The sequence below is a fragment of the Arvicola amphibius genome, chromosome 3 (assembly GCF_903992535.2).
Source record: "Arvicola amphibius chromosome 3, mArvAmp1.2, whole genome shotgun sequence".
Taxonomy (NCBI): domain Eukaryota; kingdom Metazoa; phylum Chordata; class Mammalia; order Rodentia; family Cricetidae; genus Arvicola; species Arvicola amphibius.
Window position 1 is genome coordinate 35626469 of NC_052049.1, and position 253235 is coordinate 35879703.

Genomic DNA, 253235 nt, shown 5'->3' on the forward strand with positions numbered 1-253235 from the left:
CTGCCAGGTCGCCACCAGGACCCTCAACCAGGACCTCAGAGCCCGGAGAAAAAGGGGCTGCGGATCGCGTGTGCCGCACCCACCCGGCTTAATCGAGGTATCGAGGGATCGTGCAGGTGCCTCGGGGCTCACCTGGCAGTGCAGCGGGCTCTGCGTCAGGAGGATCCTCGTACACCGACACTGGTCTGTCGCCGCCGCATCCGGAGAAGGACTTCCACGGAGGAACGAACTAGCCGGGCACAGAAACGGGGAGCTCAGGTCAGCTGTCGGGGCGCATTGGGCTGGCAGACCCTGCCAGAGCCAAGACCACAGCGAGCATCCCCACCTTCCTCTCTGGCTTCCCGGGCTTGCCGAGTGGCCGCTGCGACAGATCCAGCATCCTATTGGGGCAGATGCTGTCGAAGGCCCGGCGTCCGGCTGCACTGCCCTCGCACGCCTGCATCCTGGGATGATGACCCACACCCAGAGCTACTGCACCTGTTGGTGTCAGAGATGGGCAACGGCGCGTGGAAGGAGCGAAGGGAGGACCTGGAGGAAAAGGGCTGCGCGGGAGGGGCGGCCCGCGCCTGAGCGCCAGAGGTGGCGCCTTCAGCCCGGGACAATCTGCGCAAGGGCGGAGGCGTTAACCAACCTGGCAACCCGGCTTCCCCCGGGAGCTGAAAGCGCGGGGCCCGGCCCGCGAGCGCACTTTGGCGCCGCAGCATCTTGGCTGTGCCAGGCGAAGGTGGGGGTGGAAAGGTTGAGGGAAGGGAAGGCGGGCGCCACCGGTTCCTAGCTTTCCAATTTATGGGCAGCAGGGATGTGAAAGTTAATGATTCTTTGATTTTCTTACCACCCCAGACACAAGGGCCACAAAGTGTGGAGTGATGATCGCCAAACTCCGAAATTTTCCCAGAAGGTTCTAGTGGGGAAATAAAAGGGCCTTCCCAGGCCACCCTCCAAATTACAGAAACGGCCCTCAAATCTGAACAACATTCTGGATTTTGGGGTATGGCTTTCATTTGGTTTCTCATTCTTGCCTACTGTCAAGAACTCCTCTCTGTACCTGAGCCTTGCAACTTCCCCGGAAATGGTGCCCAAGCAGTTTTAAGGGGAAAAACAAGCGATGCTGAGGCAGGAGGACTGCAGTAAGTTTGAGACTAGCTTAGGCTACAAACTGGTTCCTAGGCCAGCCTGAGCTAAAAGACTGCCTCGGGGAAAAAAAAGAAGGGGGGAGTGACATTTACTTCGGTTTCTGAAAATCCCTGTGGACATTTCCAAATCCCTTAAAACCCTGGTGGCCTCAGCTGCTGTCCTAGCATTTGGCTGTCCTCTTTACAGCTGGCTTCTCCCTGCTGTTAACACAGACCTCTCTTCAAGTCAGCCCCCTCTCTCCCTGAAAGAAGCATCTTCCAGATTTTGAGTCTACTACAAAGAGACCTCTCTCAGAATGGAGCATCTTTGGATGAGGGGACCTTTTCCAGGACCACCTAGATCAATTCAATGTAAACAAGCATCAGAAATAGGAATCTGCATACCTTTCTGCCGACCACCTTGCTCTTGCCTTACATCTTGCTCTTGCCTAACACAGGGAAGGACCTTTGTTTTGTTTTGTTTTGTTTTTTGAGACAGGGTTTCTCCGTGTCTTTTCGGAGCTTGTCCTGGAACTCGCTCTGGCCTGGAACTCAGAGATGCGCCTGTCTCTGCCTCCCGAGTGTCAGGATTAAAGGCGTGGGCCACCACCGTGTGAAGGACCTTTTATTTGCACCCATTAGCTGAATTAAGAGCCAAGATATTCCCAAGAGGGGTGCATAATGGTAAGTGAATTTTAAAAGATCTTTTTATAGGAACTGAAATGAGGTGTGCTTCAGAGATGAAGGGTTGGGGGGGGGCAGGGAGCAAGCACTGGTTTTGGTGTGAAAATACACACGGATGGAGGTTAGACTCCACCAGAGCAGATCTGCCCTTAAGAAAAGCAGCAGTAACACCTACCTCAGCAGAGTTGGGAAGAGGAGTTGCTTTATGTATGCCCAGTGACTAGTGCTTAGACAAATTAGGGTTTTGTGCATGTGTGTGTGTGTGTGTGTGTGTGTGTGTGTGTGTGTGTCTTTTTGGTTTTCTTTTGGTTGTTTGCTTTTGTTCTGGGGTCCCCCCATCCCTCCTCCCTGGACAGGGTTTCTTTGTGTAACAGCCCTGGCTGTCCTAAAACTTGTACTGTAAACCAGGCTGGTCTCGAACTCACAGAGATCCACCTGCCTCTGCCTCCCGAGTGTTCCTGGCTCTGCTCCCTAGTTCTAGAAAATTTAGGAGACAACGTGGACATGTCAGAAGCAATTGGACTGTTAGATGCTAGTGAAGCTAACAACCCCCAAAGCCACTTCTTTCCATGAGCGCCTCCTGTCTCACCTGAGGACCCTGATGGGTGGGTAAGAGTCAGACAGGTGACTGGATCCTCACCCCCTCCTGTGCCATCACACAACAGCTGTTCCGCTCCTAAGAACACTGCTCTCTCCAGAGGAGCGGCCTGACACCCATGCAAGTAAAGGACCCAGCTTCCAGAGAGCTGTTGGGGAGGAGTGCAGAGGCTCTACAATTTGGAGCCTTGCATTTTATTCACCAGACATTGACTTATCCTAAATGCAGAGGTGCAAACTGGGATTTCTTACCCAACACATAAGTCTTCAATCAAAAAAAAACCCTCCACCACACAATGAACCATATGTTCACCCTAATTAGGTTTTGTTTTCCTGTATAATCTCTCCCAACACTGTGCAGATTACCACTGTCACTGCTTGAGGGTTCTCTGTGCCAGGAGTGGGGGGGGGGGTATGTGATCATCTTGGTGTAGCCACACTGTACCCCTAAGCAAGGGTGCACTTATCCCTTTTTTAGAGAGACGTGACTCAAGGTCTCCTAGCAAATTGGCTTCACAGCTGCTCACTTAATCACTATTCTCCCTACCCCCACTGCAGGAACAATATTTAAACTTAACCCTGAGATCCACTGAAGTTGATGAATTTGCTGCAGGTGGCAGAGCTAAGGATCAGGGCCTCCAGGTGATTACAGAGCTCCAGCAGAGCAGCCCAGGAAGCTTCCCACTTGCCAACCAAGTATCCCATCTGTAAAGTGAGTCCTGTAGCAAGACTAGAAGCAAAGACAACAGTGCTGCCTTGCTGAGCCGAGGAGTACTAATGAGGTGCCGACCACAGAAAGGGGGCTTTAGAAGAATTTCCGAAAACAAACGGGAGAAGCTTAGCAAGGAGGCTAAGGATAAGACTCATGGGTCAGGTTGCCTCTAAGTCCTGTGTCCTAACGTCTGGAAAGTGGAAGACAACTGCTTCAGTAGCACTGTCAAAGAGTGAAATAAATGCTAAACACAGCATACGTTGCAAGTAAGTCAGTATATTCTTTATTACTGTCATGCCATTGTTCACCTGGGCTCATGCAGCAGTGTCAGCTGAACCATGCATGCGTGTAACTGCAGAGGAGATGGCCCAGGCTGCAACAGCTATAAGATTATGCAAAGAGTTTCTTTTCCAACATCTCTTGGGGTGCACCAGGAGGTGTTGCTTGCTTTACCCACTGCTAGCATGCCTACCTGGTTCCCAAAGCTTCCCAGACCCACATCAGTAAGTGGCAGGCACTGCCTTTCTGGACAAAACAGACTACTACCATGACTTCCAACTCTGTCTCAAACTCCTTGGGCCACTGGTGTGGGGGAGGGAGACTCAGCCTTCAGGCTGGAGTGGGGTAAGATAGAGACAGGCAAACTTGACTTGTCTGATTACTGGAACAGTGGCTTTTAAAATCTTGCTAGATTGTTTTCACAGAGCTGCTAACTACAGTAAAATATTGGGAGTGAGGACAGACTCTGATATTGGTGACCACCTTGACTGACCACCTGTGAAGGGCAGACCCTATAACAGCAGCATTTAGACAAACCAGGACTGTCACCCTGCCCTTGTTACTGCAAAATAAATAAGAATCCGTTACTGTACACTATTTACAGGCAGGAGTCCTGAGCTTCTCTTTGGATTAATACTGCACACTCTCCTGCAGACACAGAGCCAGAGCCCGGGGAATAAAAGAAACTCAAGGGTGTGCTTTTACACTTCTAACTCTGGGGCAGGCTGCACTTCTCCCAGATCCGGGGAGGCAGTATGTGAGTCAGGGAGGTACTGTTGATGGACACCAGCATCTGCAGCTTGCCCAGACAGTCCTGCAGTGCGGCCTCCGGGTGCCCTCCCAAGCGAAGGTCCAGCGGATGAGGGAGCCGCAGCATGCGATCAGCCAGGGCCAGGCAGCAGATGGCCAGCAGGGAAGGTGTGTAGTTGGTGAAAGCGTAATCAGCCAGGCTCAGCTCCGCCACTCCCCGAGCCAGGGTTTGAGCCTCGAGGGCTCCAATGACCTCAGCCTGCCCCGCCTCCACGCGAACGTGAGTGAAGTGCTCCAGGAAGAAGTTGATGGTGGGTGCGCCCAAACTGAAGCGCAGCTTGTGTAACACGATGCACTCAAGGTTGCACAGCTGCTGCCGGGAGAAAACGCCACCGCACAGGGCCAAGAGCTGTTTCACGCGAGGTGGGTGCACCTCTACCTGCAACAGAGTGCACTCTAGTTCCGGCCTGGAGGTTTCCTGAACCCCCAAGCGCACCCCACCTTAAATCAGGGAGAAAACTGGGACTCGAACCTCCAGGCAGCCTCACCTTTCCACGACTCCACCCTTAAGCCACTCACGGTTGCTTTTGGTACAGCTTCTCTAGCTACAATCCAACTTCAAAAATGTGTGTGTGTGCGCGCGCGCCGAGAGAGAGACAGAGACAGAGACAGAGAGAGAGACAGACAGAGAGAGAGAGAGAGAGAGAGAGAGAGAGAGAGAGAGAGAGAGAGAGAGAGAGAGAGAGAGAGAAGTAAAAAGCCATGTTTTCCAGATATTTAGAAGTGCCACAAAGTTTTGTGTGGGAGGCGGGCTACAGCCCATCTCTTCGGGGTCTGAAAGGACTGGTTATTTTACTCCGCGTGAAAATACACGAAGTTAAGGCTATGGCGAGCATCTGCCTAGATGAGTCCAGCCACCCAACCCCGAACCATGCACGACTGGAGAGGTTGCCTCCAAACACTCCCACCCTACGCCTGGTGGAGGTACCTGCTTGCAAGCGATGAGCAGACAGGTGACCCCGAGCAGCTGGAAGCAGTCTGCAGCTACCGGGGTGGTAAGGAGGAAACGGTCCAGAGTGTTCACCGTCAGGCACAGCGACTCGAATGAGAGGCCGAATTGGCGGTGGACTGGCAGGAGCCAGCTGAGCAGCTTACAGCGGGATTGTGCGGTCACCTGCCAGGAGGGAGAAAGGAAGCTTGCTGCAGCAAGGGACCAATATAATTCAGGGAGCTTCCCCGAATAGAGGTAGAGAGGAAAAGGCTAAATGCTCTGAAAAATGGGAAACACGTGGAGTGCGGACCTGGCTGAGTCTCGGAACGCGTGGGCTCGAGCTCAGTACTGTACGGAGGGCGTGCATCAGGGGTGGGGGAAGGGTCCATTTGTAGATGTGCAAACAAACTTAGGAGTTAGGGCTCTAACCTAGAAACTTTCGGACTCTTCCGCACTCTAATAAACTCCTCTACCCCCCGGAACTAACGCATAGACTTTCAGCTATTCACACCCCCCACTTTTCTCCATCTAGAGAGTAAGGTCAGTGGTCCAGTGCTCGAAGATCCCCATTGCTCCTATTGATGGCAGAAAATGGGCTGCAACGACTAGGGCGCTGCGAAGGGCTGACAGCAGCAAAGGAGAGAGCCAGCCCGAGAGAGGTGAAGCGCTATGGCCGGGGTCTGGCTTTGTCAACCGCCTCACTTGTGGCTGTCGCGCCAGCGACTCCCGCGGATGGAAAAGGCTCTCCTGTGCCTTGCGAAAATCGTAGCAGCTCTGACCGTAGTCTCTGAAGGTCTGGAGATCTAGAGCGGTCAAGGGCTGGGTAGGACTAAGTAAGGAGCTGCAGTCCCGCGCCGCAGAAGCCACAGGGCTGTCCGCGCCGTCAGAGCTAGAGCTGGGGGACTCGAAAAGGTCACAGACGCCGGAGTCTCCCGGGAGCGAACACGCGTTCAGCGGCCGCAGTGGCTCCTTCCTCCGGAGGCGCGGGCGTCTGCTCTTCTTCACTGGGGCGCGGAGGTTCTGATGGCTGTCCCGCCTTCCGGCTGCCTCAGCGGGGCTGGCCGGACTGGCAGGACAAGGCGTCACCATGATACAATCGGGTAGACGCTCTGGCGTCCACAACGCCCGGCTACGGCGGGCCTTGAACGCCAGTGCGAGGGCTGCGAGTACGATCCGGTCCTGCTGCTAGCGCAGCTCTAAGTACCCGGCCTGAGACTTCCCTCCACCACTCCCCCCGGCCTCTCACTGGCTGAGCCCTGAGCGGCCCCCGAGCCGCGCTTTCCCCGAGGCGGGGCCACTCCCCTCGCGTGCCCGCAACGCGCGGCCACAGCGGGGGCACAGGGGGGCAAGAGGCGTTGCAACTCGCGCCTCGCACCCGCCTTCAGCTGCGGCTCCGCGCGCATCTCGCGTCACCCTGGCAACCGCAGCCCGGGTCCTGAGGCAAGCTGCGCGCGCTGAGTGGAAGAGCTGGAAAACCACGGCCCACCCAGGTGAGCCGTGGGTCAGCTGAGCGGTTCAGGAACAAAGGGAAAAACTGCTCCCAGCGGACATGAAAGGGACTGGGCAGCTCTCTGTCCTTGGTTAGATTGTCTGGCCTGGTGTGATCATCTTTTATGCCGACCTTCACCCAGATTGGTCAGCATCTGAACTCCCTACCAAGATCGGGCTAGGACTGTGAACTCGTTTACGTCTAATTTATTTCATTCCCGCTGGTCTCGGGCAGCAGAGCTTTGATCTATTACTCGCGTCTGCTAAGTATGTACGTGGGATCCCGGCCAGCCAGCCAGATATTTATGATCCAACAACAAAAAAAAAAATGCCTCAAACGATCGCACAGGTCCACTGCCCACTGGATACCCAGTTATGCACTTTTCATCCCAAGCCAAAATAGCCGAGGCAGAAGCCGTTTAAGAACGTAATGTCACAGGTGGCGCCTCTGTCGAATTGCTCACAGCATGTTCTGGTTTAGGTCATTAGCTTCAAACCCTCTGCCTTTCCAGGCTGAGCCTAGCTCCCCGGTGAGGGTGGAGGAGAAACAAAAGAATGCAGAGCTGGGGGCGGGGCGCACCGGCAGGAGAGAGAGAATGTGACACCTCCAGGCCCAACTGGTTTACTCTAGACTCGGGTCCTGACCCAGCCTAGAGTCCTTCACTACTCTTGAATCCTAAGGAGAGAGTGTCCGTAACACTTTAGGAACAGGGACCCCGGGGCACAAAGGGCTTCTAACGGACTGACCGTGCAACCATTTCCTAGATGCAAGACACCTAAATAAACTCAGCCAGAGCGTCACAGACGCACGCCAATGGATGAGGCTGTTAGGTGCCATGAAATCTGCACACTTAACCATCCTCACTTATTCCAAAGAGAGATGAAAAGTCTTTGTAGTCTATGTGCAAATTCTGTCCCCTAGAAACCCGGCAGAGAAGAAGGTGAAAGAAAAAGGCTGGGTTTCAGATTCTCAACACTGTTTCTATTCTCTACAATCCCGAAGGAGCTTTCGTGCTCCCGGTTTAAATCGCAGCACCTGTGGCGCGGGGTTAGCTGAGAATCACCTGAGAAGGAAGGGTTTTCAACTCGCAAGTGCCTGGGTTTCTGACTCCTCTCAGGCTGTTGGTGGCTAACATTATGGGAAGATCAACTGACTCCACAGAAAAGGGGTCACATATCAGACTTCTTCCAAGATGAGTTTTCTGGGCGAGGGGAAGGATCAGGACCTCTGATTCTGCCTACTGGTCCAGCTGGAAAGAGCACAAAGCAAACTTGTAGGGGCCAAATGTTCCTATTTAATGGTCATGTTCAGCAAGGCGTTACTTGGTCTCTATTTCCTTGTCTGTAAAAGAATATTATTACTTGCCTCGAGGGTCAAGTAAAGTCGACATAAAAACTTGAAAGTCCTTTTTGAGTGTAAAACACTGGAGGGCATTTTGAAGATGATCATGAGGAGTCAACAACGTTATTTATTATGCTGGAGGTAAACTGAAGACTCACCCATCTAAGAGTGGGTGTGAGCCTCTGAAGGGCCCCCTGCCCTGCTGAAAATACTTTGTTTTCCAAGAGTTTTGTTACTACTTAGACTAGATCCCTACAGATGTTGCGTTTGTGGAAAGCTCACTGTGCCCAGGTTGATACAGAGCTGATGTTCTGTTAGGATAAAGAGCCATTTGTCATATACATTGAATGTGATAAGGGTAGTAACTGAGGATCCTCTGGTTTTTAAAGTTGCTGGAGAGTGGGAAAGCCCCCAAGATATCCACTTAAATTCAAATGTCAGATAAACAACAAATGCATTTTTCGCAAGTATGTCCCAAATATTGTATGAAACATAACTATAAGAGAAATACGTTTACCTGAGATTCAAATACTACTTGGATATTCTTTACCTGATAGTCAGAGTCAATGGGGCATCCTGATAGTTGGAGGACTTGCGTGGGTGTCATGGCAAGATCAGTCTCACTGTTCTGGAAAGGGTAACCAAACACTGATGGTTAAACCAAGGTCAGGAGGAAGGTGGAGTAATCCTTGATTAAGGGTTACTCTGAGGCTGTAGCTATAGCTGTAGCTCATGGTGCAGAACTTGCCTCAAATGTGTGATGCCCTAGGTTTACTCTCCAAAACTGAAAAAAATAAGGAGAGAAAGGGCCAAATTAGGTTTGGTAATTCATGGAAGAAATTATTTGTAGAGAATGAGGGTAGAGATAAGAGGTTCCAACTATATTTAGGAAATAGATTAAGGAGTTTCATGTTAGAGGCTTGGGGAAATCAAGGAGGATTCTGAGTTTGACCTATGCACCCAAGTGAGTGGGTGGTGTTTAAAACAATAAAACCTCCAAGAGTCTGGATAAGGTCAAAAAGAATGTGGGAGTTTCCAGCCACGTCTTTTAGCTCAAACTCAGCTAGGACCGAAGCATTAAAGGACACACAAACACACACACACACACACACACACACAGACAGACACACAAGTAGTAGCCTTTAGTTCTCAATTGTTGCTTAGTTTAAAAAACAAACATATAAAACCCTCAAGATTTGACTGAATTAACTGAATATAGACCTAGTATACAGCTTCGCGGTGCTCCATGGAATTTGACAGAAAAGGAACCCCGAAGGGTTTTCTGTTTTGGAGTACCACGCCAGCCATGATGAGTCTTTCCACACTAGGAAGGCTTTATTATTTGTTTAGTGCCAACAGAAACCTCGCTTCTAACAGATTTAGCTTGGATGTAACTGCTCCGTCTAAGAGCAGCGTCAAAGCTGAGGGCTAGAGCTGGGTGCAGTGGTTTCAATCCCAGCAAGTATTGCATGTGATGAGGGTGATACAGAGGCAGGCAGATCTCTGTGAGTTCGAGGCCAGGCTCGTCTACTGAGCAAGTTCCAGGACAGCCAGGGCTGTTACACAGACACACCCTGTCTCAAAAAAACAAAACCAAACCAAAACAAAAGTGCTGAGCACTAGAATTTATTCTAGGACTTCCACCCGTTGCTTCCAAAAGAGGCCCTCATGGCACCTATTTGCCTGGCGGTAGTGTCCAAGTACCACGGTGAATGTTTGGAGGTCAGAGAACAATGTGAGGCATTGCTTCTCTCCTTCCTCCACTGGTTCCTAAAGTGTGAACTCAGGTCACCAGACTTGGGGCAAGGACCTTGACCCACTAAGTTGTCCCATCGGCCCATTTTTCTAAGCCCAAGGAATATATCATCAAATAAAATAGATTAACATTCAACTTTGAAAAGCTTTCGTTTCAGTCAGGCGATGGTGGCACATGCAGCATGAATTCTAATTGGTCTTAATAATAATAATAATAAAAGAGATATTAGGGAGTGAAAACTGAAAGAACAGAGAAGCAGAGCAGCCACTAGTTCTTCTACAAAATCCTCAGAACCAAGGGGGCAAGATCCTATCTACAAAGTAGACTGAATCCTGAGCTCCTATTTCCTTCCACCTTTTATATTCCTCTCTCCACCCAGCCAGATCAGTTCCCATCTCCATCTCCCTAGTGCTGGGATTAAAGGTGTGAGCCGCCACCACTTGGCTCTGTTTCTCTTTTAGACTCATTCAATCTTGTGTGGCCCAGGGTGGCCTTGAACTCACAGAGATCTGTCTGCCCTCTGTCTCCCTAGTGTTGGGTTTAAAGGTGTGCATCACCACTGCCTGGCTTCTACGGCTAACTAGTGAGGCTAGCTCCACACTCTGATCTTCAGGCAAGCTTTATTTGTTAAAGCACGAACAAAATATCACTACACATACCTTTAATCCCAGCATTTGGAAACTTGGAAGGCAGAGGCAGGTGAAACTCTGAGTTCAAGGCCAGCCTGGTCTACAAATTGAATACCAGGACACCTGGGACTGTTACACAGAGAAACCCAGTCTTGAAAAATCAAAAAAATGGGGGGGGGAGGGGAGTTCATTTTGGAGAATTAGACCAAATGATCAAATAGTATTTAAACATGTATTTAAATTTTAGATGGTTTAATTTTAATTTTAGGTGGTTTAATTTAAGCTGAGAAGAATAAAGGAATGAAAAAGAGGAGTCTTTTAAGATTCTTTTTTAATGAATCTGAGTACTCTTTCTATGTGTACTTTATGCCAGAAGAGGGCATCAGGCAGAAGAACATCAGATCCCACTATAGATGGTTGTGAGCCATCTGTAGTTGCCGGGAATTGAATTCAGAACTCCAGAAGAGCAGCCAGTGCTCTTAACCGCTGAGCCATCTCTCCAGCCCTAATAGATGAATCTTAAGTTGTCCCCCAAATCCTCACTGAACAAGTGACACTGGAGCACAGACTTGAAAGAGATAGAGGATGAAGCATGTGTGTTTTAGGCGGAAAGAACATTTCAGGTAGAGGCAGCGTAAAACAAGGGCCAGGAGACAGGAGCTCGTCTGGAGGAGAGTAACAGGTAGGAGAAACAAAAGATACAAACAGAGATTCTGACAAGAAGCGCCCGGGTTTTGAAAATAAAATATATTATCACAATTAATTTTGTATGTTTTCTTTTATTAATATGATTTCCAGACATTTTAAAATTACATAGATAGAGGACAGTGATATGAATAAAAGGCCTGACCCAAAGCCTGGGTTCAGGGCCTGGAACACACATGAAGATAGGAGGAGAGAACCAACTACGCAAAATTGTCCTTTACCGTTCACATGCACACACCATGGCATGTGCGCATACACACATGCCCCCACACACATGCACATCATATACACACAACAAACATTTTAAATGATAGATATCACACATCTTATTTCTATGTATAGCATTGTTCAAGCTCAAATCAGACGAGAAGAGAAGGCACACGTAGGGAAGGCACAGAGAGAAATGAAACCCACAGAAGAGGTTGCTGAAATAATCCAGGTGAGAGCAGATGGTCTTGGACCAGTGTGGGGGTTGGAGTGGTATAGAGTGCAGACAGATTTTGACTACATGCCGACAGGATTTGTGTAAAGCTGTAGGGTGTGAGCAAAGGCTCATCCCAAGTTCCCTAGCCCTAGAAGCTGAAAGAATGGCACTGTCATTAGCTAAAATGGCAAAGACTCAAAGGGGAAGCTTGTATGAGGACGAGAATTTTGTATGAACCTATTAGTCTGGAGATGTCTGTCGAGAACCCGCATGAGGAAGATGAACAGGTATTTGAAGTTGGGGGGTCATGAATGAGGTTGCATGGCTGGAGAGATGGCTCAGTGGTTAAGAGCACTTGACTGCTCTTCCAGAGGTTCTGAGTTTAATTCCCAGTAACCATATAGTGGCTCACAACCTTCTGTAATGGAATCAGATTCCTCCTTCTGGAGTGCATGAAGACAGAGCATTCATATTACATAAAATACATAAATATATATATTAAAAAAGAATGAGGGTGGGACTGGGAAGAGAATGTATGTGTCTCAGCCGTTCTGGATGCAGTTGTAAATGGGACATGCAAAGAGACGACATCCCTACGTACTCTATGGTCTGCTGGTCTACCTTCTGAAAAATTCTACCCTGGACTGTCACTGAGTAATTGGTATTACACTCTCCTCACCATGTGTGGCACAAATGATTTGGTCCAATTCCAGGGCTTTTCATTTGCCCTATGAAAGGTCCCTAATTTGTTTGTTTACCTCTCTGGAACTGGGGTCTAATGCATTTTTTAAAAGACTTATTTATTTACTATGTATATAGTGTTCCGTCTGCGTGTTTGCCTGCACACCAGAAAATGGCATCGGATCTTATAGATGGTTGTGAGCCACCATGTGGGTGCTGGGAATTGAATTTAGGTCCCCTGGAAGAACAGTCAGTGCTCTTAAACCTCGAAGCCAACTCTCCAGTTTGGGCCAGTGCATTTTCCCCAGGTTGGAACTTCAGTCTAAGGCAAAGCTCCACTTTCCTCTACCCCTGGCTCAAAGGCTGGGATGAAAGCAGGAACAGTGCATTTACTTAGGTTCCTTCTTTTGACAAACAAAGCCAGTGAGTTGCCACCAGACTTAGACAACTTTGTCAAGCCCTTGGGAAATCTTTACACTAAGTTTGATGTCACTGAAAATTATATTTACTTATGAATCTTTTCTTTTACCATGCTTAAGCTCCAAAACTGTGGTATTTAAAGTGCTTGAAGTCAGACAAGTTTTGCTGGTATTTGGTAAACAAAGGGGCAGGGATTTTTTTTTTTTTCCAGGCCATTTTCTAAATGAGACGTTTGACTTCTACATCTCAATGTCCACCTGGGGAAAAGGCTATCTTTCTGTTACCACCTTCCTGGTGTCTTGCCAATCCCCAGTTCATGAAGGGTTCAGTACACACGCTCAAGTGCGTTGCTTCCCTCCATGTGTAGACGTGTTCTTTCTCCCACCCACCTGCGAAAAACTGTAGGGCACAGGCAGTACCAAACAATGGCTCTAAGCTTTGCCTCCAAGTTAAAGCTCTTGGGTTCAAAGCCCAACTGCAGGCACCAGCTGTGACCCCGGAGCACATTACACAGCCGTGTTCTTCTGTTTCCTTAGCTGTTGAAAACAGGGCATGGCGGGGTAAGGGAGCCCCTGAGACTATCATGAGGATTAAATCGATGTCATCTCTAATGCGGTGTTCAACAGGATCTGGGCCTGCCTCGATTATTTTAACTAAAGTATAATGTATATGTCTTTTTGCCAGCAAGGATGGCTGAGGAAAATACTTCTTTTTCAGTTTGGGATGTGTATGTGTTTTCTTCCGGTACCTTCTTGTGATAGATAATCAGCTGCGCACGCCGAGAAGGATTTTTCTTGGTTGGATGACTTGCAGTGGCAAACCCACCCTAAATCTGGTTCGTGTCTTCTGGTGGCAGCCCACATAAGAGGACAGAAGAAGGACTCTTTCATGTTTGCCTGCTTGTTCTCACCCTCACTGGCAAGTTCATCTATCCTGTTTCCTGAGGCATTCCTCCACTGGTGTTTGACCCACCTCTTCAGGATTCCATCGAAGAACCAGCAGCTTTCTAGGACTTTCCTGAAACTCCAGCACCGGATTGGGATGGCTGAGGCATTCAGTCTTGTCAACTAAAACAATGACCAGATCCTCGGCCTTCCAGCAGGGGACAGTCACTGTTGGATTACTTGAACCACAGCTACACATACACACACACACACACACACACACACACACAAGTGCATACACACAAACACACATATCTACACATACAAATACATAAATACATGCACACACAAATACACACGCACACACATCCTTTAAGTGCCTAATCCCCTTTGGCCATTTAATTGCCTTTGACAGTGCCATCACTAAACATGACCACACTGAGAGTTTGGGAGGAGACAAATGCAAGTCATAGCAAATAAAGAGAGTAAAATAGTGGCTTCGGCTGTGAGACTGGCTTTGCTTTGGTTTTGGCTTTCAGGGTTTTGGCATTGCTCACGTAGGTGGTTATACAAAGACAGACAAGACACAAGGACTGTGGCACTGGGGATGCCATGGGTTGGGTTGCAGTACCAATGGTCAGAAGCAGCAGAGTGGAAAGGGAGCATCTGAGCAAGGCCTTCCAGTGGGAGGTGGCCAGGTGGTCAACTACAGGAACAGTATCTGTCAGAGAAACTGTACAGTGCAAAGTTCCTGAGGCCTGATGAATGGAAGAGCAACAGAGAGAAGTCACTGTGGCTGGAGCAGGAACGAGGAGGGGAGCGACCGACAGCTAGGAAGGCAGTGGAGTCAGATCACATAGGACATCAGCAGCGTCTGCTGTGTCCTTCGGCTTCTTAGGTTGACCTCGTTGCAGCCTTTAGTTGTTGCCTCATTCAGATGAGCTAGGCTCGGGTTCTTTTTAGGTTCAAGAACAAGATCGGGTGGATTCAAAAGTTAGTTTCCCACAACTACTAAATGCAGTCTGCTGGAGTCAAATCCGAGTCCATGATTCCAGTGTGCTGTTTGCCCTTCTGTGTCATCCTACCCTCTTAAATGCTGAAGGAGAAGTCACATGAAAGCTCCAGACCACCCTTGAGCCAACACTCTGAGAGGCTGGCCATGTGGAGGAGACAGACTCCCCCAGTGCTGAAGAGCCCACAGAGCTAGTCCTCTTTCCTTGTGACCAACCTTGCAGAGGCTGTGATGTACAAAACAAGCAGGATTCCCTAACCTGGTGTGTTCTGAGAGGTAAAAACTAAGTGAGAATCAGGGGTGATAGGAAAGGAAACAAGGCTTCGAAGCCAGAGGGAGCATGAAGCTATTTGGAGAAGGAAGGTCACAGTCTGCCCTTGACCATGAAGCAGCCACTGCTTTGGAGGTGGTCACCCTGCCCCTGAGAGCATCAGTAGCAGATAGATAAGTTTACCTTTGCTGAGGAGTGCAAGTTTGCTTATCGGGCAGCCTGGCTGGTGGTGAAGAGAAGGGTCTAGAAAGCAGCTGGCTTCAGAAGCTAGGGTAATGGTGTCTTTGATCTTGAGTACAGCTTGTCTTTGTACCTTTCACCAAATAAGCACTGTCTAGGAGAAAAAAGCCTTTGAAACTTCTGCTGTAGCACAATTAATAAAAACACAGACACAGAAATTGGGGTTCAACTTGAAGGTCAGAAAAGCAAACAACCAGCTGCTGATTCTTACCTCTACCTCAGTCTGAAATGGGGATCCTGCCTCCAGGAATCTCAGAATGAGGCTGTGTCTGAGAGCTGTCTCCTCCCATCTTTATATTCCTCTCTAGTGCTGGGATTAAAGGCCTGCACCATTACCCCCCCCCCCACCCCCGGTTTCTAGAGCAAACTAGTGTGTTTACTAGGATTAAAGGTGTGTGTCACCACTGCCTGGTCTGTGAGGCTGATCAGTACAGCTATTTTACTCTCTGAACTTCAGGCAAGCTTTATTTATTAAAATACAAATAAGGGCTGGGGAGATGGCTCAGTGGTTAAGAGCATTGCTTGCTCTTCCAGAGGTCCTGAGTTCAAATCCCAGCAACCATATGGTGGCTCACAACCATCTGTAATGAGGTCTGGTGCCCTCTTCTGGCCTGCAGGCATATATTGCATACATAATAAATAAATATTTTTTAAAAAATACAAATAAAATATCACTACATTTTGCCACTAGGATGTAACTGAACCTTGCTGCTGTGGTTGTCCTTCTGTGCTTTAATAATAAATTGTACAAAGTGCCAAGCACCACTCCAGCTTCTACAGCAGTGCAGAAGACATACAATTGGCTGAACACAGAGAAGGAGGGCAAAAGCAAATCAAATCAAAGGGCACATAGCAAAATAGGGCAGCTGTTGAGAGCCGCCTCATCATAAGCTTTTGAGAACTAATGGGAACAGGCTCAAAGGGTAGCCCTTAGGATATGACAGGATCCAGCCTTAAATGTGTTAGCTATATGGGTTTGACAGAGGGGCAGAATTTTCTCCTCATGTAGCATGTCTAGATATTGAAGTCAACCATCCAGAAACAGTGTTTCCTGGCATCTTTGTTGACCAAAGAGTTCTGTTTTCCTCCATAGTTTCAACTGCATCTGTGGAGTAAGATATTGCTCTCCTGGCTCTGCATCCACGTGAGGGAACGCACATGACTTAGTTACTTTTCACATGCGGTAACAAGAAGCAATTTAAGCAAGAAAGACTTTATTTCAAGGCAGAGTTTAAGGGTTGAATTCATCATGTTGGGATGGGACGGTGGCAGAAGCATCTAGTCAGGAAGCAGAGAGAGATGAAGGGTGCGCTTCAGCTTACCTTCTTCCCTTTGTATTCAGCCTGGTTCCCCAGCCCACGGAATGGGGCTGCCCACATTCAGGATGTCTCTTTCCACCTCAGCTAACCCAATCTAGAAACCCTTCACAGACACGCTCAGTGGAGATCCTAAGTCTCTTCGAGTTGGTGAGCTCAGTCATCACAGCACAGGGGAGCCATCTACAGATGCTCTGAGATCCAGACGTAGTGCTTGCCTAGGCTTTATATCAGTGTCAATATCTAACCCATAGGCCCAACTGGCAATCACAGTGTTAGCAATATGTCGAACACAAGCTTAAGAGAAGGTTGTGAAAAATGTTTTCATCAAAGTAGCGTATTTAGATGTTATTTTTATCTAGTAATGCACAGCCACTCTAATATATCTGATATATATTATATGTATGTATATATAATGTATATACATATATTCCCTCTTCCTAAAAAGTCCATACCATAACATGTTGGCTCCAGGACAGCAGTCGCGGTGGTCACCACCCTCACCTCTCAGTGAACAACTGTTCTGAGCTTGGCTCAGCTGATTCTCATTAGTAGTATTTATTATATATTCTGATTCTAAAAGTAGTGGCTCTTTATGGCAGTAGATTTTGAAAATAAATCTCCATAATGTATAGAGAATTTTGATACCATAATTTTATAAGAAGCCTAAAGTTATAGCATATAGTCTCTACTTAGCTGTAGGGTACATCTTAAAGACTTTTGTGGATGCTTGGAATAACAGACAGTACCAAACCCAAACATACTTTTTTTTTTCGTATACCCAGCTATCCATGACAAAGTTAAGAACTTCACCTTCTCACTCAAAGGAAATACTTTATATTCGTTGGCATTTGAATTGCTAGTGTCATTTTGTCTTGTATTTTGGGGCTATCATTAAGTAGAATTAGGGTTAGTTGAGCAAAGGCACTGTGATACCGTGACAGTCAATCTAGAAATAGACATAGCTACCAAGTAACTAAGAGGCGGGTAATGACTACAGTGTGGATACACTGGGCAAAGGGAGAGTTAACAGCCTAGAGGGGATGAGCAGGATAGCACGAGACTCCACAATGTTACTCAGAATGGTATGCAACCTAAAATTTATGAATTGTCTATTCCTGAAATTTTCATTTAAAATTTTTGGATCAAGATGGATCACAGATTACTGAAACTGGAATATTAAGATTTCTAATCCATAAAATTGGAAGATGGTTTTTTTTTTTGTTGTTGTTGTTGTGATAAAACACCAGGACCAAGACAACTTAAGTGAGAAAGATTCTGTTTTGGCTTAAAGTTTCAGAGAGAGAGTTCACCATGGTGGGAGACATATGCCAGCCGAAGCATCAAGCTGGGAGATCACATCTTAAGTCACAAACATGAAGCAGGGGGAGTGTACTGGAGGAGGGGATAAAGCTATGGACGCTCAAAGCATGGTGTACTTCAGCCTCTTTTTTTTTTTTTTTTTTTTTTTTTTTTTTTGGTTGTGTTGTGTTTTGTTTTGAGACAGGGTTTCTCTGTGTAGCCCTGGCTGTCCTGGAACTTACTTTGTAGACCAGACTGGCCTTGAACTCATAGAGATCTGCCTACCTCTGCCTCCTGAGTGTTGGCCACCCCTGCCCAGTGTACTTCCACTTCTTAAAGGTAACATAACCCTCACAAACAGTGTCACCATCTAGGCCAAGTGATCGAATATGTGACCCTATGGAGAACATTTCTCATTCAAACCACCATACCACACGACCTGGTTCTCATAGGTTCATGGTCATTTCATAATGCGAAATGTATTTAGTCCAACTTTAAGAGTTTCCATAAATCTTTTTTTAAAAAGATTTATTTATTTATTATGTGTACAGCATTCCTTCCATGTGTGCCCGCATGCCACAAGGGGGCATCAGGTCTCATTACAGATGGTTGGGAGCCACCATGTGGTTGCTGGGAATTGAACTCAGGACCTCTGGAAGAGCAGTCAGTGCTCTTAACCACTGAGCCATCTCTCCAGCCCCCGTTTCTTAAATCTTTAACAATCTCAACATCAAAATCTTCTGAGATTCAAGGCAATCTGTTAACTGTGACCACTCTAATGCCAAAAAGCAAATTACATACTTGCAGTATCCAATGGCACAGAATATACATTCCTATTCCAAAAGTGGGGGAAAAAACAACAGGAACAGAGTGAGGAAATATTGCATTAAAGCAAGACCAAAACCCCGCATGGCAGATACCAAACCCTGCAGCTCATGACAGATGTCTAGGATTTTAGTTTCATAGGATTTAGATGGCTCCGCCCCTCCAGCTTTGCTGCCTGTGAGAAACTTCTTTCCCTTGGGCCGCCTTAATTCTCGGTATACAACTTCCCTTGATAGAGTCATGGTTCTTGACTCTGCAACATCTTTGGGTTTTTCCACTGCAAACCACACTTCACTTTCACACTCATGTGATGGCTTCTTGAGGTCTCCTGTCCTCTCAATGCTTCTGGTAGTGGCTTCAGCACTACCGCACTTTGTCCGGCTTTGGTGGCTCTCTGAAGCTTCAGGGGAAGAGTCCACTGTCCCCTCACTATTGTCTTTCAAGCTTCCAAAGCCAGTACCCAGTGAAGACACTGCCAAGTTTGCCTGCCGGCTTGAGATGGACCTCATCCCTCTGAGTCACAGCTGCAGCAACCTTTGTAGATTGCTGATTTTCTGAAACAGAAAACTCTCCTCTGGCTGTTAGTTGGAAGTTTAGCTAGGTGGGATATTGCCCCGAGGGCATCTTTCTCATTGTTTTAGTGAAGAGCAGGGGGTCTCTCCTACAAACTCTTTTGCACTTGCCTTGGCTGTAGCATTAAGCTTCCTAGTGCTCTTTTTTTCTCTAACGTTTAATTTTTAAAATTTCTTTCTGTATCACTTCTTTTCCTTTGTAGGCCTGCACAAGAGTTAACAGTCATGCCATAAATTAGTCTTCCTAGAGTCCGTGGGTTGGTTGTTAATTGATTCTCCAAATTTAGGCTTAATCCACTATTTCCACTTATTTATTCATTTATTCATTCATTCATTCATTTATGCATACGTACCTTCCATACAAAAACCAAACAGATGCACAGTTTTTAACATGTGCAGAGTTATTCTCTGGATAAAGTAAGTCAATCTATGCTTATTTTCAGAGGTAAGCCCCACCTCACCCCATCAACATTGACAGGTGTAAAGCAGCGCTCACACATCCTGTTATTATAGCTGTGTGCCTAGAGCCAAAGGACTGAACTGTGCATTTTTAAGGAAAAAAAAAATGATTGTTCCATGCCTGGAAGTTTGGAGTGGTAGAAATGTTCTAAAAATTGGTTGTAGTGATAATGGTAAAAACCTACAAATTTACCAAAAATCATTGACATTAAGCACTGACATTAAGCTACAAATTTTTCCTCCCAGCAGGTGTGGTAGCTTAATCCCAGCACTCGAGAGGCAGAGCCAGAAAGATCTCTGAGTTCAAGACCAGCCTGGTCTACATAGTGAACTCCTGGCCGGCCAGGCTTACATAGGGAGACCCTGTTTCAAACTACTCTCCATTTCCCCCATCCCCCGACACAAAAATGTTTCCCCCAAACATTTTAGTCTCAGAGACTAACAATTACATAAAGAGAAAAAGAACTCTTGGAATAAGTTGCTTTATTGTGTCCCGCTTCTAAACGGACTGTCTTGGGTGTTTTCTACACTATTATTATTGTGGGCATGTGTATGACGCCAGAGAGTGTTAATGCGCATGTGCAGGTCCGAGGACTACTTTGTGGAGCCAGTTCTCTCCTGCTACCTCTGTTGAGTTCTGGCGGTTGAACTGGGACTGTCAGGCTGGTGGAAAAGCACCTTTACCCTCTCAGTTATTTTGCGGGGCCTGGTTTGTCTTTTGGAATGGGTCTGGCTATGCTGCCATGATCCCTTTAGGTTCCTGCTGTTTGAGTTCCTGTCCTGACCTCCCTCTGTGATAGACTACGACACGGAAGTTTCCTCCTCAAGTTGCTTTTGGGTTTGGTGTTTTCTCATAGCAACAGAAACCCTTACAAAGAAGTAGGACAAAACTCTAAATTATTCTCCAAATGTCAGGGGCTGCTACTGGATGAGAAGGCTACACAGGGAATCAAAGCAGTTAAGTTTCAGATAGCAGACGCTGGCCTTGTGACACAAAGATGCACAAAGTATGAACGATACCAAAGAGTTTATTGTAAATGTCATGGCAAATACACCAAGCATCATCGTCATTACAAAGGAACTAGAAAAGTCCGTGTTGAGAGTATGTGCTTCTTTCCTGCCATCTTCAGGTTAATGGCTAGTACCAAAACTTTAGGTAACCAAATACTTAATGGGATGGACGATCTTCACATAATTTCAGGATTGTATCTTCATCTTAACTTTAAAAGCAGTTAAACATGGATTTCAGCATCAATTGTTCTCTGTCTTTATCAATTCCGTAATGATCTGTAGAATCTTGTCATCTGAGGGAATGGAAAAATAAACCAAAACACCTATGAAAAAAATCTAACACTTGCTAATTTTGCAATGTACATATGTGTAAATAAGAGGTGTACTTCATTACAAGCCTTTCTTAAATTAGACTACAAGCCAAGATGAATAATGTACACTATGATACCAGAGATGTTGGAAAAGTCAATTTTTTTTGTTAGTGCTTATTAAGGTTATCTTATGCCTACTTCAAAAAGCTAACATTTTATAGAAATAGTATTTGATTATTTATAGGCAAAGGCCCAAACTAATGAGATATAAGTGGTTTTTTTTTTTTCCCTATTTTTTCCTTTTTGAAACAAGGTCTTACTAGTTTGTAGCCCATACTGGGCTGGAACTCATGATGTCCCTCTGCCTCAATTTTCCCAGTGCTGGGATTATAGATGTGTGCCACCAAGCCCAGGCTGTTATTTCTATAATGAACTAGTTCTTCAGAAATTCCATCCAGAAATTCCTCATATCCCCCTCCCCGAGCTGAAATACACTGAAAGTGTTACTGATTCTCCCTGTTTTGCAGTGGGGGATTTTTACCAAACAGTCGAAGGTGGCAATGATTTTAATCTCTCCAGGCTTGGACCAAGGAAACAAAAATCCTAAGAGGGAAATGCTCCCAGAGAGGTGTCAATGGGGAATGGGGAAGTGACAAGCTTATCTACTCACAAACAGAAAGGTGACATTATTTGCTAAGGAGGCTCTATTAACGGCCGCTCTTGTTTAAACAGCTCTGGAATCCTGACTTCCTGTGACTCTCACAGCAGCAGGGCTGCCGGACTGACATTCTACATTTATATGAGGTCCCAATGTTCCTGGTCTCAGTAGTCATCATGAGACTTTGACCTGGGCCTATGGCCTGCCTCTCAGGTGCTCGGGAGCTAGAGTGGTATTAAAGAAAAAATAACATAGAACTGGGAGTGGGCGAGGAGGCTCCTTGTTGGAAGTGAACAATGTTGAGCAAGGAAGAAAGCACAAGAGTAACTTGAGACATTTCTTTAGGAATGTGAGTCCCTGTCACAGCTTTTCCTCACAGTGAAGCCACAAAAAGGTCATACTCATCACCCTCATTCCCAATAAGCACCGAATGTGTGCACAGATAATTCTTACATTATTAAAGCAAAAGCCTAACTTCAGTGCCTATGACGCAATGCCAGGGAAGACTAGAGCACCAACTAGAATTGCTAGTTCTGCACTCTAGGGAAGAGAAAAGCACTGGCTCACAGAAACCACAGCTATCAAGGAGCACATTAAATTAAAGCCTGAAGATGCAAACAATTAGATCCTGAGTCTGGGACAGCCTAGGGTTTACTACAATAACCATCTGCATCTCAAAGGGTGATGGGAGGAGGAGGAAGTGTCAGCGGAAATAACAGGTCACAGGCTCTGAGCCTGGCATCCTTTTACAGCTGTTAGGAGAATGTGCAGATTTGTCAAGCTAGGGGAGTACTGCAGCATGCCACCTGCAAACCAAGTGTGCATTGCAGACTTCTGTTGAAGGCTAATGCACTTACACCAACTCCTAACTGTATGTGTGAGAAGCGCATGGCAGAGGAAACAATGAGTAGCAAAATTTATTTTTCTCTGTGAAATGGACAGTTTAGAATAGAGAATAAGTAGAGAATAAGCTGTATGAGTTGAATAGAATTTAGCATAAGTATACTTTATTAAAATAAAACTTTATTAATATTACATCAAAAATATGGCTTCAGTATGCTACAGGGTACTCCAGTGTTAAATCATAATTTCTAGAATCAGTTTCTCAGATTCTTAAAAAGTCCTAAAAAATTTAATGTTATTATCTGTCTATATCTATACCCAAATATATTTTCTTCTCAATATATACTGTGTGTATATCTTCTTTTACCTGTATCACAATAAAACACTTACTTTCGAGAGACATCTTTGGATTTTCAAGTTTTTTTCTTAGAACAGAATCAATGAGAATTCTCAGCTGCTTAAAAATAACGGCGATCTTTACTGGGGCCTGTGGAGAGACGCCATGTTGGACAACATTAATCAGGGCATGGGCATGCGTCTAGTAGGCCAATGCAAGCATGAGTACCCGATAATTCCACTGACTCAGGGCACCAGGATTTACCATAACATGCAATGGGAAAAACATGCCCAAATCAGCCAGGCTACACTGGGAGCTCAGTGCATGGCCTCTTGCTTGTCTAGAGTCTACTCTCTCCTGCCACAATACAGCAACTTACTCCAAGAATTCTTAGTTTCTCTTTATGTAAGACACTAGGACTGGGAGGAATGGGGGAAGTGGAGAGTGGTTTGAAACAGGTAAGCCTGGCTGCCCAGGAGTTCACAATGTAGACCAGGCTGGTTTTTGAACTCAGAGATCTTTCTGCCTCTGCCTCTCGAGTGCTGGGGTTAAAGATGTGAGCTACCACACCTGCTCGGAGGAAAAGTTTATAATTGTTTTATTGAGGTATAATATATAAATCATACAAATGTACTTATTCTAAGTGCTTAATGTCAATGATTTTTGGTAAATTTGTAGGGTTTTTTTGTTGTTTTTTTTTAACCAGTATCACTACAACCAATTTTTTAGAACATCTCTACCACTCCAACTTCCAGGCATGAACCAAACCTTTTTTTCTTAAAACTGCACAATTCAGTCCTTTGGCTCTAGGCACACAGCTATAATAACAGGATGTGTGAGCGTTGCTTTACACCTGTCAATGTTGATGGGGCAAGGGGAGCTTACCTCTGAAAATAAGCATAGATTGACTTACTTTATCCAGAGAACTCTGCATGTGTTAAAAACCATGAATCTGTTTGAATTTTGTATAGAAGGGCCAAAAAAATGTAGTGGAATAAGCCTGAGTTTGGGGAATCAACCCAACCCACCCACGGATTCTAGGAAGGTTGATTTCTCCCTATGCCTTCATTGTTTCAAAATGAAGCTATCTTTTGGGATAATCAATGTAAAATTGGTGTCAATATACCTTGCATTAGCAATTATAATGATTATCAGTAAACATGTTCTGTGATAGTAACATGATTTTCGGAGCTAATAGGTTTAAGACTATACATTTAAGGTAAGATGAGGTTTTCTGCTGTGAGCCACACAGGAAAGTATTATGCAAGCTTCAGTAAAAACTTTAAATCTACCCCAATGACACTGGAATTGGAACGTTTTCAGGTAATCAGTAAAGTCATGTGGATGGATACCTGGAAATAGATCCAGCCGTCCACAGAGAGAAGCCGCTCGCGGTGCTGGACTTCAATGTCACCTCCAAAAAGCAAGACTGGAAAAGGAGTTATCAGGGTGGTTTCCCTCAGATAGACTCTGGCATACCTCACCTACAAAGACAAGGGGAAACACTTCACAGTCTAAAGATATAAGAATTCATCTAGTTATTTTTCATGTATGTATTTCTTTGCAAATTTAGTAGAAAATTATATACATTTATACAACCATATTCCTCTACCCAACACCTCTTATTTAGAAATGGAGCACACATCTTTTTCTGGGAACAGAGTCCCGTTGCTATGACTGACTATATTCTAAGTAGAAATGGTGATTGCCAGGGGAGAAATTTTACTATCTTTCTCTTATTTACTGAGAGATATTTGGGGTTTTGTTTGTTTTTTGTTTTGCTTTTTCTTGATAAGCTGCATCTGGATTTCAAATGTGAACAAAGATAATAGTTCTTGAGAAAAACCATCAGGACAAGTGAACTTGTTATGAGGATGTTCTAGAACGGCATACAGAGTTTGGGAATGAGTAGCTTACCTTCTCCTGGTACAAGAGCCACCCGTAAGTTTGTAAGTCTCGGTTTACTGAGGACGGGTGGACTTGTGCTTTGCCTTGGGCTGTCTCCACCATGCAAGCCAGTTTTTCTGTGACATCTACTGACTTTGTACACATTATTTTCCCCACATTGTCATATAGGCCTGCAGCCAGGACAGCTTTCAAAAGAGCAATATCTTGAAAAGAGAGTGTCTGTGAGGTTCTCTTTCCTTCCCAGCTCGTAGAAGATGAAAATCCTGCGGCCTTAACCAACTTCATGAGTTCCTGCTTCACATCCTAGATTTTATATTAAAATGAGACACAATCCTAATTATTATTATTTTTTTAAATATTTAATTTATTCATTTATTTATTTATTATGTATACAATATTCTGCCTGTGTGTATGTCTGCAGGCCAGAAGAGGGCACCAGACCTCATTACAGATGGTTGTGAGCCACCCTGTGGTTGCTTAAAATACTTTGCCCCTTGAAGAGTGCAAATCAGGACCTTTGGAAGAGCAGGCAATGCCCTTAACCACTGAGCCATCTCTCCAGTCCCCCTAATTATTAAAGTAGAGAAATTACCAAACAACGTTGAAATGTATAGTGCTGTTTCCTATAAAATAGGATACCAAACTATCATTTAATTGACCACAGTCCAAAACTTGAGAGGAGAGCAAAGGTTCTGGGAGGTGAAGGGTTAGAAGTCAGCTGTTCTTTGATGGAATTTATGTAATAAAATAGAAGTCTGTGAGAACAAAGGACATGGCATGGGTCTGACTATGTTTTCATTCACATCGACTTACATATAACCCTCCTTTAAACATTTATTTTAATTTGTTTTTAGTCAGTGGGGATAGCATTAGGAAGAATTATAGGAAATCCTGATAGTCGAAAACAAGCTCCTTCTCTACTTGTCTCCGGAAAGAGTTTACTGAAGTTTACTCAAGGCAACTTCATCACTTAATAAAACTGCAGCTTAAAATACTTTGCCCCTTGAAGAGTGCAAATCAGTAGAACCACCCAGGAAGGGCAGGGCTGTCCCAAGCTCAGGCTACAGGAGCCACAGGTGGCATTTACACTGGGATTCCTTCAGGTTTGGTTAAGAGCTTAGGCTGACTCCAGGGGAGGAAAGGCAGCTGCTGTGACCATGGGGTTGGCCTAGATCTGAATCTCTGAAGCTCAGGACCTGAAGACAAAGCTGGAGGAGGAAGTTTGTGGGGGGCGATCTGGAGGTTGAGGACAATAAAAGGAGAACAGGAGAAAGGAGTAATTTGAAGAAATGGCCACCTGTGAGCCAATTATCTGGGGTGTCCACATACTGAATCTGCCAGCTCAAAAGTGCCTACTTCCAGAAGTCAAGAAACCCTACAGACTTAGGGGACATATCAACCAAATGTGATGAGTAAATCTTGTGTGGATCATGATTTGAACTAGCTATGACAAAATTATGAGATGACAAGGGGTATTCAAATGCTATAATTTGATGATATGGGTTATTTGTCTTAAAGGTGTGATGTCAAAGAAAAAGAAGAGTCCTATACTGTAGAGATACATAATAATCTAGTATCTGTATTTACTTAAAAAGTAGTCGACAGGGCAGATAGTAAAGGGAATATAAATAAAACAATATTGACCACATGATACCAATTAATGGACATGGAAAAAAATGGGAGAACTGAAGTTCATGATAGTATTTCATTTACTTTTTATATTTCTGAAATTTCCTATGATTAAGCAAAGTAACAATTGAGTACCAGAGTTGAGAAGAACTGAGGCTAATACCCTTTTAGTCATTTATTTAAACAACCCTCCTCCTGAAGAACGAAGAAATAAAAAGTTAACTATCTTATTCCCAAGCTGGTGTTATTTCCATGAACCATGCCATCTCTTTATAAAAACCATTTCCTGAATACATAGTCATTGCTAAGAGCAGTATTAAGAATTACCTCTAGTGTTAACAGTGACGTTCTATTGAGGAAATTCCTCTGGCAGTACGTGATTTCAGAACGGTAGCCTCCTTCTTGCTGTGCTTTCTTCCACCTAGATAAATGTGTCAATGGATAAAGGCCACCACGGTTCCATCCAACCTCTTTTTCAGAGGTTACCACAAGTAAGGTTTAATAAAATTATGATCCATTATGAAGAAGGAGTCTTGTTTACTGCAGCAGCTGCCATTTTCAATTGCAGTATTTTTAAGCATAAAAGAAATTATAAAATTGATTTCAAATTTGAGAAATATGCACATATAATAACAACTATGTTCTGTTCTTTTTTATTTTTTAGCTTTTCAAGACAGACTTTCTTTGGCTGTCCTTGAGCTCACTCTGTAAACTCAGAGATCTGCCTGCCTTTGCCTCCCAAGTGCTGGGATTAAAGGCATGCACCACCACTGCCGGCCAAATATGTTCTTCTTAAATGAGTCTTTATCATAATTATATCTTGACAGATTAAAAGTACGAAGAACAAACTTAACTGTTGAAAGCATACTTTTAACGACAAAGATACATTTTTAAACAGGTTGACCATCTCCAACCTCTGGCTTACTGATAGCAACAGGTTATTTCTTTACCCTAGATAGGCGTTGTAGATCGTGAGGTGGTCTGAATCGGCCACAGCCAAAGATGACTTTGCAAGGTCTGCTTCATCTTTCCGACCAATTGGTGTGATAAAAGGAGACTTCTCCGTCATAACTGCTGCTAGTGTTGCCTGCCCATAAATATAATTTATTACTAAAGAAGCTGTTAAAAATAAATCTGAAAACAGTCACAATCAAGCCATCCATTTCTTATTTTCAATGCATTTAACACTGCTAACTTACAATTTCATAACAGTTTTATAACTTAACTTAGCTCCTTTCATGGAACTCAGAAAACCTGTTTCTTTATCCTTAGGACACCTCTGTGATTTAAGGAAGTACAGTACCAGAATCAGAGGGAAAACTGAAAATGTGTCCATGTGATTATTGTCTGCTAGTTAGTTGTAGACAATCTTAGAACTATAGCTTAGTACTTAGACTTCTAGTCTTCATTGGCTACAATGCCTTTCACGGATGAGGAGAACCTTCACCAAATGCTGAGTGTGTGGTGCCCGCATGCTGGATTTTTCAGCTGCCCTACTGTGGGGAATAAACTACTGTTGGTTAGAAATGAACACCGCCAACAGCAAGTTTTGGCTGCTGTTATGGCTCAGTGCTTACCTAGCAAGCATGAGGCCCTGGGGTCAGTCCTCACATTATTTTAAAAAATGTGTAAGGGGGACTATACAACCATCCATTTGTTGCAAGTTCTCAGACAAACTATAACAGCAAATGGTGCTTTTTGAATTTAGCAAGTTCCTGACACCACCCTACTCCCTCCCCAGAACCCCCAGATCCTGCCTTGTCATTACTGCCGGGGGACTGAACCTGCTGCCACATGAACGTTCAGCAAGCTCTGTGTCTCTGAGCCACACCCTAGCCCCACATTTACTTCTAACACTAGAGAAAAAGAGGCCAAGGGTAAGGAGCCCTGTTTTCTCTGTTGGAACAGCCTCGATCTGTGCTCAAAGACAGCACTTGATAAAGAAAGCACAGTAAGAGCACATACCCAGAGAATCAGATAAATGGACAGAGCTCATTTCTGTAATCAACTGAGAAAATAGACTCTTGAGAATTTTTGGCTTAGAAATAATTCAGATAAAGGAAGTTTTCCATTCTATTAAAGTCTATGGTGTCAATAACTTTCTATAAATTATTACATATTCAATTAAATAAATATTTCAAGTGGGGGCTATGTGATGACAATGACCTAGGCAAGCCAAACTCACACAACAGTATTTTTCTTTGCTTTCTTTTTGTTTTTTTCAAGACATAGTCTCACTATGTAGACCAGGCTGGCTGCGAACTCATACAGATCTGCCCACCTCTGCCTCTCAAGTGCTAGGATTAAAGGTGTGCTCCCCCACACCCAGCTATAGCATTCTTCTCTATGTAAGTAAATGGAGAAATAGATTTTTAAGTTTATTATTATAAAAAGTTAAATATATTTAAAAATTCTCATCAGACATTCAAGTCATCTAGGTTATAATGATAGCACACTCATTGTGCTTTGTTAAGAAATTAGGGGGCTGGAGACATGGCTCAGCAGTTAAGAGCACTGGCTGTTCTTCCAGAGGACCCTGGTTCAATTCCCAGCAACCACATGGCAGCCCCCAAACAACTGTCTGTAACTACAGTTCCAGGGGATCCGACACCCTCACACAGACAAAACACCAATGCACATAAAATTAAAAAAAAAAAAAAAAGAAAAAAGAAACCAAAGTTTAAGCTGGGCAGTGGTGGTCTTTAATCTCAGAATTTAGGAGGCAGAGACACTTGTATCTCTAAGTTTGGGGCCAGCCTGGTCTATGAAGTGAGTTCCAGAACAGCTAAGCTTACATAGAAAAACACTGTATTGAAAAACAAACAAAAAAAGAAATCAACATTTAAACTTGTTTCCAATGCTTAATAATTTCCCCACCAAATGGCATGTGAAATGAGGTTGTGGCAGTATTTTACTTACCACTGGTTCTAGACAGCCAAATATGGCTCCAAAAATGAGCATCTTGCCAATTTTGACGTTGACAGGCAAAGCTGCAAGGTGCTGGCCCAGTGGAGTCAGTTTGGGCTCACTCAGTTCACAGGCTCCAATCTTCCGGAGTACGTTCATTGCATTGCTGATCACTTGAAGCTGAGGAGGATCTAAGGCTTTGGAGAGAAAGTCTTCAGGAGAGCCAAGATCACATTTCTGCACATGAAAGAGACCAGGCGATAACACTGGAACCAAAGTCTGAATTTATCAAAACTTGAGCAAAGAGGTTAAATGGGTTAGGCCATCCTAGGAGGTGAGCCCGAGGGTGGAATCTCCCAGTTTATATATTTTAGTTTCTTCTGCACTGATTTTTATTGTTAAAAATCTAAAAATCAAGAGTAACTTTCAGTCTAGGGAGTTGTTGGCAGGTGGTCCCTCAGTCTCAGCAGGTCTGATATTTTGGGTTAGGTGAATCTTTGTTCTGGGCACATCCCTTGTGTCTACACAATACATCCCAGCTCCTGATCAGTCAGGACAGTCAAAAACATCTGAAACAATGCCACAAGTCCCTTGGCAGACAACATGGTTCCCATGAGACCACTGCTCTCGATTACGAGGCTGTCTGAATTACTTATACCTATGGCAGTGGTTCTCAGCCTTCCTAATGCTGTGACCCTTTAATAGTTCCTCATGTGGTGACCCCAAACCATAAAATTATTTCTATTGCTACTTCATAACTGTGATTTTGCTACTGTTAAGAATTGTAATGTATATGTCTGTGTTTTCTGAAGGTCTCAGGTGGCCCCTGTGAAAGGGTCGTTCAACCCCCAGTGGAATTGTGACCCACAGGCTGAGAGCCACCGCCACATAAACTCTGTAGTGCAGATATTAAACACATAACACTTGAAAATGTAAAGCAAATAATTGTTAAAAATACGTAAGTCATCAGATTTCCCTAAGAAACAAAAGCCTCATGTGCAGTGCTTTGGAATTACCATAATGTGAAGGCACAGTTCCTCCAGAGGCACACGCAAGATTTCAGGTACAGAATAGTCCAGAAAACCTTCAAATCTGAAAAAAAGTGATACGTCATGAGTAATGGCATCCATTGCCGATCTGTGAGCTGTGCATGTTCAGCACTGTGCCTACCTTTCTCTCGTGTACAGCCGAAAACAGAAGCCATCTCGGACCCGCCCAGCTCTCCCTTGTCGTTGCAGGGCACTAGCTTTACTGACAAAGGTCTCCACCAAGGAACTCATCTGACTGCTTTCATGGTACCTAAAGACACATTTGAGGAGACAGTATGTGGATTACTGACTTTCAGAAAAACCAGAAAAAGCTGGAAACATCATCAAACTCATTACTACTGTGAACAAACATTTTGTTTTTAGGGGATGGGGGCTTGACACAGGGCCTCTTTATGTAAATCTGGCTGTCCTAGAACTTATTACATAGACTAGACTGGCTTTGAACTCATGGAAACACACCAGCTTCTTCCTCCTGAGAGCTGGGATTAAAGATGTACACCACCGTGCATGGTCAACAACACTTCTTAAGTCATATTTCCTGATTAAATATTTTTTTTTTAATCAAAGTGCTTATCCATACTGCCAAATGGAAATCTTTGCTACAAAAGAAAAAAGGTTTAACTCATCTTTCCTCACATACCTTTTCCATTGTAGTTAATGCCTACTAATCACACATCGAGGCAGTGCAGACAGCCAGCATCACAGTTTAAAGCACCAATTCCGAGAGAGCATTTCCTCTAAAGATACATCATTTGTTTTAGAATTGATTTTCTATTACATGGCATCTTTTCCATATATTGCTGTAGTTTTCTGATATTGGGGATAGTATATAGACTACAATTGGCTAACAGTAGTCTCTACTGCTTATAGGGCACACAGAGTAGTACCATTCTGTGGGAGTTTCCATTAAGGCATTGATAATGTTCTGGCTGTGATACGCAGGGTTTGCGATTGTGAAACTCATTTTCTTCACTAGTACACAAGGACCTGATGATTAGGAGTACTGTTCGGCTCAGATCAGAGATCTACGTCCAGATCTCCAAAGCTCATGCTTCTATCACAACCCCATAAATAACTGCTGTAGGAATTCCGACCACCAGTAGCCTTTACTTGGGCGGGGCCTCATATACTATATATGCTGATGTCCGCTCTCTCTGTTCTGGCTGTGGGATTCAGTTGCTGTTCCACATTCCAGCAGGGGATTGTGATCAGTGAGTCCATCCCTAAATAAATAACCCTCTATTATACTCAATTCTGAGCTAGTGTGGGATTTCTTTTAAGCATCCTTCTTCAAATAATGTTGTGTTCAACACTTTATACAATATATATATATTTTGGTTTTTCGAGACAGGGTTTCTCTGCAGCTTTAGAGCCTGTCCTGGAGCTAGCTCTTGTAGACCAGGCTGGTCTCGAACTCACAGAGATCCGCCTGCCTCTGCCTCCTGAGTGCTGGGATTAAAGGCGTGCGCCACCACCGCCCAGCTTCAACACTTTATATGATAAGCAAAAAACCATAAAAATTTGTTGTGAAATTCTGCCCAAGTAGCACTTTTAAGTGGTGGTACACTGGCATTATTTTTGGTAAAATCCAAAGTATGAAATTAAAAAAATTATTCCCTGATATTTTAAATTTACCCATACTTTTACCAAAGCTTTTTGCTTTGGGCAGAATTATGACCTTTAGGATCTGAATTTCCCTGATACGATTCTATAATTTCTCCAAAAAAACCTGATCATTAAGAATTTTCACTGTGAGAAAGTTAAACTTACTTATTTTCTTTTGTTCTTCCAGTATCAATGACAAACACAACATCAGGAATAGTGATTCCCGTCTCTGCGATATTTGTTGCTAAGACAATCTGCAAAGAAACAAGAAGCTCTTGACACTGTACCCTGAATTGTCCTTTAGACAGAGCTGATGAGGTTTTAAAGGTGAGTTTTAAGGGAGCAGTGGAGGGGGGCCCAAAAGAAAGCCACTTTCAATTCTGGTCACAAAAATGTAGACTGTTTTGTTCCATACTTTTAATTTACTATACAGTTTTATCAGTTCATTTTAATGAGATTGTTAGATTAAAAAATATTTAATTTCATTTTTTTCTTATGTGTATGTATGCTCACATACTCATGAGTGCCGGTGCCTGAGCAGGCCAACAGGGTCCCCTCTGGAGCTGGAGTGTGGCTCCTGGGAGTGACCTTGTCCTCTGCACCAGCAGTAAGTGCTCTAACTGCTCAGCGTCTCTCCAGCACATGGTACAGACTGCCATCACAACAAAACACCACTCCCTCATCCCAGTCAGTCATCTTAAACCTGACAGTAGATTTGGGAACGGGGTCAGAGAATTGAGACAGTTCAATTCAACCCTATACAATCAATTATTAGGAAAGAATATGACTGAGAAGACTAGGGGTGGTTGTTCTGGTCCCCAGCTTCAGCAAGTCCCTTTACCCCTGGACTTCCAAACCTGAGCTGTAAATAAGGAGCTACAGAAACAGGGATTTTAGGACTAGCTTTAAAATTCTTAAGCAGTGACGGCTGAACAATACAGCCTTGTTCACTCTGGATGCTCTTGCTGAATCCTTGGAGGAAAATCCTCTGGGACAGTCCAGGTCAAGCCCAAGGCACATGGCTCTGTTTTACCTGTGTTTTCCAGTACTGACTGCTGCTCCCAGATTAATGAGGTCTGTGGAACCTATGTGGTTATTCTATTTCGGCAGTGCTAACATTTCTTTTGTTAAGGTGAACTCTTCAAACAAAATCTTTCTTACAGAGAAGCAGATGTTAAAGTTCAGAGCAGTCTCAGGACCTCTGGAGTTCTCAGAAGACAGTTAGAAAACCACCAGTCAATAAGAAAAGGTGAAGTTGAATGGTGGTTGGTTTAGGGATGAGGATCCAGGTCTTGTGCATTGGTCAGTCTTGTTCTGACAGCTCCCCGCTTTCCACACTGTCTCACAACGTAACTACATTGTTTTTAATAATTTCTTCTGAGGGAAGATTCAGATCTGAGAAATTCTTTGTCAAGAATCCCTTCACTCAGAACTCTGATCAGAGGGCACCAATTATTTCCATAAACTAAGGTCTGTGAACTACAATCAGGAATTAAAAGCTGAGGCTGGAGTATAGCTCAAGGGTAGAGCAGTTACAAGGAATGAGCACCTTTCTGGATTCTATTATTAGTATATTAATGAAAGGAGTGAATGACTAATTGAGGCTGAAGGAACCAATAGTCTAGAGAACAAGAATCCTCCCAGGACTTAAATAGCTCTTGATATCCAATCTCCTCCGTGATGCAATTTTTTTCTTTCTTCCTTTCTTGGAGACAGGGTCTCTCTACATTGTTCTGGCTGTCCTGGAACTCATTCTGTAGACTAGGCTAGCCTCACACTCAGAGATCCATCTGCCTCTGCCTCTGCCTCTGAGTGATGGGATTAAAGGCGCGCCATCATGTCCAGTTTATAATGCTTTCTTAGGAAAAAGCAGTCTTTTTTTTCCTTTTAAAAAGCAACATATCACATTTTCCAACTGCCACTTTCCTCAAGTATTGCTTCTTTATTAGCCCACAATAATCAAATGTCTGAATCTAAAAGTTTTAAAAAGATATTTTTTCTTTGTATATGTTTCTGTGCATATGATGTAAGTAAACATGCCTAAGAAGGTAGGAGGTTTTGAAGGATCACCTGGAGTTACAGGCAAGTGTGAGCTGCCAGTGCGGTGCTCAGGACCAAACTGTGCCCATATCCTCTTAACCACTGAGCCACTCTCCAGCCCCAAATGCATGACGTTCAGTATTAAGTTCACTTTGATTATGTTGAGCTGCAGAAGACTTGAAGTCAGTCGTGTGTTCAGCACTAACTTTCTGAAGTATTCTCAGATCACACATACTCATGTCCTGCATTTACCTTCCTGATTCCCGGAGGGGGGAGTCTGAATGCTGCTGCTTGATCTTGAGTAGAAAGAACAGAATGCAGAGCTATAACTTCATATCTGAAAGTTAAAATCAGAGTTCTTAGCAAGAGTTTCTCTTTAGAAGACACTGCAAAGAATAACAAAATTTATTTGCATATAGAAAGCAATTTTCAGTATTTTAATATGAAAAAAATTAAATAAACAGACTTTCACAGAACAGTCTAATAAGACCCCACAATATCCCTGCCAGAGGGGGAAAATTAATATGAACCAATAACAGGTTAAGCATCCCTCTTTTGAAAGGCCAGAGACCATAATTGTTCCAGATTCTGAATTTTGTATTGTTTGATTAAGGATGAGTAAGCTTGTATGTGAAATATGTGGCTTAAATGATTTTTAGAGTTGTGATATTAATATGGCAACCACAATAAGAGTAATAAACTATAATAATAAATAAATGGCTATTTTAATAGATATGGTTGCTAATATGCAAAACTTTGTTGGCTTTTGGAAAACTCAGTGGGTCAAGAGTTATTATCTATAATATATCTATAATTAACCAAAGAATTCTTAGCTCAGATTAAAATAAAAAAAAAAACAAATGCAGATATAGTGCCTACAAATTTTCACTAGATAAAAATGAACAAGCACAAAATCTCCATGGACAATTGTAGAGATTAAAAAAAAAATGTCAGCTGGGTGGTGGTGGTGCACGCCTTTAATCCTAGCACTTGGGAGGCAGAGGCAGGTGATCTCTTTGAATTCAAGACCAGCTAAGTCTACAGAGTGAGTTTCAGGACAGCCAGAACTACACATTGAAATCTCAGAAAAGAAAACAAAACAAAGTGTTTGGGTGTTTACATGCATGCAAGTATCTCTGGGAAAAATGTGTATAAAGTATCTGTGGAGACCAGAAAAGGGCAACAGACACTTGGAAATAGGGTTACAGATAGTTGTTACCTACCAAGTGGTGCTGGGAACTGAACCTGGGTCCTTTGGAAGAGTAGTCAGTGCTCTTAACCACTGAGTCAGCCCTACCAAGCACAATTTTAACTGAAGTTGAAAAGTCTGAAATTTCTGATCAAGAGTTTTAATGTACCAGATCTTCTGGTTTAAAATTACAAAGAATATAATAAAGATTTGTAGTTACCGCTCAGAATAAAATCTTCTGTCATTTGACAGGAGATCATATAATTGCTGAATATGAGCAAGACCGGGTAAAAAGATCAATGCTGCTCCTTCAATATTTCTGAATTGAGGACTTCTGTCTGAAATTTTAAAGATAAAAAATTCAATGTAAGACAGGAAACAAACATATAAAGTATTAATATATACTTGTAGTTGATAGAAGCATTTTATTAAAACAAATAGAAAGATACCTAAATAGACAAGAAGTTCCAAAATCAGATCCAGGTTGATTTTATGAGGGTTCATGTAGAGAATAGCATGCTGAGTACGGCTACTGTACTTTAGGTAAAATGGATTTAATTCAGTACTTGCTCCAGATTGAACTGGGATGTATTCCTAAAAGAAAACCCAAACAGAGAAAGATGAAAACAAAATTATGTTTTGGGGCTGTAGATTTAGCTCAGTGGGAGGGCATTTGCTTATCCTGGGTTCAATTCTCACAGCTGCAAACAAACAACAGCACAAACCACAAAAACCAAAATCAAACTCTATTTTTATAACAGAAACAAGGAAAAAGGGTGCTGTTTACCAATATATTCCAAGCAGCTGGGGCTGCATGTCTGCATCACCACATACCACTTAGGAGTAGGAACTATAGAAAGCGTCATGAAATTTGATCATTCTCCTATCCTTTAACTGATGAGCAGCAAGACTGTCTACTTCTCCATGCTCATACAGAAATAACTGAAGAACCATACCACACTCAAATGTGCACTTTCTGGGCAGTGAAGAAGCACACAGGCCCACACGCCCTGTAACAACCTAAATAAAGGTAGTTTACACCTTCTCGTTCTTTCCATATTCTACCTTGGCTACCAAGTTCTCACTGTCCCGTCTGAAATATCTTTCTAAGTCTTTCTTCAGTTTTTAATTTTTATCATTGGGGTTTTAGAGAAAGATCTTAGATTATGCTTTCTTGACGTATCTGTTTAATTTAAACACAGATGAATTTTGTGTTTGCAACAGTTTGGACTCAGGCACTTGATACAAACCAAGTTGCACAGATGTAGTGTTGAGACCGGCTCTGGTACCACTGCTAAAGGCTTCTCCAGTCACCTAACTGCCTCTGACTCCCTAGCAACAACTGTTTGCCTTGAACAGCTTTATTATAGACCTACTGTTGGATCCTGCAAAGACAGGCTGCTAAGAGAACCAAGAGCAAAGATCTAGATGTAGGACAGCACCATCTCCTGAGTCACAGTAGGAAATATCACTAGAGACGTCCTCTCCAGTCATAAATCACTGCTAGGAAGCCGCTCTCAATGCTGCTTCACATTTTTGTAATCTCTATTCTACATATATCTAATGGCCTCAAATAGTATAAGAGACAATAAAATATCACAAATTAAGGACTAAAGTCTGAAACAAGATTAAAGAGATAGCTTTTAAAATTCACTCATCGTCATGACTGTTTCTCCAGTTCAGTGCTAGGCCACATGACTGGAAACTCACATAGCAGGTGTACTCTGAGCATTCTCTTTTTACCTGGTACTTCTTTATTCCCCCAGCTTTACTTGTAACATTGATGGTGATTTCTTCCTCCTCCTCCAGAAATTTCTGACAATATTCTGAATCTTTCTCCAGTACAAAGCCTGTTTCTTCTATTATATCTTCAAGATGGAAAACCTGCAGAGAAGGCATACACAGATGCGACCAAAAGTCACTTCAGTGAACACCTTAATGGGAACACAGAGAGCCTCATCTTTCAAATGTCACTAATTTAAGTTAGGATAGGAGGACGCTTTCATGAGCATAACTGGATTAAGAACATAACGGACGCAGAAGTCTGCTGCTAAAGGATCACGGACACTCACACCTTGGTTTTAAAAGAGTACGGTCAGAAGAACAGATAGACAACCCCAGACCCGAGGATGGCAGGTGTCACCTTCAGTACAAACATGACTCGACGTGGAACTAAGTTTCAGCTCCTGAGGTCTGCCATCAGGACGCTAGAGCAGGCTTTCCCATTCTTCCCAGCCATCTGACTGCCACAACCCTCCCCAAGTCCTCCCGGCTTTAGAGTCTAGGAACTATGTCCAGGCTCAGAAAAAAAAAAGGGCCAATATTTTGTGAAACTGGTATATGAATGGTTTCTGCTTACACACACACACACACACACACACACACACACACACACACACACACACACACACGAAGACTCACCTCAACGGGGTAACTTCTTCCTGAAATCCTGAGAATGGGACAGTGTGTGAAGTAGGTGGAGAACTTGTCGCTGTCCACAGTGGCGCTCATCAGAATCAAGTGGAGGTCAGAACGTTTCTGCAAAACTTCCTTCAAGATAACAAGCAGGAAATCCGACTGGACACTTCTCTCATGGACCTAATGGAAAGGCAACATGAAATCAGTCACATCTAGTGCCTGGGAATAAATAACCTACCAAAAGTTAATATCTGAATATAATATGAGGATTTGTGGGCTGATAAGGTATGTTTCAAATAAGGCTGAGCTTCAGAATTAATACTCGGTTTATTCTATAAGACTGGAGTCAGTGGAAGGGTCAGCATATAATAACAGCAACAATAGGACTGTGCACTAAGAGACATATTGGAAATCACACCATATGTGGCTGACAACATCAGGTTGCCTCCCAGGTTCATGGAAAAGTCAGCCTGACTCCTAACTGTCTGCTAAACAGGGAAAAGTCCATTATTGCCATTACAGAAGACAGACAGTTTACTACTAAGGAGGAAACTTAGTTGAGCGGTCGGAATCTGACCAGGTATCTATTACTGTCCAAAAAAAGAATTTTCCTGCCTGCCTCACACACACGTGTAAGTGACTCTAAATTTACTGTAAGGCAGAGGTGATATAAGGAGGACTCTGCAACCTTGCTGCAGGGCATAGATGATGTATGCTGCCCGAATACAAGTATTTGCTACATGTATGTCTGTGCTCGAACTTTCTGTAACCTTACACATTTCTGTCCTAATTTGTAACAGATTACAGAAGCATGTAAAGAGAAAGTACATTAAGACAATAAGTAATTTTCACAATCTGCTTGGAAGACAGATAATAATGCTTAAGCATTCAAGCCTGGGGATCAATTCCTTGGGTTCATCTTTTGGCATGACCACTTACAGTATGATTTTGGGAAAGTTACATAAATATCTCTGGTTCTACTTATTCATTCATAAAAATAATAAAAAATTTATGGAGTTGTATAGCAAGCAAATGAGACAATGGAAGGCCTGCAGAACAAAGCCCAACAAATAGAAAATACCTTGTGTTGTGGCATATGCTAAGAGATAAAAACTAATCAAGACAGAAGGTGTTGTATACACCATAAGAGAACTTGCCAGTGATGCTAAAAACCAATGGATGAGTTTGGGTGCTCGCACAGGAGAAAAACAGGACAGGAAAGGGAAGGAAAGGAGGTAGGTCAAGGGACAGACCCATGTACCAAGTCACAATGGATGTATGAAGCCCTGAGTTCAATTCTTAGTACTCCAACTAAACAACCAAAGGGAATGAGCGATAGCTCAGTGGTCAAGAGCATTGACTACTCTTGCTCTTGAACACACATATGGAACTCTAGTTCCAGGGCATCTGATGCCCTCTTCTGGCCTCTGCAGGCAACAGGCATATACATGGTAAACAGACATGTCTGCATCCAAAACATCCATACACATTTACGGGGGGGGGGGGTGGGGAAGAGAGAGAGAGAGAGAGAGAGAGAGAGGACTTACAATATAGTTTAGGAACTAAAATACTAGACTTGGGCCTTGCGATGAGAAATACACAAGAAATAAAGCTAGAGAGGTATCAAGTGATAGCCATGGAAACCTTATAAAGCACCATTAAGGAATCTCTGTCTGGTGACTAAATCATCTATTTTTTTCAACCTTTCAGTTACTTATTTATTAAAAATTTCCATCTCCTCCCCACCTCCCACTCCCCCCTGACTAAATCATCTTAAAGCAGAATCATGTGATCTAAGTATTATCTATAATTCAAAAAACAAGAGACACAGGTACCTGGAGCTTGCTGTTCATGATGGCACATATCCTTAATACTAGGGCCCTCGAAGCCGAGGCAAGAACACTGTGAGCTCAAGGCCAGCCTGTATAGACTCTGAGTCACAGAAAAAAGCTACTCTGGACTCAGGCTACAGGGCAGAGAATGAGAATAGCCAGTTTAATGCATGAGATGCTGCTGTAGTTATTCCTAATTTGGTGGCTGAATTTAAAGAGGACATGAGCAAAAAATGCTCAGTGATTCTCCTTTGGTGGCTGACTAGTAACGGCAGGGCTCCCTCACTGGTCAGGAGAGAGGAGTGGGGCAAGGACGTTCTGAGTTCTAGAAACCCTGAACCTGAAGTTCCCAAGACTGGAAAGTGTCTAGAAGGCACTTGGAGAGTTATGTCTGAAGGTCAGGAAAAGAGAGCCAGTGGACTACAGTGATTTAGAAACTTTCATCAGAAAGATGAAAATGAATTGCAACCAACTGTAAAGGAACCAACAAGATAACTTACACTAGAGCCAATAAAAATGTATAGTATCAAGCACACCTCTTACTGGGGGTCAGAAACTGGAGCTATGGGTACAACCAGCAATGAACGTTACTTAGATGCCACTCCAACTGTAAACACAGCACAGCATACAATTCCTAATAACATAGCCAAAGAGGTACTGTCCTGAAAGAGTTCTGAGTAAAGTAACAAACTGTCCCCAAATCTCTTAAATTCTTAAGTGCTGCTCAATTTCATTGGGACTTAAAGAATTTTTTAAAAGATTTTTTTTTACTTTTTAAAGATTTATTTTTATTTTATGAGGGTTTTGTTTGAACATATATGGATGTTATGGATGTGCACCAAATGTGTGCCCAGTGCCTGCAGTGGCCATAAGAGGGTGCCAAATCCCTTGGAACATGGGTTTTAGATGTGACTGCCATGCATGTGGGTGCTAAGAACCGAACCTGAGTCCTCTGGAGGAGCAGCAAGTGCTCCTAACCTCAGAGGCATCTCTCCAGTCCCAGATTTTACTTTTAAGTATGCATCTGCGTTGGGGTATGTCCATGTGGGCATAGTTGCCCACAGAGGCCATGGAGGTGCTGGAAATCAAACACAGATCCTCTGCAAGTGCAGCAATAGCTCTCAACTGCTGAGCCATCGCTCCAGCGGCCCCCCCATCCCACTCCGCCTCCCAAGATTCTTTTACTGGGACACTCTTGATTGATTCAGTTAGTCATGTCAAACTGGCAAAGAATACAGCTTCTGCAGGCTGGTTTGTCTTTAAAGGAATTTTCTGCTAACTAAGTTACAAGAGAACTTATGATATGATATAAATAAAAGTTCTCAATAATACATAAGAATAGCACTTTGGTTCATATTGACCCTTGATGATAGTTAGGTATGGGCTTGCAAAGCAACAATTATGACCTCTGTATTCTCTGGAAAACTGTGTCTATATCCTCCTCTGCATCCCATGGATAACTCTTCCATAGGGTGAGCCAACAGCTACCCAGCTTCTTTCTAATGTCTTATCAACCACAGTGCAATTTCCTACCTACCCCACAAAGAAAAGAAATCCCTCAAAGATAAATTAATTCCTATTTATTTATTATCAGAATATTAATTAGATTGAAAAACCATCTTTACCTAAAATTTGTCTAATAAGAAAATGGTTAAATAAAATAGAAGACATCCAAATTATATAGTACTATAAGGCGATTTAAAAATCAAGATTTTGGCTGGGTAGTGGTGGCACACGCCTTTAATCCCAGCACTCGGGAGGCAGAGGCAGGTGGGTCTCTGTGAGTTCAAGGCCAGCCTGGCCTACAAGAGCTAGTTCCAGGACAGCTAGGGCTGTTACACAGAGAAACCCTGTTTCAAAAAACAAAGCAAAACCAAAAAACCAAACAAACAAAATCCATATTTTGTACACTAGTGATCTGAAAGACTCACAAACTAAACAGACATATGGAATGCACACCCATAAAAGCATGAATTAAATGGTGAAATTTGTTTTCCTGAAATGTGAGATTGCAATTTTTATTTTTTAAATATTTCCTAGCCCAGAAGAGGAGCGTGAGCTCTAAAGTAGTCTACCTGTAGCCTACTAATGACACGCCAGTGAGTGAGAGTGAGCTGCCACATGCCTCATCTCAGCGCCCGGAAGGCTAAGCCGGGAAGACTGATGTGGGAGGGCAGCCTGGGCACACAGCAAGACCCTGTCTCAAAACTCCCAAAGCATGACAAAATGTTACTTCTGCATACTTTAGTAAATCAACAGACACTCATAAAAACCAATATCAAGGTTTGCTCTTTCTTTCTTTTTCTTTTTCCATGTTAAAGAGAGTCTCCCACTGTTCCATACTGGCTAGGAACTTGAGGCAATCCTCTTGTCTCAGCCAATCAAGTGCTCAGATACAGAGGTGTCAGCCATCTTGTCTTGCTAGAAAAATTTAATAATACTTTTTGAAAAGGGAGTTGCCATATATCTGTCCTTGAAAAAAAATACTAACAAATTAGTTTTCTTGAGTAGGCTGGCAGACATCTGAAACAGTCATCACATAAAACTTTGGACATAATTCAAGTGTGCCCTCAAATCTGACTCGAGAAGAATATTTAGAGAGAAAAAATGAAATGCACACTGATAATTTCTTGTCTTCTGTGAAAGAGTTGGAAGCAATCCTGAAACAGGTCAATGAGGCGGCTGAGAGGGAACTGTCTAAGACACGAGCTACACAACTGAACATCTGGGTACCTCCATTTCTTCAACTGAAAAGTAAAAATATCTACCCCACTGCACTGCTGGAGAGAGCAGACAAACATGTGTCTGTGAGAGCCTCTGAGCCCCGCCAGGCATGCAGCGAATAGGACGTAGCACTTACTATACAAGGCATCTGCTGGATGAAACTAAATCACTGGATGGACAGTGTCTGATATGTAGTAAGCACAAAGAAAATGTTAGTGCCACCAACATCTTTTTTAATATAAACATGTTTAGAGTTTATCTGGACACAATTATAAAACCTACTCACCTCATCTACAATGACATGAGACACATCAGTCAGAAGACCATCTTCCTGAAGTTTCCTTAGCAAAACTCCTGTTGTACAGTACAGTAGCCTGGTAGACTCGCTAGCGCGAGATTCCATCCGGATCTGATAGCCACACAGAGAATTCTGCGGGGAGAACACAGAGCGGCTGTGAGATTACTGCAGAGAGTGCAGCCCCCGTGCTCATCTCGGTACTCCATGCAACAGTTAGGCAGATTCGCTTATGCAACTTACTACCAAGAGTCTACTTCTAGCTGGACACGGTGGCTCATCCCTGTAATCCTAGCATTCAGGGGGGCTGAGGCAGGAGTACCACTGTGAGTGTAAGGTCAGCCTGGGTTACACAGTGAGTTCCAAGCTGCCTTGGGCTATAGTATGAAATCTTGCCTCAAAAAGCCAAAAACATGTATTTCTATAATTTTCAGTTGAAGCTGTAAGATTTGTCTTGATAATTTAAAATTTTAAGTTCTACTTAGTGTGCATGAGTGTAGGCTCGTGTGAACGATGGTGTGCACATGGAGACAGGGGGACAAGTGCTGGTCTTCCTCTGCCATCCTAACAGATCCGGACTCCCTCAGGTCAGCAGCCTGTGCACTGCCGCCTCTACCTTCAGAGACATCACTCCAGCCCCATCATTTGCTCTCTCCTTCTCTGAATAATTTAGCATTCTGTATCTACATTCCTTTCTTCCTCTGTTCACTGAAAAGAAGGGAACCACTCAGGGACACATCCACAGGAAAGATTTATGATGTACTTAAGACAGATCTGATTGTGCCTACTCTTTGAATAACATATTTGAATGGTAACATATTTGAGTATTCAGTGACAAGAACTAGGATTTTGTACAGGTTCCCAAGAGCAAAGCAGCATCAGATCAGCACTGGCAGAGGTGGAGAGGAAAGAACAAGCCTTACCTTTCCTCCAGGTCCATTCTCACAGCCCAGTTCATCACACACCCTGGTGGCTAAACTCACTGCTGAGATTCTTCGGGGCTGGGTACAGACTATGTTACATTTCCTTGCTCCACACTCATTTAGAAGCAAGTCCTCCAATAGGAAATGTGGGACCTGAGTGCTTTTGCCACTCCCTGTTTCACCTGCCACGACCACAACCCGGTGCCTCTTCAGAGTTTCCACAATTGAGTCCCGGTGTTTGAACACAGGCAGCTGCTGCCTTTCCTTCAGAAGTCTCTGATACTTGGGTGTGCTTTGTAGCTTCCTGAAGAGGTTCCTGACAGGTTCCAAGTCATCTGCATTTGCTGACTCCAAGGACAGCGCAGAAAGATCCTCATCAGAAACTAAGTTTTCCCAAGATTCCTCGGGGTCTTCAGAGCTCTCTTTTTTATGTTCCAGATGCTGCTGCTGCTGCTGTTGCTGCTTCTGCTGCTGCTGCTTCAACTTACTCAAAAGTTTGGCAATAAAGAGATCACGTGGTTTATTGGTTTCCATTTTATTTAATTCTTCCTTTTTCTTTTCTTCATCACTCCACTCCAGCCAAACATCTCGGTAAGTAGGAGGGAGTAACTGATGAACAGACTAGAAAGGGAGACAACAGCGATGCTTTACTTGGCTGATCAGGTATCAGAATTCAGTGAGAACTCAGGCTAGTCAACTGCATCTTAACATGTAACGTTACCCGTAAACGTTAAAGTCATTAACATAAGAGACACCTGCATAGGCTATCAAGTCATGTCTCTTTTTTGTTTTAAAGATTTACTTATTTTATGCACACGTATATCAGTGTGAGGGTATAGACAGTTGTGAGCTGCCATGTGGAACCAGGGCTCTCTTAACCAGTGAGCCATCTCTTCGGCCCCCAAGTTGTGTTTCTTGACCTAATGGTTGTGTCTATGTGGGAGTGAGTTAAGAGCTCTGCTTTCTGTCTCTGCAGAGTGCCTGGAAAATGCTGACTTTTAAAGCCCGGTAAACTACAGAATGAATGTTCACTAAATATTCCTGCAGTGTACTATATAATATGTGGGTGAAGCACAGAGCATTTTGAACACAAAGCTCCCCATGGGATCTGGCAGTAGTATAGTGTTATAAGGCAAAGTATTTTCAAAGGACAACACCAGGGTCGGAGAGATGGCTCGGTAGTTAAAAGTACTGGCTACTTTTTGAGAGGACCCAAGTTCAATTCCCAGAGCCCACATGGTAGCTCACAACTGTCTATAACTCCAGTTCTAGGGAATCTGACATCCTCACATAGACAAAAATAAAAATAAATAAAGCATATTTGAACGGATGACCACAAATGGAACCTTCAGTTATTCTACTTCTCTGCCATCAAAGAACCTCCAACTATCTCTGTGATATCAATAGTCATTTCTATTAAGCATATATAGCCCATGATACTTTACTTTGCAAAATGCAAGAAAGAAGATATAAACTTTGGCACAACTTGGAAAAGACTCCAAGGGGGCTAGTTAGGGGCTAATTTCCTGTGGTTGTTTAAATGAGAATAGCCCCACAGGCTCATGTTTGAATGATTGGTCCCCAGTTAGTGGGGATTATTTGGAAGGATTAGGAGGTGTGGCTTTGCTGGAAGAGGTGTGACCCTATTAGAGGAAGCATGTTACTGGGAGTGGACTTGAGGTTTCAAAAGCTCACACCAGTCTGTGTGTGTGTCTTTCTCTGCCTGCATATCAGAATTGAAAGCTCTTAGCTACTGCTCCAACGCAATGTCTGTATGTTTCCTGCCATTATGATCATGGACTAACCCACTGAAACTGTAAGCAAGACCCTAACTGAATGATTTTTTTAAATTATTTTTTATTATTTGATGTGCATGGTGTTTTATCTGTGTAAGGGTGTCAGATCCCTTATCTGTAGTTATAGATAGTTGTGAGTTGTCATGTGGGTGCTGGGAACTGAACCAGCTCTGGAACAGCAGCCTGTGCTCTTAACCACCAAACTTTTCCATCTCCCCAGATGCTTTCTTTTCTAAGAGTTGTCATGGTCGTGGTGTCTCTTTACAGCACTAGAACACTCAATAAGGCACTTCCCACAAAGACAGAGAAACACTTCTTTATGAAAAGGAAATGCTGGCACTCTAACTTTTGAGACGAGCACTGTGTTCGCTCAGAGAACGTCTTCCTTCCGTAGCACTTAACTTTTCTCTAAGCACATAGTTAATATAACCTAAAGTTGAAAATGGAACCACTTCCCTGCATTTTTAAGTTGAAAAACTGAGTTTTAAGGTAATAATTTTATTGTAGAACGGGCATTTCTTATCCCCAAAACTTGGAACTATAAGTTTTGGATTTTAGACTTACTGGTACATACGCCATGGAGTAGACTTGGGCTAGACCTGTCTAAACACAAATTCTGTTTGTTTTATATATGCCTTCCAGAGAGTCTGAAAGTAATTTTATGCCATACTTCTAATAATTTCATTCACAAAAGAAAGTTTCTTGGTGCAGAATTTTCTAGTGTCACATCATGTCCATGCTGAAAAGGATTTGGGTTTTAGAGTCTTTTAGACTGTGGAGTTTTGAATCAGGGATGCTCAACTTGCATGGCCATCATTTCATGATTTCTAAAGCATCAAGACCTAAAGGGACCCACCTGCCCTTTCACCAAACGGTAAAGGGCTAATGTAGCTCCCAGGTGCTGAGCTTGCATGCCATCCTCCGTTAAGATTGTAGGGCATACGACCAGAACATCATCTTCAGACTTGACAACTCTTACCCTGAAACAAAGTAAAAAATAACAATAAAACCTTTAAAAAATTGATGAGGTCAGATCAAAAAGTCAGAAATTCATTAACATCAAGTTTAAACTTATAACAGTTATGTATTTCCATGGAAGGCACTGCATTAGATAATGACATAAGCAAAATGAATAGGAAATAAGGAATTAAGAGTTTCTTAAATGCTTACTTGATTTGTGTTTTGTTTTTGAGATAAGGTCTTATTCTATGGGCCAGACTAGATTTGAAGTCAGTCTGCAGCCCAGGCCAGCCTGGAACTCCTGCCTCAGCCTTCTAAGCGCTGGGATTACAAGCATGAACCACCAAGCCTGACATTTCTAAATGTTTACATAATTTACAAGAAACAAAAAGATTTTCATTTCACAGTTTCTAAAAGTTCATTCAGTTAACCAGAAAAACATACCTACATTTCCAGTATCTACCTACTGGAACTTTCTCAAAGGAAGGATTTGGACTCTTGGGAAGATTCTTCCTGACCCAATCGATTAGAAACTGTTTGGGAGATTTTCCAGTCCAGCTTCGAGCAGTGTAGTCAAAATTTCTTACATCATGAGGTTCTTTCTTTTTACCTTAAATGGAAGGCAAAGACTTGTTCTTTAAAAATGGTAACAGCAATATAAATTCTCTGTGGAGTGATCAATGTGTTCTCCCTTTTGGGAACAGTATTTCTGAAGAGAACAGGTGATGGAGGAACAGAGAAAAGTTGTTCTTCTCTCGGTGATGCAATCCTCTTCATGGATTGAACCACAGAACATCCCAAATCTTTTGCTGTTGTTGTTGGTGCTGGTGGTGGTTTTGAGACAGGGTCTCACATGGCCCAGGAAGACCTGAAACTTGCTTTGTAGCCAAGGATGATCTTGAATTCCTGATCCTCTTTGTCTTCTTCCCAAGCAGTGTTGGGATTTGCGGTGTGCACCATCACACCTGGCTGACCTCGAGGACCTTAGGCATGTTCACATTTACTGAACAATGGGTAAAATACTCTCCGTGTACTTACTGAAAACAATGTCACAGACCATTTCTCTACTTATCAAGGCCTTGCCGCCAACACCGCCTCCAGTGGCCTCCTGGCACATCTAAAATTAAGTACTCCTTCTCTATTGTATGCTGCTTTCCCAAATGCTGTGATTACACTGGCCCTCAGGCAATTCTTTAAATGTTCAAAGTATTCCTGCCCAAGTAGCTACCAGCCTTGTGGTTAGAAATCAATTACCATTTCAAATTCTTAGGTACACTAGTCATATCCTAGGTGCTCAATATTCATGTTTTGCTATTAACAACCATATCAAATAACACAAATATAGTACATCTCCACCACAGAAAATCTGTCAAATAGTGACACTCTAAACACACTTTTCCTTAAGATTTTTAACTCACTATCTCTCTTCTTTATTCTTTGCCACCAAGCTAACACCTGATTATCTGTCAGACTATCAGATCACCCTCAAGGCTAATATTACCAGCAGGGTGGCTCCAGTTCCAATCATACCCTTCTGCTCTACTGTTATACTTTAACTTACATCTGTGTGTGTGTGTCTGTGTGGGTCTGTCCACATGAGTACGGACGTCCGGAAGAGGATGTCAGAGTTACAGCAACCAAAAGTGGGTGCTGGGAAATGAACTTAGCTCTGCAAGAATAGTATGTGCTCTTAGCTGCTGAGGCATCTCTCCAGCCCTACTCTGTCTATTATTAAAACCCTGTATTCTCCGAAAGCACAAATCATGATTTAAAAATATACAATTTATCCGTGCTCACATTCCATACTTATGTTGCACAAATAAAAGGAAAGAGATTGGGTTATTTTTCTCATATAACTTCTTTTCATTGCATAACAATGATTCAATACATATTACTAAATAAGTAAATAATTTTAAAAAGTCTATCATTCAATATAGAAGTGATCTGTGCTATAATCTGATGAATGTGCAGAGAATATGACCCGTGTGTGCAGCAATGCACAGATGTGTATGATCACTCACCTCTTAGGGTCATGGAGGACTTAGTGAGAAAGAAACAGTATTGTCTGATTTGTGCCTAGGCTCTAGGGCTAGCAAGCTGAGCAAAGGAATGGAGCTGTCGAAAACAAAGTAAGGAATGAAGCGGCTAGAGCACTGGAAACAGAGTGGAAAGATACAAGTGACTCAGATGCGAAAGCGCTCGAATGCCATGGAAGGCCGTGGGCTCGTCCCTGATGCCACTGAAGGTTTTTCCCTGGAGGAGCAGGGGACACAGCTCCACTACATAGCACTTGATAGCATGTGCAAGACCCTGGGTTTGATTCCCAAGATTAAAAAAACAGAAGCAACAAATTAAAAGGTTTAACGTAAGAACTTGCATTTACATAAACTCACATTCACATTTTCCAGAAAAACCATGCCCTAGTTCGCTTTCTCTTGTTATAAAACACTGACTTAAGACAACTTTGGGGAATGCTCACTGGATCACCTTCTGGTTCACACTTAACTAGCATTCTTACATAGCCTATGACCACCTGCCAGAGAATGGTGCCCCTCACAGTAGACTGGGTCCTTCTACATCAATTATCAATGAAGACAGTCCCTCACAGACATGCCCAAAGACCAATCTGATAAGGACTGCTTTTTCAGGGACTGGAAAGATAACTCACTATGGCTAAGGACATATACCGCTTTTGCAGAGACCGTGAGTTTGGTTCCCAGCACCCATGTGGAGCAGCTCGCAACTGTTTGTAAGTACAGTTCTAGGGCATCCAATATCCTCTTGTGTCCTCCTTGGCACTCTTGTGTACAAACCCGCATACAACACACACACGATTCTAGGCAGTGTCAAGTTGACAATTAAAATCTAGCCGTCAAATTTGGAGGATGAACTAGAGAGAGATGGGTCTTAGCCAGTGTCTTTGCAATGACAAAATGTTACACATGGTTATAATTGTTATTACTTTTATAAAACATCTATGAAAGTGTAATTTTACTGTCAGTTTAAGTAGTATGCCAAATGCAATGTAACAGTCATGTTCCCCTAAGTTTTACCTTTCTCTTCTTCAGTGGCAGCTGCAGATTTTTCAAATAAATTCAAGTTTAGAGCACCTTCACCTTCTGTGGCTGGAGGAGGTTTTTTTCTTTCATTTTGTTGATGTGAAATCTTTATGGCTGGGTTGAATATTGGATGGTCTTCTAAAGTTTCCATTTCTACCAATAAAAAAGTTTAGTTTCATAAATTTGCTTTTTATGCTTTGTATTTTGCAAATATAGTTTTAAAACATCATGTCTTCTTTTCCTTTTAAACTAGTTACTTGCCGGGCAGTGGTGGCGCATGCTTTTAATCCCAGCACTCGGGAGGCAGAGGCATGTGGATCTCTGTGAGCTCAAGGCCAGCCTGGTCTACAAGAACTAGTTCCAGGACAGGCTCCAAAGGTACAGAGAAACCCTGCCTTGAAAAACCAAAAAAAAAAAAAAAAAAAAAAAAAAAAAAAAGTACTTAATTCCTACTTGGAATCTATGCTAGAAGTTAAGTGCAATTTATTAATTTCTATTGCTGTGGGACAATGGTTTTACCCCGTAAAGATGTGTTTCTTGTACTTGTTTAATAAACACTGATTGGCCAGCAGCCAGGCAGGAAGTATAGATGGGGTGACGAGAATTATGGTAAGAGGAAAGTTTCGGTCTGCAGTCATGACACAGCTGCAGAGGATGCAAGGTGTGACTGCCTCGAGGAAAGAGGTACCAAGCCATGTGGCTAACACAGACAAGAGTTATGGGCTATGTAAGTTATAAGAGTTCATAAGAAGCCTGAGCTACTAGACCAACCAGTTTTAATTAATGTAGACCTCTGTGTGTTTCTTTGGGACTGGATGACCGGATGGGACAGAAACCTCTGTCAACAGAATGGTGCTGGGTCAATATTCCATAATGTATACTAAAAAGAATTAGTAAGTACAATAGATTAAAAAATTACTACCTTCATTAGAAAAAAGTACATATAAGATCACATTTACATTTCTTGAATGGAAATAGCATTTTTGTTGTTTTTTTTTTTTTTTTTTTTGGTTTTTCGAGACAGGGTTTCCCTATAGTTTCTAGAGCCTATCCTGGATCTAGCTCTTGTAGACCAGGCTAGCCTCGAACTCAGAGATCCGCCTGCCTCTGCCTCCCAAGTGCTGGGATTAAAGGCGTGCGCCACCACTGCCCGGCCTAGCATTTTATAATATATACACACACCCCTAGGATCAGCAGACTATGACCTATAGCAAAATCCATCCCACTGTCTATTTCTGTATGCTCTGTGAGCTAGCATAGTGTTTACATTTTACAATGATTATAAAAATAAAAGAGGGGTTGGGGGACAGCTCAGTGGATGAAGGGATCTGAGCTCGGATTCCCAGTGCCCACACAAAAGCCAGCTGTAACAGTGTACATGTGCAACCCTAGAGCTTGAGAGCAGTGCAGGGAGACAGGCGATCCCAGGGGCTTGCTGCTAGTCAGTTTAGAGAAAACAGAATGCCAGCTCTAGTAAGAGATCATGTCCCCCAAAATAAGGCTGGATCCAGGCAGTGGTGGCGCATGCCTTTAATCCCAGTATTTGGGAGGCAGAGGCAGGCAGATTTTTCTAAGTCTGAAGCCAGACTGATCAGGTCTACATAGAGTTCCAGGACAGTTGAAGCTACAAAGAGAGACTCTGTCTAAAACACACACACGGAAGGAAGGAAGGAAGGAAGGAAGGAAGGAAGGAAGGAAGGAAGGAAGGAAGGAAGGAAGGACGGACGGACGGACGGACGGACGGACAGCAAAATAAGGCGGGAAGCAGTAGAGGATGATGCCTGTTATTGGCGCTTGGCTTCCACATGTGCACACGGGGGCAAGTGCATTAGCACACACATGAATATACCAGGCATACACAAAAAATAGTATTTGGTGTCTTGAAAATTATATGAAGTATATAGATTACTGTCCACAAATAAAGTTTGGTTACAACACAGTTGCTCATTTTTAACTGGATGCTGCTCCTTTATGCTGTAACACTTGGGAGATTGTAACAGGCTGTAAGGCCCATCACAAACTCAACAGTATTTATCATTTGGCTTGTTATAGGCAAAGTTAGCCAATCTTAAGTCTAAACAGTTAGCAAAGTACAGACATACAATTACATTTCTACAAGTAAAAATTCGAAAGTGCTCACCTCTTTGTAACTTTCGTATTTTCTCTTGAGCCTCTTTCTGGCCGTGCTTGTTTTTTTCTAGTTTAAAGGATGCTGCTTGCTCCTTTGCGTCCAGAAGTTTGGCTGAAAGGTTCAAGTACCTTTGATTCTTTTCCAAGTAAAATAATGAAGAGAAAATAAAAAAGTCTAAGAACAGTTTATCTGTGACCACTGCTTTGTGTCAGAACCTACGAAGTTTAGACTAGCAAATCACTTTCTAGAATTTCTCAGAGAAAAACAAGACAAATGTAAGAGACCTAAGAGGGTGGAGGAAAACTCAGAAAACACAAGGTTGTGACTCTGTAGCAAAAGCTAGAGAGCAGAAAGTTCAACCCCAACGACGACCTTTCTCCTTGGGTAATGAGCGGCAGCAGATGATAAGCACAGAGCTTGTGGCAGAGATGAGGCACACGAGGGTGTTGCTGTGATATATAGTGCTTATCACCACAGGAAAACACAACTCAGTAAGCACAACTACCAATCGCTGGGGCCATTCTGTGTGCAGACACACCAAGGAAGAGTAGCAGAAGGGGGCCTAGCTACCACGTCAAATCCACCCCATTCACACTAATTCTTTGCACTTTCCTCCATAAGACACCGATACCACCATCTCTCTACTTATGCATCTTCCCATTTATTTTCTCTTCAGTGCTGTAAAACACTCATGTCATTGGCAGCCACCTCAACCACAAGACGGCTAACTTTGTATGCTGATAACACTATATTCAGTAAGCTGTAATCGCCCCATTCCTTTCTCCATCAGCCCCTGGAAAACAGTGTTCTACTCTCCAACTTTATGGTTCTGACTGTTCTAGGAACCTCATATAAGCATCTGATTTTTGTGATTGGCTTAGCTTACTAGCATAATGTCCTAAAGATCCATCAAAGATATCCTGTGTGCCAGGAATGTCTTTCGATTCTGTATACACATTCTTTATTTACTGACTTACGCTTTGGTTGATATTAGATGGCTTCTACATTCTAGCTATTGCTGTAAACATGACATACAGATAGGTTTTCCTAGACCCTGACCTTGAGGCTTTAAGTATATATCTAGAAGCGGAATTGTTAGGGCATACAGCGTGATGACTAATCTTGGTTGCCGATTTGACATCTGAAATGAACTAAACCCAAGCTTCTGGGCACTCCTGTGAGGAATTTTCTCAGTCAGATTATCTGAAGGAAGACCTGCCCTAAATCTGGGCATATGGTGGAGGCCCAGAGAAAAAGACATGGAAGAAGGAAGCTTTCCTTTGGCCTGCTTACTCTCATTCTTGCTGGCAGATCTGTCCACTCTGCTGCTATGACCAGCACTAAATCTAAGTCCTTCAGGATTCTAGCACAGACTGAAAATCAGCAGCTCTGCAGGAATTCTCCCCAGACTTCAGCACCAGATTGGAACTGCAGAGACATGCAGTTTAGTGGACCAAACAACCACCAGGTTTTCAACCTTCTGTCATGAGACTGTCATCGCTCTACTACCTGGACCACATCCTGTAAGCTAGCTTAATAAATTCCCTTTAAACACAGACACACAGACACACACACACACACAAAGAGAGAGAGAGAGAGAGAGAGAGAGAGAGAGAGAGAGAGAGAGAGAGAGAGAGAGAGAGAGAGAGAGAGACAGAGAGAGACAGAGACAGAGAGAGAGTTCTGTTCTTTTTGAGAACCCTAACACATGGTAATTCTATTTTCAATTTTCTAAAGAACTGTCAAACTATTTTCCACAATAGCTGCATTTTACATTCTGCCACCAGTACACACAATTCCTGTTCCCACAGTTCCAGCATTTTGTGTGTGTGTGTGTGTGTGTGTGTGTGTGTGTTTTGGAATTGGTTATCCCAATCAGTCAGAAGGCATCTTGCCATGGTTTTGATTTTTACTTCTTTGGAAATTAATAATGTGGAATATTTTTTCATGGCTTATCAGCCATTTCTGTATTTTCTTTGAAGAAATGTTCTTGAGCCTTCATATCTGAGAAACCACTGATTTCTGCTGTCTCTTGCTTTAGAACAGCTGTCCCCTTTCTGATCTCAGTCCACAGGCGCAAGTCCGACACCTAACAAGGTAGGGAAGGGCTCTAAAGTATCCCCAGTACCACTCAATATGGCAAACCACCCTGGACACCACTAAACCTGACCTAAAATGTCAACTTCCTTTTGCAGTCACTGCCTTCAAGCTTGCACTGCTTTTGATCATTCAGCTGCCAAATTCATTTTCTAGCAGCCAGGCTCTTTCAGTCTCAGGTGAGCTCAGCTGTGTACTCCTACCTGCCAGGACTCAGCCATGGTTTTATTTTCTTCATGGGTACACGTATTTGTAATGTCCAAGGAAGCCTTGCAGTTAAACTTCTACACCCGTAATCACATTATTTTTACACGCCTGAAGCACATTCCTATCACTCTTTGCCCACCTGAACTCTTGCATCCTTCAAATTTCATTTCTTTAAAGTTCTGAGTGAATGCTCCAAACAGAAGAGTCACTCTCTGAATCACAAAGTGGATTTGCACTGCCCTACATTTAGTTATATATTTATATGATCCTAATACAGGCCCATAGTTGAAAATCTGTATGTACAGACTCCTCCATACCACTCTAGTTCTAATCATTAGCAAAAGTTTTTGTGTATACTACAAATATATTACAAATGTGAGTCAATATTTTTTCTTTTACCCAAATGGATCCATCAGGGCTGGAGAGATGGCTCAGAAGTTAAGAGCATTGCCTGCTCTTCCAAAGGTCCTGAATTCAATTCCTAGCAACTACGTGGCTCACAACCATCTGTAATGAGATCTGGTGCCCTCTCTGGCCTTCAGGCAAACACACAGACAGAATATTGTATACATAATAAATAAATAAATATTTTTAAATAGAAAAAAAACCAAATGGATCCATCATGTAACACATACTACTTTGTAACTCTGATTACCACGATTTCCTTACCCATTTGCCAAGGTCAGACAGGGCTGCCTGCAGTATTTGGCTACTGTGAATAAAGTGGCTATTAAAGATTGTATACAAACTTCTCATTTTTCTTAAGTCAATATCTGTATACAAAATCGCTGGGTCATTGGACCCTGAAATGGCATTCCAGCCACTTCTCCCAGTTATTTGCATGCAATTTTGCTCAAATTTCATGTGGTCTCCAGGTTTAGTGGAGATGCTAGAGTAGGTAGGATGGGAATACTAAGGAAGAGACTGCATCTACTCAACACATGGGAACTGCCATCCATGTGGGTGTAGACAACCCAGCATGTCTGCTTTAGGGTCACCCATGCTCCTTCCTGTATCTCCTCACTCACGGTCTGTAGGGAAGACTAATAAAATCATTGGAGAATTTTGGAAGAATTGAAATCTGGTTTTTCCTTTAGACCTCTTCTGGTTGGTTTTCTGTCATCTGGGAAAGGGACCTCAACTGAGAAAACATTCCATCAGATTAATTATATTATCTCTCTACAAGTCTGTAGAGTGTTTTTTTTCTTCCCCATTAATGATGGATGTGGAAGGCCTCAGCCCACTGGGGACAGTGCCATCCATGGGCAGGTCCTGGGTTATATAAGGAGGCAGGTTGAACAAGTCATGAGGAGTGTTCCTCCATGGCTTCTGCTTCAGTTCCTACCTTCAGTTTCCTGCCCACCTTGAGTTCCTGCCTTGACTTTTCTTCATGATGGACTGTAAACTAGAATAGACCCTTTCTTCCCCAAGTTGTTTGAGGTCATGGTGTTTATCACAGAAATAGAAAGCTAACTAAGAAAAGACTTTAGAAGGTGCAAGTAGATATTGTTTATCTTACCTGAGAATTTATCAACAGTCAATGTGTTTATCTCAGTGACAAAGGGTCAACAAATCCCACTACTCTCCACATCCTCCCTTAGACTTGGTATTACTGATCTTTAAATTTTAATCAACCATAACGGTATCTCATTATAGTATTTTTATTTTTGTGACTAGTAACACTGAATTATTTTAACATGTTTATTGTCCACTCATACTATTTGTGAGGTATTTGCTTTTAAGAAGTTCTTCATATAATTACTGACACTTCCTTGTCTGATGCAATTTCTTCCTATAACTTTGCTTTTTCACTGTTAATGTTTTGGATCTTAAGTGTGTCCTCAAGGTCCATATGCTAAAGGCTTAGTTGCTAGCCTCTGGTAGCACTGAAGGAGATGGGGCCTGTTGGACATTACATGAACAGGGGTGTGCCCTCCAAGGGGAAACTGAGACTCCAGGCTCTTTTGCTTCCTATGCTCTTCTACCAGCACTGCCAACATGACATTACCTGCCTTATTACAGGCCCCAAATTAATGCAGCCCAATGATCATGGACTAATACCTCTGAAGCTGGGAGCCACAATATTTTTAATATTTTAAATTGACCCCCTTCACTGTTGTTATCATGGTCAATTAATTGTCAAAGCCAATTAACACATTCAGCCTTATGCTTTTATGTTTTTCTTAAGACACCTATTTTTCTTTCCCAACTGCTGTCTTCTTCTATACGGGAATACACTTTGCCTTTCTTCTATTACTCAAAGAATTTAACATACTATTTACATATAATAGTCATATTAAAATATTATGTTTACCTCCTTAAATATGGGAGAAATGTAATTAACACTTCCTAGTTACCATGTGCCAATGTTTTACTTGTATGTTATTCTATTTAGTTTTTACATTGCTCCTGAGAGTTATCTGTCCAGTTCAAAAGTGAGAGAAACAGGAGGCTGGAGAGATGGCTCAGTGGTTAAGAGCATTGCCTGCTCTTCCAAAGGTCCTGAGTTCAATTCCCAGCAACCGCATGGTGGCTCACAGCCATCTGTAATGAGATCTGGCACCCTCTTCTGGCATGGAGGCAGAATGTTGTATACATAATAAATAAATCTTTAAAAAAAAAAAAAACAAAAGTGAGAGAAACAAAGAGTAAATAAGGGTCGACACTGCCTGGTAGAGCCCAGGACACTAGAGGGCTGATTCAGGCTTCTACTCACAGGATCAAACTTCTCTTCATCATCTAAGCTTGGAGAACTCTCATTCTTTTCCTCTTCATTTTGTTGCTCAGCATATCTCAAAATCCACTCTTTCATATTTATCTCCATATTTTTTTCTTCCTTTTTTGGCTGAAAAGAAAAAGCATATTTCAAAGACTGAATTAGAGAAAGATGCCGAACTATTAAGCTCTGATTTTATAAGTTCTTCATACTACAAAAACAGCAGACAAAAAAATTGCAAAAGTCATGTTATTTAATATATAGCAAAGGACAAACAAGCTAAACATTTTTAAAGAAGTCTCACCTTACAAAAGACACGGAATATGATTACTCATTTGCTTATAATCCCAGTGCCAGGGAGGCTGAGGCAGGAGGACTGTGAGTTTTAGGTCAGCCTGTGATACACAGCCAGTTCCCACTGAATACTAAACAAATAAATGAGAAGAGCATGCTAGGATTCTTGTTTCTATCAAAGTGTACTACTTTACAGAGTGAAAAAAGAATTAGATAGCATCCTTGAAAGCTAGTGTTGTTGCTGAAAGCAGTGGTTTTCCAAGGTTAATGCCTCCCAGATATTTGATGATATATAGAGTACTTAAGAGAAACGCCAAAATGAATTACACCTCCCAGAGTCCCAATATTCATGCGGTCAAGTAGAGACTTTGGATTTGGTCACGTGACTTGCTTCAACCAATATGACATTATCAAGCATGATTAAAGCAGAGACTTAATAAGAATGTGTATAGTCAAACCCTAACTAAGACACTCTTGTTGACACAGAATCTCACTTTATAGCCAAGTTACCCTTATCCTAGTGATCCTCGGCCTCTGCCTTTCGAATGGTAGAATTATAGCCGAAAGTTTTATTTTAAATAAAAAGAATTTTTTATGTGTATACATGTGTGAGTGTACATGTGTGTTGGTGCCTGTGGATGCCAGAAGAGGGTATCAGATTCTCTAGAGCTGGAGTTATAGGCACCTATGAACTGCCTGATATGGTTGCTGGGAAGCAAACACAGGTCACCTAAAAGAGCAGAAAGTACTCTTAACCACTGAGCCACCTCTCCAACCCCTAAGTATTTGATTCTTCAATTACCTTAACCTTAGCCTCTTCCTGCTTTCTGGTTTCCATCTGCAGAGGGGGTGAAAGAGTAGCCTGTATCTGTGGAGACTGGAATTTTGGCCTACTTTTTGGCTGTTGCTCTTCAAATTCTTGACTGAATCCCTCAGGAAGTGCATCTTAAAACAAAATGTGTTGAAGATAGATATACATATCATACACCAAACACACAAATACTTAAGTATACACATTAACCCCATCAAGACTTAGAGCATCTAATTCCATTCTTCCCTCACCTCCTAAGAGAGATCCTAGGAAAAATTGGCTTTTCTGTGTCAGATTAGAAGCATGTACCCTCATCAGGTGACAGCTGGCCCACCTTTAGCTGCTATTTATTTTACCACACTAGTTAAACTCTGAAATTTTCTTTAAAAAGATTTTAATCTACCTCACTTGTTGGCTTTGTGGCTGTATCCGCCATCAATTACAAAGGCTATCTGTACATTAGGTCCCTACCAAAGGTTACAATTATATCCTTCTGCTACTATTTATGCAAGGACACACCCAATTTTTAACCAAATTAAAAAAAAAAAAACCCAAACCAAAGACAAAGTCTGTTTTAGACAAGGAAATAATTAATGACAATACTGTTTACCATCTGAAAGATTTAAGCAGAGCCAATCCAAGGCAGAATGAAGGTCACCTCCATGCAAGAGTGTATTGGTCATAGCATCTTCAATATCCTTAGTCTTAAAGGAAAATGCTTGTAAAGCCATGTATAAATCCTATGAAAGAGAAATATAAGTTACATTCGCTAATGTGATCTTTGTTTTTAATTCCTAATTTAATTTTCTTATTAATTTTAAATCAAAAATGGATACACTGTAATTTCAAGAATATTTTATTGTGGAATGCTGGGAGGTAGCTCAATGGGAGTGTTTTCTTAACATGTTAAAAACTCTGGGCTCAACCCCTAGCACGACCAAAAAGAGAGGGAAAGAGAAAGGGAGGGAGGTTAGGAAGGTAGTTTAACCTGGTAATTAAAGTTAAATGCACTCATTATAATGAAAATTTGGGAACTACAGGGTTTTTTTTGTTTGTTTGTTTTTCTAGTTTTTCTGAGACAGGGTTTCTCTATGTAGCCCTGGCTATCCTGGAACTTGTTCTGTAGACCAGGCTGGCCTTGAACTCACAGAGACCAGCCTGCCTCTGCCTCCCAAGTGCTGGGATCAAAGGCATGGGCTACCATGCCTGGCAGATTATTAGGAACTTCCTCATTCAGCCCTTCCTTAATTTCTCGTAAGCTCTCAACATGTGTCTGACTTATGTCTACTTAGTAGAAACGAACCCTTCTTAATAACTTTAATAGTTAGATATATCATAATTTAAGTACACATTTTTCTTTGTGAATGCTTAGTATTTTTTTTTTAGTGTTTTAACAAACATCTCTCTGTATAAAGTATTTAAATATACTTCTCTACCATGATATTTAAAAAGTTAAGCAGAACTGGTTTCAAGCTTATTCAGATACTTACTAATCAATAACTTTATGCCATAATGTGGTATCTTTCCAAGTCTCAAGTCTTTCCTTTGAAAAGATCAGTTGCATCAACTTTGTGGGACTATCATGTCAGAGCATGTAAGCAAAATGCAGGGCAGAGTGTAACATGCAGGCAATCAATGACGTAGCTTGGGTATGTAACCTACTGTGTATGTCACCATTTCAGTGTCTGCACTTGTATCAGAGACAATTCTCTCCCTGTGCTTGCAGTTAGAAGCCATCTACATGTGACCCCAATGGAAGTTTAAAAGATTCACTTTTACATTTAGGGCTGTCTCTAAAGTATCTCCAACAAATGCCTACCTCTGGAAGGAGGAAAATAGCCCCAGTAAGTCAGGTATTGACAGCCTAGGCTACAGAGGCATCCTGCTTCAAAGAAAAGAAAAATAAGCTGGGCAGTGGTGACGCACACCTTTAATCCCAACACTTGGGAGGAAGAGGCAGGCGGATCTCTGTGAGTTTGAGGCTGGTCTAGTCTACAGAGTGAGCTCCAGGACAGTCAGGGTAACACACAGAGAAACCCTGTCTTGAAAAACAAAGAAACAAAAAAGAGAAAAAGGAAGGAAGGAAGGAAGGAGTGGTGGTGAATACCTGTAATTTTTTGGCAGAAAGTCTTCCAGAAATCATTCCCTTGTCATTATTTTGTTTCTTATGCTCATTAATCACTCCAATAATTCTTTGCTCTAGTTTATTATTAATTACCACCTGTTGAGGTCAAGAATATTTACAGTAATTAGAAACTAAATTATCAAAATATTATTGGCAAACCATACGGTTTTCTTATATGCCTTCCAACAGACCCCAAATTTTAGCTAAAAGAAGATATAGCAAATAGCTTTATTTTTTGGATTGCCACGGATTTGACTGCATTGCTACAACATGGTCATATTCTAACTGGAGTCTGGAAAACATTATCACATATGGCAAGAGGGAAAACCCTCTTATAGAGCCTCCCATGTCTATGTCTTAGGTCACTCGTCACTCTTGGGTAGCCAGTGTGTGTGAGGATTGCAGAGCACTGCCACACTGAACTAGGATCCTGCCTAGGCGAAGCAGGGCAAGCAAACAGCATCTCAGACTGCCGACTACACTACAGAGATGTGCCAAGTCAAAGTAAAGCTCATCTACCGGGGAGCGAGAGGGTGTACAGTCTTTGGCTCCCTGTTTGTTTCCTATGTTTGCACTAGCCATTTGCCTGTTGTTTGGGTATCTTTAACTGAAAAAAATAAGCAAGTGTTTTACCCACAAAAATAGCTTCTTCCCTTTATTACTTAACTAGATGTTTTCTAGTGAGCACAAACACACTTCAGAAATTTCGTCTAGTCTGGGAGAATAGAAAGCTGTAATCCAGCATGACAATGCTTTAAGAAGATACATTAAATGCTAATATCACCACTAAGATGTTGACTTGTAAATTATGAAGGACATCATCATGCGGGGCCAAAGAAAACCTTATCCAGACTTCTTGCGAGCTCTCAACACGTGTCTGACTTATATCTACTTGGGAGATAGGATATTATTTATAAAAAAAATTAAATATCCCATAATTTTCTTGTTATTTGAGGATGTAAGTTTAAAAGAAATTTATTTAGTTATTTGTGTGTGTGTGTGTGAGTGTGTGTGTGTGTGAGTGTGTGTGTGTGTGTGTGTGTGTGTGTGGGTGGGTGCTTGCAGAGGCCAGAAGGTGGTGCTGCCCCTCACCCCCCAGACTGGAGGTGCAGGCAGCTGTGAGCAGTTCAGCGTAAGTGCAAGAAAACATGCTGGGTCCTCTGCAAGAGCAGCAAGCACTCTTAACTGCTGACAAGTCTCTGTGTTTGTCTTTAGCATCTTTAATGCTTCAGGAAATGAAGGAAAACCTTGCTTACTCACTTTCAAAATAGACTTGTCCAGATTTGCAGAACCTCCGGAATCATTTGCAGAATTGAAACTATAAATTTTTGGACCTGTATATAATAGACAACAAATTGTCAAGGAATTTAATGATTAATATTCAATATGTCATTAACTTTCCTCTTAAGGGCGCTAAAGAGTAAACCTCTGATTTTAGCTCTTTCCCCCCACTTCACCAAGAACTCAACCCCTCAAAAATTTCAAAACCACTGTACCAATTAGCATTCCTCAAAGGAAACTAGTTTTGCCTAAAATTCAAATGGCTATATATATTTGGGGTCAAACATCTTCATCTTAACTTTTTTTCTTTATTTCCCCCCATTTTTTGTTTTTTTTGAGACAGGATTTCTCTGTGTAACAAACAGCCTTGGCTGCCCTGGAACTCACTCTGTAGACCAGGCTGGCCTCAAACTCAGAGATCTTCCTACCTCTCTGCCTCCGAGTGCTGAGATTAAAGACGTGTGTCACCACCACCCAGCCTATCTTCAAATTTCTGAATCAGGTGTTCTTATCCTTTGTTGCTTTTTTGTTTGTTTGTTTGTTTGTTTTGATATTGCCCTGATTGCTCTCGAACTAAATCTGTAGACCAGACAGGACTCAAATTCACAGAGCTCAGCCTGTCCCTGCCTCCCAAGAGCTGGAATTAAAGGTGTGCACCACAGCTGCCCAAATCAGATGTTCTTACTCTTGACATCTAGCTGGGATGTCTTGGGGGTTTCCAGAAGATTGTCAAATCTGCTGAGAAAATAATTCTTCCCTGAATGTGGGATGCTGAGTGAGGAGACAGGCTGGAGAGAGGAGTCATCTTTCCACCTTGGCCTCAGCCCAGGACTGTCGCACTAGCTTCTAGGGGCTGTCATAAGAAGTCACCACACTTGATGCCTACACACAAGGGAAATCGGTCCTTTCTGTTCCAAAGTCCAAAACCAAGGTATGAGTTCCCTCTCAAGGATTTAAGCCATATATTTAAACTGAGAATTTTATACATGTATACAGTGATATATGATCATATACATACCCCCATTTCCCACCTCCAGCTCCTCCCTGTATTTCCCCCTGTATCATGTTAGATGTAACTAACATCTACCCTCCAAGCTTCACAGTTTGTGCTGTTCTGACAACCCACCGTGGAGGTCTGAACACTTATTTCTCAGATGGCAGTGCTGTTGGGGAAGTTCTGGGATGCGGACCCTTGTTGGCGGAAGCACATAGCTGGGGGTGGATGCTGAGGTCGTACAGTCTCACCCTTCTTGTTCTTGCTCTTTGCTTCCCATGTGTTGACAAACATGAGAACAGCTTCCTGCTCCTACTTCCACGCTTTCCTGCCTGCTGCCATGCCTTCCCACCAGGGTGCGTGTGCCCGGGAATGTACACAGCCTGTGTGCAGAGGTGAGAAGACACCTGTAGGAGCTAGCTCTTTCCACCCACCACATGGGGGCTGATGACCAAACTCAGTGCCTTTACCTACTGAGCCATCCTGCCAACCCCTTCTTAGGTTTTGAGAAAGGTTTTCACTAAATGGTTCAGGCTAATATTTAACTTGTGCTGTAGTTCAGGGTGGCCTTGAACTTGTAAGCATCCCGCCTCAGCGTCCTGAAGAGCAGGAATTACAGGCCTCTACAAACAGGTCTGGTTAAAGTCTTCTTTCTTCTTAAAAATTATTGAGGATTCAAGTATATATATTTTTTATATTTATTTATTATGTATACAATATTCTGTCTGTGTGTATGCCTGCAGGCCAGAAGAGGGCACCAGACTTCATTACAGATGGTTGTGAGCCACCATGTGGTTGCTGGGAATTGAACTCAGGACCTTTGGAAGAGCAGGCAATGCTCTTAACCTCTGAGCCATCTCTCCAGCCCCCATCAAGTATATTTTTATATACATGGATTATAACTATTGACTTATCATTACATAAGTTAAAAAGTAAATTTTATTCATTAGTCATTAAAATAAGACTGTATGTTAATGTAAACAAAACTTTAGTAAACATAGTTTCCAAAACAAACAAAATATATTTCCATGCTTTGAGAAGCTCTGTCTTTGTTCCTGTGCTCATTCTTGGACACACAAGGCCTTATGTAAAAATCTCACATAGTTGGAATTTTAATCTGCTTGGACAGCCGTGACAAACTAATAAATACTTCTGGGAGGCTTACTCAAGAAATGCATTTCTCCGTCTGGAGTCGGGAATGGTAAGATCCAGGTGCCAGCAGGATAGGTTTATCCTGGCGTCTCGTTCTGTTATGCAGGTGGCCGTCACCTGTGCGCTCACACGGTTCTTCATGTGTGTTTACCTAGAGAAAGACTGCTCTCGGGAGGCCTTCTTAAGAGGACACTAAGTCACTGAACAGATCCCACCCTCCAATATTATTAGCTGTAATCACTTCCTTACTGGCCTTATTCAAATATAGCTGCCCAGGGCACTAGAGTTTCAACACACATATTTGGGAACACACCCATTTGTTCTGTACCATCTGGCTTTGCACTCAGTCTAATGAGTCTAATATGTACCATGTAGACTCCAGAAAACTATGCTGTACAACTCATGAGTTTGGAATTCTTCCAACAACAGTTTTAACATTAGAGCTGTCCCCAGAAGTGTCAGGAGTTCCTTGGGCCTTCCTGAGCACACTTCTGAGAGCCACTGCTTTATAGCAATAGCCCCATATTATCAAGTATAGCCTTGTCTTCAACTAAATAAATAACCAAACCTATACTTTGAAAAAAGTTATGGTTTCCTCAGGGTTGAGACTGTAAAGCCCTGTACGAACACTGTTGGTCTGTTTGAATTTGGCAATTGAACACAGTGAAACAAATTCCCATTTGTCCCCAGAACCTTTCACCTAAACTTTCACTTGTCTTACTTCCTTGCTTTCCTTTCCAACTTCCAGTATAAATAAGAAAAAGCTGACTTCCCGGAAGACCATGAGGGGACACAGAGGCATTCACAGGGAGGAAACTGGGACCCGAGAAGGGCATTTTCATAGGTAGTATTCTACGGACTTCCAGAGAGATACTAGCAGTTCTCATTTTCAAATTCATCCCAATGAATACCCAATTCCTGGCACATTACAAAGTACAATAATAAAAACTCAAAGTCTTTTATGCACTATTCATGGGGTGCTGAAAACTCATAGGTTCTCTTTTCCTCAAATTTCCCAAGAAAAATCCTAATTTTAGGATTAATTAATTAACTAGAAAATCCTAATTTTCTTTAATTTTTTTCTCACTGCAGAAAAAAGTTACTTTGGTACATATATAACATTGTAAGCCATATGTTAAGGTCTGAGAACATAACAAACATTTTTCTTCCCCACCTAGACGGATTGTTTAATAAACAGTGGTTTCTTGAACTTTGGGTTGCTTATTCTGTTCGGAAACTCACTTGACAGAATAGAAAAATGCTTTTGTTTTAAAAAGTCGTTTGAATTATACTGGTCTGCTTCTAAAAGGATAGGCTACAAGGACTTTAAAGTCATTTTCTGAAATATTAGGCATTCCTAAAATTCAAAACTAGTGTTAACACAAAAGGCAAGTATCTTAGCTGGGCAGTGGTGATGCACATCTTTAATCCCAGCATTCAGGAGGCAGAGGCAGGCAGATCTCTGTGAATTCAAAGCTAGCCTGGTCTACAAAGAAAGTTCCAGGGTAGCCAGGACTGTTATGCAGAGAAACCTCGTTTGTCTCGAAAGAATGAAAACGGAAAAGAAAACTCAAAAACCCAAAACGAAGTATTCTACACAAAGAATGTGTGGTGAGCTTCAGACAGCCATCCCATCAAATCGCACTCAAAGCCAGCGGCTATAAATTTCAAAGTTAATCACATACTATAATATTGTAACTTAGAGGTAGTTTGCTGAAAGTCATTTGTACTGATAGGGAAATACTCTGCTTTAAAGTATAATTAGCTTATAGAACATATGAAGTGAATATATGTCAAGGCTCACAAGAAGTTATCTACTTTCTAAAACCTTCAGCTTGTACTGTACTACAAGTAGGAGCAAAACCTGAAGTATTACTCTGTATTGAATTTTCCTTGTTTCAAGTGACATATTTCATTTCACATTTTGTTCTACAAGGAACTATGGATGTTTTTCAACAGCTGAAAGCTTTTATAACTGAGTAGCAGTAAATATATATGGGATGACTAGCTGCATATCATGAATAGCTGGTTGTATAAAACTGCTTAGTATAAATTTTAAAAATTTCTTCATTACCTGTATTTATATTAGTGTGTGTGTGTGTGTGTGTGTGTGTGTGTGAGAGAGAGAGAGAGAGAGAGAGAGAGAGAGAGAGAGAACACACCAGGGGAAGTCAGAAGACAACTTCCAAGGGCCAGTTCTCTCTCACCTCATGGTTTCAGGGATCAGACTCAGGGGACTCAGGCCACCAGGCTTTAAATCTGAGCCATCCTGCTCCCCACCCCCATGCGCCAATTTTCCCACTGGTGGCTCATTCCTCTCCTCCCATCTGTTGCCAATTTCCAGAATGTCAAGCTACCAGCTTCTGGTGTGTTTCTAACCCATTCTCCAGGAGAAAGTAGCTATTTAAATACTTGCTAAATTAGCAACTCTACTTAAAAATTTTAAATCAAGATGGGCGGTGGTGGCACACACCTTTAATCCCAGAGGCAGAGGCAAGTAGATCTGAGCTTGAGGCTCGCTTGATCTACAGAGGTCAAGGAAAGCCAGGGCTACACAGAGAAACCCTTATCCAAAACAAAACAAAACCAGAAAACAAACAAACAAACAACAACAAAATACAATAAAAATAATTCTAAGTCAATAGTCATTGAATAAAGTTGGTTTCCATTATGTCAAGCAAAATGCTTAAGATTTATGACAGCTATTTTCCTTATCACTTATTTCAGATGGTAGAAGTTAATAGAAATCTAACTAGAAGGGTATCAGTATGCAGCATCTATCTCTAAAACAAAAGTATTATAAATTCCAAATTTATAACCAAAAGGTCATGTAACCGTGTATCACACATCTTCAAAGTGATTCAACCGATTAAAGACAAAATAAACCAGAGTCACTTCCACACTGTCTAAGACTTTCTTGGAGCCTGTTCCTCTTAGTGTTAATTTTCATATCCACAACCATGCTAATGTCCCCTTTATCACCAAGACATTTGAGTTAGCTCTAATTTCCTTTCCATCAGCCAAAGATTAAAACAGGGACTCTGCTGGTTAAAAAAAAAAAATCCAGCACCTATCCTCACGGGGCTCATATCGTAGGGGAGTAATGTAAGCCAATGAATAACAGAATCAGTTGTGACCAGAAAATCCCAACTGCTAAGAGGGTTCCATGAGAAACAATTGGAATTGTTAGGACCTAAGAGAACGTGCACAGACGCCAGCACTTAGGACCCAGTCAGCTAAGAATGCAAAGCAGCCAGTCTCCTCACTATTCGGTACCAGCACCAGAGCTCACTCCCAACTGGACTAAGAATGCAAAGCAGTCAGTCTCCTCACTATTCGGTACCAGCACCAGAGCTCACTCCCAACTGGACTAAGAATGCAAAGCAGTCAGTCTCCTCACTATTCAAAACTAGCACCAGCGCTCACTCCCTGCTGGACTTTATCTAGCCCCTTCCCAGGTGCCTGCCTCATTTTAATACTTGCCCTTCCAGTCCCACCACACATTCTTCCTAGGCCTACCACATTTGTTCCCTCAGGGCTTTGAGCTTCTTGTGTCCTCTGCCTCACTACTGTCTCCAGGAATTCTAACAACTGCTTTGCTTATCTCAGCTTAAACGTTTTATATGGGGAGCCACGTCTTTTCCAAACCAAAACAGAAGTCTCATCCAGTTTTTACCAAGTTACTATTTTCTGTCTTTCATGAAATGTCTATTTGGTAAATTGTGCAAATTTGGAAGTAACCCCCTTTCAATTTATTGGTGTTAATAACTCCTCTGTCTCCTGGTCATTTATCCAAGGATTTTTTTTAAATTACAAAAATCAATGGGCTAGATATTTCAGAGAGGTTAACACATATCCATTATATACTATAATTTTGTAAGTTATATAACATGTATAATTCCTCATGTAAAGGAACACTTAAATATCAAAAAGAATGATATAAACAATCATGACACATGAACTACAGAGGGCAGGAAGAATTTTTTAAAAAGAGCTGATATCTGAAATGGTGGTATGGGGTTTTCGTAGATGCTGTTAGGGACAGATGACATCCCATTCAAGGAAAACAATCGATGATGAGGCAGAAAGCCAAGTTCTACTTGGAACCAAGAAAACACCAGATTGACAACAGCCAACAACAGATTAGCAAAGACACTAGATTCTATGCTAGCTGAATGGTTTGGATTTTAGTGCAGTCAACAGGATGCTATGGAAGAGCACGGACATGATCAACCAAAGTAGCATTTCTGAAAGATCAATCCTTTGTCATGTTGGACTAACTGGAGGAGAAAAGAGCACAATTTTAGGGACCTATTCAGAGGTTCCGTCGGTACTCCACATGAATACTTAAATAAGAATGCAGACCAGACATGACAAATCAAAGGGTGTGTTAAGATTAAATGCAAACCAAGAAAAGCATTGAAAGTAACTTAAGGGGCCAGCAAAATGGCCTAGGTCATAAGGAAGCTTGCCGCCAAGTCTGATGATCTGAGTTTGATCCTCAGAACCCACGCAATGGAGAGAACTAACTCCCACAAACTGTACTCTTAACGTGCACATGCGTATATTCATAATAGACCAAATAATAGATGTTAAAACTATTTGTGAAAGGAACCTTTGATCTGGGATAAACAAGAACACCCCCCCCCCACACACACACACGGGAAAATGGTGTAAGAAAATGCTGAATGGTGTCTTGAGCTTGGAAACAAAGCCAGTGTAAGAAATGTCAAAGCAAAGTCATCTACAGGACTGGAAGGTATTGACAATACAATGGCGAAGACACAAGGAAGTAGGGACCTCTCCTGGGAGGGCTGTAAAAGGGAACCACACTGTCAAGGGCAGACACCTGGAGAAAGTTAACGCTTTAGGACTGGAGGGAAAGGAAGAAAATACAACAAATGACTATCAGAAGCTTGAGAGAATCCAGCGAGACAGTCTGTTGAGGTGGGGAGAGAAAAAGACCTCGGTCTGCAGTTTGCGACTGCTCATGAGTACTCGGGGGGAAATGTGTTATATCTGGAACCACAAAGCTAATAATAATTTGCAGTTACAAAGGACTACTTCCTAGCATATAAGTCTAGTACTAGCTGATTTCGCCAGTTATCTTCTTCCCTCTGCCTGCAATGCTTATTCAATTCCTCGAGAGCTCCAAGCTTGCTCTCTCTCTCTCTCTCTCTCTCTCTCTCTCTCTCTCCTTTTTTCCTTCCTTCCTTTCTGTTTTTTTTTTTTTTTTCAAGACAGGGTTTTCCTATGTATCCTTGACTGTCCTGGAACTCGCTCTGTAGACCAGGCTGGCCTCGAACTCACCGAGATCCGCCTGCCTCTGCCTCCCGAGTGCTGGGATTAAAGGCCCAAGTTCTTTCCTAACTCGAGATCTTTGGCGTGTTCGTCTCCTAGGCTTTACAAAGTTAACTTCTGGACAGCTTCTAATGTCACTCGACTGTCACTTTTTCATTATTCCTCATTGTAAAAGCAGAAATAAACTGTTAACTCTCTTCCCAGACTTTTCTTTGTAGGTGCTTAACAACTCTAAAGCAATATGTTTGTGTGGTTAATAAATTAGTTTCCTAAGCTGCCCTAGAGGTTTTCGTTTCTATTTTGTCAGTCTTATTACCACCAGTTTATATATACCTGTGTATACAGAAAACACATATGCTTGCAAGTTTTTGATGAAACACAATAATAAGTACACGCAAAGCAAACAGAACAAAACAGTACATAATTTTGCTACTTTTGAAACGCCGTAATAGTGGCAGGTACTAGTCACGTTCAGGTTATCAAATCAATCTGCAGAGTGAGCAAAAATGCAAGTCTGCAGGGAGAAGCACAGGGATTTTACAGCAAATTAATCCAGTGTTCAATGTGTAAGTGCTGTTATTCTTAGGAAATACTGTCTTAGAAAAGTAACATACAAGGTCATTGCATAGATGCTGAAGAAGGCATGAAAGATCCGAAAGCAAACAGCGCTGGCATCAGGACAGGACTTGACTGTGTACTACTTACTACTCTGCATTGGCGGAATAGCTGCTTTGACAGCTCAGGGTAGATTCCAGCCGTTCCTACAGTAGATGCCATTACTTTGCTCTTAGAAGGAGAAAACGAGTGGGTCAGAAAGACGATGCCATGCCGTAACGGAGTTACTTTCGTAACTTTAATGGCCAAAGGCCCTTAGACCGATCTACAAGGCCACCCACTCCACCGACAGCTAGCAAGCTCGTGTGTTGAAGACCGGATCCCATCAGCACGGCTCTGACTATTCTCTGCTGGACAGGGAGCAAGGACTGAGAGCGTAAGCTTGGACACTGGACCAGGGCGTACCTTGCTTGACTCGGGGCTCCCGAGCGCTGGTGGGTACGGCGGCCGCCGGCCTGGCCACGGGCTTCTTGCTTTGGGCTTCCCCAACAGCTCCGGCCTCGGCACTTCGGGCTCTGGAAGCAGACACCGCAGCCCGCACCGCCGCGGCTCCCGGCGCCTTGTGTTTCTTGTTTTTGCCGCCCATGTTTCAGCTGCAGGAGAGCGTTCTTCCAGAACCAGATCCCGGCTGCCACACAACAGACGCCGGAGAGCGCTTCACGTTAGCCGGCTCCCACGCCTCCACCCAGCCTCCTCCATCCGGGCTCCTCGGCTGGGGCTCCAGTCCAATTGGTCTGCTTCGCCAGGCTCCGCCTTTTGGCTCCCGGGAACCAGCCGCGTGTCTGGTATCCTGCGTCATTTAGCGCTTGGTTTCTGGTGACTGAACTGGCCACGCCGCAGGGGTCAGAAAAGAAAAGAAGGGTCAAAACCCAGACTAAAAGGGGAAAAGTCACGCAGCCCTCAAGACTCGCTCAGTTTTGATACCCGCGGGCCACCGTAGAGTCTATTGGCGTCACTGTCGGTGCGATCGCGGGGCCTCTTGGGTAGGAGGGAGATTCGGTCTCAGAGCTCTGAAAGATGGCGGACGCTTTCGGAGACGAGCTTTTCAGCGTTTTCGAGGATGATTCGACCACTGCAGCCGGAGCCAAGAAAGACAAAGAAAAGGAGAAGGAGAAATGGAAGGGGCCACCAGGGACCACGGACAAGGCCGGGTAAGGAAGACTTCCGAGCTGGTCTTGTTTTTCCTGTCTAGGAACCCGACTCACAGAAAGTGGGTATTCGCGGAGTGGAGTCGGGAGGCGAAAGAGTCTGAGTAAGAAGTTGTGGAGGAAGAAGACGTTGATGGGGAAAATACGGTCTTGGCGTTCGCGCGTGTCCGCAGGAGGCGTGGGTTCTGCCGCTACACTTCCTGAGGCCACGCTTGCTGGCTGCAACCCTAACTCCGCAGGCTACGGTGTGTGTGTGTGTGTGTGGTGTGTGTGTGTGGCCAGCACAAAACGTGACATGCAGTCTTTAAAAAGTTAAGAACTAGTTGCGTCAAGGTTGAAACAAGTAGGAAGAGTTTTTAAACCGCAAAGGCAAATAGCTACAGAAGGAAGAGATTTAATCTCTAAGTTGTAGGGTTTTTGTTATTTTGTTATTTTTTTTTTAAATCGGATTCAGGATCTCGCTAGTGTAAGTTAGGCAGGCCTCGGAACTCGCTATTCTCTTATTTCAGCTTCCCTAGTGCTGAAATTGCGGCTGTGCCCCACTACACTCAGTAAAACTAGTCTTTCTTTCTGCATTTCTTACCTGGTCTCTATATAGACACATATAATCGTTCTCTTGGGTCTGCGGAGGTGGCAAGTGGGTAAGAGTGCTTTCTGTGCAAGAATGAGGACCTTATTTCGAGTCCCCAGGACCCAAATAAAAGGTGCATAGATGCGTGACACCTGGAACCCCAGCACTGTGGGACACCCAGACAGGAGAATTGCCTCAGAATAATTGCAGCGAGAGACTCCGTGTCAAGGGAATAATGTCGGATGCTGAAGTCCTCCAGTCTGTACAATGTGCACAAGTGAAGGTACCACACAAATAAGACCCCCCCCCAAAAAAAAAATCCACCTCATTTTCAGTTTCAGTCGTCAGTCTGAGGAATTGCCTTCACTAGGTTGACCTGTGGTCACCAGATTTTTTTTCCTTTTTTTCTTTTTTTGGTTTTTTGAGACAGGGTTTCTCTGTAGCTTTGGAGCCTGTCCTGGAACTAGCTCTTGTAGACCAGGCTGGCCTCGAACTCACAGAGATCTGCCTGCCTCTGCCTCCTGAGTGCTGGGATTAAAGGCGTGCGCCATCACCGCCCGGCCGTGATCACCAGATTTAACCTGTGGACAAGTCTTCGGCATTTTCCTAATTACTAACTTTTGTGGTAGGGCCCAGTTCACTGTGGGTGCTACCTTCCGGGCAAGAGGGCCTGCACGGTCTAAGGTATTGGAACAAGCCAATGAGCCTCTCTCTGCAGTCTCCGCTCAGGTGCCTACCTCCAAGTCCTGCTGTGGCTTTCTTGGACGGTGGATTGTGAACACCCACAAGCTGTAATAAACCCTTTCCTCTCCAAGTTGATTTTGGTCAGGCTTTTGTCACAGCAACCATAAAGCATGCTAGAACTTTCATCAGCTGCCCATTTTTACCTTGAAATACAGTTCATAAAGAAAAGGCAAGCTTAGTGCTTCTTTTGTATCTGTTTTGTTGGAGCCAGGGTTTCACTACGTAGCCATTATTGCCTAGTAGACTGCCTATTGGAATTAAAGGCGTGCATCACCACACCTGGTGGCTTATCAGTATTAGGGAAATGAGGTGTGCACCCTTCCCTCCTTTCCCTCTTCCTACCCTCTGTCCTTTCATTGGTTAACTGAAGCTCTCTAAACCCTCACAGCCATCAGAGCGATTTCTGCACCTCTGAGAGTTTTTTTTGCATTCTCATCTTTAGCCTTCCACCTGTGCAACCTATTTTTCCCATCTCTGTGGAACAGTTTACATCGTCTAGAATTTGCTTAAATTTAACGTTTAAATTTCATTTCAGCATAGTTTATCTTTTTTTTTTTTTTTTTTTTTTCGAGGCAGGGTTTCTCTGTAGCTTTGGGGCCTGTCCTGGAACTAGCTCTTGTAGACTCACAGAGATCCACCTGCCTCTGCCTCCTGAGTGCTGGGATTAAAGGTGTGCACCACCATCACCCGGCTCATACGTTTGCCTTTTAATGATCATATTGTTATCGTTTGTGTGGGGTGGGCACATCTGTGCCACAGTGTACTTGTGAAGATCAGAAGACAGCTATTCATCCACTTTGTTTTGAGGCAGGAATCTCTTGTTTCAGCTGTGGCACTGTATAGGTGAGCTTCTGGCCACTGATCTTGTCGCTGCCTTCCATCTTCACTGTAAGAGTGCTGGGATTACAGATGTAGATCACCACATCTGGCTTTTTAAAAGGGTGGGGCTTTTGGTATTTTTTCCTTTGGAAGAGGGTCTTCAGGCTGTGTGTCAAGTGCTTTTATGATTAAGCACTATTTCCATTATCTTGCTCTTTGAATTTGCAGTCATTAAATCAGTGAGAGCTCTTCAAGTTATCTCTTATGGATTATTTCTTAAGATTTATTTAAGTTATGTGTATGAATGTGTTATATGAATGCATGTATGTGCACATATATGTCCCTTTTGGATCCCCCAGAACTAGATTTAGCAATGACTGTGAGCCACCAAGTCGATGCTGGGAATCAAAGTTGGGCCATCTACAAGAATAGCAAGTGCTTTCGAAGACTGACTATCTCTGCAGGCCCATCCTGTGAGTCTTTAAGACCTCGTCAGTCTTTGTACCGCATATGCTTTCTGTAGAGTCATTGCCTTAGAGCTGGAGTAAGCTGTATCCTAAATAGCCTTAGGTTTCTTGTAATAGCGAATGTTATTTAGTGCAGATAGCACTTGTGCTATTTGATTCCATTGCTTTTAGGTTTTTTAGTACAAATTGCTTAGAGAATCTTTCTTTGGAAAAATAAAACCTGTACATTTCTGATGTAATTAATGCAGGATTTTAAACAACTCCAATGTGAATACCTATTTTTTTGCTCTAAATCATTCTTCAAAATTACATAATAGTCTTTTTATTTTTTTAAGACAGGGTTTCTCTGTGTAGCTCTGGTTGTCCTGGAACTTGCTTTGTAGACCAGACTGCCTTCCAACTCAGAGATCTGCTTGGCTCTGTCTCCCGAGTGCTGAAATTAAAGGTACAAGCCACCACCGGCAGGCTACATGATAGTCTTACTCGACATGTGATAGTTTAAATGTAAGAGTAATGTCTCATAATCCTAATACTTGAGGCTTGAAGCAGGAAGATTACCATGAGCTTAAGGCTGCAATGTGGAACCTGTTTTAAGAAAATGAAAAAAGAGCCTAGAGAAATGACTTAGTTGGAAAATTGCTTTCCACGTTACCATGAGGAGCTGAGTTCAAATCCTTAGGGTTTATGTGAAAAGCCAGACAGAGCAGTGCATGTTTGTAATCCCAGCACTGGGGAGGTGGAGACAAGAGAATCTCTATGACTTGTTTCCTGAAAAAATAAGATGGAAGGTGATTTGAGTAAAGCAGGTTGTTGATCTCTAGTTTCTGTAGGCATACGCGCATGTGAACCACTGGACGCATGAGTGTATATACACATATACAGTTATACTAACGTGTAGTAGTCTTACATATTTTAAAATTTTTGGTTTTATACCTAGTATGGGGAAATACTAATCATATAAATAATTCTAACCTCCCTGAGTACCAGGCATGCATGCAGTGCACATACATGCATTCAAGCAAAACACAAAATAACTCTCTCTCTCTGTCTCTCTCCCCTTCTCTTTTGTTTTTTAAGACAGGGTTTCTCTGCATAGCCTGGCAGTCCTGGAATTCAATCGGTAGACCAAGCTGGCCTCAAACTCAGAGAGATCCGCCTGTATGCACCAGGATATAAGTCCTTCATGAAGCACCATGCCTTATTGTTTATTTAATTTTTAAAAATTTTTACATGTGGGAGTGTTTTGCTTTCATGTCTGTTTGTGTGTGCCATTTGCCTGCATGGTGCCCATAGAAGCCAGACGGTGGCAGTGGTGGATGCCCTGGTACTCAGGTGACAGAGAGTCGAGAGCTGCTGGGAATAAACCCAGGTCCTCTGGAACTACAGCAACTGCTGCTCTAACTGCGGAGTCATCTCTCCATCCCTATTTTATTTCTTTTTGACCTTTGCAGCTAAATCTAAAATTTGCGTGGAATTGATTTTTTTTGGGGGGTGGGTCTGGGTAGATTGAATTCATTATAGGTATTCAAGCTATGAAGCCCCAGTTAGTGTTAACTTATTTGCCTTCTTTTTTTTTTTTTTGACTTTTTTTTCTTGTTTTTGTCTTTTTCGAAATAGAGTCTCACTTCTGCAGCTTCAGCTGCCCTTGAATTTCCATCCTCCTACCTTAGCCTCCTGAGTTCTGTGACTTTGACCTTCAACTCTAACCATACAATTTTTTTCTTCCAGATAATATCATAATAGTAGAGAAAGCTTTAAAAGTTTATAGTCTTCATGTTAATGTCTACTGATTTAAGGAATAATGAACTTAACAAAAATTTTTTTGCTATTTTTTAAAATGGGAATTTTAGTATTTTAAAGCAACCCTTCCAAGAAAATATGTAATATATAAGGAATAATATTCAGCTTTACTAGTTATAGAATTTTATCAGTTTGGCTAGCTTTGATTTGTTTGGGTCATTTATTTAAAAGATGACTTTGCTTTTTTAAGTATATGTAATATATTAAATAATAAGGGGTTACTTTAAAATTAGAATTGAGACTATGGAATTTATTATAAATTGGCACTTCTCAACCTGTTGGCCACAGTCCCTTTGTTGCATGTCAGATATCCTGCGGATAGATCCAGATAGATATTTACATTACGATTCATAATAGTAACAAAATTACAGCTGTGAAGTAACAATGAAATAATTTTATGGTGGAGTTTACCACATGAGTAACTGTACTGAAGGCATTAGGGTTCTGGAGAAGTCCCACAAATCACCGTCCACATATGCAAGAGCGATTTCATTCCAGCATGCTGGGGCCTGCCATCCCATACAAAGGCAAGATGGCAAAGAGCATCTGCTTGGTTTTCTCTACAGGGTCACAGCAGTAGGTTGAGAATCACTCCTTAATTGTTTTTTAGGAAACGACTGGATGCCAAACTACAATCAGAATCAGCCAGTGGTGTTAAAAACAAGAGAGATGAAGATGTTGAAGGCACAGATGAATCAATTTTTGGCAAGAAGCCCAGAATAGACGATTCAATTAATGAAGACTTAAGGTAGTGTTTTTATAGTCATAAAGTTTTCTAAAACGTGTTATTTTAAAATTTTATAAGCATGGGAACATATAACAACTGTTTAAATATTGAGAGTTAGGAGACAAATGATTCCTCCTTTGATATTTTTTAGAATCCAATTTTGAGAAAAATCCTGAAGACTTTTTTTTTTTTTTTTTTTTTTTAAATTTTATTTATTTATTGTGTATACAAGAGGGCGCCAGATCTCATTACAGATGGTTGTGAGCCACCATGTGGTTGCTGGGAATTGAACTCAGGACCTCTGGAAGAACAGTGTTCTTTTTTTTTTTTTAATATTTATTTATTTTATTATGTAAACAATATTCTGTCTGTGTGTATGCCTGCAGGCCAGAAGAGGCACCAGACCCCTTTACAGATGGTTGTGAGCCACCATGTGGTTGCTGGGAATTGAACTCAGGACCTTTGGAAGAGCAGGCAGTGCTCTTAACCTCTGAGCCATCTCTCCAGCCCCCTGAAGACTTTTTTTAAAGAGCAGGAAAGATGTTTTCTTACAGATGTCTCATGACTGGTAGGATAACCCAGTGGTAGGAATAAGTATGTACAAGTATAAAGAGTAGATTTTCATTGCTACAAGTAGTACCATGGATTTGATGGTCAAAACTACTTCTCTTGATGGAGGACATCCATCGATGTCTCTGGCTAAAGATTTTCTGATAGTTCTCAGAATTTTAAAGCTGGAACTTTTACGCCTGATACCAATATATTTGAATGACTTGGTTGTCACTGTAGTAATGCTGTTTATGATTTTGTTTTTCCTTAACCGGTAAATTATCTGCTATAAACGATGTTAAAAGGGTCACTGAACAATTGGAGATAGTGCCATTTGCCCACAGGAGTGCAGTAGACTGCAAATAATAGTGATTGTATTTTTTAAGTCCTCGTTCCCTATTGTTCGAACTTTTGAATTTTTGCCAAAATATATTTGTCTTAAAGTACTTATCAGAAATATAATACATAATAATGAGTCTAATATAGAAATACATTTAGTTTAATTTATTTATAGTTTAGCCCTTTCAGAATTCAGAGAGCCTAGATGAGCATAGTGTGGGATTTTGATGAGAATATCTCTATAAATTATAGCAACATCTAAATATATTTTTTTACCCTTCTGTTGTGTAATACTTTTTGAATCAACTTTGTGTTTTGAGGTAGTGACAGTGCTTGAATAGCTAGATTTTATTTAAAAAGTAGAGCTAAGCTGATATTTATTGAATAATCTATGTAGCAGTCTGTTATATATAACAAAATATGATCTTAGCATTTTTAATTTTCAGCTTATTTAAGACACTTGACATGTCAATATAATAGCTAAAATATTTTGGATTTACAGTATTATAATTGGGTGGTGTCATCTTGTTTTACAGTGCAGATAGGCTTATGATCTAATTATTAAAAATAATTCTTGTCATTTTAATAACTTTAAGTTTGGCAGACCTGATGCCGAGAGTGAAGGTACAATCAGTTGAAACAGTTGAAGGCTGTACACATGAGGTAAGTACAACCACCTGCAATAGGTTAGCATTACAAATGCTGGTTTTCTTTGTGCTGCCTAATGGGATAGTCAGCAGGCTGTAGCACTGAAGGCCTTGGGATCAGGTCATTTCTGTGGGGGCATGTGATATGGTGGGAGAGCTGTAGCTCTGTGACGAAGCCCAGCATTTCTCCTGACTGTAGTCTCGAGCAAGTTTTCTAACCTTGAACATTGTCTGTTTCATTTATAAATTTAGAACAATGAAATGTGCCCCATGGATAGCTGTAAAGATTATATTAAAAAAATAATAATAGGGAAATTACCCAGCACGTTTAAGACTTGTTTATTCTCATATTCTCAAAGTGACCAGCACTGATTTTGCAGTTTGCATGCTATTTCATGTCATGCTCCAGTTCCTATTAGGTGGTGGTCACTGATGGCTTATAGCATCCATTTAGAAGGGAGAATGTATACACATAGGATGTAGTGTAATTATACATTCAGTTTTATTCTGCTAAGTCTTTTATCATTATAATGAAACTTTGTGTCATGCTGGACTTGCCAAAATAGTTCAATGGATAAAAGAGTTTGCCATGCAAATTAGGTGGCCTGACTTCAATCCCTGGACCCAGGGTGGAAGGAGAGATGACCACACTGTACTGAGGTTCATGTGCGTTTCTATGGCTATAAGTAAAATATTAAAAGTATTTCTAAGAAACTCACAGCAGGTCATTATTACTCTTACTTAAAAGACTGTTTAATGAGTGGAGAAATTCCAGATTAGTAAGAATGGCATTTGGTGTGGATTTAGAACTTTATATGTTTAAAAGTTGTTTTCCTGCTGAAAAAAAAATCTCTTTTTCTAGAAGTGGCACTTGTTTGTATGATATAATGCCCAATTAATCACTTTTAGCATTTACTTCCTGTCCAATGTCTTGACTTACAAAAAAAAATAATAATCCCCAAACAATCCAGGGCCTGCTGTGAAAAGGGCAGAAGCTCTTTATCCTTCCTGTCCCACCCTCACTCCCTGATTTTGTCACTTTCTTCTCATATACCCTGTATCTTCCTTCACGGAGGTGCTTTGAGCATGTCAAGTTTGAGTGTCCTGACTGTAACCCCTACAGCAAGCCCACATCTCCTGTCATATCCCCTCAGAGGAAAAGGAATTAATCTGTGCCATGTAAAGTCTGTATTTTAGGTATGGGAAGATAATGGTAGCCATGATAGTTTGTAGATCTATCTTGGCTAATAAAGTTTCTTCAGGGAAATAATGATGCATGTTTTTGATTGCATTGCCTTTAAGCCAGCATTAGTAGAGGGGTCTTTTGAGCATTGTAACTAACTTTTCCCCTTGTTCTTATAGTCAGTTGACTTTCTAACACGTAAGACTAACAGAAACATTCATTGATCATTTTTATTCTTTAAACCATCCATTGTTTTGGAGTCTTGAATTTTAATAGTCATTTCTTGTTTTGTCCTTAAACTTTGACATCAGGTTGCTCTTCCTGCAGATGAAGAATATATACCACTTAAACCTCGAGTTGGAAAGGCAGCAAAGGTCTGTACTATACTATTTGGAAAGTTTTGTGAGATCTTAAAAAAGAAAAGATTTCAAATGAGATTTCTAAATTTACTCGTGTGTGTGTCTTGAAAAACCTCCTACAAAATAGAGTGGTAACTGAGTAAAGAACCATGCTAGAAACCAGGAATTGTGTGATGAGGTTATTACACATTGAAAGAGTGCTTATCACCCTTCTTAAAGAATCTAACAAGTTTGTCAACTTTCCTGTAGAAAAAAATTGCATGATGTGTAAGTTTTGCTGATAGTTTGAAGGGAAGTTGAGTGTGTTTTGTTATGTTGTGCTTTCTTGGCTGTCCAGAGGGGCTCAGACTCCTGAGTGTCTGCTGCAGCCACCACTGTGCTGGGGCTGCTCCTGTACGCATCTCCTCACTCTCCTTCCTTAGATCAATAATAGTTTGTAAAGGGTGAAACAGTGAGGCTAAGTTTTCCAAACAACTTTCTTTAAAAAAGGAAGCGCAGAGAAGCAAGTATGAACTCTTTTGTTTAAGAAATTATTTCTCTGCCTTTGCTGAGTAATGCTGGGGATTTTATTTTTTGGAACCTTAGAGTTTTCCTGTAGGAAAGGAAGTTAAGCATGCGCCTATTATATGGGATTATGAAGATTTGTGGTATATGCAAAGTTATTGCACAGTCACACAGAACATGTAACCATTATTTTATTCCTGATTTTAGTGTAAATAGACTATATTGAGAATGTTAAACAGCAGCATTAAGGCTTGTTCTGTCTGGTAAAACTTTTAAAGTCATTTTTTTCACTGTTTAGTGGTGGTTAAATCATAAAGGAATCCTAGGCGGCTTTGGAAGGATAATTGTTCTTTTAAGTGTACCTTAGATAGCTTAACATTCTCATGTATCTGTCAATTTGCTTTTATAGGAATACCCATTCATTCTTGATGCTTTCCAAAGAGAAGCCATTCAGTGTGTCGATAATAATCAGTCCGTGTTAGTGTCTGCTCATACATCAGCAGGAAAAACTGTGTGTGCTGAGTAAGTAACAGTGTTCTCAAATGAAATAGACAAATCACTTAATTATTTTAGCTATTGAAAGTTTCTGTCTGTATTCTGCAAATAAGGGTGGTTTTGCTTGTTAGGTAACCTTTAGTTTCTTTTTCTTGTCTTCATTAAAATATTGAAGATTTTTAATATAATGTTTTAATGGATATAATCAAGAACCATTCTTCCTTTGTTCCCATTATTTGTGAAATATTTTGGTCTTTTTTTATCATTAAGCACGATGTTACTTGTGGGTTTTTCATAGATGTGTTTTTTATCAAGCTTGACTACTGTTCTTCCTTTGCAGTTAGTCTCTTATTCTGTTCATATACACAAATTTATAAACTCGATCTTTTTAAGTTCCTTTTCTCGTATTGAAATGATGTGGGGTTTTGTTTTGTTTTGGATATGGATTCTTGCCTTTCCTTGCTAGTGTGATGTTGGGTGTCCAGTGAATCATCCTTAGATAAATTCTGTTTTGTCATGATGTATGATTATATTTTATTATTGGGTTGATGAATTAAAATTTTATTTAGAAATTTCACATCTTTTTAAGGGACATTGGATTTTTTTTGTTTATTGTTAATGTCGTTTTTGTTTTGTATCAGGCTAATATTTGATTTATTTTCTTGATCTAGCTGGAGGTGGTCTAGTATTATGTTACTCTGACAAAATCCAGCTTTTTGTCTCATTGGGTTTTCTTTGTTCTGTTTCCATTTCTTTGGTTTGTACTTTAACCTCATTTACTTACTTTGTTCTACTTTCTAAGGAAAATGAAGTAGTTGGTTTGAAACCTTTCTTTTCCTAATAGGCATTTAAAGTTTATGTAGTTTTACAGATTATTTTTACTATTAGTGAAATGTTTTGCTGTTTAAAATAATATATCTTAATATAAAAAGACATTGTTTGTTGATGCTGGTCCAGATTTTTCTACTGATACCATTTCTTTTTGCATGAAGAAATTCTTGAAATATTTCAGTACAAATCTCTTGATGAAAAACTGCTTTAACATTGTAAAAAATTATGCTTGTTCATTTTTGAGAACATTTGTTTTTAAATATTTTTTTTGATCTGCATAACTTTTGACTAGCAATCTCTCTCATCCTTACTTTCTTCTGGATGTAATATATTGCTTCCTTTTGGCTTCTTTGAAGACTTTATGTGTGTGTGTACGTGTGTATGCACACTTGCTTGTAAATGCCAATGGTGATGTTGGATCCTTTGAAAATGCCATGTAAGAAGAAAGATCACCCTTTATCATCCAATTTTGTCATCTTTACGTATCTTCCTGAGAAAACACCAGATAAAAGACAAAGGAGAATGAATGTTTCATCTTAGATATTGTAGTAGTTGTTTTGACGTTTTTGCTGGAAGTTCAGTTTATTTATTTTTTGGTGCTGGTCATAATCCTAGATTCAGACATTAGGTATTAAAGGTTTTTTTGTTTTTGTTTTATGTCTTTTATCATTTTGAAATTTCCATTAAGGCCTAAAGTTTGTTTCATAGAATGTTTGGGTTTTGTGTGTGTGTGTGTGTGTGTGTGTGTGTGTGTGTGTGTGTGTGTGTTTGTGTTTCCCTAGATTTTAGTTGTTTGCCACCATGCCTGGCTATTTTTTCTACTTTTATTTTCTATGTTTTGCCTGTGCCCGCGGAAGTCGGAAGAGGACATCAGATCCCCTCAAAATGATCTTAAAAATACAGATAGGCTGAGAGCCACCACGTAGGTTCTCCTCAGAGCAGCCAGTGCTCCTAACCACTGAGCTATCTCTCCAGCGTGTTTTGTTGTTGTTTCTCTGATTTTTAGTTTGTAGAAATTTTGTTTCCGGTGTTCTGGGACCAAACCCAGGACTTTGTGTATGTAGGTGAATACTCTACTGTTGAGCTACTTCCTCAATCTATGTAGAGTTTCCATTTGCTTAGATTGTGAATAGTTGACATTTTCATGTTAAGAATGCCTGCTTGTGGAGTTATTGTCCTATTTCTTTTCAATTCTAAGAACATAGTCCCCTATGTTTTGAGGGACATGGTTCTAAAAGTTGCTGTCTCTGTTGCTGATTTCAATTTGTTTTTCTGACAAATCCAACATTTGGACCCAATCATTCAATTCCTTATGTGTGCTTTTCCCTAAGTACAGATCATACTTTCCTGATTTCTATTCCTTGTTGTTGAAAAGAGAAGCAGCATCTCTATATTTGCTTTCCCATATATATCTTTTACTATTACTGTTTGACATGTTTGAACAATTATTAATTTTATAAAATTTCTCTTTTATAGTTTAGAGGATGACTGATGTGATAAGTATAGTTTGTGCAGGAATTACATCTTTAAAAAGCCTCTGCCACAGTGTTTTTTCTTAAATCTTAATTTCATGGTTCTGTAGTTAAATACTAAACTGAATTTTAAAAGCAAACAATACTATTGTATTGAATTCTATTAATGCCCAGGAAAGAACTTTTTGATAAACAGAACCTATGATAAGCCAAGAAATGATTTGTTAAGTATTACATGAAGAAAAAGAGTACATAAGGATTAACTCATTTTATGAAGCTGTAGAAGAAAAATCCACCCATTTTTGTAGTTTTCTTATTATTTGTAATCTGTATGTATAAATGAGTGGACGGAGTGATGGACTTTTGGATGCCTAGCAGTAGAATGAAAGGCTTTTCTAGGGAGAACTAGGATATCCACTGATAAACCAATTGTTTTAACTCCTTAAAAGGTCCTTGCTTATTTAGACTACTTCATTTCAGATAAATCATGATTATAGTGTAATTGTTTATTTATAGTAAATAGATTATGAATGAATGCTCTCCAAACTTGAAATCTTACTTATTGTTTTTACATTTTTAGGTATGCAATTGCATTGGCTTTAAGGGAAAAGCAGCGTGTAATATTTACCAGCCCAATTAAGGCTCTTAGTAACCAGAAATACCGTGAAATGTATGAAGAGTTTCAAGATGTCGGTCTGATGACTGGAGATGTCACTATTAATCCTACAGCGTCTTGTCTTGTTATGACTACAGAGGTGACTTACATGAGTCTCACCTGACTTTTTCATTGTAGCTTAGTCAGTGTATCTCTCCAGCTTGCTTTTTTTTCAGATAAAATGTAATGATTATCTGTGGATAAAATTGTTTGAAAAAGGCATAATTATTGTAAAGTGCCCTAGCAACATTGACTATTTCCTAAATTAATATTTATTACTTCTGATAAAACATAGACACCTTTAAAAGTATTTTTAATAGTTTGTTATTACTGTGACTTGAAAATACTTGGTTATTTTATATATGTATAGTTTCAAGGATTTGAATACATTGTTTCATACAAATACTGTCTTGTTTGTTTCACGGGGTTTTCTTTGTTGTTGTTGTTGGTTGGTTTTGTCTTTTATTTTTGTGCCTGGGTATTTATTACAATCAGTAAATAAATAATCAACTTTAAAAACTATATACTCCATATTATACTTAGCTTTTTCTAATCACTATTAAGTTTTGCATATAACATGATTTGGGTGTGATTATTTCTACTGTGGTTGGTATTTAAAAATTGTATGTATATATATCTCTGTGTATGGTGTGGGGGACACATGTATAACAGTGATGTGTCAAGGTCAGAGGAGAATGTTATGGAGTCACCTTTATGTGTTTAATTTTGGGGATTGAACTTAGATTCCACTGAGCTATCTCACCAGCTCCCTTATTAGGACTTTTATACATACTTTCATAGTGTGGCTTTTGGGAAGATGTTGCACAGAGGAAGTTGAGTTCATTTTCCAAATAAAAGAGTAGATATGACAATAGTATCTTTGTGAATATCTGATTATACGTGTTGAGAAGTCAAAGATATGTAGCTTTATAATATTTAATATATTCACAAAGCAAAGCTATTAAAAATTCCCTGTTGGAAAAAAGCACTGTTTGTCTAGTTATTGGATGTTATGTTAAAGTCCTGCTCAATCTGTTTCCCCCTTTCAGATTTTGAGAAGTATGCTGTACAGAGGTTCTGAAGTTATGCGAGAAGTTGCTTGGGTCATATTTGATGAAATTCATTACATGAGAGATTCAGGTATATTTTCCAGTGTTGCGGTGTTGAGATAAATGCCATGCTTTTTTTTTTAACAAATGCCATTAATATTTTTGATTAAGAATTGTTGGATTTATTTTCAGTTTTCTTGTGTCTATAATTCTACTATACTATTACATATTCGTACTATTACATTTTCAAATTGTGGACAACATGAAATATTCCCAGTAGGAATTGAAAAGTAGCCTGCTTTTTATAGAACTCACTAAGCCAGACATGGTGCATGACTATAATACTAGCCATTGGGAAGCTGAGACAGGAAGATGGGGAGAAGATGTAGAAAGAAATGAGATAAATGGGAATCTAGGCCACCTACCAAGACCTTGCTTTCCTCCCCCACATTAGAAGCCCAATAACTATTTCATTTTTTGCGGGGGGAGAGGGTTGGCTTTACATAGAAGATTTCTCTGTGTAATGCTGGTTCTCCTGGAACTAGCTCTGTAGACCAGGCTAGCCTCGAACTAAAAGCTACCCACTTGCCTCTGCCTCTTGAGTGCTGGCATTAAAGTTGTGTATCACCAAAACTCAATTCTCAGTAATTATTTAATGTGAAAAATGTGAAAAAATTTATGGAACTTCTGTTTTACAAAGATGATTTTAGTAATTTTTAAGTTAATTTGGTTTTATAAACCTATGAATGCATATTCGTGAAAAAATATAATAGGTATGAAACAAATAAGTAAATAAAACTGCCATAAATATATTTTTCCTCAGGCTGTAGTTGCAATTTGGGGTATACCAGGAAATTTGATAGCTATAAAGCTAATGTTTAAAATGTACACACTCAAAGTAAGATTGAGTTTTATTGTCGGGCAGTGGTGGCGCACACCTTTAATCCCAATGCTCAGGAAGGCAAAGACAGGTGGATCTCTGTGAGTTCAAGGCCAGCCTGGTCTACAGAATGAGTTCCAGGATAGCCAGAGATGCACAGAGAAACCCTGTCTCGGGGAGGGGGAAGATTGAGTTTTTTGGGGTTTTTTTTTTGTTTTTTTTTTTTTTTAAAGAACTGAGTTAGTCTATATTAGTGGTTCTCAACCTTTCTAATGCTACAGCCCTTCAGTACAGTTCCTCATGTTATAGTGACTCCTCAACCAAAAAATTATTTCATTCCTCTTTGATAACTGTATTTTTGCTACTTTTAGGAATTGTAATGTAAATATCCAATATGTATCCCCCTGGGGTCACGATCCACAGGTTGAGAACTGCTGATCTATATGTTCATGATAAAAAATACTATAATGTAAGAAAACATCAATACTTACCTTTGCCAAATTCACATAGATACTTCTGAACACATTTTCTGTTTGCTTTAAAAATAATGGGTTCTGGGCCAGCTAGTGGGTTGTGCCTCTTGCCACTAATACTGGCAACCTGAGCTCAATCCCAGGACCTGTGTTTCGGAGAGAACTGACTCTTTTTCTTTGGTATTTCAAGGCAAGGTTTCCCTGTTTAACCCTGGCTGTTCTGGAACTCACTCTGTAGACCAGGCTGGCCTCAAACTCACAGAGATACACTGCCTCTGCTTCCTGAGTGCTGGGATTAAAGGCGTGCGCCACCATGCCTGGGTGAGACAACAGACTCTTAAAAAGTGCTTTTCTGACATCCAAACAAGTACCATGGCATGGGGGTGCACACTTCCCCCACCCACCCCACACACTTACATAAAAACACTGAGTACTATATAGAATCTTAACCCAAATTATGTGACATGCAAACTTTTTTTTTTTTTAAAGATTTATTATTTATTATGTATACAACATTCCTTCCCTGTATGCTTGCATGCCAGAAGAGGGCACCAGATCTCATTACAGATGGTTGTGAGCCACCATGTGGTTGCTGGGAATTGAACTCAGGACCTCTAGAAGAGCAGTCAGTGCTCTTAACCTCTGAGCCATCTCTCCAGCCCCATGACATGCAAACTTAACTATGATTAAAAGAAGTTAAATATAATACTGTGTAAGTTCTAAAAAACTTGGTTTATTCAAATCAATATTCAGATGCGAACAGGGAAACAAAAATCACATGGAACAAAGAGCTATTGCTTTTGAAACTATATTCAAAACTTTGAAACTGTAAAAAAATTCAACTAAGTATTTTAAGTCATTGATACTTTAAAAGTATTTTAATACTTATTGCCTATTATAAAACAAGTAGTGAATATTATTAATTTAGAGATAGATTTAATGTTACTAGGGCATTTTGACAGAGCTGTACCAACTTCATATCTACTATTCATCAGATTCATCTTATTTTCAGAGATCATGAGGGTAATTTGGGTAACATATCATATGGACTAGTAATAGCATATCTTTCAAATGTGTTGCTGGGCATTGTTAACCTCTTCTTCTCTGAAGCAGAACTACTATTAGCTGCCTTGGTACTGGGGCTCTTGTTTGTTAGGGGAAGGGTACAGTCTAGAACTGCTTTTTCCGAGTCCATCCTGCGTGAAGTTGCTTCCTTATTGTGTCTACTCTAAAGGTTCATGAACTAAAGTTTCAGTAAGTGTCTGACTAAAAATATGCTTTTTAAAAGTCGTTTGCATGTTCAATTAGTAAGCATTAGAGAAAATAATTTTAGATAGTATCACTTAGTTAACACTTAATTCCAAACTCCATTTGTTTTTCTCAGAGCGTGGTGTAGTATGGGAAGAAACTATTATTTTGCTTCCAGATAATGTCCATTATGTCTTTCTTTCTGCTACTATCCCGAATGCTCGACAGTTTGCTGAATGGATTTGCCACCTACATAAACAGGTACTTTCATACACTTTTCATGTCTTCATTATTTAAAAACGTTACTGATTGGGGTTGCCATACCCTTCTTATACATTTTCCTGATGCTCTTAAGGATAAAGAAGACAGTTTAATGTGAATCTGCTTCTTAAGTCAAGCAGCTTATCAGAATGAGCAGACTAATTAGAAATTGCCATCTCCAGGCTAGTATAGCTAAGCCTCTAAGAGATGGGCTTTGGAATCTAATTTCCCAAGTTAATCCTGATGATCTGCCAAGTTTGGAAATAATGTAGTACATTTACTCTAACACTGAGGTATAAGTACATAATAAGAGTTCTAAGGTCTTGGACCAGAAAAACCTACTCATCTCTTGACCATTTGATTTGGTAGTTCTTATGTAAATATGTTCACACTTAGTAATCACTATTTCTGCTTTGAATTTCTAGTACAACTTTAATGTCTGTATGAGCCTTTGTATCCTTGTTTATGAGTGTTGAAGAAAACATTGGATTTTTCTGCACTTGTTTTACACTGTTACCTTTAGGAACTTACTTTTTTGTATAAGTTGTCCAGTCACACTCCTCTCGCTGTTGCTTCTGTAAGATGGAGCCCAGCGAATCTTCAGATAGAGCTAGGTCAGTCTACTGTGTTGTAGCCTCTGTGCTACAGGAGTTTTGTTTGTTTTTATAGGTCAGGATGCCTTGTGTCCCCATACTAGCTAGAGGCTAATTACAGTATCTAAGATGAGCTAATGAGTAATGGAAGTTCAGCTCACATGTTTGGTCTTGATTAAGGAACTAGGAAATTAATTTGGTGGTTGTATGAATTAGTAGGGCGATTTCCCCCATTTTTTGCTTGCCTAGCTTTTAAAATTATTTGAAAGCATTAAATTTTTGTTGAGTGGATCAAATATACATTTTTGTCTTAAAGAAATAAAATTTTCTCTCTTTCTTTTTATAGCCCTGTCATGTAATTTATACTGATTATCGACCTACTCCATTGCAACATTATATATTTCCAGCAGGGGGAGATGGCCTTCACCTTGTGGTTGACGAAAATGTAAGGGAATAATTTACATGTAATTTCATCTTTTATATGTTGTTTTCCCTTAATTTTGAGCCGGAGAAAACTATTAACCACTCTCTACACACAGACACACTATTTTTTAAGTCTCAAATGATTATTTAAAAGTATTTTTATTTCAGATACTGTATTTGATGATGCTGTGGTGGTTCTCACCTGCAGGCTCTGGAAAGCTCAGATAGGAAGGTTACTTGTCCCCAGGACACTGAGGTGAACCTAGTGAGATGGTGCTTTAAAGACAAATTGTATTCAAGTCTTTCTTCCAATACATGACTTTCCTTCCTTCCATTCTCAGTGTTTGAAATACTAGAGAATCAAGGGCTGGGAAATGCCAGATATTTTATATCTTGCTTCTCAGTTTCAGTTATCCCATATCACATCTTGTTTTTACAGGTCACTTATTTTAAGTGTTGTTATTATTTTTGCTTTAAAGTTTCATTCTTTGGAGAAACTTTGTGTATAAGAAATGTTTAGATTAAGCCGGGCAGTGGTGGCACACGCCTTTAATCCCAGCACTCGGGAGGCAGAGGCAGGCAGATCTCTGTGAATTCGAGGCCAGTCTGGTCTACATGAGCTTGTTCCAGGGAAGGCTCCAAAGCTACAGAGAAAACCTGTCTCAAAAACAAACAAACAAACAAAAAAAGAAATGTTTAGATTATGATTAAATATTTCTTAGACAACATGTTGGTTCTAGGAACCGAACCTAGGCCGTCTGCAAGAACTACTCGTAACTACTGAATCATCTCTCTAGCCTTGTTATACATTTGCACAGTTACATGGAAGAAAATATTATTCTAGGGTGACTTCAGAGAAGATAATTTTAATACTGCAATGCAAGTGCTTCGGGATGCAGGTGATTTGGCCAAAGGAGACCAGAAGGGACGGAAAGGAGGAACAAAAGGTAATTTGGAACTTAGTTTTTAGACAGGAATTGTACATGAAAACTGAATAGCTAAATTACTCTATATTATCTTTTATTTAATGTTTTTGAGGAAACTATGTAAAGATGACAAAATTGGATGAATAATGGGTGATCTGTTTTTCTTACGTGGCATTAATTAATTTAATGTAATACATATAGTCACATTAAGCCGGTAATTAGTGGGTTTGGGTATATTCACATAATCCAAAGTCAGCCCCAAATTTTCATATAATTTATATATTATGAAATTCATTATTTTAAGATGTGCATCTTGATAATTTCTAGTCTATTCATAGAACTGAACAACCATCCCTACCATATATTTCTAAAGCATGTTCATTAACTCTTCTCTCTCAAAACCCTGTGCATTAGCAATCATTCTTCATCTTTTTTTCTTATACCAGAGACATAGGTCATCAGTAGTTTTGGTTTTTGCTTTTTTTTTTTTCTGTCTGTGAATTTGCTTTTTCTGGATGTCTCAAAAATAGAATCATATGGTCTTTTGTAGCTGATTCCTTTGAGTGAAATAAGATTCATCAAGGCAGTGGTGGCACACGCTTTTAATCCCGGCACTCAGGAGGCAGAGGCAGGCGGATCTCTGAGTTTGAGGCCAGCCTAGTCTACAAGAGCTAGTTCCAGGACAGGCTCCGAAGCTACAGTGAAACCCTGTCTCAATAAAAAGGGGGAGAGTCATATGATTATATATTATGTTCTATGTGGCCAAATAATCTAAGAATATACATTGAGTAAATATGGAGTTGTTTCTATTTTTTGTTTATTATGAATAAAGCCATAAACATTTGGCTTATGCTACAAGTTTTTGTGGGAATATGTGTTTTCTTTTTTCCTGGGTAAGTTTAACTTTTTGGTTACTGCTAAATTATTTCCCAAAGTAACTACAGCATTTAGCATTCTTCATGCTATTCTTCTGAGGAGTGTATCTGGGTATCGTTTCCTTGAACGTTTAGGCTGATACTCAGTGTGTATCTATTTGATTATAATCCTAGTAAAAGTGTAGCGATCTTTCAGTGTGCTCTTCATCTCTGTCTCCTGTGGTCACTGATGCTGAACTTCGTACTGTATACTTTTGGCATTCACAGTATGGGATTAATATCTGTTATAATCTTGTCATTTAAAAGTTTTTGTTTGATATTTTTTGCTTTGTTTTTGTTTTTGTAAGATAGAGTATATACTTTTGACATTCACAGTATGGGATTAATATCTATTGTAATCTTGTCATTTGAAAGTTTTTGTTTGGTTTTTTGTAAGATAGAGTTTTTCTTTGTTACAGCCATGGCTGTCCTGGAACTCGCTCTATAGACCAAGTTAGACTTAAATTCACAGATATCTGCCTGCCTCTGCCTCCCAAGTGCTGGAATTAAAGGCATGCATCATCATGCTTGTACAACTTTTTTTCATTTTTTAAATTTATCTTATGTGTGTGTGTGTTTCTGTTTGTATTTGTGCCTTTGGAGGCCAGAAAAGGGCGTTGGGATCCATGGAGCTGGAGTTATGGATGTTTTAGAGCCATATGTCATTGAGTGCTGGAATGCCAACTCTGATCCTCATTGAGTAACAAGGGCTCTTAGCTGCTGAGCTGTTGCCTTGGCATCTCCACTGCCTGGCTTTGTATTGAATTGTCTTTGTTGAGTTATAAAAAATCTTATATTCTGGGTAGACCTATATCAATAGATACACCTTGAGTTTGTTGTTTCTGTGTTATCGTAGACTGTGTTTTGTTCTCCACTTGCTGCTCTTATCTGTCAAAGCACAGTTTCTTTTATGTTGGTGAATATAGTCTCAGCTTTTCCTCTTTGGCGTAACTGCCTCTACCTCTCATGTCAGCCACAGCTGCTTTGTCTAATCAAGATTGTGATGATATGAAATTTTTTTTTGGTTTTTCAAGACAAGATTTCTCAGCATAGCGCTATATCTGTCTTAGAACTTACTGGTACTCTCCTCAAACTCACAAGAGATCCTCCTGCCTTCTGAGTACTGGGATTAAAGGTGTGCCCCACCGTGCTCAGCTGATTATGAAGATCTTTCTTATTTTTTATTTTATAGTTATATTTAATCTATTGTCCATTTTGAGTTAATTTGGGGTGTGACTTATTTGTCCTTTGCAGGTCCATCAAATGTGTTCAAGATTGTGAAGATGATTATGGAAAGAAATTTTCAGCCTGTAATTATCTTCAGTTTTAGTAAGAAAGATTGTGAAGCATATGCTCTTCAAATGACTAAATTAGATTTCAACACAGGTATTATAGCTTCCATGTGGTCTTAGTGTTGTGTTGGTCATACGTCTGTATACTAGCATATGCAGTTTGTTTATAATCATAATAAATGGTATATGTTCAGCACCTGTAAAAGCTTTATTAGGTTCTCTGAATCTCTTCCCCCTCCCTCTCTCCTTGGCCCTAGTGCATGCTGGGCAAGCACTGTACCAGTACAGATAAATCTTTGGCCCTCTCCTATTTTACTGGAAGATATAATAACTGCATGGCTTTAACATTACTAAGAACCATTACAGTCATATCTTCTTGTACTTCATTATTATAAACTTAGTTATTTTGCATCTGTCTCTGATTCATTAAGGGTAGGTCTCTTGGTCAGAATAATTCATCGAAAGCACTGCCCTTCATTCTTACAGCAAACTAGACCCACTCTGCCTCAAGGATGCTGAATTCTCTAAAACATTTAGCAGATGTACATTCACTGTAAATGTACCTCAAAGTTATACAGCTGTATAGTAGCATACCCTAGCCAAGACTCCAGCCAAGGAGTTATTCAGTCCTGCCTATTGTGTATGTAATCCAAATAATAAATATATTAAGAAATATTGAGTAACCCAAAATTAATTTTAGTTGTATCCAGGTATGGAGATGCATGCTTGTAGTACCATCACTTGGGAAGCTGAGGTAGGATGACCGAATGTGAGATCATTTGGGGCAACATAGTAGACATTGTCTCAAAACAACCCAAACCAAAACTTAGTTGTCCTATTCTCTTTATGTACTTAAAAAAAATCTTTCCCATGGCTAAAGTGAGATGGCAGATAAATTGCTTAGCTTATAGCTTGCAGTGTTATAAACACCACTTGTAAGCATGCTAGGACTCAGGGTTATAATTTGGTTAATTTAACAAGTATTTTTTGAGCAGTCTGTTATTTGATTGACACAGTAAAGGAAGAAATGTAGTCACTAGCAATATGGGCTTTGGGATTGTTACGCTACAGTTAAGTGCAGTGCTTATTTACACTAAGCCCCAGTTACCTCAGAGTGGTAACAGATGTGTGAGAACCTGCAGATAGTAGAAGTTAATGTTGCCTCTAAAGCACTTTGGTGTAGTTATTGTTACTACAGCCCTAGCTGGCCTGGAATTCACACAGCACTCTTGCCTCAGCCCCTTGAAATTCTTACTATTTTTATTAACTTTTCCTTACATTAAGACTGCTAGGTGAGTGTCAAGGACAGTAAATTTTATTATGTGGTGGGTTGCGTAAAAAAAATACTGATTCTTTACTTTAGCCTTATATAGACTCTTATTTTTTTTTAATGAATGAAATTTAGGATCTTAGGATCACTGACTTTTTTTTTTCTTTTTCTGGTTTTTTGAGACAGGGTTTGTTTGTGAAACATCCCTGGCTATCCTGGAACTCAGGTCATACACCAAGCTGGCCCTGAACTCAGAGAGACCCACCTGCCTCTGCCTCCCGAGTGGATTAAAGGCTTGCGCCACCACTGCCTAATATCACTGACTCATTTTCATATTAATGTGCCCTTCATTTTTTTTTCTCACAGATGAAGAAAAGAAGATGGTTGAAGAAGTATTCAGTAATGCAATTGACTGCTTGTCTGATGAAGATAAAAAGCTCCCTCAGGTGAGTTACTCCATTAAGTATGGATTTTAGCAAGTAGCAGGCATTTACGCATATTCATTTTATTGCACTGTAGCATAGTTGGCCCATGCTCTCAAACATTCATATATGTTTCAACCTGCTAAAAGGGTGCCAAGCAAAGATTTACTGCCTGTGGGAGGTTTTGTTTTTGTTTATTTGGCTTTTTCTTTTTCTTTTTTGAGCCTGTCCTGGAACTAGCTCTTATAGACCAGGCTGGCCTTGAACTCACAGTGATCTGACCTGCCTGCCTCTGCCTCCTGAGTGCTGGGATTAAAGGCCTGTGCCACCACTGCCCAACACCTGAGGGATTTTTAAAAGAGGACATAGCATAATCTAGATACTGTTTCTTGTATTTCTGTATAACAGAAATTTTATTGTTGATTATTAAGTCATTAACTTTCTCAGTTTATAAGAATATTGAAGAAAGAGAGTATACCTAATGAAAATTATCTATTCTTTAAGAAATAATTATCACCTGGGCCGTGGTGCACACACCTTTGATCCCAGCACTTGGGAGACAGAGGCAGACAGATCTTTGTAAGTTGAAGGCCAGCCTGGTCTCTAGAGCGAGTTCCAGGAGAGCTAATACTGTTAGACAGAAAAACTCTGTCAAGAAAGAAAAGACAGAAAGAGAGCGAGAGAAAGAAAGAAACAGCTGCTTTGCTTTAATCTAGTTCATACTTTTTCTTTCACTGTTGGAATTGATTTGGCATCTAAAATATGCTAACACTTAGGTGCCACTCCTAGGGATTTTAATTTTTTGGTCTAGTTTGAATTCCAGTTGGTAGAATCTTTAAAATTCTCCATATGATTTGCTGTTCATTCATAGATTAAGACAAAAGGAAAAATTTGAAGGTTATACTTTGTTCTACAAATTAATGTTTTGGTTTTCAGAGGATTTAGGTTACCCTACAATTACAGGGGCATGTTTCTTGGAATTTCAAATGGTATTTTAGCTTGGAAATTTTAAGATACTTTTCCTTCCTAGGTGAATGGTGAGTGTTGAATTGCTGCTCTGTGGCTTGGTGCATTTTATCCTAAAACAGTTAGAACGTGGGCTTTGGCAGCATTGTAGAGAATGCACTCTTCAGCTATTCTTCTGATTCTAAAGTTTATACTTTAATGTTTCGTAGTTAAGAGTTTGAACTGCCAAGATCTTTTGACTTTATTGATTTAGTTTTTAAAGGTTTCCTGCTTCAACTTCTGGAATAGCTGGGACTATGAGTGTAACCCTCCATGCCATTTTACAGCTTCTGCTGCCACAGCCTAGACTTTTGTGTGGGAGTTAACTCATAAAGCTTACAACTTTGAGGAGCAAAATACTTGTATGTATTTAAACATGGTTGTCATGCTAAAGCTAGGCCACAGTTTTATTTCTAGTTTAATGTGCAGGAATATGGATTTGATTTTGCTTTTATTCTGGGAAAGTTTTTTTAAAAAGTTTTTTTTAAATACAAATGTTTTCTTGTTTAGTTACATATTTTTTCAAGTTTTACATTTTAAATTCCTTTTCCTTATAACAAACTTTTATTTTCAAAATTACAGGTTGAGCATGTACTTCCTCTTTTGAAACGGGGGATTGGTATTCACCATGGTGGTTTACTTCCTATTTTGAAGGAAACTATAGAAATTCTCTTTTCTGAAGGATTGATAAAGGTATTGTTTTTTAATTTTTTTTATGTCTCAAAATTCTGTTATATGAGCAATGTTAAGTTCTAGTGACCATTGTTTACAGACGAGTTTGTTGTTGTTGTTTGAATTCACAGTGTTGGAGGCCAAACCAGCCTTTTTTCACCCAGACCCAGTGGCAGATTTTAGGATCTTTTCTTGTCCTGTCTTTTTCTGACACAGCTGCCAGGCTGTCCTCCAGCAGTCGTCCTCCTGCTTTGCCTTTTGTGTGCTGGGTAAAGGGCGTGAGCCATCGCGTCTGCTAGCTTTGTGTTTCATCTACTTTCTACAAAATTAGTTTGTATAGCGCGCCTTAGGAAAGTGCATTACTTTAGGTGATGAACTTGACATAGTGCCCTTTTAAAAAGGAAGTGTGCATAGAAAAAGTTTAGTTTCTCATGGAAGTGACACCACCTGGCTGTAGTACAGTTGTGCAGAATGTGCTATTAGATTTGAGTTGACTGGGTAACTAACTGCTCATCACCCTCAGACTTGATTGATTTTTTTTTTTTTTTTTTTTTTTTTTTCGAGACAAGGTTTCTCTGTAGCTTTTGGAGCCAATCCTGGAGCAAGCTCTTGTAGATCAGGCTGGCCTCGAACTCACAGAGATCTATCTGCCTGCGTCTGCCTCCCGAATGCTGGGATTAAAGGCGTGTGCCACCACTGCCCAGCTTGATTGATTTTTAAAGGGTTAGTTTAGATATGAGTTGTTTGTTTTAGGATATTCAGTTGCACTCAATGGGAGTCTAGTTTAAAAAAAAAAAAAAGAACGATTCCTATCCCAAGAAGTGGGATATTAGAAATAGGAAACAACTTTAGCATATAACTATTTATGGTTTTATCCTGAGAGTCCTCAGCCTTAAGAAGAACGTTTAGAAGAAATATTATTTTAATGAAGTGTTAGTATTTACACGCAGATCCTCGTAAGTCCTTGATGATGTTCTTCTATAAATTATAAATTTTGCTAATCTTAATTATTAATGGATCATTTTTCAAGAGTATGTGTTGAATTAAAGTAAAATAGTGGTTAATTAAAGAAGAAAGTTCAACTTGCCCCCTATTTCCCAAAAATCTTCACAGCATAACATTCAAATATTACATGACTTTTTTGCAAACAAAAGGTTACTGTATTGCTGTTATTGCTTTGGCATATAGATGGTTCATTTTTTAATGACTAGTATTCTTTTGAGTTAATGAAGTATTATTTTTCTTAATACTTTATTGACTTAGAGCTTTGCATGACTAAACCAACTGTTTTTGTTGATAAAGGCCTTGGATTCAACAGTCATGAGTCTGTACTGCCCTAGAAACTTAATTGTGTTCTTTTTTTTTTTTTTTTTTTTTTTTTAAGAAACCTAAGTGTAACGCGATCTTTAGAACTAGTTCATTATCAGCAAGAAAGCCAGGAAAATTGACTGTGCTTAGAAAGATAGTCCACTGTATCTTTGTTCATTAGTCTAGTTGTGTTCTCTCCATTTGCTTGCACTGGGATGTAAGAAAGAGTAATTTCCCTGAATTAATAAATTTGAGAAATATAAAAGAAATTAAATATTTTTAATAGTTATGTAATATTATGTAACAATATAATATTTATTTTTCAATACTTCTGTCCATCATAATTGTGCCATGTTATATTATGTAATATGTATTATTTAATAGATCCAGAATTCATCTTGTCAGTTATTTTTACAAAGCGTCATTAAAGAACTAAGCATAAAAATTCTAGCTTTAGTTACACTTGTAAATTATAGCAGTTTTTAACCTTCAAATCCATTAACTAATTATATAATTGCTTGTTTATTTAGGCCTTATTTGCCACAGAGACTTTTGCTATGGGAATTAATATGCCAGCTAGAACCGTTTTATTTACAAATGCCCGTAAATTTGATGGGAAGGATTTTAGATGGGTAAGTAACTAACTGTATTTAAAAATAATAACTAATCTTTATTTTATCTCACATGACTTTGCGTCATATCATTGAGGTTTTTAGTTCCAAATGTTTAAGACCTTCAAATATAAGTTTGAAGTGGAGTTTCCCTCATCTGAAAATCTAAACTACTTCAAAGTCTAAAGCTTCAACACCGATGTAGTGTCTCCAAATGTATTGGAATTGGAGACATAGCAGATTTTAGATTTCCAGATAAGTGATGCTCAGGTTTGTGGAGATATCTTAAAATCTGAAGTACTTCTACTCCCAAGCGTGCTAAGAAGCACGTTTCACCAATATTAAACCTTAGATCTTTTCATTCTAGCCCCTTAGGTAGATTTCCTTCAGCACTCCTACTGCAACAGCTGTAGTAGCACCACTTAGTGACCCTTCACCTTTTAGACTAGAGGGCCCCAGCAGTTTATACACATCTGATTTCCAAGGGGGAAGGAAAGTGAGAGTATTGCTGACACATTGACTTTGGCTAAAGTGTAAGTCTGATCTCAAGGCAAGTATCCCTTTCAGCAGTGGTTACTAAGCATAGGATGCAGAGGTAGAGTGCTGGTAGATACTGGGGTCCTAACGTGAGAACAAACCTGGAGCTGTGTATGGTGGCTCACACCTGCAGGCTCAGCGTTTAGAGTGTAAGGGCAGCTTTGAGACTGTCTTAGTCTGCAGTAGTGAGTTCTAGGCCACACAGGGCTACATAGGGAGACCTGCAATGTAATGATGCCTTTTGATTCTACTCAGATTTTTTGGGCTGCATTTTCAAACATCTGATCTTATTAGTAGTCTTTTTGTTCTTTTATCTGATATCCTCCTTCCTAGGCTATCAGTATGTCTTCTTAAACAATGATTCTTAACTCTTTCTTAGTCATAAGTCTAGGAACAAACCAGCATAGATCTGGACTTTCTCTATAGGAGTAAAGTACATAGGTACGTGTGGAAGTCATGGCTGGTTGTTCAGGTGGTTCAGTGCTGCTGTTAGGGTCTGAGAAAAAGCCCCCAAAGAAGACCAACAACCACATATGCAATAATAAGAGTGTTTTATTGATTCCACCATGGGGTATCAAAAGAGTGAGCCCCAAAGAAGGTCACAAGTTCCTTTTAAGCGGAATTAGGGGAATTTCAAAGAGGAGGGATTAATCTGGGGTTGATTGGTGGAGGAAATATTAGGCTGGGAGCTGACTGGTGGGATGCCTAGTGGTTAGGCTCTTTCCCATAGTAGGGTAGAGGAAGCTGTTTTTAGCTTACATAAGTCTGCGGGGTGGGGGGGCATCTGCTCAGTTAGCAGAGGGGCTTTGGGGGCTTGGGAGCCTGCTGAGCTAACAGAAGGACTTTGGAGACCTGCTGAGCTAGCAGAAGGGCTTTGGGGGTGCTTGCTGATGTTTACCCATAAGTTGTGGTTTTCGTGAGACCTGCTGGCTCAGCTCTGTCCCATTCTAGTGAAGTGAAGCTAAGACCTGGTCTTAGTTAGACCTCCAGGTTTGCTGCCTCCCCGCCCCACCCCCCAGCCTATTCACTCCCTCGTTAAGATCCTTGGACAAACAGGACACCAGTATTTTAGGTTGTCAGTTTCTTTACCTTTGTAAGGTCAAAAAGCCTGATCTTTCCCCACTAGATGGTCTTTCTGACAAGTGAATCTACCAGAGACATCTACCAAGAATTGTAACCCCCCTCCATGGGTGGGTGGCATTTTTGTGTTAATTTAACTTTGAAGATTAAGAAGTTATTATAGTGAAGAAAGAAGTTATAGTTGTTGAGTTTGCTTTGTTGTTAGTGTTCTTAAGTTTTGGGGATTTTGTTTTGTTTTTCATAATATCTGGTTGAAAGGTATTTTTTATGTTAGTATGTTAGCCAGTATTTCCTGGTAGCTGGCTTTCAGATACTGACAGTTGTTGGTTTAGTGCATAGTTAAGTCATTTTAGAACTAAAACCTAAGTTTCATGAGAGTCCCACATGCTTTTCATTGTTGTGCCTCAACGTTCCCAGAAGTTCATTTTTAAATGGTTTCATGACATGTGTAAATTGTGAATGCTACAATAAAAGAAAATATCAGGATATACTTTTTAAACCAGATTTTCTCCTAAACTTGAAAATGCTATCATATTCAGATTTCCTCTGGTGAGTATATCCAGATGTCTGGCCGTGCTGGAAGGAGGGGAATGGATGACAGAGGAATTGTAATTCTTATGGTAGATGAAAAGATGAGCCCAACAATTGGAAAACAACTACTTAAGGTAAGAATCTGTTCTTTTCTCAAGGATTCTAGAAATATACTTTAGTGACTGCTTTAAATTAAGTTTTATTGCCTCATACACCTTTCAAGATGAGTTGATGCTCTATAACTATTTGGGCGTAGGACGGTAGAAGAGGTTTACCATTTATATTGTTTCATCTAATAGGCAAAGAGCAATTAGCAGCTCATGCAATGGAAATGGATGTAAACATGGCCAGAAAGGGCAGAAATACAGGCTTTACCTACCAGATTTAGAATGCTCTCTACTTCTCTCCTCTGTGGGAAAGTACTCTAACCTTGAGAATAGGAGGTAGGATATGGGATTCCAGTACTTACCTTTGCAAAGGCAAAACTCCCAAAACATTAATTCAGAACTTTACCTTTGGTTCATCCTCTTTAATTACAAATATACTAATCATAAACTTATATTTTTCAATTTTATTATAACATAACCTTTTCCTGTACCTCAGTTTTCTTTCTTTTTTTATTCCATTTCTCTTATGTGTGGGAGGGCAGTGTGGCACAGCTCACTTGTGGAGGTTGGAGGACAGCCTGCAGGAGTCACATTTATGTTACTACATACATTCCAGGGATTGAAATTGGGTTAGGTCTTCAGGCTTATGGCAAACGTCTTTCCCTGATGAGCCATCTAGCTGGCATTCATTGTGAATTTTGGATAGTCTGGGTTTTTTGTTCGTTTTGTTTTAGGCAGGGCCTCATGAAGTAAGTCTAGGTCATCCTCAGACTTGCTGTATTGCTTCAAACTTGTCTTGATCCTCTTTTCTCCATCTCCTAATTGCTAGATTACAGGTGTGTGTCACCACAACTGGCCTTTAAAAAAAACTTCTTAAGTAAATTGGCATTGGTTGCTTTCCTTCTCCACTTAGGTGTTATGAAAGCCCCAATGAAATAGAAATGTAACATCAACTAAAAGCACAGTATTAATTGCCAGCTCATTAGCTTCTTTAACTGAAGCTTTAGCATGTTATGATAGTTTTGTTAGTGTCTATGAAATATGCTGTTTACCTTTTAACACTTAGGAACTATTTGAAAATTTTGAAATACAGTATACTATAGCAAAAATAGATAAAAGTGTGTATATTCTTCATTTTTATGTGAGTGATGTCAAAGTTCATCGTTCTGTATATGAACGTCAGATGGTATATGGTAGCTTTTTTTGTTTGTTTGTTTGTTTGTTTGTTTTTTGAGACCGGGTTTCTCTGTAGCTTTGGAGCCTTCCCTGGAACTAGCTCATGTAGATCAGGCTGGCCTCGAACTCACAGAGATCTGCCTCCTGGGATTAAAGGCGTGCGCCACCACTGCCTGTCCAGTAGCATTTTTTAAAATTATTTTTTATTTATTCTTGATTATTTTATATATTATAAAATGTGTCTTGATCATATCTGCATCCAACTGGCAGTTCATTTTCTGAAACAAGGTCTCATACTGTTGAACTGTCCTTCCTGAATTAGCTTTCTGAGTGCTGAGACTATAGGCATTTGTCACTTTATGATCTTTATGGTATCTAATTTTCAGTGTCAGTGATTAATACTTGTAATACTATTATCATCAAAGATGTGTGTGCTTGTGTCATATGTGTGCCTGCATGAATGTATGTGTGCCACCTCTTTGCAAGTACCTGAGGCCATAAGAGGGCTGGATCTTTGGAAATGGAGTCCCTGGTGGGTAAGAGCTATCCAGTGTGGGTGCTGGGAACTGAATCCCAGTTTCTGGAAGAACAGCAAATGGTCTTCACCTCTGAGCCATCTCTCTAACCCTGAAAGCCTGTTCATAAAGAGCCACATAACTTTAGTTCTTCATGAAAATTATGCAAGACTGAATCTTCAACTCTACCAGACAGATAAATTTATTGATAAGTGAAAAGTTACTAGTTTTTTAAAATAGTCTGTTTCTCTGTCATTTTTCATCTGTTTTATAAACAGAAAATACAAAGTTTGGTATAAAGTGTGTGACTGATTTCAGTATCTGAATGTAGGAAATTTGCTTGTCATATTTTACGGCTTAACAAAATCATGAATCATAATGGAATTATATTTAGGAATATTTATTTAGTTGGCAGCATCATAAAAGAAATTGAACCCAGGGTGTTTAGGATGGTAACTACTAATCCCAAACATGGTTCAATGAGCCATTTAATAAGAAGGATGAGCTAAATATTAGCCTAAAGTACACCGGAGAAAGCATCTACAGTAGTTGACTTAAAAGGAGAAATAAAGCAGAAGAACTAACTTATAAATTGGAATTTAAGTTGCTATCCTTTCTATGCAAGTTAGAATAAATGGTATCACCATATTTCTTATCATTTAAATTAGAAAAGAAGTGGTTAATAAGGGCATGGTTCATATGGATGTGGAATGCCATTTTAGGGGTCAAGGCACTGAACACTCAGATGAGCTGGAATAAGTATTTGCTGTTTATTTAAGTCCAGATTTCATAGAGAAAGTAATAAGGAAAAAAGCCAGAAAATTAAAGGCAGGGTCTAATTTGTAGAATTTCAAAGTACTGAAGTTGTTTTAAATTGCATTTCTTTGGGCTGGAGAGATGGCTCAGTGGTTAAGAGCATTGCCTGCTCTTCCAAAGGTCCTGAGTTCAATTCCCAGCAACCACATGGTGGCTCACAACCATCTGTAATGAGGTCTGGTGCCCTCTTCTGGCCTGCAGGCATCTACATAGACAGAATATTGTATACATAATAAATAAATATTTTAAAAAATTGCATTTCTTTTCCATGAATATAGGTTTCCTGTTAACATTGCCTGTTTGGGACCTTCTTTTTTTTTTTTTTTTTTTTTTTTTGTTTGTTTTTTTGGGGACCTTCTTTTTAAAGTAGATAAAATCAGAGTTTTAGAAACATCATAGCTGGTACCCTAGTGCAGGTAGCTCTCGCCTTTTATTTATTTAGTTAGTTAGTTAGTTAGTTAGGAATACTTCATCCAAAACTTGAGTAAAAGTATGTACTATCCTTCAGAAATTTCTCTCTTATACATTTAAAATTCTGAAGTCCCAGTAGTTGGCCAATAAGTACTCTAACAGCATTTGTTCAATTTATTTATACGCCAGTTAGTGCTGTGTGGCATAAATAGTAACAGTTGCGTTTCAGTGTGCATCTTCTAAGGATTTCATCTTTTCAAACAGTTGCAACTAGTTTATGGGTGTTTAAGAGAAAAATGCTCATTCTTTATGTTATGTGAAAATCCTGGTAGCCACCTTGAGGAGAGATGGGGAAAAAGTTAGGCATGGAAGAGAAACAGATACCACTTACTAAGAAAGGAAAAAGCACTCCCAAGAATGGAAGTGGGTTAATGAGCTGAGAAAAGAATCCAAAATAATTTAGTGATTCTTCTGTATGGATATACAATTGCTTTCACGCTTGCAAAGTATTTTATAAAGAAAAAAAGGCTTCTCAAGAGCTGCTGCTACACAGTGTGAGCTTAGAAATTGAGGAAGATTTTGAATAAAAATTTTGGTGCAAGTTAACAGTTTTCTACAGTAAAAAATCCACAGCAAAATAGTGTCTAGTTGTTAGCCTGTCTCTTCTTTGGTAACAAATTCATTATGGAGGTGAAAAGGATTTACCAAAGTACAGAGAAAGATTTGTAATGTGGGAAATATATTAGCATCTTTTTTATATTTTATTTATTTATTTATTATGTATACAATATTCTGTCTGTGTGTATGCCTGCAAGCCAGAAGAGGGCACCAGACCCCATTACAGATGGTTGTGAGCCACCATGTGGTTGCTGGGAATTGAACTCAGGACCTTTGGAAGAGCAGGCAATGCTCTTGACCTCTGAGCCATCTCTCCAGCCCCTATATTAGCATCTTTATTTCACAAATTCCCAGTGTATTATTTTATCCAGATACCACTCAGAAATATTAGTATATTTTGTCATGACACAGCAGGTTGTGCTGTAGTCACTAGCCTCAACCTTGTAGCCTAAGGTTTATTTATGTCTCTGACCTGCTCCATGCTCTTCACAGGTTATTAGAACAGATTCTGCTTAGCATCCTTAAAGAGCCAGCCAGATGGAGTGTCAGCATCACCAGGAAGGAGAATATAGCTTTTCCTACCAGCAGTTAAACACATGGTCAGAAAGTGACATGTCATTTTCTGCCACATTTATTGATTCTATCCACTGGGAGACCAGAAAGGCAATCCTTCTTTGTGCTTGGAAGGAGAGAGAGCTTAGTATATTTTACATACAGCCTACTGCTTTTATTCCTACTGATTTCATTCACCCTTTACTTTAACCATTTTATCACTTTGCTTTGGTGCATCCTCCCCCAAAATAGAGCTTGTATATTCCTGTATTTGTTAGTATAGGATAAATTATTAAGTATATTAAATGTCTTGTGTAAATTTATTTCAGAAATGTATAAATTTGTCATGCTTTTTCTTTAAGGGCTCAGCTGATCCTCTGAATAGTGCTTTCCATCTGACCTATAACATGGTTTTGAACTTATTACGAGTAGAAGAAATTAATCCTGAGTACATGCTGGAAAAATCCTTCTACCAGTTTCAGCATTACAGAGCCATTCCAGGAGTAGTAGAGAGTAAGTGTAAAATTTTATTTGTTCAACTGGATGGGACTGCCTTACTCGTTGTTTTGATCCTCTTTTTTTTCCTAGTAAAGCAAATCATGACCATTAAGATAAAAAATGTGGAAATGTATTCTGTGTTTATAGACTAGAATATTCAAAATAAATGTAGATAATTCTGACAATTCTAGTTACATTAACCACAGTGTAATTTGTGTGGGTTTTTTTTAATATTTATTATGTATACAATATTCTGTCTGCATGTATGCCTGCAGGCCAGAAGAGGGCACCAGACCTCATTACAGATGGTTGTGAGCCACCATGTGGTGGCTGGGAATTTGAACTCAGGACCTTTGGAAGAGCAGACAATGCTCCTAACTGCTGAGCCATCTCTCCAGTCCTAATTTGTGATTTTAATAAATATTTTTATCCAAAATTTCATGTCTTTGAATAATCATGTAACAAAAAGCTCAATATAAAATTTGATATATAAGATATATTATTCTTGACATCTCACAAGAAGATGCTGTAACAGGCTGGGGAGACGGCTCAGTTAGTAGAGTACCTACTGTACACACACGAGGACTTGAATTGGGATCCTGGCATCTATGGTTGGTTTGTTTTATTTACTAGAAGGCAGGTGGATTCCCTAACGTTTACTGACTGGCCACTTTAGCTAGCTAGTTCATAATGAACTCCATTCATTATGAGTCCATGTCTTAAAATATAAAGAGAAGTCAGCGATAGAGGAAGGAACATCAACTCTGGCTTTGAAGCACATGCACACATTTGCACGTGCACCCCTAACACACACATATGATATGCACACACACAAAGAATGCTATAACCTCGGGAATGATTAGGAAAATACAGTATTTTAATTTGGTTTTGAATTGAGAAGTTTCAAAATATTCTTACAGGAACAGCTATACAACCACAAATACTAATTCATAGTTTTTGTACTTTGCTTTCTTAATGTGCACTTTTATACTAATTGTGGTATTTAAAATTGATATTATTCATTAAAAACCCTATACATAGCTGTTACATGCTTTACATTTTCTAGTAATTCTGTCCTTTGAAAATTTAAGTACCAAATGAAAATTTGATTTTTTAAGAGTACATATTATTTTATAAATCAAAATGATTTAATGATTTATTTAATAAAGGCAAGTTAGAGATTTCTTTCTGTCACTGTTATAGAGGGTACTCAGTGATTTTTAAAGTAACCCAGATTAAATGAAGTATAATGCCAATCTTAGAGAGGTAAATTTACTTGAACATGAAAACAAGTTTATTGTCCCTCCTTACAGATATTTTCCCTTTTCACACACGTGAACACATGAATATTCACCAACACTGCAGTGACACCCCATTTCTTTTATTCTTAATACTTGTGGCTTTAGTTTAACAAAGGTTCTTCAACTTATACATTGATGTTGGAAGGATCTTTGCCATCATTTTAGAGTTGTAAAAATTGAGAGTCCAGAGAAATCAAATTGTACACATTTAATTGGTGGTGAAATTGGGATTCTCGATATCAACCAGTGCTGTTTTTGTTTGTTTATTTTTTGAAAGCATGACTTTTTCCTTTTTAATGAGTTTACAACATAGACATAACAAGGTAGCTAACAAAAATTGAGCTAGCTGGGTGTCTTTTTTTTTTTTAAATTACCTTCATTGTGCGTGTGTGTGTGCGTGCCCACTCATATGTGTGTGTCTGCCTGTGTCTTGTCTGTCAGGTGTGTGTCCAGCCATGGCACACATTTGAGGGTCAGATGACAACTTTTGGTAGTTGAGTTCTTCCGCCCACCACATGGGTCTTGGGGATTGAACTCACATCATCAGACTTGGGAAGTGAACAGCTTTACCCACCAGAACCCCCTAGCTGAGTTTAAGCTTTACTTTTACTTAAATTTTCATAAGCAAAGTGTAAATTTTTGAAACACCTTAAAAAATTAGTAGCAAGTTTATAATTTTAGGACATATTACATAGGTAAATATAGTGCAACATACTGAGAGATGGAGACTATACTCATAGAACAGTCAAGGGATTTTTGTACTATTTGTGATTTCAAGCATGTACTGTGGGGTCTTGGAACGTGTCACCCAAAGAATTAAAGAGGAACTGCTGTCCTGTCCTTAAACTGAATTAGATGGTTTCAATAGGGGCCACATAGGCAACTTTCTTGTTTGTTGGTGTGTGCATGTGTTGGTATATACAAGCGTGTGTGGAGGCCAGAGGTGGGCATCAGGTGTCCTCCTCTTAGCGCTATTCACTCACTCCCTTGAGACTGCTTCTGCCACTGCACCTGGAGCACGACTTCTGCTGTGCTGGTGGCCCTTATGCCCAAGTGATCTCTGTTTCTCTCCCATATCACTGGACTACAGGCATGAGTGGCCGTACCTAGTGTTTTATGTCGATGTTAGATCCAAACTCGGGTCATCATGTGTGTGGAACAAGCATTCTTGCCGATTGAACTATCTCCATAGCCCTCCACATTTTTCTTCTTTTCTCCGATTACTTTATTCTGGGAGTGCAGTACACATGTCCTGGAATACATGTGGGGGACATGGGTCCACCATGTTGGGAATTGAACTTAGGCACATCGGATTTAGTGGCACATACCTTTATCTGCTGAGCCATCTTCCTGGCCCTACCTTATTTTTCAGATAGGATTTGTCTTTTTAGGCTAGCCTGGCTGAGCAGCAAGCCTCAAGGATCCATCTGTCTCTACCCTGTAACACTGGGTTGCAGAGTGCCTGTCATGGGTCCTCATGGTTACACACAAGCACTCCGCCACTGAGCCTTCTTGTCACCCCTTCTATAAACTGCCAAGGTCCTCCTTCCGCCCGGAAATCTCCTTCTATCGTGTGTGCTGTTTGTTATTCTAGTCTTTAGTGAATTAAATTTAGTTTCTGTACATATAAAAGTAACCAGGAACACAAAAGACCATCTGTCTTAGGGAGCACTCTGCAAAGTGTGAAGATAATAAATGACTAATAATAGAGCTGCAGCACCCTTCCTGGTTACTGTGTTAAACTGTCATCTAGGAATATTCTATATATTGTTTTGCTTAATCTCTAGGAAAGATCTGTGAGTTATGTATACTATTTTTACCCCCTCTTTTCTTCAGTTAAAAATTTGAAGCATACAGGTTAAAGAAAAGTTCGATATAAATCCAAAGAAAAGAATATAGTCCACTATAAGTTCATACAGCTATTGTGTATGGGTTTTGCACAGAATAACTATAGAATGAAGTTGAGACCTTACCTCACATTATGAACAAGAATGAATTCAAAAGTTATGAGCTGAAACTAGAAAACTCAAACAGCATAGATAGAATGTACAATAAACTCTTAGGACTCAACAAAAGACAGTTGGTTTAAAATGAACAAACGGACTAGGGGTGTGGCTTAATGGTTGTATTCTTTTCTAGCATGTGCATGACCCTGGGTTTAATAAACTAATAATAAACCATAAAGAAATGGTAAAAAGCACATAGTTGGAAGCTGAGCATCATTGCTGAGAAATACAGTTCAAAACCACATACTAACTGGGATCAATAATACCACAACAAAATGGTATGTTACTGTAGAAAACTGTTGAAAACTTCCTTTGGTTTAATGGAGAATTACCACATGACCCAGCAACTCGAGACTCATGGTTGAGTTGAAAACATTTTCAAAGACTCTCCATGAATATTTATTATAGCACCTTGGACAGTAGCTGAAGAGTAAATGTCGGGCACATATCACCAACTGAAATGGTCAAGTGAGTGTTTTAACACTGATTGAAGGTATAATGGAGGGCTTTTGGAAAGGAGCTTAATGCTAGAAGGGCAGAGTAGGGAGTAGAATCATACGCACTAGAATCATACGTACAGAGGATAATGGCTACAGAAAGACAATGGAGTGACTCTTAATAGAGACAAGGTAGACGAGACAATTCCTACTTATAGAATCTTGGTGACTGGCTTTGTTCTGTAGAATCATAGTAGAAAAGTAATCTTGGGTGTAATGTATGTGAACTATGCATATATTTTTATAGCTTTGTCTGTGCTTTATTTACAGAGGTCAAGAACTCAGAAGAGCAGTATAATAAAATAGTGATCCCCAATGAAGAAAATGTGGTTATCTATTATAAGATTAGACAACAACTTGCCAAACTGGGAAAAGAGATTGAAGAATATATTCATAAGCCAAAATACTGCTTACCATTTCTACAGCCAGGTCGCTTGGTAAAGGTATGCCATGGTTTCTGAATAAATTATGTATATATTACAATATCTTAAAATGTTTTGATTAAAGACTGTTATTTATATTGGCAAAATGTTCCTGCTATAGGATGTGATTAGGATCCATCATTTCACCTGTTTGACATTGTCCCAGTTTAGGTGTTTGCTGCATTAAGGCTTCTAGCAACACTTCAGTTTTCTAATTATGGAATGCTATCTAAAATGAGCCAGTTTTAAGTCTCAAATCATTAGATATAAAATACTTAACTTTCTGAGAAGAGCATTGTGTTTTTGCATTTGTTTTCCAGTTGAGAGGTTCCTATTGTGGCAGTTCTGAGAGCTGGTGAATCTAGTGTTGTAAGTAGATATAGCAGGGTATAATTGTATATTCAATATAAAAACTTTTTATTTGGTTCCTTGTTTTGTTTTCAGGTGAAAAATGAAGGAGATGATTTTGGCTGGGGTGTAGTAGTGAATTTCTCAAAAAAATCAAACGTTAAGGTAAACTTTGCCCTTGAAGAGTTATGGGGGGGGGGGGTTCTAATTTCATGAGTTCACATTTCTCCTTGTTGAATCTATCAGATTGTTAACCTATTAACTAAATAATAATATTAATTTCAAGAGTAGTCACTCTTTTAACAAATTAACAAGATCATATTTTATTTCATAGAGCTAGATTTTTGATGCCTTACTGATTTTGTTGGTTTTCTAATTTTTGCACACTAATTGGAAATTTGCAAGTGATATTTGATGTTACAAGTAGTCATGATGATAATATTAAGTTAGAATTAATAAGCATCTGAGTTACTCTTTTGCTTTGCCATTGGCAAGAGTGCTTTGAGGGACACAGAGACAGCCTTATGCAGTGAGCATTTTCTGAGCTGTGTGTGTAGTATTGCTAAATTTTGAGAAAATAGCCTTGTTCACACACAGAGTTAACACACTTGCCTGTTGTATCTGCTTTCCTAGCCTAATTCTGGAGAACTGGACCCTTTGTATGTGGTGGAAGTGCTGCTGCGCTGCAGCAAAGAGAGCCTGAAAAATTCTGCAACTGAGGCAGCAAAGCCAGCAAAACCTGACGAGAAAGGAGAGATGCAGGTCTGTGAGCTTTTCATCTTCAGATTTATTATATAAGCTTTCTTAAAGTGATGTAGTCTAGGTAACACATTTGAAAAAGACGAGATGAAAGAAAAATTAATTTCAAGAACACTTGTCTTACCATATGAAGTACTCACTTGTTTGCTCTGGGCGTTTTTCTCCCAATTAGTAGGGCTTGCTCTCAAGGTCCTGTGCATGATGCATGCATGCTAGGCAAGTGTTCACCATTGAGCTATATACCTTCTATTTTTATATTGGTATAAGTAAGATAATTATTAGTAAAATCTTATTACATAGATTCTAACTGTCTGAAGCTTAACATCATGCTAGAATTTTGTTTGTAAATAATATGGTATATTTACTAGGTTTTTTAGGAAATGTGTTATAGTAAACTTGGTTTCTAGGAAATAAAATCTGCCATTGTTTATTTGGACCAATAAATCATTTTAGGAATTGGCAATGTTTAAAGACAATTTAATATTGACTGTTTTTAAATGAGTTAGAAGTCTGTAATTCTGAATACTGCCTACCTTTTGATATCTATTCTTCAGTGTTCTAGTTTGTTCTCTAGAATTCTACCATAAAAAAGACATTTTTATTAGTTTCCCGGCACTTACTGCACCTGCTGACTGCCTAACTGTAAAAGAGGCTAGAATTCCTCCTTTGGTGCATATTTTGTACCTGAAGGACCTTAGAAGCTACTGTAACTGGACAGAGCAGATGTGTGACACTCATCTCATGGGTCTCTGTTCTCAGGACGATGTTGGTAGTAAATCTGGCTATATTTATTACTATAGAAGTGGACTTCCATGTTGTTTATTTGTACTAGCATGTTAGCTGAAGCCTCGTTGCTGTCTTTCATTGTTTATAGGCCCCAGTTTTATAAAGCCCACCTCTTTTACTTGGTACCAGAAGTCCTGTTGACTTTAGGTTTAATTCAGTAAAAAGCCTCTTCAGGGAAGTCTTCAGTAAACCTTGCACTAACTCAGGCTCTTTCCTCTGCTGCTAATGATGCTTTAAAATTCTAGTTATTTCAGTCTATACTGTCCTGTCATGGAAGGAAGCTGAAGTGAATGGGAATGTAGAGTCAGGGTGCAGACAGTCTTGTCAACACTTAGAAAACTATGTTTAGTCACGTTCCCTAGAAAAAAGGGCTTCCCAGGATGACAAATATATGGTGCTGTTTGTCATAGAATCCATCCAACATAAGTTAGATACTCAAACATTGGCCTGTGTAATTCTAGGTCACTTACTGTTTAACAGTCTGTTCCCTAATTAGTGAAAACGGGCAGTTTAGTGTGTGTGTGTGTGTGTGTGTGTGTGTGTGTGTGTGTGTGTGTGTTACATGTGTTCATATGTTTGTATGTGGATAGAGGTGAGTATAGGATAGACACCTCCTTGTTTGTTTGTTTGTTTGTTTGTTTTTCGAGACAGGGCTTCTCTGTAGCTTTGGAGCCTGTCCTGGAACTAGTTCTTGTAGACTAGGCTGACCTCGAACTCACAGAGATCCACCACCTGCCAGTGTTGGGATTAAAGGCATGTACCACCACCGCACAGCTTGCTCTACCATATTTTTTAAGACAGTCTCTCAACTGAACATAAGGCTCACTGATCCAGAAATGTCAGGGATCCTCCTGCCTCTGCCTCTTCAGCACTGATATTACAAGCACCTGGCTCTGTGCCAGCTTTTACATGGGTGCTGGAAACAAAACTCAGGGTCATGCTTGCACACATGAAACCTATTTATTTCATTTTGAAGCCTTAGACCCCTAACTAGAAATCTTCCTGGGTTTTATTTTTAAGATTTATGTTTTAGTTTTGTGTACACTGAACACATGAGTGTGCGTGCCAGTGCAGTTGCTTGTGAAGGATGGAAAAGGGTGTTATATCTCCTGGAGCTAGCGTTACAGGAGGTTGTGCAGAAGCAGTCCACACTGAACCATTTACACACTGAGCCATTTCTCTGGCCTTAAAACTGCATATTTCTAATTAGGGAACTCTTAAGGCATTCCTTTTCCTAAACTTAAGGATACATACTGAACTATTTTATGCATAATAATTTAACACATTTTATGATGAGGGAGTTGAAACACAGAAAAAGTTAGGTAGTTTGTCCAGGATGCTGGAGCTACCTGAAGGCTGATTTCAAACACAGGTGATCTTGAGTATAGAATGTGTAATAAAGCATCATACTACTTCCACTGAAGATGGCCAGTGCTTTACTCACGTCTTTTTGCCTGTGCAGGTCTTTGTTGTCAATAAGGCAGTAAGTCTTTTTGGGGTCCATAAGTATAAATATAGTATGGCTCTGGAAGACTTAAGTACTGACAGATGTGAGCCTAGGAAATGGTTGCCTTGCTGCTCATGTATTTAGGCCTCCAGATTATAGCAGTCAAAGAAGCAAAATGTATTTGTTGGTGAGGGAAGGCATACTTAACTGGAGAAAGCATGGGGAAAAGTTTTCAGATGTGTTTTCTGGAAGATGATGTATAAGAGGATGTGTTTCCTCCTCTTTAAAGAGTCCTTTCTTCTTCCCCATCTCACTCCATCTAGAACCATATGTTTTTTCCTGGGCTCTCTAACCCTCTGACACAGGGCATTCATCCATAGTGCTAATGTTTCTAAAGGCGCCAAGTAGTGAGAATACAGACATAAATACGTTAGACTCTGAAGAGAGGGTCTTTATTTAATGTAACTATTAAGTGACTATTAAGATTTGCGGTAGTTTTTACATACTAGGATTTAGGCTTTCATGGTAAGCAGTTCATCTGTGAAATACTATAAATACTACTTCCTTTGGACATATGTAGGACATAACTGGAAATGTGGAAATCATCTGTTGTCTCCTCTAACATTTTGTAGGTTGTCCCAGTTTTGGTGCATCTCTTGTCTGCCATCAGCACTGTTAGGCTTTACATCCCGAAAGACCTTCGGCCTGTGGACAACAGACAGAGTGTTTTAAAGTCCATACAGGTATGTATGTTAGTTTAGAACTTAAATATAAATCTTACATAAATAGGATTTACCTAAAAATGACTGAGAGGATTTTAAATATATTTCAGACAAACTATAAACACATAATGAGTTTGCTTCATAAAACGAGTCATTGAAGATCTGTTCTGAGCATGGCATCGATCTATATAACAAAGGAAGACTCAAACTGCACTATTCATCTTCACTGTTCTATAAGAAATAGGATTTTTTATTCATTACAATGCTTTATTTTTGAATGGGTGGTGGTGGTGTACACCTGTAATCCTTGCACTTGGAGGCAGAGGCAGGCAGATCTCTGTAAGTTTGAGGTCAGCCTGGTCTACAGAGCAAGTTCCAGGACAGCCAAGGCGGTTACACAGAGAAACCCTATCTCAAAAAAGTCAAAATAAATAAATTAATTAATTAAAATAAATGCTTTTTCAGTAGGAAAAACACAACTTTCAAAATTTTTATTTTCTGCTAGAAATAAATGAAAAAATTGACTAAAAACAGTTGAATAGCAATTAATATACTTTACTATACAGAGAGGCTGTCTAGAATTTGAGAAAACAATGGTAAATACATTGCTTTCATTTTAGAGTAGGAATCTTTTTAAAGATTTTTTTTTTTATTATTATCCATTTGAGTATTTTGCCTGAATGCATGTAAACATGCCTGTGAAGGTCAGAGGAGGAAGTTGGGTCCCCTGGAACTGGAAGAATGGATGGTTGTGAATCACCATGTGGCTACTAAGAATTGAACCTGGGTACTCTGCAACAAATGCTCTTAATTGCTGAAACATCTCTCCAGCCCTTAGAGTACAAACTTTTAAGTTGTGATCCATAGGCTTCTAAAATGTGTGCTTTTCTTGAAAATTAAAATAAATAAATAAAAATATGGAGATGTATTATTCTAAGAAAATATTCTTTGGAATATCTGTAGCTTTGAAGCCTGTCCTGGAACTTGCATTTGTAGACCAGGCTGGCCTTGAACTCACAGAGATTTGACTACCTCTGCCTCCCAAGTGATGGGATTAAAGGCGTGCGTTCCACCGCCCAGCAAGAAAATATTCTTAAAGAAAAAGAACTGTAGTGAACCAGTTTGTTAGCAAATAAATAGATCTTGGAAGTAAAATGAAATATAGCATTTCAATGAATTGTTTTCTAATAACTTATAATAATACCATAACTGAACAGAAAAACACTTGATTTTTTAGTTAGCATAAATACTGCTGTTGTCTGGGGAAAAATGATTACCTTGTTCTTTAGAAATAAGCTTGTATTTTTCTGTTTAAACGTAAATTGGAATGAATTTTTTTTTTTTTTGAGATCAATTACCAGCTCCCAGGTTTGTCTTACTTGCTGAAACACCCTGGTATAGGCCATGCTCTGCTTTGACCTTAGCTTCCCGTAGGACCCTCACAGATGTCATGTTTCCTGTCCACACGGGATAGGCTGGTTCTCTTGGTTTTCTCAGTCCCTGTTCACAAGGCAGGAAGAGCTGCAGATGTGTGTGCCAGAAGAACTCTTTCATGTGAAGGACTAGAGTCCTCTTTGCCTCTTTGTACATTTTAGCTGGGCATGATGGTGCATGCCTTTAATCCCAGCACTTGGGAGCCAGAGAAAGACCAGCCTGGTCTACAGAGCAGCCGTCTTGAAAAACAAAAACAAAACAAAAGATTAGTATTGCTCTGTCTTTATACTTCAACCTATAGCTCAGTTTCTTAATATTCAAGTTCATGAATAAGATTATATGACTTAGTAATGACACACCCTCCCTTTTGAACAAACCTGTCTGGTAATTGCTGTATGCACAAAGCAAGCAGTTTCTTGAAACAACTTGGATTACTAGCTTATTTCTGATCGCAGTATTCACGTTTCTGAACCCTTTGCATTTTTTGTTTTTATTCTTTGTGTGTATGTTGGGGGAGGGGTATAGTGAACTTTGTTGATGATATTCAAGAGAGTAAGGCTCTCTACCCCCCCCCCCACCTTGTTCTCAGGGTCTGGAGTAGAAACTGCAGAGAGATGCTCAGTTGGGGGCTGAATAGTAAGTAGCACGGACTCCTCAGATGCCAAGGGCCTCTCTTCCTCTCTGTTTTTGCTGGAATGGGTGGGCCAAGGTTTTTACTCCTTGGAGGACATACAGGCCTCGAGGCCACCGTTTCCGTAGCACATTTGTTGTGATTTAAGGAAATGAGTTTTACAGAATTCTAGTTGAAGGCAGTGCCAGTCCCAGCACCAATGGTGGAAGAGTAGGCATCTCTCACTGTTAAAATTTCAGGAGACAGCCTGGTCTTCATCATAGCCCAGGATGCTTTTTTTTTCTCTCTCTCTCTTTTGGTTTTTCGAGACAGGGTTTCTCTGTAGCTTTGGAGCCTGTCCTGGAACTAGTTCTTGTAGACCAGGCTGGCCTCTAACTCACTGAAATCCTCCTGCCTCTCTCTCCCGAGTGCTGGGATTAAAAGTGTACACCACCACTGCCTGGCGCCCAGGATGCTCTTTAATGAGCCCTTCAATGCCTTCTTCATCTTCTTGAGGTCAGCATAGTTGGCAGCTTTTTCCAGGCAGCATGTCAGCCACAGTGGATATATTTCTGGTAGGAACACAGAAAGCCGTGCCAGTGAGCTTCCCACTCAGCTCTGGGATGACCTTGCCCACAGCCTTGGCAGTACCAGTGGATGCAGGGATGATGTTCTGGGCAACACCACAGGTTCCCTGAGGGGTCATGCACGGTCTTCTGAGTGCAGCAATGACTAGATCATGGTCATAAGTCGTGCCAAAGGTGTGATGACGACCCTGGTCAGGGGATCTAAGAAGTTGATGGTGCAGGAGGCATTGCTGACAAGTCTTGAGTGGTTGTTTGTACCCATCACAAACGTGGGCCCAACTATAATGTATCAATGAGTCATTGATAGCAACAGTGTCTTACTTTGCCGGAGTTGAAGGCAGCCCCCGTGACCAGGCACTCGGTATGGCAAATCCATTCATTCCTACCATTACCATTGAGTCATTGCAGAAGATGGAGCAGAGAAAGCCGGTTTTGCTCTTTCTGTGCTTCCTTTTCTGAGATAAGGCCTCAGTGTGTTAATTAGGTTGATCTCAGACTCCTGAGTTCAAGTAAACTCTACGCTTAAGCATCCCAAGTAGCTAGGACTACAAGTGCACACCACCACTAAGCTAGTCTGTACTACTCTGTGTTTACCATACTTAGGATGGAACCCAGGGCCCAGTGCATGTGGAACAGTTCCTAACTATTCTGATCTTATCTGCCCTTCAAAGTCACCAACACTGAATTCTAGTGGGTGGAATAACCAGCCAGTGAGCTATCCATTCTCTGAACTCATGATCTGTTGTAATAGGCTGTTAGTTAGTTCCTGTCTGCTTAGCCCTGAAATAGTCACACATAAACTCTGTTAATTAAATCACTGCTTGGCCTATTAGCTCTTGCTTCTTATTGGCTAACTCTTACATATCAGTTTAACCCATTTCTATTAATCTGTGTATTGCCACATAGCTGTGGCTTACCTGCTAATGTTTCAGCATCCGTCTCCGGCAGGGCATCATGGCTTCTCTCTGATTCTGCCTCCTTTCTCCCAGCATTCAGTTTAGTTTTTCCCAACTACCTAAGTTCCGCCCTATCAACAGGCCAAGGCAGTTTCTTTATTCACCAGTGGTGTTCACAGCATACAGAGGGAATCCCATATCAATGATCTCATCAGGAATCGTGACAAAGTTAGCAAAAGGAGGCTTTTTAAAAATTTCATTTTTAGCTCAGTAGTGTCCTATCTAGAAAAAACCCATGCCTCCAAATAATGTAAAAATTGAATTTCCCACATAAATGATAGGAAATATAGTTACATAAGATGAAAAGATGTTACAGTGACGTAAATATACAGAAGTGGTTTTTACCAGTAAAGTCATGCCATGCCCAGAACTAATGGATTACACTACAATGCTATTTATATTAGTGGATTATAATATATTCTGTAAGTGGTTATTTTTAGCATAGCAATTGAAAAGGAATTTTCAGACTGTGGTAGAATATGTCTGTAATTCAGAATTCAGAATGCTGAACAGGAGGATTACGAGTTTGACCTAACCTGTGCAGCAAAGTAAGACCCTGTTTTATCCTGCCCCCCCCCCCCCCAGTCCCTCAAAATGAAAGTTTTCAAAAAGCAAATGCCATGGTAAACTGCTCTCTGGTTTAAGTGGAGAAAATATATGTCGAGGCCTTTTTATGGCCATAGACATAGAAAAGACAAGAAAGGAAATAGTGGTTTAGTCTCATCTTGTTAATGGATTTTACATTTTTATTTCAGGAAGTTCAGAAGCGTTTTCCTGATGGTGTTCCTTTGTTAGATCCTATTGATGATATGGGCATTCAAGATCAAGGACTAAAAAAAGTCATTCAGAAAGTAGAGGCTTTTGAGCATCGAATGTATTCTCATCCACTTCACAATGATCCAAATCTGGAAACCGTGTATACACTTTGTGAGAAAAAAGCACAGGTATGGCATAAGTAATTTTTTTAAGATTTATTTTTATGTGTATAAATTTTGTCTGTATGTGTATGTACCATATGCATGCCTGGTGCTAGAGCAGGCCAGAGGAGGGTGTTGGAGTCAGTCATGGCTAGTTGTGAGCTGCCATGTGGCTGTGAGGAACCAAACTTAGGTCTTCTGCAAAAGCAGCAAGTCCTTATCACCAAGCCAACTTCTCTAGCTCCCAGAAACAATTTTATGTATTTCATTAAATATGTTATTTTCTTGTTCTCTTTTTATCGTCTGGAATGGGAATGTCTATCTGTCTTTTAAATAAACCACAAGTGCTGGAGCCTTTCATCCATTGCCAGCAAGTTAGGATTCGCACAGAGACCTAGGGCAGCAGAGTACAGTAGAGATTCAGGATAGCTCACTTTTGTAAATACTGTTAGTGGCCACCTGAAGGAAGACAGTAGAATGGGTAATAATTTTATTCCACTCAGTGTGCCTACAGTGTCATTTCAACATTGTGTTCAAGGTATAAATGGTCTTAGTACAGAATAGTCTTGCATGCTGGGTTCTTTTCTCTTTTTTCTTTCACTCTCTTTTTTGGGGGTGGTGGTTATTTTCAGGATAGAGCTTCTCTGTAGCTTTGGAACTTACTGTGTAGACCAGGCTGGCCTCGAACTCACAGATCTGCCTGCCTCTGCCTCCTGAGTGCTGGGATTAAAGGTGTGCACTACCACCTCCAGGCTGGGCTCTTTTTCTAACTTAAGTTTTTATGACTCTTGTAGTTTTTACCATAGTGTTTGGCTCTGCTCATATAGGCATCTCAGTCAAAGAAATCCTAGAATATTTCTTTTTTTTTTTTTTTTTTTTTTTGAGAGGTCTGATAGTTATGTTAGTTTACACGCAGCAATCTAGCAGAGAAATCACTACTTCCTACAGTACAACATTATAACACTTCATCAGTTCTAGCTCTAGATTCTTATCAATTGCTGAATTAAATCAGGATCACTCAGGAGCTCTGTTAAAGACCTTAACCTCTTTATGTAGTGATGTCTCAGCCTTGTCAGTAAAATACAGATAGGATATTGTTACTTTTGGGATTGCTTTAAAATTTCAGTTATTAGATTACTATCTTGTTCTGGGGAGTGAACTCCAGACCTTGCTTACGCACACTAAGCGGGTGCTCTGCTCCTGAACTCCACCCCACCCTCACTGAAGAGCACAGGAGTGACAGGACTCTCTGAAACTCAGCACACGGTAGCCTGAGTAAACATGACTGCTCATCCCTCATCATTTCTCCTTCATTGAACTTTAAGGTTTAACAGTATACAGAGCTTCAGAGGTTCAAATTCCATCTTTTTAATCCTTAAGTGTTCTTTGGGTTTTCTTTTCTGCATTTAAATCCTCCTTTTAAAATACTGTTTTCTTATTTTTGTGGAGCCATTTTCTTGCCACAAAAAATCTGTAATATTTACTGATTTTCTGATTTTAAAATTCATTTAAAACTAAAGGCACATTTTATTTTAGGTATTCGTTTCTGTGTATTAAATAACTAATTTTTTTAACGTGGGTATTTTGTATTTTCTACATGTTTAACATTTTAGCTAGTGTTGAAGAAATTTTCAGGTACACCCTTCCTCTCCTGGCATTGCATCTAAACCCCTACAGCACACACACTCTCTCAATCAGGTGGCCTTATAAACTACTTTTTGGTGTTTTGGGGTTTTTTCTATGTTATACTACTCAGTTTATTATTAAATTGCCTTTACTTTTGTATGCCCTAGATTGCAGTAGATATTAAATCTGCAAAGCGAGAATTGAAGAAAGCAAGAACCGTCCTGCAAATGGATGAACTCAAATGTCGCAAACGTGTTTTGAGGAGATTGGGCTTTGCTACGTCTTCTGACGTAATAGAGATGAAAGGACGTGTGGCTTGTGAAATAAGCAGGTAAAGTGTTCTGTAGAGACTGCCAAATGTTATTTTGTTTCACGTGGACAACACTCGTCAGGAAACAGCTGTCTTAAATAGGACGGTGTTACTGTGCTTTTCCATTTTATATATAGCTTGGACCAAGAGGTTGAGAAATTAGAACTCATGAATCTCAGTAATTAATGTAGGTACTTCTAGCTAGCCTTTTGCTATATTTTCTATGAAACACTTTTTTTGTGTATGTTGAGATTCTTTCTATATAATTTATGTTTATAACTTTACAAATCATACCTTAGTTTATATATCAATTTGTATGCTGTTTTCTAAAAATTTTTCGCCTTGACACTTAACCCCAGTTCATATATATATATTTATGTATGGAGGGAGGGAGGGAGGGAGGGAGGGAGGGAGGGAGGGAGGGAGGGAGGGAGCACAAGTGAGCAGGTTTTACTCAAGTAAGCACATTGACTTATTTTAGGCTGGAACTTAAATTTGGAAATGCAGTACTAGCTCTATTTTGTATCCATAGATTGAGCTCACTTGTAGACAGAAAATTGTTTTGGAAAAAAAGTAAATGTATATGTGTTGTCCTTTTACCTAGTCCCTGTCCCCTGCCAGTATAGTACAACTGTTCACATTATATTTACGTTGTCTTAGATGCTGTAAGTAAGAGAGATGACTTTATAGTGTGTGTGAAGACTGACTTAGGTTATAAGGCTCTTGAACATTCTCAGATGCTGGCAGCCTTGGGCTGGGGGTGGGACGACAAGGTAATCCTAGGGCTCACAATACTAAAGGATAGCTGTGTTGTTCTTAGCTTGGGTAATCTTTCACCATATTGTTATAATTCCAAATAGTGGTTATTTTACTGTCAGTTCTGAGTTAGCAATTCAGGAATGGTTTGGTCACATGGTTCTAGTTCAGGATATCCACTCCCCACCCCCATCACAATAAGATGGTAATTAAGTAACATACTAGGAGGAAAAAGTGAGTAGTATTGGAATAGATGGAGCTTGCTTATTCTCTCCCTCCTCATCCTCCTCTCTACTTCCTCCCACCTTCCTTCCATTCCCTCTTTCTTTCTTTCCACATGGGCCAGTTTGGGTGTCTTCACAACATGAGTGACTCGGAATGGTGGCCCTAATCACATGGAGTCTGTGGAGGCTAGGACGCCGGCGTGAGGTGTTGTGTCGTGTTTTCTGATGGTGTTTTGTAACCCAGCTTAGCAATTGTACAGCAGCACATCTGTCACAGTCTTTTGATTACATTTGAGTCACAAATGCTCCTGGATTCAAACAGAAAACAATTAGTTCCATCTCTTGATAGGAAAGTAGCAGCTATCCTATGGAATTCTTGTCTATGCTTGAAGTGTTCTGTACCTTCACTGTTCTGTAAGGTGTTCATTTAGCCATGTGTGAGGATTTAGCGCTTAAAATGGTGACTCAACATAGAGAGCTGAATTTTAAAGTGTATATTTTTTAATTAATAATTTAGTTTTTTAATTTCATTTTACATTCCAATCAAAGTTCTCCCTTCTATTCCCTCCAGCCCCCATCTAGTCCTCTCAACAGGTAAGGGCCCATGGGAGTTGACACGGTTTGGTACGTTAAGTTGAGGTTGTCACTTGCACAGGGCAGCCTGTATGGACAGCGCAGTTGTAGAAGATGATATGGAGCAGGAGATGCTGTTGAGACCCACTTCAGAAAATAAGTTTTCAGTCCATCTTCATGACCAGTTTCTGCCTTACAAGTTATAAATAGTTTAGAAGCCTTAGCCTGCCTGCCCCATTTGAAAGTCCTAAGCAGTATTATTTTTCCTGACAGTGTGTCTTGTACTGTTTATATGTTGACACATAGAAAGGTTTACCATTTCCTTTACAAATTTATACCCCTTGGTTTTTCCTCATGATTAAATTATGTATTTTAATTAATAACTACCTGTTAAAGATATGTCTTTATCTTCTGACTTGTGAAATTTATTCTCTCTTTAGTGCTGATGAGCTCCTTCTAACAGAGATGATGTTTAATGGGCTTTTCAATGACCTTTCTGCAGAACAGGCAACTGCACTATTGAGCTGTTTTGTGTTTCAAGAAAATGTGAGTTTATATATATAGTATGCTTTGTTTATTCACACATCATTTAGTTTGAATAAATAGTATAATGGATATTCATCAATAATAAGACTCAGTTCATGTTTATATGTCACATTATGTCATGCCAAAAAGAATAGTTATAATAAATACTTTGATATATTAAATGAAATGTACTTAACATACTTCTTTTTGAAATGTTTCTAAAATTGCTCTTATTTTTCTGCAATAATTGTACATAAATCTTTCAAATATGAAGATCGAGTATCCACAAAAATTTATTCTTTAAAAAAAATTATTATGTATGCCAGAGAAGGGCACCAGATCTCATTATAGAGGTTATGAGTCAACATGTGGTTGCTGGGATTTGAACTCAGGACCACTGGAAGAGCAGCCTGTGCTCTCAACCTCTAAGCCACCTCTCCAGCCCTCCACAAAAATTGATTAAACACCCAGTGTTTACAGTGCATAGACCTGGACACTGGAGATACCTTTTGATCCAGTGGCTTATGTGTGAGTGAGTGAAGAAGTAGAAAAGCTGGGTAAAAATACTTCAGGTTCTTGTTTTAATGTGTAGGAATAGAAAAGCCCTCCCCAGTATGGAATTTGAATTGATACCTAAATGAAAGTGAAGGAACAAATTTGTACATTCAGAGAGGACCATTTACCCTGGTCAGATCAGAACCAGTGTCTTCCACTTGTGTGGCCAGAGTGGATGCTCTGTCCGTGGCAGTTAGCATGTTTGCACTCCTTCCCTGTCATCCTTTGTAGTTTTCCCTGTTTGCCCGTCATGTTGATAAGATAAGCTTTTGTTTTTACAGCAGTAACATAAAACATGGTCCATGATTTCTTATGAAATGTGTTTACACACATACACCAATCAAAACCAAGTCCTGTATGCTATGCAGATAATATTGCAACTGCTCTATAGTTGCCTTTTAAAATGTTAACCAGTTAGCCAGGCCTCGTAGTGCAAGTACCTGAATTCCTAGTATTCATGGGAAATGGGAGGTGAAACAGAAGAATCTCAGGAAACTTGCAGGACAGCTAACCTTAGCTCACAAGGCAGGAAAGCAGGAACCTACACAACACTTGAAGGACAGCCTCTGGCCTCTGCACCTGTTTTTACCACACACACGCACATGCACTTTGGCATTTCTTTAAGTCTTGACACCCCAATACATGCTGTGATATGATATGAGTATTTCTTTATCCTGACACATACTTTTATATCCTCAGAGAATTCAAGTAGCTTGTCTAATTTTATTTACCTGGTTATAATGATAGATTAAATTGTTTTATCTAAATATCTAAATTAGAAATTAACAAATTTTACTGTCAAGAAGAGCAGTATTCAAGTCTGCTGGCCATGTAGCATATGTTTTTAATCCCAGCACTAAAGAGGCAAATGCAGGTGGATCTCTGAGTTTAAGGCCAGCCTCAGGTATATAACAAATATAAAAAGTATTAAGTTGAATTAAACTTGGAACTATCTTGTATTTAATTAAACAATTAGAAATACCTGGATAAAAATAAAATTAGGCACAGTATTTTAAATACTCCCTACATTTTCACTCTATAAACTTTCCTGTAAGCTAAGTTTTCATAATTAAGGTATGATTAAACTGTTGATAGCTACACTAATATTTATAGTATTTGCTTCGTCCATGGTTCCGTTTATAGTCATAGGAACTGCCTGGCTAGCACAGCTGGCAGAGTGAGCAGTGAGTGCTGTCTGCGGTGTGGACTGCGGTGGTGAGAATGCTGATGTGAGGGGAACCAGAGCTGACTAGAATAGTGAACTTGATAATGACGATCTAAGTCTCAGAATTGGGGGTGAGAGAATATAAAAAGTGTTGCTTCATTTCAGCAAGCAGGTAGTACTTGCTCAGGTTTTCATATTTCATATTCTTTTTCTTTATCACAGTCTAGTGAGATGCCCAAACTAACAGAACAGTTGGCTGGACCACTTCGACAAATGCAGGTAAGCTAGTGATTATAAAAGATTGTCAGGTTAATCATGGCATTGTATCACTCCACAGATTAAATGCACTTGATATCAGTTGTGCCATTTGATTATATTTTATTAGCTTTTTTTATTTTTATAAGTGCAGATTTAAAACTAAGTAATATGAATAAGGTATACTAACTATTACTTATTTTTCTTCCTCGGTATTAACCATGCTTTTTTTTTTTTAGATTTTCTTTATTTTTATTTTATGTATGCAGATATTTTGCCTATGTGTATTTCTGTAAAACCACATGTGTTCGGTGCCCATGCAGGCCAGAAGAGGGTGTCATATGTGGGTTTTCTGAACCTGAAACTGCAAATGTTTTTAACCACTATGCTTGTACTAGGAATTGTCCTCTCAAAGGGCAGTCAGTGCTCTTAACCACTGAGTCATCTATCCAGCCACCATTTTCCTCAGTATTAAAAAATAACATTTAGTTCTAGTATTTTATTAGCTTTCATTTTTCAATAATGATTTTAAATGTTTGATTTTATTATTTTTTGATTGTATGTTATGTGAGGGGTGGTGTGTGTGTGTGAGTTCAGATATCCACAGAGGACAGAAGAGGGCATTGGATTTCCTGTAGGTGGAGTTAAAAGTGCTTATAACTACCTGGTGTGGATTCTGGGAACCCAGCTCAGATTCTCTGGAAGAGCCACAAGCCCTTTTAACTGCTCCACCATCTTCAGCCCTTTGTTCCTTCTTAAGACAATTAGAGATTCTTTAGATGCTGTTGTTGGGTAAGTGTAGTGAGTTGTAGGATTTGTAGTAAATGTAATCTGGCATAGAGTTTATGCATCTCCTGGGCATGTCCCAGCACTGACTGACACAGTAGGAGGGTCTGGCTGTGTGATCACTTGCAAGCATGTGTGCTGTGTGCTGTGTGCTGTGCCTGCTTAGAAGCAGGATGATCAACTCACAGAGACAACGCTGAAACCTGTGCTCTCCTCAAATAGGAAAGCGATTTTGTAGAATCCTGGCTTCGGAAACCGTTAGTGATATGGAAGATACTCAGTAAAGAATTTTAACCCTGTCCTTTATTCTTAAAAGGAATGTGCTAAAAGGATTGCAAAGGTTTCAGCAGAAGCAAAACTGGAGATTGATGAAGACACTTACCTAAGCTCGTTCAAGCCTCACCTGATGGATGTGGTGTATACCTGGGCAACTGGAGCCACATTTGCTCATATCTGCAAAATGACAGATGTCTTTGAAGGTATGAGGGTATGATGTTACCAGTGAAGTGTGACGGCAGTGTGGCTTCAAACTTCATCTGTCTCTCTCTCTCTCTCTCTCTCTCTCTCTCTCTCTCTCTCTTTCTCTCTCTCCTTTCTTAAAAAAATATTTATGTGTTATATATACAGTATTCTGTCTGCACGTATGCCTGCAAACCAGATGAGGGCTCCAGATCTTATTACAGATGGTTGAGAGCCCCCATGTGGTTACTGGGAATTGAACTCGGACTTTTGAAAGAGCAAACATTGCTCTTAACTGCTGAGTCATCTCTCCAGCCCCTCTGTCTTTTTTTAAATGATATTATGGTTATGAATATTATTTGTATATCTCGACTGCACTTTTCCCTCCCTCCTTTCCTTCTCCCTTCAGCCCTCCCCTGTCCCCCCCCCCCCCCCAATCTATTCCTCCTTCGTTTCTACTCAGAAAAGGGCAGGCCTCCCATGGATATCAACCAAACGTGGCATATCAAGTTGAAACTTCATCTCTTAAACCCTACTATGTTCCATATCATCTCTACCCACAGAAAACTCATGCTCAAAGATGATGAGGTCTTAATAGCTCCTAATAGGTAGCAATAATAGAGTCTGTGAAAAGAAGGAAGCATAACAGATTTGTGAGCCTTCCCTAACACACAGGAATCTAGGTCGGTGTAGAACAGAATTTGTGTTTCAGAGGTACCAAAGCAATGAAATAATGCTATCGCCACTTCTTTGTTGCCTAGCTTTTGCAAGATGAGGATCAAACTATGCTAATTCACTATATAATAACAGCAAGAATTACTAATACAAGCGTTCATGTGTGTGCAACGCCTGCTTCTCCAAGAAGTCCCAGTGACATTAGGAATACTGGTACAGAGATAGGTTTGTTTGTTTTAAAGTAATAGTTAAGAAGCAAACAATAGCCAGGTTTGGTGTCACATACCTGTAGTCCTAGCACTCAGCGGGGGAGGCAGGCAGATCTTTGTGAGTTCCAGGCCAGCCAGGTGAGACCCTGTGTTAAGAGTGGAGTGAGCATAAGATAGAATATAGTTGAATTGCTTTGTTGGTGTTTGTTGTTGTTGTTGGGTTTTTTTTGGGGGGGGGGCTGTTTTGTTTATATCCAGGGCTTTGGAAAGGTAGTTTATGAGTGGTAGTGCTTTCTGCATAAACACAAAGACCTGAGTTTGGATCCCTTGCACCATGTAAAAAGCCAGGCACAGCAACACATACCTGTAATCCAGCACTAGGGAGTGGAAAGAGAAGAGCCACTGGTGCTCAGAGGCCCAGCTGAGCTCCGGGAGCCTGCATCAGAACCTGAGGTGGAGAGCAATTAAGGAATACACTAGACATCAACCTCTAGCTCCAGACAGCGTGTCTTCAGTATCACAAACAAAAGCCTTAGTATCTCTTCCTAAAAAGAGTCTCAACATTCTTCTTAAACAGGAAGTACCAGGGTTTTTACATATGAACTCAAACAATTACTGTAGAGCTCTTCAAACATTAACTGGGCCAGTTAACACTTAGTGATCATAGCCATGGGATGTCTTATGCAAGAAAAAGGTTTATATTGAGATCTATTTGAGGAACTTTTAAAATTAAAATATTTACTTCCATTGCCTTGAAAAATGAGTAGGATTTCATCAAACTAAATTTGAGTGATTATATAAGCTAATGCTTAGTGTTTCAATGTACCCACCCAGGTAAATCTGTTAGGACTTAAACACTGGCTGTTCCCATTGTCTGACAAGCATTTGGCATTGGGAGATCCTTATGAATTATGTGTTGAAGTTATTTCCTTCTACCTGTCGTAGGATTTTTGAGGCAAATGCTGTTCAGTACATGTTCTCCTGATGGTGTCTATAGGGCAGTTCTGCCCTTTCCCTGGGACAGGTTACTCTATGTTGGAAAGGACTTTTGCTGATAATAGTTGAATAATATTTTACTTATGTTCATTGTTTGTGTTTCAACAGTGGTACAAATTTAGTAATAGGTCACTTAGTAATCAGTGCATACTTAGTTAATGAATAATCCTGAGACTCTAGTAGGGATCAAGTACTATGCTAAGTACGGTGCAGGCAACCTCTCTGCCTTCAAGAGAGAGTTGGCATAAGAGTTACAAGACGTATGTGGGACCAAACAGCAGCAATTAGGCAGGGTCTGAACCTCAGTGATGTAGAAAGCTGTAGTTTAGGCAGAAATACTCTCTATGGAAACTGCTTTCTGTCCTTAAGAGAATGATTTTGTTTTGTTCCTTCCTGCAAGCAAGGCAGTGCATATGAAAATGCTCTTCTATAAAAACAGGTAGTTTATGTATTCATAATAGGTAAATCAATTGTGCCTACCCATATCTTGAAAGTTTTTATTATAGAAAGAAGTGCTAATTAATTCATGTCACAGTATGGATGAGTCTTAAACGTGTTAGAAGAGACAGATGATAGTCTGTAGAGACAGAAAGCTAATGAATGGTTGCCATAGCTTGTGAAGTCAGAGTTGGATATGATGTCTTAATAAGAACAGGATATTTGAGGAACTGATTAAAATGTTTAGAATTAGATATGTGATCGTTACACAGCCACTAATAGACCAAACCTCTGACTTGTGTAGTATTCGAGTGAGCACATCAGTTCTCACCTAGTGTAAGTTCTTCCAAGGCATTGAGAAGACAGTGCTTGCAAACTGTACAAGTGAAGGTACTTAGAATAGTGGATTTATGCCAGCATATTTATACTTATTTGGAAAAGAAAAGGCAATGACTACCAAAAATTGAATTTCTGGGAGGAAGAAAAGATATCAGCACTAGTTAATACCAACTTGTGATAGTGTGGGAGTGAGGTGCATGTTTGCAGCTTTGTCACTAATGAGGCGGACTGCTGGGAGGGAGGCAAGTCTTGAACTCATAGAACTGCAGTAGGTTGGAAAGGTGTTCGCTAATTCACTGCTCAACAGTAGTCTCCACTCACCCTGTGGGAGCAGCCTCTGCTGCTGGAGCTATGGACAGTTGGGGTTTATGGTATACAGTGATCTGTTTCCAGGACTCTGGGACAATACCCAGAGCCATTGGATATGCAGCCTGTACCCAGTGTCCTGTTCTCCTCCCTCAGTGTTCTCCTGAAGCTGTGTCTCAAAACTAACAGTGTGTGAGTGCCCTGACCTGGTTGTGTTTTCTTGCTTTAGTTTTTATGTGCTGTCTGAATTTATTTGTAATGCTGTGGCTCCTGCTAACTTTGGCAGATTCTGGTTAAAATTCATTGCCTATATTTGTCGAAATAGTAAAAGAACATTAAATTGTATTTCTTGGTATACATTTGAAATTACTTAAAACAAGTGTGAGAGAGTACCTCTCTTTTGGTGTCATTTTTAGTGGACGACTGAGCAATTCTACATTGCCTGTGAACCAGTTCTGTTCCTTTCCAAAATGTTGTGAATTTCCATTGAAACCATTGCCTTGTTCAGTTTTTTTTTAATAGTTTGCATTTAATAACATGGCTGCATGCTCGTTACCTCATCTGTCCCACGCCTTTGGTTTCTCTAGAAGCTTCTGAGTGCATTTCTTCTTTCCTTCTGAGGTGGGCGTGGAGCCTGCATCCCTACCTAACCTTGAGAACACGAGAGAAAGCCAGTGTGTATCAGTTCTGCTGTGCTGTGAGCTCATATACAGGGCTGTTATTTACATTTCATTTACAGCTTGGATAACCCCATCAGCTGGGGCCTGGTACAAGTATTTATACCAGATGGCTGACAATAGGCCAGTGAAGGGGATTTGGAAGGAAAGGTAGAGAGATAAACTTCCTTGGATTGTATGCATAATCCAGAGCCGTGCACATTCTCAGAAGGCACTGCTACCAAGCTACATTTCCAGAGCTTTTAATCTTTTTTTCATTTTAAGACAGGGTCTTGCTGTACAGTCCTGGCTGGCCCCACCCTCCCGAGTAGCTGGATTGCATAGCACTGCGCTGTTAGAACATTTTGGAACTACTGAGTTGCGGTACCTGTAGGACCTGCCCTGTACCTCAGTGATCATCTCTTTACGTAGCATCTAGTTAGAATGGCATTGTTTTGTCTTTTAGCTTTTGTAGCTATGGCCTAATTTTAAAATTTGAGAATACGTTCATGTATTAGAATGGAAGTGTTAGCCATCTCTCCAAGTGGTGCGCAACTATAATCCTTGCACTTGGAGCTGAGGAAGAACTGGGGGTTAACTTTTCTTATGTGTGCTTGCTTTGTGTGTTTTAGTCTCTTCATTTGGGACATTTTTAGCCTTCCTGTCTCACCACAGGCAACTGTCCTTCAGATACCATTGAGACTTGCTCTAATTTTCCTCTTGAAGACCAGTACCTGAGTATTCTTCCTCATTGAGCTCACAGATTCTCATCTGTTCCTTTTATGCCTTCCTCATCCAAGTTCAAGATGAGAGCAATGATAGTACTAAGCTGTACAAGGCTTCTAGCTTATAAGGTCTAAAATTCTTCCATGACTGAACTCAGAGATTGAAAAGGAACCCACTGCTGTAAAGGAAAGCCAGTAGACACTCCTCTTTCAGACTTGGAGGGCTGTGTCAGAATGCCTCTCGCCTCCCGCCAGTCACCCTTTTTGAGGCAGGGTATTACCATGTTACTCTGGCTGGCTTATAACTCACTCTATAGTCCAGGCTGGCCTGAAACTCACAAGAGATCCATCTACCTCTGCCTCCTGAGTGCTGGGATTAAAGGTGTGCAACTCTTGACATCTGATCCTAGATCTGCTAGTATTAGTCTGAACTTGAAAAGGCACTAACTGCCTCTTTGTCTCATTAGTAAAATAGCAGTAGCTGTGCTGGGAATGGCCTACTTGGAAAGTGTCTTCTGGGACTATATTCTGTTACACACACAAGTAATAGAAGCAGAAAACCTGTTTGTTTTTCAAATTTCCTCAAGTTTATTAGGGCCATAGGAGTCTCCTCACTAGCAGGAAGGAAAGTGTAGGTGGATATCGATTAGCCACATCCTCATTCTCTGGAGGCTGCAGTGGAGTGAACATTCTCCAAGCCCTCAGGTAGCAGGGAGTCTTCTTCCCTCTGCCTTCTGTTAGTCACCTGGGTCAGTCTGCTGACTGGCTTCCTCTGTGCTTTTGCAAAAGTGCTCTCTGCTGAAGAAAACTATTTTTTTTTTTTAATTTAAATCTGTGCATGTTGCCAGGGTTAGGGGTGGTTATATGTTTATATGCATACAGGTGCCCAAGGAATTCAGAAAAGTGTGTCAGATCCCCTGGAATTGGAGTTACAGGCAATATGAGCTGCTGTGTGGGTGCTGGGAATCAAGCCTGAGACCTCCGGAAGAGCAGGGTGTGCTTTTAGCCACTGAGCCATCTCTCCAGCCCAAGAGCTATGCTCTCTAATCTCAGAATGGTGTCAGACCTTCCTAAAAACAGTAGTAAAGTGTCAGTATTTAGCACTCACTGTGTGTACACACTACTTCACTTGTAAGTATCCTTTGGTTGACTACTCTTCTCAGATTTTAGACAGCATGGCTGAAATGTGTTCCCAAATCCTTCTACCTCAGGAGCTCTCCTGAGGAGAAAATCTCTCTGGGCTTCCTTCCAGTTTCCTCAAGAAGCAGTTTCTCACCTTCATTGCTCTCCTTGTGCATGTCTCAACACCAGCCCAGCTTTCCGTCAGCCTTCAGTTCACCTTCTCCTTCTGACTCCCAAGGGCATCTGAAATTCTGTCATCTTCCTAAATCACATCCTTTCTGCTGCTGTCCTAGCATGATAAACTGCTTAAATTTCTACTTTTTGTTTTGCCTGTATGTATGTGCACCATGTCTGAGCAAGCCAGAACATAAATGGCTGCCATGTGGAGGCTGGGGGTTGAACCCAGGTCCTCTGGAAGAATAGCCAGTGCTCTTGACTGCTGAGCCATTTCCCCAGCCTTACTGCTTGTAATTTTTGCCTATGTCTCCTACTACCAACATATCAGTGGCTAAAACATAGTTCTAAGCTTATTATTACCTACCTGGGTTAATGATCCTGGACAAATTGTCAGTTGCACCTGTTTTCTTGAGGGTAGTCTCATTTTGAAACTAGCATTTTGAGACAGCATTTAATGAATATGGTGCTGTTGTCCCATGCTTTCTTAGTGTTATATAGTGTTTACTCCCATCACATCTCTAGGGATGATAGTTTCCCTCTGTCAGTCCTTCATAGTGGCAGAATTCTGGTGCTGCTGTTTCAGTGAGATTGCTGCTGTTAATAAGGACTGTCGAGCATGCAGAATGAAGAACCTTTATCTGACCTTTAACTGCTCCTTAAAGCATATTAATGCAAGATTTGTTGGTTTATATTACCAGCATTGAGTAGTCCTAGGAAAAGTTTAAAGCCAAAAACTTAATAAAGTATTTATAAAATTTAAGGGTATAACTGAATTATAATTTAGGGCCTATAAATGTAATGTACTTTTAAAATCCTAGCTAAATCATTTTATGTGAATTAGAGTAGACAGTGGGACTCTTATTTATTTTTTTCTCTAAAATACTTTATATGTGCTATGGCATGCATGGAGAGGTCAGGAAAAATTTCAGTATTCAATGTTTTTATTCCACTTTGGCTTCCATGGAAAAAATCTAGGTCTTCAGACTTGGGTAGCAGGCATGAGTCCTGTTGTCCCAGTGAGCCAAGCCTCTGGCCTGACGTGAATTCTGTCTCTGACCTTGGTCACTTTGTATACAAAGCTCTGAAATTTCTCCTTTACCTCATTGCAGACTAGGGATAACAGTAGTACTTGCCTCATGGAATTGTAAAGCCCTCCCTAATGAAAACTTCACAAAACATAGCACAGGCCTGCAGTCAAGTGCCCAGGAAATGCTGGACAACACCAGCTTTCCTCAGACATATCAATCTGATTTTATTCTGTCTTCTAAGCATAGTTTACTCCTCCAACATGTAAGGAAGCTTTTGAGACTAAAAGATGTGAGACTGAAGTTATCATTCTTGATCTAGTTTTTAATGTCTGTATTTGTGGAGTTTGCCTTTTCTGGCATTTTTATGGTTTGAGTGTGAAATAGACTCTGTAGGCTTATGTATTGAGTGTGAAATATACTCTGTAGGCTTATGTATTTATGTATTTGGGCCCCAGATGCTCTTTCTCTTTTGTCATGTTGTAGGACCTGTGGGTCCAGGGGGTGTTGAGAGTCATTCTGGCCCTCCTCCCTGCCCTCGCTCCTGCCACACAGATCCACACAGATGGGAACATGCTTGTGGGGAGTGGAGGAAGCCCTGAGTGAATCCTTATTGTTGACATGGGCACAGCCATGTCAAGGATCCCAGTGCCTCAGTCTCACAGAAATGGCAAAGTCTTCTTCCCCGGGTGAGCTCAGAGGAATGGCAAGGCCTTCCTCTAGTTCAGGTACATGTTTTTATAAATGCTTGGGCAGTGTGTGGAGAGAAAAAAATAAACTAGCACAAGGCTTCTTCCCAGATGACTGCAACCTGATGCTGCTCCCTAGAGACTGCCCGCCTCTACATAATAAACACACTGAGTTCCAGATTGCAGAGCAGTGCCTTCCATCAGAGAGACCATAGCCCCTCAAGCCAGCTACTCTGTGTTTGTTGTTTCTTCGGCATTTGTCTTCTTCATCCCATGGTGCTGTAGTCATGTTCCCAGAACCAAAGTCATGACATAGTACATGCTCCCTGTACCACACCTAGTATGACTTCTCCATGGTGGACTGCTAAGCCATAAGCCAAAATAAATCTTTCCTCCCTTAGTTTAGCTGAGTCTTTTACCACAGCAATGAGTAATCCATAGAGTTAACTACCTTTCACCTTTGACTCATTTAATGAGCTTTCTCATCAGGAGCCAAGTAACATCACAAAACTCCATTAGAAACAGCCTGCACTTGTCTTCTTTCATTTTAGATGATGTTTATTGGGACTTAGGGGTGCAGCTCAGTGGTAGAGCTCTCATGGAAGGTCCCATTGGGAGACATGGTCTTGTTATGTAGACTAGGCTGGCCTCATTCATCGAGCTCCTTGAGTGCTGGAGGGACTGCAGCTGTGCCCCGCCACACCCAGCTTCCATTTGCATTCTGCTTAGGATCGTGTCCCCTTGGACATACTGGAACCTGAGGTGGAGGGTGCAAGCAGTAAGGAGGACCCTTGATATTGAGCAGTGGTTAACATTTATCAGTTTTCATAATAATGAACTGTCCAGTGTTACGAGGAATCAGTGTGGTTGCCTCTCATACAGCTTGCGCTTAAGATAAACGATGTTCCTAATGCAGTCCAGACATTAGAGTGAAATCCCCAGATCTCACTTTAATTTCTGGGCACACTTTGGGGAAAGGTCAGGTCTCTTCCTACACAAGTCTAACTAGTAGCACTGCCTACAGTTTTAGCTTTGATAGATACTTGTCCTGGACTTGCAATCTAAAGGGAAGGGTTTGTTTCTTCTCTGCTACTTCTGTAAAGAAAACATGATGAAACATGCTAACCCTGTTCTCTCCATAGCTAGTGCATGTGGTATCCAGAATTCTAAGTAGGGTTCCCCCAGGGCCCTGGGAAGTGGTACTCTATTAGGCCCTGGTGCACTGTCTCCATAGACCTGCTTCCTGATTCTTACAGCCCAATAAGCTGTCATGCTTGGCAACCTTCCTCAAGTTGTTCTCTCTTTGCAGCCAGGGCAGTTGGTTTACCCACCTCTGCCAATGTATCCTTAGATTATGTCTTACTATACCATTAATCAAAAGTGAGGGTTAATTAAACCTTTTCTCTAACAGCCAAATCATGTTCTCCTGCTTTGCATCTTGACAAGTGCTTTACTCTCCCTGGTTTATTCACAAGTAACCCACTGGTTCCTTTTCTGTCCAGGCAGCATAATTCGTTGTATGAGGCGCCTGGAAGAACTGCTTCGACAGATGTGTCAAGCAGCAAAAGCCATTGGAAACACGGAGCTGGAGAACAAATTTGCTGAAGGTCAGAATCTAGTTTATAAGCCTTTTCTGATAATTTATGTAAGTTAGGCCTTTGGCACAACTTAGAAGGACATTTTGAGGTATCTAGGACTGTCTGTCAGTCAGTGGAGGGTCATCTAAATTGGAAGGTTTATATGGGACACTTTTGGGAATTTTTTTATGCACAGAGATTCCCATTTATACATATTTATTAAATACTATGTGTCCAACATTGTTTTAAGAACTGTAAGAGTGAACATAAAAGTGCAATTATTGGAGCTTATAATCGGAAGGAGATAAAATAAGTCAACGGACATTAAGTCTGCCAGAATAAAGTAGAAAAAATAGCCTTGAGACGTCCACAGAGATGACATTTAAGGCCTTCTATATATGCTCACAATGTTTGGGCAACAGCACAAGGCTCTACTTGGAGCAGAGTGACTACAAGTAAGGAATGGGGGAAATGGCCAAGTCTCCAGCGTAGCTAGGAGTATAGGGAGAGCATGCAGGAAGGATGGCGAGACTGTAAACTGGGGTGGGGAGTTGGGAAGCACGCTACTTCTAAATGGCTTTATCATCACATCTATGTATGTTGGCCAAGACAAGACAGGCCAGAAAGTCAGTCCATGCTAGTGATTTCTTACGTATTGTATCACCTTACATCCCATACTGAGTATTTAAGCTGTTGACAGAGGCAGCCGATGTAAACAGTTTAAAAATAATGTATACTTGTCCTGCTTTAGTATATAAGTTCCCCATGTCTTCTGATATAAAGATAACTGCTTGATTGGGATCATCTACTTGAGACATCTTAAGTCGCCACTCGCGATCATACCACACTCAGTGCAGTTGCCAGTCCAAAGGGCAAGGACTGCCCCTGAGGGTCTTCAGGTGGTTCTGAAGTCTCTTAAGCTAACAGCTTTTTATATTCCAGGTTGTTTTCCTATCCTACCAGTTTAGTTAGGACTGAGCTGTAAAACCCTAGTACACGAGTTTTTTATGGTCTTGAAAGTTTCGGCATTATTTTCTTTTCCCTTAGGAATCACCAAAATCAAGAGGGATATTGTATTTGCTGCCAGCCTCTACTTGTAGATTCAACATTAATCACCACCTGTCTGATCACAGTTGACTACAAAAGCTTACACATGTTCAAGTGGTTCTCCCATCTCAAGAGTTGGTTCAAGCATTTTATTGTATTTAAATCGGATCTCATTCTAAGAAGGCATGTAACATACACATTTGTACATAGCATCTTTCAATTAAAAAATGTACAGGTGGGGCAGTGTTCTTAGTGGAAGGCTTGATTTTTTTAAATCGGATTATTAGATAATCATTGTGTTAAATGTAACTATATACACAGGTAAAGTGGGTGTATCCAAGAGGTATAGCAGCAGTCTTGTAATGGCCTATACACCAGAAAGTAATATGCATCCTCCCGCCTTCTGCCTCCAGCGGTTTCCTTTAGAAAGCTGGCAAGTTCCCCACACCCTTCAAGGATGGCGATTGCTTGAGTATGTGGTAGCGGTGGTTTCGTGTAGAGTCGTGTGTGAGTCGTCCTCTTTTCTTTCTTTGTACGAATGTCTGTTCTTGAAGAAATCTGATACATACACAGCCTGTGTAGACGAGGGAAGACGGTTTAATGGTACATAATAATTTACATAAGTCTAAAATTCATATACAAAATTTCAGGAAGCAATTAGGAACGTAAGATAAAACTGGCTAGGCTGATGGTAGTGGTGTATGCCTTCAATACCAGCACTGGATAGCCAGGCCACACAGTGCGCCACTGTCTCAAAAAAGAAGAAAAAAAGTGGCTAAAAGAAAAATCTTTTGAAGAAAATTCTTCCAAATGTAATTACTTTTTAATAAATAGCTTCATTTAACCAACACTTAAAAAGATAACTCAATAAGTGAATTCATATACAATTCATGCAAAAAGAAACTTGTTTACTCTATGTTTTTGACAGTAAAAGCACTAAGAAGTTTACAACTTTCACAAAGAAGTAATTTTTACCTGTCTGACCTGTCCTGCAAGATTTTATTACCAGGAGTGGAGGTAAAGGTGGCACAAGACTTTAATACCAGCACATAGGAGGCAGGGGGATCTCTGTGAATTCAAGACCAGTCTGGTCTACTACAGAGCAAGTTCCAGGACAGCCAGGGCTACACAGAGAAACCCTGTCTCAAAAAACAGGATTCTTATTCAGAAATATTGAGCCACATTTTCTACCTTGTCAGGTTTCTCACTGCAGATTTTTCAAAATGTTTAGCAGTGTCAGCATGCAGGCTGCTGCTCTGTATACTTACAACTAATATTGCAACCACAGCTCCTTGAATGAATCCGACCAACACGTCACTCCAGTGGTGTTTATAATCAGAAATTCGAGAAAGGCCCACATATATGGATAAAGCAACAAGACCAAACTGCAGTGTGGGGCGTAAGAGTCTTGCCCAGTCTCCCTTCATCCTGGCTTGAAGATAAAGCTGATAGAAAAGGGGTAGGGGGAGAATAGTTCATTTAACAAGCCAGCAGAAAACCTGAGTCTCAACACACCTCTAAGGAGATTTAGATTATCAGAATATTTACATAGGAAATAGAACTTTAGGCAAACATTGTCTAAGTTACTACTTTAAAGTGCACACACACACACACACACACACACACACACACACACACTCTGCCACAAATATTGCCCCCAGAACTTGTATTTAGAAGAATTTATTGCCCATTTAGCTACTCCATGCCCTTCAACGTGTGAAGCAGGCCTTCAATGTGACTCTAGACAGGATTTCAAGGTAGTTCTTCCTTTGAGTTTGAATTAAAATTCTGGTAGTGTGTAGTGCTGTCATTTGTTCCTAGTCTTGGGATAAACTGGTAGAATCCAGACAAGAGTTTGCCATTGCTCTAGGCAAGACTTGTCTTGTTTCCTGCTTAGCTCATCTAAGGGCTGTTTGCTTAGCTAACCTGTTTACCTAAGACTTCTGCTATCGTCAAACAAGAGCAACTATGTTTTCTAATAGTCTTAGGCGACCCCCAAAGGTGTTGAGAACTGCTGCTCTAGTGAGCACAGTGACTTAAGACAAGATCTCAGCAAGCCAACTAGCACCGGTGAGTAAACCCAGCCAAGTTTTAGCCTTAGTGACCAACCAGAATCCTCTAGAAATGCTGCATGGCCAATGGCCCTGCAGCTATGGTTTTTTGTCAGGTATGGGTTTATGTCCAAAAAAGCAGTCTGTGCCTATCAAGCCACTCTTCAGATAAGATTCTAGAAAATCCTGGTGAACCTCTCTGCTTACTGCAAGACCAAGTGTCCATCAAGTTAGAGAAAAAGAGGGAGGGAGATAGGCTCTCTGCAGTTACTGTAAGAAATGCAGATTATACACGCAACTTCTTATTCCTTAGAAGAGGCCTTGACCAACCAATAGTTACACCTAGAGAAGATAGTGGAAGAAACTGCTCAATCCACCTATAGGCAAAAGTGCAGAGGCCTTCCAAATTCGTGTTAACAGTATAACACTGGGCCTTTGGGCTTTTTAAACATTTGAGACAATTTGGGTATTTTCCCCTTGCCTGTATTACCAAGGAACATGCCCTCAGATTTTAACACCCAAAGAGGTGATCAGGCCTTTGGTCGTGGAGGCAAAGCCTTCATAAATGGGACCAGTGCTCTGGGGTGGGACTCAAAAGCTCCAGTATCACTTGCATCCTGTAAGGCTACAGCAGAAGTCCGTGGTGTGCAGCCAAGAGTAGGGTCCTCACTGGAACCTGACTCTGTTTGTGAAATCTCTCTGTGTAATAGATTACAGCACCCCAACCACCTCGCCTATGGTAGGGTATAGCCAGTCGGGGCTACAGTCTAAAATTATATTTAGTTTTCACAAAATGATATAGTAATCTCCATTAGATGATAAAATCATCTCACCTGGAAATAAACTGGTAAGCAAAACATTTTGCAGCTTGTTTTGCCCAATGGCTGACCTTATTAATACTGTTACTGTCTCACAGGTTTCCCTACTTCCCACTGTAAACTGGAGCCAAAGGGGTCAGTTATTTGGGGCCTAAGGATGTGTAGCTTAGTGGTACCTGACTAATGTGTATGTTTATGACACCATAAAACAGGGAGAGCTGTTTTTAGAATGGAAAAAATAGATTTTAAAGTTTAAATATCTGTTTTACCTTTTACCAAAATCCTTAAGCCCTGAACAACACTATCAACACAAATACTTGCCCAACAAGCTAAATTGTTTCACCTACATTTGAGAATGAGTCTGGTCAAGAGAAAAGTATAAAACAGGCATCATTAGTCCAGGCTTCTCGACATTCATGGAGATTCTAATTCAAATTCGTCTTTGAGCCATGAATTCATCACCTGCTCCTCCATAGTTGAAAACATCTTTAAGAAGCACAATGCTAAGTGGTACAGGATCAGTGCTCAGTGACTATAGATTTCAAGGCAGGAGCTAAGTGAGGGAATATAGGTTTAAACAGGCAGCCGTCTATACCTGAGAGGGGTCAGCTGCTAGGAGAGAAGGTGTGACACAGGCCATGATGTAAATAAACCTCCGTAAGATGGATCCACGAAAAACCTGATACATTTCTCGTTGTCCTCTCTCATGGCTACTGTGACAGTCACACAAATGTGTGATTTTTTTTTTTGGCAGCCAACCAGATTCAAGAGGAGTCACAGCAAGTGCAAAGCAGACCTGCCTGGGGCCCCTCCAGCTCTGGCACTGATGCTGCCTCCCTGGCACTGAGCTCAGGTCTGGGCTGCCTGCCAGGACACAACAATAGTAAAAGGACGGGCTTTAGGAAAAATTTTTAACTAGAAGTTAATTTGTAATTATCAGGAATCTTCAGACTTTAAATGACTGTATCTCTACCCAAACCTGAGACTGACCTGTAATGCCAAGATGCCAGGAGAAACAACATGAGTCACCATCTCAGGAATGTAGGAGAGAGGAGGTTGTGTTGTATATAAATAGGAGACACTGTTTGTTCAGGGCAGAAGTCAAAGCTAAGCCTACATGCCAATCAAGTAAATGTTTCTACTGTGTCAAGTCAGTGAAACCACAAGTGATTGCTTTTCTCCAGAAATGCTTTGGTTTATGACACACCTATCTACCTGTTTTTTCTTTGTGTGTGTGTGTGTGTTTACATGTTAAGTGCACACATGAGTTTAAGAATTTGGGTACATGTATATATGCCATATTGAGGCCAGAAGTCTATGTTGGGTATCTTCCTCTATTTCTTCCCACTTGTGTTTTGTGCATGTGTGTTCTGCCTGCATGCATATCTGCATGCCTGGTGCCCCTGGAGGTCTGAATGGGTCTCCTGGGACTGGAATTTGAGCCACCATGTAGGTGCTGGGAATTAAACCCTGGTCCTCTGGAAGAACAGTCAATAACTGCTGAGCCATCTTTGAGCCTCAGTGTTTGAGTCAGGGTTCTCACTGACCCTGGAGCTCACAAGTTCACTAGACTGCTGGCCAGTCATCTCCAGAGATTCTCTTTCTTGTCTGCCTCCCCAGCGCTACCATTACAGACACGTGTCAGCACACCCAGCTAGAACTAAGGTCGTCATCCTTGCAGGCAGACACACTAACTTCCCCAGACTCCTGTCAAATGCTTACATCTATCTAAACGGTTCACAATGGTTCAGGTACCACATTATAGTTGTGAACAGATCCTCAAGTTATCCTACAGGACAAGCTTAGCCTCCCTCCACTAAGTCCCTCTCTAGGGTAATTCTATCTGTGTGACTTCCAAGGTTTCAGGTAATCAAAAAAAGCAAGTGCCCTTGATTGTCAAGAGATTGCAAAGCTCACAGACCGCAGCCCTTCCAAGGCCTCTTCCCTCTAGAGGAGCAGTTATTCCACACTTTCCCTACATGGAAATTACAAGAAAGAGTTTTTTTCCTAAAGTGTAAAATACAAATCATTGATAGCAACTGAAGCAGAATCATAGGTCTCTTTCAAGGACAGAGACACCGACACTCAGGTAGGTCTGGCTGAACACTTCCAAAGCCTATCATGGCTGCCTACAACCTTGTGCTCTGGACAAAGTCCTACAGGTGGGTAGACCAGGCTTTGGCCAGCCCAGCCTTCCCCAGAATCCTAGTTAGAAAACAAAACATATTTAGTTCCTTTGGAAAAAGTGCTATTTTTTCCTAATAAGATAAACAGAGGATGTCAGTGCTCTGTGCTGTTCTCTACCCTGAAATGAGTCACCTCCATGGCATAGCTACAGAAAGATTTGAGTCTCTTCAAAGCTGCTGAGTTGTAAGAGAAAGCAAGCTTCAGGTTGTGGACTTGAATGTTATAACATTTGAATTTTTTTACAGTTTTTTTTTTTCAAATAAAAAATTTAAAGTTGATTTTAAATTCTGACACCAAATTAACTTTATGAGTACACTCAACATTCACATCAGAGCTTGGCTTACATAGCTGAAGCTGGCCCAGAACTCACACTCCTCCCAAGTGCTAGATTATAGACCTATGTGACTGTCGCAGCCATATAATGGATTTTTTATCTTTAAATATTCATGTTATATTTAATACATGGTCATATTAAGGGAAAAAAACAGGAATCTGCAAACTTGCATGCATTACAACTATATAAAAATTAACTTACAAAGAAAACTGACACAGGACCATCAAGATGGCTCAGCAGGTAAAGGCACTTGCCACCAAGACTGACCTGAGCTCAATCCCAGTTACCCACATGGGGAAAAAGAACACTTCAGCTGTCCCCTGGCCTCCACAGTACACACATAAACACTAATTAAACACAATAAAAGATTTTTTTTTTAAAGAAACAATTCTAGCTGATCTGTGGGGGTAAAGGTTTCCCTCCAAATGCCGGAAAAGCAACATAGAGTGCCATAAATAATTATGTAAGTACAAAAAGGTTATAAAATATAAAAACTGAGTTTGAGGCCAATCTGATCTACAGAAGTAGGAGAGCCCAGACTATACAAACCATGTCTCAAAAAACCAAAAATATATAGTGGGGCAATGGTGGTGCACACATTTTATATAGTACATGTGTACACACACACACTGAACTTCAAAGATTTCTAGAATGTATACTAACTCCCTGTCTTACGTACTCATCATCTCTGGTTCAGTGAGTTGTGTGCACATCCAGCTTTTCTAACTCCTCCGTGCCAACTAGGAATATGGCAAGTGTGCAAGTATGCAAAGTCTCTGGGAAACACTTCAGAAACTGGGAAGATGACATGTCTGCTCCAGCAGTAGCCACACTGCCTTCACTTCCATTCATCAAACTTCTCACAGGACAGTGTAGAAGGAAAATCATGAAGCTGCTGGGCCTCCAGCCCAGTGCCCTGCCCAAACAGTACAGAAGCTTTGTACCCTGAAAGTGTCAGCATACAGCAGGAGCAAGCTTCCTACATGTGTACTTTTGCTACATTCCACATGCCACACGGGAAGGAAAACACCTATGTGCAGCGGCTGCCCCTGCCACCTGCAGTACTTACTGCTGTAAACAGCATGCAGTACATAGAAAACGAAGAGTGGCCCGAGTAGAAGGACAACCTAGGAGAAAAGAAGAGAAATGTTAATTTTATTTCCTGGAAACTGAGGCTTTCCCCTCCCTTTGTTCTCTTTTCTATTTGATGCTTGTGATGAAACCAGGGCCACTTCCCAGTCCTGGACGGTTCTTGATTGGCAGCTCCTTGGCTCCGGAGGTCACAAGTGGAACAAGATGGGAAAGGAAATAACCACTGGTAACTAAAACCTCATTAAATGGAACAACACCATCCTGTGAGTTTGGAGACCCGGTGTTAAATATTAAAAGCTGTGGGGGCTGGAGAGATGGCTCAGCAGTTAAGAGCACTTGCTGCTCTCTCAGATGACCCAGGTTCGAGTCCCAGCACCCAGATGAGAAATCTCAACTGTCTGTAAATCCAGTTCCAAGTGATCTGACACCCTCCTCTGGCACAAACTGGTGCACATACATATATGTAGGCAAAACACTGATACTCAGAAAATAAAAAATATGTTAAAAAAAGATTACAAGCCACCCCAAATATAAAGATTTGAAGCAAACTCAATGAAAATTCTAGCAAACAAGACACAAAGACCTACCATGGACAAGGAAAGCTTTAAAATGAAGAATGAAGGGACCTCGTTTTAAGACCTACTATAAGGCTGCAGTATAATACTGGCAGAGAGAGGGCACATGGATAAATGGAACAGACTGAGCACTCAGCAGCAGACCCACATTTCAACAAAAGTCCTAGTAAAATTTAAAATAGTGATTTAGCTGGGCAGTGGTGGTGTACACCTTTAATCCCAGCACTTGGGAAGCAGAGACAGGTAGATCTCTTAGTTCGAGGCCAGCTTGGTCTACAGAATGAGTTCCAGGGCAGCTATACAGAGAAATCCTGTGTCAGCCCGCTCCCCCAAAAGATGGACTTGTCAGTAATTCTGGAAACTGCTTAGTCTGTTGGAAAAAATTGGAAACTATTTTCCTTATACACAAAAATAAATTCAAATGCTGGACCTCCTGTAAGAGCTAAGCTTAAACATGGATTTATAAAGCACAAGAGGGTATAGATCATTAGGATCCCCAAACCACAAACTAGGAAAGCAAACGCAACACAGGGTTTCATGGAAACTTCAGGGAGATGGCTCACACCGAACAATGCTTGCCACTGGAGCATGAGGACCTGAGCCCTATAATCCGGAGGCTCACTGGTACTCACTGCAAGTCAGGCTCATGGAATCGGCTCAGCACACTCCAGAGATGCTGGCTCAAACATATGGTGGGGCATAACAGGCACACAATGCCGACCTCTGGGCTCCCCGTGCATACACACAAACAAGCTGTTAAAGGTTGATGCTTCTATACTTCAAGAAATACCAGGAAAAAAGAAAACAAGCAACAGATTTGGAGAAAAAAAATGTCACAACATGAAAATGTCTCAAAATGACATTAGCACAAGTGACTCACAATGCAGGAGAGCAAGGGACCCACTTTTTTTGTTGTTTTTGTTTTTTAAAAAATAAGAACAAGAGCTGAGTAGAGATTTCCCAGATGACAGGCTGAAAGGACAAAAGCCACAGAAAGTTACCCAGCAACTTAGGGACAAAATGCAAATGAAAACCACTGAGATACAGAAAACCTACAGGATGGCCAAAACAAGAAAGACTAATAACAAATGACAACCAGGACTCTCACACATTCCTGGGAAAGATGCAAAATGCTACACCCACTGTGACACTGGAACTGGTATGGTCAGCATGTATACTCCTACATATTCATTCAAGTAAAACAACAGGCATATTACATGCAGACAATGTTTATAACATTTTATTTCATTCTTTGTGACAGGGTCTCACTGTGTAGTCCTGGCTGGCCTGGCCTGGAGCCCACTATGTAAACCAGGCTGGCCTCAACTCAGAGATCTACCTGCTTCTACTTCTCAAGAGCTGGGATTAAAGGTGTGCACCACTATGCCCAGCTAAAGCTTTATTTTTCATAACCCCAAATTGAAACAACCTAAATGTCAGTCAACTTTCAGATGACTGGATCAGCAATCTGTAATAACCTCCCAGAAGAACATGGACAAATCATGAAAACATGTTAAAATGAGAAGGCAGATACATCAGGGTCCTCACTGAGTGATCTCACATACGACATTCTAGAAAATATGAAACTGTAAGGACAGAAAGTTGACCCAAGGGCTACCACGAGTTCAGGTAAAAACCTAATACAATGGAAATCTTCAAAACCTTGATTTAGGGTGGACAGATCTCATGTGTAGGGATTACAGACTGATGTAGGTGTATCTGTTGATTTCATTGGTTAATAAACTGTCTTGGCCCATTTGATAGGCCGGCCCTTAGGTGGGTGGAGTAGACAGAACAGAATGCTGGGAAGTTAGTCAGTTGCCATGCCTCTCCTCGCCGAGAAGGACGCAGGTTAAGATCTCTCCTGGTAAGCCACCCCTCATGGTGCTACACAGATTACTAAATATGGGTTAATCAAAATGTGGGAGTTAGCCAGTAAGAGGCTAGAGGTAATGGGCCAAGCAGTGCTTAAAAGAATACAATTGGTGTGTTGTCATTTTGGGGCATAAGCTAGCCCGGTGGCCGGGAGCCCCGGCGGCCGGAACGCGCCCGCAGCTCCTCACTACGGCAGACAGTGAAGCTACTTTAAAGGGTGCTCAGCGAGGGCACACAGACTCTACGTTACAACCCTGTTTCACTTCACTACAATAGGAAAGTAACACTCATTGAGTAAGACTACTTTTTTGATCTTTCCAATATACACTACTGAGTACAGAACTCTGAACCTAGGCACTAGTGGTTAGCCACAGCTACCAGCCAGCCACATGACCAAGAAGGAAAGCCAACTCTACTGAATCTAACCTACGTCACTGTGTGACATGTTTAGGCTGGATACGTATACTGAATACACATTTTACTTATGACACTTTCATCGTGCAGTGACTCTTCAAGACATAGCCCTACTGTAAGTGAAGAAAGTTTGGCCTCTGAGCCATCTCTCCAGCCCATGAACCAGTATCTTAAGAAAAAGTTACTGACCATGAAGTAAGTAGTCCAGGTTCATTTTACGTACTCATACATCATAATAAAAGGATTCAGTAAAATGCTCCTAAATGAACAAAAACCACCATGACCTAAACAGTAAATAAGGAGCAAGAACTGGGTTTGGGGTGGTTCAGGATTCCACCCATTCCTTTGGAGTTCACGATTTCACTCCTCTGCTCGCCCTAGCTTCTCTTATCAAAGTGGCAGTCAGCTCCTCTTCCAAGTCATCAAAGCCTTGTAGCCAATAAATAATATCAAAGTAACACAAGTGTCAGAGACCACACACTTACCTGCCTTCTCTGACCTTTTCTGCATTCCCTCGACATATGTAGTTCTCAATATAGCCATCACTGCAGTTGATTTTTGACCAATCAGGGTCACAAACAGCCAAGAAGTGTGGACGCAGTCTGCCTACAGAATACTTGGCAATGTCAGTCAGGGATTGGCTAGCTGCAGCTCCAAACAAAAAGGCTCCGATGGCTTTGTAAATAGTGGCTATATAGTGATTGCCAACAAAGGAATTTGATTGCAAGGCATTAAAGTGAATAGACAGACTTTCTCCAGCAATCATCTGAAAAAGAAAGGAATAGAGGATGATAAAACAACAAGCAGGCCCTTTAAACAAGCAAACAGAAAAGCAAGTGCTAAGTTGCAAATGATCTTTGTTCTAATCCCCCTTTAAAAAGTCAGTTTAAGACATCTGATTCTAAAGTTAACCACAGCCCCAGGCTGACTGTAGGCACCACTGCCGAGGCCAGGCTGAGCCAAAAGCAGTGTGCAGTCTGTATGAAGGAACAGCCCAGGTTCTTTTCCTGTATTCAAATAAACTGAGCTCCACAGCTAAGGTGATAGATCCCAAGACAGATGCGGCTCACTCAGATACAAACTCCCCAGCGAACATCCTCATATAGCCTGTTTAAAATACCAGTCTACATTTTTTCTCAACATTCCTTTGAGTCAAAGACATCCATCATACTAAAAAGAGTAATTCAGTCCCACAGTCTCCAAGTTCTGTCTTCTGGAAGACTCAGAGAAAACCAGACTCCTTGAAAAAGTCCCACTAGGAGACCAAACAAATACGTGGACTCCTCCTTCCCGGGGTGATTTCAGATGATTCCTCCCTTATTCTTCACCGCTTTATAAAATGGAGTTAAAGTCTTCCCATGAGCATCTGTGGACTGCTACGATGTCAGGCTGGGTGGTGAGCACGCCAGTGTAGCGAGCATACGGCAGAACAACCTCACAGGCTCACCACCACTGTCCTGAAAAACCCGGATTCTGACTGCTTCATTATAAACACTAGCAATTTGCTGCTTACATAAGACGAGAGGACACATTCTGGGGCCTGCTATCTACACAAACACTTAGGGAGCAGAAAGCGTGCTAACCTGTGGGTGGGAGGGAGGTGGAGAGCTGTGTGACCAAGTTTCCCTTGAGACACCGCTTGCCTTCTCCACCTCATCTTAAACGTAGACAAACTTAGGGAAGGTTGTCTGCGGAGCCAGCATCGCCATAGGTGAAAGAAATAACGGCTGCCTCTTAGTGGAATCTCAAAAATCTGTTGCCAGCAATTCTTTCCTCATCTGCCTCGACAGATCCTAGGATCCCTGAGTCAGAGTCTTGACTCTGTGAATTCTGTAAAGCTGGGTGGTTTCTTACCTTTTCAGTAGAAAGCTAAATTTGCCACAGGAGCCCAGTGTCAATAAACTTTAACCAAAGGTACTGTCCAGGGTGAAAGTCAAAACCCTTCAACACATTATACCTCATAAAAATAGTCTAGCTGTCAATGAATGCATAAAACCCTTCTTCTGAGACTCGCTCATAGGAGAAGGAAACTGGACTTCTGGGGTCACTGCACCTGCACTGCTGTGCTAAGGTCACCCTTACCAATGTCCAGTGGCCCTGATTTAAAGACTATTGCCTCTTTGAGTCATTAAGGGCTGCTAGTGTGAACGGATTTCTCTAGCACATTATTGAGTTGATCTTTGGTGGCGGGAAGCACACCAAGTGTATTGATCAACCACAGTTGAGCAGCGTGGCCCTCCACGCCTCAGCTGTCAGCCGTTTCCCGAGCTCAGTTATGTTCCAGAAGTAGGTGCACAGGTGGCTTCCTGTTCACACTCGGCACCAGCTGCAGGCACTCCCCCCCTCTCCTGCCACTGATGAAGCAAACCAGCTCTGGTGTCCAGAGCATCTCTGCAATAGCATGAGCTAATGCCTGTACTGGGTGGCTCACAGGCTCTAATGTTACATATGCTTCGTCGGCAGGCATAGTTTCTTAAACCTACATGCGCTCCTCTAACAGAAACAGCCAGAAGAAGCTCTAAATCTAGTTTTCTGTATTTGAGCTGCATATGACAGCCATTCTTCAACTCATTTTGGTAATTTGTCCTGACCTTTGACCCATTATACCTTGTTCTTAATCTTTGGTCAAAGTCTACACCTAAGCCAACTGTGGCCTAACTAATCCTACAACTCAAAGTACTTCTTGTGTTTCATTTACTTAAGACAGTAAGGATACGATAATTATTAATACAGAAGAGGCTGCTCAGGGAGGGAGGCAGAACACTTATAAATTGCCGAGCCATCCCTGCGGGCCTATGCTCACAGCACTCTCTTACCAGCTCCTCTGTGTCCCCTCGAAAGACTCTGTCTGCACAGCATCCTCACAGTGTTCTCTTTCATCCAGGGCCTGCTAACCCCAAGAGTCCGGCATTGCTGGAGCATTTCCTTATTTTCCACCCTCCCAGACAGCTCTCCTTGCTTCTATTCCTTTATCTCCTCCTGATTCTTTCTCGAAAGCCAAAAATGAATGACTGGGTTGAGCAGATGTTCATCAACCTCACTTACTTCTCACTGGCCGTTGCCTCTGTACTGAAACCCTCCCCTGGCTCCTGGTTCTCTCCGACATACCACCAGCATGGTTAGAAACCATCTGCAAGCCATGCCAGAGGCTCGGTGCAAAGTCTGAATCAATGACTTTTTTTTTTTTAGTAAGGCACCCCCTCACCCACACACAATTTATTTTCTAATAAATGAAATTCAATTTATACAATTCTGATTAAGGAGTACTTGAAAAACTGAATTAAGTAAACCAGAATTATTTTAAATTAGTACATGAAGCTGCTGCCCCAAGCAGAGTTTGTTTCTGCTGATGCTAATTTGAATACATTGCTAAATGTAAAGCTAACTTCAGGAAGACTGCTGAAAGGTTTTAAGTTTTTATTTATGTGTATACTTGAGTCCTTGGGTGTGCCACACGTGTGTGTATGTGTCTCGTGGGTGTGCTACACACATGTGTATGTGTCTCCGTGGGTGTGCCACACGTGTGTATGTGTCTCGTGGGTGTGCCACACGTGTGTGTATGTGTCTCTGTGGGTGTGTCAGGTTTTTTAAGATGAAGTTAGAGATGGTTGTAAGCCACTCAACATGGGTGCTGGGAACTGAACTTGGATTCTCTGGAAAAGCAGCAACCACTGAGCCATCTCTTCCTCCTGAAACACTTTGTTTTAAAGGTTCAAGCTAATAAAGTCTAATTTCCACTTTGGACAGTTGTGTTGGGCCCTGGAGGCACATCCACACCACACAGCCAAGGCACCTGCTCTGCCACTGCCCTCTACTCTAGTGGGGACAGAGCAGGGCATCAGGCACTTTAAATGTGAATACAGTATTCTTGGCTGACTCAGCTACTGTGCACTGTAAGACCCAGGACCCCTCCCCTGTTGCACGTGCACGTTTGTTCTATAAGATTTGATTGCATTAAGTAGTCTAAGCTGGCCTCGAACTTATACTCCCGCATCAGCTTCCTGAGTGCTGGGAGTGTAGGCACACACAGCCACGCTCAGGCAAGACTCAAAGGCTTCCTGGCACTCAGGAGGCTAAGACAGGAGTGTGACAGTGCAGGAATCCATGCCTATGCCGGGAAACACAGGGAGACCCTGTCTCTACACAGATGACTTCCTCCTACAAACCATCGCGGGTTTGGTCACCTTTACTAGTAAAAACTCAGTGTAGAGATCTGGCCAGATGAAGAAATCCCTGTTTCTATAACCTCTGTCATGGTGTAAGACAGTCGTGTGAGTTACAGTACAGCCCCTCCACCAGATACTGACAACAGTTTCATGTAAGTGGCTAGAACATGCCGGGCTCCAGGACAGCCACTGGAGACTAGGACTGACCCAGCAGCGTCCTTCCTCCCGGCATCTCAGTTCTACAAATAAACAGCAGAAGGCTTTTTTTCACTAGTTGCCCTACCACAAAGTATGAATTAATTAATTTTCATTACTAATCAGATTATGTGATGATTTTAGTGCTGTTTCCAAGTTAATTAAATGTTGATATTTACTTGGAAAGTTGACAAGGTACATGCTGTCGTCTTGTCTTTTCTCTTGGGATCATAATTCTGCCTTTAACTGTGTTTACATAAGTATTCAGTTTCTTTGCACAGAAATGGTTACTTAAGTAATACAATTTCTGGATGTAAAGGCCACAGAAACAGCCTATCACTGGACTCTACCTAGAGCCACTCCCTGGGCATCCCACTGAGACGCTGGGCAACAAAAGCTACCACATGGCTCCAACTGTCAGTGTTGCCTTTGGTGTTAGTAAGACCCCTTCCATGCTCACTGCTAATCACAGAACATTAACTTTTCTCTCCGTTTATGGCAGTTTTTAAAACTCTTCTAAAGAATGAGGTGAATGAAATTTTAACGTAAGTTAGCAATTTCTCTTCTCTAGAACACAGTACTAAAGAACAACATTCAGGCTGGAGAGACGGATCAGCAGTTAAGAGCATTGCCTGCTCTTCCAAAGGTCCTGAGTTCAATTCCCAGCAACCACATGGTGGCTCACAACCATCTGTAATGAGGTCTGGTGCCCTCTTCTGGCCTGCAGGCATACACTCAGACAGAATACTATATACATAATAAATAAAATAAATAAATATTTTTTTAAAAAAGAACAACATTCAGCTATGATCCTCAATGCACTATATGAGAAACACGCTGCTGTAGCATTCAACAATTAGTCACATAATTTCTGAAACAAGCAAATCAGAACCATAATACTCACAGTGACATAAAAATTAGCACAAAATCTACATATACTGAGTTAGGCTCCAGTTACATATTTTTTTACTCCTTTGACCTCATTTAAAATAGCTCCATACAATAAGCCTTCCACTAAAGCTAAACAAGTCCTGAGGGGATATACATTTAATCATTAACAATCCATCACAAGAGTAACCATGTGCTCAAAAGTTAGAAACTTGGAAAAGCAGGTTTAACTTACAACGATAATACTGAATGGAATGATTATTCCACCTAATAACGCATAGGGTATGGTGTCTTCTCTGTAAGGGTACTTGATGGACTCATCATTACAGAACACTCCTCGCTGGAAGGGGGTATGCCTTGAAGTAAGAATTGCAAAAGGCAATCCAGCTAGCAAAAGGGAATAAATAAAAATATCATTAAAAATTATCAAAACTGATTCATGGCAACAACCATCCCAGAGACTTTAAAAACGCATTTGCTATGGAAGTAAGAGCGAGCACATGTAACAAGGAAGTGCAGACTGCATGCAGCGGAAGTTAGGAGGATCACTCGCGATGGAGGGTGAGTGCTTTTCTACAGGAAACAAAGCTTCCAAGTCCTCTGCCAGCCACTTTAACACGGGGCATCTTCCAACCTTCGTTTCTGCCCAAATACAGTCAGTTCTGGGGAAATCTCTTCTTGTGGTCTTGTCTTTAGTCAGCCAGGTTTCCAGCACTTTCTCAACCTCTATCTGTCACAGACTTTGTTTCCAAGAGGAAAACATTTTAACATTCCTTTTTCACTACAACACTTAGAAAGGCCAAGGTCACAGCTAGATTAGGACAGTGTCTAAATTAACTATTTATTTGTTTCTATTATCCAGAGAATATTCAGAGCTGCCTTGGAATGGCCCCTGAAGTTGAACCACTTTCTTAAGACAGACAATGGTGTCAAGCATAAACCACCTACCACACACCGGCTTTATCGTTTGTTTTCTGTGAGGATTACGCCTCACACTCACCTCTTAAAAGGTTTAAGTTCTTCATGTATTAAATATGGTCATTTACTAATTACAGCTTACAGCTTTGTAAAGAGAGATGTAATTCAGCAGAAACCGTCAACAAGTCCACTTGGAGATTGATCCAAGAATGCAGGCTCTCCCTTGGGTGTCCCCTTCTGCATGCAGTCTCACCTGCTAAGCTAGCCTGTCCAGTGCAGGCTCAATGCTCCCTCTTCACGAGGCACCAAGCCCTGATGGTCACCCTAAGACAGACAACCGAGCCTCCGCTGCTCTGTTTAAAGCAGGCAGATTCTGCCATTCTCTTCTGCTAGCTCTTCTACTTATCTGCCCATTTTCATGTAGATACTGAACAGCCAGAGTACATTACTTATGTAATGTACTTACATACAATTTGCCAATGACAGCTGCCAACTAGTTAGAAACCCTTAAAATTCAACAAGATTCCCAAAGCCTTGCTTCTGAGAGATGCTATTCTTTAAAAAACTTACACTAGAGCTGACTTTGCTAGCCCACCCTCTCACTGATTCCAGGCTTGCCCAATCCACAACATTCTTGCAACCAGGGTAATGAGGTGAAATTCCCAGGCCTTCAATACATGTGCTATGGCTGTAGCACAACTTCAGGAGAGCTATACAAACTTCTCACTCTTACCAACTCGTGAGTGCTAACTACACACACGGGGTGGAGGCTCCACTGCTGCCTGTCCTGCACAGCAGCTGAACACTGACCCTTCCACCAATTACAATACTCGGCGGAATGGACATTCGCTTCACAGTCACAAAGAACTATTACGTCTATGGTTCATTTTATTTGTAAGAACTCTATAAAAAAAACTGGAAACTTTTACTGCTTACACAGTACATTTCTGAATTGGTTGCATTTTTTTTCCAATCAGCATTGCTTCTTTCTATAGTAAGATATTTAGTACAGAAATTAAATATACATCACTAGTATCCAAAACGCTCTAGGTTTTGTGGTTTTAGTCTAAGGAAAATTTCATATTAATAGCCTTAAATATACTGAAAAATATTAATATGCATACCAATTAATACTAAGTTTTTTTTTCTCCTTTGGCCACAAAAATCAAGTTAAATTACTCTTAAATTTAGAGGAGAAAAAAATTATTTTTCTTAAGATGAAGGGAAAAATTTTACATACAAGTGTGATAAGTAGTCCACTTTAAAATGAAGGAATGTGTAATTGGGTAAATATTCGATACACTGTATTAAAAAAAAATCCTCAATGCTGCCGGGTATGGTGGCACAAGCCTTTAATCCCAGTACTCAGGAGGAAGAGGCAGATGGATGCCTGTGAGTCCCAGGAAGCCAGGGCTGTTACAGAGACGGTCTTTGACCCCTGCCCCGCAAAAAAAAAAAAAAAAAAAAAGGAATCCTCCGTGCTGTCAGGATTACAAACCTGAGTACAGTCAGTACAGTACACACTTACCCCGGAGAAGAACAGAGGAAAAAACCAGAGTAGTGTTTACAGTGTGAGTCCCAACAGGAAGGGGACAGGAGGAAATGAGAACGGTGATGCAAACGAGTCCCATAGCTACAAAGGAGAAAGGAAATGTGCAGGACAGATGTGGCATGAGAAACAGTCACAAAGCAGCAGTGACATTACACGGACACTGAGGGAGCAGTGAGCTGGTGCAGGTCAGGACGGAGAAGCAAGGGCGAGTCTGTCGGGAGGGGAAGGCTGTGATCGCCATTCTCCAGTAAGGAGCTTTAATGAGGACAGAGGAGTGGAAACCCTACACGAGAGGTCTGCTTTGGAAAGCAGGAATCCACCACAGGTGCACTCTATCTGGAATTTGAGTTCAGAAGGCGTTGGGAATACTTTTAAGTTGGTAATAACCACTCCTTGTCACCATCACAGAAACCTGTGGAATATATAATAGCCTAATTGAGTTTCATTTCCACTAATTTAGCTCAGTACAGGCCAGCCACCGGTGTTCACGACCCACTTAAGACTCAAAAGGATGCTTCTAGAACCTCTCAGAAATACAAGACCGAGTCCATGTGAGCTGGCACACACAGCACTGGCACACACGCAAAAAGGCCGAGGACAAAGCCCATTTACTGAAAGAAAGAAGGTCCTAGCCTGACCCGCCTCAGGGCTGGATGGAAAAGGTAGCTTGGGTTCCCCAGTGCCAGAAGGTCTCAACGGTCTCACTATCTCAGGCTGCTGAATACCTTCTATCTGTTTCAACAAACATGTTTTACTTAGGCTAATGAGGAACAGTTTCTACCCCTTCCACGTCCTAATCATCCAACAGGGACAGCACAAAGGCTGCTTTTAGGTTTCTGGCTAATCTCTACAGTACAGAGAATATTTCCAATTCAAATCCTTGTTTGCATTCCTAATTATTTCCTTAGAATATTTTTATGTAAAATTAAAAAATATAAACGTTAACATTTTTGACCAATTACTTCCCCCAAATGTAACTGTACAGTACTAATTTTCTCTACCAGCCACGGTACACAGTGTGGAAACACTGAACATTTTAAGTAGACAGCTGACATCCAAGGCAAGAACGAAAGGACTGTCTATGCTGTTGTCAGTTCAAATCAAACATCCTTTTACTTTTACCAGAAAGATTGCATCTCTTAAACAAATCTCTTTTCATAATTTTTAAATGACTGCATCTGCCAGTATTTTCCTTAATGCTCCAGCTGGGAAATTAATTTTAACTTGTCTCCTTTTGCTTTTAAAGATTTACACGTTTATCGTGTGTGTGTTTATCTATTTGTACACCTTGTGCATGTATGTGGCCATGAAGGTCAGAAGAGGATATCGGCTGCCCTGGAACTGGAAGTACAGGTGGTTATGAGCCATCCAATGTGGGTGCTGAGAACTCACCCTGGTCCTCTGCAAGAGCAGCAAGTGCTCTTAACCAGAGTCATCTCCCTGGCTTTCCTCCCCTCTTTAATAACCTTAAGGTCTAACATGTACCATAAAGTCCATCTATTGTAAATTCACCACCACAATCACTACCATCTAGTCTTAGAGCATTCATGAGCATGTGTGCATTCCGTCCATCCTCCTACACCAACCTATAGCAACCACTGACCTGCTTCTGGCACCTCGTATAAATGGAATCATACAACAGGTGGTACTTCCTATGTACTCCTATTACTCACTATAACGTCCTTGAGGCTAATTCATGTTGTGCCATGTGTTTTCCTTTTTTATGCTATACTACCCTACTGCACATACAGAGCACATCTGGTCTCTCTAGGCACCAGTGTCCAGTTTGGGGATCTTATGACTAACACTCATACATGAGTCTTTGTGTGGATGTATTTTCATTTCTAACGAGCAGACACCTACAAGGAATTGCTGGGTCATGTGGTAAGTGTCTGTTTAACTTTTTAAGAAACTGTCAAATTCTTTTTTTAAAGAGGCTGTAGCACTTTCATCCCACATCCTGATTTTAATATGTCCAATGGTTAGTCACAATGAACACATTTGAAGCTCAAGTCCTCTGAAGAGAAACTTGAGATCATCCTTGAAATAGTACAGCTTTCTGCTTCCAATAATGAAAATCTTCAACGGTCCAAATGGATGTGTAATACAGTAACTCCTAACCTGCACAAACTGCATACCACAAAAATATTTCCCCATCCTCCACCTGAGATAGTAAAAGATAGCTAAAAACACCAGTTTCTTTAACTCTCTCTTATACATATAGCTCAGGATCTTGGAACCATAAGAGAAACACTTGCTGTGGTAGAATATTATTTTAAGATCTGTAACGTTTGCTTGTGTTGCATTCCTTACGCTGCATTTGTTTAACTCTGTGAAGCTGTGCTGCTTTACCTGTCTAAAACACCTGATGGTCCAATAAGGAGCTGAACAGCCAATAGTGAGGCAGGAGAAAGGATAGGCGGGGCTGGCAGACAGACAGAATAAATAGAAGGGGAAAAAGAGAAAGCAAGACAGATCAAAAAGTGAGAAAAGATGGGGCCAGGCACACAGCCAGCCTCGGGGTAAGACTGAAAGTAAGATTAGAGAAGAAAAGGAGAATCCTAGAGGCAAAGGGTAGATGGGATAATTTAAATTAAGAAAAGCTGGCTAGAAACAAGCCAAGCTAAGACTGGGCATCATAAGAAAAAATAAGACTCCATGTATTTATTTCAGAACTGAGTGGTGGGCCTCCAAAGAGCTAAAAAAGTAAAAAGAGTAAAACAACCAACAGAAACTTCGAAGCTGTTTTAGTTAGAACTTGAGCAAAGCTTAGAAACTGTTGTCTCTTATATGAAGAAGACTCCGCTCAGCCTGCTCTAAAGAGCGAGTCCCAGGACAGCCAGAGTTACACAGGGAAACCCTTTCTCAAAAACAAAATAAACAAAAACAAACAAACAAACCTCTTCTAATATTAGGGAAATGTAAATACTTCCAACAAGTTAATGTTTATGTAGCCTTGGCTGTCCTGGAACTTGCTCTGTAGACCAAGCTAGCCTTGAACTCACAGAGATCCTCCACCTCTGCCTACCAAGTGCTGGGATTAAAGACAGGCATTACCTTGCCCAGCCTCTCTTTTACTAAATTTTAAAGACCTTTGTAGCAACTTAATTCTAAATACATTTAACTTTGGTCAGTACACAGACCAAAAGGCTGAGGAACTCCATTCATGTCTTAGCAATCCAGACATTTAAATCTTATTCTTGTCAATATTAAGGTACATTTCATTATAAAAGCTAATATCAGAGAGTGGGGTCTTAATGGTCTGAGGAAATCATCTTTAATTATTAAGCAATCATTCAAATCAGCTCAATAATAAACTGAGATCCCACTTTGTATGGTCATTAGTTAGGGGTCGGCGAAAAACTGGCAGTAGTCTGACTGTGGTCATTTCTAGATTTAAGCTGAAAGTAGCCAACAGGATTTGCTGGTGGACTGATTCAATATGCATATATGAGAGAATAGCAAAGGATGGAAAGCAGGTTGAGCAAACCATTTAGTTACACTAACTGAGAAATGCATCCCTGGAAATGGAACTGGGGAAAGGGATGAATCCGCTTGAGCTACCTATAGTAGACAGCAGACGTAATGCCTGCGATGTAGGGAAGACGGCAAGGCTAAAGATGTAAACAATACACATGAGCCAGATGAGATCACAGAAGGAACAAGTCCAGAGAGAAGGAGGAGCCAGTGACTCCACAGCACTCCGTATGAAACATTCATGGAGAACAGAGCCTCACAGAAAAGGAAACGGGTGGTGTGTTGGGGGGTGTTTTTCAAGACAGGGTTTCTCTGCATAGTCTTAGCTGTCCTAGAATTCACTCTGCAGACCATCACATCTGCCTACACGTGCCCAATATGTATTTTAAAATTATTATTCACTGTGTATATGTGTATGCATGTGCACTTGCATGGAGAGAACCCAGGGCTTTCCACGAGACAGCAGGTACTCTAACAGTTTTTAAGCCTTGCTTTATTTTTTTTTTTAAAAAAAACCTTTTAAGTTTACTTAAAACCTGAACAGAAAATAAATACACACATACACACCCTCTCTGCTATCACACCCCTTGTCTTATAAACACCTTACCTCGGCCCAATACATTTGATATAACTTCAGACCTCCAATCCACTTTCAGTTGGCTTGCTTTCCCTCCACCCCTCACTTTTTGGCCCCAGCCACACAGCCAGGCTGGCCTTGAACTGGAGGTTCTCCTGCTTTAGTTTCCCAAGCCTGGGACCACAGGTTAATGACTGCACTCAGCTTGGGTTGTTTTCTCAATGTTGGTTTTTTAAAGTTCTTAGTACATCTTCAACTGTGGTCCTTCACTAGGCTGGGAAAAGAATTTCAAAACACCTGTCTGTGCCATTACTGTTCTTTCTTTTTTCAAATAGGGTTCCTCTGTGTAAACCAGGCTGGCCTGGAACTTGCTCTGTAGACCAGGCTGGCCCCTGCCTCCCAGGCACCACCGCCACCTGTGTCACTTTCTTAAGAGTGTCTTTCAAAGTAGAGTTTTTTTATTAATGAAGTCCAGTTTGCCAATCATCTCCTCATGGGTCTACCTAAACCTTCCCTGTTGTATACCCAAGGACAAAATTATTTTTAATGATCAAAAACTTTCTACCTCAACTACATGGCCGCCAGCTGGAAATATAAGGCTCTGTTTTTAAAAATAACATTTTTTAAAGCAAATATCACAAATTCAGTCAATTTTCTAAGACATAATTTAAAAAAACAAAAAAAGGTAAAGTAGCTTCCTCAGTTGGTTTTCAAAATAACATTTATAAAACAGAAAACAAGTTAATGGCTACCAATGCATATGTCTTCACTTGGCTTTTTCTAAAGTAAAATAAGAAAGACTAGGAGCTCCTGTTGTCCTAGATGGCTTTAAGTGTCGCCTTGGATGGAGTCTCAGCTGAGGGACTGCCCTGGTCAGACTGGCCTGGCCTGTGGCAGTGTCTGCAGGGACGTGAAGGAGGGGCTAGCCCTCCACAGGCAACATCACTCCCTGCAGGTGCTCCTGGGCTGCACAAGAGCAGTAGCTAAGCACCAGTCTGTGGGTGAGACAGCAAACAGTGTTTCTCCACGGTCTCTGTGCTAACTAGCGCTTGAGTTCTGCCCTGAATTCCCTCACTGATGGATCATGACCTAGAAGTGTAAGCCAACTAAACCCTTACCACCCCTGAGGCACCTCTGGTCAGAGTATTGTATCAGAGCACCAGAATGGAAACTAGAGCAGCCAGGAGCTGGAACTAGAATGCTTATCCAAACAGCACGCTGCCCACCACACTTGGGGTTCTTTTTAAAACTTTAAAAGAGAAAAATAAGTTGCTTTTAAAATGCAAATTTTTTACCATCTAAGATCTTATTACTCATCAAATTATACAAGATGTGTATATATAGCTATGTTAAACATGAATAATCTATGTAAATAAAAACAAAGTATCTTCTATATGAAATATTACACATGAATTACTAAAACAAATCTATTCTAGAAACCATAAAGAAGTCCTTTTGCATTAGTTCATAAGCCATCATCACATTAAGGCCCAGAAAACAGCCAACCGTTGCTCCTTCTATTCCCTAAGTTTGTATTAACATGGTTTTCCAAGTGAGTTCCAACAACAAACTCAAGAACTCACCACACCAAGCACTCAAAGGTTCACACCAAGTGTTTCTCGCTGCTCTAAAGAACACACACGCCCGTGTCACTGGTCTCCATTCCCACTGTCTAACAGTTGGGGACCTATTCTGTTCACTTACTCAAAAATATCTGTTAAATAAAAAGGACACAAAACTGAATCTGTAGTGTTTTCATAATGAAATAAAAACCGCCAAACTGAACATCCCTGACCTGTGACTAGTTTTCAGCAGGTAGGAGACTACAGGTTACTGCTTTTATTGTTGATCGACTTTATAAGCTTCGTTCAGTTCATAAACCATTAGATTTCTGTAATTAAGCTTTAAGAAAAAAATAAAATACTAGACCCTGTGATTTAAAGTTAACTTCCTGAGCCTCAATCAATGCTGAATAGGTTGATAAAAACCTGATGTGGCAACATTTGCTTAAAATAATAGCTACAACACAGACCTCCACTCCATCCAAGGACAGTGGCACTGGTTAGTGGCACTCGGTGACAGTTCTGCAGGATTCCCTCCGCACAGATCACAATCCTGGGGCCAAACTAGATAATGCTCGTGTCGTGACACTGCTTCTCGGGGAAGAGTATCCTAAAACTAAATTCCTAATCCCAATTTTTCACAGCCCCTTTTATTTTAAAGCTGTTAACTCATGTTTAGATTTTAAGTATACAGAAGTATGCATCTCGGAATATAATAAAAGTCAAGCTGGTTCAGCCACTGGAATACTATTCTGAAGACTATTCAGGGGAGAAGAAAACAGTGAAAAAGACAAACTGAACTCAGATTCGTGAACTGCTAAACCAAAAAAAAAAAAAAAGCTTATTAAAAATCAGGAAAGAAAAGCCAGCCAATCCTGCTGAAGATCAGGCTGCTGAGCTGACTGGGACTCTAAAAGTTTAGACACACCTAAGGAGCTGAGCTGACAAGACCCAGGAGGGCACAGGGAAAATACACAGTGGACCCACTGCACTCAAAGACGTGCAAGAGGGTAAATCCTGCCCTTCTCCTTTTCTTCTATTTCCAAGTCTCATAAAAAGACACATGCCTGATATCCCAGACTTGGTAAACAGAAGCAGGGGGACAAGATGTCTCAGGCCAGCAGGGACTACCTGAGACTTATCTCAGATAGACAAAGACAAACAGTGAGGCTTAGGAATCAGAACCAAGTTTAAAGCAAGCAGGTGCAATACCCCAAGTGGCAGTCTTAACTCAGTTTGTCAGCGCTAACATGGGGTGGAAGTCTCTAGTGACCTGAAACAGTAAAACCCAACACTACAAGTCAGCGATCTCACATACCACAGCTTTAAACAGTGACGGCCTTCATGTAGTCTGCAGACTTTACTTACAATCTTGTCTCTGTCTTTTCAGACTTAGAAAGCAACATCTTTTTATGATCTCGATTCTCAGCCAACACTGTGATGATAAGGTAGAATCTTGGTTTAGGCCCAGCCATGAAAGAGCTTACTGGAGCTGAGCAGTAGCGGGGCTATCCCTCTTCATTTGTATCCTGAGAAGAGCTGGTCCATCTTCAAGCTGTTTTAAGTAGCATACACCTTTAACTGGAAAAATCACCATTCTCCAGGAATAAACAGTGGAACTCTTTCCTTCAGCAACCATCTTCCATAGTAACACTAGTAAAGGTAGGGCTTGAATTTACTCCCACCCCAATGCCATCACTCCAACAAGCCACCACTACCTGCTTAGTAATTTACTTACAGAGGAAATGGGTAAGCCAAGCCCCACTATGACGAGCAAAAAGCTTCTGACGGTACTGTCATGGTATGGATACTTGATGCTGTTGTCAGAACAGAAAAAGCCTCTCTGAAATGGATATATTTGGCCCAAATTTAGAACAGCCATAGGCAGGGAAGCTGTTGGGGAAGGGAAAAAAAAAGACACATGTAATTACATTCAATTCACTTCTTTAGGGAGGAGAGAGTATGGGATATAAATCTTAACTAAACTCTGCCCTTTCTGGAGAGATCGATATCTCTGATACCCTGTGGAAGGGTTAATGAGACCACACAGCATCTGCGCGTTCACAACTGACGCTCTTGCTTGCACTGACCTCTCCTTAGGGACAATCGGAAAAGGGACCACCAGGGAAAAGATCAAAATTGGTCCACAGAAAATAAAACAGATAATGCAGGCAATTTTTAAATTTTATATTCTATAATTAATTCCTATTTAATTTAGCAGTTTAATATCCTAAATATGTTTAAGGAAAAAGACAAACTAACATAAATCAGTTTAATAACAGCATCATAATATTTGAAAGACAAAGAATAAATATCCGTTCCACATTAGAATAAAGTTCAAAAAACCTTCTAAGTATATTTGATAATAAAAAAAGAAAAGAACAAGCCCTTGTTCCCCAAGACAAAAAAAAAATGGCTTTTTTGGTCTTGGCAGGGTTTCAAACGACTTTAACATGCCTCAGCCTCCCAAGTAGCTAAGTCTATAGGCACACACCATGTCACCTGGCGCAGTTTCTATTATGTTCAAATTTACACTGATTTGGGCTTTGCTTTGTACAGTTCAAATACTGAAGCATCTGCTCACTCGGTGTATATGCAACACTAGTTAGACCAGGTACAGAAAACTAACTTATGCAAAACAGGTTCAAGATCTAGGCTGTATGTGTAAAAATAAAATGTACACTTGAGAGCTTGTTTAAAAAGAAATACCAACATAGATGTTTTTCAAGAGAAAGTAACAAAACTATTCTGTAACTGAACTGTTCTGTTCACTGGGCGGGGGTGGCACATGCCTTTAATCCCAGCACAGGCTCTCTGTGAGTTCAGGGCCAGCCGGGTCTACAAAGAGAGTTCCAGGACAGCCAGAGCTACACAGAGAAACCCTGTCTCAAAAAACCAAATGGCAAAAACAAACAAACAAAAAATACCAAAATTGTCCTGTATCTTGACTGTGATAGTAATTCTAGTAACTATTATTACTGCACATACATCCAAGAAGAAATACAAAGCAGAAATATACCATTAAAACAGAAGTATGATTATTAAAGTATTATTAAAGAACCAATAGAAATTCAGAGATTGACATAAACTGAGACAGAGAAGAGCACTGAAGAAGAGGTGACAAACAGGTGACTCACAGGCAACGGGAGGCACAGGAGGGAGCAGAAGGCACAGGAGGGAGCAGAAGGCACAGGGAGGAGCAAGGGCAGCACCAGAGCTGCAGGCACAGGAACAGAGGGAACGAGCAAAGGATCCATCCATCCCACCAAGAGAGCTTCCCCACACTGCATGCTCACACACGCCAAGCACCAGCTACCCAGATGAACTCATCCTCAGCTCAGCTCATGAAGCACAGATCACTGAGGCCCCGCTGGTCACTACAGTTACTACTGTTTTAAGTGAGACACCCAGGATTCTAACGCCTGCTACTCCCCCAGTCTGTGTACATGTGTTCTCCTATGGACAAGTGATCCGCCTGCGGTCAAAGTTTAGAACTGTGTCGATGAAAACAGACTGGAGGCAGTGGAACTGTCCTTTTAAAACATGTTTGTTCAGTAAAATACATCTATTCATGATGAAACTTCACAGTGAGAGGAACATCTTTGCTGCTAACTATCTCAGAATTCTGCAAGTCTGAGTTTTAATGACAGTATGAGGGCTTCAGGTTGTGTTTATTAAAAGACTGTGAGTTTAAAACACTGACCTAAGAAAGAATTTATCTTGTAGGAAATAAAAACCAGTCTTCTTTTGGCCAAAGTTAGTAACATAGTAAACTAAGTATTTTAGAAATTAACAGTGAGAGAGGAAACAAATATTTAACACATCTTTGAAATAATCCAGAAGCTGAGTGTCAGCTGTAAGAACAGAACAGGCTGCAATGTTTTGAAATGGCTGTCACGACTGCTGAGGCAGACGTGAGGTGACGTTTGGGGTGGAGAGACTGGTCGCCCTAGACGGGAATGTGAAGTTGTAGGGCGGAATCCACGGGGAGTGTGCTAGCTCAGTGTGGAGAGCACTGCCTTTGCTTCACTCTCCCTTCCTATGGCGGTCAGCCTTCTCTTCCACTCCTCTCACAGCCCTGAATCACACTCAACTACTATGCTTTTGAAGCCCTGGGACTCTTCATATATTCTCAGTCTTCTACGGTGAGAGCTGCCCCTCCCCTCCCCCTTCAAGATAAGCCAGGCCGTCCCTTACCTGTCCCACGACACTGGAGACAATTACCCTGCCTTTCTGTGCATCTTTCAGCAACACTAGCAGCAGATACTATCTTCATTATTGTTGTACCCTTTGAATCATAATTAGAGCTGAATAAAATTTTACTAAATAGCTAAATAAATAAATAAAATTCAGGATAGAGATGTGTAAGCATTCAAAATTTATAACTTAAAGAGGATAAAACAGTTCTCAGAGAAAGCACAAAGCCAAGACTAATAGAGCAACCAGTCAAGAACTAATAGTGTTCATAAAACCACTAAAAGAGACTATAAAGAAGGAAGAATGGCTGGTTATACACTCTAGAGGGCAGGGAACGTGTCTCTCTTGTTTGGTAGCATGGAAACCATTCTCTGAAAACATGAATAAACACTAGAAAAGGACAATGTTATACTATAAAAGCCAAAGCTTCAGGTGTCTCATAGCTGGCCATACAGGTAATGCAGGATGTCAAAATGTCCACGTTAAGGAGAACGAGAACTCAGTAAAGACCATGAGGTCAGAGGGGAAGGTTATTAACTCAACAATGTCCCTTTGGAAGGTGGCTTCCTAATTTTTGACAGTTTCATATATGTATATGATGGGCTTTGGTCACTGCCACTGCCCAGTACTCTCTCACCACCTCCTCCCACGGAAGCCCTTCTTCTCAACATGTCTCCCTCCTCCTTTCATGTCTGTGTGTGAGTGTCATTATAAAAACATCTTTTTTGCAAGTTACAGTACAATTATTTCCCTTACTCTTCTTAAATGTTACATGTTACAGGGAGACAGAGAGAAGGAAAAGGGACAGAGATTCATCCATCTAAACAAATGCCTCTATTTGTACATGGTGGCATATGCCTACAATTCCCAGAATTTAGGGGCTGAGGCAGAAGAGTCATGAGTTCAAGGGAAGTCTGGGTTACACAATAAGATCCCATCTCAAAAATAAATATTCTTGCTGAGTGTGGCTGAGCACACCTTTAATCCCAGCATGCTGGAGGCAGAGCAGGAGGGTCTCTGTAGATTCAAGGATAGCCTGGTCTATGTAGTGAGTTCCAGGCCAGGCAAGATGATACAATGAGAACCTGTCTCAAAATATAGTTTTTTAAAAGATCCTTTATTTGCTCTAGAGATTATCTTAATGTTTTAAGAGCATGAGGGAGAGTAGCATATTCAAATCAGTGTCATAGGAAGTCTTCTCTAAACAAACTTCCACAAAGGACCATTCTTTCCTTACTATCTAAAGGATATAGATATTCTTTTTAAGTTTTAAAAAATTTGTTTTATGTGAATGGGTTTTGCCTGCATGTACATATGTGCACCAGGTATGTGCCTGGTGCCTAGACAACTGGAAATAGAGTTATGGATGCTTGTGAGCTACCATGTGGATGACGGGACTCAAATCTGAGTCCTCTCCAAGAGCAGCAAGTGCTCTCAGCCACCGAGTCATCCTTCCAGTTCCCACAGACATTGACTGGCACTAACAATAACTCTAGATACTTTTCTCCTCATTAAAAGTTCCGTAAGAGAACTCGTTTAGGAATCCTGCAGTACTCACAGATGTGCTATTATTTGTTGCAGTACAGATGTGCACACGGCTATCAGAAAGCGGGTTTTAGTAGTCTGCAGCTGTCTTCCCACTTATCTGCTCCCTTCACTCAGCACAGGACGCTGGCTGCACACAGACAACCCACAACTCTCTCCCCTCTGCCTTCAGTTAGGTTTAGCCAACAGGGATGGAGAGGCTGGCACTGGCAAAAGCCAGAGGATGAAGCACAGAGAGGGCAGGCATTGCTCCGGTTCCCTCCAGCAGGCTCACTATGGGTTTTAATCCCTAATGTGAGGCCACAGCTACTAGCCAGTCACCCCCACACTCAGATCCCTTTACGGAGCTCCTAGCTCAACCACTCTTTCTCTTTGAAACCTTAGTTTAAAAACCTCTGAAACCCATGATAATCTTGTGTAGCAACAAATGTATATCCTGAAAAGGGTTACATGATTTTCCTTTCTTAAAAGGTGCAAATTCAAGCCAGGTGTGCGCATGCTTTTAATCCCAGCACTCGGGGAGGCAGAGGCAGGTGGATCTCTGAGTTCAAGGCCATCCTCGTCTATAGAGAGAGTTCCAAGATAGCCAGGCAGGGCTACACAGAGAAACTATGTCTCGAAAAGGAAAAAAAAAAAAGTGCAAGTGCAATCAAATCATAAAAATAACCCGGCAAGCAATCTGAAACTCAGGAGTAGGCTGGGGTGTGGCTCAGTGTCAGTACCTGCTGAGCATACATGAAACCCTGGTTTAATTTCCAGCAACACCACATGTACGCGTGTATACACACCACATACACACACACACACAGGAGGGGTAGGCTGTGCAAGGGGAACACTTCCTATTCTATACACTGTTTCTTCTCAAGCTTGTTTTCCCACTGAGAACAAACTGCTAACAAAGACAAGCAGACTGAACAGAGCCATGTTAATTACTAACACAAACTTATAATTTACAAATTCCCAGAATCTTGAAGTCAATTTCTGTAGAGCCCAGCATGACCTCTGAACAAGCTTCAGCTGTAACTACTGTAGGCTTCCCGCAGCAGGGGCCCTTGCTCTTCTCTCAGTGAAAAAGCAAGGTCAAGTCAGGGACCAACTGCACCTTTAGTGACCCTGAAACAATTCTCCATATTCTGCAGGAAAGAAAGAAATCAGACCTACACGAGACGGTGAAGAGCAAACAGTAATCCTGCTTCAAAGGAAGACCTAACAAGTAGACAATCAGCTCTAGTACTCTCCAGATCCACAGGAAACTGGATTACAGAACATGATATATGATACCTATTATGACTATATGTAATCTATGCACCACAAGCATTCCGCCCCTCCACGCAATTTCCAGTCTCGGCATTCATCCCACACATTCAACAATTCAACAAGGAAACTGCGTTTCTATAACTTTGTTCTAAGACTCTGAAAGTTTCACATGGTGTCACTTTGCAGTACATAAAATTCTATAGTCTGTGAGTAAAACGTGTAAATCTGATTGTAGTCACTTCTTGAAGCAAAAACATGTTTGGGGTTTTTTAATTCAGTTATTTATTTAGAATGCATGTGTTTTGCCTGCGTGTATGTTATGTGCACCACATGCCTGCCTGTAGAGGTCAGAAGAGGGCGTCAGGTCCTCCGAATTAGAGTTGTGAGCCATAGTGTGGGTGCTAGGAACCAAACCCAGGACTCTGTAAGAGCAAGGACTAGTAACTGTTGAGCCATCTTGCTAGCCCTTGAAGCACAAACCGATTTAATAGAAAGATTTGTTTCACACAAATCTTTATTTACTGAGTTTTTTTTTTTTGTGGTATTTACCAAGTTTCACCACACAAATCAAACAGCTGGATCATGATGCATGGCCCTTTTCATATATCCCAATAGAAACAAATTTTATTGAGCAACCATTACAAGTCATAACCATGCTAATGCTCATACATTATAAGTATGTTTATAGAAGAACATAACTATATTTTAGATTTCCCCTGACAGAATGTGTAAAAGTTAAAAGTAAAAATTTAGTAATAAGAGTATGGATCAGATACAAAAAAATGCATTTACTATATCCAGCAAAATAATATTAAAATCACTCTCTATGTATAATTTCATTAATATAAAAATAAACATGTGTACTTAATACACATTAGGGAAGTCTGAAAAAATACATAATCAACTTTTAGGTTGGTATCTTCACAATCAGAAGGTATTTCTTGCTGTACACACCTTCAAATTTAACTAATTTCTAACAACAGATTAAGATCACTACTACATCTGAATTCTCTAACTTATGCTTGTAACTTAGCTAAAATCATACTATCCATTTCCTAAATTTCCCTTTCCTGTAATAAATACACATAACTCCCCTGGAAAAGCCATACTTGTAGTGAGAAATTGTTTAAAACCAGTCTGTCGTCTTATTCTGTTCAACACCGAGAAGAATGAAGGAAATAGTGATGACTAGCTGGTAGGCTTGCTTGATGCCTCAGAGATGAACCTTTAGAGCAGTGGTTCTCAACCTTCCTAAAGCTGTGAGCCTTTAATACAGTTCCCCATGTCATCGTGACCACAACCATAAAATTATGTTTGTTGCTACTTCATAACTGTAACTTTGCTATTGTTATGAATCGTAATGTAAATATCTGATATGCAGGATATCTAATACATGACCCCCAAGAGGGTCATGACCCATGGGCTGAGAATCACTGTTCTAGGGGTTTTGCTCTCACAACTTTTGAGATCTACTGCATAATTATAGCCATAATAACTGTATCACCTAAAAATAATAATCAAAACAGAAAAGCTAGCTCATGCAAACATGCTTATACAAAAGGAGAAATCATCTTAAGGCTCAACAGGTTGGTAGAATGGGTGACTTTAGTCAACACTTCTTGAATAATCTTATAACAACGCTTAGGAAGGCCATTACAAAGGTGGTGCCATCTTCATAATTGCAGGAAGAACAAAGGAATGCTTCTCTAGTGAGTCAGAGTCAGCTACACAGGCATAGGCTGAGGAAAGATCAAAGCCAGCCTGGGCTGTACATCAAAATCTCCAAGTTATTGATTATTAATAAGGTATATTAAAAATAAGTCATCTTTTTTAATGGGAAACAGAGGGAAAAAATAGTGCACCAAGGTTAACCAGCTGAATTTCTAATGAAACAAATGTGTGAGCACTCTGTATGTGGCTAGTGTGATCTAGGTATTGACTTTTAATTGCAATTCCTTTAATTTCAATAATCATAATTAAAACTATATCTATTTATCATATATGAGAAACAGCAATTAAGGATATATTCATATAGTATCTGCCATCTCATACCACGTTACTACAAATCTATAAAACAACAGTTTAAGCCATGTATATTGGTCCACACCTATAATCTGACACCAGTGAAGATGAGGAAGAGGAATGGCAGGCCCATCTGGGCTACAAAACCCTGTTTCAAAACAAACAAACCACAGAATCGAAAAGCTGAAAGAAAAAGAAATTAATTTAAAAAGTATCAATGCAGTAACTTATTTTTTAGGAGTCCAGGAAAATTAAAGGAATATAAAACAGAAACTAAACAGAAAAAAAGGAAGATGGAAAATGAGGTATTTGGCATATGTTGGTGTCTAGTACATTTAGAGATTTATGAAAACGGTCATGATTTAACTTTTAAAAATGTGGGAGAGGAACAAAGCTAACGCAAAGTATTAAAAATTATTGAGGCTGGAGAGATGGCTCAGTGGTTAAGAGCACTAGCTGCACTTCCAGAGGACCCAGGTCCTCTGGAAATTTCCAGCATCCACATGGCCGCTCACAGCTGTCTGTAACTCCCAGTCCTAGAGGCTCCAACACCCTCACACATGTGCAGGCAACACACCAATGCTCATGAAATTTAAAAAATAATAAAATAATTTTTTAAACTTCTAAAAAATTCTTACCACAAGTAGCATTTCTTAGCTAAAGTGTCAGAAAGTCAGACACTGACTCTCCCAGGGTGCCCGCGTGTGGCAAGGCAGGTAAGCAGCATCCTACAGTTCAGCAGGGAGGACAAGATCCTAACACGGTATGTCTCTTCATACTCTCGCCCACACCTGCTGTCCTCGAGGAAAGAGTCTGACCACCAGGGATGGGTCTCCTGGAAGAATGAGACCTTTTCTCTTCACCCGCCTTCAGTCTAAAACCTGATGAGCCTGCGCAGCTCTGCGCGCGCACACACACACACACACACACACCTAACTCTTCTGCCGACCCTGGGACAGCTTACTACCACGCTCAGGCTAAGTGGCCATCTGGATGCCTAATACTCTACTGCAAACAATGGAAAGGAATCATCAAACCTCAGCAAATCTACACTATTAAACAGACAGGAAGTCGCTTCTAGACTAATGTTTCACCAAAAAGAAAACAAACAAAACTCACATGTAAGAAACACATTCCACGGAGGGGGGTGAGGAGGGGGGAGATGGGGTGTGAATCACTTATGTAAATTTGACCACGTGTGCACGTTTGCATTCTTCCAGGAAGTCCACAGGCTGTGAAGGGTGCTTCCACACAGCCTTTCATTTGCATTTGCTCCTTTCAGCTGGGGAATTTTTTGGCTCTTTACTGCTTTGTGTGACCTGAGTTGCTCTTAGGAAGTTCTATTCATTCCTACCTTAAAGAGCGTTCTTTTGTGCCTACTTCAGTTTTGACAAAATATAGTTCCTAACTTTCTTTCCAGATAGGGTTACGGATTCTTTCCAGAGTCCCATGAAGCATCCTCCCACTGACCAACTGCTGCGCTGCTTCTGAGCACGAGCAGAGGTCCAGGACAACGTGCAGGATGATTTTCTCCTGCTACTCAACCTCAAGTCCTGAAACTCGAGAGCAAACACCTTTATCCACTGAGCAATCGTGCTGGCCCTCAGCACACGTGCATGCTTGACCAAAGGAGAACTGGTGACAGCTGTAGTCAAAACAGAGTGTTTAGGGCAGAGGTGGAAAGGACGTGGGGGGCCAGTGTCGAAGCACTGCTTCGGGAGAAAGCAGGCAGGCAAAGGGCAGAGGACCAGGCACCCTCAGCTTTCAGATGCTGCCTGCTGGCCCGGGCGGCAGCACCACCTCTCTGTGGTTAGCAGTGTGGTGCTGCTATAAAAGCACTCCACCCCTCTCTCACTGCCGCAGAAGAGAAAGCAGGGAGAAAAGGTAGTTTGTGTTTAAATGACAGTTACCGATGAAGGGTTCTGGTGTTTCCAGGGCTTTTAGTGGGGGGGGGGGGGGGGGTAACGTATTTGCTGTTTGTTTTGCATTTTATGGTTTTGAGCTGGTAATTGCCTGCAGTATCCTCAACCTTGGAGCATTTTAGTTTATTCACATACTTAGGATCTTTTTACGTATATATTTAAACAGCTTTCTGAAACTATCCAGAGGTGGGGGCTGAGGATGTGTGCATGGTAGAGTACCTAGGTAACATGGATGACCCTGGGTTTCAACCCACAGGATCACAAGAAAACAAAAGCAAAGCCACAAACTTTCAAAGCTGTTAACAGTACTCTGTTTTGCGCGCGCGCGACACACACACACACACACACACACACACACACACACACACACACACACAGTGAGTTGGGGAGGAGACGGCAGGCTATTTACTCACACCTGTTGTTCCCTCGCCAGAACAGCACGTGAAACAGTGCCAGCTGGCCAGGAACATTCCTCCCCCTCCCTTATGCTAACAGCTGTTCTGTTTTCGGGCTGTGGACGTCACAGTCAGTGCAAACTTTCCATGTGGCTTTCTTTCTGTGTGCAAGACACGGAGATAAAGAAGTCACATGCGATTGTTTCTAGTTTCCCTTCTCTGCAACACCTATCAGAGATATCTGTTCGAGGTTTTTTGGTCTTTTTTTTTTTTTTTTTTTGTGCTTGAAGCTATAACCTAATCATGTCTTAGCCGAAAACCATTCTCTCTGCTGAACTAGAACTGAAGTTAGGGATAATAAGGGCATATTTTGAGAGCAAAATAGTACCAGAACATGTGCACAATAAATGGTCAGCCTATCAGAAATGCATTATGCTAAGCCTTGAAAAGCTGCACACGCCCTGCAACTCCATGGATGTGAATTATACAGCATTACAGGTTGGAGGCCAGCACAGCGGTGACCACAGAGAAACACAGAGAAAGAACAGTGGGAGGAGTAGGGAGAAGGGCGGAACAGTAAGTCTCCAGGCGGTGGTGGCGCACGCCTTTAATCCCAGCACTGGGCAGAGGCAGGCGGATCTCTGTGAGTTCGAGGCCAGCCTGGTCTACAAGAACTAATTCAAGGACAGCTAGGACTGTTACACAGAAAAACCCAGTCTCAAAAAAAAAAAAAAAAAAAAAAAAAAAAAAAAAAAAAAAAACAAACATAAAGAACAGTAAGCCAGTGATTTATGGAAAAACTGACCAATTCTGTACCCTGACTCTGCAGCAACCACATAGCTAAATGGCTAAATTCCACATTATACAGCTGGAGAGATTAGGTGCACATACTGCTCTTGCAAAGGAGCTGGGCTTGCCCCGGGCACCTACATGGAGCAGCTCACAGTGGCCTTTAATGCCAGTTCCGGGAGTATAACACCCCTGGCCCTCCTTGGGCACTTGGACACACATGGTGCACATAAATAAAAATAAATATTTTAATGTAAATTCATTATATGCCAAAAGAAAAATTTACATTGTATAACAAAATGAATCATAACAACAACGGATGCCATTGCAGTTTAGCTGAGGCTTCATCTCACCTGCACCTGTACACACTCTCCCAGGGACTTCAGCCTACTTGCCATATGAGTTGCTACTCCAATATCCTGTAGTTCTTCCTTTGGGATAGCAGGATTAGTCCTGAGCAGGGCTGGGTAGTCAGACATGCCTACACTGGTTTACTTCTGGAACACTCCCAGTTATTACTAAAATGAGCATCAGCAAATTTCTTTCCTAATTTCAGTTTCCTCGTCTAGTAAATAAGAAAAATATTTACCTACCACTTAATGTTAGGAACATTTAGCCCATATGCTAATGTCATACCTGGCATATTACAATTTATCTTTAAAAATGCTTTATTCCCTAATCTTTCTCTTCTAGTCTCTTGCTGTGATATATTAATCTATCAGAATGTTTAATTCAAGTACTGTAGTTATCTCTCCAAATAAAATGTTTCTGTGACCCTTGAACTCACAGAAGCTTGCAGACTCACCTCTCAGAGTCAACACTATCTAATCTGCTCACCTGTTTTGATAGGAGTTACCAAACAGAGAGAGAGAAGCCGGCCAAACAGACCAGAGTACACTGAGATAGCAAGAATGACCCAAGGGAGCCAAAGTTTCTTCAAGGATGTAATATGCAGCAGAACAGAACAGAATTGCAGATAACCTAGACTTTCAAATGTGGGCTAAAGAAATGGCTCAGCAAGTAAAGCCTATGGTAGAGGGACAGAACCAATCATCAAAAACTGTCTTCTTACCTCCACTGTGAGCCATAGCGCTCGCGCAGAGACCGAGAGCTCCGAGGCGCAGCTAGCTGCGCGATCTCGCGCGCCACATCATCTCCTCTGCTCCTCTCTCGTATCTCTCTTCTCCCTCTCTCTCGCTTCTCTCACTCATCCTCTCATTCTCTCTCTCTCTCTCTCTCTCTCTCTCACACACACACACACACACACACACAAATATTTTGAAAATATATAAAGCTTTTAAGTGAGGGATAAATGAATGTCTATTACAAACAATGAAGTATCATGTAACCATTAAAATTGTGAAGACTAGCTGGGCGCAGCGACACATATTTATTTAGCACTCTAAGAGGTTAAGGCAGGAAGACTTCAAGTTTGAAGCCAGCTTGGCTATACAGTAACTTCCAGACTAGCCTAAGCTATATAGTGAAACCTTGTCTCAAAAGAAAAAAAAATAAAAGGAAGGAAAGAAGGAGGGAGGGAGGGAAGGAAAGAGGGAAGTAGTGACTTACTTGAAGTCACAAGATCTGCCCACCTCTGCCTACAGAGTGTTGGGATTAAAAGGATGCACCACCATACTTAGCTCAAAATATACTTTTTTTAAAAAAGAACAAAGTTAAAACTTTTTTTTAATTGGAGGGTTGGGCATGGTGGTGGGTGTGTGCTTATAACCCATCCCTCTGGCAGCCCAAGAGAATTGCCGCAACCCGGGGGGTTAGCTTAGAAGACACAGCCAATTCCAGGCCAATCAAGACTATATACAAGACACTGTCAAAAGGACACATGGATATAAAAACAACACAGAAAAGATACATAACCACAGTGTGGAAAGGCGTCTTTATCTCTGAACGGCAATCAGATTATAAGTGATACAAATTTTCTTTTTTGGTCTTTTTAGATTTTATCAAATAATAATAAATCGATTTTAGAAAATCTAGAAGAGTATTTTTAAAGAAAAAAACTAGAACTCAAAAATTGATAGCACTCTCTATCATGTAAGATTTAAGTATGGAAATGAGGATTTATTAGGTTGTATTAAATATTTATACAGTGGAGAGCATCAGGAGTTTCCAAAGTCAAAAGAAAGAGAAAGGGAAGAAAGGGAGAGTGAAAAGGTAACAAACAGTTTTTGAAATGAGATTTCACCGTATTGCCTAGGGTGACCCCAAACTTGCAATCCTATCTCAGCCCTCCACACAGCTGGAATGACAGGCATGTAAACACATACAGCTCTAGAAGATATATCGTTTTCTTTTGAGACAGCATTGCTATGTAGCCTAGGCTGGCCTAGAGCTTACAGCAATCTACCTGCTTCATGCTTTCAAGTGTTGATCACAGGTATGAGCTAACACACCACCTGAAAATGTCGTTTTTAAATGGGAAAATTCACCGCGGTTCCATAGGTACCCTTCATCAAATACCGTATCCACACATGTGCCTGTCTTGTCAACAGCCAGCAAGCAGACAGTGCGGGAGAGTTACACAGAGAATGGCCCTTTGAAGTAGTCTCCAGAGTTAAGTCTCTGGTTTAAAGATGTGATCTGTAGGGTTTTCTACATATTAATTAAACTTGTAAAACAAAGAACCTTGTATCTGGAAAGAACACCTTGTGAAGGTGCTTCCTGCTGTGAGAGAACTGCCTTGAGGTTTGGCTCAAAGCCCACTCACAAATTCCATGAGCAGATGAGGCTTGCTTTACCAGCAGCGAGAAAGAAATCAGTTCTTCCTATCAATAGAAGGCCTACATTCCTATGAATAGCAAATGCTTACTATTATATCCATTCTTTGATAAAGCTGTTAAATTCACATGCTCATAAAAATTCTAGAGTTGTCATCTACAAGACCTAATACGTCAATGTCTCAGACGTTGTATAGGGTAACAGCGAATTTTAAAATCTTTAAGGAAACTGCTTCAGTAGCCAAACCTACAGAAAGCAGACTGACTTGATTCATTGTCTAGATACAAAATTAGTTATCTTGGTGCTCAAAATATGTGTAGGAAATTTCAAGAATTCTACAAATAAGGGAGGTAGTATCGATTGAGGTTTCTATCCCACCAGGTCCCGCAGCTGTTTAGTCCCAAATAAACACACAGAGGTCTACATTAATTATAAACTGATTGTCCTATTAGCTCAGGCTTCTTATTAACTCTTATAACGTATATTAGCCCATAACTCTTTTCAGCGAGGCAGTCACATCTTGCTTCCTCTGTGTCTGGGTGACGACTGCAGACTACACCTTTCCTCCTTCCCAGAATTCTCCTGTTCTCATTGTCCCACCTATACTTCTGGCCTGGTTGCTGCACCTACATTTTCTGCCTAGATACTGGCCAATCAGCATTTTATTAAAGTACAATTGACAGGGTACACACCATTGTTCCACAGCAAGGTAGTATAGGAAGATTTGCCTAGCATGCTGGATGTCAAGCATTCAACTGTAGGGGGAATATAAACAACCAAATGAGATCCATACCTCAGACTTCACACCCTGAGACCCGATAAAGTTTACATACCACCAATTTAAAAAAAAAAGTCGCCGGGCGGCGGTGGCGCACGCCTTTAATCCCAGCACTCGGGAGGCAGAGGCAGGCGGATCTCTGTGAGTTCGAGACCAGCCTGGTCTACAAGAGCTAGCTCCAGGATAGGCTCCAAAGCTACAGAGAAACCCTGTCTCGAAAAACAAAAAAAATAAATAAATAAATAAATAAATAAATAAATAAATAAATAAAAGTCTTTCAAATTGTAAGAGTATTTACATGGAATGGGTTTATTGTGAAATTATGCCAAGTGGCACATGTCCAGACACTAAAATAACACTAACTTTAGTGTCTCAGAAATATAAAAGACAAGTTCTCAGTTCAGCAAGAAGTTTACCAAATTGGCATATCTAAATTAGTACACTGTTTACAACACACACACACACACACACACACACACACATACACACACGCACTTTTTTTTTTAAAAAACACACAAATATAAGGCATACTGGCCAAGAAATTTTTTAAATCTTCTCTTTTTTAATAGTTATGACTTTTATGGAAATAAACCATGTATCCATTTTTTAAAAAAAAATGTTTATTTGATCCACTCAAGTTGTTTCATGTAGAAGATAAGTTGAAGAAGGAAGAACTCTGAGCTACTTCTTTAAGGTTAAGAGTAGCAGTCAAAGCCGGGTGGTGGTGGTGCACGTCTTTAATCCCAGCACTCGGGAGGCGGAGGCAGGTGGATCTCTGTGAGGTAGAGGCCAGCCTGGTCCACAAGAGCTAGTTCCAGGACAGATTCCAAAGCTACAGGGAAACCCTGTCTCAAAAAACCAAAAAGAGTAGCAGTCAATATTGTAACTATATAGTAAATACCTACAGCCATAAGAAACAGGAAAAAGAGCACACAAGCCTAAGAATGAGTTATTTACAGACATTCTTGTTAAATCCAACAAATCTGAAACAGTACTCTCTCCATTACAGAACCAGCCAATGGTGTGACCTGGTAAGAGGAAGCTGCACAGCACAATTCTGAATTTTTAATACCAGGCTCCAAAAGTCAACGCCTTCCATCATACCTGGTAACAGTTACTTTATAAAAACCATATATCTATCTATCATATTGTTTTGAAACAAAGACTCACTATGTAAACTAGCCTGGCCTCAAACTTGCAGAAATCCTCCTGCCTCTGCTTCCTAAGTGCTGGTATTTCAGGAACGTAGCAGTATGTCCAGGTCCAAGTAAGTTATTTCTAAGTAAGGGCCAACTATGTCATTACCACTCATCAGCAGTTGTCTTCCTTTACTTCTGCTGGTCATCATTGCAAACTATGACAACCTGTTACCACCAACTATCAGTGCTTCAACTGGTCTTCCTCTCATTCTTCTCGAAAAGAATGATCCTGTAAAGCCTGACCTGGCCGCACACACCCATAATCTCTGAATTCAAGAGCTGGCTAGGCCAGTAAGATGCTTAGACTGGTAAAGGTGCTTGCTATATAAGTCTGGTGACTTAAATCTGATCCTAAGAACACACATAAAAGTGGGAGGGGAGAACCTGGCTCCAGTGGTGTTATCCAACCTCCACACGCAAGCTATGGCACGCATCATGTGTGCCCCCCTCCCACGCACCCATACACTATGTCCATATATACATACATACAAAATAAGAGAGAGGGGAGAAGGGGAGGAGGGGAGAAAGGGGCATGCAAGCTGAGGCAGAAGGACGGAGAGCTCCAGGCCAGCCTGAACCACATATTGAACCTGTCTCAAAGGCGGGTGGAGGCTGATCTATCGGCATGAGCTTGGACGTGTCCATGCTGGGTATCTTCACCGTCCACCCCGCCCTCCTCATCCATACTCTCCTAATGTATAGATGGCATGGGGGCACCAGTGTGAGGAGGCCAGCGGGAGGCATCAGCCACTCGCTTATGGAACAAACAAGGTCTCCCATTGGCCTAAAACTCACCAGAGCAGGTGAGGTGGGCTGGCCACCAAGGCCAGGGAGCACCTGTCTCTGTCACCAGTTCCAGCCTTTTCCATGTTATTATGATTGCCTGTGTATGATGTGGGCGGATGGAGGTCAGGAGATAACTCAGCAGTCAGTTCTCGCCTTTCTACTGTGGGTTCTGAGTCAGGCTTGGGTGGTAAGTGCTTTTCTACCTGCTGAGCCATCTTGCAGGCCTCTGACTGGCTCATTATGTGGGGCTGGCGAATCAAATGGAGGTCCTGCGTGCACAGCAAATGCCTTACAGACTGAGCTATCTCCTCAGCCTATCATTACAACTTCTTAAGAGATTTAACTATACCCAGCAATTTCACTTCACCAATTACTGCAGCCATGTTAGTCTGAGGTACCAGTGTTTCTCTTTTCGTGTTGTAACATCTTCCTGGACTCTCACAGTTCTCATGAGTTCAATGACTACAAATATGTCTATGACTCCTAAAAATAAGACTTTCCTCTGAGTTCCGCAACTTGGCATCTCTCCTTAAGCATTTCAAAGGTATTTAAAGTTTAATGAGCCTAAAATCAAACTCATTATCTCTTCTCCATTCACCTTGACATTTGGTTCTCTCCTAGTGCCCTTTATTTAAGAACTATTTTTGGTATAGCTATCTCTTACCAATTGCCTACACTGTCACTAAAATGGGCTCCTATAGCCTCCCAAATTCCACCAGCAACTGCATTAATCTAACTACCATTACCTCAGTTTCCAAAGCCTATCTCATCTCTCTAAGCCCCCTCTTTCTAAATTCTAATCTAGTACTCTACCAAGCAGACAAAGTTTTTTGTTTCATTTTTGGCATGGGACTTTTAGCCCATGCACATGCTAAACACCTACTGAACATGACATGCCCAGCCAGAAAGTAATTAAAGCCTCTTCTTATAAGCTACCGTAGCTCCTAACTTCTCCCTCAAAAAGCACGCACTGGTTTTGGCTCCTCTATTTGTGACCACCACTTACCCCAGGGCCTGGCACATGGTGAATGACCACATGTTTGTGGAAGAAACAAATGCCTACAATGTAGCTGGCAGCACCAGGCCACACAACAGGAGCTACATGCAGAGATAGAGATCTAGTCCTTTTTAGACAAAAACCTGGAGCGATGAACTTGAGATTCAAGCAGCTGCAGTGTCCCTACACTTAAGAGTTTATATGTGCCACGAATACAAAAGAATTCTGCAAAAGTTCAATATGCTAGTTAATGAAAATGTTTTACATGTTAATACGAAGTATTACAATAAAGCTCTGCTAAAATTGCAATTCTGACTCTCATTTTGAATAAATATAGTTTTTCACAGATACAAAGCTGGCACAATAAATTGTATCAATTTATCCCCTTTATCATATTACCCTTATTGCATCAGTATCAATAAAGCTTTGCCTCCTGTCTTAACATTTCTATCATAATTTTATTTGATATTCTTGGCAGCTCAAAACGTCTAACTCTGCCTCAGCAACTTTACTTGTTTCTTGGTTGCTGAGCCAAGGCCCTGCCTTCCAAACCTAGGCTTTGGCTGCTGCTCTGGAATACTGTTGTTGTCCTTGTTTGTTCCTATGTGACTGAAGCTGGCCTCCAACTCCTAAGCCCAAGATGCGCCACCATGCCCAGCTCTAGGATTTCATCCTTCATCATGGAACATCTGAGGGCATGAAGTTCTTTCAGAGAGCTACCCATTGTCCTAGTAAATTCAAAATATAAGTCGAATTAATTGGCTAACCTAAAGAACAAATTTCTTACTTCAGAAAATCTAAATCACTATAAATATGACCCCTATCCAAAGGACACTGAAAATCAGCCCCTGGATCTGGCCCAGAGCACCCAGGAATCGCAGCAACCAGTGTGGGATGGTAAAACCCAGGTCCTGGGAGCCTCAGGGAGGCTCTGACCTAGGTACTGGCTTTCGATCAAATCTCTGCAGGGTCCACCAGCACTGAAGGCTGACATCACCAGGACCGTGAGGATGGCAGAGATGGGTTGTTCCCATTCTTTCAAATACCTCAACATTTTTAAATGTAAGCTTTATTATTAGGAAAATTGTTAGGAAAAAAGGAATATGGTTCTTATATAGGACTCAAACTTGTTAAAGCTTTCTTGTTATTATGGTATTGTAATTCTGGGTGGCCCCTGGGTCTCTGCAGTTGTAGGGTAAATATGTGAAATTTCCCAAGGATTTATGGATCTGTAGATATACATGGTGATAAACCATCTGTTAGCTGCAGCCCGACTGTAGCATCCAAGCCTAACAGTCAAACATCACCAACCAACCATGAATCAGCTATTGTGTTTATTCTTTTAAATGGGCACCTCTTCCTAGTTAGTGTCCTACAGGTCATAGGCAGATTATAGCTCTAAAGGAGTCCCCTAAATGTTTTATCTTTGCCCCCTAATTGTGACAGACACGCTTTATGAAAAGACAAACTCCTGCCGGCTGGTGGTGGCGCACGCCTTTAATCCCAGCACTCGGGAGGCAGAGGCAGGCGGATCTCTGTGAGTTCGAGACCAGCCTGGTCTACAAGAGCTAGCTCCAGGACAGGCTCTAAAGCTGCAGAGAAACCGTGTCTCAAAAAAAAAAAAAAGACAAACTCCTTTGACAGAGAGGGCAGTACCCTGATATTCAGACTAGACTGAAACTGTGGTCCCTTTGTCCAAAGCCCACTGGTATGAACTACGGCAATACAATCTGCAGCAGAGTCCCGACTGCTCTGAAATGTGCCTCATTTACCACTCAGACCCTGAGACAGGCATCAATGTCGTCATGATTTACATATGACTGAATAAAGCGGCCATGTGGTTGGCCACGAAGAGCACAGAGAGTAGCAGAGGCAAGAGCAGAATCTGACTTCAAAGTCAGCGGCTGTTCCTATGAAGTTACACTTTTAATTCTTCAAATAGAGTTGTGCAAAGAGACTGCCATCCACTAACAATGTTTAATCGTAAGCAAGAGAAACCCATGCAAGAACTTATCTTCAGGGGCTGGAGAGATGGCTCAGCAGTTAAGAGCATTGCCTGCTCTTCCAAAGGTCCTGAGTTCAATTCCCAGCAACCACATGGTGGCTCACAACCATCTGTAATGAGGTCTGGTGCCCTCTTCTGGCCTTCAGGCATACATGCAGAGAGAATATTGTATACATAATAAATAAATAAATATAAAAAAAAAGAACTTATCTTCATAAAAGGGGACTATACATGTGTTTCCAGATCTCATTAGGAGCTTCTATCCAATGGCAGCACTTGGACTTCACAGCTTTAACACAGACAATGACGGTTACTGTAAAATCACCATTCCCCATAACCCAACTAACAAGGTCTGAGAACATCCAAGAAACCTTTCTAACTGGGCTATTGGGCCAGATGTAGACAATATTTGGAAAATAGCACACTTAATATTTGTATCTTATTTATGTCCTTTGAAGAAAAAAATTACAACAAATATCCCTCACCTCTGTGACTCTAGATAACTAAACCAAATTAGGATGTCATTTGTAAATGTTTCTTTAATTATGTAATGAAAATTTGAAAAAAAGTCATATGTTTAACAAATGCCCTTTCTGAGTTATCCTAGAACACTAGTGGTAATCATGACTGTGGCAGGCATCCTTTCCTTAAGCTAATACTAACTACCAAGAGTTATACAGACAGTGAACAGTTTAGCTCGGTTGACCTTAGCTCTTGACCAGCTAACATCAAGAAAGCCAAATGTTCATGTGCTGGGAGCCAAGCACTAACTTAAGCTATACCACCAAACCATTCTAACCTCACAACACAAACACCTTGTTTATTCCTGTTTCTAGATTGCTGTTCTCTCTCAAGCCATGAACACTCATTAGTTACCTTGCACATGAGCTGTGAGAATACTGCTCACCTAGAAAATAAACAGATGTATAATGAGGATCTGATTCCAAAAAGAAGCAGGTTAGAAATAATCAAACAAGCTAGGTGTGGTAGCTGCCACCTGTAATCCTGGTTCTCTGGAAGCAGAGGCAGGACAACCAGGTAGTCACAGACCATTTTCAGCTTCCTACAGAGTTTGAGGTCAATCTGGGATATACAAGAACCTGTTTTTGGAAGGAAGGAAGGAAGGAAGGAAGGAAGGAAGGAAGGGAAGGAAGGAAGGAAGGAAGGGAGGGAGGGAGGGGGAGGGAGGGGGGGAGGGAGGAGAGGAGGGGGGGAGGGAGGGAGGGAGGGAGGGAGGGAGGGAGGGAGGGAAGGGAAAAGAAAAAAAGAAAAGGAAAAACTACCCATAGCAATCTGGGGATCAGAAACAGAAATGGGCCGAAAACTGAAAAGCATATTCTTTTTGGTGGTGGTGGTGGTGGTGGTTTTTTCAAGACAAGGTTTCTCTGTGTAACCCTGGCTGACCTGAAACTCACTCTGTACACCAGACTAGCCTCGAACTCCGATATCCGCCTGTCTCTGCTTCCTGAGTACTGGAACTAAAGGTGGGCACCACCACACCTGGCTCTGAAGAGCATCTTCAATGATACTGAAATTGTAGTCAGGGCTGTAGTTCAGTGGTACAGTCCTTACTTGGCATGCATGAGACCCTGGATTTGATTTCTATCATACACCCACAAACACACACACGGTGGGGGAATATGAATGAGAATAAATTGTAATTAGAACTACATTCAACTACATTCCAAAAGAAAACTCACTAGTAAAGGAAATCCCATTTAAATACCATGTGTCAGCGACACAAAATTGGCTGATTAGCTTAATAACGATAATGATTAAAATTACAAGAGTGCCTACTGCAGGTCAAGACTAAACTAAACATGTCACAAACATTGTCTCACACATTATCTCATCTGTTTCACAGCACTGTGAGGAAGACACTAGGAGCATCAGCCTTTTGATTCTGAAGGAGCTAGGGTGACCTGCCCGGTAACAGCACGAAGCTAGAATTCTGTGAGTGGCTGACTCAAGAGTGTTCTCAAGCCGCAGGAGATTAGCTGACGCACCCATCCATTCATACGACAAGCATCTGAATGCCAACCATGTACCACATACTTTCTAAGATCTGTGATAATGTCATCTGTATGGATTGGTTTCCTGAATTTTCTACAGGATCCATAACTCAGCACCATCCAAAAAAAAAAAAATTCCTGAAGCTTCACATAACCTCTGCCATAAAGAAAAGCAATGGTCTAGGGGAAATTGTCTTTAAATGCAGATTTTTGAATGAAGCCCATTTCCTCTTACAAGGCTGTGTGCACTTCTTGAGGATGGAGACCTTGTTTAATTCATTCTTGGCAATCTCAGTGTAAGAATTAGTGACTTATCAAAAGTGATATCATAACTTCTCATGAGTCTGAGTTCCATAATAAGCAAGAACTCATTAGAACCCATGAGCGTTATTATTCCAGTCATTTCTGCATTCCCTGCGATACGGCATAAAATAAAGCCATACCATACACTTCACAGTTGTATCATGGCACGTGAGTTTATGTAAAACATTTACCAAAAGCAAATGACAAACCACCAATAAGCAATGGTTCTCTCTTCATCTACCTCTCTAGCCCTACAGCAGCCAGCCCATCTCTCCTACCATGGACGGACATGAACTGAGAAGCCAAGCAGAGCCCAGCTTAAGAAGCCACCAATTAACTAAAGAGCTTTTCCACTACCCATTTCCTATAGGTCATTTTCCTAGACACCTAACCCAGAAAAAGACTCAAGCAACGTTTACAAGAACTGACAGCGTAGGACTAAACCACAAGGCTCCAACTCCGTCTGCCTGGCTGCCTTACTATGAGCACTATACATGATTCACTTGAAATACAGGAAGGGCAAAGGTTCTTCCCTTCCTGTGAGAAGGCAGAAGGAATGCCTGCAACAATAACACCATTTGGAGGAAAAGGCTACAGGCATGCCACTGAACCAGGCAAATTAGCTGCATCCTTCAATTACATCCCAGCTAGTTACCTCACTGCTAGCTCTTCATGCTTATTACAAATCTGAATTGGAAAACTCAGAGAGTCTGTTTTAGACAGCAGATTCCATGCTCAAAACATGGCGAGCAGACCCTGACTCTGAAACCACACAACCAAACAAAGTAAATCACAAAACACTGGGGCCACCTACAGTAATCACTATTTTTAGTTAGCCGAATACTGCCCCCCATTTCTTTATCCACTCATACGACTTATCCCAATCTGAACCAATTAATCACCATTCAAAAATTACAATACTCAAAAGTACACTCCCAATTCCTGACCCACACCATTGACAGCTGCTTTGGGTCAGTTTCTCAACTACCCTGTAGCTAAGTTCCATCCCTTACAGAGAGGAAATGGCCAAGCAAATCACTTTGCCCAGAAAGCACTAGTCAATGTTATTATTTTCTACACTGATATTAAGAATTGTGGGGAGAGGCTCAGCGGTAGAGGGCTTTCCTGGGATATATAAAGCCCTGGGTTCAAGGGAGGAGGTGTGGGGAAGCCTAGGAGGTGGAGTATAGGTGCATGTGGTAATTCAGCCACACTGGTCTTCTTCCTACTTTTTTTGTTTTCATGGAAAAGCCCTATTTGTTTGATTAAATAAAAATAAGCTGCTTAAGTGCAATTGTTAAGTCCAAAGAGACACTGGCTTTGTTTTACGACCGTAACAGCTGATGGAGCATCTCCTCTGTGGACCGCTGCTTACACCCCGAAGCCGGCACCTCACTGCGCAGATATGCAGCACTGCTTCCTCACGGGTTCACTGCTGGTCACGCCTGTGACCAGCAATAGTAACACTGAAGGTTTGAAAGATAAAAGTCCCAAAATGGAGGGGACATGTAGAATCTAAGAACAAACAAAAACCACTTCTGCCTTGAAGTTTAAGGGATATTTCCCTAGTCATGATGAACTCCAAAACACCACAGCAATGTCAAAATTGGCCAGAGGCCTCTTTTCTATTTTAAAATGCCTTTTCCTCCTCGGGACTCAGCACCTTCTCTTCCCTGCTCCTCCATGGGCAATTCACTTCCACCTCACTGTGTCGCTCATTACAAATATCCTTCCTCACCACGACCTCGTCACCTGTCTGTCACACAGGAGCACGCGGAGCCCACCTTTCTCACACGGGGCGTTCAGCTTCTAGCATGGCAGCAGCACTGAATGTGCACTTGTGATTTAGTGAAAAGGGATACAGACTCAAGTACCTTTCAAAACCTAATGCGAGATTTATACAACATAAAGACAATTTCAGGTTAACATATGTCAAATAAGTATCTGTAAAACAAAGCCCAGCCCAGTGTGGTGGCATGTACCTGAGATCCCAACACTTAGGAGGCAGAAGCAAGATGATCAGGAACAAAGGCCAGCTTAAGGTACAAAGCCAGTCTGAAGCCAACCTGTTCTATAGGAGCCTGAAAGGAAACTGTGGGTGGGGGTGGGGGGTGGGGGGACAAACGAAAAAGAGGAGAAAAAGAAAGACCCAATGAGAGAAAGAGGGGGGACTGGAGAGAGAGCTCAGGTGGTAGAGTGCTCGCTGAGCAAGCGTGAGGATCTGAATCCAATCTCTAGCACCCATACTTTAATTAATTAATTAAAAAAAAAAGCCAGGCATAGTGGCACAAGCTGGTAATTCCAGCACTGGGGAGGCAAAGACAGGAGGCTCCCTGAGGCTCACTAGACCTGGATCCCTGTCTTCTAACACAAGGTTCCTGAGGAGCAACACTGAGGCTGACCTTTCACCTTCACACGTGCATGCATACGTGTACACAGAGACACTGCAAACACACACTGCAAGCACACCCAGCACACAGCTCACAAAAAAAGGAAAGAAAGGACAGGGAGAGAGGTTACTACACAACTGTTTCTTTGCAGCCTAATTACAGAGAGAAATTCAAATTACAGAATGCATATAAATGAGGTAGGGCAGGTCTAAGCTCCAGGGCCGTAGAGGCAGACAGCTCAGGAGTTCAAGGTCACCCTTGATTACAGTGACAGTTCTACACCAACCTGGACTACAAGAAATCCTGCCTCAAAAAAAGAAGAGAGGCTTTGTATACAAATAAGAATGTACAGTTACTGAAATTCAAAAAAAAAAATCTTAGGTCCGGTGGTGGTGGTGCACACCATTAATCACAGCACTCAGGAGGTGGAGGCAGGTGGATCTCAGTGACCTGGAGGCCAGCCTGATATACAAAGCAAGCTCCAGGCCGGCCAGGGCTGTCATAGAGAAACCCTGTCTCGAAAACCAAACCAAACCAAAAACAAAACAAAACAAAACAAAGAAAACTTCTAAAACAAGCAGAGCAACCATTCCTAAGATTTAAAACAGTAAAAATAGTAAGAGTATAACTAATTCTCTTTTAAATAGGTGAAATTTAGGACGGATCACTGTATATAGTAACGGGTTTTTCCATTTACTCAATTACACCCTATCAAAACTAAACAGATCAGTTTCCACCTCACCTGGAATTACTACTGCATACATGTAGGTTTTAGACTTAACTGATAGAACACCAGCCCTCAAAAGCATTCCATGAGCTCTCATGGGAAACATTTTAAAGTCTGTATTTCTAGCCCTAATACAAAAATAGGTGATGTGACTTCTACCAATTACTGTGTTATGGGTGCCACAATTACAGGGAATTATTTTACATACAGAGTAAGTGCCAGGCACTTCTCTAAGCAACTTACATACTGACTCAGTTAAATTTCACAAATAGATGTAATAGGTTATTAGATATTATACAGCTGAGGAAACACGGAGAGACCATTCCCAAGGTCACACAATTAATAAACTAAAGAAAAAGAATTTGAATTGAGGAAGTATAGGTCCGAAGTCCACTGCAAGAATGTATCAACTCCAATGTGCTAAAGAAAAGTCTACAGATTTTAAAGAGCATGTCATTTCCAAGTCTAGACTTCTTTTGGTTAAGAAAAAAAAACTAAAATCAAAACAAAACTCTGCCTAAACCATCTAGACTTTAAAAACCTAATGGTTAAAAGAAAAAAATCAGGAGAAAGAAAAGGAAGTGGGAAGGAATGACAACCAGTGGGGAATGTGGCTCAGCTGGCAGACTATTCCTAGACACCTAAGAAGGCCAGGTTTGATCCCAGGCACCACATAAAACCAGGCACGGGGCTGGAGAGATGGCTCAGAGGTTAAGAACATTGCCTGCTCTTCCAAAGGTTCTGAGTTCAATTCCCAGCAACCACATGGTGGCTCACAACCATCTGTAATGGGGTCTGGTGCCCTCTTCTGGCCTTCAGGCATACACACAGAGAGAATACTGTATACATAATAAATAAATAAATAAATATTAAAAAAAAAAAAAACCAGGCACGGTGCTGCACTCCCCTGATGCCTGTACTCGGGAGACATAGGCAGTAGGCTCTGTAGTACTAGGTCATCTTCAGGTAGCAAGTTCAAAGCCAGCCTGAGTTTCTGGTTTAACTGAAAAAAAGGAGAAAGAACAAGAACATTTTTTAAAGAAAAAAAAGTCTGAAAGCTTCTTGCAACCACCCTGCATAAGTTCTGGAAGGTACATGCTGTTTTGAAAAGAAAATAGAGACAAAATGGCACCTATATGATCAACACCCAATTAGCTGACTGTGCAGACTTTATGCCAGTAAGACAGTGCAGCCAGTGTAAGGGCCTGCCATGCAGACCTGACACGTGAGTCCACCTCCCAGAACCTGCTCAGAAGTGGGAGAAGACAGACTGCTCACAGGTGTTCTCTGAACACCATGCACGCAAAATAATTAAAAACAAACAAATTCCTTTCCACAAAAATTGAAAGTACATGCTGCGCTAACTAGTCCACCTGAATCTGAGTGTTTGCTCACCTATGCTGCCAAAATCTCCATCTCTCAGCAAATATTAGCAACCTCATATTTAAATAGTAAAACCTTGGTTTTTTTAGAATCAGAGTAATTCTCCAAACATCTCGGACACGTTAGTAGAGTTCAGCCAAAAATGACTAAATGAGAATGGGATTAATATGATTCATAGCATGTCTGGGTTTCCAAAGGATAGGAAGGGAGATTCTCAGAGAATATGAAGGGAGAATTCACAGCTCATAAAACATATATGGACAAAGTTCTCTAAACATTTCCACACCAAGTCCAAGTGGGGCACATTTAAGGTAAAGTCAACTCTACTTCATGAAACCAAGTAGGCACCAAATAGTAGCAACCCCTCCAGCCTCTGCTCTTGTTCCAAACTGCCCACCCAACTTAAGAGAAAGCTTTGGAACAAAATTTTACTCTGACCGACTTTCCTTCCCTCTGAGATCCCTTCTCTCCTCAGTTATTAGAGACAATGAGAAAAGGTAAAGAAGCAGACTTTCATCAGAAGCAAAAGAAATGTCCTTAACTGAAGCTAGGACCTACTCAGCTGTTAGCAAATGAATGAACAAATCAGTTTTAGGAGGAAAGGTAAGGTACAAAAATGGTGAAGACTATGAAGCCAAACTATTTCCACCTATCTTTCTTTACTCTTAAAGCAACTGATCAGGGGGATTAGCAAAGGAACTGGTCCTTAGGGAGTATGTTAACAGGGTAGGATGTGAGCATTGTGATAAAGAAATGAGACATCAGTATCTGGGTAACAAGTAACAGGAATTTCACAAGTCCCTACTGTTGATAGCCAATGTTTGTCCACAATTTTATTCTACACGGACTGGTTTGGCACAATGATGCTTTATGTGGAGCACGGTAAGGAAACTGAACCATCCTAGGATGATAGAGATGGCTCAGTGGTTAAAAACACTTGCTCTTTTGGAGGACCCAGACTCCGTTCCTAGCACCCACACAGTGGCACACAACCATCTGTTCCAGAGTAAATGGCACCATCTTACTCCACAGGCATTGTGCAGATCACACACAAACTCAAACAGGCTCTCTAGCGCCCCCCATCTCACAGAGAGAGAGAGAGACAGACAGAGAGAGAGAGAGAGAGAGAGAGAGAGAGAGAGAGAGAGAGAGAGAGAGAGAGAGAACACAAATAAAAATAAACATCTTTTTTAAAAAAGCCAGCAAGACCCCAAGGGCTCCTGTCGCACCTGCTGTCGTGACAGCTCTAACTGGTGACTGGTGCAAACAGGAAAACATCCTCAGTTCAGTCTGAACACAGACGGGTATTATCAGAGCCTGACCAAAACAACTAGAGCACAACAAACAAACAAACAAACAGACAAGCCCAGCACATTCAAATGATACAGTCAAGAGGAAAAACTGGGGGAGACAACTTGAAAGCATTGGAAGGATGTGGAGAGAGAGAGCAGTTGGGAACGAGAGCACATCCTCGGGTAGCAACCGTAGTTTCTAAGTCTGTGCAGCACAGAAAGGAATTATGAAAAACAAAATGCAGACACGCGAACGACGGCTTCTCCAGCTCCACCTCAATCTTCTATATATCACAGGACTGCCTGCAGATAGATCACCAGCACACATGCTTGAGTTCCCACTCCCCTAGATCAAGGAAAAAAAATGGGTAGAAAAAAATTCTAGGAGTAATGCTAGGCAACTTCTGGCATCTCCATATCTCTAAGAGTAAAGAGACAAGTCATTCCTCTATAATGGTACAGATCTAAGACACAGCCCTTCTCTGTGGTCAAAGGGCACCATACCTGCATTAGCACACTTGACATGATGTAACATCTTGTTTGCTTCTCCTTCATTAGACTCTGAGCTCCTTTAGGGAAGTGACTGTCCTATTTAACTTTGTACCCCCAGCACTCGCAAGGTAAAAAGCCATCCCTCCGAGTGCACTGAATCAATTAATGGACTCATTGTTTATTAACTGGTGGCTAAAAATACAAATTGATCCTTAGTAATTGAGAGGTATGTTATATTCAGGACACAGTATAATACATTGGGCTAAAATAGCTACTTTTATGCCAACTCTCTACTGTTCTCTATATAGTAGCTTTCCTTACATGTTCCTGGGATTGTGGATGGACTTACCAGCAGTTCTAGAACCACTGGTCAAGAGAACAGAGTAAGGTCAAACGTGGTGGCACATGTCTTTAATCCTAGCACTTAGGAGCCAGCGGCAGGTAGATCTCTGAGTTTAGGTCAGCCTGGTTCACATGGTAGGTTCTAGGCCAGCCAAAATATATATCTCACCACTGAACGATGAGACCATATCTATAAATAAAGAAGAAATCAAGCAAACTTAAATAGAAATCAATGGTAGCCTTGTCAAATCAAAGACTCAAAAAAAAAGCCAGAAGATGACAAGACTCTATTTCAGAAGAATCAAATACATATTCTCTCTCAAATTTCTCTTTTTTCAAGCATTTACCAAATCCACTGAAGGCACTACTAATTAAGATGTGCATACAGAAGATTTAATGGAGATTATTTTAAAACAAACATGCATAAACACATATACACATAGTGTGTAATGATCACTTCAAAAGACATCACCCTGGGTAAAAACTATAAAATACTTGTGTAACGAAATCATGTAACATCATCATATTAAAATGGGTATACAGAGTGATGTTGGGGTAGTCATTAACAGAATGTGGAACATATTCACATTATAATTATGAGTCACTTCCACATAGCCTATACTTATGAAGTGCTTAACCATCTTTCCATCAGTGTACCCAACGCTTACCTGTAGATGCTCCACAGAAAAAAGGGAAAAAGGAAAAAAGTTCAAGCCAGGCTGAAAATTTTCTTGAAGCAAAGACATTCTTAGCCTGCCAATCTCTGGCTGTCCCAAATTTAGTATAATCCTTAGACTCTTCTAGAAAGGGTGAAGTTTATTAGGAAAACCTACCTTCCAAAATCAGTCTTAAAAGATCTGTATTGTTGTTCTCCCTTAGTGTTATCTGCGAGAGTTGGTGTTGTTAAACCTAACGGTATTTTGTACACATCTAATTAAAGTAAGTAGGTTACCTTCTACTTAGGAAAGGGAAATCTGGGCTATCTTGACACACACTGCACGACTTCAAAAGAAACCGCTGTAGCAGCACAAGGAAAAAATCAATAATAACAGATAAAATAAGATTCAAACAGCTGAAGTCCTTTTATAAAAAAGCAAACTTAATGTGGAATCCCCCAAAAGAGTTTTTTCCAAATCACAGACACTGTAGCTGTGTGTGGTGGCTCATGCCTATAGACCTGACACGTTAGAGGCTGACACAGAGGACTGGCAGAAGTTCAAGAGCAGCCTTGGCTACATAGTGAGTTCTAGTTCAGCCTAGGCTGCTGGTGCCGTGTTCAAAAAAATCCAAGAGGTATGGGAAAAACTAGGCAGTGATGGCTCACACCTTTAACCCAGCACTCAGAAGGAAGGCAGTGGCAGGCGGATCTCTGTGAGATTGAGGCCAGCCTGGTCTACAGAGCAAGTTCCAAGACAGCCAGGCCTACACAGAGAAACCCTGTCTCGAAAAATAAATATATATGTATGCATACATATATATACATACATATATATACATACACACACACATACACACACATCATATTCCTGAAACTGTGGGGCCAACTGGGACCGTCAGATTACTGCAAGCTCAACAAAATGTATCATGTTGAAAATATAGGTCACCAGAAAATACAACTTAAAAATTTCACTGCATACATGTTTTCCCCCTATACATGACCTTTGTCACTTTATGTGTTCAGTTTAGGGATTTACTCTGTATATTAGGCTGACCTGAACTCACTATGTAGACCAGACTAGCCTCTAATGCATGACGGTCTTCCTACCTTAACCTTCTAAGTAATGGGATTACAAGCATGAGACAGAACACCAGGCTCACGCATGAATTTTTTAAAAGTCTAGTAGCTTCCTATTAATAACATTGTTGTGGCTACCTATGGGTAGTGTGTATTGTTTCAGCCCTCCTAACCGGTGTTTAGTCCATAGGAAAATGATATCATAATTTAGCCAGGCACAGCAGAGGATGCCAACATCCCCAACACTCTGCAGGCTGAGGAAGAAGAGGCACAAATTCTAAACCAGGCTGTACAACAAGACCCTGGCCAGAAAGGAGGAAAGGGAGAAAGGGAAAGGAAAGAAGAAAGAAAAAAAGAAAAATATTTCATAAGCTAATAATTTTTAAATAATACGTCCTAATATCTGAAAAGATGTTTCCATAAAGACTGTTTTTGTTTAGTGACCCAGGATCTCCCTAGGTAGCCTAGGGTGGACATGAACTATTTTCCTGCCTCCACCTCACAGGTGCCTGTGTTACAGGCTACCACATCCTACTTAAAGTCTGTCCTAAGACTGAATCCCATTTTTTAAACCGTACAATTCACTGTGAAACTACGGGGTGGGGATGTCCTAGTAAATAAAGAAGTTGCACAGATTTTTTTAAAGAAAGAACTCTAAGAAAGCGCATTTAAGATTTAAAAAAAGGTACTGAAATTTTAACAGTCTGACAAGATTGCAGACACCTAAATGGTCAGTTGGAAGCAGGAGAGAGGAATAGCCAAAAGCTGCTAGATTAAAGCCTGGAGAAATTTGTCCTATCTCCGAGAAGCCATTATGCAGATTTGCATCTAAGATGCAGAAGCCACTGGTAGCCTTGAGAATTGGCCAGGACTATGGTCAATTACTTCAACCGGAGTCCCACCACCCAAACCTCCAATGGTTTACAACAGACACGGTACAGAAAGAAAGGTGGAAGCCACTCCTTCCGATGCCTGTCCAGCTCCCCACTCCCCCATCCCGGAAAAGAAAGAAACACCTGGCGACCAGAGCCCCCCAAACTGAACTCTTCCAATCAGAAAAATAACGCCCACTTTTCCTGTAGCTAAAGAAGTGTCTAGAACTCCTAGCTGGGCTGTCATTGGAGACAGAAAGGTATACCACGGGCAAAGGAAACAGCAGGACTCCTGCGGGGCGGGGGGGGGGGGGGGGGAGGGGAACAAGCTTCTTCAGACCTCACCAGGCAGAAACCTGGCATCCTCATCCCCTCTGCAACCTGACAATTTACAACCTGACAACGCCTTCTAATTAGGAACGTTCTAAGCCTTTTATAGACGAAAACTTTAAAGTGCTTCTCACAAGTATGATCAACCGGGCACTAGAGCCTGCTCCCGAGAAGCCGGGGTGCATCAAACCTCCAGTTTCACTGCAGAACCTGATGAGCCAGCGACTAGGGTTCTCTACACGGTGAAGAGGGAGGAGCCCACCCTGTCTGGTAGAGTGGACAGGGAAACGGAGGGTAACAGCACAGGAGAGAAAAGCGGCCAAGCAGGGCTAGCCTCAGCGCACCGGCAGACAGGCAGGGGCAGCCCACGCAGGAGCCAGAGTGCAAGGGTGCAGAAGCGGGGGTCCCCCAGCTGGCGCAAGCGGCTCCCCACCACTCTCTCCGCAGCTGCGGCGCACGCGCGCGCGCCGGGCACACCCACCCCACACCAGTGCGCGGCTCCGCGGCAGTCCCCGCCCGGAAGACCCCCGGGCCGCGGTGCCTACGTACCCAGCAACACGCACAGCACATCGAGGGCCACGTACGGCAGCCGCGTCTTGTCGAACATGGTCTCCGGCAGGACGGCTACCTAGTGAGGGCGGCGGTGGAAAAGGACCGCGACGGGTCCGGATACCCAATTTCCTAGGAGCCTCGCACGCGGGGTGGCGGCGGCCCCCAGCGACTGCGCCTCGGAGACTGAGGGCAGCGACTCGGACAGAATGGGCCAGGCTGCGCTGCGACGGCGCCGGGCTGCGGACCAGGACCTGGACTCCCTCCAACGTCCCCCTCACGGGGACTCGGGGCCAGCTGCCGCCGCTCTGTCGCCTCCAGCGCCTGCTCCGTCAGCCCCGGCTCGCCGCGGCCGCACGCTCTCCGCTGCCCGGTGCCCTCTCTAACAGGCGGGGCTGCGGACTCGAGCTTTAAGGATGAGGACCCGTGGAGGGGTGGGAGACGGGGGAGGAACGCGGCTCCGGCTCCTCCCGCCCGGTTGGAGCCCGTGCGCGCTCCCGCGGACTGCAGGAGCGCGGCCGCCAGTGGGCGGAGTCAATGAAAACAACAGCCAATCGACGTCTCCGATCTCTGTCCGCCGACTGGCGGGGCCCGCCTCGAATCTGGGAGCCGGCTGACGGGGCGGGGCGAGTCGCAGGGATTGGGAGCCCTCTCTTTTTCCAGCAGCGCTTAGTGCTGGGCGATGCTTCCTTTAAAGGAGAGCTGGACCCTGGAACACCATTCCGCAGCTCCTACCGCCTGCCACCCCACTCCTCCCATGGGGATGGGACCGTGACGGGCTCTCATTCACCAAATGTTTTACGTTAGTTTCCTCTAAGACCCCTTCGGTGAGAGGCCTACACCTTGGCCTTCCTGTTGGTCCTAGCTGAGCTCAGTTTTACCGAGAATCTTGCTGTCTGATCATTCTTCATATTTTAATACTTAACATCTGAACAAGTTTACCCTCCCACCTTTGATGTATATAAATCCTGACCTTAGCAAGAATACCCCGGCTATTGTTGCCATGTTAGTAATTTTCTGTCCACTGAGTCACTTCACTCCCTTTGTTCCGCAGCTGAGTTTCCCCTTTGGCAAGTCATGACTCCTCCTGAAATAGAGTTGATTGGGATTACATTTGGGAGGAGTTTGGAGACATGTCGGGTGGTAAAGCTCTGGCTTCACGTGGAGTGGCCTTAGGTTTCATCGGTAGCATAGCAGCAACGGTGCTCACATGCACAATAGAGAGTTACGTCTTAATAAGTAACAATAATTTTTCAATAGTGGCAATCCCCCTGCGCATTCCCTGGAGGCCTTTAGAACACATTTGGTAATCTCAGTTTCCTGATGTGTAAAAAGGGGATGTTGATGATCCCTGCTGTCTGTTCTAACCAAGAGGAAGCGGTGAGGCTAAGAGAAGGTAATGTGAAAATCACTATATAAAGAGTTAAACCACCATTACCGATGTTAACAATAGATGGGTTCCTCCTTGTTCAAAGCTTTTTTTTTTTTTCAGACAGTCTCGTATAACCCAGGAGGGCCTCACATTTCTCCTATGAAGCATAGAATGGCCTTAAACTGATCATCCTGCTTCTACTTCCCAAGGCAGTGAGGACATGAGCCACCACACCAAGGCTTTCGTTGCTTACCTTCTTACATGAAGATGTAACATAGAAATCACAAGCCACACCTTCTGCTTCCTGCCAAACACCCCAAATGGCAAGTAGAAGGATGTTAATCTTGGGGAGTCAGATGTATATTTCCAAGTGCAACTCTAAAACCACAAGCAAACTACCTGTTTGAAAATGAAGTGTATTCTTCATTTAATGGAATTAGATTTTTTTTATTTCAGCTTATTTGAATAGTTTCTAGAAGCTTTCGAGAATTTAAGGGTGTGCCATTTTTAATTCTGTTGTTTTCCTTACCTCCAGAGTTATGAGTCCCAGATGGCAAGGTCACAATAAATTTAAAATATCTGTGATATGACTATCCATTTTTTTAACTTTTATCAAGCACATTCTATGTGCCAGGTACAATCTAGATTTGAAGTTTTATCTAAACAGCTTTGAGATGAACATGCTGGACTAGATGGTACCCATCTGTAATTCCAGCACTTGAGAGGTGGAAGCAAGAGCATCAGGAGTTCCAGGGACAGACTTGGCTACACTGCAAGTTTATAGTTCTGTTGATGGGAACTCTCCTTCCAGATGAATTCTGTCTTAGTCCATTTTCTGGGGCTGTGCTAAAGACCATGAACAAAAGCACCTTGGGGATAAAGGGGTCTATTTCAGCTTATAGTTATAGTTCCTCGTTAGAGAAGTCAGGGCAGAAACTCAAGGCAGGAACCTGGAGGTAGGAGTTGAAGTTGAGGCCAGAGAGGAACATTGTTTACTGGCTTGTTCCCCATGCCTTGCTCAGCTTTCTTATACCACACAGGACCACCAATTTATGGGTGGCACCACCCATAGTAATCTGGACCCTCCCACATCAATCATTAATCAGGAAAATGTCCCATAGACCCTACATGTCAGTCTGATGGATGCAATTTCTCAACTGATACTCCTTCTGCCCAGATTACTATAGCCTGTATCAAGTTCACACACACACACACACACAAAGCCTAACCATGAGGACAAGTGCCAACTAAGAAACGCATATGAATGAACAGATATTAAAACCATTAGGCCGCTGGGTTATGGAATTTGGAGTACCACATCCTGCCACCTGCCCATAGATCATGTATTATCAACAAAAAAGAGAAAAGGTTGCCTTTATAGAAGAGATTGGGCTGTCACCACATGAACTCAAATTTAGCTTCATTGAATTTAAGACATTGGCTATGTTTTGATGACATGAAATACATAGCATCACCATTTATCCAAGCATAATTATCCATGATCCTATAGTCTAACTCCAGAAGATATACTGGACAGATGAATAAGTCAACTGAAACCATGAGAGAACAACCATACAGACTGAGAAGAAATATCTACTCCTAAAGTGTTTTATTCAAAGGTGAAATTTCAAGAGCTAGAGGAACAGTTAGACTGGTAAAGTGCTTGGCATGAAAGCACGAGGCCCTGAGCTGGACTCCAAGCATGCGTGTAAAAACCTCGGCACAGCAGCGTGCACCATAATTGGAGAAGTGGGTTCAGGCAGGTCCTGGAGCTTCCTGGACAGCCAGTCTAGCCTATTGTTGAGCTCTAGTTTCAGTGAGAGACCGTGTCCGGAAGAAATGAGCTCTAGAGTTATTGAGAAAGACGGGTAAGGTTGGCATCTGGTTTCCACAAGCACAAGCATGTTTACACAACACACACACACAAACACAAGCGTGTTCACACAACACACACACAAACCAGGTGAACTTTCAAAATACCTTATTAAATCTCTGTACTCACTTCAAAGCTAAGTAGACTACATAAGAAGACCCCAACTCAAAAGAAAAGAAGGTGAGAAGAAGGAGGAGAAGAAGCTGTAGTAATGTTGATGCATGCCTCTAACCCCAACACTGGGAAGGCAGAAGCAGAAGGACCCTGAGTTCAATGCCAGTTTAGACTACATAACAAATTCCATGCTAGTCTGGGTCACAGAGTAAGAGAAGCCCAATCCTCCAATTTCCCTACTCCAAAAGAAAGTGAAAACACAGTCCTTTTAATGTTTTTATTCATTATTTATTCATCCATTTTATTTTATTTTATTTTATTTTATTTTATTTTTTTTGGTTTTTCGAGACAGGGTTTCTCTGCGGCTTTGGAGCCTGTCCTGGATCTAGCTCTTGTAGACCAGGCTGGTCTCGAACTCACAGAGATCCGCCTGCCTCTGCCTCCCGAGTGCTGGGATTAAAGGCGTGCGCCACCACCGCCCGGCTTTATTCATCCATTTTAAATTTATTTTTTTAAACAGCTCTGTGAAGAGGCAGTTTGTGCCAGCAAGATCACTCAGCGGGTAAAAGCGCTTGCCAGACAAGCATTAACAGCCTGAGTTTGAGCCCCAGAACCAAAAGTTGTGCCCTGACTTCACCACATGCACCATGGCTCAAGCAAGCCCTTTTGCGCAGTTAGCATCTATCCACACACAATCGCAATAAATACATTGTTTAAGTGACTTAACTCATCTCTCCTACAGTTCACCTGTTGAAAGTATATAGCCCCGTAATTCTGAGGGTGTTCTCAGAGTTGAATGACCACAATCAATTTTAAAACACTTCTATCAGTCAAGAAAGAACCGTTAGCGCTACGAATAAGCAGTTGTTTCCAATGGTAAGCACCTACCTGCTTTTTGTCTCTATAAAATTGCCTGTGGGGATCTTCCTCTCACTACCCCATCTTCCTCTAATTGTTTAGCCTCTGATCGAGGTCTTCCCTTCTCTTTTCCCCAGTCACTCACGCCTCTGGTGACCACCATCCTAGTTAGTCCCCCTCCCAGTTCCCTGCGTGACTGAGATCGTTTTCTTTCTGCGCATGACTTATTTGAATGAGCATTCTCCAGGTTCACCCACGTGTCACAAATTACAGGCTTTCGTTCTTTTTACGACTGGACTTGCTCTCCCTCGTGCTCTCTCTCTCTCCCTCTCTCGCTCCACACATATATGTTGATCTCATGTCTTAGCGAATGTCGTCAGTTGCTGCCCTAAACACGGACATGCAAATGTCCCTCTTCAGTATATAAATTCCATCTTCTTTGGATAGACACCTGGCCGGGCGGTGGTGGCGCACGCCTTTAATCCCAGCACTCGGGAGGCAGAGGCAGGCGGATCTCTGTGAGTTCGAGACCAGCCTGGTCTACAAGAGCTAGTTCCAGGACAGGCTCCAAAGCTACAGAGAAACCCTGTCTCGAAAAACCAAAAAAAAAAAAAAAAAAAAAAAAAAAAAAAAAAAAAAAAAAAAAAAAAAAAAAGACACCTGTTGTGGGATTGCCAGATTATGTGCCAGTTTCATTTCTAACATTCTGGAGAAACTCCATGATGGTTATGCTAACTTGTACCCCATAGACAGTATATAAGAATTCTTGTATCACAGTGTCCTCCTTGGTGTAAATCTTTTGATTCTAGTCATTTTAGCAGGTGTGAGGTGATTTGCCTTCTTCGATGGTTGGGTGATTCATGCAACATTTATTGATCTGACAATATATGCCAGTCTCAGGACACAGTTGTAGACAGGCCAAAGTGAGCAACAGAAGATCTTTTCCTCAAGTAGCCTGCCACCCACTTAGAAATCCAGGCACGCAGCTATGAATGCAGCATTGTACAAGAGTGTGCTGGTGTACAGCAGACTCATAGGCCAGAGTGGGGGCCATAGGAGGTGACTCTTCTTTGTTCTTTCCTTGTCCTCTGCCACACCAACAGAGTGTTCTTGGTTAAGAAGGAAGTGCGCAGTTGAGATGTCAACGGGCCCTCCCCAACTCAGGAGTCCTTTAAACAGTAAGCTAATGGCCAGGCCTGATGGCCCACCTGTAGTCCCAGCACTAAAGAGGCAGAGGCAGGTGGATCTTTGGGAGTTCGAGGCCAGCTTGGTCTACATAGTGAGTTCCAGTACAGTCAGAGCTACATAGTGAGACCCTGTCTCGAAAAAAAAGTTAATAAAGTCCATTAAAACATCTTAACTCCCTCCCTGTCATGTAAAATGAGGTCTGTGCTGTTTGTATTCTGAATTGCGAAAAGAGTGATTGAGAAAGACTTTGTTTTGGAGTAGGGTTCACCCCTGACTCGGGGAGTTGTATGATGATGATTAACTTCTGATGCAACCCTGAGACAAAATATATCAAACAGCTTTGAAATGGCAGTTACAATTAAAAAAGAAAATTCAGGTAGTGACGGCACTAATAGCCTTTGGGGGACAAGATAAACCTGTCCCTAGACCGCACCTGTGTCCTCAGAACAGCCCTTAAATGCTTAACAAAGTTTGTCCTTGTCCTATGGTTTTCCTTCCTGCAACTCAGATGTCAAACAAAAGCTAAGTATTATGGTCTTGGGAAGAATATTCCTGAAGACTTCCCCACAAAAGATACTACTTTCTTCTCTTCTGTTATTACTAAACTTCAAAAAGGAGTCTGCACCAGATACTGTAGTATCTAGTGACCAGACTTAACACAGTCAAGTTGCTGTGACCAAAGCTTGGCAAGAAGCAAGTTAAAGGAAGAAAAGTTTCTTTAGTCTCCCAATTCACTGCATGGTCCATCATGGTGGGGAAGGGCATGGAGAGTGACTTTTGGGAATGGCAGCAGGAACACAAGGCAGCTGGGCACACAGTACTCCTATGACAAAGCAGAAATCAATGAATACTAGCTCCCCACTGGCTTTCTTCTTTATTCTGTCCAGCCCCCAGCCCGTGGAATGTTGCACTCACCTGTGGCACGTGTCTTTCCTCTCAGTGTAAGCACAGAAGTGGGTCTTCCAAGTTATCCTAACATAGTCAGGTTGAGAGTGAAGATTTGCAGTCCTTGACAGAGTCTATAGTCTACGTCCTGCATTTCCTCTCCCCTCTAACCCCTTTGATCTCAGTTCTATCCCATTCCTCTATTAAGGATGTTCTGGTGTTTTATTAGTGAGTCTTTCTCCATTGCAACAGAGCTCCCTGTGTCTTTATTTAATGACGTGTCTGCAGGGTAATAACCAGTATATTCGTAATAACCTTGTAAATCTGTGCTTCCATGTGCCTATGCCCTTTTTCCCTAAATGGACTGGAGCAAGTAGAGTCTCCATTATATTCACATAGCATTATAAAACTAAAAGATGTTGGAAACTGCCGGGGAGTATACAGCAGGTGACAACTAGTGCTAGCAGGTAAGCCCACCCATGAATGACTCTCTGATGGGAGTCCCACTTAACAAAGCTGTGGACTTACTGACTGTAAAGAACCTGTGGCTTCTGGCTGTATTTCTCTCATGTGGGGCCACATTCCTTCCTTAATAACAGCTATGGGTATTATTCCCACTGCTTGTATGTTTATCTCCTGTATAAAAATTCATCTACTGGAGACACATATAGCTGTGGATGATCAGAAAGTAATAGTATTCTCAGTCACAAAGACAGCTTCAGAACAAATTCAAAGCAAACTGGTTGCCCCTGGAGACAAATACACAAGGTCAATTTCCCAGGTGTTTATTGCTGATTCAAAGTCAAACTTGAGGCAACTTTGGTAGACATAAACCTCATGCAGAAATTCAATTACTAAAAAGAAGAAAAAGAAGGAGGAGGAGGAGGAGGAGGAGGAGGAGGAGGAGGAGGAGGAGGAGGAGAAGGAGAAGGAGAAGAAGAAGAAGAAGAAGAAGAAGAAGAAGAAGAAGAAGAAGAAGAAGAAGAAGAAGAAGAAGAAGAAGAAGAAGAAGAAGAAACCCACAAGCTCAGCGAGTGCTTAGGAAAAATTCTTATCTATCCGAGGGCTAGGCTTTTTCTATCTGAGGGGTAAATAAGGAAACACACGCTTTCTGATGGTAACTTTCTCTTTTTCTTCCTATTAAGTAATCCTCTGAAAATCTGTTTCCACACAGTTACATTCTTTATATACAGCTACATGTCTCTCTTTACATATGCATATCTCTCTCCTACATGGCTATGCATCTCTATACACAGTTACATCTATTTTCCCATGGCTACACATCTTTCTTTTACACACATTTCTCTTCTCCATCTCTTTCTATACATGCATCTTGTTTCCATAGCTCCTCACTATCGTGCCCAGTGGGGCTCCCCATGAGAGAGTCATCTGTCTGGTGGGTCGGCCTGCTGAACACCAGTTATCACCTGCTGTACAGGTCCATGACAGCTCTCAACAAAGACCTAATAAATGGCTGTTTCCACATTGCATATACCCCTAAAAGAAAAATCACATAACGTGGCGTATTTTTATACTTATTGTCAAAGTTTCTTGGCTCTCATTAAAGTTTTTATCATATAATATTTTATATGAATTTGACGAAGCATAATAAAATCATGAATCTACTACTCAACAAAACAGCTGAATCATATGTGTGTGTACGACAGGGTCTCACTGAATAGCCAAACTGGGTTCAAGTTCTGGCCTCAGGCTCCCAAGTGCTAGGATACATGTCCAGGCAGCATGCCCCCCTCTCCAACTAACACGTAAGTCTTAATGATAGCATTGAATCCACCTAGTCTATTTCTTGTTCCCTGCCTCAAAAGCTCTTAGTGCTCTGAACTTTGTGCTTATCTTTTCCTTGATTTATTTCTCTAGTAGATGGTGGTTAACACAGTGACCCACAACTGGCCAAGAAACTGCCAAATGTTCAGCCATAAAAGGAACATATATATACTTGACCCCCTCCCAAGAACCAGGGATTATTTCAGCTAACTAATACAGTTCTCATAAATGTAACATAAGCAGACATCCACAGGCAGGTTTCTTTAAGGGTTTCTGCTTTCCCAACTCCCATTCTTTCTTTCCTACATTCTTTGACGTCTAGAGTTATACCAGGCCTGTGTGATCCTGAGAGAAAGACCAAGGGATTTGTAATGTCTCTGGGCCACCAAAACAACCAGCAACGGATTACTACCTCTACAGTTCTTATGTGTGTGTGTGGGGGGGGGGGGGTGGAGGGAAGTCACTTTAAACCTGGAAACTTCACAGTAGATGTAAGGCCCGGGGTATTAATGATTCACAACAGATTACCAGCTCCGTTCTGTTTTGGAGAAACTGCATGCAGTATCATCCTAAACAAAGCCTTTCACTTGTGTTTACTGGGTTGGATTTCTGTTCCCTGAACCCCTGGAGTGGGAATTGCAAGCTCTATAGGGAATAGTGTACCAATGGTGGGTAGCCCTTATCTTAAAATTAGATTATCAACATCCTGCCTTCTCGGGAGTTCACAAACAAAACAAACTCGGGAGTTTTTGTTGTTTGTTTGTTTGTTTATTTTTGTCAGGGATCGACGTGGGACTTCATAATGGGGGGGTAGACAAGAGCTCTCTAGTGAGCTACTTCCTCAGCCTTGATCTTATGACTTCTGAAGTCTAAAGCTTCAAGACCCCTTTCAGTTTTCCTATGGGATGCCAAAGGAAAGACCTTCCGTTCATCTTTAAACCTGTCGGTCAATGTGAAGAACTTAGGTGCCACCCCAGGGGTGTGAGAACATACAAAGGAAGTGGGTGCTTGGGATCAGAATTTGAGCCCCGTGGATGGGCAGCCTGGCTGCAAGAGATACCCTCCCATAGCCTTGCCTTAAGCTCAGGCTTGAAGAGCCTGAATTTCTTAGTGTTGGTTTTAAGAAGACAGAATTTTCTTTTTTTTTTTTTTTATTTTATTTGGTGCTAAGTATCAAACCCAGGGCTTTCCATACAGAATATTCTTCTCAGGTTTCTCATGTGACCACATACCTAGCAGATGTCTACTATATACAGCTACACAGTACATGTTTCAAAACAAAACAAGAAAGCCAGAGACTTCTTATCCATTACGTCTGCTTCCCTACCACCCACTCAACCCAGTACCCACCATGGTTCCCTAATCCGCCATAGAATGGGGTTAGGTTGACATGACTTGTTCCAAGTAAATCCACACCTGTTCCTGGTGACCACCACTTCCTTTCTCTACGCTGCTCACCAATTGTTTAACAATCATTTTTAAAAAGTATATGACCAGAGACGTGTTAGTCAATTATCTGTAAACTATCCACACTCTTAAAGACATCACGCAGGGAACTCAGTGGTAGAGCACAGACTCAGAATCCTCTAGGCCCTGGCTTCCATCCTCCCAGCATGATGTCAAGTGGAGAAGAAACAAACTTGGGTAGATAATCTCAGTTCCACCTCAGAATCTATCCTTGTCACCTACTTCAGAGACGAGAACAAAATTTGCCCCCTCTCATTTTCCAATTCCTTTTTTTCTCTCAGCTCTCGCGTGTGTGATTGCTCTTCGTGTCCCTTTCTTGGTATCCAAGTTTTACTGAAGAGCTGACTCACCTGACAAGAGAGCAGGCACCCTTCCTCAGCTCCTGGAGCTGCAGGCGCATAGTGAAGGGACCTGCAGTGTTTTAATTGAATGGATGAGAAAAGAAAAAAAGAAACGGGTGTTTAGGTGAAAGTCAAGCTCTGTTCCTTTCCCTTCTTGTATTGACTCTAGTTCACCCCATCCACACAACACACACACACAACACACACACACACACACACACACACACACATTCTCATATGAGTACATACATACATACATACCTTAAGCTTGACTGGAGGTGGAGATGAAAAGACAGGTTAATCTTAACCACTATCTGTATACTTTCTTTTTAAAAAAAAATATATTTGTATAGGCAGTGGTGGTGGCACACACCTTTAATCCCAGCACCTGAAAGGCAAAGACAGGAGGATCTCTGTGAATTCAGGCCATCCTGGTCTACAGAGTGAGTTCTAGGACAGCCAGAGTTACACAGAGAAACCCTATCTTGAAAAAAACAAAAAAAATGTCTTTGATGTCTAAATTGTTTTTTTTAAAAATTACTCTATCTGCTTGATAATGTACTATGAAAGCGTTGTGAATGGACGGGGCCTTCTGGTCCCTGAACGACCTTGTCAAGTCCCCTTGCTGGCTTTCATACAGATGTAGATCTGGAAGCTTCCTAGCACTCAGAGCCACCTCCCCTCAGAGCTTCTTGCAAACCGAATCTCATTTAACTTTGCTTTGGATTTTTAAACCCTCTTTTTAAACGCTCTCATACAAGGATATTTAAACTTTGCAAACCAGAATCAATGAGGCCATTTGTTCTCTTGTAGCTGTCTAACCTCACCCCAGAAATGATGACCCAGAAGAGGTAGGAAGAAACCCAAGTGATAAGCTGTCATGAGGTTCAGCACATCCCTCCCCGGTGATTCTGTTCTCGTCAGAATCTGAGAACCTCAGGTCTAGCCAGCCCTCATTTTCTCATCTTAACTTTAACAAGATAAGACCACTTCCATCAAAGTAATTGCTACATGTTATAATTGAAGTGCAAAGTCATAATTAAACAACGGGGTTTAGGAGGCAGGCTCCTGAATACTTCCTCCCAAATACCCAGGGGAGAATCACTTAAAACTGTGCACCAGTGTCCTTAACTTGTCAAATGAGTGATGATAACAATTCCCTCCTCATGGGTTTGTTGCATGTAAATGAACTATTACATCTCTAACCATTAGCATAGTGCCAAATCACACCCTAGGTGCTCAGCAAATGCTGGGCCTTACAAGTTCAAGATTCCTGCCTTTCCTCATCAGGATCAGGTGGATGGCATACCCAGTCATCTTGCGACCTAAGGATAATTAATGCTTGGGGCCTTTGCAATTGCACACCTAAGTCTGTATTTGTGCATTTTACTTCAAAATAGCCCCATAGCTGTCACCAAGGTCTTAAAAGGGCCTCTGACACTGGGTTGAGCGTTAGAGGCTTGCTTGTCAAAATGTACCCTGTACTAGCAACGTCAGAATTGGTGGAGGCTACTTAGGAAGGCAGGCTGTCAACCAGACAAGTGGTGGCACACGCCTTTAACCCCTGCACTTGGGGGCAGAAGCAGGCAGATCTCTGTGAGTTCAAAGCCAGTATGCTCTACAAAGCAAGTTCCAGCACAGCCAGGACTGTTGCACAGAGAAACCCTGTCTCGAAAAACCAAAAACAAATAAGCAAACAAGCAAATAAATAATTGAAATGCAGAGCCTGACCTAGTCCTACAGAATCAAACCCGTACCTTCCACAGGATTCCAGATGATTTCTCTGTACACTTACCCTAAAGATGGAGGCATCCAGAAATCCCCCAAATTTCCATCATGGAAAGCAACACCCTGGAAATATTCTTAAGGAAAACTCTTAAGCAAGTTTTAACTTATCTTTGATAAGTGTCCCAAAATTTATTGAGCAATCACAACAATAAGGATGCTTGCAACAGGCAGCCCCGAAAACCGGGAAATCCTCTAGAATTCCTTCTTGTTGCACAATCATGTAGCATTTATGGGCTGAAAACAGAAGCGTGGCAAAAAGAACAACTTACTTGTTCTCAAAGGTGCTCTCTCTCTCTCTCTCTCTCTCTCTCTCTCTCTCTCTCTCTCTCTCTCTCTCTCCGCCCCCCCCCCCATCATTTTGTCTTACTTGAAAGAACTGACTGCCCATGACTGATGAAGACTCTAGGGGCTGGGACTGGCCCCAGCCGAGCTTCAGCTATTCCTGCTCTCAGATTCATCTCACGAAGCACAAATGACTCAGAACCAGTTGAGTATGTTGAGCCCACTATGCCGGCTCAAAGGAAGGCTCCAGCCACTTATTCTAACAGGCGTTTAAGAGGCCACATCATCTCACATATTTCTTGGCAATTTTGATTCATTGAATCTGGTTGTTTTAAAAATCAGTTGGAGTTATTCTGATATCTAGGGAGGAAAACAGTACCTACTCCCCCAAAGATAATACACCATGTAAGGACTGAATGAGAGGGAATGGTTGGGTGTGAGAGAAAGAAGGACCTTTATATACTATGGGTGGAAGTATAAGTTAGTCTAACCCGTAGGGAAATCAGTATGGAGTTTCGCACAAACACTAAAAGTAGAAGTCCCACGTGACCCAGGTGAGCCATTCCTGGGTTTGTACCAGGGGTCAAAGTTCACGTACAGCACAGCTGCCTACACACCCATGTTTACCACTCTGTTCTCAACCAAGCTGTGGAATCAGCCTGGACACAAGGAAAGTGTGGCAATCACACACAATCAAGTTTTATTCAGTCATAAAGAATGAAATTGTGTCACCTGTAAAAAGATGAATGGAACTCAATAGAGATCATCACGTTCAGGAAAATAAACCAGGTTCATGAAGATGATAAATATCAGGCTTTGGAGGAAGCTCAGTGGTAGAGTACTTGCCTAGCAGATAGACCAGCAGGTTCTATCCCCCACACCACATAAGCAAACAAATATCCCAAGGGCTGAGACTATATATGTAAGCCACCATACTCAGACCAGAATTTTCAAAAAAGATATGATGTAGTTGATATTATTGTTACTGCCCAGGCAGGGTGGGGGTGGGGAGAGCAGAAGGGAAACTATTAGGGAAGATGGGACAAATAGGATCAGGATGCATCATATACATGTAATGAAACCCATTATTTTGTACAAGTAATGTATGCTAATAAGAATTAACCATGTTTTATTTACTATTTTTTAATTAGTTAATTAATTTTTGTTTTTGAGGCAGGGTTTCTCTGTGTGGCCCTGGCTTATCCTGGAACTTGCTCTGTAGAACAGGCTGGCCTCAAATTCAGAGATCCTTCTGCCTCTACCTCCAGAGCGCTGGGTTTAAAGGCGTGTGCCACCGACCGACTTAACTGTTTTATAAAGAAGATGGTTGCTTATGGGTGATTCCTGACAATGCTAAGCAGCTGACCTTGATCTGCGACTTCCTAGCCGTATAGTGAGCGGCTTCTGCTGCTGAGAAGCACCTTCAGAAGACCTTTCGCGTCAGTAGCCCAGACAGCGCTCTGAGCGGTGAGGTAGCATCTGGAGGACCTTCCTAAGTGTCTTTCCCACTCACATAGAAGAGAAAGCAGGAAGGATTCACCTTGTTTCTTTTCCAGGCTTCAAGACTCAGCTGGCCTTGAAGTCTTAGTGCCCAGCAGAGTTTTTTTTTGTTTTTTTTTTTTTTGTTGTTGTTTGTTTTTCCTAAACCTGAAGGTTTCTGTTGCATCAAAACCTCAAACTGCTTCAGGCCATTAGGGCTCCTTCTGCCGTCAAAGTAACAGACATAGAAAGACTCACCCAGAGTCATGCTGTCTTGATAGCCAGGCTGATTGATGGCCAAGGCCAAGGGCACACACAATAGGACTGTGGAAAGGAAATCATCCATCCCAGGGGTGTCTACTGCAGAAATAAGGACTCCCATGCTTACCTGTAGCTAGATGCTCTTGTTGATGTATAGATGTGCTTCTCTTCCACCCTGCCTCACGTTGAATAAGTCATAGGATGTGCTCAAGGGCTTTAAACTTTGCTGTGAGTCTATCAGTAGCAGAATAGTGGGAACTAACGCTCATGGTAAAGAGTGGTGCCATCATGAGCCTGGAGGTAGACTTTCTGCGTGTGCGGCGCTGCGGATGGGACCTGAGGCTCATGTACGTGAGGCAAACACTACCACTGAGCTCCAGCCCTTCCACGATGCCTAGGGATGCCACAGAGAATAGAATACTCGCCACGACTCCAAAGCTCTCAGGGAGCACACTGCTCTCACTGTCTTCTGCTGCCTATGTAGAAAACACTCGAATATTTGAAGGGGGAAAGGAGTTAGGCAGCCATGGATGGTTAGGCCACTTTGCTGGTGACTCTCTGTAGCAGGTGAAAAAAATCCTCCCTTCTGGGGGAATCTGACGCTAAAAACAAGAGAAAGACACTGCAGGAGAAAGGGCAAGGAGTGATTGCTGGTACCCAGGTGTCAGGTCCCAAGGACTCCCCAGTGTCTTCCGCCTGCGCACCTTCGCAACTCGGCCCTTTGCACGGGTGTGCCAGCAAGCCTGGGTGTGTCTATACGTGGCGAAGGTCTAACACGAGGCCTCCAGATGCTTACTTTAAAAAAAGTTTATTGCATATATTTGTGTGTGTGTGTGTGTGTGTGGGCGGGCACGCGTATGCATGTGTGCATGCGTCACAAGACATACGTGGAGATTAGAGGGCAATCTTCAGGAGTTGCGAAACTTTCAGGAGTCCTTCTCCTATGTGGGTCCTGGGTATGGAACTCACATGATCTGTTAGGCTCACGTGTGCTTTACCCACTGAGCCATCTTGCGGGCTTTCTTTGAAAATACACAGCAACATCTGATACCTTTGATAAATTTGTCACATGTAAATTATAAATCATAACAAACATTGAAGGACTCACCACACAACCTAAGGTCTAAAGCATCTCCAGCATTGCTGAGGTTATTGGGTCCTCTCCAGGCCTGTACCCCCTACTCTGAATTATTTTTAATTACACGTAGATGTGTGTGGATATGCGCACATCAGTGCAGGTGTCTTCGGAGACCTGAGGAAAGCACCAGTTTCCTGTGATCTGCCCCATGTGGGTGCTGGGAATCGAACCCAGGTCTCTGCAAGAGCAACTAGTGTTCTTAACTGCTGAACCATCTCTGCAGCCCTTATATGATTTAATCTTAAAAAAAAAAACACCATCATATTGCTAAGGAGATGACTTAGTGGATCCAGTACTTACTGGACAAGTGTGAGAACTTGAGTTCAAATCTCAGGAACCCACAGAAGGCTAGATGTAATTGTCCTTATCTATACTACCAGTGCCCCTCTGACAAGATTGAAGACAGAGACAGGAGATCCCTGGAAGGTCAAGGGTCAGCTAGCTTGGCGTGCACAGCAGTGAACAGCAAGAGACTCTCTTGTCACAAACAAGGTGGGAAGCGAGAACCCACACCACTGCCCATACCACATGCATCTGCGCACACGCACAGGCATACACACACACACACACACCAGTATCATATCATATACAATAGTAAGAACGTACATCTTCATCATTGTGTTGAAAGTATATTCTCCTGCTGCAACAGATCAACTCTTTTGACTGATGAATGAATTTCTGTTTGTGAAGATGTTGCCTTGGTTTAATCATTCACCTGTCAATATGAATCTAAGTGCCCTCCTGCTTTGTTGGGGGTGGCTGCTTGTTCGTTTCCCTGCTGCCCAGACTCCTGAAATAATCACACAGAAATCTGTATCAGTTGCAATACTGTTTAGCCAATCGCTTAAGCGTATATCTGGCTAACGCTTATATCTTATATTAACCCATTTCTATTAATCTGTGTAACACCACCTGGCTGTGGCTTACTGGCAAGGTTCCAGTAGGCTCTGTTGGAGGCTCCTGTCTCCTGCGGGCAGCTTACATGGCTTCTCCTTGACCCCTTCCTTCTTTCTCCCAGCATTCAGTTTAGGTTTCCTGCATAGATCTGTTCTGCTAAGCTACTGGCCAAAACAGCTTTATTTATTAAACAATAAAAGCAACACATACACAGAAGGACTTCCCATACCACTGGTTTGTTTCACAATTTGGAAAATGTGCATATGTGTAGTGATATTTCATTTGTATTTTAATAAATAAAGCTTGCCTGAAGATCAGAGAGTAAAACAGCCACACTGGTCAGCCCTACAGACCAGGCAGTGGTGACACACTCCTTTATTCCCAGCAGCCACACTAGTTTGTCATAGAAACCGGGCGGTAGTGGTGCACGCCTTTAATCCCAGCACTAGAGAGGAATATAAGATGGGAGGAGACAGCTCTCACACAGTCTCATTCTGAGGATTCCTGGAGGCAGGATCCTCATTTCAGACTGAGGTAGAGGTAAGAGCCAGTGGCTGGTTGTTTTATTCTCTGAACTTCAGGCAAGCTTTATTTATTAAAATACAGATGTGTACATATAAATGTATACATGTAAACATTACTGTTTATGCTTGTAAGCAAGAGTGTTTCTAGAGCAACTGAAGGGAGTGGATTGCCAGCCAGCTGTGTCAGAGCCATAAGGAACTCCGTTCAGATATGTCTGCTTCCTAATCTTCCAAGCCTGTGTGACTGTTACTTAGAAAGTCTTTGAAGGTGTATTTAGGTGAAGGGTCTTGAGAGGGGAGATTGGCCTGAATCATCCAGGTGGCCTTTAATTGCAGTTGTAAGTGTGCTTACTCATTGGGAGGCCAAGGGAGCAATGACTCTGAGTTGAAGTAAGAAAACAAGATCCCCTAGGACAGTGGTTCTCACCCCTCCTAATGCGACCCTTTAATACAGCTCCTCATGTTGCGATGACCCCAAATCATAAAGTTATTCCTTTGTTTCTTCGTAATTTGCTACTGTTATGAATCATAACGAAAATTATCTGAAATGCAGGATATCTGATATGTGGGCCCTAAGGAGGTCACGACCCAGAGGTTGAGAACCCCTGCTCTATGGCATAGCCCAGAGAAGCTGGGTTAAGAGTTCGAGTCTCCAGGATGGTGTAGGAATATATTTCTCTTTTACAACACCAAGACTGGGGATGGAGAGAAAGCTCAGCCAGTGTACTGCTCTTACATGGATCCCAGACTCTGTGTTGGGTGGTTCACAATAACTCTAGCTAAGGAGGACCCAGCATCCTCTTCTGGCTTCTGCAGGCAGTTTCTATTATGGGCGCACACACAAACACATACACACAATTAAAAATTACATTTTTAAAAAGTTTACTGAGACTATGGTAATTGCCTACAGCAGTCCTAGAAAACTGATATAGGCACAGATGTCCGGCTTCACAGGGCAATTCCAAACTATTACACTGGATGTTGGCAAGCGTGCAATCAAGCATGTGGGGGGGGGCATATCAAATCCTTAGACCCAGTAGTGGCTCCAGACTTTTGCATAGCACGGTGGTGGGTGGGCTGGGAAACTTGCTTGGAAGCCATGTTTACATGGCACTGTGAAAACACCTTAGGGGATACAATAAAGGTCCCTATCAAAGGATATGGGCGGAGAAGGTAGGTCACCAATGATTGGCACTCCCCTGGTACCACCTTGCAGGCTTGCGATGACAGCTCAGTCTCTGCCTGGGTATTTTGTTCTCTTGCTATTGAGCCCTTTAAAAATTATTTTTCTTTGAGGTTTTAATATAATCACATCATATCCTCTTCCTTTTCCCCCCTTCAAACCCTGACATATACTCCTCCTTGCTCTCTTTCAAATTCATGGCCTCTTCTTTGTTAATTGTTGTGATGTGAGATATGTGTGTGTGTGTGTGTGTGTGCACGTATGTATGTTTGCACTCCTAAATACCTAACTACAACCTACTCACAGTCTGTATAATGTTACTTGTATGTATGTTTTCAGTGCTGACCGTTTGGTGTTGACTAACCAGCTGGTGTGCTCTTCCCTGGGGAAGACTATTTCTCCAGCTCTCAACAATCCTCGGTTGCTTGCAGTTCTTCGTGTGGGGTTGAAGCCTTGTGGGCTTCCCCCATCCACTGTGACATGTCCGCTGTTGTCCTTCTTCAACTGTTTAGGCAATAGCGCTGGTGAGACTTTTACGGGTGTAGCTTCTGGCATTCCCAGGAGACACAATCTCACAGCAAACTCCCTGTTCCTCTGGCTCTCACAGTCATTCCACCCCCTCTTCTGCAACGCCCCCGAGCCTTAGGTGTGGGAGCTGTGTTATAGGTGTATCGGTTGGGACTGGGCCGTACCACTTTGCATTTGGATTGTGGTTTTCTGTAACCGGGCTTTTGAAGAGATCATTAGACCCCAAGATTCCCAATCGGGGTGGTCTGACCAGTCCTTAACTGTATGGACGGCATGCCATGGGCTTACCTGCGGGACTTCGCAACGGGTGAGGATGTTTTGTAATAATCTTGGGCAGATGGCCTTCGCTTTGCTGAGTCAGTATTTCTCTCTGCGGGATGGCCCTTAAGGATAAAGAAGTTTGACCTGCAGATAAGCCCCGTGCGCCCTTTATTCCTGGCCTATCTGCTGCGCTTTGGTACACTTCATAACTCTCCCCTTGCCAAACTTCCAATAGCCTAAGATTGTTGCTGACGTCACTGATAGCAGCAGCTCGTGAGGAATGAAAGCACACGCTGAGAAAAAGTTATGTTTCTAACGTGAGATCGTGAGATCTCAACGAAGAGGTCCTCACTTTCTGTGGCTGCCGCTACCAACCGGGACCACTTTAGAGTCTAAACACAGCACCGATGCGGTATCTTACAAGTGTGTAAGTCACAAGTGCACCATTTATCTGAACATGTGACACCACTAAAATCAAGGTGTTGGCAGGACCATGTCCCTTTCCAGAAGATACCAGGGGGTGGGAGGGGGGGGAGGCAATCGGTTTCTGTGCCTGCTCCAGCTTCTAAAGGCCACTCACATTCCTTGGCTTCTGGCCACATCCTCTATCTTGAAAGACAGCAACTGGCATCTTTGTAGACCTTCCATGCCACCTGTCCCTCTGACCACATCAGAAGCAGCTCTCATTTGTAACTCGGGCTCTGCCAGATATTCTAGAATCATCTCCCTTTCTCATGATTTTAATTTAGTCACAAATGCAAAGTCTCTTTTATAGAATCTATTAATATGGGAAAGATATAGATGTATGGGGGTGTTTTTTGACAAGTCCCTTTTATAAAACCAATCAATATGGGAAGGATATAGATATCTGTGGGGGGGGGTGTTCTTTTCTGACTATCAAAGAATCTGTTATAAAGAGAGAAATAGCAATACAAGTACTGTGTTCGCATGCCTGCAAGCCCTGGGGACAGGGTGGTATGCCAGGCAGCTCTCAACCACAGTGACAATATGCCCACAATGAACAACTGGGGAGGGAAAAAAGCTTATTTAGGCTTGTGGTTTCTGTCCATGACAGGTTTGCACCATTGGCTTGGGGCCTCCAGTGAGCAGGGCAAGCCAGGATCAAGCAAACTGCTCACCTTGTGTCAGCCAGGAAGTAAATGGGGAAGGAGGGACTGGGGTCCCAGTGTCTCTCTCAAAAACATGTTTCCAGTACCATACTGCGTCTTCCTTACCCATCCTTCCTCCTCTTTGCCCATCCTTCTTCCCCTACTCCCTCTTCCTTCCTCCTTTCTCCTCATTTCTTCTCCTTCCTTCTCTTCTTTACTTCTATTACCTGGCTCAGTCCCTTTCTTTAGAGACAGAGTCTCACTGTGTAACTCTGACTGGCCTGGTGACACGGGAATGTTGGGGTGCCTTGATAATAGCGCTTGATAATAGTGGAGTCTTAATCGGGTAGCTAGGATCCTGGAAACCCAAGAGTCACCAAAGTTTCCACAAGTCTTTCAGGTCCTTGGCTTTTTTTTTTTTTTTTTTTTTTTTTTGAGACAGGGTTTCTCTGTAGCTTTGGAGCCTGTCCTGGCACTAGCTCTTTTAGACCAGGCTGGCCTCAAACTCACAGAGATTCGCCTGCCTCTGCCTCCCAAGTGCTGGAATTAAAGGCGTGCGCCACCACCACCCGGCTAGGTCCTTGGCTCTTAAACTGGAAAAATGAAATTCACTGACCAGAGATAGTGAGTTTTAGAGAAAAGTTTGTTTGTTTGTTTGTTTGCTTATTTATTTATTTATTGGTGGAATCTCGAGAAAGAGACCTGGAAGGGTCCTCAGAAATAGAGTCCGTGGAGCTGCTACCATGGGGCCTTTTTAAAGAGCTTACAGCAGAAACTGTGGTGATGTCCAGGGCAAGGGTGAGCTGCTGTGGGACCAGAGGGCAGCAGGGCCAGTTCCTGTTTAGAAACCATGGCATTGATATGGGCATCCAACACAAGCGTAGACAGCTAATGCTGGACATTGAGGGGCTAAGAATCAGCACACGGTGGCTGATGTCAGATGTCCAGGAAAATAAAGTGTGATGTAACTGTTCATAACGATTCCTGTCAGAGCAACACTTTTGTGTGGATTTGATATAAAATTGCCCTTGAGGTCAGAGACGTGAGCCCAGGTTGCAGCTTTTGCCTTCGCTTCACCAGCCTGCCCGGGTGTCTGTCTGTGCTGGCTTGTGCATGGGTGCCTTCTGTTTGTCTGTGTGGTGGCCTTTGACAGGAGTGAATAGAGCTTGGCTTATCTGCCCGAGGATCCCTGCATCATTTTCAACCTCCGGGCCGCCCACGGCCCGGCTCCTTTCCGGGAATGGAAGCTTGTCAGTCCAGCTGGCTCACTCTCCTCCAGATGTCTGGGTGTCCAGGCGTCCAGGTGTCCAGATTCCTCCTCTGACTTTCGTCACGTAATGGAAAGTAGCCTTCAGGCAAAGGTGCTCAGTTAGGAGATCAGGAAGAGGGAGAAGCAGGACTCTGTTCCGGCATTCCTGGCCTCCAGCAAGGAGATTCTCAGAACTGCTGCTTTGGGGTCCCTAGCTGACCAGACTCAGTCATACATCACTGCCGCTTGCTCTGTAGACCAGGCTGCCCCACTTGACATCCTCCTGCTCTGCCCTTGAGTACTGGGATAAAAGGTGCCTTCACCTAACTTCTTCCCACCAGGTCTCTCTGTATAAAGGTTCCGCCACCTCCAAACACCGCTACCCAAGCCTTCCAAAGAAGACATTAAGACACATTTAAGATCTAGACCACAGCGCCATGTAAGCAAGTCTCTGTTCGTCCAAAGGTCCACAACTATAAATTAATTTTTATCAGTTTAAGACAGGGACTCTCTATGTAGCCTAGGCTAACCTAGAACTCTCAACCTTCCTGCCCTAGCCTCTGAATATGTGGATTATACATAGGTGCCACCATAGCCAAGTATAAACACATTAATTTTTCACACATTTGAAGTGAAAATCAGCGGGATCATATAATAGGGGTTCAGTATCAGCAGGATATCTTCATAGTAATGCAACTGGAAAGTATTTCCCTTCACCCAGACTTGCTCTTCAGATTCAGCTGTTTGCTGCATGGAGATTTAGAATCACTCATTCTCATTTTTGTAAACTTTTCCTCTCTGTGAATATATTATAATGCATTTACATATTCTAGTTTATAGGATCCACAGTAGTTTCCAGGTTTGGGGCTTCTGTATTCCGGTGTGGACATGTATGCACATTTTTTGGTGACCACAAGAACACATTTCTACAGCTTACGCTTGGATGCAACGTCTCAGCATCTGGGGAGTGGCTACATTCGGTTTCCTTGGATACTCCCACACTAGATTCCAAGGCACTTGTACTATGCCATTCCCACGAGCAACAAATGAATACTCTGTACCAATAGCTTTCCTCAGTTACCTGGCTTTTTTCCATTATAGAATTCTAATACCTGAACTATTTCACTGTGGATCTGGTTTGTGTTTCCCTTGCTGTGCAGCACAGGCTGCCGCTGACCTGTGTTTGTCTGCTTCAGCCTCCGGTGAGCTGGATGTGCGGGTCTGCACCACCACATCTGGCTTAAACCTTTATCTCCTAGGCCTGGCTTCCTAGTTTTAAAAATCTGACTTCATTGCAAGAAGATATTCAGTTCAAGAAGATTGCAGAGGGCAGTGCCTGGGACTGTAGCTTACCGGGTAATGAGTTTGCCTAGTATGGTTAAGGTCCTGGACTGATCCCTTTTTTAAAAAAAAAAAAATTCCTTTAAATTTAAAAAAACAATACAGCTAAACAGCTTTAGTGGGGAAAACCACTTTCATTCCCTTTTCATAGCAGAAATATTCATAGAGTAAAAAATAATCTATTTCAAATACTTTCTCTTAAATATAATCAAATGGTTTTCCTGGCAAATGAGGCACATTTAATTGGTAGATGTTTATTAATAAGTTACTATACGTAATTCATTACACAGATACAGCTTCCAGAAGTTATCCTACCTCTGTGATCTTTTGTCCTATGAGATGATAACAAGCTTTATATAATCAATATCGCTCCCCCCCACCCTCTCTCTGCCTTTCCCTCTCTCTTTCCAAGGTCCCACACTATAGCTCAGACTGGTCTAGAACTCACAATATAGTCCAGACTGGTCTCAAGCTCACTATCCTTTTGCCTCAGCCTCTCTCGTGCTGCAATTACAAATACGAGCCACAGAGCCTGTCTTGCCCATGAGTCCTAAGATGTAAGCCAATGGCCCTACTGGTGACTTCAGTCCTGTCTTCCCTGTGCTTGCCAGGCCCTCCTGCCCTCAAGACAGACTGCTCTGACGCTGGACCCTTCCTAGACCTGTAGCTCGGGCTGTGCATCTAACAAGGAAAAGAAGTATTAGAAAAGAGGGAATTTGGTGAAAGGGATTGATGTCATGGGTGATGGGGCAGCTGAGATACGGAAGGTAGTGTTACCAGCCCCACAAACAGAAGGAGCAGCTGGAAGGCATTTCCACCTTAAGATGCAGGCACAGAGGTGATAAGATCAAAGCCAGGGGCCACTGGGAGCAAAAACCATTATGGGCTCCTTTGATGGAAGCAGACACTGTGATAGCCAAGAACCCAACTAGGGCAAAGAAGAGGGAGAAGTGCCCTGTCTTCTCTCGCCGTCTTCCAGACACGTGATGGCACTTCACCTTGGCCAGTTCTCCTAGAAAAGGCAGAGGAAATGGCCTGCAGTGGTCGCATCCCTGCTATAGGAGCAGGGAAAGAACTGAAGCGCTCACCTGAGAGCAAACCCAGACACCACAGTCCCACGGCAACACTTCCTGGCGCCTATTCAGTTCTTGGGAGCCGACTCTTCACAGAGACGGGCAGAATACTCTGCAGAATACTCTAAGCCCTGCAACTCCTTTGACTTTATTGGGAAAGGATTCTACGTTTTCATTTCTGATAATCATAGACTTTAGACAGTTAATCTTTACATAAAACAAATGATAAACATCCTTCCAGAGTTTCATAGTCCAGTGTGACTGTTCGTTCTTGAAAACAAGTTTTTGATCCAAGGGTAATCTACGTTCTTCACCGAGATGTGAGCTAATGCAGTTTAAAGACACACATGTAAACGCTCGTGTTAACTATAAGTTTATTTGATATATGAAGATAAAACAGCTGTCATTTGTCCTGGACCATTATGTTTTTAAAGAAGAAGATGAGAAAGCAGGCCTTCAAACACTGTGATCAGAAAATGCTGGGGTTTCCTAGATTAACTGCTTTATAAATTTACTTTTAAATTTATTTAAATTATTTACTTTGACTTTTTTTAAACTTATTTTTGTAGTGGTGAGGATTGGATATATACTAGGCAAGCACTCTACCATTGAGAAATATTCAGTCTTTAAAATTGTTTTTAAATTTATTTTGATACAGGATCTCATTAATTTATCCAGGCTAGCCGGGAAGTGGTGGTGCATGCCTTTAATAGTAGTACTTTGGAGGCAGAAGCAGGCAGATCTCTCCATGATTTTGAGGCCAGCCTGGTCTACAGAGTGAGTTTTAATACAGGCTTCAAAGATACAGAAAAGCCCTGTCTCAAAAAAAAACCAAAAGAAAAGAAAAGAAAAAAAGTTATCCAGGTTGACTTAGAACTCACTCTGGCCGGGCCGTGGTGGCGCATGCCTTTAATCCCAGCACTCGGGAGGCAGAGGCAGGCGGATCTCTGTGAGTTCGAGACCAGCCTGGTCTACAAGAGCTAGCTCCAGGACAGGCTCTAAAGCTGCAGAGAAACCCTGTCTTCAAAAACCAAAAAAAAAAAAAAAAAAAAAAAAAAAAAAAAAAAAAAAGAACTCACTCTGTAAACCAGCCAGGTCTTGAACTTGCCATCTTCCTGCCTGCACCTCTTCTGTAGCCACTAGGATCACAGGCCTGGGACACCAGCCTGTGAGGCAATGAAATAGTTTATCTAGAAACACTTTTGCCCTGCGTGGCACATCCCCTTCCTCCTTACTGTCATTGATGGCTGGTTGATTGTGATGCTGAAGGTCAAGCCGAAGGCCTGGGACATACTTGATAGTCATTTCATCACTGAGCTACATCTAAGACCTGTGCTGCGGGCTCCATGGCACAATTAGATGTGATGTAACCGTGCGCATGTGAAAACATGCGTGCTCAGCTCTTAGACCTAGTAGCTCTGCTTCTGAAGTAGATAGACAAAGACAAACACACAAGGATGCCTCGTTTAAAATAGAAAAATGATAAGCCTTTACTTCCAGGAGGGTTTACGTTTTAAAAGGTGTAGTGCCTGCCTCAATAACCTGCTGTGTAGTCATTTTGAAAGTGAAGTCATTATATATAGCTGAACTTGAAAAGATGTCTAGCTATGTAGTCATATAGAGAATAAAAGAAATTATAGACTAGAGAGTTAAAAAAATTAAATAAGTATATCTGAAATGTAATAGATGCACAGCTGGAATATGGATGGTGTATATCAAGATAATGTATATAACTGATTAGCATATATCAAGCTGTCTCAACAATTAACTCTAGGATTCAGGTTCTGGGAAATGTTTATTCTTTATTCATTTCTGCCTGTGAATTGTTTATAGTGAGCATGCTGGCTTACCTCACATTCTAATACAACATAATTTATAGTGACTATAATTACAACACACTAAAATTTCAGCCCAGAAAAGTAACTAGAAAGAAATACACTAACATGATCCCAATGGTTGTTTTTTGCTGATGGAACTGTGAAAGATTTTTTTCAAAAAAATGATTTCTGCTCCAACAAATTATACTCTGTGTGGGCATCCTACTTCGTAACCAAACAAGAGGACAAAGAAGGCAGAGAGTCAGAAGGTGGTTTTAGGGATGAATTTGGTAACTAAAATACTTGAACATTTTCTAACTGCTTCTCAGATCACCTTTGGACTTTGGGGGACGAGTGGGGAACTAAATTCGCCCGTTCTCGTCACTAATAGGGCATTTCAGCATGCCCGAAGTGTGGTGGGATGGATCAGGCCACTAGAAAGGTCAGGACTGGGGAAAAGGCCTCAAGGCTTCAAGGATAAACACATAAAATACTTTCACTGGGGATTTCCGCCCAATGTGTTGTCACTGCTGTGTTAATCACACACGCTGGTGATTAAATTCTCCTTAGGGCTACTCACTGCTAAGGGTACAATTTCCCCTTTGGTGTGTAACTGTCAAAGTGTGGAACTCTCCCACCCAGAGCCCATCTGAAGACTGGAGTCTCAGGGTAGTGTGTCCTCATCCCTATGGTATCAGCTCTCTTCTCAGAGGCACCTATGGCTCAGTTTTTCTCAGAAATGTAGACCAACCCATGCAAAAAATGTGGACATTGGTTCCCCACCTCAGAGATTCCTTTTCTGATAAACTGTCTTGTGGGCAGACTATAATAGGCCCAGGAAATATTTGTGGTAGGTTTCTGATGCCCCAGGGCTTGACCTCCTCAGGTCACGATCAAGACAAAGCGGTGGCTCTCAACCTTCCTAATGCCAGCGACTCTTTAATACAGTTCCTCATGTTGTGGCGACCCCCACCCAAAAATTATTTTGTTGCTACTTCATAACTACAATTTTGCTACGGTTATGAATCATTGTGTAACTATTTGATTTGCGGCACTGTGAAGGGGTCGCGGCTGGCAGGCTGAGAACTGCTGGATTGAACTATACTGCTCCTGCCAGGGCCTCTGTTTCCTCAACGCCTACAGCCCTCCTTGATTTCCCCTACTCACAAAGGAAGGGTGACACAGAAACTACAAAGGGCTGCCATGTCAGCAATCCACACAGCTTTTCCTTGCAAAACCAGAAAAACAATCAGATTTATAATGGCGTTTGAGTCACCAAGCAGCGATATCATTCCCCGTGGCGTGGCATTTTGCTGGTGGAAACCATTTTATTGATGGAAAATCACTGACCGGCTTCAGCTCCTTGCTGTTGTGTTTGTAATTAGAATGCCTCAAGGCTTTGTGGCAGGGGTTGCAGCTGGCATAAATAATGTTACTGCGTGACCTCGAACCTTTCCAAGGGCCAACGCTAGGAAAAGAAAGAGGAGTTGGTTCAAATGACACAAAGACAAAAGAATATGCTTTTCTGGGACAAGCGGAAAAGGATTATTTAAATTCGTGACGATTTTTAGTCTCGTCTGTGCGTGTACAAAATAATTCTTTTAAAAAAAACCTATTCAGCACTTGGGCACAAAGTACATGTCGTACCCAGGAAGTTCAAATGTCGATTATCATTATTAATATCCTTGGTTTCCTCGCTTAGTCATTGCCAAATAAAACAACCCATTAAGTACAAGCTGATGCAGGAAAAGAGGACCAGGAGCAAAAGTGTCCTGAACAGAAATGGGTGGCTCAGCTTTTCCATTTTCCCTAGAGAGACTTCTCCAGTGGCGAGGCTGGAAGCCTGGGCGGAGAAGGTGACCACGGTGTGTCATGCTGACAAGTGTCCTATCTCACAGTCAGACGGATACTCTAGATGTTTTTGAGTGTGTCTGATAAAGAAACAAGCAGTCCTGGAAGGGAAAAAAAATTTGAAAGAGCTCTTGAGAGACACTACCAACACAGAAGCCCATCATGTTTTGGCTTCGGAAAGGCAGCCTCCATGTGGGGTCAGGTGTGGTTTCGGTGCTGTTTTCTCTGGGGGATTTGCACAGAGTCCTCCTATCTCCGCAGACAGTTCTCAGTCAGTTCTGAGCCAGGAGACGAAGAGCAGGGATGCCTCAGTCTCCTAGGTATGCAGTTTTCAGCTAAAGTGGCCAAAGGAATGTTCCAACCAGGCATTTCCACCAATGAGGCGAGCTGAGGGATCCTTGTTACTTTTTGGAACTTCATGGAGCTGGGGAAGGAAGAAATGAGTGTGCATTCTCTCTCTCCTCTCTCCTCTCTCTCTCTCTTTCTGCCAGGGACCCAACTTCAAGCCTTGTACATGTTAGGTGGGCAGACTGTACCCCTGAGTTACATTCCCGAAAATCTTATTTTCAAACACAAAACGGGAACAAGACTGTAGCTGACACAATCTGACCCCACACCCCCCACCACAAAAAGGTTTTGCACCAAAGCGCTTTAAAAATCCTTGAAACGGTTTTGAGAAGCAGTGTTTATGTTGGGACCTTTACATTAGTAGACTCTGTGTGTCTGTGTGTCTGTGTGTGTGTGTGTGTGTGTGTGTACGTACGTACACACAGTGCCAGCCATCTGTCCCATGGCTCCACCTCTAAGGAGGTAGGAAGCACAAATTATTCTATCTGTGGTCTGGAATAACTTAGGACTCCAGAGAAATAGGCTTCAGTCAACAACCTAAAAAAAAAAAATGCAAGTACCGGAAGGAGGTTTACAGTAAGCCCAGGAATACCCTTGACATTCAAACCAGGGACTCTATTCTACTAGGCAGTAATTCTACTCCCTCTGCCCTGCCCATGCAAGTTCTGGGCAGTGTCTGACTGTGGACTGTGGGCCTCAAAACCAGGGAGGATCTTATTTCTTGGAGATAAGCCTAAGACCCAGGGTTGATTTCAGCCCTCTCCTGGACCTGTGGCCACTACGTGTATTTAACTATATAACAAAGGAAGGCGTGGCTAAAAGTTTTACTTTTATTGGATTCATGCCAGGGTGATTTAGCATTTATCCAGTGATTGACTTCCATGTTGAAATGTTTTCTAAATGAGTCTGCTGGTCACTTGGCTGGAATGTTCCCTGGGTTCTCTTTTGCAATTGTAAAATATTAGCATTTCAAATGGATGTTGAGCCAGCAAGTGTGTAAGTGACTTTTAGAAAATCTCTGGGTCACTGTGAAGGCATTGCTGGGATTACAGAGAGGACAAAATGTTTTCTCTCTGTAGCCAATAAGTCAGATCATCTTTCGTGTGGTAAAAATAGTGGACTAGATTTGTCAAATAATTATATATGTGTGTGTGAGTAGTATATATTTGAGACAAAGTCTTTTTTAGGATAGCCCTGGCTATCCTAAAACGCTGCAGGTCCCCTAGGGGCAGCAGGCAATGGGGCAGTTGGTCCCTGAGACGATGGGGGCCACGAAGGCAGTCAGTCCCAGGCAGGGAGCCTTCCATGCAGTGGCCCACGGGCCACGAGGGACAGCGGATCCCAGGCAGGGAGCCACACGGTGGGTGAGAGACCTTGGTGGGACAGCTGGTCCCATGAGGAGAGACAGATGGATAGGCACACCAAGCAGAAAAAGTGGGTATCTATTTAGTGGGTTATGGAGGGGAAAAGGAAAGGGGGGAAGGGGAGAAGAAAGAAGAGCGGGGGGGGGGGGGGCAGGAGCCACGGCAGCAGCTACCTCTTTGGGAGAGAGACAGAAAGGGAGAGAGCTCAGGCCCAGAAGCAGAAGGAAAATCAGCCTCCAGGGTGGACAGGGGAGGGAGTGGGTGGGACTTGTCTCTTAAAGGAACAGGACAGACCATTACACTGTGAGTTCGAGACCAGCCTGGTCTACAGAGCAAGTTCCAGGACAGGCTCCAAAGCTACAGAGAAACCCTGTCTTGAAAAAAACAAAAACAAAAAGACAAACATATATACATGTGCACACACACACAGATTGATTGAATCTAGGTTACTCCTGTCAGATTGATATGTCATCATTAGTATCAGCATTTCTATTATTTAACATGGGTCTCAGGTAGCCTAGGCTAGCCTCGGACTCCTTACATAGCCAAGGATGACTTTGACCTTCTCATCCCTCTGTCTTTAGCTCCCTGGGATTACAGGTATGTGCCAGCACACCTGGTGTGTGCAGTACTGGGGATTGGACCCCTGACCTCATGTGTGCTAATCAAGCACTGTACCAACTGAGCTACAACAACCCAAGCCCAAGACTGTGAGATTAGATATACAACTACAAGAACAGATAACTGGCATACGTCAGACTGTATGGTCACTTTAGTCGCCCTTTGTCCTGGTTAGTATTCTGTTGATGCGAAATCACATCACGACCAAAGCAACTTTTAAAAGCAAGCATTTAGTTGGGGACTTGCTTACAGTCTCAGGGGGTTAGTCCATGGTCATCATAGCAGGGAGCACTGTGGCAGGCAGGGTACCCAGGGCTGTAACTAAGAGCTTATATCAGCCTGATCTGTAAGCAGGAGGCAGAGAGAGATGGGGGTTGGGGAAAGAGGGAGAGAGGGGGGGGCCTAGTGTGGGTTTTTGAAACCTCAAAGCCCTCCCCAGTGACACACCTCCTCCAATAAAGCCGCTGCTCCTAATTTTAACAGTCCAACAACTGGAACTAAATATTCAAATATACGAGCCTATGGGGACCATTCTCATTCAAACCACCACACCCTTCAAAGCTAAATATACTCTTACCACACAATCCAGCAATTATGTTCCTAGGTAAATACTTGAGAGTGGTCCTAAGTGGTGCCAGGTATCAAACCCAGGGCCTTATACATGCAAGGCAAGCAATCTTACATTGAGCCACATTCCAGCCCCGTTTACCTAAGTGAGACAAAAGTATATACCTATAGAAAAGTCTGCACATGGAAATTGATACCTTTAAGAAAGGCAAAACCTACGTGCAATCAACACATCTCTACATAGTTAAATGGCCAAACTGAGGTACGTCCAAACCATGAAATAAAATTCAGCTTGAACAAAATGAACTACAAAGACATACAGAGAGGTAGAAGACTTATGTATTAATTTTTTCAGGACTAGGAATCCAACCCAGACCCTCAGACACCCTAGGCAAGTGTGCCTCCAGTTCGTTACACCTCCAGACCTGAGATGGGAGAGTCTCTCCCCCTTTTACTAATTTTTTTCAGTTATTTTACATACCAATCACAATTTCCCCTCCCTCCTTTCCTCCCATTCCCTCCTCCCCCTCCTGTCCACACCCCCCCCCCCACTCCTCCTTGCAGAAAGGGGCAGGCATCCCATGGGAGCCAACAAAACATGGCATATCAAGTTGAGGCAGGACCAAGCTCCTCCTCATGCATCAAGGCTGGGCAAGGCATCCCAACCTGGGGAATGGGTTAACCCCCCCCCCAAAAAAAACAGCTCGTGTGTCAGGCACAGGACCTGGTTCCACTGCTAGGGACCCTACTAACAGACCAAGCTATGCAACTGTCACTCACATGCAGAGGGCCTAGGTTAGACCCATGCAAGCTCCCTGGCCATCAGTCCAGAGTTGGTGAGCAGCTTGGGTCAGCTGAGACGGGAGATTCTTAAGTGCTTGCTGCCAAGTGAAAGAAGCCTGTCTAAAATGACTACAGACTTCTACTTCAACTATATGACATCATAGGGAAGGCAGAACTATAATGACAATAAAAAGACCAGCAGTTGCCAAGAGTCCAGGGTGGAGGTGCTAGGAGTTCATGAATCATAAGGATGCTTCAGGACAGTGGAACCACTCTACACAGTGCTTACGTGTGTGTATATTAGCATCATAAAACTGCAATAAAAAGAATGGACTTGGGCTGGAGAAATGCCTTAGCTATCAGGCAAATATCCTTGTCACCAAGCCTACTGGCCTAAGTTCTATCTTGGAACCACACAAGGGCAGGATAAAACAGCTCCTGAGAATTGTGCTCTGGTCATACGTCAGCAGTGAAGCATGCTCCTGTACACACATGTGGCACGAGTGGGCATGCACACACACAGGGTCAATAAATACCCCATCATAAACTGTGGATGAGAAATCATTAAATACCCCATTATAAACTGTAGGCATTAGTTAATAATAGGAGCTACCAGTACTATGTGCTCAAGTTATTAACAAACTTAAAATTTCTAAGAAGTGAATAGTCTTAATTTAATTAAAAACTTTTGGTTAATGTTCTACAGAGTAATAGCTATCTTTGGAATTTCCTTTTCTATCCAACAGAAATTACTGATAATTATTCGAGGAAGTAGTTTACGTATTAACCCATACACACATCTAATTTCACAGAGTGGGAGCCCGAGGTATTAAGTGGTAAGATAAATTAAATGAAGGCTCCTTTCACTGGGGAGTCACAGCTATGAGGGACATCGCAGACCATGTCAGTAAGATGCTGAAGCATCAGGTATACAGGCACCTTGTCTTTACAGTAAATCTCCCCCTTTGCACTTAATAATGCCACAGGTCTACTGTAGAGCAGAGCGTTGGATACACTGGTCTCAGTCTTACAAATAAATTTCAGTATTATAAGTTTACTACTCATATCAGCCATGGTCCAGTCAATAGACAGGCTTATAGCAATAATGTAAAGAATTGTGTGCCTGCTACCAGAGAGCTGGAGAAACAAAAGGAGACCATTAAGCTGTCACAGAACTGTGACTTCAGGAAGTGCTGATCGCCATTAGGTCTGGAGAAATGAAGGGAGTGGCTGATTATTTAAAGTGGGATCATTGGGGCAGGGCAGGAAGAAGAGGCTGTTTGCACTGAAGGACTCAGAAGGGAGGCAGATCTCAGAGGACGGGATAGGCCCAGACGGTACCTGTCTCGTAGGCAGTTAGGTTGGTTTGGAGTGATGGGCAACAGGCAAACTCGAAAAAAAAAAAAATTACTGCTAGGGGATGGATCTGCCGCTACCAGGACGACCTGCTGTTTCAGAGAAGCCAAGGGAAAAGAGCGAGCTCAGGAGCACCCCCTATCGGCAGGTACAACCAGGGAGCAAGTCAACAAAGAGGAATTGTGCTTTGTTTGAGTAGGAGGCTGTAGAAGAGTGAGTTTGAGAAAAACAATACTGACTGTAACAGCCAGCACACTGCTGTCTCTGGAAGCTTGTAGTGGATATGTCTGTTGTGGAAAAGCATATGCCCGTGGTAAGACAGACCTGGTCTCACTCCTCTGCCTCTGGCAAAGACCAAGTACAAACAGAACAGGCTTTGTGTCTTTGGACATCTATTACCATGTAACTTTGGCAAATAATGTACTGCATTTCCCTAAAGCTCAATTACCTCCCATGGAAGGAGGGACAAGAATGGCAATTACACAAGGATTTCACGTGCATCATAGCAAATCATGGATGGGTATAGTGCCATGTGCCTCTGTAGTCCTCAAGATTCCAGAGACTGAGGCAGAAGGGTCCCTTGGGCCCAGGAGGTAGGGACCAGCTGGGCAATGCACATCTTATCTCCTAAGCACCAATAGGTAAACAAATAAATGAATAACATAGCACGGTGGAAGAACCAGAATTCAAACGCAGACAAGGATGCTTCAGAATGCTTACTGACTAAAGCCATCTTTTACGCACACATGCAATAAATAAATAAATACATAAATTTAAAAATTTAATAATGTTTTAAAAACTACATTGTATACATATATGGAATTCTCAAAAAAGACATGAAAAATATTATATTAAATTTTCTTGTTTGTTTGTCTGGCATTTGTTTCTGAGACAGGATCTTGTTATGCAGTCCTGGCCGGCCCAAGGTTGGCTCGGTAGATAAGGTTGATGAGAGAGTTGAAGAGATCCACCTGCCTCAACCTTCCAAGTGCTGGGATTGCACATGCCTGGCTATCACAGTAAAAATTTCACGGAAAGAAATAACAATACGGTTTATCATTGGTGCTTCTAAAGTGCACTTGCTGTTAGCTGTAAGATGAGAAAATACCAATTAGGAACAGAATCACATCCACCTGACATTTCACACCATATTTCTGAAGATAAAGAAATGAATAGTCGGTGGTTTGATGGCAATAGATTTAGCTTTAAGAAAATATATAAAATCTGTATTACCTTCCAGTGCTATTTTAACCACATAACATTTAACAAATCCAGGTAGGGGAAATGGTTCAATGCCTCTCTCAAGGATTAAGAACTAAGTAGAGGTCCCTGGAATCCATACAAAGACAGACATAGTAATACGCATCATTAATACCTTCTCCTTTCTTTCTTTCTCTTCTTTTCTTCTTCTTCTTCTCCTTCTCCTTCTCCTTCTCCTTTTTCTTCTTCTTCTACAGGGTTTCTCTGTGTAACAGTCCTCACTATCATGGAACTAGCTCTTGTAGACCAGGCTGGCCTCGAACTCCTGGAGATCCACCTGCTTCGGCCTCCTGAGTGCTGGGATTAAAGGCGTGCGCCACCACTGCCTGGCTTCATCAATGCATTATTAATGCATCATTAATCCCAGTGTGCCAAAGGGAATATGGGAGGAGTATAGTCCCTGGAGCCTGTGAACCAGGCAGGTATCTTATGAAACAATTGAGTAACAAGTCACACTACCCCCAGTAAGGTGCCTTTCACAGAGGACTGACATAGGAAGTTGTTCTCTCATCTCCCAGGCAAGCTAGGGCGTGCGGGTGATTACTCGTGTACACACGAGAACAAGGACACTACTCGCAAAGATAAATCAATCAATATTTGGAGGATCCAACATTTTTTAAGACTTAAGACACTGTCCAAAGCTATAAGTGCAAAGCTTGAAGCAACATGGATTGTTTAGTCTCTGTCCATTTTACTCCATTTACTGAAAGAGAAACATATCTGAAATAGACTCCTAATTACCGAAAGAGGTCTTTTGGGGCCAAGTCCACCAGTGTCTTTCCTAGATTCTCCACTTCACCTTGTATCTGGACACAGTCAGTAAACTCAGTTTTGTCCTCTTTGGGGAGGCCAAAAGGAAGTGACATTTCAAAGGACTCAACTGGTTCAACAGATAAGAGACTTCTTAAAAATAAAAGTCTTTGCCAAAAAGATCTTGCCAAAGAGCTTCAGGCAGCAATTAGAATCCATCTGTTTTCCCCTTGAGTCCCACCCTCCTTTTGTGGGTTTGTTCTTATGCAAGCATGGGGCATTTCTTCAGTTTGGGGGTCTCTTGTTGATGTGGTCTGTGGTTGAAATAATCAGTTGTTTTGCAGTGATTATTTCCAAAGACAAGCCTGTAATTGGAAATGCCTCTTAGATAATTCTTGCTCCTGTATCCGGCTCCCTGGTTGATATAGAAGTGATTGAGAAGGGTAATAGAAATAAAGGTTAGGTTTGTACAGTCAAATCTCTCACCAAGCTGTGCCTTAGGGGGACACCGCATCTGTCTTCTTTGGACTCTTCCCAACAGCCTTTCCCAGAAGCCAGTAAAGTGGGGAACATAGAAACCCTTTCCTTGGTGGCTTTGTGTCATGGCTACCACTTCATCTGGTAGTCACCTGCAAATTTGTGCTAAATCACGCCATCCAACACCACATAACTGTACAGGTGGCACAGAGCCAATCTATACTAGCAAATGGCTGTTAACAAGGGGAATGCCTGTACCTTTTTTATTAGAATGATGGAATTAGCAGCTTGTTTTGAACCCTAATGGATGACAGTCCTATACTGAACTCTGAATAGAGTAGGTGTTCCCAAGTTCTTCATTATCTATCTAGGATCAGAAATGAGAAGAGAAAAGAAATCCTCATACACATCTATGCCAGTTGGAATTTAATGAAGATACTTTGTGTAACACACACCACACACACACACACACACACACCCTTTCCAAAATACTTTTCCATTGTTGCTTCTGTTTTAATTAAAGTATCTCCGTGTGTCCTGCAATAGCTATGAATACAACTCCAAATTTTCCAAAACACCTTACAATTGTGGCCTGAGGTCGTAGCACTCAAAGAGACAATGGGGCAGAATGATGCATGGAGGGAATGGCACAGGCGTGTCTGGGCTTCTTCCTCCCAGGCTCCCACAAACTCTCCCTAGAAGACGATGCCAAGGGTGTACAAAGGTCTGCCCTTGGCTACAAATAACTGTGCTATTCTGGGGTCGCCTGAACCTCTACAAGGCAAAGGAGTCAGTGGATTAGTGAGTTGAATTTAAGATCCCAGCAAGGAAGCCTCCAGAGGAGCATAGTGGGGCCGAGTGAAAAATCAGAATTAGATGCTGGCCCCTAGAAAGAGGAACACGCTGGCAGAAAGCCAGACCTGACAGAGGCAACGGTGAGCAGAAGTCTGTGTGCATCTATCTCCTCCTTCCTAGGAAGCCGGTTGTCAGCCCAGGGGCTGTCCTTATAGATCATAGACAGAATTTTAATTAATAATCAGGAAACTAGAGCAACATGACCTCAAAGAATCTTTCTTCTGTCATTGCAAGGATAGAACTCTGGGCCATGCCGGAATATAAAGTTGGTTGGGCAGTTTATCTGGGGGAAACGGTATCAAGGCCCCAGGTTTCCAAATGTCCCTCTATTTTGCTAATTGGACAATCAGTTTGCCGTAGTGATCTTAGAACCAAGAGACTCATTGCTAATCCTCCCACCACCTCCAATGTAGCCAATGTATTTCACCTCTTACTTTCCCCTACACACAGCCTCTGACGTCGGTACCTGTGGCCTTTCATCCCATTGACCTATTCTCATCCTTGACCTTTTAAACACTTTGCCATTTCACCACACCCCTCCTGAGCTCAGGAGCCGTCAATGGCACACGCCAGAGTGCCTGGGAGCAGAGGAGATAATGGCCTAAATTAACCTGGCATCCGCAGGCTGTGAAAATCTGGCCCAGAGATGCATTTCTACTCTTATCTCTGCATAAATTATAATTCTTCCCAAGTGAGTCTTTTCAGTAGCTGGAAGACATTTTCCTTCACCTCCCCTAGGTTGGGACCCCTGCTGGTTTGGAATGCTCTTCCTAGGTACAGCCTCTGCCTCCCCAGCTAAATATATTCAGGACTAAGCAAGAAGTCCTCTCACCTTCGGAGGACTTCTTCCACACATGTGTGTCAGGCTTTATATTTTAACCTCATTGTTGGAATTTGTGCCGAAGGATTATGGAGCCATCTGTGACCAATCAGAAGCCTCTATCCCCCATCTATGTTCTCTACGGTCTAGTGTATTCTGTAGATAAACAACATACATTATAATTTTGGACTTACGTGAGAATGCTGTTTTATGTAACACTATTATTTGAAAAGAAGGTAAGGGGCATGATCACGCCTTGTTCTTCAAAGTGAGGTTCACAGGCCAGCAACTGTGGTCACTGGGCAGCTGTTAGGGACACTGTTGCCCCTACCCTCTCCTGATTAGGACCTGTGTAGTAACCAGACTCCCAGGCAATTCAAGGGCACAGTGAAGCTGGGGAGGTGTAAGCCCCTCCTTGAGATAGTAGACTGTAAGGAGGAAAAAGAGCCCAAGCTGGTGAAGGGAACGCAGAAGTTGTGCATTTCGTGTTACTTCCCCGCTCTGGAGATCCTTGGGGGGAGAAGATCACTTAATCATTCGGAGCTTTGCTTTCATGGAGCGGTTGGGAGACTCAAAACAAGCAAATAAACACACGAAAGTGATGTTTCTAATTATGTAAGGCTTACACATGGTTAAGTCATTATTATTGGTATTTTCTGAATCATGCTTTCCTTAGGGTGTCACGGCTGGTTTGTGGCAGAGCGGGAACCATGACACGGTCTCTTGCCTTCAAGTCCAGTCCACAGTGAGTGGGGCTCCATTGCCATGGGCTCGGCCTTTGGCACTGCCTGAAAGGCTGGAAGCATCTCTGGAGACAGGAATTTGATCTGTCTCAAGAGTCTTTAAATGCGTCCGTACCCCATGACCCCGTGCATTCGCTTCTGGGAATCTGTTTTAAGGGAAAGTAAATGAGAATGCAGATGAGAACTTGTTTAAGCACACTCTTCTCAGATTTGCTTAAATTAGGTTAAAATTACCTGCAAACAACCTGACTGACTAACAACTGGGACCATTTAAGGAGATTATAAGAATTCATAAGGTAGCACATTACGCATCTATTAAGATTTCTCCTTAAAAAGAGTTTGTAAGGACATCTAAAAAAATGTTCAACGTGGTGTTTAGCCAAAGGAAGAAAGAGATGATCATAAAATTATATATAAAGTATGATCTCAGCCCTGTTTTAAACAGTGTGCGGAGAAATGCTGCAGGGAGATTAGGAAAATGTGAATAGCGCGGGCCTCTGGACAGCAGCACCTTTTGTGTGCCCGTTTAACACGCCACGTGTCTGACCTTGGGCAGAGTTCAGGGGAGTGCTTTTCTTGAAGCTCTCGTATGATGGAAGTGAAGAATCAGCTGGCCAGCAGCCATGGCTACTTTGGAAATAACTTGTTGTTTTATTATTTATTCATTCATTTATATATCAAGACAAGATCCTTCTGTATCCAAGACAAGCCTCAGACGTAGGGGAATCTCGTTATGGCCTTCTGCATGCTAGGATTGCAGGCACCAGCCACCATGTCAAACAAAAGAACTTATTTTATTCTTCTCTCATGACTGGAGAACACACATGCACACACACGCACACAGATAGCTTTTAGACCCTATCTATAATATTTGTGCATTTAGAGTAAGATTACAAATGAAGGCCCACAGAGCATCTGCCCGAATCCTTAGAAGTTCGAAATCATGCCAACCTGGGTGTAAACGGAATATTTCATCTTTACAAATACACCTTCGTCATGGGCTTGATGACTGTCTTCAAATTTGACATTACCCAAGTCCAAAGAAGACCAGCCCTGACCTGTCCTACCCCCATTCTTTTCCCACCCTGAACAGCCACGTCTGCTTTCAGGGACAGTTACATACTTGTGTGGACAGCTTTGTCGGTCACCTGGGCCATGACAGAGGAGCTCACTGCCTCTTGTGGGCTTCGAAGGCATGCTGTGGAGAACTGCTGACCCTCTGGAGGCCAGGTCCCAGGAACTGGTCTGTTCAGGAAGTAGGGCAGGACTGTCCTTATTTCTAGATACTGAGGGCAAGACCTGGAAGGAGCTTGGCTCACTGGGTCCCTGGCCCTGTGGAGAGCGCCCTCCCCCCTCCCACCTGCTGAGTTCAACACAACACATACCATTGAACTCCTGCTAGCTTTTCTTTTTGTATCTTCTTGAACACAATTTGACAGGCTGTTGAGTGTTCCTGACAACAATCTGCTACAAAGACTTTACTGTCAAGTTAACTGACCAAGATCTAGAAGACAATGCGTGGTTTATATGTTCTTTCGTGTAAACCAAATAAAGCAAGTATGCATTTAGCCTGGTATGGTGGAACACATCTGTAATCCTGGCATTCTGAGGCTGAAACAGGAGAATCCTGAGTTTGGGGTTAGCGTGCGCGCGTATATACACACACACACAAGCATATCTTACATTCTGATCAACATGCAGATTGTCTTTTAGGAAAAATCATCCTGGCTGTTCTCAACAGCACCTGTCCTTTCATACCACACAAGCATCCAGTGCCAATGAGCTTTTCCTAAGCGTTGCCCATCTGATAGGCAGGACATGACAGGTGATTTCTCTCTTGTAAACTGACAACTCCCATCTTCTGCCTGTGGCTGTTCCTTTTCTTACTCAGTTGTATAGGGGAAGAGAACTACACTTTTACAAGTATTTTCTGGCTTCTAAGTTTGCCTTTGGACACGGTTAGTAGCATTTTTTATTTTCTTTACTCTTTTGTGTTTTGAGACAGGATCTCCTGTAACCCAGACCCACCTTGAACTTACCACACTGATAAAGATGATCTTTTTTTTTTTTTAACAGAACTTGCCTCAAGTTTATTTGTAAAAACAGCACAAGGTCCTGACCATCTGCAGACACTGTGTAGATATCCACACCAGTCCATCTCTTCACATCGGCAGACTGAGACCTTTTTAGGGGCCTTCACAGGGGCCTGGGCACCTTTGGGAGCCTGAGCTGCAGCTGAGGCCTCTGCCCTGGCTTGAACCTTGGGCTTTGTTTTTTGGCGCCTACGTCCCCTGGCCATGTAGCTTCTAATCCGCTTCCCAAGCTTGGGGTGAGCGATGAAAGCTGAAAGCGAGACAGTGAGTTTGCGGCTGGGGCCCTTTGGCACCTTGGGCTTCACCACCTGGGGCTTCACCAGGGCCTTGACGGCCTCCGCATGTGCGCTCACGGCCTTTGCGTTATTTGCCTGCATCTTCTTCAGGCCTTTCTTGTTGTGCTTCTTGGCAAAGCGCATGTTCCTCAGGAACCTGGGGTCGACCCCCTTGAGAGATTCGTATCTTTGTGACCGGGGTTTCTTGATGCCATTTCTGTGCCATTTCCGGGACTGGTTGTGTGTGGTGTGGGTCTTGGACTTGGCCATGGCTGGACGGTAACCGGCAGCTCCCGAAGCGCCTGCGACCGGAAGAGAGATAAAGATGATCTTAAACTTCTGATCCCCCTGCTTCACCCTCCATGGTCCTACGGGTCTTAGGAGTATGTATCACAAAGTTTGGTCCAGTGGTGCTGGGGATGGAGCTCAGGGATTCTGGTGTACTAGGCATGCCCTCTACCACGGAGCTATATCCCCCATCACGGCAGGATTTTTAAACTACGTTGTTAGCACCCCGGAGGCAGAAACAGAAAGATTGCTGCAAGTCTGAGGCCAACCTGGGCAATATAATGAGTTCAAAACTAGCCATGGCCTCATTGCAAGACTGAATCTTAGAAAACAATAGTGAAATCACATTCTGTTTTGTTTTTTGGGAAAAAAAAAAAAAACAACTTCTGTGTGACTTGCCTATGGGGGTTAATGATGGCTGATGATTAATGAACGTACAGAGCCCAAAGAGTTTGACATAATCAGAAGATAAAAGTTTTGTCAGTGGAGACATTGATGCCAGATTGGAGAGCTGTTGAATTACTGGTAGAGGGGGTGGGGAAATTCTGCTCTTTGTGTGGTGGCTTTGGGGGACCTGTTTCTGCTGGGTGAAAAAGGCAAATTGAGCGATTTTGAGAAGGGAGTTGAGGAAGAGGTGAAGACCAGCCTGGCTGCATACTGCGTGGGGTGTGGTGGTGGTGGTGGTGGTGGTGGGGATCGCGGTGTGGCGGGAAGGAGATGCGGTAGCTGAGGTGAGTTATGGAAATCTGAGGACGGAAGATCATATTTAGGAAGTTGGTTTGTATGGTAGCCAGTTGTTAGAAAAGCTGCAGTCAAAGCTGCACTTGTAACCTGTACTTTGAAGATGAACTCGGATCTATTTTTAGATGCCCAGGCGGGAGACAAACCTCAGAGCAGGTGCTGGCCCATGCGGCCCAAGGCAGCCACTCTGGTTAGGATCTACTATGCAGTAGCTCCAAGGTGACTCCAACACAGAAGCCCCCACACTGGGCAACTTGTTTTCTCTCAGCAGGGGTCAGCCAGTAATTAGTGTCAGTGAGATTGCAGAGAATTGTAGGAAACATCCAGAAATGGGAAGCAGGAGTCTTACTTGCCCAAAAGGGACAGGAAGCAGCCTGTCTCGGGTCTTGCGGCCTCTAGGGTAACTTGCCTCAGAAAGAAGCTAAGGGAGGAAGCTGTAAGAATCAAGAATCAGAATCCACTCGCTCTCCAGTTCACCCCATCAGTAATCTATCTTAAAAACCCCAGTGTCTTTATCTCTCAGCTTTTGGGAGTTAGTTTCTGTTTGTTGTATGTGAAAAGAGCCTGACACTTCTTTGAATTAAAATTCAAAGAAGCCAGAATTCCAGTAAAGGGTTGAGTTCTTAATCACTACAGTCTTTTGGCTCCTGCCAAGAGATTGGGACTTCTCCCAAGAGCCACCCCATACTATTTTGGTTCCTAGAGCACCCTGAATCCTCTTACTGCCCAAGCCTGCACTCTGGGTTCTCTCTTCCTGGAAGAGGCCTCCCTCTGCTCTGGCTCAACATCAGGGCCCTGTCGGGAGCCAGCAGCTTCAGACAGATTCCCCCAGCCCTGGTGCTTGAGCTGGAGGCTTTCTCTGCAGAGCCTATACCTTGCCTACGCGGAGCCCTTTGCAAACCGTGTTCCCATTGCCTGGACGGCTCTCTGAGTCACCGTTATCTATGTAGTGCTGAGGATAACCACAAACGTACGACCGATCCTTCCATTTCCTCTACCTCAGGGTTGAACAGACAGGCGAGTACTACCACACGTAGTTTTTTGCAGTGCTGAGGACAAAACCCAGGGCTTTGTCCATGCTGGGCAAATACACTACCAGCTGAGCCAAATCCCCAGCAACTAAAATGTCTTTGTTAGTGCATATTGATTATACATAATAACAGTTTCCATTATGACATTTTCACATGTCTATAGTGTGTTTTGATCATATTGACCCCTATTACTTTCTCTTCTCTCCTCCCTTCTCCCATGTCCCCACTAGTTCCCACCAGTCTTCATGTCTTCCGTGTGTGTGTGTGTGTGTGTGTGTGAGAGAGAGAGAGAGAGAGAGAGAGAGAGAGAGAGAGAGAGAGAGAGAGAGAGAGGGGGGAGAGGAGAGAGACCAATGGATTTCAGTGGAGTTACTTGCTTTCAGAAACATGGGCACCTTACCAGAGCTTTTGGTATTTTTGAGAAAGAGTCACACGTCTCCCAGGCTGTCTTGAACGCATTGAAGAGTCAAGAATGACCTTGACTCTTGACCTTCCTGCCACCCTTTCCTAAATGCCAGCTTGACAGGCATGCCTAAGGCCTGGTTCCATCATCTTCCTTCCTTCCTTCTTTCTCTCTTTCTTTTTTCTTCTTTCTATTACGTATTCACTACCGTACAAAATAAATTTTTGTTTGTTGGTTTTTAATGACACCATCCATTCCTTTACATGTCCATTCCGGAGCTGGGGATGTAGCTCAGTGGCTGATCACTAGATGCTAGTTCAAGCAAGGCTCTGGGTTTGAGTCCTAGGTCTAAAACAAGCGTGGGGACTGGAGTGTTTCCGTCTGTTTTAGCATGCTTCTCAGGTGGCAGCATCTCTCTTTTCAGGAGATTTGTGTTGCCCTGAAAGAAACTCTCTCAGTTAGCCGGCCCTCCCCATTCCCCTCTCCTCCTAGACTCTGGCAGTCTGTTTTCTGTCTCTCTAAATTTGCCTGCTCTGAACATTTTCAAATAAATGAAGTTTTACAGCCTGTGGCTTGGTGTATCTGGCTTCTTTCACTTGGGCTGTTTCCCAAGGGCCAGCCAGTTGTAGCGTGCACCAATTAGTTCATTCTTTTTTTGTTTTTTGAGTTTCTCTGTGTAGCTTTGGAGCCTGTCCTGGAACTCGCTCTGTAGACCAGGCTGGCCTTGAACTCACAGAGATCTACCTGCCTCTGTCTCCCAAGTGCTGGGATTAAAGCCCACTAATCAGTCAATCATTTGATACCTGAGAGCTCAGAAGGTTGGGCAGAAGAAAATGACCAACTTCTGACCGAATAACTCATGTCACCAAATTTAGCTGTATTTTTAGAAAGTGTTCATACGGATAGACAGAACGGCAGTTACTTTGAAACTGAAAGTCAAATAGCAGTGGCTTTGGCCTAAACCTAAGCCATCCCCTACTGGGGCTCAGACACGTCTAGGCCTGCTCAGGGCACTGGGCTACCAGAAACTATTTTTAAGAGAGACCAATGAGTCTGGGAGAGTACTACTATGTTTAGTGGAAAGAGATGGAAAGAGAAGTGCTTAAGACTTCTGAAAGACACAACATTAGAGTTGTATCACCTCAATTAAATTAATGCCATGGCTCCAGAATAGCCACCTCCATTTGACGGTGCCAAATCAGGGTGGCAGTGATGGTCATGGCCTGTAAGGGTGGTGACTGAGGACACTGGGCACGGCTTTGAAACACCTGCACACAACCTAAAGGCCATAAAGGACTGGGCATCTGGCATCACTGAGGACATGGGTGGTACCCATAGTGGTCCTGAGCTTTGCAGGTGAGATTCTCCCTGGGGAGTCCCAGGTAAGACAGTCTTGGGACAGTAGTTCCCTATGAGGAGAAAGGGCCTGGGAACACATAAACCATGGCTATTGGGAATTAGCAGTGTGCAATATTTTGGCTGGAAAATAGTCTGTTAATGAAATAGGATGAAAAACAACCGAGCAGCTGAGAAAGAAGCCAAACGAATTTGAACCTAATGCCCGAAAACACATTGTTCCTTCTGAGATGAATGGTAGGCCTATAAAACTAATCTTTTTCCATTTCCACAGCGTTCGCTATTGTTGCAGCTGATGCAATGGGGCCGTCTCCCAGCCTTTCCCACCATAGGTGGCTGGCTGGTCTCATAGTTAGGAACTTTCCATTGCTGTAGAGACTGATTTTCCCACAGTTTCCACCCCATGAAGTTTGGGATTATAGACGAAAACAACCAGCACTCAACAGCAGGAAGAGTGAGCAGCGGGTACACTGTGCCATAACCTCACAGTGATGTAAGCGCAACCCTGCAGAGCATCTGGGAGGCCAACCACACCCTGGGGTCCTCAAGCCCCAGGAGGGCGGAAAGGGAAGGCTCCATGAATCCTGCCTTTCTAGCGTCACAAGCATGAGACCACACCTTTATTTCTCTCATATGAGGAAATGTAATACGTTCAGGTCAACTGTCCCTTCTGAGGACTTAATGAGTAAGACGTTTCTCATCCAAGCACACTTTCCAGACCTTTAAAGAAGAAATGATGGGTCTCTTCTGATAAATTCTTAGAACACGGTGAAGCATTCAAAACAACTTGGTGATGGTCTTATAGGCACACACGTGACCTCAAAGAGAATCTTGTTCATTCTAGGGGAAGAGAGATTGAGGCAACATTTTCTTTTCTTTCTTTTTTCCCCCCTTTTTCCTCCCTTTGGTTTTTCAAAACAAGGTTTTTCTGTAGTTTTGAAGCCTGTCCTGGAACTAGCTCATGTAGACCAGGCTGGTCTCGAACTCACAAAGATCCACTTACCTCTGCCTCCTGGGTGCTGGGATTAAAGGTGTGTGTCATCACCGCCTGGCAAGGCAACATTTTCATAATCATAGTTTTTGTTGTTTTTGTTGCTATAACAAAATACTTGAGGTTGGATGCTTTATAAAGATAAGAATTTCTGGTGCTGGCATTGGCTCAGCTCTAGTGAGAGCTTTATGGGGGTAACACAAAACATCCAGGCTGTGAGCAGAGGTAAAACATCACAGGGTCAGACACACTCTTCCTATAACAACTCTGTCTTTGGGGAACTAACCCCACTTCAGTTAGACAACATTCCCGAGGATGAAACCCCATGACCTTTTTGATCTTCCTGTAGATCAAATCTCTTAAAGGCTCCTTTATTTCAACATGGCCACACTGGGAGCCAAATCGCCAATGTATGAACCTTTGGATAATAAATCTTCAAATCATAGCACCTAGATTTGCTAGGTCCTCAAAAATACTTTAAAAATCTTCTAGGTTAGGGGTACTAGGAGGGCACGTAGGTTTGTGGTTCCCTCAAAGAATCAAATGAAAGATCAAAGTTTTCGGTGTGTGTGTGTGTGTGTGTGTGTGTGTGTGTGTGTGTGTGCAGGTGCATGCGCACATGTGTGAGGGTGTGTGGAGCCCAGAGATCAATATTGGGATTCTTTTTTTAATGCTTCTCTATTTTTCAGATGGGGTCACCAATTATGCAGCGAAGGATGGCCTTGAACACCTGATCCCCCTAGTCTCCACCTCCCTAGTACTGGATTATAGTACCGCCAGGCCTGGCTTCCTCCATTTAAACATGCATCTAAGAAAAGAACTAAAGACTAAAGAGATCAAGGAAGTAGGGAGATGGTTCCGTTGGCAGTGTTTGCCACATACAGGCCAGAGGCTCTGAGTTTGGATCCCCAGAACCCGTGCATGAAGCTGGGCTTGGTGGCATGGACCTATAACCATAGCGCTGTGGAGCCAGAAACAGGAGGATCCCTGCGCTCAGGGGCCAGTTGCACGGAATGGGCGAGCTCCAGTTACAGTGAGAGACTGCCTAAAAATATGAGATGAAGCATGATATACAGGAAGACGCATGGTATTAAATGCCGACTTCCACATGTGTGCGCACATACGAGAGAGACAGAGACACAGAGAGAGACAGAGACACAGAGAGAGAGAGACACACACACACACAGAGAGAGAGAGAGAGAGAGAGAGAGAGAGAGAGAGAGAGAGAGAGAGAGAGAGAGAGAGAGAGAGAGAGAGAGAGAGAGAGAGAGAAAGAGAGATTGCGGTTTACAGAGAGGGGAGGCAGAAAGCTTGGGGTCTGTATGAATCCGCTCTGCAAATATTATGGTTTCCCGGGAGGAGCCGTCTCCTGGCCGAATCCTGCCCATTAATCAGAGCCGAGGCAAGCTCAGCCGCTGCTCCCTCTCTCGCAGCAGGAGCTCATCCGCTCCTGAGACTCTTCGCAGGCCTTGGCAACTTGTGGCTGCTTTGTTACTGAGCCACGTGGTAGAAAGGGAGCCGAGCTCAGCCTTGCCGGATCTACCACCCCAGACCCTGGCTGACCTCACTGTACACCCCTGGGTATGCGGGAGAAACTCAGGAGCCAGAGTGGGTCTGCTGACCCGCCGGCCTCTCGGCATCAGGAAGAGGAACTTGGCAGAATGCTTCAGCGCCGTCAACTTGGAAAGCCCGGTCATGTTAAGATTCAGCCCATGGCCTTTGGAAACTGCTTGTCACACGACTGAGTCCAAAACTGACCTTGACAGATTTCATTTTTCATTTTTTGTGCTTAGGCATTTTTAAGACACTGGAGAGAGCGCGTCTAATATTTTCCACCCATCACAATGAAATAAAATCAGGCAAGGAGCAGACACAGGCAGAAATTATTGCAAATGGAGAAGATAAAAAAGATGGGAGTTAGTGACATGTGATCTTGAGGTTTTTTTTTTTTTGATTTATTTTTCAGCACATGTACGCACGCACGCACGCACGCACGCACGCGCGTGAATATGTACCTACCTGCTGAGCCACCTTGCTAGCCCAGCATCTGTGGTCTTGATTTGTCACAACCTGGCAAAGCAATATTTAATCAGCGAAGGCTCTCAGAGCCCAGTGGGGCCCCCACCTCCCTACGAGTCCCACCACTGTCCTGGGGAGCAGGCAGATGAATCAGCTCCTGCTGGCTTCAACCCCATCTGGCCTCTCAATCCTTCAGCCTTTCCCGAGCCTTGAGCCTCTCAGGGCCCCATGTGGCACAATTGGAGTTCTCTGCTTGTCAGTTGGCCTGGAATTTTCATGTTGCTGCCGCACCTGGTCACCAGATGGTGTCATGGACAGAGTGTCCAGGTGGGCTCCAAGCTGCAGGGTCCTCCTGCTGTGGCTGCTTTGCTGCCTGGATTGTTTGCTGTTACCCTGCCCCTCAGTTGCTGTCATACTATTTGTGACCTCTTGGCGCCCACTGTCCACTCACCCACCGCTGGCTCACGGGAGTGCTCCAGCTTATTCTGAGATTCTCAGACAGTCAGCGTGAGAAAGCAGCCTGTTGACAGGCCATACATGTTTTATTTAGATGTGCTGGGTTTTTTTTTTTAAGTATTTTTCTACACACACATACATACATGCACACACATACACAAACATATACATGCACACACACACTCATATACATGCACACACATACACACACATATACATTCGCACATACACCCAGACATATACATGCGTGCGTGCACACACATACATATATACAAAGTCCTTTACAACTGCATTATTTTCAACCCAGGACCGGGTCAGGGATCGTGCATTGCCATTTTATTGTCTTTTGTTGTCTTTAACTTCACTCTAGAACAGCTTTCTGGTTTAGGGGGGAGTGTTCCTTTTTTGACATTGGCTTTTTTTAGGGGGAGGGGAGAGGAGGTGGCAGGGTCTCATTCTGTAGCTCAGGTTGACTGGGGACTCTCAATCCTCCTGCCTCAGTTCCTTAAAGAAGGAGTGACAGTTGGTGACTCCAGCTTGCTCAGCATGAATGTGTATGAGGACCCCAGGGCCAGTTACAGAACACACACGAGGAGAGGTCTGACTGTGCCTCCATGTTAGAGGCCAGGTAAGCACTGGGATGGGCATGTTCTCTTGTGACGGCTTCTTCAGCCGAGCTCACTGTTCAGTGTTTACCTCTGCTCATCATAGCACATCATACCTTGATGGAAGGCAAAGCCCCAGAGGTGGTGGCCAAGAGGTTCCCAGGAGACCCAGCCGAGTTGTCACTCAGACGGCTCAGTCATCTGGATGGGCTGCTAAGGGGGACATTCTCCCTCATCTCCTACTGTCCTGTCTGACGGAGGAAGGGGGTCTCAGACAAACTCGCCTCTAAGACCATGGCCAATCTGGTGAGGCTGAGGCGGACTTTGAAGACAATGAGTGGGACAGGGACCCCACAGAATCAATGTCCTAGTGACTTTGTAGCCCAGTGCCTCCGGGACCTAACCTTCACCCATGGACAGAGTTTGTAAACCCCAGGAGACGCCGCAGGCACAGCCCTCCAGGCAGAAACAGGAAGGATGAGAACAGAGGAGACTGGGAGTCTGACTGGGGTTAGAGATCTGGCAGATATCCATGCTCTGTTCTAACAAGGAAGTCAGGGTCTTCCTGGAGAAGGAAGTGTGGGTATCACGAGTTCAAAAACTAAAGTCAAATCTAAGTTCAGAAGCTGTCATGGACCAGGAGACAGTGGACCAGAAGTTCCTCCCAGGCAGGAAGCCTTTCCTGGACTGGTGTCCTTATGACTAAGCTGTGCTTGGTCCAGGGAACACAGATAATCTTCGCTTTAGAATGAGTAAATGGGACTTGGGATATGGTTCAGGGGACAGAGTGCTGGCCTAGCCTGCCTGGAGTTAGGGGGTGATTCCTAGCGTGTCATAAACCGTGAACAACAGCACACACCTATACTCTCAGCCCTTGAGAAGGAGAGGCAGAAGGATCAAAAGTCCAAGGTCATTCTCAGCTAGTGAATTTGAGGCTAGCCTGGGATACATGAGATCCAATTTATTCGTTATTTTAAAAAAATGAAAAATGAATATGATTCCCCAAATACCAGGTTCAGCACCCTAAGGTCCCCTGTAGTGGAGAGGAACCCATGAGAAGTCAGCATTGAGGGGACAGAGGGTAAGAGACAGTAAAATGTAGCATCTGGAGGTACACAGGACAAGGCTACCTCAGCTGAGGTGTGGGGTTGAACCACAGGAAGCTGTTGCACATATTATAATCAGGCTCAACCCACAAACACCATCAATGTGTTCCACGACACATTAACCAGTTTTCTGCCTGCGGAGACCCTTTGCCCAATCATGCATTTCGTAGTGGGAACAGGGTCACAAGGCTGGCTTTTCCCTCCACTGCCACACAAGGTGGAAAATGAAGGAGAGACGTGGACACACTCAGAGCCAGAAAGCAGCACACACGGATCATTCTCTAACATCATAAAAGCTGGGAAGAGAGTCCAGAGCGGGAATCTCTCCAGACTGTGTGGAAAGGGAGCCAAACACTCCTAATAAAAAAGGCCCAAACATAAAGGTTTGGCACGTCCTTGAGACAAGCACAGTTGGTTAGCGGTGGGGCTTGTGCCCTGCCTGTGCTCAACATCTGGTGTGCTGGGAGCTTCCAGCAGATCTTGCACTGATGGGGTGGCCATGGAAGATTCCTTACTGGCTAGAAGTACCGTGGTTGGAGGCGGGGTGGGGGGTGAGTCAGGTGATTCAGACAAAAAGTATTTTTAAGTTCGGCAAAGTGCAATGGCCTTACCGTCTCCACATTTAGAGATGAATAAAAAAGGCACAAGGAAAGGAAGTGGGCTGTCCTGGGCCCTGGGTTAACTACAGCCCAGCACTGCTTCCTTATATAGGTTTCACGTCCTTAGGTTAGGCTTCTAAAACCCATATTTTGTTTTTTTTTATTTATAGGTGAGTAAACCCCAATTTTTCTAAATTCTCCCTAAAGATGATGCTGGCCACACCATAATTTGTGTGATCACTGGGCCTTCTTATGCCCTTTGCCCTTCCCGTCTGAGCCCTTGAAGAAACCGGGTTACCTCTCCAGGCCATGGACATTTCCCTCCTCCTTGGCCTCCCTGCCTCTTTTCTCCTTTCCTTCCCCCACCTCTCCCTTCCTCCTCCATCCCCTCTATCTCTCTATCCCTTTCGCCTTCTCCTCCAGGTACTCTTCCCCGTCGCCGCCCCCCCCCCCCATCTCCCACCCTCCCGCATCTCCAAGCCCTCCCGATCCCTGTTGGCAGCACAGGCTGGGTTCCAGTTTGTTCCTCGCCTGGCTGGCTGACAGCTGGGAAGCATTCTGCTGCTAATGAACTGGCAGAGAGAGCAAAACACCGCGGCAGCTCTCCTGGACGGGTTTTGTCAGCTACAGCTGGGGAGCATAACACATCATACTTGGGAAAAGAACGCATGTCATTGCTTTAGGGTGTCAGGACCCCCATTTCACTCCGCCATGAATGTTTGTCCCGTTACAGAACTGGTGCAAATGACAAAAAATTAAAGGGAAACTCCACCCTTGTAGCATTTCCTCACTCATTTCCCCCCTGCTCCAGGGCTGCCTGGCAGGACCAAGGAGGGAAAATTCTTGTATTTAGAGCCGAGTGGATGGTGGGGCCAGGTTTGGCAGCTGCAAAGGGCTGAGTAAATCTTGGAACACTGGGGCTGAAAGAGCCCTTAAGGAGCATTAAGGCCAGCTCTCTCTTCTAATAGGAAACCAAAGCCAGGCAGGTTGGCTGGTGTTTAAATCGTGTCTCCCAGTGTTTACATACTGAGGTCCTAAAAGTCCTCAGAATTGAATGTTATTTAGAGATAGGGTCTTCAAGGCAATTAGTTTAAAATTAAAGTCATCAGGGTGGGTCCTCAGCTAAAAATAACTGGGTTCCTGATAGGAAGAGGAGGCTTAAACTCAGAGACCTGCGCACAGGGAGAAACTATAAGAACAGGAAGCCCAGCCACGCACAGCCCTCAGACATAACCGAGTCTGCCTCCCAACTGCTAGCCATTGGCATCAGGACACAACAGTTTCCACCTTGGAAGCCACTCCGTTTGTAGCATTTTGTAAGAGCAATGCTAACAAACAGCTACCCGTGACATCTCACTAAAGTGACTGAGTGCGGGTTGCTCACCCTCTCCCCCCTCCATTGCTCCTTCCAGGTGCCCTGCCTCTAGTCTAGCCATAAGTTATGTGACTGCAGAAGGCCAAGGAGGGACACTTCTCTAAGAATTTGGGGCTCAGCACCTTCATTTCCCAGGCTGGAATCTGCGCGTATAAGCAGAGGCAAGACAATGCTCCTATCCCATTGGCTATTTATTTATTTTTGGTTTTTGAGGCATAGCCTTGGCTGTCCTAGGGCTGACTTTGTAGACCAGGTTGGCCTCAAACTCACAAACATCCACCTGCCTCTGACTCCCCAGTGTTTGGAGGCTTCTCAGATATTTTTTTTTAAAAAAAATTCCAATTTCTAAAATTCCCAATGAATTTGATTTTACAGAGCCCAGGGAAGAAAGAGGCATTCTCTTTTTCTGTGAGTAGCAAGACCGTTTTAGGACTTGGATTAAGATTTTTAAAGTTACCCAGGCCTTTCATTCTTGTTCATTGGTTTAGCTTGAGACAGGATTCCTCGTCCCAGGATGGCTGTGAGCTCCTGCCTTCTGCCTCCATCTGAGTGCAGGGCTTAGGGTTATGTTCCACTAACCTTGCTTAGTGGCTCTTTCCGTGAGAACATTCTCAACTTAGCCCCCTGTATCATCTCTTGTGGTCACAGCTAAGTCCCTTATCGTTACTAATAGGGTCTCTGATTTTTATCAAGTGAAAAGGATTGAATTTCAATTTTATGCAAATAAATGTTCAAGCTAGTTTTCATTGTCATTTTGACACCCTAGTATCATCTGGGAAGAGAATCTTAATGAAGTTTGCCTGTAATGAGGGTTGCCAGATCAGGTTTGCCTGTAAGGGATTATCTTGATTGCTAGTTGATGTTGGACGATTTAGCCCCCTCTAATCAGCACCAATCCCTAGGCTGGGCCCTGAGCTGTCTGAGAGTGAAGAAAGGCAAAAGGCAGCCAGAGAGCAAGCTGGCAGCATGGATGCGTTGGTCTCTCTCTCTCTCTCTCTCTCTCTCTCTCTCTCTCTCTCTCTCTCTCTCTCTCTCTCAACTGGATGCGATGTGGCCTGCTGTCTAACGCTCCTGTGTCTGTGACATCTTTCCTGGAGTTGCTCAGGACAGTTTCCCCTCCTCTAAGTTGCTTTGGGGGGCTATTTTATCACAGCAACAGAATGAGACTAGAACATAAGGCATGGCATTTTTTATATTGGAGGAGCATTCGTTTTGTTTTGTTTGAGACACGGCTTAGAACTCATATTTTGAACAGGCTGGTCTTGTACTGCCTCTGCCTCCTGAGCGCTTGGAATTAGAAGCATGTGCCCCCAGGCCCCGCAGGAGGGACACTTACAAGGGATGGAGTGACATGGGTACTTAGAGACAGCTCTTCCCAACAGGCTGAAATTCTGACTAGAAAGGAACTAAAATTACCAACAAGGACAGCCATTACCACTAAAGCAGCTTCTGCTGCAAAGCCTGGTCTTTCTAAGGCTACTCGGAAGACCAGGGGCATCAGGTGACCTGAGTGGGTTTTTTTTTTTCCTTCTTTAAGCCTCTCAAGGGTAGGCATACCAGATTCTAGGTCTGGCACAAGCCTGAGAAATTTCCAGAGAGATCCTGGTGGACAGGTGAAGAGCAGGGGACAGGGCTTAGCTAGCAGGCTATAAGAAATCTATGTTTCTGTCATCACCAACCAAGGCATGAAGCAACCGGTCCACACTTGATAAGAGTGTCTGGGTCATAGGAGGGGAATGTGGGTGTGCGATGAGCTATTCCCAGAGTTTAGGATTTCATGACCTCAGTCACAAAGAGGGGACACTGAATAGTAGCTGGCAGAGTTTAGCTTTGCTAAATAAAATCGGATTGAAAGCTGGGCATGATGGTGCATGCCATTAATCCCAGCACTCAGGAGGCAGAGGTTGGTTAACTCTGAGTTTGAGGCCAGCCTGGTATACAGAGCAAGTCCCAGGACAACTTGGAATGCACAGAGAAATCCTGTCCCCAAACAAACAAATAACAGAAAAATGTTATTGAAGTAGGAGCTAAGGAAATTACTCAGTTAGCAAAGTGTCTGTCTTGCAAACACAAGGACATGAGTTCGATTCCAGGAACCCATACAGAGGCGGAAGGAAAGCACTAACTCCACAAAGTTGACTGTGGACCTCTACATGCTGTGTAAAGTGGGGACGTGACCACTTCAAGGTATGGCCGAGGAGAAGGTTTTTATTGTAGACATGAAGGAGAGAACAACCAGAGGCATCTGGAAGAGTCCAAAGCAGGGAGAGAAAATAGTGGGCTAAACATGGCCAGTAGACTGAACCCGGCCTTGAGAGGACTGGCAGGGATGGGGGAGGAGGGGTGGAGGTGAGGAGGACTGAAAGACGGGCAGGGTCAAGAAAGAGCCCAGAGAGAGCACGTGGATGAAAGGGCAGGGCTATCCAGGAAAGAGAAGGTGGGAGAAGGGAAGCCATGAGCTGGAGAAGTTTAGGGTAGGGGTGGGGTGAGAGGAGCTGAGAGGAGTCAGGATGCCTGGCTCTGTAACAGGTGCTTGTGATGCTGAGGGATTCTGGTGGCCAGCATGCACTTGGTGTGCTAATAGGCACCACAGTTAGCCATTTGCCCGAGGTTTCTATGGATCCGACACTTGTCTCAGCCCCAACACTGGTAACTCCCTCACGTATATAAAATTAGACCTCTGCCTTGTTCCAAGAAGAGTCTTGTTTCTCTCCAGAGAGACGATGCTTGCTAGCAGTGTTGATTCTCAGAAAGGGTCGCTGTGATGTCCCTCCGTGTGTTAGGCCAGGTCTTTCAGAAATAGAGTCTGAGACAAGGACTGGGGTTCTAGTTGGTTCAACAAAAGAGATCTTGGACTGGGAAGGAGATGTGAGCCGCTGAAGGGGAAGCAGTAAGGAGCAGGTGGTCCCGGGGACAGCTGGGACACTGGGTTCTGCAGAGCACCCTTGGGTCGCATTGCTGGAGTGCTGCTCTGTGGATTCGCCCATCTTCAGTCGAATTCTGTTCCTGAAGGCACCCATCGAGCAACGTCCCTCACCTGCTGTGCACAAGCAATTGCAGAAGCCCTTAGATAACAGCGAGTGCCTGGCAGACCTGGGTGGGGTAACCAGACATCTTCTGCCTCCTTCTGCAGCCTCCCAACCTTTGATCTGAAATTGCTATCCCGAGCTGCTCCTGTAAATATATCTCTTTACCAATGCTCACGTAAGTAACCCTAACTAAACACGTAAGAACACACACATACTATGTGACTTGAAACTTGAAGGGAGACCCGTCAGAAAGAGGAAGGGGAATCAGCAGGATTAGGAGGGGAATAAAAGAAAAAAAAATATATATATATATAAAACATATATATAATATATATATACATATACATATATGTATGAGAACCATAACAAAACACAGTATTATAGATAATTAACATACGCTGATAAAAGCAAAGCAGGGTCTCATTATGAACTTGGAACTACCTTCAAATCCACCATCTTCCTGCTTTAGTCTGCCCCACCACACCTTGTATTTCCCCGTGGGTGGCCAGACCACTGCTAGCTATCTTCTCCTCTAAATACACAGCTGAGGTCACGGACAAAGTGAAAATAGATGTGCTCAAAGCAAGATCTCTGACCATCCCTGTGAAATACTCAGTATCCCACTTCAGCAATGGCAGCCTGACCTCGTGGGTATGCCTACGGTGAGTGCTTGGCGCTGGCTGCCAGGGCACTGTGTTGAGAACTCAGAGGCTCAGGGAAAAGTCACCGTTTCTAGGTTTCAATCTGAAATATCCCCAGGTTCCCGGGGTTGGATGCTGGTCTGTGTATGGAGGTGCTGGTTTGTGAGGTTTTACATCCTCTGAGAGGCGGGGCCTAGCTGAAGGAAGTAGGTCTTTCAGGGCTATCTTTGAGGGACAGATCTCGCCCTTGGCCCTTTCTGTCGGTTTTGTGTTGACGGTGATGGGAACAGCCTCTGCCACAGGCTCCCAACTGCCATGTTCTTCCTGGATCGAGACTTATGAAAGTATGAACTGAAACGAATCTAGGCTCCCCTGGGTTGTCAGGAGTTTGTTTACATGGATGAAAATGAGCACAGCTGACTGGGGCTGTGTCTTAGTCTGTTTCTGCTGCTGTAACACAAAACAAATCCTGGGATTGGGTAGCGTCTAAAGAACCGAGGTTTATTTGAGCTCACACAGTTCTTGCAGCTGAGAAGACTGCGATCAGCAGGCGGCTGCAGCGGGCAGAAGCACAAGGCAGGAAAGACAGAAAGGGAACAGGAGAGCAGGTGGGAGGTGACAGATGACCTGAGCTCAGGTGATGAAGAAACTTGTCTAAAGGCCAGTGAGCCGAAGAGAGCACACTGGAAACTATACAAGCACCAAACCGTAAACACGCGAGGAGAGAAATCTGTGTGTTCGGATTGCTTCCAGGAGTGTGCTTCACGTGTGTGGGTTAGGAAAACAATTACAAATATACGTTTTTGTCTTGCACACGCATGTGCATGTTCATGTGTGCCATTTGTGGGAGTTAAGTCTCTCCTTCCACTGTACTGGTCGCAGGGATCCAGCTTAGATAGGCTTAGATTAGCTTGGCAGAGGGCATCTTTACCCATGAGCCATCCTCCTGGCCCTGCCTATAAAGATGATTTTTATATGCTTCTTAGAGGCTATAGGTAAGGAACACAACAAAAGATACATGCCCAGTGTGTTCCAGTCACGTCACAGGGGAAATTTTATAGGATCTATTGTCAATATGGAAGGTACAAATCGCTATAGGAAAGTTTACATTTAAAGGACTCTTGGAATGTCTCCACCTTGCTAATATCTGACCCTGAGAAGAATAAATGCCCGTAAGTTAAAATGCCTTAAGTCGGGCCGGGTGGTGGTGTCGCACGCCTTTAATCCCAGCACTCCGGAGGCGGAGGCAGGTGGATCTCTGAGTTCGAGGCCAGCATGGTCTACAAGAGCTAGTTCCAGGACAGGCTCTAGAAACTACAGGGAAACCCTGTCTCAAAAAACCAAAAAAAAAAAAAATGCCTTAAGTCTCCAGGTTCAGATGTGACGCATCTGTAACGTGCCATCAGATGGTCCCCAACTGTCACAGCCAGGGCTGCTTTTATTTGCAGGGTGGATTGTGCATCCTGGGGCTTTTGCTCCCTTCTTTACTCATCTTGTATTGGTGCTGTGCTCGCCTCCCTTTCTCTCTCTCTCACCCCCCCACACACTCACACAGTCACAATTACACACAGACATACATATACACATACACTCACACAGACACACTTACATATATACATACATACACTCACACAGCTTCCATATAGCCTCAAAGAACACTCACACACACTCACATGCACTCACACACAGAGACACACTCACACACAGACATACATATACACTTACACTCACACAGACACACTCTTACATATATACATACGTACACTCACATGACTCCCATATAGCCTTATAGAACACTCACACACACTCACTTACATGCACTCACACTCAGAGAGACACATCTACATACACAGAGACATGCACACATTTATACACACACAAATAAGCACACACTCACATAGACACACTCATATACACACACATACACAGAGGGCTTGGCTCCTATCTTAAATAACATATACAGGCATGTTTCAGATAGGGTAATACAAAAGGTCTCAACTGCCACCCCACCCTTGTGATGGGAACTAAAGCAAAGACTTTGTGCATTCGAGGGACATGCTTTCCCACTGACCTCAATCTCCAGTCCCTGGTTTTGAGAACCTAAAAGGCTCAAGGAAAATGCTGATAATATCCAGTGTTGGCATGAACATGGACTGCAGGCATCTCTCAGGAGATCTTTACTGAGACGTTGATGTCATACCTGATATCCATCCTGTAAATATACTGATATCAAACTATGTACAAGGACAAGGGGTTTGTCCTTTACAACTTACAATAATGTTGAAAACTGTTAATAACTGAAGTATCCCCCAAACAAAGACAACTGCATTAATTAGGGTCTGTCCTTATGCAATGCTATGCAGCCTTTTAAAGAAACAGGGCAGGTTTGTATTACATAGCAACAAGGAAATAGCTCTGAGACATGCCACAACTCATTTGAAATTAGTTTCTTTATCTATCTAAGATTTTAAAACATTCTACAATGGCTGGGGGGTAGCTAAGGGGTTGAGTGTTTGCCTGATATGTAAGACTCTGGATTTGATTCCCATCACTAAAAAAACACCCATCAAGAGTCTTTTAAAAATATTTATTTTATTTAGTGGTGTGTGTGCATATGTGGAGGTCAGAAGAGAACTTGTGAATCAGTTTTCTCCTCCTGCCATGTGGACTCCAGGGATTCAATCCAGGCCACCAGCCTTGGTGGCAAACATGCTGACGGATGGGCCATTTTGCTGGCTCCTAAGGTTCTTTTTAATCTCAATTCTAAGAAAAGAGGTTTATGTCATGGAACTTGTTGGATGTGGCGATGCATGCCTGTAATCCCAGCACCTGGGAGGTGGGGGTAGGAAGATGAGGAGTTCAAAGTCATCCTGGGCTATATAATGGGTTTGAAGCCATCCAGGGCTACATGATGACTCTGTCTCAAAACCAAGCATCGGCCTTCTTTCCCAGTTCAGATGATCAAAATATCTCCAGACCTAAAATCACTCAAGGAAACCCTGAAGGCAAATATGTTCCAACAGTTTTCAGGGGAAATTAGTATCCAAACATGCAAGTTCTAAAGACAGCATTCTGCAGGTTAACCAACAGAACGACAATGCCCTAAACCCTCTCTATACCACCACATTGTTGAAATCTACCAACAAGTATTCCCTCCACTAAACAGACTGAGCTCAAAGCAGGTGAAGGGGCCTTCGAGGTTCCTACTCATCAGTGACTGGAGGGTTTTGCTCCAAACTGGCTCCAATTAGAGAGGCTTCCAAATTTCCACTAGTCAAAAGATTAAACAAACTAACAGCCCGATTAGTCTCCTGGGAGCAGATGAAATAGAAAGGATTTAGTTTTTAAATAGAAAAGATAAGCAAAGAAGAGGAAGTTTCACTTCGTTTTGACTGACGTTCCAAGCATAAGCACTTGAGAAGGTGCAGTTCCGTGTTGTGGGAGTTGGAGACTGGCTTTGGCTTTCTGGGCCCCCAGCTTCCCCATGTGGGAAGCAGGTAGGAATGTCTGACTCAGAGTTCAGGGTCACTCTGAAGACAGGGGCCTATCAGAAGAACCTTCTAATCACACAGGAGAGCATGGACACAACCCACCGCCATGCCAAGACCTGGAGCTGATCTGCATGCTCCTCTGTGTTTGTAGCCAGAGAGGCCTCTGACACTCATGCGAGTCTGGAATTACTTCATCCACTGGCCTGGAAATTTTAAAGGAGAAAAAAAAATCTCAGGAAATTTCAAAGGAAACTTCCAAATCTGCTAGCTCTCTATCAGATGATTACTTGGCTATTTAACTTTTTAAGTCCAGGCTGAATTGCATACTGACCGAGCCAAAGCCTTTCTCTATCCTTGGGCAGTTCTTGCTGTTGTCAGTGTGTAGACAGAAGAATGTGGCCCGTTGTCCCACCAGATGCAAATTATGGTCCGGATTCAACAAAAACATCTGTCTTCCACTCAGAGACAGGAGGCCAGGCTAATGCTTGGTGATGTGGCACTGTTTGTTGATGTTCACATTGTGGCTTGTGATTAGTAAGAAAATGAAAAGGAAAAGCAGAGAGAACAAACCGATTGTTGTGTGAAAGACAAAAGATTTGGGAAGAAATTTATCTGTGTCACGTGTCTATGCATGCATGCAAAGCTCATCAGGCAGTACCAACAACACAAATTAAATCATACAAATCACTTCCTGATCTGTGACCACTGGAAACTCTTTTACCAAAAGCATGGGTGGCTGAATCTTAATGAACTATATGTAGCTGAATAACCTTAGTTAATAATTTCCTTCTGAGATAGAGTCTCACTATGCAGCCCAATTTGGCCCCAAACTCACCATGTAGTCCAGGCTGGCCCCAAATTTGTATAAATTCCCAGTCTTCAGCCTTTCCAGTTCTGTGATTACTTGTGGGAGCCACCACCCCTGGTATGATAAATTAGATTTGTACTTCTTGTAATAGAATACTATTTAATTTGTTGCATTTTCGGGTCTCCGTACACCTGCCCTATGGTTTCAGTGTGACTGGGGGCTTTTGTTATGTACTGCTCTAAGTGAGAGCCTGAAACAGCTGACATGCAGAGAAGGAAACCAAGTTTATACGCCTAGCTTTTATAATTTTGGCTTTGAAGGACTAGAGCCAAATAAGGATTGTGCGCTGGGCTCATTGTGCCCGCCGAGTCAGCAATGAGCACTGTAATTGTATTCTTTCTTAATAACGGCTGTCAGAAAATGGGTTCTCTTTGTTATTGTATAGCTGTTAGTCATTTGTACTTGCTCACTGGTGAATTGTCTGCTTCATATTCTTTTCTCATTTATGTACTAGAAAATCTTAGCTCACTCCCTATTTATTTCCACATCCATATATATATATATATATATATATATATATATATATGAGAAAATATTTTGTTCAATAGTTCCTTTGCAAGTAATTTAGCTTCTGATTGTGTGTGTGTGTGCATGTGTGTGCATGTGTGTCTAGTGCTTGTGCCTGCTAGGAAGTGCTCTATCTCTAAGCTGCACTTCCAACTCTAGTTTCTATTTTTTAACCCATAGGATTTAATATTTCATGTAATCAAATAGATAGGATTCCCTTCCCTCCACCTAAAAGCTAAGATAGGTCATACTCAGAGACAGAGAAACATCTATTCACAATTTCTTCTATTTTGTTTGCAATTTGATTTTTAGGGCAAACATTTTTTTAAGTGTGTGTGAAGGCAGGTCAACATCCAGTCTATCATTTTAAAAACAATTATTATTATTATTATTATTATTAGTTTTGAATGAGATGACTTGCTGACCCTGGAGCCCACAGCTGGGCAGTAAGCCCCTGCATCTGCCTTTCTTCACCCCTCAGTACTGGGACTAATGTGCCTGCCACCATGTGGCTCCTCCTGTGGGTGCTGGGGATCCGAGTTCAGTCCTTCATGCTTCCGCAGCCAGCTCATCACAGACGGAACCGTCCCCTTGGTCCCGTCAACATTCTTGTTTAATTCTAATCAGAAGTTTCATTCATTTGATCAGTAAATATCTTGAGTGACCCTTTATGCTTGGCAAAATGGAGATGCTAGGGGTAAAATAACAACCAACAATATTTAGAGTGGGAGAGGTGAGTGGCTGACAGGCCATGGCTGTGCAGTTAGGGGCTGTGGTGCAGGGCTGAGCCAAGTCGGTCAGGGTTGAGAGTCACTGAAAGCTCTCCAAACTTTAGCCTTCGTCTTAGAGAATTCCCTTGAGCTAACTCGATAAACACAATTTCTGCTACAGGCAAAATCTGATTAATCATGGAGCATTATTCATGCTCTACTAATAGGCAAAAAGTCACCAGCAACACAGGAAACAAGAGAATTATGCTTAAAATACTTAGAAAAACAACGCAATACACCTTCAGCAAGATTTCAAATCAGGATTCAGAGGAACAAGGCCGGCTGAGATAATTTGGAATTGGCTTTTGTACAACAATTAAAGGAAACCTTAGAGATTAGCAAATGTGAAAAAACAAAAACAATCTCACTTATAATCAATGTATAAACGGAAACAGGAAGATAACATTTTATTCAGTTCAGCAAAGATTTTAAACATAGGATTCAGATAATTCAGTTGGGTATTTCTATACTAATGTTATGAGTATAAATTAGTAAATCAGTATTATTTTTTTTCCCTTCCTTTGTTCTTTCTTTCTGAGACGAGATCTTGTGTCTTCGACTGACCTTGAGAATTTGCTATGTAGTCGAGGATGACTTTGGATCTGTGATTTTCCTGCATTTACCCGAGTGCTGGCATTATAGGTGCATGCCATCATGTCTAGTCCGTGCTGCAGAACAATCCCAGGGCTTCATGTGTACTAGGCAAGCTTGCTACCAACTGAGCTACATTGTCAGTTCCTAAATCGGTATAATTGTCACGAAGACTACTTGGGTATATTTACCAAAACCTTAATAAATATGTACAGTCTTTAACTCATTGGTTTTTTCTAGAATTTATTTCATGTAAAAGGAGATATGTATGTGATGGTTTCTGATAACAAAAATCTCATTGAAACAGCAAAGCTGGGGGAAATGTCCAACAATAGGGGACTCATTAAATGACAAAGTGGCACATAATCAAACATTTTAAATGCCAAATACATGGAAAATAATAAAGTACAGGCAGTGGTAGTGCATGCCTTTAATCCCAGCACTCGGGAGGCAGAGGCAGGCGGATCTCTGTGAGATCAAGGCCAGCCAGGTCTACAGAGCAAGTTCCAGGACAGGAGTCAAAGCTACAAAGAGAAGCCCTGTCTTGAAAAACTAATAATAATAATAATAATAATAATAATTTAAAATAGGGTAGGAGAGAGGGATGGCTCAGTGGTTAAGAGCACTGGCTGATCTTCCAGAAGACCAGGGTTCAATTCCCAGTATCCACATGGCATCTTACAACTGCCTGTAACTCCAGTTCTGGGTCCTCTTCTGGCCTCCACAGGCACTAGACACACAGGCAACATGCAGCAAAACACCCATACACATAAAAATAACAAAATGATCTTTACAGTATCAACAGGTCACAAGGAACCATGTTGGAGTGCCTTTTCCTGAAAGCCAAGATGCTAACCTGAGAGAATTGGGGTTTTCTTTACTCTAATTTCTCTATTGAATTTTCTAGTTTTTTCTTTCCTTTTTTTTTTTTTTATGACATCTGCCCTGTTTATATATTATTATATAATCTCAAAACAGTCTCCTGGAGGAGAAAGGAGGGAGAGGCTCAGAGCATTCCAAGAGAAACCCACTGTCGCCAAGCCTGACATGATGTTACCTCTTGGTGACTCCAGGTCCTGGAAGGTGTTGGCCCAGTTGACAAATGCTTTGCAAGGGTGTCGTTTCCTGCTGTGCCTGCGCCATCCCATTCTGACCCCAGGGCTGAGTAGGTGAGCATCTAGGTGACACTCCAGCCAGCAGCATTTCAAACATGCTGTCACTGGCTCTGCCACCACAGGCCACGCTGAGTCCCTCGGCACTGGGCTTGGACAGCCACATGCCTTGGGAATTCCTAGATAACTAACGAGAGAGAAACTGCTTCCTGCTGGTGTGGTTTGTTAAGTCTTGAGTGTGCTGATTAATTCTTTCATCTGAGGATACTACCCAGATATTCACTTGAACACATCTGACTAGTTCTTGGAAGCTTCTATATTGCTTTGATACACAATTAGCACTTAAATCAGGGCAGGGAGTTAGACCCTGTGCGTGCTAGACAACTGAGCTTACCCCCAGCTCCACTCAGTAGGCTTAAGTAAAGCTGACTACCTTCCATAACTCGGTGAACCTCTTCCAATCAGCGGAAGAAGACTGAGGTGCCCCATAGAATCCTGTCTGCAAAATACCCCTGCAGTCAGGGGCCCTGCTTGTTCTTCTCTCAGAGAAACCTACACTACAGGCTTTGGTCTTGTTGGCCCTACGACCATGAAATAATCCCACAGCCCTACTTCTATGGCATATCTCCGTTTCTTCAGCACATCCCGGGTACTGTAGAGAGTCAATGCCTCATTTCTTCTTTGGATTCAGAAGAAGGCAGTAGTATATTCCTATCCTTTTTTTTTTTTTTTTTGCATAAGAGCAATGATTTCTCCAACAAAGTTAGGACTACATAGTTCTATTTGTGTGATGTAATTATATCAGTGCTTTTGTGTCCTGACTTCACGATGTCACACTGCCTACGTACCTGAGAATGGCTGAACTGTCGACACAAAGGGGACAGGATTCTTCCAACTCAGTGTCACGTCTCTGGGTTGTGAAGCCCCTCAGAAGGAGTGGTCCGGATGTTCCAAAGATGGAATAAAAGAACTAATCCTGAAACAGTAATGGTGCAGCGCATTGATTTAACAAGGCCCTACAACATGTTCTAGAGCCTTCTAGGCCCTGAGTTAGGAAGGGATGCATTACAACCACTTCCAGTGTGCAGAAGACCAAACAGAATCAAGAGGTCATGTGACATATACTCAGCCTCTTTGGCTAGCCTCTGAGAAAGCCAGGACAGACACCGAGCCTTCTCTGATGCTGTTTTCCTGGCATGTAGACATGTACCAGTGAGCCCACTCTACCAGGGGACTGGAGTGCCAATCCAGCATCTGAACAAGGACATTTATTGCCAGTCGCGTGTTTTGGTTTTTTGATTGATAAAAGGCAGTGACAAATTGGTCATGGTCATTCATACCTATAATCCCACACTATTCGCAGAACGGAGATGAAAGGGAAATCTGGGTGGGAAGGATAACTGGCGAGTCTGAGGGTTGGGAACAGTGGGGACTCCTCAATTTTCTATACAATGGACTCAGAGCTTTTTTCTCTCTTTCTCAGTTTCTCTAAACCTTAATTCAAACGGACTTTACTCTGGGAAGCATTTTCCAATCAACCGTCCAAAGTCATGCCCATGTCCTCTGTGCATTCGCTCATATTTTTTCCGGGACTAATCATAATATTAGCCACGCACCTGCCCACGACGAGTCCATGAGGACTTGCATACCACGGAGCTCTCTGAAAGGGTTTTGTAGTGCAGACCGGAGAAGCCAGAAATGAGTGTTATGTTCAATATATATTCAAGGTGGCATAGAATGTGACTGTCACTCTCAATGCTTTTTGGAGTCAGGGTCTCTTTCTATAGCCCAGGCTACCCTCCACACAAAGCAATTTGTCTGCCTCAGTCTTCCAAATGGTGGGATTACAGTGGTCGAATGGCCATGCAAATTTTATTACCGCTATTTTGTATCAATTCATAAAAACTGATTTCACGGACAACCTGGTTATATAGTGAGACCCCTGCTTCAAATCCAAAACCAAATCACCCCCTCAAAAGCCATTAAAAACTAAAAGCACAATTATGTAATTTTAAATTTTTTTTTAAAAAATTTAATATTCATGTTCCCACACAGGTGCCACAGTGTGCAGGTGGAGGTCACAGGAACACTTTCAAGAGTTAGTTCTTTCCTTCCATCATGTGGGTCCCAGGAATCGAACTTAGGTTATCAGGCTTGGCGGACAGCACGTTTACATGCTGAGCCATTTCACTGGCCCAGAATTTGATTTTGGGACAAGATCTCATTATGAAGCCTCGGCTGGCCTGAAATTTGATATGCAGACCAGGTTGGCCTCAAACTAGGATTGAAAGCATGCACTACTATTGCAGAAATTTTGCTATTAATATCAAAAAAGTATCTACTGTTCTAAGTGATAACAAGCCCATGAATTTTTTTTTAAAGAAAAGGCATTTATTACTTTTACCTCATGTAACATAATGCATTTCAACATTAGACAATATGGGTAAACAAAAGACAAGAAATAAAATACACCCAGAGGTAACAAGAGTTCATATTTGTTAAGCATCAAGCCCTTTTCCCATGCGTATGTTTAAACAAAGGTTTTTAATTTCACACGTTTACCTTGGACTTTACAAGTATCTTTCCTGGCATTTGTTACACACCTGTGAAGTTAAAAAACTACACAGTATTCCTGTCGGAAATTGATGCCTTTCATTTTCCCTATTAAGGTGTACGGAGGTGGGCTTTTGTGTGTCCACATTCCAGCTAGTTCACTAGGCTTTGGTTAGAGTAGCATGTGTATAACCAGCATCACAACCCATGTTTACAACGCTTCTGTGTCTCTAGAAATTCTCCCATGGTTATTTATGGGTAAATGTTGCCCCATGCCTGCTTTATGTTGGCCTGCTTTTATGAACGTGCCTTTCTCGACAGGTCACGTGAAGAGACGCACATGGTGGTTTGTGTTTTGTACACCTGATTGTGCCGAGCCTGTTTCCGAGGCGGATCTGGGTCGTGGCCTGGCCACTTGTTTGTTCTTGAGCCATCTTCTCTTCTGTTAATTGGCAGTTCTCTGTTTCAAAGCCCATGCCCACTTTTCCGCTGTGGTGGGGAGGATTTCGCCGGGAGAGGCACAGTCTTTCTCAGACTAAGCAGGGTTCTAGTGGCACCGGGAACAATGACACTGACTTTAGTTTCCAGTCCGAGGACCATCAGTACACGCCTCTGGCTCTGGCCTGGGCTCTGGGCATGTACAGCACTCATGAGTAATAAAGATTATTTATTTGAATCAAGTTTTAGTTTCCTCTCTTCCAAGAATGACGTGAATTTCCAATTAGTTTCCTAAAACAGTTAATCCTCTAAAGCTGATCCTAACTTTAATAGAAGCATTCTTTACTGAAGGAGGCAGAACATAAAGAAATAAATGTGACCTTACTTGAATGTCACCTTGAAAGCTGGCTTCCTGTGCGGAGAGCCCAGTAAGTTCCTCCTCCATAGACGAATCACTGTTTGCATATTAGTACTCAGAGAAAAGAAAGGAAAAGAAAAGAAAAGCTAGGTGTGGTAGCGTCCACCTGGAATCCTTGCACTCTGGAGACAGGTGGGGGTGTGCCACAGTGTGAGGTTAGGCAGGGCTACACAGCCCGACTCTGTCTCAGAACAGTAAAACAAAACACATAGTTTAAAAAAAGAAGCTTGTAAAACTCACCCCAAGGCACAAACTCTCCAACCTGAAAAAGGAAAATGTCCTATCTAGATCCCAAATTAAGCATTTCTAGATTGGCATCTAAGCTTGTCCTTCCAGAAATAAAAACTCACGCTTGGTAAAAGTTCTCAGCCAGGTGGTGGTGGTGCGCGCTACAGAGGTAGGAGATCTCTGGTCTACAGAGCAAGTTCCAGGACAACCAGGGCTATACAGAGAAACCCTGTCTCAGAAAGAAAAAAAAAAAAAAAGCTCTCCAGGTGGCAGAGAAACTCATTCCCTGCCTGTCCCAGATGGCCTGCATCTTGAAGCTAACACAGCTACATCAGGGTTCCTCATTTGTATGAGCTACTTTCTATCTGAGCCTCCATATTCTGTGTTGTTCCTTAAAGAGGCAACTCCAAACTGTGTAGGTGTCAGCTGGTGCAAAACCTGGACCTGTCCCCGTAACCAACGGTCTTTCTTGGCCGGGCATGTTAATATCTCCCTGTGCTCCTGGCATTTGGGAGGTGGAGGGAGAGGATGCAAAGTTCTAGGTCATCCTTGGCTACACAGTGAGTTCAAAGTCAGAAGGACCTGCGAGAGCCTAAATAATAATAATAATAATAATGATAATAATAATAAAATATTAAAAGGCATCTATCTTATCTATACTGAAGGTTCATAGAGGCAGGTGTCTTCCATCATGGCAGTATGTATACATATTTCTACAAATCTTTGTCATGAT

The 253235-nt window shown here is 42.2% G+C and overlaps 6 protein-coding genes across 8 annotated transcripts in view; 1 reads left to right on the forward strand and 5 right to left on the reverse strand.

Moving 5' to 3' along the window:
- The window catches only part of Mcidas (multiciliate differentiation and DNA synthesis associated cell cycle protein), a 6526-nt gene extending 6084 nt beyond the window's left edge, over positions 1–442 (reverse strand). The window contains exons 1-2 of the mRNA XM_038321172.1: positions 326–442; positions 133–229 (exon numbers count right to left, since the gene is read on the reverse strand). Coding sequence (XP_038177100.1) covers positions 133–229; positions 326–442 — 214 coding nt within the window. The remainder of the gene's footprint in view (positions 1–132; positions 230–325) is intronic.
- A 3651-nt stretch (positions 443–4093) lies between these two features.
- On the reverse strand, positions 4094–6214 carry Ccno (cyclin O). Its single transcript, XM_038321246.1, has 3 exons — positions 5828–6214; positions 5123–5308; positions 4094–4573 (listed from the first exon to the last, which is right to left on the reverse strand). The coding sequence occupies exons 1-3, from the start codon at positions 6212–6214 to the stop codon at positions 4094–4096; spliced, it is 1053 nt and encodes a 350-aa protein (XP_038177174.1).
- A 14249-nt stretch (positions 6215–20463) lies between these two features.
- On the reverse strand, positions 20464–69514 carry Dhx29 (DExH-box helicase 29). Of its 2 annotated transcripts, XM_038321316.2 has the most exons (27): positions 69075–69493; positions 60587–60660; positions 59309–59422; positions 57812–57941; positions 57193–57335; positions 56097–56225; positions 51086–51212; positions 48940–49098; positions 46331–46496; positions 45783–45906; positions 43131–43751; positions 42199–42342; positions 37360–37536; positions 36682–36822; positions 35388–35532; positions 35159–35276; positions 34002–34086; positions 31875–31963; positions 30226–30354; positions 30072–30147; positions 29068–29292; positions 27099–27235; positions 26476–26569; positions 24529–24822; positions 23964–24095; positions 22665–22761; positions 20464–20755 (listed from the first exon to the last, which is right to left on the reverse strand). In XM_038321316.2, exons 1-27 carry the CDS (start codon positions 69253–69255, stop codon positions 20703–20705), a joined length of 4104 nt encoding a protein of 1367 aa, XP_038177244.1. In that variant the 5' UTR covers positions 69256–69493; the 3' UTR covers positions 20464–20702. The 2 variants fall into 2 exon arrangements, with proteins under 2 accessions (XP_038177244.1, XP_038177245.1); XM_038321317.1 differs by lacking the exons at positions 20464–20755; positions 22665–22761; positions 23964–24095; positions 24529–24822; positions 26476–26569 and adding an exon at positions 26573–26697 and having other exon boundaries at positions 69075–69514.
- Positions 69453–132426, forward strand: Mtrex (Mtr4 exosome RNA helicase). The gene is made up of 27 exons (XM_038321318.1): positions 69453–69820; positions 74829–74966; positions 76430–76496; positions 77975–78037; positions 78936–79048; positions 81905–82079; positions 83029–83119; positions 85766–85890; positions 86830–86928; positions 87751–87853; positions 90001–90132; positions 91675–91754; positions 93318–93428; positions 95246–95347; positions 97483–97608; positions 102032–102182; positions 106242–106414; positions 106838–106906; positions 107375–107503; positions 110366–110476; positions 114798–114986; positions 116753–116916; positions 118889–118994; positions 120916–120972; positions 122051–122213; positions 131053–131157; positions 132175–132426. The coding sequence occupies exons 1-27, from the start codon at positions 69687–69689 to the stop codon at positions 132225–132227; spliced, it is 3129 nt and encodes a 1042-aa protein (XP_038177246.1). The 5' UTR covers positions 69453–69686; the 3' UTR covers positions 132228–132426.
- On the reverse strand, positions 132310–188392 carry Plpp1 (phospholipid phosphatase 1). 2 transcript variants are annotated; one of them, XM_038321320.2, is made up of 6 exons: positions 187911–188392; positions 147005–147156; positions 142006–142286; positions 138634–138691; positions 133443–133619; positions 132310–132748 (listed from the first exon to the last, which is right to left on the reverse strand). In XM_038321320.2, the coding sequence occupies exons 1-6, from the start codon at positions 187966–187968 to the stop codon at positions 132626–132628; spliced, it is 849 nt and encodes a 282-aa protein (XP_038177248.1). In that variant the 5' UTR covers positions 187969–188392; the 3' UTR covers positions 132310–132625. The 2 variants fall into 2 exon arrangements, with proteins under 2 accessions (XP_038177248.1, XP_038177247.1); XM_038321319.2 differs by lacking the exon at positions 147005–147156 and adding an exon at positions 156594–156748.
- Positions 188393–224504: 36112 nt separating this feature from the next.
- LOC121677118 lies at positions 224505–227156 on the reverse strand. Its single transcript, XM_042054678.1, has 3 exons — positions 226639–227156; positions 225642–225878; positions 224505–224664 (listed from the first exon to the last, which is right to left on the reverse strand). Exons 1-3 carry the CDS (start codon positions 227154–227156, stop codon positions 224505–224507), a joined length of 915 nt encoding a protein of 304 aa, XP_041910612.1.
- Between the last annotated feature and the right edge of the window lie 26079 nt (positions 227157–253235).

Excerpts from the sequence above, each read along its gene's own strand:
- Ccno (XM_038321246.1), bottom strand. The coding sequence starts at position 6,214 with ATGGTGACGCCTTGTCCTGCCAGTCCGGCCAGCCCCGCTGAGGCAGCC. Across the intron at positions 5,309-5,827 it reads CGCTGGCGCGACAGCCACAA|GTGACCGCACAATCCCGCTG; the intron begins GTGAGGCGGTTG and ends CCCTCCTGGCAG. Across the intron at positions 4,574-5,122 it reads TGCTCATCGCTTGCAAGCAG|GTAGAGGTGCACCCACCTCG; the intron begins GTACCTCCACCA and ends ACTCTGTTGCAG.
- Dhx29 (XM_038321316.2), bottom strand. The coding sequence starts at position 69,255 with ATGGGCGGCAAAAACAAGAAACACAAGGCGCCGGGAGCCGCGGCGGTG. Across the intron at positions 49,099-51,085 it reads AATACGAAAGTTACAAAGAG|AAATGGAAACTTTAGAAGAC; the intron begins GTGAGCACTTTC and ends TTTTATTGGTAG. Across the intron at positions 43,752-45,782 it reads ACCGTTTGGTGAAAGGGCAG|TCTGTTCATCAGTTACTCCC; the intron begins GTGGGTCCCTTT and ends CTCCCTTTCTAG.
- Mtrex (XM_038321318.1), top strand. The coding sequence starts at position 69,687 with ATGGCGGACGCTTTCGGAGACGAGCTTTTCAGCGTTTTCGAGGATGAT. Across the intron at positions 79,049-81,904 it reads GGAAAAACTGTGTGTGCTGA|GTATGCAATTGCATTGGCTT; the intron begins GTAAGTAACAGT and ends TTACATTTTTAG. Across the intron at positions 83,120-85,765 it reads TCATTACATGAGAGATTCAG|AGCGTGGTGTAGTATGGGAA; the intron begins GTATATTTTCCA and ends TGTTTTTCTCAG.
- Plpp1 (XM_038321319.2), bottom strand. The coding sequence starts at position 187,968 with ATGTTCGACAAGACGCGGCTGCCGTACGTGGCCCTCGATGTGCTGTGC. Across the intron at positions 142,287-156,593 it reads TTGGCTTACCCATTTCCTCT|ATGATTGCTGGAGAAAGTCT; the intron begins GTAAGTAAATTA and ends TTTCTTTTTCAG. Across the intron at positions 138,692-142,005 it reads GAAAAGGTCAGAGAAGGCAG|GTTGTCCTTCTACTCGGGCC; the intron begins GTAAGTGTGTGG and ends CTTTTCTCCTAG.
- LOC121677118 (XM_042054678.1), bottom strand. The coding sequence starts at position 227,156 with ATGGCCAAGTCCAAGACCCACACCACACACAACCAGTCCCGGAAATGG. Across the intron at positions 225,879-226,638 it reads CTACACAGTGTCTGCAGATG|GTGGGAGGGGGGAGGGCGCT; the intron begins GTCAGGACCTTG and ends TGAACTCAGCAG. Across the intron at positions 224,665-225,641 it reads CGACAAAGCTGTCCACACAA|ATTCCCAGAAGCGAATGCAC; the intron begins GTATGTAACTGT and ends CCCTTAAAACAG.